This window comes from Balaenoptera acutorostrata, chromosome 2 (assembly GCF_949987535.1).
Source record: "Balaenoptera acutorostrata chromosome 2, mBalAcu1.1, whole genome shotgun sequence".
In the NCBI taxonomy this organism is placed as follows: Eukaryota; Metazoa; Chordata; class Mammalia; order Artiodactyla; family Balaenopteridae; genus Balaenoptera; species Balaenoptera acutorostrata.
The window spans coordinates 178,283,337-178,521,431 of NC_080065.1; the positions used below are offsets into that span (position 1 = coordinate 178,283,337).

At 51.9% G+C, this 238,095-nt stretch overlaps 6 protein-coding genes and 2 long non-coding RNA genes across 27 annotated transcripts; 3 read left to right on the top strand and 5 right to left on the bottom strand.

Moving 5' to 3' along the window:
- The first annotated feature begins 337 nt into the window (after positions 1 to 337).
- Positions 338 to 42,936, top strand: DOCK6 (dedicator of cytokinesis 6). 7 transcript variants are annotated; one of them, XM_057540241.1, is made up of 50 exons: positions 338 to 490; positions 7,819 to 7,906; positions 8,521 to 8,696; positions 8,960 to 9,028; positions 9,288 to 9,417; positions 10,380 to 10,592; positions 11,938 to 12,023; positions 13,723 to 13,789; positions 13,895 to 14,044; positions 14,964 to 15,044; positions 15,160 to 15,313; positions 15,484 to 15,611; positions 15,745 to 15,838; positions 16,331 to 16,493; positions 19,547 to 19,664; positions 19,736 to 19,806; positions 20,032 to 20,170; positions 20,265 to 20,366; positions 21,061 to 21,147; positions 21,563 to 21,794; positions 22,045 to 22,206; positions 22,872 to 23,035; positions 23,712 to 23,816; positions 25,971 to 26,063; positions 26,315 to 26,410; positions 27,167 to 27,307; positions 29,958 to 30,071; positions 30,265 to 30,435; positions 30,785 to 30,924; positions 31,012 to 31,181; positions 33,411 to 33,571; positions 33,843 to 34,025; positions 34,356 to 34,482; positions 34,786 to 34,870; positions 35,022 to 35,118; positions 35,253 to 35,387; positions 35,714 to 35,866; positions 36,048 to 36,206; positions 36,322 to 36,422; positions 37,100 to 37,292; positions 37,393 to 37,536; positions 38,669 to 38,800; positions 38,897 to 38,911; positions 40,231 to 40,356; positions 40,483 to 40,572; positions 40,901 to 41,137; positions 41,502 to 41,645; positions 41,727 to 41,833; positions 42,102 to 42,263; positions 42,693 to 42,936. In XM_057540241.1, exons 1-50 carry the CDS (start codon positions 447 to 449, stop codon positions 42,733 to 42,735), a joined length of 6,342 nt encoding a protein of 2,113 aa, XP_057396224.1. In that variant the 5' UTR covers positions 338 to 446; the 3' UTR covers positions 42,736 to 42,936. The 7 variants fall into 7 exon arrangements, 5 of the variants coding, with proteins under 5 accessions (XP_057396224.1, XP_057396225.1, XP_057396228.1 ...); XM_057540242.1 differs by having other exon boundaries at positions 16,358 to 16,493; XM_057540245.1 differs by lacking the exon at positions 41,502 to 41,645.
- ANGPTL8 (angiopoietin like 8) lies at positions 16,588 to 18,249 on the bottom strand. Of its 2 annotated transcripts, none has more exons than XM_007168942.2 (4): positions 17,943 to 18,241; positions 17,600 to 17,761; positions 16,950 to 17,059; positions 16,588 to 16,767 (listed from the first exon to the last, which is right to left on the bottom strand). In XM_007168942.2, the coding sequence occupies exons 1-4, from the start codon at positions 18,237 to 18,239 to the stop codon at positions 16,746 to 16,748; spliced, it is 591 nt and encodes a 196-aa protein (XP_007169004.1). In that variant the 5' UTR covers positions 18,240 to 18,241; the 3' UTR covers positions 16,588 to 16,745. The 2 variants fall into 2 exon arrangements, with proteins under 2 accessions (XP_007169004.1, XP_028019049.1); XM_028163248.2 differs by lacking the exon at positions 16,588 to 16,767 and adding an exon at positions 16,785 to 16,868 and having other exon boundaries at positions 17,943 to 18,249.
- Positions 42,937 to 43,836: 900 nt separating the features above from the next.
- KANK2 (KN motif and ankyrin repeat domains 2) lies at positions 43,837 to 67,787 on the top strand. 4 transcript variants are annotated; one of them, XM_057539713.1, is made up of 12 exons: positions 43,837 to 43,922; positions 46,612 to 46,727; positions 47,191 to 48,402; positions 57,694 to 57,867; positions 57,963 to 58,065; positions 58,858 to 59,109; positions 59,747 to 59,834; positions 60,395 to 60,614; positions 61,479 to 61,621; positions 63,911 to 64,111; positions 64,191 to 64,280; positions 65,717 to 67,787. In XM_057539713.1, exons 2-12 carry the CDS (start codon positions 46,691 to 46,693, stop codon positions 65,768 to 65,770), a joined length of 2,574 nt encoding a protein of 857 aa, XP_057395696.1. In that variant the 5' UTR covers positions 43,837 to 43,922; positions 46,612 to 46,690; the 3' UTR covers positions 65,771 to 67,787. The 4 variants fall into 4 exon arrangements, with proteins under 4 accessions (XP_057395696.1, XP_028019057.2, XP_057395695.1 ...); XM_028163256.2 differs by lacking the exon at positions 43,837 to 43,922 and adding an exon at positions 45,393 to 45,614 and having other exon boundaries at positions 46,575 to 46,727; XM_057539712.1 differs by lacking the exon at positions 43,837 to 43,922 and adding an exon at positions 45,393 to 45,614.
- Positions 55,696 to 74,064, bottom strand: LOC103007716 (uncharacterized). Of its 2 annotated transcripts, none has more exons than XR_449876.2 (3): positions 73,711 to 74,064; positions 72,979 to 73,194; positions 55,696 to 56,182 (listed from the first exon to the last, which is right to left on the bottom strand). It is a non-coding gene; the product is annotated as an uncharacterized LOC103007716 (long non-coding RNA). The 2 variants fall into 2 exon arrangements; XR_009007053.1 differs by lacking the exon at positions 55,696 to 56,182 and adding an exon at positions 68,488 to 69,170.
- A 225-nt stretch (positions 74,065 to 74,289) lies between these two features.
- SPC24 (SPC24 component of NDC80 kinetochore complex) lies at positions 74,290 to 79,727 on the top strand. Its single transcript, XM_057539714.1, has 4 exons — positions 74,290 to 74,466; positions 78,074 to 78,491; positions 78,629 to 78,705; positions 79,505 to 79,727. The coding sequence occupies exons 1-4, from the start codon at positions 74,307 to 74,309 to the stop codon at positions 79,609 to 79,611; spliced, it is 762 nt and encodes a 253-aa protein (XP_057395697.1). The 5' UTR covers positions 74,290 to 74,306; the 3' UTR covers positions 79,612 to 79,727.
- A 3,891-nt stretch (positions 79,728 to 83,618) lies between these two features.
- LOC130707048 (uncharacterized) lies at positions 83,619 to 84,563 on the bottom strand. Its single transcript, XR_009007054.1, has 3 exons — positions 84,464 to 84,563; positions 84,103 to 84,192; positions 83,619 to 83,687 (listed from the first exon to the last, which is right to left on the bottom strand). It is a non-coding gene; the product is annotated as an uncharacterized LOC130707048 (long non-coding RNA).
- Positions 84,564 to 87,942: 3,379 nt separating this feature from the next.
- LDLR (low density lipoprotein receptor) lies at positions 87,943 to 125,751 on the bottom strand. Of its 2 annotated transcripts, XM_028163270.2 has the most exons (18): positions 125,548 to 125,751; positions 114,633 to 114,755; positions 113,128 to 113,250; positions 109,446 to 109,832; positions 107,155 to 107,277; positions 104,767 to 104,889; positions 103,406 to 103,525; positions 102,823 to 102,948; positions 100,988 to 101,159; positions 100,674 to 100,901; positions 97,589 to 97,707; positions 97,147 to 97,286; positions 95,607 to 95,748; positions 95,344 to 95,496; positions 94,345 to 94,464; positions 91,547 to 91,624; positions 90,347 to 90,504; positions 87,943 to 89,693 (listed from the first exon to the last, which is right to left on the bottom strand). In XM_028163270.2, the coding sequence occupies exons 1-18, from the start codon at positions 125,612 to 125,614 to the stop codon at positions 89,658 to 89,660; spliced, it is 2,538 nt and encodes an 845-aa protein (XP_028019071.2). In that variant the 5' UTR covers positions 125,615 to 125,751; the 3' UTR covers positions 87,943 to 89,657. The 2 variants fall into 2 exon arrangements, with proteins under 2 accessions (XP_028019071.2, XP_057396524.1); XM_057540541.1 differs by lacking the exon at positions 102,823 to 102,948.
- An 11,972-nt stretch (positions 125,752 to 137,723) lies between these two features.
- SMARCA4 (SWI/SNF related, matrix associated, actin dependent regulator of chromatin, subfamily a, member 4) lies at positions 137,724 to 224,836 on the bottom strand. Of its 8 annotated transcripts, none has more exons than XM_057540193.1 (36): positions 224,698 to 224,836; positions 209,468 to 209,717; positions 207,500 to 207,632; positions 206,138 to 206,536; positions 205,744 to 205,842; positions 204,574 to 204,832; positions 202,247 to 202,373; positions 201,132 to 201,305; positions 199,612 to 199,785; positions 198,234 to 198,401; positions 198,091 to 198,141; positions 192,825 to 192,955; positions 192,582 to 192,639; positions 184,659 to 184,780; positions 183,135 to 183,285; positions 181,500 to 181,663; positions 175,686 to 175,752; positions 174,555 to 174,665; positions 172,539 to 172,781; positions 171,010 to 171,123; positions 170,186 to 170,293; positions 169,000 to 169,086; positions 168,142 to 168,188; positions 166,892 to 167,058; positions 164,017 to 164,180; positions 161,182 to 161,409; positions 160,832 to 160,930; positions 160,497 to 160,574; positions 159,482 to 159,700; positions 155,288 to 155,344; positions 154,529 to 154,782; positions 141,915 to 142,023; positions 141,531 to 141,632; positions 140,727 to 140,859; positions 140,387 to 140,529; positions 137,724 to 138,235 (listed from the first exon to the last, which is right to left on the bottom strand). In XM_057540193.1, exons 2-36 carry the CDS (start codon positions 209,687 to 209,689, stop codon positions 138,203 to 138,205), a joined length of 4,995 nt encoding a protein of 1,664 aa, XP_057396176.1. In that variant the 5' UTR covers positions 209,690 to 209,717; positions 224,698 to 224,836; the 3' UTR covers positions 137,724 to 138,202. The 8 variants fall into 8 exon arrangements, with proteins under 8 accessions (XP_057396176.1, XP_057396177.1, XP_057396175.1 ...); XM_057540194.1 differs by having other exon boundaries at positions 141,915 to 142,020; positions 209,468 to 209,720; XM_057540192.1 differs by having other exon boundaries at positions 209,468 to 209,720.
- Positions 224,837 to 238,095: the final 13,259 nt, after the last annotated feature.

The window sequence follows — 238,095 nt, forward strand, 5'->3', positions numbered from 1 at the left end:
TCCCTGTGCCTCAGTTTACTCATCTGTAAAATGGCGGAAAGGATAGGTCCTCCAACACATCAGAACTACAGGGCCGTGCTTAATAAACGCTCGAGATTATAATTATTATGGTGATTATAGTGATTGCTAGCCAGAGGGCAGAAAGAGCATCCCCCGGGAGGAAGTCCGAGGCCCCCAGCCTCAGTCCCGTGTCCTCTCCTCCCCTGCCCCCCTCAGTTTCCCCAGCCCAGCCTCAAGGGCGCAAAGGCGGCCAGGGGACCCGCGCCCCCTCCGGCCGGCAGGGGCAGCACGGAGCGGTCCGGGACACCCGGAAGGGCCCCGCCCCCGGCCCCGCCCAGCCTGGGCTGCCCAGAACCGGGAGGCGGCGGCGGCGGCGGCGGCGGCCACGGCGGGGACGGTGCGCGCGGCTGCAGCGGCGGGGCCGGCGGCTGGACGCGCGGAGCGCCATGGCGGCGGCCGAGCGCCGCGCCTTTGCGCACAAGATCAACAGGTAGTGCGGCCGCCGGGCCCCCTCCCGGGCCGCCCCCACGTGTCCGAGCCCCGCCCCGGGGCGGCCCGGCCCTCCCTCGCCTGGGCGCCCCCCATTCAAGCCCCTTCCGCCTTGGCCAGCTCCGGCCCGCTTCCTCCGGCCGGGGGCGCAGGCGTGGGGAGGTGGGGAGGGCGGTGGGGGTTCCGGGCTAGGGGTCGTGGGCGCGGTGGTGGCTGAGGTCCTCCCTTGGAACCGGTGGGACGCGTGGGGGCGTGCCCGGGGGGCCTTCCTGGAGGAGGAGGCGCGGGGAAAGCGCTGCCCGGCGCCCTCCGCACCTCCTACCCATCTCCTGGCCCTTCCCCCGGCCCCCAAGCTCCCCAAGCGTGGGAGTTGGGGGGCTCTTTCTGTCCCATCCTCTGGGCCTGGTGTGGGGCAGGGACGCATCAGACGCCGAGATTTGGGAACAGGGATGGTGCTCCTGGCGGCCTTTGAACCCCCTCGGGAAGTTTCCCGTGATCTTCTCCCCGCGAGGGTCCCGTGCCCAGCTGTCTGGGGGGCAGGGGACAGCTGTGAATGTCCCCCCGCCCCCAGCCCTGCTTCAGGCTCTCCCATCACCGGCTGGACGCGCTGGAGATGGATGGTGATTGAATGGAAGGAGTGGGGGCGGGGGACAGAACCAGCTGGTGGGCAGACGGGGGGAGGGGACAGGCGCCAGGCGCTGGGGGATCCATTTCCGTGGCCACTGGAGATTGTAAGAGATTGGCCAGGGAGGGGGATGTCAGACTCTCTGGGGCTGAAGAGCCTTTTACCCATTCGGGTCTTTGCCTCCAATAGTGGGCTCAGAATCTGCTGGGGGTGGGGTGGGGGGTGTGTTTCTCTCGCAGTGGGGGGTTGGGGGGTGGGCAGGGACCTCCCCTGATCACCCCCAGGTGAAAGAGTCAGCCCTGCCCTGACGGAGACACAAGAAAAGATCCCACCCTTGGGGGCAGATACAGTGGGGGAGGCAGAGGAGAAGCAGGATAAAGTAGATTATATGTTAGTGGTAAGTGGTATCAGGACATACAAGGCAGAGAAGGGAGATGGAGAATGTGAGGACTATTTGAGTTCTGGGAGGCGGGTCAGGAAGGCCTGGAGGAGAAGGTGGCATTTAAACAAAGATCTGATGGAGGTGAGGGAGGGGTCCATGCCCAGACATGGGGGAAGAGCAGTCCAAACACAGGGAAGGGCAAGTGCAAAGGCCCAGGGGCAGGAGCAGATGTTCACAGAGCATCTGAGGAAGCCAGTCAGGCTGGAGCAGAGTGAGGAGGGGGGCAGTGGGAGCAGGTTGTGCAGGGCTTGTGGGTTGTGGGGAGGAGTTTAACTTTTACCCTGAGTGAGGTGGGGGCCATGAAGAGTTTGGAACAGAGGAGGGACGTTGTGACCTGGTGTCTGGGGCATAGTGGTTGGGCAATTTTTACGTTCTCTTATCTCTGTGTCTCTGAATCGTTCCTCTCTCTTGGACCTTTGGTGTTTCTGAGCTTGGGGAGGTTATTGCCGTCTGTTTTTTTGCCTCTCAGTCCCTATGTCCTTGGGTCCTGGCGTCCACTCAAGTGAGAAAGAGAGGCCCTGGGTTTCGTCTTGGGGAATGGATACTCTATAGAGTTCAGGGTAAGAAAAGCAGAGAAAGATCCTGGGGCCCCAGTGAACCACAAGCAAATGGCTCAAGTCTTCCAGCCACCCTCCGACAAAGTCTCCTGAGCAGACTAGTGGGCACCCAGGTACCTACATGCTCAGACCTAGGCCTGTATTCATCTGCTTGTTCATTCAATTATTCATTCCACAAATGCCATATTAATCTAAATATTAGACAGTCCCCCAGTTTCCTAATGAACAGGTTCATTTAAAACAAAGATTTGGGGGGACAACTTAAAAATACAAACTCGGGAATTCCCTGGTGGTCCAGTGGTTAGGACTCGGCGCTTAAACTGCAGGGGCCCGAGTTCGATCCCTGGTCAGGAAACTGAGATCCTGCAAGCCGCGAGGCATGGCCAAAAGGAACAACAACAAACAAACTCTTATGAATGTACACAACATGCACAAATATTATTGTATGCAACATAATGTTCATTTTTTTTTTCACTTGTACTCTTTAAAATAAAGTCCAATCTGTAATGGTGATAATGACCAGCACTTTTTTGTTTTTTGGCTGCGTGGCTTGGCTTGGCTTGGCTTGCGGGATCTTAGCTCCCCGGCCAGGGATCGAACCCCTGCCCCCTGCAGTGGAAGCCTGGAGTCCTAACCACTGGACCGCCAGGGAATTCCCATGACCGGCACTTCTAATGTGCTTATCGCATGCTGGTCCCCATCTGAGAAGTCACTAATTGTCACCAGAGCCCGCTGACATTGGTATAACTATTGAAACCAAAACCCAAAGTGGTTAGGTCACTCTCAAGGGTCTCTCGGGGGGGAAGTGAGCCCAAGAGTGTGTGCCTCCAGAGTTAAGAACAGTCTTGGAAACCGTGCCCCTTCCTGCCCTCTCCTGTCCGCGAGGACGTCCATTCCTTCTTCCCAGGCTTCTGAGAGCAGTGTCTTTATTTTGCCCCTCAGTTGTCTGATGTGGGGCAGTTTGCATTTCTCATTTAAAGAAATGATTTGTTGGAGGGATGGGAGCACAAGATGACATACATTGACGAAATTCCAAAAGTACCTGTGAGATTTCAAGGAAATATCTTCCTCCCACTCCTGTCCCCAAATATATTTGCAGACGTGAGCTTATGCGTAGGTGATTATTTTTTACCTCTAAAAAAATTGTAACAGATGACATGTATACAGAAAAATGCTAAGTTTAAGGAGTAATCATGAAACAAATGCCAGGGGAAAAGTCACTTGGATCAAGACGGGCCGTCTTGGGAATTACCTGGCTGTCCAGTGGTTAGGACTCCGCGCTTCCACTGCATGGGGCACAGGTTCAATCCCTGGTCAGGGAACTAAGATCCTGCATGCTGTGTGATGCCGCCAAAAAAAAAAAAAAAAAGACGGGGGCCGTCTCTACCTTCCCAAGCCTCCACACTCCAGCAGGCCCCCCCTCAAGGTCTGCACTTGACTCTGCCCCTCAGGGAACGGCTATGCTGATGGCAGCTACTATTTCTTCCTCACTTACATTATGGTTTCTCCGTCCAAGTTGGCTTCCTATCTGCAGTGGGTTGGCTTTGTCTGTTTAGAACATCTCATAAATGGGACCACACGGGATGTCAAGTCCTATATGGCAGTGTAATGTCGGCAGCGTCTGTGCTGCCGCCTGTAGTCTGGTTCATCCTTTTTCATTGCTGCATACTATTCCCCCTGCTTCTTGTGTGTTCTCCACCTTTGGTCAAGGAACTTGTGAGTTGTTTCCCTTTGAGGCTGTCACGATCAGAGCTGCCATGAGCATTCTCAACCATGTATTTACTCCTGAGTATCTACGCCTCAGAGTGGGATTGCTGGATTGGCATATTTTCAACTCTGCCTGTAAATTTACAGATGGTTTTCCAAAGGGGTTCCCCCAGCAGCAGATGAGGGTTCCCATTGCTCCGCATCCTTGCTGGCACTCATATTATTTGCCTTTAAATTTTTCTGTCAGTCCAGGAGGGGTAGGGTGGGATATGAGGAGGAATCTCTTTATGGTTTTATATTTACTCATTTTCTTCCCTCACTTTTTGCAGAAGTGGGAACACAGCATCAAGGCTTAAGCCATTCTTGTTTCTGGTTTCGTCATCCTCCTCCCCTGTGAGGGTAGTCCTCTGTTAATCTGGCCAGCCCTGGGGGCGGTACACAGTCTCACATGAATTCCCAGCGCTGCCACTGCTTCATCTTTCCCCTCTGAGCATCTCTTTAATATCACATAGGGTTGTGGAGTTTTCACCTTAGAAGGATTTATCTCACCAATAGCTATAACCCACCACCTGATCTTTGCAGTTTCCATCATTGAATGCTGAGATCCCTTCCTGAGAAAACCCACTAAATTCAGCTCAGCATTTTGCCTCCCTTTTTGAAATGTGGTCCACGGGAACATCTGAAGCAGATCTGATGTGGGAGTGAGAAAGAGAGAGGGGTTGGCGATGACTCCCAGGTGTGGGTCCCAAGCATCCAAGAGGGTAGGGCTGCCCTTAGTGAGACAGAGAGGATGGTGGGAGGGCAGGTTATGGTCATGGGGCAGATTTGAGGATCTGTTGGTGTTTAGATGGTGTTGAAGCCTCCAGACTGGATGGGACCGCTCTTGGGAGTAGGGAGCAGGTGAGTGTGGACAGGGAAGGGGCAGGTTCTGGAGCCCCTGTTCTTGGCCCTGCTTCCCATCATGGAATGCCTAGCGCTAAAGGACTTTGACCTCCAGCTGACCAGGGTTCAATTCTGGGCACTGCTGCATTCTGCTGTGTGACCCTGGGTGCCTCACGACCCCTCTCTGAGCCTCACTCACCTTTGGTGTACAAAGCAGGGTCAGAAATTCCAGTTTCCCAGGATGCTCTGTGAGGCAACGTGGTGACAGCTAGCTTTAATTGAGCACTTACTGTGTGCCAGGCCCTACACTCAGAACAGCTCAATGAGTCGTGGGTACTGTCCCAAGCCCAGAGGTCCAGAGAAAAGATGTCATTTGCCCACACTCGCCCAGCTCCAAGTGCAGAGCTCTGTGACTCAGTAAACTGGCTCCCGTGGCCACACCGTTGTGGACCAAGCCTTTTCCCACTTTGGGGGCCTCACTCTAAGGCCCGTGGCAAAATGAAGCTGGAGGCTCAGCCCTCCCCACACCCCTCCCTGCTCTGGGACAGCAGCTGCAGAACAGCTGGGACCAGGGCACAGACAGGTTTCCTGATACGGCATCTTTCATAAATCACCCCCAATCCTCCTCTGTGTGCCCATGCTTCCAGAGGAAGTGGCCTGGACTTGGGGAACTTGAGGACAAATCCCTAATTTTTTTTTTTTACCCCCCTGCACCACCTGGCTTGCGGGATCTTAGTTCCCCAACCAGGGACTGAAGCTGTGCCCTCAGCAGTGAAAGCGCGGAGTCCTAACCACTGGACCGCCAGGGAATTCCACAAATCCCTTATTTTTAACATCCTTTGAATTTCCTACAAGCTTCTCTTCCCTTCCCCGCTTCCCCACACCCCCTGTCCAATAGAAGCAAGACTCTGAGACCGTTGACAGAGAAAAGAAATAGAATCCAGGGACAGAGAAGGAATGAGGCTGGGGTCTCAAATTGGAGGCCCCACGTTGGATCAGGGTCGTGGTCAAGTTTTTTTTGACCCACACGGATTTGAATTCAGAGGCTTACAGACAGGGCTGAAGCTCCTAATTATCCCCACTCCACACCTGTCTTTCCTGGGCCCACCTCACACATCCATTGCATTGGACTCTTGTGGGCCACATTTGCAATCCTCAACATAGCGCTTTATGGGGCACAACTTTTTATTTTTATTTTTATTTTTTAAAAAATGTTTATTTATTTATTTATTTGGCTGCTCTGGATCTTAGTTGCGGCATGTGGGGTCTTTAGTTGCGGCATGTGGGATCTAGTTCCCTGACCAGGGATCGAACCCGGGCCCTCTGCACTGGGGACACAGAGTCTTAGCCACTGCGCCACCAGGGAAGTCCCAGGGGCACAACTTTTTATAAGAAAATTTCCAAGCCTAAGAGAAAAGAGGGAAGCAGGAGCGATTGAGGCCTGAACCTCTCAGCCGTTGCCTTCTTGATTTTAAGAGAGACTGAGGCCCAGAAAGGTTGTTCCACCTGTCCAAAGCCACACAGCTAAAAGATAAGGGGCTTCCCCCAACTTACAGTAGATTTACGCAAGTTGGACCAAGAGGGAGATTGGAAGGGATTCACTCATTCCATCAAAAAAACATTTATTGGGCTTCCCTGGTGGCGCAGTGGTTGAGAGTCTGCCTGCTAATGCAGGGGACACGGGTTCGAGCCCTGGTCTGGGAGGATCCCACATGCCGCGGAGCGTCTAGGCCCGTGAGCCACAACTACTGAGCCTGCGCGTCTGGAGCCTGTGCCCCGCAGCGGGAGGGGCCGCGATAGTGAAAGGCCCGCGCACCGCGATGAAGAGCGGTCCCCGCACCGCGATGAAGAGTGGCCCCCACTTGCCGTAACCAGAGAAAGCCCTCGCACGAACCGAAGACCCAACACAGCCAAAAATAAATATAAATAAATAAATAAAGTAGCTATAAAAAAAAACAAACAAACAAACATTTATTGATGGGAATTCCCTGGCAGTCCAGTGGTTAGGTCTTGGCGCTTTCACTGCCGTAGGCTCGAGTGTGATCCCTGGTCGAGGAACTAAGATTCCACAAGACATGTGGCACAGCCAAAAAAAAAAAAAAAAAAAAAATTATTGAGCATCTACTATGTGTGGGATCCAGTCCTGGGACCTCCACAGGGACAACACAGTCCTAGTCTTGTTTTCACAGAGACCCCAGGGAGCAGGGATTTCCAGGCCTAGAGAACAGAGCCCAGCCTCAGAGCCTTTGCACTCGCTGTTCCCTCTGCCTGGCACACTGTTCCCCCAGATGACCGCATGGCTCCTTCTCCTTCCAAGCTCAGCTGAAGGAATTGAGAGCTTGGGGAATCCCTGCCCCTAGAGGGTTTGTTCGAAATTCCCATGCTGGCCCCCTCCCCTGTGGGTCTTGCCCCTTCACCCTCATCCTCTGGGACTCTGAAGGTCAGGGTAGATGCAGGCGGCCCACGAAGGCCACGGCACTGACCTTGGTGGCTGGGTTGTGCTCTCTGAGAGTCATGCTGGCCTCTTACACACAGTCAGCCTCAGTCTCAGACTCCCTGAGAAGGTGGGTGTATGGCATGCCCGCTGAATGCCAGGCCCCCTGCTCAGCTCCACTGGTGTGTGAGAGCAGGGCAGCTACAGATGGGTAAACTGAGGTTCAGAGGCAGGAGTGACTTGTCCAGCAAGGGTGGAACGGTTCTCACATTCCTGATGAGGGGCAGGGGCCAGGGTAGGCAGAGGTCCTCCAGATGAGGAAGTGGAGGCCTCTCTCCAGACCTGGAAGCCAGTCCTGGTGGGTCAGGACTCAGACCCCGGGGGCCAGGGGGAAGAAGGAAGCGCAGGAATCAGTGGCCCTCAGGCCCTGCCCAGCAGCAGCCCTCTATCTGTGCTTGCAGGAGGAAAGGGGACCATGTATCTGCCACAGCCTTGGGGCCCACACGCTGAGACCTGTGCATCCTGAAGCCTGGGTTCTCTTGGCCCGGGGCCTGATTTTTTTTCTTTCCATAGCCTGGATTTTCCTCTCATGGAATGAATTTGTCAGCTCTGAGGCCCCGGTTCCCAGGGCCCTGCTGCCCAAGTGCTCCTGCCCCCAACTACCCCCTTCCCGTCCCCACAGGACAGTGGCTGCTGAGGTGCGGAAGCAGGTGTCCCGGGAACGCAGTGGCTCTCCCCACTCCAGCAGGCGCTGCAGCAGCTCCCTGGGGGTGAGTGTGTGGGAGCGCCCCCCCCCCCCGCCGCTGCTGTGGGGAAGCTGAGGCTGGGAGGGACCCAGCTGTGACAGGGAAGGGGGTCCCTGTCCTGGCCCAGCACTGTCCCCATTCCTGTCCCCAGTGAGCGTGAGTGGGAGGGTGGTGGACCCCCCTCTCTGCAGGGAGCAGCCCTGTGGGTGGTCGGGGGGAGAAGTTCCAGCCTGCTGTGGCCCGCACCTCCTCCTGCCTGGACCACCCAGCTGGGGATGGTGGGGAGGGCGGTCTGGGGGATGGGAGGTGCTTCTGGCTGCAGTGGGGAGGGGTGGGCCTCTCTCGCCCTAGGGCCTGAGGAATTGTCTCTTTCTTTGCTGCAGTCCACAAACCTTTCCTTCCACCATGAGTTTCCTGCCCCTCCAGGCACAGGGTGTGATTTCCTGCCTGGAAAGAGGGTCAGGGCCGGCCAAGCTGGGGTGGGGGTGGAGTGGCTGAGGTCACCATCCTCCAGGGCCCCTCCAGCTCCAACACCCTCCATGGCTCCCACCGCCCTCTTGTTTGTTCAAGGCCAGCCCAAGTCCACACACCCTCCAGTCCCCCGGGGCACGGGTCACAGCCACTTTGCTCCAACTCAGGTCCCACTGACTGAAGTCATTGAGCCCCTGGACTTTGAGGATGTGCTCCTGAGCCGGCTGCCAGATGCAGAGCCCGGGCCACTCCGGGACCTGGTCGAGTTTCCAGCTGATGACCAGGAGCTGCTGCTGCAGCCCCGGGAATGCCGCACCACGGAGCCTGGGATCCCCGAGGATGGGTGGGTTCAGCCCCACACCCTCCCTGTCTGTAACTCCACCTGCCTCTGTGCCCCCCATGAATACCCCCTTTCCCACCAAGCTCCCAACAGCCCTGAATTCAACTGTTGGCTCCGCTGTGTGACCTTGGGCAAGTCCCCTTCCCTCTCTGAGCCTCTACCTCTGCATCTCTGAAACAGACAGAAGGACAGGCCCCACCTCACAGGCCACTGGAAAGATTAACACTGGGCCCTGCCTTTGTTTACCCTGATTGTATTTTGTGCAGAAAGCTGGATGCCCAGGTGAGGGCTGCTGTGGAGATGTACACGGAGGACTGGATCATCGCCCACAGGAGGTGGGTCTGGCTCGGGGGCAGCTCAGGGTAGAGAGGCCAGGTCTGAGCCCAGAAGAACCCATTGTCTGCTGCCGGTCCTCCTGTTTATCCACCCACCGTCCCTTTAAGGGTAGCCAGACTCCTCCGGCGGAGCGTAGGGAGGGTGGATGGCCTTGCAGGCATCACCTGGGCCTTGGAGGTGTGTCAGCACATCCCGGAGCCCTGGGGAGCCCTCGGGAGCCCTCATTCCTGATACCCACCAAGCCCTGCCTCCTCCTAGGTACCAGCACCTGAGTGCAGCATACAGCCCCATCACCATGGAGACGCAGCGAGAGAGGCAGAAGGGCCTCACCCGCCAGGTCTTCGAGCAGGACGCTTCTGGGGATGAGAGGTCCAGCCCGGAGGACTCGGTGAGGGAGCCCTGGGTAGGGGTCACTATAAGCATATGTACATGCATGGGCTGCGGCCCCAGCTCTCAAACGCGTATGATGGGAAATGACCCAAACAGCCTTGAACCCAAAAGGAAATGTATCAGCCCTGTAAGTGAAAAGTTAAGGGTAACAATTATAAGCATTTATTAAGGGCTTAGTGTGTACTAAATGTTTTATACTTGTCCTTATCTTCCATCCTGTGAGACCGGGCAACACCCATTTTACAGATAAAAACACTGAGGGGAGTTCCCTGGTGGTCTAGTGGTTAGGATTCGGAGCTTTCACTGCTGTGGCCTGGGTTCAATCCCTGGTTGAGTCTTGAGCCTGTATTTTGTCAACCAATATTTATTGAGTGCCTACTTTTACCAATAATAATCATGTCAAGAATTATTGTTATTGTTTCCTTGTTACTATTTATAAATGTAGATGGGGAAACTGAGGCCCTTAGAGTTGGGGTCAGAGACCCAGGGTCACAGAGCTGAGCTGGGATTTGAACCAAGGTAGTCTGCTTCTGACCATAGCTGAGTCTGGGAGGTCAGGCAGGGTCCTGGGCCATTGACAGCCCCAATGAGAACTCTCCCTCCCCTGGCAACAGTGAGCAGAATCCCAGGGAAGGCTCTCATTGGCCCAACCCAGGCATATCCTGACCTTGGAGCCAATCCCTGGGGCTGGTACCTGTTTTGTTCTGATTGGCCAGACAAGGGTCATGTGATACCCAGACTGGGAAGTAACCTCCCCACAATAGTAAAGGAGGGGGCTTCCCCAGACAGAAGGTTCTAGAAAGAGAGTCAGCAGAGCCCTCAGGTGACCCTTGTAGTGGTGACCCCAGCCCCTGGCCCTCAGCTTCCCCATCTATAGGTTGGGTATGAGGACAGTCTCACCTGAGTAGGATGGAGATGCGTTGAGCTGGCGCTCAGCCCTTGCCCATTCTCTACTGGCAGGATGACCCCCGGCACTCCTCAGGCTCCCCAGACGACACCCCACGAAGCAGTGGCGCCTCTGGCATCTTTGACCTGAGGAACTTGGCAGCTGACTCATTGCTGCCCTCACTGCTGGAGCGCGCAGCCCCGGAGGACGTGGACCGGCGCAATGAGGCCCTGCGGCGGCAGCACCGGCCCCGTGCCCTGCTCGCCCTCTACCCGGCGCCCGACGAGGTGGGTGCCCACTAGCCTGCACAGGCCCTGAGGTCAATACACATCCAACTGACATGTATCCCAGTATATGATCCCAGCAAGATTTCCTGGGTGCCTACTGTATACCCTGCAATGTATACTTTAATTCAATGGCTTCTGTTGGGTGCCTACTATATACCCCTATATTTTTCCACCCAGCATTTATTGGGCACCTACTATATACTGCTATATTTACTCAACCAATATTTATTGTATGCCTACTGTATAGTCTTTTCTTCAATCAAACAGCATATAATCAACCAGTGTTTATTGAGCACCTACTGTATATGCCTATATTTATCCACCCAGCATTTATTGGGCACCTACTGTGTACCATATTTTTTATTTGATGACTTTTATTATATATACCCCTATATTTATCCATTCAGCATTTATTGGGCACCTACTGTGTACCCTATATTTTTATTCAATGACCTTTATTTATTATACATACCCTTATATTTATCCACCCAGCATTTATCGGGCATTTACCGTATATTCATATTTATTCAGTCAATGTTAACTGTATGCCTACTGTATAGTCTTCTATTTAATTAAACAGCATTTGAGCAACTAATATTTATTGAGCACCTACCATGTGTTCCTATATTTATCCAACTAACTTTTATTAGGCACCTAGTATATACATCTGTGTTTTAATTCAGCCATTTATTGAGTGCTTGCTGTATACCCCAATATTTTATTCAACTAGTACTTATTGGGTGTCTAGTACATGTCTCTATATATGTCCAGTCAGCATTAATCAAATACTTTCTGTATATGTCTATGTTTACTCAACCACTTCTTAGTAGGTACCTACTACATACCTCTGTGTTTATCCAACCAAGATGTTTGAGTGCCAGTTATATAGCAGGCACTGGGGATACAGCCACGAATAAGATAGAGCCAGTCCTTGCTCTCTGAGTTCACAGCCTGGTGGAGGAGAGATACCAGCAAATGACAACCCAGAATAGTGCCATGATGAGGTGTATGTCATTGTCCCTCACATGGCCCTCAGTGTCCCAGCCACGTGGCCCATTGCAACAGGGCCTGTTGAGCATCTGGAACATCAAGTGCCTCTGAGTGAGGGAAGGCTTCCTGGAGGAAGTGCCAGCTAAGGTGCGACCTGACGATGAGCAGGTATCGGCCAGGCAAGGAGGAAGGGAGAAGAAGGGCATTCCAGGCAGCGGAAACAGCATGTGCAAAGGCTCAGAGGCAGGGGACTGGAAGAAGTTTAGTCAGGCTGCAGGTAGAGCTGGTCTCAGGCCACACATTCCAAGCCCTTCCTGGAGGATGTGTTCCCAGCTGCCCCTTCGGCTCTTGGCAGGATGAGGCCGTGGAACGCTGCAGCCGCCCGGAGCCACCCCGAGAGCACTTCGGACAGAGGATCCTGGTCAAGTGCCTGTCGCTTAAGTGAGTGTGCTGACCCGTCCCTCCCTTCAGACACGGGAGGGGACCGTGTGGCTTACGGTGTGGCACACACTCGAGCCGTGCCATCACCGTGTGCAGCCCTGACACCTATGAGGACGCCCGTGGGCTCTCAGGCTGGAAAATAAGACTCCCGTTTTCATTATTCAAAACCGCCAATCCTAAGCTCCAGCTGTGTGTCAGGCTCAGTTCTCAGCCCTCCATGTGTATTAACACTGACCTTCACCACAACGTGCGACGTGGGTGCAGGTGGGAAACCGAGGCACAGGGTGGTATAAAGTCATCGTGCCCAAGATCACGAGTTGTGAGGCCAGAGTCTGGCCCTCGCCCAGCCTGCTGCTAGGACCCAGGCTAGAGGGGGCGCTGGTGACCCTGGGCCTGGCTTCCAGCTGCCCAAGGCCCCCTCCACATCGCCCCCTGGGAGCAGCCAGCGTTCGTGGGAATGGAGCTGAACAGGATGTGGCCTTGGACCTGAGCCCGGCCCGGCCCCTCCCTCCCCGACTCTGAGTTCCTGCCTGGATGGGGGCAGGAAAGGGAGGTCCCATCTGGCCTGAGGCCCGGGTGGGCCTCCTGCCTCAAGCACATGGGCTGGGAACCGGCTCTCTGAGCTCATCCAGTCATTCAACAAACACTCATTGAGCGTCTACTGTATGCAAGGCCGTGTAACTGCGGGATGACCACATAGGGCTCTCTAGGTGGGGGATACAGCACGAACAGAGGCCAGGAGATGTCTGGAGAGAGGAAAATTGAGGCCAAGAAGTGGGCGGGATGGGGCCACGCAGGGCAGTGAGGAGCCTCAAATTTTAAGTTTTTTTTTTTTTATTCTTGCTACCTTCTTTTTTTAAAAAATATTTATTTATTTATTTGGCTGCATCAGGTCTTAGTTGCGGCATGTGGGATCTTCTTTGCAGCATGCAGGATCTTCGTTGCGGCATGCGGGATCTTTCACTGTGGCGCACGGGTTCTTAGTTGTGGCTCACAGGTTCTAAGTTGCGGCACGCAGGCTCTCTAATTGTGGCGCGGGCTCAGTAGTTGCGGCGCGTGGGCTGAGTTGCCCCGCGGCATGTGGGATCTTAGTTCCCCGACCAGGGATCGAACCTACGTCCCCTACACTGGAAGGTGGATTCTTAACCACTGGACCCCCAGGGAAGTCCCAAATTTTAAGTTTTAAGATGTTTCCTTAGGAGGCACGTGGATGATGAGTAGAAATGAGCAGGGCAGAGTAAGACAGGGAGGCGGTTATGGGGGCTGTTTAGGCGAGCGAAGATGGGACTCAGCCCAGGACGGCAGAAGCCATAGAGGACACCTCAGGGAGGGGAGGCAGGGAGGCCCAGGAGTCGAGAATTTCAAGATGGGACTGCGGGAGGATTGACGTGCCAAAAGCTGCCTCCATGCCAACCGAACAAGGGCCATGGATTCAGCTGGAAGGGCTCTGTGTGAGTTACTTACTGAGGGAGGAAGGGAGGGGGCGGAAATCTCTTGGTGCCTCAGTTTCCCCTTTGGCAAAATGGGACAGGTCTTTCCTACAAGCCCTTAAATGGTGCTTCTCTGTGACCTAGTGGGAAACAGATGCCCCCCGCCCCCACAAGGCACCAAGGCTGGGCTGGACCTCAAGAGGGAGTGGGGTGTATGGAGGAGGGAGTGTCAAGGTCATCCTCTGCCAGAGAACCCCCGTTTACTGCAGGTTCGAGATAGAAATCGAGCCCATCTTTGGCATCTTGGCCCTGTACGATGTGCGGGAGAAAAAGAAGGTAGGAACCCCTTTCTTCCCTTTCCTCCCAGTCCTCCTCCTCCTCCTCGCTGCAGGGTAGTGGGCTTCCTGGAAGTGGTGGCCCAGCTGCCTCTTGTGCCCCCAGATCTCGGAGAACTTCTACTTTGACCTGAACTCAGACTCCATGAAGGGCCTACTGCGGGCCCATGGCACCCATCCTGCCATCTCCACCCTGGCCCGCTCTGCCATCTTCTCCGTGACCTATCCCTCGCCCGACATCTTCTTGGTCATCAAGGTACCCACTGGGGCTGGCAAAGGGGTGATAATGGTGAAGGCTGCAGGCGAGGTCCCCACTCTCATGAAAGAAGACAGACATGTCACTAAGAAGGGTGATCAGGGCTGTCATGGGGGAAGTACAGGCAGCTGGGTGAGAGCCCAGAGGAAGCTTCTGACCCAACCCAGGTGGGGAGAAATCACCAAGGGCTTCCTTGGAGAGGTTACAGCTCAGCCGACACCCATGAGTGGGCAGCCTGGGGAGAAATGGCATCCCGGCACATGTGGGTGGATGTTTAAAATTTTTTTTAGTTGAGAGTTTTTCAGTTTATTAGGGAAAGAAAGACCTAGTTGGCACATTTCGTTTGGGATTTTCTTTTTCCAGGAGTGAGCTCAAATTTCCTTCCCCAAAACATTCAATTAGGTTACGCTAATGACATTAATTGAACACCTTAAGGCAGGCACTGCTCCCAGTCGGTCAGGCTTCACAGGGATTCTGGTCTTTGGTCTTCACAGCAGCCCCGGGAGGTGGGAGTTGCCATGGGGCCCATTTTACAGTTGGGGAAACTGAGGCACAGAACTGGTAAGGAATGTGCTCAAGGTCCCATAGCCCCTGAGTGGTCAGGATTGGAGTCCAGGCTCAGAGCGATGCTTGGTGTGGACTCTGTTTATACTAACAAAGAAAGGTGTAAATGTGGGGGGAAGAAATGGAGTCTCGGGTTTGGGGCCAGGTTTAAAAGGTGGGGAGGGTGTAGCTGGTTGCCCAGGCTGAGAGCTAGCGCTCAATCCCAAGGACAGTGGGAGCCATGGGCGGTGTTGGAACGAGAGCCCTAGCTGGATGGAACGGAATGTATGGGAGGCTGTGAGGGTCAGGGAAGTTGTGGGTGGCTTGGGGAAGTTGGAGTCCCAGCAGTGCCTCACTGGCCTTGCCTGCCCCTCAGCTGGAGAAGGTGCTGCAGCAGGGGGACATCAGCGAGTGCTGCGAGCCCTACATGGTGATGAAGGAGGTGGACACAGCCAAGGTAAGCGTGGGAGGCTGGGCCAGGTGGTGAAAGGGTCCCCAGGCAGGGCAGATCCTGGGTTCAGAGGGCCTGGGGCATTGAGCTTGTGGGGTGTGTTTGCGGCGTCTCCCCGCAGAACAAAGAGAAGCTAGAGAAGCTGCGCCTGGCGGCTGAGCAGTTCTGCACCCGTCTGGGCCGCTACCGCATGCCCTTCGCCTGGACGGCGGTGCACCTGGCCAACATTGTGAGCAGCGCGGGCCAGTCGGACCGGGACTCGGACTCGGAGGGCGGTGAGGAGGCGGGGCCGACGGGCCAGGGGCGGAGCTACCGGGGAAGGGGAGGGGCGCCCTCTGCTGGCCGGACTTGGTACCAGACCTGAGTCCGCACCGTCTCTGCCCCTCCCTGCCTCTCCCTCTCTCTCATTTCTGTCCCTCTCCATCACTGTCACTGTCTCCGCTAGAGCGCCGACCCACCTGGACTGACCGCCGCCGTCGGGGGCCCCAGGACCGGACAAGTAGCGGGGACGACGCCTGCAGCTTCTCCGGCTTCCGCCCAGCCACGCTAACTGTCACCAACTTCTTTAAGCAGGTGCCGTGGCTCGGGGGTCAGGGGGCTAAGGGAGGGGTGCCCAGGGGCACGGCCCCATTACCCCCCTGTGGCTGCCCGGGCCCCGGGGACCCCAAGCCCCTCGGCCCTGGTTCACCAGGGCGGGTCCCTGCAGGAAGCTGAGCGGCTCAGTGACGAGGACCTCTTCAAGTTCCTGGCTGACATGCGGCGCCCGACATCCCTGCTGCGGCGCCTGCGGCCCGTGACCGGTGCGTGGTGCGCGCCCTAGACGGGACGTGTTACTCATGTAGTCACTCAGCAAACCCACACTGAGCACCTACTGTGCCAGGCCCTGGGGACCATGATAGGCAAAGCCCCGACTTCACGGGTGGACCTTCTAATGGGACCCAGAGATGAGAAACAGAATAAGACAGGACTGTGGTGGTCCAGTGGCTAAGAATCCACGCTTCCACTGAAGGGGGCACAGGTTCGATCCCTCGTTGGGGAAGATCCCGCATGCCGCGGGGTGCGGCCAAAAAAAAAAAAGAGTAAATAAGACAGATAGATAGTGGGTCACACGGGGAATGTGGTGGGCAGAGCTGATCAAATATGAGGGCAAGACATGGGAATTGAGAGCATCTTTCGGCCTTAGAGCCACCAGAGGGTATTGTGGGAGAGTCAGAGCCCTGATCCGAAGCCCAGAGAGGTAGGGCCCGGCTCGAGGCTCCCAGGCAGGTGCAAACTGACTACCCCCTCCCCAGCCCAGCTCAAGATTGACATCTCCCCAGCCCCTGAGAACCCCCACTTCTGCCTCTCCCCGGAGCTGCTTCATGTCAAGCCCTACCCAGACCCCAGGGGTCGGCCCACCAAGGAGATCCTGGAGTTCCCCGCCCGTGAGGTCTACGCCCCGCACACCAGCTACAGGTACAGCCTCTGGGGCAGGCGGGCACTTGAATGGGGGCATTCAGGCATCGTGCAAAGTGAGATGCCCTTTCCCCGACACTCACAGACACTGGCCTGAGATGCCACTGCTCGGCTTTAATGGGGGATGGATAGGAATGAAGGGGCATGTCCTTCCTCCACCCCTCCTCGACGGTCCGTGTCCTCTGCCTGCGTCCCTGCCTGCTTCCGTCTCTGCTCCATGGCCGGAAATGGGGCCCAGCGCCCTGGCCGACCTCAGCAGACAGGCAGCTCCTCCCTGTGCAGGGGCCGCATGGGGCATGGCAGCATCCCTCGGTGCATGACTGGTCCTCAGTTCCACCCAGACAGGCTCAGGCTGGGAGCGCCGCCGTGTGGAGTCTGGGAGGGAGGTGAGGCTCAGCCAAGGCGCAGGGGTCCCCATCCCGCTGCCTGGCACGCCCAGCCCCCCACCAGGCACACCTCTCCTGAATCTGTCTCAGCCGCTGCTGCTGTGCCATCATCTCCTGCCTCTGTCGCTGCACGTGGCCCACGAGGGCCCACATGATGTGGCTCTGCTGGTCTGCATGGACCTGTGGGGTCAGGACAGAAACCTCAGCTGGGGGCCGCCTCACCTCCTATCCCTCGACCCCACCCAGACCCCCCTGCTCCCCACTGCATCCGTGTGACCCGACAAGTCACTGCCACTCCTTGGCCTCAACTTCCCCACCTGTAAAATGGGGATGAGACAGGAGTCCCTTTGTGGGGTTGTTATGAGCATGATGTGGATTTTTAGAGGGCATAAAACAGTGCCGGATATGTCATGGGCACTCAAGAAATTCTCTAAATGGTATGCATTTATTGAGTAACTCCCATGTGCCCCACCCCATGCTGAGGATTTTATCTGCACCGAGTCCCTGGCTCTGCTTTGAGACATCAGTTGTCGCCCTTATTTGCAAATAGGGAAACTGAGGTATGGGAAGGGACATGGGTTTTGCCCAGAGACACACAGAGTAGAGGCCAGGGTACTGGAAGGCTGACCTTTCGGGGGGGGTCTCTGGGACAAAAGGTTCAGAAATGAGGTCTGGTTGTGAATCAGGGTCTTGACTCCCCCAGGGCTGGGAACCCCTTACCTTTAAGGCCTCAAATTCTTGGCGGGCATGACCCAGCCAAGCGCCTCTCAGCTGGACTTCCATCCGCTTCATTTTCTTCCACAGCACTTGCTGTCCTTGGGCCACTTCCCCCAGCGCCTGGGCTGTGGCTTCTGCCTGCAGCTTGAGACCATCCTCTTCCATCTGATCAACAGATAGTGGATGTTAGTAGGATGACCTACTGGGACTGGCCTGATTTTAACACTGGAAATCCTGTACTCCAGGAACCGCCTCAGTCCTGGGAAAACCTGACAGTTGGTCACCCTAGGCGTAACTCTCCCATAGACTCCTATCCACCCCGCAACACCCCAACTGCGGCGTCTACCTGCATCTCCAGTAGGCTCGCACGTAGCTCCCGGGCTGCATCCTGGCCCTGGCTGACCTCCTGCCCCAGGAGCCCCAGTGCCTGGCCATAGAGGCTCAGGCTGTGCCCGGCCTCTGTCAGCTGTGCCTCCGTGGCCCTGTACACGCCGTTGAGAGCCTGGCTCAGCTGCAGGGCCCCGTGAAAGAGCAGGGTCAACTCCTCCTGCTGTGCCGGCTCCGAGCCGCTCATGGGGGCCACCAGGGCAGGCTGGGCCACCACTGCCAGGGCGCACAGCAGGCACAGCACGAGCGTGGGCATGGCTGGGGGGCTGGGGGTGTGGCCACAGCAACACTGCTGCGGCCTTTTATGCCTTAACACCCCCCTTAACCTCAGGTCAATCGTTAACCGGCCAGCCGGGTGCCCTGTGTTGTGCAAGGGCCTGGCGGTGGCACTACAGTTGCATCAGGCGAATGTCCAGTCGGGCCACGCTGGCATCACGCTGGCTGGGGCTCGGGGCCAGGTGTGGGCTGGGGACACTGGGAGAGGACAGGCCCAGGCCCCGCTGGGAGACCCTACGGCTCCTAGCCTCAGTTTCCCCTCCTGTGGATAGGCATGACAACAATAACGGCAATAACAGTGAGGCTCTTGTGAGCTCCAGTGGTTTTCCCAGAGCTGTCCCACTGCTGTTACAGTAGCTGGTCTCATAACCTTCCCACAAGCCTGTGATGCTGGAGTTTTTGTTGGCCTGGTTAAGAGCTAGGGGAGCAGGTACAGATGGGGGAGACTCTCCCAAGGCCACACAGCCTGACTCCAGGACCTCCACGTACCCTGGATCAATGCTAACTGCCATTTGTCTCCCTGGATGACTGTGGGCAAGTGCCTCTGTTTCCCTGTGCAATGGAGTGTGATGTGAGTCCCTGCCCACAGGCTGCTGGTGAGAAATAAATGAGTCATTTCACGTCGGGTGCTTAGAACAGGGCCCAGCACACCCAGAGCCAGTTGGTGCCACATTAGTGTTTGGTGCAATTATTGACATTTTTGTAATTTAGCATCGTTGGTATTACAAAGGCCCAGTTGGGAGGCTTGATGCCCCCATTAGACAGATAGGGAAACTGAGGCCCAGGGGTTGGTTAGGGCTTGAATGGAGTTACCCTGGGGGAGGGAGGCAGAACCCTGACCCCAGCCCAGCCCTTGCCTTCAACTCCAGCCTTGGTTTCCCCACCTGAGAGACACGCCATACAATTCTAGTGGCCTCTCCTGGGGGAAGGGGTGGTCAGGCTCCTGAGCTGGGTGATGGGCAGGTCAGCCTGGGCGGGGCTCAGGCCTGGTGCTGGTTGCCTGGGCTACCTTCTCGGAAGCCTGGCCCTCGGCGCCCATCTGTCCCCTGCCCTCTGCCTCACTGTGTCCCCTCAGTACCCCCAAAGTCCCTCTGTGTTCCCACCCTCTGCCACACCGTTCCCCCTCCTGTGCTCTGAGGGTGCCCGTCTGTCCTCCATTCTCTGCCAGTCACATCTCCCGCCTGGCGCCCATACGTGTCCCTGACCCGGCTCTCAGTGCCCCAGTGGTGTGGCCACTGTCCCCCGGCTCTCTGTGCCTCTGACGTGGACATGCCCCTGCCCCTGCAGGAACCTGCTGTACGTGTACCCGCACAGCCTCAACTTCAGCAGCCGCCAGGGCTCCGTGCGCAACCTCACAGTGCGAGTGCAGTACATGGCGGGCGAGGACCCCAGCCAGGCCCTGCCGGTCAGTGGCTGGGCCCAGGGGGAGGCGGGCGGGGTGTCCCCCGCCGGCCCCTCATGCCCCTGCTCCTCCAGGTCATCTTTGGCAAGTCCAGCTGCAGTGAGTTCACCCGCGAGGCCTTCACGCCGGTGGTCTACCATAACAAGTATGTGGGGTCGGGGTGGGGGACTGATGGGGGTACAGTGGGGCAGGAAGAGGGGCCGGGGTCGGGGGAGGGGGGGTGTCATCTCCCAGAGTGCTAATGCGGGAACCCGAGGCAGAGAGCAGGGACGGTGGGGCCCAGCAGCACTGGGGGAACATGTGGCAGAGGGGGCGGGGCAGGCAAGAGGGAGCCCAGCCCCCAGCAGAACCCCCAGCCCGGCCCTGCCAGGTCCCCTGAATTCTACGAGGAGTTTAAGCTGCATCTTCCGGCCTGTGTGACCGAGAACCACCACCTGCTCTTCACCTTCTACCACGTCAGCTGCCAGCCCCGGCCAGGCACGGCCCTGGAGACTCCTGTGGGCTTTACTGTGAGCTCCCCTCCACCACTGCCAGCCCGCACCCCCATGCCCAGCCCTCCTGCCCCCTGTCCGGCCCCATACCTGACCCCCAGCCTCTCCCCAGTGGATCCCACTGCTGCAGCACGGCCGCCTGAGGACCGGCCCCTTCTGCCTCCCTGTGTCCGTGGATCAGCCCCCGCCCAGCTACTCCGTGCTCACACCGGACGTACGTGCTCTGGACTCCCTGCCAACTAGCACCCTGTCCCCCATCGGCGCGCCCAAGTCCCCCATTCATGCCCTGCTTTCCTTCCCACCAACACCCCTGGGAGCCTTGTCCTCCATTAGGGCCTCCAGGGCCCCTGCCTGCCTTGTCACACCCACCCCCATTATTAATTCTGTGTGACCTGCTGCCCCCGCGCGTGTCCCTCCCTGTCCTCGACTAGCCCTGCCTCGTTACTGCCCCCTCCCCTGCCTCTGCACTCACTGTTCCATAGTGAGATTCCACTGCCTCTCCGCTGCAGCCCCCCACTTGCAGCCCTGCTTGCCTCCCTAATCACTGTCCCTAGAGCACCCCCTCCCCATGCGAATGTTCTGTCACCCTCCCACATAGCCTTTAATTTGCACCCCGGGGACCTCGAGTCCTCCCATCATGCTATTTCCTGTTCATTCCCTCCAACAACGGTCACCCTGGCTCTCCATTCTCCTGTGAGCATCCCAGGCTTCCGGCCTGCCCAGTGGACCCCCGTACCGCTCCCCTCCATCTGCCCCCATCTTTGAGCTGGGCGGGGCCCAGGGGCAGGGTGCCCAGTGGCTCCCGCAGGCGGGGCTATGCTCAGGCCACGGTGTCGCAATGGCTGAGGCTGGTGGCCTGAGCGGTGGGGAGGGCCGGCCGGTGCCCACTTGGTGTGTCCCTCCCGCAGGTGGCGCTGCCGGGCATGCGCTGGGTGGATGGCCACAAGGGTGTGTTCAGCGTGGAACTCACGGCTGTGTCCTCTGTGCACCCCCAGGTAAGGGGTGGGGCCAGAGCCCAGGAGTCCGGCCCTGGGGTTGGGCAACAGTTTCCGCTGACAAGGGAGGCCTGGCTTCGGGCCATTGGACATGACTTTGGTCAGTGGGGCCAGGCTCCAGGGAAGCTGCTGACTCAGGCGGGGGCGGCTGTGCCAGTGGCCATCCCAGCTGGAGCTTTGGCCTTTGTGTGGTCTCTCCTCCCCCCACCCCATTTGTCCCTTGCTATTTCTGTGATCACTCCCCATCTTTTCCTTTTCTTCTTGAGCTACCGTCTTGTCCCTTTTCTCATGTATTTTCCATTCACTGATCCCCAGCCTCGGTGTCCCAGCCTACTCAGCCTCGCACTCGATACCCTGGGCCCTTTCTGGACTGGGGGCCCTGGCCTCGCCCTGCTCACCCCTGGTCCCCCACCAGGACCCCTACCTGGACAAATTCTTCACCCTGGTGCACGTCCTGGAGGAAGGGGCCTTTCCATTCCGGCTCAAGGATGCCGTGCTCAGCGAGAGCACCGTGGAGCAGGAGCTGCGGGCCAGCCTGGTGGCCCTGCGACTCGCCAGCCCTGAACCCCTTGTCGCCTTCTCCCACCACGTACTGGACAAGCTCGTACGCCTGGTCGTGCGGCCCCCGATCATCGGCGGCCAGATCGGTGAGCGGGCACAGCCTCATACCTTAGTTTCCCTATCTGGAGAATGGGCCTTGGGTCCCCTGGTCCTGGGTGACCTCCCATAGCCCATTTATCTCTCTGGTCTCAGTTTTCCAATCTGAAAAATGGCCCCTCAGTCTCCTAGTCCCCTGACTTTTTGATGGCCACGTGAGCCCCTTGGACCCTGACATCTCTTCCCTGGGGAAGTAGGAAGCCCTGGGACCTGGAACTTGACCTCTCCTCTGCCCGGCAGTAAACCTAGGTCGTGTAGCCTTTGAAGCAATGGCTCACGTAGTCAGCCTCGTCCACCGGAGCCTGGAGGCTGCCCAGGACGCCCGTGGTCACTGCCCAGTGCTGGCTGCCTATGTCTACTATGCCTTCCGACTGCCTGGCACGGAGCCCAGCCTCCCAGGTGGTGAGTATTGGTGGGAGACCCTGGGGCACAGGAAATACCTGGGAGCAGAGCATCCCAAGCAAAGGGAAGGGCATGTGCAAAGGTCCTGAGGCTGCACAGGCTTTGGTTGGTTTGGGCAATTTACAGGAGAGAGAGAACTTTTTGCCCCAGCCCCAGGGGTATGGTCTTTGTAAACTTGACTGGCATGTGATTCAGCCAGTCAGCAAGCAGGGACTCAAGCAGAGCTATCTGGGTTTGAATCTCAGTTCTGCCTATAAGCTCTGTGACTCTGGGCCAGTGACTTTACCTCTCTGGGCCTGTTTTCCCATCTATAAAGTGATGATAATAATAGTGCCTCTCACAGGGGTGCTAGTAGTAGTCAATGGCATAGTAATCCATGCAAAATGCTTGGCACACTGAGCGCTCAATAAAGTTGGATTTTTTTCATTTGCTAAATAACTAACAATAAGCACTAACACTTATAATGTGCCAGGCACTGTTCTCAGTGTTTTTCATTCTCCCCAAAATTGCCATGAGGCAGAGCCATTATCACACCCATTTTACAGGTGAAGAACCTAGAGGTTCAGAGAAAGAAAGTGACTTCGCCAAGGGCAGCTGACTGGGAAGGGGCAGAGGGTCATGAGGGCAGGTGGGCAGGGGGCTGAGCATATTCCTGCTATCATCAGGGGCCCCTCCAGTGACGTTGCAGCCTGCCACGCTGGCCCGTGGCCCTGGCCGCCCCGCAAGCCTCTACCTGGTCCGCTCTAAGAGCATCAGCAGCAGCAACCCTGACCTGGCCGTGGCCCCTGGCTCCGTGGACGACGAGGTCTCCCGCATCCTGGCCAGCAAGGTAGGGCAAGGGGCCCCTGCTCTCTCCAGCCTCAGTGGTCATGGCTGCCAGGTGGGCAGGTGAAAGGTCTCAGTGTTGACAGAGGACAGGAAAGACAGCCAACAGCATGGATGAAGACTTGACCCTGGGTTATTCCCTGGCGGTCCAGTGGTTAGGACTCCAAGCTCTCACTGCCAAGGGTGCGGGTTCAATCCCTGGTCAGGGAACTAAGATCCTGCAAGCCACGCAGCCTGGCCAAAAAAAAAAAAAAAAAAGACTTGACCCTGGACGTTAGGGTTGGGCTCTGGCTGTCACAGGTTGGGAGGTGTGACTCGGACTCTTAGGCTGACCCAAGGACGGGTGACTGGATCTTGAAAAGAGAGCACCATGTACATAGCGCAGTGGTGCATTTCCATGTGTACCCTATGCATGTACGTACATGGGGCACGTATATGCACGCACCCCGCGCACATGGGAACGCGGGTGCATGTACTCATGCATTCCAGGCACAGATGTATGCGGGAGGAATATACATGTGCACCCCATGCGCATTTGCACACACACACATATTCCAGGGTTGCGTGTGGGTGTCCATGTGGGCACACGTGTGGCCCAGGACAGTGAGCACGCTTGGTGTTTCACGCTGGTTTCCCTGCCCTCTGCCCATAGATGCTACCACTTATCCGTGTATCTCCAGGGTATCGACCGCTCACACTCCTGGGTGAATTCTGCTTATGCTCCAGGAGGCAGCAAGGCGGTGCTGCGACGGGCACCCCCTTATTGTGGGGCCGACCCCAGACAGGTGCCCTCCCTGCCTGCCCCTGCACGTGTGTCACCCCACCTCAGCATGAGCTCCTCCCACCTTCCTGGCTGGGGCCGACTAACCTAGGGGGGCTGCCTGGAGGAGGCAGCGGACCCCCTCCTGCCTTTGTTTGGGGCTGTGGAGTGGACGTTGTAGGCAACACAGGGTCATCTTAACCAGCCTTTTGCTGCCACACAGACCACAGCCTCAGGCAGAGACAGAAGGGGCAGGGTGGTATGCAAATAGCATGCAAATGATATGCACATTCAGCCACTCTAACCTCACTGTCCCGCATGGCCTGTTTCTCTCCCTTTCATCCACTCTGTTCGGGAGACTCTCAACTGTCCCCTTGACACGGCAGCCTGAATGATGCCCAGGGGATGGAACTGAACCTCTGGGCTCCCCCACCCCGTTTCAGGCAGAGGGACCCCTGTGGGCAGCTTCCTTTGCTTTGCCCCTTCCTGGGACCTGGTGTGGGGAGGGGCTTTGCCATCAGACCCTGGATCGGGATCAAGTCCTGGCTCTGCTATGGGCTCCCCCTGCGCCCCAGGTTCTGAATTTTCAGAAGTGAAGACTTGCTATTCAGTGCAGCGGTCCGAGCTTGGGAGAGAGTTAGGGCATCACAGGCAAGATTTTGTTGGGGAGATAGATCCTCAACCCAGCCTCATCCCTGAGTTACTGGCTAGTCGGGGAGATAGACACCCATTAAACAAACACATGAATATATAAGTGCATGGGGTGAAAATACCTGAACGGAAACGAACTGAAACAGGGCCACCAGCCTCCCTCTGGGTGGTCTGGGGAGCCTCTCCCGGGAGGTGACATTTTTGCTGGTACCTGAAGGGTAAGATAGAGCCAGCCAGTGAAGGGTGGGTGTTCCAGATGGAGGGAAAGGCATATGCAGAGGTTGGAACCAAGCTCAGAGGCCCCTGGGCACCAAGGGCTGGATTCCCTGCATACTTGGCCCCAGGCCGTGTTCCAGCTCTGTACCTGTCACCTAGGCAACCTGCATCGCATGGCAGCCAGGGAACTGGTCACAGCACGAGCAGGGGGACTTTTGGACAGTCTTCTAAGATTTGCTGGGAGTCTGGGTTCATGGGCCTTTCCAGTCCCCCCATGTTTTTAACAGGTCTCCCCACCAGTGCCCTCAGTTCTCTGGGGTGTCAGCTGGGCCTGGAAGAGCACATAGGAGGTGACAGGGTGGCAGGAGGGCAGGCATTCCAGGCAGGAGGCGGCAGTGAGGCTGGCCTTTGCAGTAGATGGCCCATCTGATGCGGGCTGAGGAGCCCAGGGCGTGTGGCTGGGACTATGGGAGCTGGGGGGGGCCCCACGGCCAAGGCAAGGACCTGGGCAGTTTCCAGGACCGGGCCAGCTCCATCACTGGGTCTCCTCTCCCTGTCAGCGGCCTCACCTGACTAGCAAAGGAGGCGGGGAGAGTGGAGCTTGAGCACCTCATGCCCATTTCACAGATGGGGACACTGAGGCCTGGCAAGGCCCCAAGCAAGGCTGGAGCGGGGCCAGGCCTGGAAACTGGGGCTCTCTTGGCTGCTTCCTCTGCCTCTCATCACCATCTCACCTCCTCTGTCCTTATCTTTCTTTTTCTTCTTTCTCCTCCTCCATCCTCCCTTTAATCCCCTTTGTCTATACTCTACACCCCTGTCTACACTCTTTCTCCTCCACCCTGCTGCCCTCCGCCTCCTCTGTCCATTCCTGGACTCACGGACTCACTCACACTCTCCACCCTCATCCCCACTTGGCTCACCTCCTCTGACCACATTCTCTTCTCCGTCTACACTGATTTTACCCTCCCCACCTCCACTCCTCCCATCTCTTTTCTCTTATCTTTTTCTGCTGGGTCCTGCTCCACCTGACGGGCTCCCGTCCACATTCTTGCCTGTTCCGTTCACCCTGCTTGTCCCCTCCTTACCTGTGTCTTGCTTCTTCTCGTCTCTTCCATCACATTCTTACCCTCTCCATCCGCTCCCACACACTTCTGTCTTTATTAACACGGCTCTCTCCATCCACGTCCCCGCTGTCTGTCCACACGGCCACGTCTTTCCTCCATCCACGCCAACTGTCTCTCTTTCCCATCCGTACCGCCTGCACCCACTCTGACCCCCCTCGCCATCCCATCCCCTCGTCATCCCATCATAGGCCATCGACCGCAGCTCTAGCCGAACCTCTTCCTACCTCGAGGGCTCCTCCTCGGCCCCACCAGCCACCCAGCCGAGACCCACTGTGCAGAAGGTAGTGGGAGGCAGGGGGGTGGGTGACTCCATTTTGGGGTCCAGAGCTCCCTTGCCCTCGAGCCCAGCAGGGTCTGGAGAGCCCGGGGAAAGGGCACATTGACTCCTCCTGGCCCCTTTCCTCCTGCATGGCCTCTCGCTGCTCTAATCCCCAGCCCTCCAGCTGCATCCTCCCCTGTCACGCCCTCCAGACGGGGGTACAGGGTGGGCTCCTCTGCTCTCTGTGATCCCTGCCCCTGCCCCTGCCCCCAGCTGCTTCACGAGGAGCTGGCCCTGCAGTGGGTGGTCAGCGGCAGTGCCGTGCGCGAGGCTGTCCTGCAGCATGCCTGGTTCTTCTTCCAGCTCATGGTGAGACGCCCTCCTCCCCGCCCAAGAACAAGGGGCCCCCAGGGGAGACTCTCCTTGGGGAGAGAAGCCGCCTAAGAGTGTACCTAAGCCCCCTGAGAAATGGCCCCAAGAGACCCGCACGTAGAGAGAGATAAGAGATGCCTAAGGGAACGTCTCCCTGGAGAGGCCCCCCGAAAGTTAACTGAAACCCCTTCCACAGTGAGAAGTATCCCCCCTACCCACCTTCCCTATAAGACCAGTGAGAGACCCCCAACTAGCAAGGAGGCCTCCCCTGCAAGAGAGAGAAGGAAACTGTTGGGATCAGACTTGAGACACCCCCCAGACTCTTCAAGAGGTGCCTTGAACTATTCCTCCTGACTACAGCCATCCCCCCTCAATCTGGTGGGCCTTCAAGCCCCACCCTCCTACCTACAGTCAGACGTTGACCCCTGGAGACCTGCTCTAGCCCCACCCATACTCTCTCAGCCTCCCACCCCTCTGCCTAGCACCCACTCAAGGCCCCGCCCATGTCTTTCTCAAGCCCCGCCCACAACCTGCAAAGTCCCACCCACAGCTCTCGGGCCTTCCCCACAGCTATCAGGCCCCACTCTCACCCCAAAACTACAGGGCTCAAGCCACATCCAGGACCCCTCATGCCCACCTTTAGCCCACTTCAAGCCACCACTCACAGCCCCCCAATCTCTGCTCCTTTCTGGCAGGCTGCCTCCACCCACAGCCCCTCAAGACCCACCCCCCACCCTCTTGCCCCACCCCCAGGTGAAAAGCATGGCGCTGCACCTGCTTCTGGGCCAGAAGCTGGACACACCCCGCAAGCTTCGCTTCCCTGGGCGCTTCCTGGATGACATTGCTGCCCTGGTGGGCTCTGTGGGCCTGGAGGTCATCACCCGTGTCCACAAGGTAAGGGGGAGGGGCCTCCATGGAGGGAGGGTGGGGCAGGGGTGCTTAGGGAGGACACAGAGCCAGCCACACGAGGCATCAGTCCTGTCCAGTGCCTCCTGGCTACAAGACCACAAATCCCATTTGCTGAATCAGTCTATTCACGCAACATCTATTTCTTAAGCACAGCCCTGTGCTGGGAACTAGAGACACAGCAGTGAACAAAACAAACCCAATTCCTTGCCCTCATGGAGCTGACTTTTAGGGGAAGACTTGAAGGGCATGAGGGAGCAATCTATGTGATATCTGGGGGAAAAGCATTCCAGTCAGGGGGTGAACAGCAAGTGCAAAGGCCCTGAGGCAGGACCGTGCCACTGTCAGAGGAGCAGTGAGGAGGTGAGTGGCTGGGGTGAAGTGAACAAAGTGGAGAATGGGAGTTGGTGAAGGCAGAGAGGTGACAGGGCAGGTGCATTAGCCCTTAGCACAGTATCAGTATACAGTAAGTACTCAGTAAATGGATGTTGATGTTCCGAGACCTTGATGGTTATCCAGGCCCTGGACCATTAATTCCAGTGCTCACAGAAGCTGGGCAGACAATGATAATAGTAATAAAATTATGCATTTATTGAGCACTTACTGTGTACCTAAATACTTTATTTTTATTATTTTAAAATTTTATTTAGTTAGTTTTATTTGTTTATTTTTGGTTGCACTGGGTCTCCATTGCTGTGTGCGGGCTTTCTCTAGCTGTGGCGAGCGGGGGCTACTCTTCATTGCGGTGCACAGGCTTCTCATTGCGATGTCTTCTCTTGTTGTGGAGCACGGGTTCTAGGCACGCGGGCTTCAGTAGTTGGGGCATGCAGGCTCAGTAGTTGTGGTGCACGGGCTTAGTTGCTCTGCGGCATGTAGGATCTTCCCGGACCAGGGCTCAAACCCATGTCCCCTGCATTGGCAGGTGGATTCTTAACCACTGCGCCATCAGGGAAGTCCCTACCTAAATACTTTAGATGGATCACATCATTAAACTCTCCCAACAACTCCATGAAGTTAGTATTATTGTTTCCTCCATTATACTGTTGGAGAAATGGAGGCAAAGAATGACTGAGTAACAACTTGATACCATATAAGTGGGAATGGGCAGAATGGGGATTTGAACCCTCACCACCAGCTTCAGTTGGGGGAGTGGGGCTTATGGTGGACCAGAGGGCATGTGGCCAGAATGTCTGATTTTTAAAGAGAAAGGGGACTTCTGGATTTGATGGGAATTTTCCAGATTTTTGAAATGCTGGTCGGCCCAAGCTGGCCCTTGTGCAATCCCCCACGACCTCTGGGCTGATCTCAAAGGTTTTAACCTTGTTTCACTAGAGCCTCCCCAAGGGCTGGGTTCCCGGAGGCTGATCCAGATTATGAGGAAACCCTCCTCAAAAGGGCTGCAGGGAAGAACAATGCCCTTGAGAAGCACCTTCGTCACAGCGCTGGGGGGGTATCAGTGATGGGCCACAGCGGTTTCATTCCTTCACTTGACATTTATGGAGCACCAACTGTATCAGGCTCCATGCACAAGTCTCTGCCCCACTTGAGGACTCGGAGCTCAGGTGGATTTTGTATTTTGTTTCTTTGGGTTGCAGGGAACTGCAGGCCACTGAGGCTAACTTGTGAGGCCAAGAGTAGCTCCCGAAAGCAGGAGGGCAGCTGGGCCTTGAGGCCATAGGATCCTCCTTCCTTGTCATTCCTCACACTTGCCAGGTGCTTCCTGCTCCAGGGCCTTTGCACTTACTGTTCCCTCTCTTCAGAACGCCTTTCTCCCCTGGGCTCTTGCTCATCCTTCAGGCTTCTCTTGAAATAGCACCCTGTTAGTTGTCTTTGAAACACATAGAACTATCTGGAATACTCTTATCCCCCATCCCCCCCCCCCATGAGACTGAGAGCTGGACAAGCAGCAGGGACCACGTCTGTCCCGTTCACAAGACTTGGTACATAGTAGATGCTTGTTAAATGATTTCTTAGGGTTTATCAGTTAGGGCAAAGGTTAATTTGCTTGGACATCATTACAAATGGTTTAAATGTGACCAAAGTTTATTTCTGAGCATAGGTGGGCTATGGGGGGCTCCACGGTGTGGGCCTGGCCATCTCAGTTCATCGTGGTACCTGCCACATCAGGCATTACAGGCTATGGAAACCAGAGGACCTGCCCCTTCTGTTTAAGTGGCCACATCATTCCTCTCAAATCCCATTGGCCAGAATGTGGTCACATGATTGTTCTCAGCTGCAAGGGAGGCTGGGAAATGTAGTCCCTACCCAGCTCTGAACTCTGAAAAAGCGTCCCAATACCTGTGAGAGGATATGGTGGGGGGTCAGCAGCCAGTCTCTGCCATCTGTGTTGTGTTACTCAAATCTGGGGAGAGAATAAAAAAGAGTGTCCTCAGCAGAGCCGGGTGGAGGGTAGACACTAACTGTGGGGAAGGGAAGGGCTGGTCAGAGGGAGGAGGACAACCAGGAAGCCTGGGAGTCCGGAGCCCAGAGACAAGGGTGTGTCAAGGAGACCCAGGGTTTTCGGGCAGTGACACGGCTCTTAGGGGTCACTGGTGGCCTTGGCGAGAGCCAGGCCAAGGGCAGGAATGGAGGCTTGATGGGGTGAGTGGGCATGGGCTGACAGGCCCTGTGCCCCCAGGACGTGGAGCTGGCCGAGCACCTCAACGCCAGCCTGGCCTTCTTCCTCAGTGATCTGCTGTCCCTGGTGGACCGCGGCTTTGTCTTCAGCCTGGTCCGGGCTCACTACAAGCAGGTAGGGGTGGGCGTGGTGGGAATGGCGCACCTGCAGAGACGTGGTAGGAACAACACACCTGCGGAGATGTGGTGGGGACGGCACACCTGTGGGGGACTTGGAGGGGACAGCACACCTGCGGGGACATGGCAGGGGGTGGTGCGGATTGGTGGGCAGAGCAGTGTAATGTCACCTGCTGAACCCTCCCCCGCAGGTGGCCACACGGCTGCAGTCGGCTCCCAACCCGGCGGTGCTGCTGACCCTGCGCATGGACTTCACCCGCATCCTATGCGGCCACGAGCACTATGTGACCCTCAACCTCCCCTGCTGCCCCCTGTCGCCCCCGGCCTCGCCCTCGCCCTCCGTATCTTCCACCACCTCGCAGGTGGGCTGGCCTCACATCTGCTTCCTCTTCTTGACCTATGACCTCTTGCCTTTCAGCCCTTCTTGTGTGGTTCCCTCATCTGTGTCCATTTCGCAATAGGCCACTGCCCAGGGGACTGACCCCTTACCTCTGACCCTTCACCTCTGACCCTGCATTTTCAGCAGTTTCCTGGGAGGACCGGCTTCTGACTTCTCACCCCTAAATCCTAACTCCCAGACTGGCGTTCCATCTGCCATTTCTCAAACCTTTGACTTTGGACCCTGTGCCCTGTCATCTCACAGATGAGTTAACCCTAACCTCTCACCTCTGACCCTTGGCCCCTGGTCCCTTGCTTTGTCCCCCTCTCCAGAGCTCCACCTTTTCCAGCCAGGCCCCAGACCCCAAGGTGATCAGCATGTTCGAGCTGAGTGGGTCGTTCCGGCAGCAGCACTTCCTGGCTGGGCTCCTGCTGACGGAACTGGCCCTGGCCCTGGATCCTGAGGCCGAGGGGTGAGCACAGGCCCTGCCTGGCCGTGGGGCGGGAGGAAGGTCCAGGAGGCACGTCCACTCTGTCCTGAGCACCTCACTACCCCACAGGGCGTCCCTGCTGCACAAGAAGGCCATCAGTGCTGTCCACAGCCTGCTCTGTGGCCATGATGCTGACCCCCGCTACGCCGAGGCCACTGTGAAGGCCCGGGTGGCCGAGCTCTACCTGCCACTGCTGTCACTGGCGCGGAACACACTGCCACGGCTGCACGACTTCGCTGGTCAGCAGGGCAAGGCGGGGTGGGGTCCCATGATCTGGGGGCCTGATTGATCCCACAAGGCTCAGATCGGGAAAGGTGGGCGAGCATGTTAGGAGTAAAAACATGGGTGTTAGGATCGGAGGAGTGGGTTCAAGTCCTGCTGTGGGGCCCCAAGAAAGCCATTAACCTCTCTGAGCCTCAGGTTTATCACCTGTAAAATGGAGACAGTGGTAGCACCAACTACTTCCTAGGATTATGTGAAAATCTGAGGACGTGTAGTACTGGGATATTGTCAGCGTGCAATAAATGGGAGATGAATTATCTTCTAGAAAGAGGTGTGAGGAGGGAAAGGTGGGGAACATCAGTTGGAGCCCTGTGTTCGTTCATTTATATGCACATTCATTGGCAGCACTGATGGATAAGTGTGTTCAGTGGTTGGAAACACAGACCTGGGATTGGTGGGTTGATCCCCTTCATCATTCAGGGGAAACTCTCAGTTGTTATCTCTTGAATTTTTTTTTTCTGCCTCGTTTTCTCTCTTCTCTCCTCCTGAGACTCCAATTACACGTATGTTAGACCTTTATGATCATGTTACAAGTGTCTGCTGTGCTCTGTTCTGTTTTTCATTCTGTTTGCACCCTGTGCTTGAGTGGGGAAGCTTTCTATTCACATGTGTTTGAGCTCACTATTTCTGTCTTCTGCTGTGTCTGGTCTTCTATTAATCCCCTCCATTGAGTTCTGAATTTCAAATTTTATATTTTCCAGTTGTAAATTTTGATTTTGTTATTGTTGTAGATTCTAGTTCTCTGCTGAAATTCTCCATTTTTTAACCCATGTTTGTGCATCTTTTTTATTTTTTATTTTAAAGTTTTGCTCACTTCAACATTTGATCATTTCTGTGCCTGCTTCTATTGTCTTTTTTCCCTTATCAGTCACCTTTTCCTGCCTCTTCACATCTTCTGATTTTTTATTGCATTTTGGACATTGCATGTAAAAGGACCATCAGGACTGAAGCAATGTCATTTTTTCCCAGTGAGCATTCCCCTTTCTCTCTCTTAGGCAACTAGGATAAGGGGCTGATCACCTCAATCCAGTCAGGAATTCAGCTAGGTTAAACTGGGCTGGAGCTTTAGTAAAACTCAGTTGACTTTGACCTTTTATTTCAAGACTCTCTGGGGTGAAACCTGTTCTGTATTTGTTGGCAGCAACTCTCTCTCTGATGAGACTGTGTTTTTTTGGGAGGAGGGAGTGGAGACAGTACTCTTTTAAGATCAGAGAGTTTTTTTTTTTTTGGCTGTGTTGTGTCTTTGTTGCTGCGCATGGGCTTTCTGTAGTTGCAGCAAGCGGGGGCCACTCTTCATTGCGGTGAGCAGGCTTCTTATTGTAGTGGCTTCTCTTGTTGCGGAGCACAGGCTTTAGGCGTGTAGGCTTCAGTAGTTGCAGCACCCAGGCTCAGTAGTTGCGGCACATGGGCCCTAGAGCACACGGGCTTCAGTAGTTGTGGCATGTGGGCTCTAGAGCACAGGCTCAGTAGTTGTGGCGTACGGGCCTAGTTCCTCCGTGGCATGTGGGAATCTTCCTGGACCGGGGATTGAACCTGTGTCCCCTGCATTGGCAGGTGGATTCTTAACCACTGTACCACCAGGGAAGTCCAAGATCAGAGATTTTGGAACCAGACTGTTTAGATTAAAATCCTAGCTCTACCATTTACCTGCTGTGTGACCCCAGGAAAGTAACTCAACCTCTCTGTGCCTCAGTTTCTTCTTCCAAAGAGTAAGGGTGATAAAAGTACTTATCTCATAGGGTTGTTTTGCAGAGTAAGAGTTAATATTGTTAAAGTGCTTAGGACAGCACCTGACACAGGAAATGCTGTGTAAGCGCCAGTTGGTGCCATAATAATAGCAGCAGCATTTATTATTGTGGTTGTCACCATTGCCATCATCATCATCATCATCATCATCATCATCTTTACAATGACTGCTCCTGTGCACCAGGCCATGTTCTAAGTGTTGAGTTTAGAGTGGCCAGAGCAGATATAGTCCAGGCCTTTGTGGATCTTAGAAACAGTTGCATGATGAATGTATCTAATTACAAGTACAGTAAGTGAGCTCTGGGAGTCAATAACTAGAGACTCCACCCTGGTCTGGGGGGTGGAATCAGGGAAGGCTTCCCTGAGGAGGTGACCTGTGAGCTGAAATCTGAGACAGAGACAGCACTTAACTACGGTCTCATTCTTTTCTCCCCCCCCAGAGGGTCCAGGTCAGCGGTCAAGACTGGCCTCTATGCTCGACTCAGACACAGAAGGGGAAGGGGACATAGGAGGCACCATCAACCCCTCAGTGGCCATGGCCATCGCTGGTGGCCCCCTGGCCCCTGGCTCCCGGGCCAGCATCTCGCAGGGCCCAGCGACCGTGAGTACCAGCCTTGTCCCCAGAGACCCCATCCAACATTTGATTGTTTTTGTGCCTGCGTCTAATGTCTTTTCTCCCTTATCAATCACATCTTCCTGCCTCTTCACATGTCTTGTGATTTTTTTATTGTATTTTGGACATTGTGTGTCCGATAACCTGGTAATGGAATTTATGCAGTGAAGTATCAATCGGCCAGTTCTCATCTTAATATGGAGAAAAATGAAAGTCACCTCTCTCCCTTCTGAGTGCCCTGTCCCCTCTCTGTCCCCAGGCTGCTCGCTCAGGCTGTGCCCTCTCTGCCGAGTCTAGCCGGACCTTGCTGGTGTGTGTGCTATGGGTCTTGAAGAATGCTGAGCCAGCCCTGCTGCAGCGCTGGGCTGCGGACCTGGCCCTCCCTCAGCTGGGTCGTCTCTTGGACTTGCTGTACCTCTGTCTGGCTGCCTTTGAATACAAGGTTCGAGGGGTGGGCAGGGGACTGGGGTATAGGAGGCAGGTTGCGGATGCATGTGGGGCCTTCGGGTGCTATAGGCTGGGTGTGAAGGAGTGGACCGTTACCGGTTTCTGGGGAGAAAGGGGTGGACTGTTTCTATGCTGAGCCAATGTGAAAAGGGAGAATTTCCTTCATGAACAGAATTCGGGACGCACCGAGAGCTTGCTATAGAGTGGAGAACTGTGTCTTCAAACACAAGAGCCCTGGAGGTTGGAAAGGGCCAGAAGAAGCAGGACCAGGTTAGCCCACAGAAAAAGGCAGAGTCAGCCTCGAACTTATTCTCTGTCCTTGCAGGGGAAAAAGGCCTTTGAACGTATCAACAGTCTCACGTTCAAGAAATCACTGGACATGAAGGCCCGGCTGGAGGAAGCTATCTTGGGCACCATCGGAGCCCGACAGGAGATGGTGCGACGGAGCCGTGGTGAGAGGGAGATGTACCCCATGCACGTCCCTACCCGGTGCCTCCCAGCCTTTGTACCAGGGGCCCCAAGACGGGGACCATCTCTGCCTCTATTTGGCTTACTTTTCCCAGAAGGAAGTCCACACGTTATCCCCGTACACGTGGGTGTCTGTGTTCCCTGTTCACGTCTAACTGCATCCACTCCGCAAGCATCCATGTCACCCAGTGTCCTCACAGGGATCCCATGTGTGTGGGATCCATTCTCATGGTCACGTGTGTCTTTATGTTTTTGCACATCTGTGAACATGCACCTGTGTGTCTCAGAGAGGAGCCCATTTGGGAACCAGGAGAATGTACGCTGGCGGAAGAGCGTCACACACTGGAGACAAACCTCGGACCGTGTGGACAAGTGGGTGTGGGCAGGAAGTAGTTTGCTGGGGTTAGACCAATTTCCAGAGAACTGGCGCTCCCCCCAGGGCAGCCGAGGGAGGGGAAAGACCTCAGCCGTGGGGTGGAGTCTGGCCCTGAGAGGCCCCCTCAATCCCTCCTGTCCCCTCCAGGACCAAGGATGAAATGGAACACGAGGCCTTGGTGGACGGGAACTTGGCAACCGAGGCAAGCCTGGTGGTTCTGGATACACTGGAGATCATCGTGCAGGTAGGGCTTGATCCAGCATCTCCCTCACCTCTGACCCCACTACAGGGCCTTGTGATCTCTGACTCCAGAATCCTTCTCCTTCCCTGACTCCATAACCACCCCAGTCTCTAACAGCTGGATTTCTGGCCCCCCAGACGGTGATGCTGTCAGAGGCCCGGGAGAGTATCTTGGGCGCGGTACTAAAGGTTGTGTTGTACAGTCTGGGCAGTGCCCAGAGTGCCCTCTTCTTGCAGCATGGCCTGGCCACACAGCGGGCCCTGGTATCCAAGGTGAGTACCTCTGACAGCCACGCTTCTTAAGAGTGACAGTCACAGCCCATTCATTGAGCGACTGTTGTGTGCTCAGCAACTCCATGAGGCAGACACTCACTCCTTAGCTACAGTTTGCAGAGGAGGGAAACAAGGATCAGACTGGCAGAGTTACTCACCCGGAGTCACACAGTAAGGGCTTAAACCCAGGTCTGACGCCAAAACCTGCTGGGCTTGGCCAGAGAAGGCAGAACACAGACGGATGCTTCTGCCCATGTCCCCATCGGGGACCTTCTGAGTCAGAACGGGGAGGGGCTGACTGGTGTCTGTCCCGCCCTGGGGGCCAGTTCCCAGAGCTGCTGTTTGAGGAGGACACGGAGCTGTGTGCCGACCTCTGCTTGAGGCTCCTGCGACACTGCGGCAGCCGTGTCAGCGCCATCCGCACGCACGCCAGCGCCTCCCTCTACCTCCTCATGCGCCAGAATTTCGAGATTGGCAACGTAAGTGGGGGGGTGTGGGGGGGTGTGATCTACGGCTCTGGGGAGGGCGGCCAACTAGGGGTCTTGACGCAATAGACGCGGGGCAGCAGGGGAGAGGGGTGAAGTCAGCGGGTCGAGCAGGCTCTGGTGTGAGAGTCCGAGGTCCACAGTCAGGCGTGCTCTTCCTCCCCGGCCCACCCAGAACTTTGCCCGCGTGAAGATGCAAGTGACCATGTCGCTTTCGTCCCTGGTGGGGACAACGCAGAACTTCAGCGAAGATCACCTGCGACGTTCACTCAAGACCATCCTCACCTATGCCGAGGAGGATGTGGGGCTGCGGGACAGCACCTTTGCTGAGCAGGTGACCCCGCCGGACCCCCGCCCCACCTTCCGCAGCCAGGGTCTTTGCCCTGCCATGCTTGACCCCTGACCCCACCACCTCGGCTCCGTCACTCCTGGCCAATCCCCCGCTCCAGGTCCAGGACCTGATGTTCAACTTGCACATGATCCTGACTGACACGGTGAAGATGAAGGAGCATCAGGAGGACCCGGAAATGCTCATTGACCTCATGTACAGGTGAGGAGGGCCGGTTGGAACCTTCTGCCATTCACAGACAGGTGAGGGGAGAGGAGGTGGTGAGCGTACAGGTAATAAGAGAGACAAGTAAGGAGGGACAAGTGAAGAGGGACCAGGAGAGGAGACACGTGAAGATGACCAAGTGAGAGGGCAGACAGGTGAGGGGCCAGGTGAGCAGACAGGTGAATGGAGAGGTGAGCAGACAGGTGAGGGCAGGTAAATGAGCAAGTAAAAATGGTGCCAGATGAACATACAGATGAGGATGACAGAGGAGCACAAGAATAAGTGAGGGGGACAGGTGGGAGAGACAGGTGAGGTGCTAACCCATGAAGGGGTGACAGATTAGGGGAACAAGTGATTTGGAGGAGAGTGAAGGGTATTTAGTAAGAAACTGGGGAGTGGGAGATGGGGGCCCAGGTGATGGAGACAGGGAAGGCAGGGGGCACACAGAAGGGATGGGCCTGGGCAGACCCAGAGTGACACTTGTGGGGGTAATGAAGAGATGGACAGGTAAGGAGTGGGATAAGTTAGGAGACAGGTGAATGGGGTAAAGGTGAGGAGATTGTCTGGGGCAGATGGGTGGGGTCACAGGTGAAGGGGATGGACAAGTGAGGGGTGAGCAGGGGGGCAAGGGGAGTCTCCATCCTCCTCACATCCCCCCCTCACCTGGGTTCTAGGATTGCCCGGGGCTACCAGGGCTCCCCAGACCTGCGGCTGACATGGCTGCAGAACATGGCGGGGAAGCACGCGGAGCTGGGCAACCACGCGGAGGCTGCGCAGTGCATGGTTCATGCGGCCGCCCTGGTGGCCGAGTACCTCGCTCTGCTGGAGGACAGCCGCCACCTGCCTGTGGGCTGCGTTTCCTTCCAGGTGAGCGGCGGGGATGGGGGGACGGGGGGTGGGGTCGTGGCGGGCAGGAGGTGGCACACGCGGGCCGAGGACCAGGCTCTGACGCCACCTCCCACCCCAGAACATCTCGTCCAACGTGCTGGAGGAGTCCGCCATCTCTGACGACATCCTGTCGCCTGATGAGGAGGGCTTCTGTTCCGGGAAGCACTTCACGGAGCTGGGGCTGGTGGGGCTGCTGGAACAGGCGGCCGCCTACTTCACCATGGTGAGGCCTGGGGCTGGGGCGACGTCGTGCATCTGCTGATGGGCCCGATACCCGCTCCCGGAGACGCAAGGTGAAGCTGCTGCCCGGACCCTTTCTGGGCAGGGGATTTGTGGAGGAGAAGGATTGGGATCCCTCAGAGGCCCCGTTACCTGCCTTTCTCCCCATAAAACCCTTGACACATGGTCTGGATATAATAAGCCTCGAATATATTCAGTTACCATTTTTAATTCTTTTTTTTTTTTTTTTTCTTTTTTTGCCACACCATGTGGCTTGCAGGATCTTAGTTCCCCGACTAAGGGGATTGAACCCGGGCCCCCCTGCAGTGAGAGTGTGGAGTCCTAACCACTGGCCCACTAGGGAATTCCCTAAAATTCTTTTTTGTTATAAAAAATTTCAAGAACACATAAAAGAAAGTTGTATCCCCACCACCCCCCATACCCAGCACTCAAATTCAGTGACCACCTATATTTACCATCCTGTTTCAGTTCTTTGCATCAAGCCTTCTTTTTTTTTTTCCTTTTTTTCTAAAGGTTTTTTTTTTTTTAATATTGTTTTTATTATTATGATCACTTCTCTGGAGTCTCAGAGACAGAGGCCTTGGGAATAAGCCAGATGGTATACACAGACCTCTAACAGTCAGCAAATAGCTCAGGATACCTGCCGTGTGCCAGGCTTGATGCTGGCCCTGACTGGGGGCCAGTGGCACTCAGGAGCGGCCATTACCATGTGCCAGGAGGCAGTTGGGTGTGGAGGTCTTAGGCACCATGGCAGAAGGGCCGGCCTTCAGGTCCTGGCCCTGGGGAGCCCCTCCACGTCTCTGAAGTTCAGTTTCCCCTCTGAGGAATGGAAAAAAAAAGATGACTCCTCCCACCAATGAAGGAACATGGGTAGAGTGTACATGTACACAGCACCGGGTCCATAGTAAGCATGGTGGAGACCACAGAGGATGTCTGCAGGGGCTGAGTGGAAAGGCTGGTACCCCATCTGGGGCAGGTGTGGTCAGGGTGGGCTTCCTGGAGGAGGTGATGGAAGATGGCGCCCTGGAAGGTGGGTAGGAGCATGGAAGGAGGGTTGTTCCAGGCAGGAGAGAAGATCAGGGCTGGTGCTGGATATCCTGATGTTCCACCCCCAGGGTGGGCTCTACGAGGCAGTGAATGAGGTCTACAAGACCCTCATCCCCATCCTGGAAGCCCACCGCGACTACAAGAAGCTGGCTGCCGTGCACGGCAAACTGCAGGAGGCCTTCACCAAGATCATGCACCAGGTGGGCCCAGGACGCCCTCTCAGACCCTGCCCTCAGCCCCAGCCCCTGGCCCCTGCTGGGCTCAGCTGACCTTGACCCTTCTGTCCCCACCCACAGAGCTCCGGCTGGGAGGTGAGTGGCCACCTGCCTCTGGTCAGCAGTGGTCAGGGACCACCAGGGGGCGCTGGAGGAGCACAGCTGCCTGGCCGCGGGGGCTCAGTGGGCGATGACGCACCCCACTACTTCCCCCCAGAGCCCCCCTCCCTGCCCCAGATCTCCAGGGCAGCCTGTGACTCACCCAGCTGGGAGCTCTCCAGAGACACCCCTCCCTCAGTCAGGGCCAGCTTGGTCACTGCCTGGAAGGGGGGGCCTCCAACTTCCTCTGTCTCTGTTTCTTTTTGTCTCTCTCTTTGTGTCTCTTGGTCTCTTTCTGTTCATCTCTCCCTGTCTCTGTCTCTCTCCTTGATCACTCTCTCTGTGTGTCTCTCTTGGTTTCTGTCTCTCCCTGTCTCCCCGGCTTCCCCCAGGATCTCTGCTCCTCATTGCCATTTAATGTCCCCCCCTCTCCCGCCTCTCCCCTACTTGGGTCTATTTTTAGGCATCTCCTAGTTTGGGGAGAATTTTCTGGCCAAAGATGGCAGGAACCCAGAACCAAGGGGGGAGGACTGGGTGGGAGCTGGGCGGGGCGGGCAAGTCCCCTCCCTCCCCGGATCTCCTCTCTCTGCCCATGGAATAGTTCTCATGGGGCAGCAAAACCAGGACTCTGGGGGTTGGGGGCTGTGACCTCTGACCTCACCCATGACTTTGTCTCTCTGCCCCCTGCTCCCCACCTCCATCTCCTGGTGCCCACCTCACCCTGCCTGGATCTGCCTTGGTGAGTGAACAGGGAGCCACCCCCATCCTTCCCGGTGGAAAGTAGCCTACCTGGAGGGAGGGGGACCTTCTTGGCAAACTTAGATCTGGGAGGGGAGGGGATGCACTGGAACAAGGGAACCAGAGCCTCTGTCCCAGAGCAAGAAACAGCCACGCCTTCCCTCAGTCACTCATGCATATATTGAGCACCTACTGTATACCCAGACCTATAGGCATTGAGGACCTAGTTATGAGCAATAGGGCCCCAGTTCTCATTTCATATTGAGATCCAGACTCTGAAGAACTGCGTGGGTCATGAGGGAGAATCAGAAACTAGGGGTTTGTGTTAAATGAGAATAAAGATTTGGGGGAGGTAGGAGACAGGCTGGGGAAAAAGAGTGAGGGTGTGGGCAATTAGCAGTCATCTGGGTCCATGCCCCTCCCTGCCTGTGCCCAGGATGTGATGTTCTTGTGGTGTCCGGGGTCCTCCGCCCATGCCCACCTCTTCCGCACATGGGGCTTGAGGACCCATGTGTCTCTGGCGTAGGGGGACCTCCAGCAGGGCCTCCTGGGCAACAACAGCTTTCCCACAGCCCCAGCGTGTGTTCGGGACATATTTCCGCGTGGGCTTCTACGGTGCCCGCTTCGGTGACCTGGATGAACAGGAGTTCGTGTACAAGGAGCCGTCCATCACGAAGCTGGCCGAGATTTCACACCGGCTGGAGGCACGTCCTGGCGGTGGGGGGGTGGACAGGGCACTGGGCTGCCCTGGGGCGGGGTGGGGCGGGGTGCCCTGGGATAGGGCGCTGGGGCTGCAGCTGTGCAGCTGTGAGTCAGCCCCGTGTCCTCAGGAGTTCTACACGGAGAGATTCGGGGAGGACGTGGTCCAGATCATCAAAGATTCTAACCCTGTGGACAAGACCAAGCTGGACCCCCAGAAGGTGAGGGCTCCTGACCATCCCCCCAGGGACCCCGAAATCCTATATTCAGGGAGACTCCAAATACTATAATCCTGTGGCCCCTCAAATCCTGTATCTCTGGGAAACTCCAAAGCTTATCTCCCTCGGGGACCCCACGTCCTATTCCTCAGGGGATTCCCAAACATCCAAAGGAGACATAGGGAGACCTGGGAACCCCAGATCCAAAGCCCCCAGACCCAGGGGAGGCCCAAATCCCCTTTCTCCAGGGATGGGGCCCCTGCGGGAGGCCAGCAAGCCCCAGGTGTGTGTATTGGGGCTGAGAGCCTCACCCCGGAGCCCCATGCCCCAGGCCTACATCCAGATCACGTACGTGGAGCCGCACTTTGACACCTATGAGCTCAAGGACCGGGTGACCTACTTCGACCGCAACTACGGGCTGCGAACCTTCCTGTTCTGCACGCCCTTCACGCCGGACGGGCGCGCACACGGAGAACTGCCCGAGCAGCACAAGCGCAAGACGCTGCTCAGCACAGACCACGCCTTCCCCTACATCAAGACACGAATCCGCGTGTGCCACCGGGAGGAGGTGGGCGGGGCCCAGGCCTGGGGGAGGCCCAGGGAGGGGAGGTGCAGAGACCCCAAAACCAAGGGAGGCCAGGGACCCCCAAACTCCAACCTCCAGACCCCAGTCTGCAGACTGAAACCCCTACTTCCAGACCTTGCTGACCCAAGGCTGGACTAGAACAGACCAAAGTTATCAGAACCAGACAAAGGCAGCTGAACCTTGACCCCCACCCTGCCAGACCCAAGCAGGCAGGAGCCCCAGACCTGGTTCCTTACAGCCTCGTGGACCCCTGTCCACCCCCAGCTGGGGTCCAAGCTGCCGTGGGCTGGGTTGGGTCAGGACATCCTCAGGCCCCGACGCGTGCCTGCTCATCTCCACCCCGCAGACAGTGCTGACGCCAGTAGAGGTGGCCATTGAGGACATGCAGAAGAAGACTCGGGAGCTGGCCTTCGCCACCGAGCAGGACCCGCCTGATGCCAAAATGCTGCAGATGGTGCTGCAGGGCTCCGTGGGGCCCACTGTAAACCAGGCACGGCCGGTGGGGTGTGCAGGCTGCCTGAGGCCCCCGGGGGCCATGCAGACATCGTCACAAGCCCCTATCACCCCACAGGGTCCACTGGAGGTGGCCCAGGTGTTTTTGGCCGAGATCCCGCAAGACCCTAAGCTCTTCAGGCATCACAACAAGCTGCGGCTCTGTTTCAAAGACTTCTGCAAGAAGTAGGCCTGACCACCCCCCGCAATCAGAGTCCCTCTAACCCCCGCCTTATGGCTCTCTGCCTATCTGACTCCCCAGTACAGCCTGTCTATCAATCTGAGCCCCCATTGTAGCCTCTCTGATTTCCATTAAGTCATATCCACCTGTCATACCCCCATTATAGGCTCCTCTGCATGCCTGACCCCAGCTCGCAGACTCCCCACCTCTGGTCTTGCTTTGTCTTCTGAGTGTCAGCCCCTGAGCATCTCCTGCCATCTGGTCCTCCCTCAGGTGCGAGGATGCGCTGCGGAAGAACAAAGCCCTGATTGGGCCGGACCAGAAGGAGTACCACCGTGAGCTGGAGCGCAACTACTCCCGCCTGCGGGAGGCTCTGCAGCCCCTGCTCACCCAGCGCCTGCCTCAGCTGCTGGCGCCAAACGCAGCCGGCCTCAGGTGCCTGCCACCCTAGAGAGGGAGAGAGGGGGCAGGCAAAGCCAGGCAGAGCGTGGGGGATGTCATAAACGTGCACATCAACACGGGTGCTCAGGGCTTTGCACAGTCATGTGAATACTCAGACACATACACATATTCAAGCTCTGGGCAACCGTTTCTGATCATTTCCCAGGTATGTGACTTCATTTTTCTGAGCCTCAGTTTCCACATCTGTAAAATGGGTGTGATTCATATCTCCAGTGGTGGATTCTAAGAATTTCTGATTCCATGACCAGATCAGAACCAATGTAAAAGGAGCCAGGAAGACCATAGAAGACCTCCTTGGAGGAGGATGGGGGAGGAAAAGGAGAGGGGGTGGAGGAGGAGGCTGGTAGCATTATGGAGTTGGGGGCCCTGTGGCCATGTTGATCCACTTCATTCGTCCCCTAGGAACTCCTTGAACAGAGCAAGTTTCCGGAAGGCTGACCTCTGAGCCCACAGGGCCTGAAGCCACACCCAGAGGAACCAGCGCCCTGGACTCAGCTGTCTGTGCCTTCCTGACAGTCTCCCCTACTGCCCACTCAGCCACGGGGTGACCACATCGCACATGGGTCTGGGCCCTCTGTCCCTTTGTTCTCGTCTGTGTGCACTGATGCTTCTTACCTTTTCTAATTTAAAATGGTTTTTATAAACAGCCTGTGTGGTGTGGTCCCTGGGAGCTGGGTCCTGTGTGCACCCTCTACCCGCACACCCTGATAGTTGATGCACAGACACTGAGAACCAGTTGGGTGCCAGGGACACAGCAGTGACAATGGATGCAAATTTCTGCCCTTGTAGAGCTGACATTCTAGTGGGGAAGGCAACACACAAATGACAATGTCACATGTGTGCAGGGGGAATAATAGTAACATTTATTAAACTCTCATTAAGTGCCCAGCCCTGTATAATTGGCTCCTGCAAAGACACTGCCCTGTTTATGGGCCTTCCTGCCTGAGGGACCTCTATTAGGCCCCTGCCTCATGGTTATAGAATCATCTTAACACCACTATCAGGCAGGCAGCGTTCTTAGCCCCATTTTACAGATGGGGAAACTGAGGCAGCAAGTAAGGGCTTGGTGGAGTTAGGATTGGAGCCCAGGTCTGGCTGGCAATGGAGCCCAGGCCTTAGCTACGGTCTGTGCAGTCTCGCGCTGACCCAGCCCTCCCTTCCCGCCCCGCGGTGGTCACGCCACCGTGTACCAGGCCTGTGCTGGGCGGCTTCCAGCCCTGAGCCGGCGGGGGGAGGGGTGACCTCCCGCAGCCGCCGCCGCCACCACCGCCCTCCCTCCAGGAGCTGGACCCAGGCCAGCCCCGCCCTCTCCCGCCCCCCGCAGCGGCCCAGCGGCAGCTGTCGGGGGGAGGATAGCGGTGGGGGGACCCTGCCCCGAGGACAGGAAGAGGGGGCGAGGCCGGATACCCCCACGCGCGCACACACACCTGCCCGTCCAGGTGCGATCGTGTCCCCCCGCCCCCATCCCCCTCCACAGTGGCCGGGCCGCTGGCGACTAGAGGGGCGGGGCCAGCCCGAGGGCGGGGCGGGGCGGGGCGGAGCTACCGCCGAGGGCCGGGCTCTCGGGCGGCGGCGCGCTGAGGACGCACGGGCGGCGGGACGCTGGGACCAGCGGCGGCCGGAGCGCGCGAGGCGAGTAGGACCCGGGCTGGGTCGGGGTTCGAGTCCGGTTCGGGGTTCGAGCGTGGTCCCCACCCCACCCACCCCACCCCTAACCCCGGAGCGCGATCTCGTCGGTCTCTACCAGCTGCTGCCTCCAACTCCATCATCTATGCCCAAACTTTCCGGACTTTTGAGTGTCTTGGTCCTGCGCCTCTGCCCCGTCCTCATCTTTGACCCTGTCCCCGCTTCTCTCCCCCAACCCCATCCTCCATCCGTACCTCCCTGCCCCTTTGCCCCATCACTGCCTCCCCTCTGCTCCTCTCCCATCTCCATCCTCCTTTCTACCTCTGTCCCGCCTCCCCACTCCCCCACCGGGTCCTCCCTCGCCCTCCTACGCGGCCGGGCCGGAGGCAGGCCCAGGCGGCGGGAAGGCGTCCGGGCGTCCGGCCGGGCTGGGCCTCGGCCTGGCGGCTGGGCCGGCGTGGGGAGCAGCAGCTGTTTGCCATTAGCTGGGGACCCTGTAGGCTCCGCCCCTACCCTGTATGGGGCGGGGTCCTCCTCGCCCCCGTCTCTGAGGCAGGGAGAGGAGCGGGAAGACCCCAGAGACGTCCAGGCTGGTCTGGGAGGGGGGCTTTAGGGAGACCCCGCCGGCCATCCAGGCCTGCCCGGGACCCCGCGCCCCTTCCCTGAGCCTCCCACCTGTCCCCTCTTGGAGTGTGCTGTCCCTTTCTCTCCACGTCTCTCTGTCCTATCCTGTGTCCTCCCCTTTCTCCAGGGCTCCTATAGAGGGAGACGAGTCTCAGCCACAGACACCCACCACCATTACACTTTCCCCCACCCTCTGCTTTCTCCACCTTGAGTCAGTCACCGGCCCACGTGGAAGACGGTCAGATGGCTGGAGACCCTCAGACCTCAGTCTCTCTGCCTGGGAAATGGGCAGAGGAATGTGGCGAGGGGGTAAAGGGTGGCTTGGCTGGCAGTGGGGGAATCTACCAGGCTTAGGATTCAAATCCAGACCCAGCTAATTCCCCCTTCAGTGACCCTGGGCAAGTCACTGTGTATTTCTGTGTCCCCAGACACCGCATCTGTAAAACAGGGTGATAACTACCCACCTGGTAGGGTTGTCATGATGATCAAATGAGTTGCCGGGATGATGATTATAGTTATTACTGTTATTCGCCTCACACCCTCCACCTCCAGGATTTCACACCGGGGACCGTTCCTGGTCCCTGCCTCCAGTCTCTCTCAGGTCCCCAGAAACTTTTTTTTAATTCACTTTTATTTTATCGGCCGCGCCACGCATCATGCAGAATCTTAGTTCCCCAAACAGAGATCGAACCCGCGCCCCCTGCATTGGAAGTGCAGAGTCCTAGCCACTGGACCGCCAGGGAAGTCCCTGCAGAAAATATTTTTGATCACCTCCCTGTTGTGCATGGTATGGCCCTCCAGGCAGCTGGAAAACCAAATTTTCTACAATCGGGTGACTGTGTGTTCCAGGCATTGAAAGACAGAGAAGTGAGGACAGAGACGTGGAGAGACAGGGAGAGAGAAGTGAAGAGAGACACAGAGAGACAGAGACGTGGAGAGACACAGAGAGACGTGGAGAGAGACGAAGCAAGACGCTAAGCAAGGAGGGTGTGAGACAGGAGAAGCTTGGCTGCCCCTGGAGCCCCGGCCCCGCCTTCATGCCCAGCAGGTGCCCCACCTGGCCCATCCTCCCAGGTACCCACTGCCCCAGCACCTGCAGCTTGCAAAGGGTCCTCTCTGGTGGTGGGATGGGCCGGGACCTCTACAGCAGGGTGGCTAGGGGTCAGACAGCAGAAAGGACTGGCCAAACTCAGGTGGAGTGTTGGGGAAAAAAGTGCCCTGGCCGGCCTCCAGGGCTGGGGGGGGCAGGTTAGTGAGAGGCCCTGCTTGTCCCTCCCCTTTGAAGCCTCCAGGCACCCCCTCTTACTTCCTCCCCCCACCCCCATGACTTCTCGGGCCTCCACCCGGCCTTCTATCCCCGCCACGCCCCCCCCGCGCCCCCCCCCAGCTCTGAGCCGGACGTGTCCTTGGTGGGGGGGGGCGGTGGGGGGGGCAGGAAGTTCTCGTGTAGCCCGGCAGCGAAACTGTTTATTTTTAGAGAAAATTGTTTCCATAAAGGGGAAAGGCTTTGCTCCTCCCTGCCTCCCCCCAACTTTCCCTACTGGCCCCCACCCGCACCGCCTGGCCTGACCCAGCTCTGTTTTGGGGTCCCCTACCCTGAGCTCTATTCCTCTTTGTGCCCCTGTGTCTCTGTCTCCTCGGAGCCTTGCAGGAAGGCTGTCTCCCCATGAGTGCCCCAGCCCTCGGTCCACCTGAGCCCCCATCTGTCCCAGCAGCCAGCTCTTGCCGGGGCTAAGGGGAGGGGGCTCAGGAAAGGTGGGGCTTGTCAGGCTTAGGGCTCCTCCTCGGCCCGGGAGCCTTGTGGAGGCGGGGCTGTGGGAACAGCTGGAGCCTGTCCAGGGGCCGGACAGATGTGCAGGCGGACTGAGTTTTGGTTTCTTTGTTCCAGGCTCTGGGGGCTCCCCACCCCTTTCCACAGCCAGGCTGGGTGTGCACCTATGAGAGGGTCCCACGCCCAGGGGAAGGGGGAACTTGGGGGGGGTGTGGAGGGGGCAGAGGGGAGAGGTGGCCACATCCCCTCCCCTCCCCCTGCAGATTCCCAACTCGGGGCTTCATCACACCCTCTCCCCAGGTAAGCCTCAGCCCGTGCTGCAGGTGGTCTGACTCACAGTCCCCCAGGTGACTCTCGAGGAGCGTCTGCAGGCAGGAGGATGGCCCAAGTCCTGCACGTGCCGGCCCCCTTCCCAGGTCAGGGGTCTCACGGGGAAGAGGGCCCTGCCCTGGGGTTGGAGGTGGGGGAGGGGAGACATGGCCTGGGGGAGGGGAGAGGGCCCTACTTGAGGCTGAGGGTAGGACGCAGCCCTGCCCTGAGGGCCTGCATAGGGACAACTTGGCTCTCCCCTGGAGAGTCTGCTGGGAGAGACAGGGTCTTCCAGGGAAGGAGGTTGGTCTGAGTGGGGAGACAGGGTCCTGTCTTGGTTGGGAGGTTGGGAGGTTGGAGGCGCAGCCCTGCCCTGGGAGGGTCTGAGGGGGTGACAGGGCCTTGCCCTGGCAGGGGAAGGCTCGGAGACCGCAGACACAGCTGAGCAGTTGAGCACCCAGTGGGCTCCCATCCTTTGGGCAAATAAGCCTTGACCCTCCCAGGGGCATCAGTTTGCCCCGAGGAGGGGACCGCAGTGTTCAGAGGCGCTGGCTTTTGCTCCCACCCCAGGGACCCCCGGCCCAGCCTCCCCACCCACCTTCCCCTCCAAGGAGCCCGACCTGCCCTACTCCGTGGAGACTCCGTACGGCTACCGCCTGGACCTGGACTTTCTCAAGTACGTGGACGACATCGAGAAGGGCCACACGCTGCGGCGGGTGGCCGTGCAGCGCCGGCCCCGCCTTGGCTCCCTGCCCCGCGGCCCTGGCTCCTGGTGGACGTCCACCGAGTCTCTGTGCTCCAACACCAGTGGGGACAGCCGCCACTCGGCCTACTCCTACTGCGGCCGAGGCTTCTACCCGCAGTACGGCGCCCTGGAGACCCGCGCCGGCTTCAACCCGCGCGTGGAGCGCACGCTGCTGGATGCCCGTCGCCGCCTCGAGGACCAGGCGGCCACCCCCACCGGCCTGGGCTCCCTGACCCCCAGCGTGGCTGGCTCGACAAGCTCACTGGTGGGCGTGGGGCTGCCACCCCCGACGCCGCGGGGATCGGGACTGTCCACGCCGGTGCCACCCAGTGCCGGGCACCTGGCCCACGTGCGGGAGCAGATGGCAGGGGCCCTGCGGAAGCTGCGGCAGCTGGAGGAGCAGGTGAAACTGATCCCCGTGCTCCAGGTGAAGCTGTCGGTGCTACAGGAGGAGAAGCGGCAGCTCACGGTGCAGCTCAAGAGCCAGAAATTCCTAGGCCACCCGGCGGGAGCCCGGGGGCGCAGCGAGCTCTGCCTGGACCTCCCCGAGACCCCCGAGGACCCGGTGGTGCTCGAGACCCGGAGCGTGGGCACCTGGGTCCGAGAGCGGGACTTGGGCATGCCCGACGGGGAGGCAGCCCTTGCCGCTAAGGTCGCCGTGCTGGAGACCCAGCTCAAGAAAGCGCTCCAGGAGCTGCAGGCAGCTCAGGCCCGGCAGGCCGACCTCCAGCCCCAGGCCTGGCCGCCACCAGACAGTCCAGTCCGTGTGGACACTGTCCGGGTGGTGGAGGGGCCGAGGGAGGTAGAGGTGGCGGCCAGCACAGCTGCGGGGGCCCCTGCACAGCGGGCCCAGAGTCTGGAGCCCTACGGGGCAGGGCTGCGGGCCCTGGCGACATCCGGCGGGGCCGAGAGCCCCCCTGTGTTCCGCAGCCACGAGGTGGTAGAGACAGTGTTCCCAACACCCCCTGCATCCACCAGCAACGTCCACCTGGTAAAGAAGATCAGCATCACAGAGCGCAGCTGCGATGGGGCAGCAGGTGAGCCTTAGTGGGCTGGGGCAGATGGTGGAGGGTCCCTCCTTCTTCCTCTGAATGCTGGGGTCCAGCCCCAGCCCTGTCCTTCTACCAGCTCTCAGAGCCTCGGTCTCTTCATCTATGAAAAGGGGACACTTATGCTGCTGACTCAGTACCTCTAGGGACCATGAGAAGAAATTGGGTGTCTGTTAAGCGTGTGTGCTCATGTCTAGCGCATTGTAAATGTCTAGAAAACAGGAGGTATTTGGAGGAGGGTCCCCAAGGCTGTTGGTTGCTGGGCAAAAAATCGTCCCTGATTGGCAGAAACCAATCTCAGACTATGAAAAGGAAATGTGTAGTCCATGTAACTTAGTGACAGCTTCAGGCATAGCTGGATCCAGGTACTCAGATATCCTCAGGAATCACTAACTTCCTCTTTCTCTTCCTCTGTGCACCCTGGAGCCTTATCTCTCAGGCAGACAAAGGTGGCCCCACCGCTTCGGGCATCTGTCCTTGCAGCTCAGTGGAAAGGGAGCCCCTCAATCCAGATAGCACCAATAAAAATCCCAGGGGTGGGCCTCCTTGGCTGGCTTGGGTCATATGCCCATCACTGAGCTAATCACTGTGTATCTCACTGCCCAGGCCCAGATCCTGGGGGTAGAGGAGCCCCACCCAAGTCCTGAGGGAGGAAGGGGCTGCTCTCTGGAGGAACTGCTGAGTCCTCATTCCAGGAAAGGGGATGTGGGATGTGCAGAATGGCAGCTGTCCCACCACCGCCGTCCTGAGGCCCCTGGGAGGAGCTGCCAGAATGATTCATAATAATAACAGCTGTTCTTTATTGAATACCAGTCTGGTGCTGAGGGCTCTGATAAGTGTTTCACCTACAGAGGAGGTTAAGACGGTGGGCTGTGCAGCCAGGCAACCTGGGTTCAAATTTCACTTCTTACTGTGTGACCCTGAATGAGAAGCTTCACCTCCCTGGGCCTCAGCTTCCTTATCTGTGAAGTGGCATAATAATGGCCCCCACCTCTAAGACTCTTGTGAATTAGTGCATACAGTAACTTCTTAGCCAGTGCTTGTTGCTTCATCTACTAATGATTTTCAGGTCAATTCTTGTTATAGCTGGGGAAACTGAGGCCTGGGGAGAAGCTTCATTTGCCCTGTGTCACACAGCCAGGATCTAAGCCCAGGCCATTCTGAACCTACAGCAGTGCTCAAAGGTGGGGCCCATATCCCCATCCCAGCCTTGAATGTCAGGTGGCCAGAGCCCATGGAGGGACCAGAGGGCACAAGCTGGGGGGCAGGGACCCAGCTGTGTTTTCTTGCTTCCCCATGTTGTTCCTGGACAGCTCTGGACTCCACCCTTCTGTTCTGTGTCTATCCCAAACACCCAGCCCTGCGACCCTGGCCCCCAGCCAGAGGCCCCGCCCTGCCCAGCCTCGGGATCTCTTGAGAGGCAACCTCCATTCCAGACATGCCTCTCAGGGCAACCATGGGGCCTTCTGCCTGCAGAACACACAGACCTAGCAATGTCCCCACCCTGTGCAAGCTGCCGCCCCTGAGAAAGTTCTTCTTTGTGTCTCACTTAACTCCTTCTTGCTTCAGCCAGCCCTAATCTCTGCCTTGCTTGGGTGGAACTGGTGTGTGCTAATTCATTTCGATGCCTTCTCATCCGGCAGACATTTATTGAGTGCCTGCTATGTGCCTGACTCTTCCAGGCACTGGGGACACAGCAGTGAACAAGACAGACAAAAGCCCCTGCAACAAACAAATAAAGAGACCACCAAAAACACGTGAAGAAAAATAATTTCAGAGAACACGTTTGGAGCAAATAAAACGGGCATGGGGTGGGTGGTGGTTGGATGGGGTGGTGGCCTGTGTTCAAATTCTGGTTTCCCTGCTCCCTAGCTTTGTGCCCTTGAGCAAGCTGTTTAACCTCTCTGTGCCACATTTGCAAATTGGGGGTCCTGACAACCCGATGTCACCGGATCAGTGTGATCTTAAATGCATCAGTTGGTGTGAGTGTTCAGTATGGTACCAGGCGCTGGTAGGTTGCTCCTTGAACCAAGATGTGAAAGGAAAGAAGCAGCCGGGTGGCTGCTTGACAAGTGGTTTCTGTTTGTGTGTTTGTTTTTCTAGTTTTTGGCCACACCACGAGGCATGCGGGGATCTTAGTTCCCCAAGCAGGTATCAAACTCAGGCCCCCTGCAGTGGAAGCATGGCGTCTTAACCACTGGACCGCCAGGGAAGTCCCTGATGAGTGTTTGGACCATGTGTTCTTTTAGGTCGGTCAGCTCAATGGGTAGGTCAGGGAGGACTCCCTGGAGGAGGAGGCAGGAAGGAGCCCAGCCTCTCTGACATCTAGAATTTGCTTGCTGCAGCCAAGGGCAGGGAAGGTGAGAGGCAGCCTTCCCCTCAGGCTGGCAAAGGTGGGTGGGGCAGGCAGAGGCCTGGAGACCCCATAAAGTCTCTTTCACCCCTCACCTTTCAAAGGCACCACAGAGAGATTAGTGGGAGAAGGGATAGCCAGGCACATGCATCAGTGAGATCTCTCCAAGGCTTTGAGATTCCCTGTGCTCTTGTTTGAAACATAGTCCTATGAAAGCAATTCATATTCTTTGTGGAAGGTTTGGAAAGTACAGAAGAATCTAGAACACAAAATATAAGCCCCATAAACCCACCACGACCGAGACACAGCTGCTGTCAACACTTTTGCTTCTTTCCTTCTGATTTTTTTTAATGCAGAAAATAATATGTATTTTTCAAGTCTGGCAACATATAGCTGATGGAATTTGTTGTGTTGTTTTATTTTATATTTAAAAGCATTTAGGCAGCCCTTACAATGGGCCAGGGCATTACTTGATGCCCTTTTTGTATCTTAATTCATTTACACCCCCGGCACCGCTATGAGGTGGGTAGTGTTTTTATCTCCATTTTACACATGAGGAAACTGAGGCACCGGGAGGTAAAGGAATTTGCCCACAGTTTTCAAAGCCAGGATTTAAACTCTCTGATTTCTTTAATTTAACATTATCCCAGGGCCATCTCATCACATTGTTAAAAATTCTTGGGGGAATTCCCTGGCGGTCCAGTGGTTAGGACTCCATGCTTTCACTGCCGAGGGTGTGGGTTCAATCCCTGATCGGGGAACTAAGATCCCAAAAGCTGCAAGGCGCGGCCAAAAAAAATTCTTGGGACATGCTATTTTTTAACAGCCAGGTGACTCTTTACTGTCAAAGATGCTATGCAAATGTCCTTCTATGGGAACCCTTCACCCGCCCCCCCTTCTTTTTTGGACTCACCAAGTGGCTTCCAGGGATCTTAGTTACTGGACCAGGGATCAAACTTGGGCCCACTGGACTGCGGAAGTCCCTGGAAGGGCATTTTTAAGGACCATGATGTCTGTTACCAAATTGCTTTACACACATACACACACACATACACACACACACACACACACACACACACACCACACACACACACACACACACACACACACATGCCCTCCATGTACTGGTTGGCCAAGTGATTTAAATTTTTTAAAAAATTTCTTTTGGACTTAAGGAGCTCAAACCTGAGTTAATCTAATTCTTGGGCTCATGGCAACCAGCCCCACTGAGCTATGTGTGGCACCTCTCTTGTTTTACTTTAATTCTTTTTTCACCTTTGTCTTCCACCCTCAGTGTTGAGGGTTGATAAATATTGATAAATATTTTCGGCTTTGCGGGGCATCTGATCTCTGTTGCAACAACTCAGTTCTGCTCAGTTCTTTTTTTCCCCCAGCTTTATTGAGGTATATTTAATATACAAAGAACTACGCATTTTTAATGTATACATTTTCATGAGTTTGGCTTCTCAGTTCTGCCTTTGTAGCACGTAAGCAGGTTTAGCCAATGCATAAATGAAAGAGCATGGCTGTGTACCAATAAAACTTAACGTGTGGACCCTGAAATTTCAATTTCCTATTAATTTTCACGTGTCCCAAAGAGAATCCTTCTTTTGATTTTTTCCCAACCATTTAAAAATGTAAAAACCGTGTCCATGGGCTGTGATTCAGCAACCGCTGCTCTGTCATACACCTCCACCCCACTGTAATATCTTTCCTTGCAACCTATCTTCCAGAAGCTTATTTAGATATCTGAGTGTTCTTGAAAAATATGCCGTATGCTTGTTTAATTTCCTAAAATGGTATTGTGCTTTAGGGGAAAAAAAAAAATCTCATTCTGTTTCTTATTTTTTCCTCTCTACACACTATTTTGGAACTCTCCACCCCGATGTTTATAAATCTGGTTTGTCACTTTTAATGACTGCGTGGATTTCTGCCCTAGGTATGTGCTATGCTTTCTTATCTGATCCCCCCCTTCGTGGGCCCCTGGGTTACTTCCAGCTCCTGGCCGCTCTGAACAGTATGGCGTCATCCTCACGCGTCCCCTCTGGTGGGGTTGCTGGGTCACAGGGAATGTACACCTTCACTGCAGATTTTGTCTTATCCTCTTCGGAAAAGCTCTCCCTGTTCACGTTCCCACCAGCCACGCTTGGGCCTGAAGTGCCCACTTCCCTACACCTGCACTAACATACAATTTTACCTATCTTTCTAATTGTTTGCCCATTTGACACTGGTGCAAGGTGGTATCTGCTTGTTTTTTTTTTCGTTTTTGATTTTTTGTTTTTTGGTTTTTTTAAATTTATTTATTTATTTATTTTTGGCTGTGTTGGGTCTTCGTTTCTGTGCGAGGGCTTTCTCCAGTTGCGGCGAGCGGGGGCCACTCTTCATCGCGGTGCGCGGGCCTCTCACTGTCGCGGCCTCTCTTGTTGCGGAGCACAGGCTCCAGACGCGCAGGCTCAGTAGCTGTGGCTCACGGGCCCAGTTGCTCCACGGCATGTGGGATCCTCCCAGACCAGGGCTCGAACCCGTGTCCCCTGCATCGACAGGCAGATTCTCAACCACCGCGCCACCAGGGAAGCCCTGTTGTTTTTTTTTTTTTAATTGGGGTATAGTTGTTTTACAATGTTGCATTCGTTTCATATCTCCTTGTTTTAATTTGCATTCCTTTGATTTCTGGTGAGGTTGAGCATCACCATATAAGTTTAACAAGAATCCTTGGTGAGTTGCTTAGTTGTAGCCTTTGTCCATTTTTCTTTGGGCAAGTTTGAGATGTTCCTGGCATATTTCAGAATAGAGGTTGGCAAACTACAGCCTGCAGGGCCAAATCCAGCCCACTGCCTGTTTTTATATAGCCCATGAGCTAAGAATGGTTTTTATGTTTTTAAATGGTTGAACAATGTGAAAAGAAGAATAACGTTGTGTGATATGAGCAAAATTATATGAAATTCTAACTTATTAGAACACAGCCACGCCCATTCATTTATGTACTGTTTAGGGCTGCTTTTGTACTATTTGCAGCAGACCTTATGACCCACATAGCCAAAAATATTTACTATCTGGCCCTTTACAGAAAAATTTTGTTTATTCCTATTCTAGAAGGTAATAATCCCTTGCCTGTTTTTGGCATTATGACTATCTTCCCACAGCTTGTATTCTTCTGTAGATTAACTTTGTCTAAGAGTTTTTTTTTTTTAACCAAATAGAAATCTTCATGTTGATGTAGTTAAACCCATCGTATTTTTCTTTTTTTAATTTTTGATATTTTCTGCTTTATTGAGATATAATTGGCATATAACATTATATCGATTTAAAGTGTGCAAATTAATGATTGGATATATGTATATACTGCAAAATGATTACCACAATAGGTTTAAATAACATCCGTCACCTCACAGAGTTACAGTTTTTTTTTTCTTGTGACGAGAACTTTTAAGATCTACTCTCTTAGCAACTTTCAAATATACATCAGAGATATTGCGGGTTCGGTCCTAGACCCCCTGCAATAAAGCGAGTCACACAATTTTTTGGTTTCCTAGTGCATATGAAAGTTATGTTTACACTGTAGTGTAGTCTATTAAGTGTGCGATAGAATTATGTCTAAAAAATAATGTACATACCTTAATTAAAAAATACTTTATTGCTAAAAAACACTAACCATCATCTGAGCCTCCAGCGAGTCGTAACCTTTTTGCAATAGTCACATCAAAGATCACTGATCACAGGTCACCATAACAAATATAATAATGATGAAAAAGCTTGAAATATTGTGAGAATTAACAAAATGTGACACAAAGATACAAAGGGAGCAAATGCTGTTGGAAAAATTGTGCCAATAGGCTTGCTCGATGCAGGGTTGCCACAAACCTTCAATTTGTAAAAAAAATGCAGTGTCTTCGAAGCACAGTAAAGTGAAGCCCACTAAAAGACGGTATGCCTGTATCTTATACCTGGAGGTTTGTACCTCTGGACCACCTTTACCCATCCCACCCATCCCCTGCTTCTGGCAACCATCAATCTGTTCTCTGTATCTATGAGTTTTTTTGTTTTGTTTTCATTTTTTTTATTCCACATTTAAGTGAGATCACCTCATACTTTTCATATATGGTTAATGCTCAGAGGGTTTTTTAAAGGGATCTTTCCCCTTCTTGAGGCCACTGATATTCTGCCACATTTTCTTCCTGTAGCTTTGTCATTGTGCCTTCATATTAGTCCTTCGGAGTTTATTTTTTGCATAAGGTGTGAGGTAGGGATCCAGCCTGATTTTTCTTGGGCAGAGTAAGCTGCTTTCCCTACACCACCCCACAGAGCTCACCCTTGACCACTGATTTGTGGAAAGCCCTCTGCTTTACCCCAAGTTCTTTCAGACAGGGTCTGTGCTGGATCTCCTTTCCTTTGGCCCATTTCTTCCTGCAACCATGCCCTGCTGATTTGATTATTGTGACTTTGGGAATATGTGTTACTCTCTCCTAAGCCAGCTTCCCCATCCCTGCCCATTTTTGTAAAATTAGCTGGCCATGGACTTTTGTTCTTCCTTATAAATTTTGGTAACAGTTTGCTCCATCTCCCAGTAGAATAACAACAATAACTGTTATCAGTTTTGTTATTGTTATTTTAGTGTTGCAGTGTCTGACCTTGAACTTCTCAAGCTGGAAGGAGCCATGCTTTTCCCTCCGGGCAGAACGGGCCATAGAGCTGCACCACTTCACTTTTTTTTTTTTTCCACATTTTAAAAAATTGCGGTAAAATACATATAACGTAAAACTTACTCTCTTAACCATTTTTAAGTGTCCAGTTCAGTGGCAATAAGCACATTCACACTGCTGTCCAACCATCCCCACCATCCGTGTCCAGAACTTTCTCATCTTCCCAAACTGAATCTCTGTCCCCATTAAACACTCACTCCCCATCCCCTTCCCCAGTCCCTGGTACCCACCATCCTACTTTCTGTCTCTATGGATTTAACTCCTCTAGGAACCTCATATAAGTGGAATCATGCAGTATTTGTCCTTCTGTGACTGGCTTCTTTCACTGAGCATAGTCTGATTTGCTGAGTAACAAACCTCCCAGGTGTTTACATCAGGAGGCCTGAGTTCGGGCAACAGTGAGACTGTGAAGTGGCCCATCTGCCTCCTGATACATTCCACTCAGTGCTTTTGTTTGTTTGTTTGATGTGAATTTATTGACAAGGTTTAAAAAAAAATCTGGAGATTCACATAAAAACCCGGTGTTTGCTCTTGGTTCCCCATGGGAGTTGGAGCTCCCCGCTCAGGAATCCGCCTGGCACGACTGGGCTGGGGCGCTGTCAGAAGCATTTATGGCCAATGTCTTATCCGTTCGATGTGCTTTACTTCTGCTGAGTGTTTACTCCCCGTTCTTAGCTCAAGTTGAGTGTCGCCCATGGACTTGAGGAAGTAGATACTGTGGATGTCAAAAAAAGTTAACCGTTAAAGGGAATTAAAATGAATTGGTCTGCAGAGCCCCTGGCCAGTTGGCAGGAAGGGGACATCCTGGGGAAGTGGTGACACAGAAGCCACACGTGGCCTGGCCGGGGCAGGGGTTGTGGGGGGGAACCTGAGTGGGTTCCAAGACCCGGGCAGCCACTCCAAGTGGCAACTGGACTTTTGTTTCTAGCTCCAGGATGGTGATCCGGGGCTGGAGCTGTCTGCCAAGGCCACTCCCATTTGTGCAGTGGGCACCCTAGGGACCCAGGTCCTATAATGTCACCTTTGTTCTCAGACCAAACTGGGCAGGGTTTTTTCTAATGATGATAAAATACACATAACATAAAAGGTATCATTGTAGCCATGTTTGAGTGTCCAGCTCAGTGGCATTTAGCATATTCACATTGTTGTGCAACTGTCCCCACCCTCCATTCCCAGAACTTTTTCATTGGCCCAAACTGAAACTCCACCTGGGTGGGGTTTTAGTTTTCATTTTCTAATAGCCCTTATTGTTTCTTTTTCGTGATTATTAAAAGGAACACCTGCTTAATTTCTTTTTTTAAATTTATTTACTTATTTATTTTTTGGCTACGTTGGGTCTTCATTGTGGTGCGCGGGCTTCTCATTGCGGTGGCTTCTCTTGTTGTGGAGCATGGGTTCTAGGCGCACGGGCTTCAGTAGTTGTGGCTCGCGGGCTTAGTTGCTCCGTGGCATGTGGGATCTTCCCAGACCAGGGCTCGAACCCATGTCCCCTGCATTGGCAGGTGGATTCTTAACCACTGCGCCACCAGGGAAGTCCCCTGCTTTATGTTAAGTAACGAAGAAGGAAGTGAAATACAAAATGTTATCTACAGCACAACCCTACTTCCGTTAAAAATAAGTATAATATTAAATCTTATCAAAATATAGTTTACAATTCTCTTGAATTAACAAATGCTCTTCAGGTGCTCTTGATGTCCAGGTGTTGTTCTAATCTCTCTCCCTCACGTTACTGTCTTTAGTCTGCACAACGCCATGATGTAGGAAATGGTGTTTGTCCAAGGCACAGAGAGGTTAAGTGACTTGCCTGAGGTCACACAGCTCTTCTGTGGGAGATATGAGTCCCGACCATGACCACTATGCTTGGCTATAGTTTCCGGACAACACTCAATATGAAGTCGGAGGGGGTCACAAGCCAGGATTATGGGGTCACGTAGTCTTCCCTGACCCTGACCAGCTGCGAGGCAGGCAACAAACCAGGGTTGGAATGGATTCTGCTGCTTGTTTGCTGGGTGACCTCAGGCAATCTCTGTGCCCCAGTTTCCTCATCGGTAATAATCCAACTTCTGCACGGGCTGGGAAGATTTGATGAAATAATGCAAGAATTAGCCCTTGGAGCACCTGGCCTGGGGTATGTGACCCCCCCTGCCCCCGAGGAGGTAGCTATTGTTACTGTTCTTGTTTTGCTATTGTTACCCACGGTAAGCGCCTCTTTTCCTGCCCCTTCAGGTCTCCCACAGGCTCCTGCAGAGTCATCCTTGTCCCCCCCGGAGTCTGAGGGGGACTCCCCGGCGCAGCCAGAGAAGAACACAGGCCTGGTGCCTGCCCACGACGCCACCAACAGGGAGCCCACCAGGCAAGCAGCCCCGCAGGAGTCGGAGTCAGAGGAGGCCGGGGGTGCAGGTAAATGGGGGTGGCCACAGAGAGGGTCAGGTGCCAGAGGCCCGGCATGGTGTCTGGCTTTGGGAGACCCTCACGACACCACGCTCCCCCACCAGGAGGGCCCCAGGCAGGTGTGTCGTCCATCATGAAGCGGAAAGAGGAGCCCGCAGACCCTGAGACCCACCAGAGGAGCCTCCAGTTCGTGGGGGTCAATGGCAGGTGAGAGAACCTGGTCTGAGCCCCTCACTTTTTGGTTCATTCATATAACCAAAGCACGGTAGACAGATGAGGAAACGGAGGCACAACGAGGCCCCGTGGGCTGGCTCCAGAGCCTGTGCTGCAACCACTGCACCACACTACCCCCCGGGAGGTGCCGGACTCGGCTCCCTGCCCTGATGGAGCTCCTGGTCCACTGCGATCTTGGGCCCTAATAGGCGATCCCAACACAACATGATTGGAGCAATGATGGGGGATGCTCAGGCAGTGGGGGGCCCAGGGAAATAACTGACGGAGGGGAACACATGTGCTGCAGGACAAGCAGAAGCTTGCGAGGTGCAGAGTGGGAGGGGTGGGGGTCTCCTGGTGGAGGGCACAGCCTGGATAAAGGCTCAGGGGTGGGAGGAAGCAGTGACGTGAAAAATGGGAGGCCTGGGGAACCGGGCCAGTTGGGGGCCTTGAATGCCAGGCCCAGAAGTTTAGATGTGTTTGGAGGTAGCAAGAAGCATGAGGGTCCTATTTGCAGTGGGGCAAGGGTCTGAATCAGTATAACACCTGTGTAAGGAGCAAAGTGTAAGAGGTACCAAAGGGTGGAAGGGAAAAGCAACGTCCTTCCCTGGCCCCCCCAAGCATGATCACAATCACAGCCAGTGTTTACTGATCACTTACTGTGTGCCAGGTGCTATAAGCTGCATCCCTGGAGCCCTGTGAGCTAGATACTGCCATTACCCCCATTTAACAGATGGGGAAACTGAGGCCCAGAGAGGTCAAGTGCCCCTCCCCCACCACCTGCAGCATCTCCCCCAGGTATGAGTCCTCATCCGAGGATTCCAGCACAGCAGAGAACTTCTCGGACAATGAGAGTACAGAGAACGAGGCCCCAGAGCCGGAGGAGAGGGTTCCAAGTGTGGTTGAAGCCCCCCAACTCAGGCCCAAGGAGACGGCAAAGGCCAAGACCAGCCGGGAGGAGTGCCAGCTGTCCCGGGAGTCTCAGCAGGCGCCCACAGCTGAGGGGGCGTCGGGATCAAGTGCGGAAGAGGAGATCCGGTCAGTTTTCTGTGTGGGAGGGATTTAGGCAGGGCCTGGGGTGACCTCTGCCTCAGATCCCACCATTCAAACCCTCTGAGGGAACCTCCCATCAGTCATGCCCACCTTAGTCTGAATTAGTGAACAAGCACTTTCTCCTTCTGGGCATCTGAAGGTCCGGAGGCTTTGATAAAGGGCCTGATGGGGGCAATTTGGGCTGTTCAGGTTTGGGTTTAAGGGGCAGACCAAGTCTGTCCTTAAGCCACCTACCTTCTTTGGGACATTTGCCACACCTGTCCATCCTGTGTATGTCTCTTTTTTTTCCCTGATTAAAAAAAAAAAAATCTGTCCTCAGAGAAAGATTTTCCATCTGCCACTGGCCACTTGGAATAAATTTTGACCCACGTGTCCACTTTCTCTTGGGGTCTGTGTGCTCCCCATGTCTGCCCCTTGGGGTGCCGTGTAAAATTATGTCCCCGGGGAAGGGGGTCTGAGATTCTACCGCTCAGGTGAGCCCTGGCAGGACTGGGTGAGTGCCTTGGTGGAGAGTGTTGAGGGCCTCTCCGAGCACCCCAGCTGGATGTGGGGAGTGGGGGGCACCCAGGAGGCTGAGGTGGGTGCTCCCAAGATCAACTCCCCGTTTGTCTGCCCCCGGCAGGATGGAGCTCAGCCCCGACCTCATCTCAGCCTGCCTGGCCCTGGAGAAGTACCTGGAGAACCCCAATGCCCTCACCGAGCGGGAGCTGGTACAGTGGGGCCCTGGGCCTGAAAGGGGCGGGGGGACTTTGTCCCTTCCACCCTCACCCTGGCTTCTCCTTGTCCACAGTGTCTCCTTGTGCTTTGGATCATGGGGACCCCAGGATCCTAGCTGGGAGCTTGTGGGGGGCTCCGAGGCTTGAGTCTTGGTCTTTGGAGAGGCTCCAGGGAGGGGCCAAGGATGATTGCCCGCTGGCAAACCCAGCCTTGGTTCCTGTTCCGTCGAGGGCTTGAGGGAAGGGGCTGCCATATTTCCCTTGATGGGTGTCTACACTTGCCTTTGAAGGTCACGTCCAGGGTGGAGATGCTCACACCTTCTCCTGGGGGCGTGCCTGGTACTGCAGTGTCTACACTTCCCTTAGGGTTCTTGTCCAGAGCAGGGGACACTACATTTTCCTCCAGGGGGGCTCACTGGGGTGGGGCGCCCATGCTTCCCCTCAAGGCTCGGGTTCGGGGTGGGGGTGTCTGCACTCCCCTTGGGGGGGCTTCGTCTGGGATGGGGTGGGGTTCCGTGGCCCTCACACCCCTCTCCTTCCCAATCTGCATCCAGAAAGTGGCCTACACCACGGTGCTGCAGGAGTGGCTGCGCCTGGCCTGCCGCAGCGATGCCCACCCGGAGCTCGTGCGGCGCCACCTGGTCACCTTCCGGGCCATGTCGGCGCGGCTGCTGGACTACGTGGTCAACATCGCCGACAGCAACGGCAACACTGCGCTGCACTACTCCGTGTCCCACGCCAACTTCCCCGTGGTGCGGCAGCTGCTCGACAGCGGTGAGCCCGGCGGGGCAGGGCCAGCGGAGATGCTGCCCTCCTGGTCTGTGGGGGAGGCCACCCTCATAGTTTGATGGAGGAAATGCCGCCCTCCCGGTCTGATGGGGGAGACGCCGCCCTCCCGGTCTGATGGGGGAGACGCCGCCCTCCCCGTCTGCTGGGGGAGACGCTGCTCTCCCAGTCTGAGGTGAGGGGGATACAGGCCCCACCTGTGGCCCCGGTGTACTGGAAAAGGCAGACATGGTCTTATGGAAACATGTGGCCCTTCCCCCGCCCCCCCCCCATGACCCCTGTATAATGAAGGCGACACCTCTGGAACCCTAGTCTGAGGGAAGGACATGGATGTGGCCTCTGGCCTGGGGCTTGGAGAGAAGATGTGGTCCTCAATTCGACATGAAGAGATTTGCTTTCCCCTAGTGTAATGGGGAAGACATAGCCCCCTAGTCAGTCTGATGTGGGAGGCAGAGCCCACAGTCTCATGAAGGAGACTGACTAGGGACTCTTCCAGATCAATGGGGGACACACAGCTCCTACTTTCAGCCCTAAATGTGGCTGCCAGGATCCAGGGGGCCCCAGTCTGATGGACGAGGCACAGTCTACACCTTTAGGAGCCCCTCCCATAATAGAGATGGAGACCCTAGGCCAGAATGGGGTTCTCAGTCCAAGAAAAAGGAGTAATGAGGCCAGGCCTAGACTGCTGGAGGAGGCATGATACCCAGTGCCCATAATGGTCGTGAACAAGGCTTCCAGTCTGATGGCGGAGACATGGCCCGGTCCTCGGGGACCCTCCCCCAGCCTTAAGGCAGACCTGGCCAGCATCAGGGGTGTCTGAGGCCTGATGTCCTTCTGGTCCCCTCCCGTCAGGTGTCTGCCAGGTGGATAAGCAGAACCGGGCCGGCTACAGCCCCATCATGCTCACCGCCCTGGCCACCCTGAAGACCCAGCATGACATCGAGACTGTCCTGCAGCTTTTCCGGCTCAGCGATGTCAATGCCAAAGCCAGCCAGGTACGGGCCCTCGGCGCTGCAGACCGGGATAACTCTTCCCATTTATTAAGTCCTGGCCATACCCAAGCCCAAGGGGAGAATCCCCACTCCACAGGCAAAGAAACCAAGGCTCAGAGACGTATTCATTTCCTCAAGGTCAAACTAGAGGAGGGGGGACTTGAACCTGGGGGTCTAGCTCCCCATTCTTTTTTTTTTTTTTTTGGCCGTGTCACATGGCATGTGGGATCTTAGTTCCCCAACCAGGGATCTAACTTGCGCCCCCTGCAGTGGAAGCACGGAGTCTTAACCCACTGGACCTCCAGGGAAGTCCTGAGAGCCCCATTCTTAATGACCTGCCTGCCAGGGTGCCTCTGATACAGGACCTCATGGTGGAAATGGGGGTGTGGGAAGACATGGGGGTCCTCAGCTTTTCTTAAGCCGACACCATCCCACATCCTGCTTGGTAATTCATTGACCAGCATCCGGACGCTGGGGACTTAAATGTTGGACAAGCAGGCACAGTCCCCACCCTCCCAAAGCTCACTAGCCAGCCAGGAGCTCCAGGAGCCCGAGCATTGGAGGCTTAGCGGGGGTTTGGACTCAGGGCTGCGGGAAGCCACCAGGGCGGGAGCGAGGGCTGCTGTCTGGTTTGGAATCTCCCTTCGGCTGTATGTTGGGGAGCAGAAGCTGGGAGACTGTGGAGGTGACTGGGGCATGGATGGGTGTCTGGGCAGAAGAGCAGGGCAGCCAGGACCCCGTGGGGACAGCGAGGAGGGGAGAGATTAGCAGCAGCCTTACTGCAGCGAAGGAAAAGGGGGAGGTGCTGCCATGGTGCAAAACAGGCAGACCCTCCTTGCTTTTTTACTGATTTTTTTTTAATTAAAATTTTTTTCTTGGTGGTTTACTTTTTTTTTTTTAATTGAAGTATAAGTGATTTACAGTGTTGTGTTAGTTTCTGGTGTACCGCAAAGTGATTCAGTTTTATAGATACGTTCTTTTTCAGATTCTTTTCCATTATAGGTTATTACCAGGTATTGAATATAGTTCCCTGTGCTATACAGTAGGACCTTGTTGTTTATCTGTTTTACATATAGTAGTGTGTATCTGTTAATCCCAAGCTCCTAATTTATCCCTCCCCCCACCTTTCCCCTTTGGTAACCATAAATTTGTTTTCTATGTCTGTGAGTCTGTTTCTGTTTTGTAAATAAGTCCATTTGTGTCATTTTTTTAGATTCCACATATAAGTCGTATCATATGATCATATTTGTCTTTCTCTGACTTACTTCGCTTAGTATGGTAATCTCTAGGTCCATCCATGTTACTGCAAATGGCATTACTTCATTCTTCTTTATGGCTGAGTAATACTCCATTGTGTATATATGTACCACATCTTTATCCATTCATCTGTCGATGGACACTTAGGTTGCTTCCAAGTCTTGCCTATTGTAAAAGTGCTGCTATGAGCAGTCAGGTGCATGTATCTGTTTGAATTAGAGTTTTCGTCCTTCCAGATGTATGCCCAGGTGGTTTACTTTTTTAAAAATTGAGGTGAAATGCACATAAGATTAACCCTTTTAAAGTGAACAAGTCGATCCATAATGCTGTGCAACGCCCATCTCTGTCTACCTCCAGAACATCTTTACACCCTGATAGGAGACCCGGCACCCACAGCTGTCACTCCCATCCCCACTTCCCCAGCCCCTGGCCACCCCCAGTCTGCTCTCTGTCTCTATGGATTTGCCTGTTCTGGATATTTTATATAAATGGAATCATGTAGTATTGTGTCCTTTTGTGTCTGGCTCCTATCATGAAGCATAAGATTTTCAAGGTTCACCCACGTTGCAGTATGCTTCAGGCCTTCATTTCTTTTTAAGGATGAATCATGTTCTGTAGTATGGATATATAAATTTCTTTATCCATTCATCCACTGATGGACGTTGATTTTTTTTTACAGTGAAGTTTAACTGGCAGACAGAAAAGTGTACAACTCTTAGCTCAACACATTTTACTTACGTTTGCACCTGTGAGTTAGGAATCTGATTTAAGTGGGCATAGGGGTGGGGAGGCACAGAGCATCTCCCCGAGGAGGAGACATTTAAGCTGAGACCGGAGGGAGGAGCCAGCAGGAGGAAGACGGATCAGCAAGTGCAAAGGCCCAGTGGTAGGAAGGATTATTTGAGATACAGAAGGAGGCCCGTGAGTGGAGGTGCTCTTAGCGTCAGAGTACTCAGGAACTATGGATGGTTCCAGAGCAGGGGTGTCACGCTCTGGGGCCTGAATGTTCCACAAGCTGTTCCTTGCCCTACCCAGGCAGGGCAGACAGCCCTGATGCTGGCGGTCAGCCACGGGCGGGTGGACGTGGTCAAAGCCCTGCTTGCCTGCGAGGCGGACGTCAACGTCCAAGATGATGACGGCTCCACGGCCCTCATGTGTGCCTGCGAGCACGGCCACAAGGAGATCACGGCGCTGCTGCTGGCTGTGCCCAGCTGCGACATCTCTATCACCGACCGCGTGAGTCCCCACCCAGGCGCAGTCCGGGGAGGGCGGGAACATGGCGCAGGGTGTCAGCATAGCAACTGATGCTTTGCAGGACGGGAGCACGGCTTTGATGGTGGCCTTGGATGCAGGACACAGTGAAATTGCATCCATGCTGTACTCTCGCATGAACATCAAGTGCTCGGTGAGTCTCGGCCGGGGCAGGGCAGGGGGTGCGGGGCTCTGGGGAGGGATGGTGTATGGGGACCATCCCAAGGGCTGCATGGTCAGCTGCTTGTTGAACCTTCACGGTGCCCCCGTGAGGAAATAAGGCACGAGAGCTGAGACTGCTTGGTTATGGCTGGCATCACGGTATTCGAACCCGGATCTGTCTAGTTCCAAATCATGCTCTTAATTACCACACAGAGGACTTTGGCGTGCCTCCCAAGCATGATTTCTGGAACCTTCCACAATAACCCAATTCAGTTGCATAAAGTACTGTTACTATTACCATTTTTCAGGTGGGGAAGCTAACGCTTTGAATGGTTACATTCCTGGCCCAAAGTCTCACAGACAGGAAGGGGCGGAGAGACCTCGGGGTCTGAATCCAGACCACGGGCAGGAGCCGCTCTGCCCCCTCCTCCTCACCCCTACCTTGTACCTGCCCCGGCCTCCCCAGGCACGTCTGGGGCCAGGTTCAAGGGTGGCGTGGTGGGCGTCAACCACAGCGATTCCCCGAATGGTCTAGGAGAGAAAAGGTTGCTGAGACCTAAGCCGTTTGGCTCCTGACTGGCTTCCAGCTTCTTCCTGAGGCTCCGAGTCTTTCCGTCTTCACTCCGTAGGGTGTCAGGACCCCTGAGCCTCAGTCGTGGTGCTCAGGGGGTCCCCTTGGGATCAGCTGTGGGCCTCCACGTCCTCAACTGGAAAATGGGGGGTGATGGGGCTGGGTGGTGTCCTGCTGTCTGATACGGGGTCCTGCTTCCCAGGGCTCCTGAGGGATGAATCCCACTCCTCCATCATTGTCCCCCTGGACCGTTGCCACTGCCTCCGCTCTGCTTCCCTGGCTCCCACCCTCACTGTCACCTCCACTCTGTTCTCCCCACAGCGGCCAGAGGCCACTGTGAGCACCTGAGTCGGGGTACACCCCTCCTCTGCTCACAGCCCTCTGGGGCTCCCACCCCACTTAGAGAAAAAAGCAAAAGTCATCTCCAGAGCCCACCAAGCCTTGGCTCAACACCCCTCACCTCCCCCCACTCTCTTTCCTCTCCCCCTCGCTCACTCTGCTCCAGCCACACTGGCCTGATCGCTGCTCCTGCCTCAGGGCTTTTGCACTTGCTGTTTCCTCTGCCTGGAACGCCCTGCCCCTTGGCTGGACCCCTAACATCCTTCAGCTCAGACGTCACCCTCCCCAACCGCCCGCTCTCCACTTTCATTGCCTTCCACCCCTTATCCCTCGGCAAAAACCCTCCACTGCATTCATCTGTGTGCTGCTCCGAAACATCTCCCCAACGTCACCTCCTTGAGGCCAAGAAACCAAGGCCCCTTGTTCACTCACTGCAGGCGCGGGGCCAGCCAACAAAGTCGGCGCCTCATAGCACAGGAAAGGATGCCAAACAAAAGGAATTCTGCCTCTCGTTTCAGTTTGCCCCGATGTCGGATGAAGAGAGTCCTGCGTCATCCTCTGCAGAAGAGTAGCCGTGAGAGGGGCCCGAGGCGCCTCTCCCGGGGACCAGGCAGCCCCAGAGAGAACCATCCCTGGTCCCTCATCCCCTCCCTGGCCGGCCCCCACTCTACCCACCAAGGCCCAAGTCTCAAATGCAAGTGGGGTTCTCTTCTGCTTCCCCAGGGAGCCCCCAACAGCGCTGAGACTTTAGCCGAAAGCAGGTTTTTCCCAGTACCCCGGTTCAAAGCAGCCGCAGTGCAGACCGAAGCTAAATTCTTATATAAATTGGCGCCAGTGGCTGATGCTGGGGCGTGGGTTTGCGAAGAACGCTGAGAACAATCAACTGGCAATTAAGGATGGAGGAGGGTGAGAGGGAAAAATATTGTATTTCTGAATCATGTTCGGGGAAGGGGGGAAAATTTGAAAGTCACTGGAATCGCATATTTTCATTTTAATCCTCAATGTGATTACGCACGGATCACGTCTGGAGTGGCCTAATGCGCCCCCTGCTCGCTCCCCTACATTTAATTGTTCGGTATATAATAGCATTTTGTCCACTTCCCCCTCCCCAGACGGCTTTCTTGGTGGAATTTTCTTCTGGTCTCTTCACAAAGCAGACCCTGTCTTTGTCACCCGGGGCAGGAAGTTTAGTCGTTTCTTCTGCCTTCATGTTGCCACTGCCAGCGTCTCCCACGCCCCCATTCAGGTGGGGGGGCTCAGGACCCAGCAGCCGAGGTGTGCAAGTAGTTCATATCGAGAGATTACCCAGAAATCCGTCCCCTCCCCACATGGGGGCCCTGGCAAATACTCATTTTCCTAGAAAATCCTTTAGATGTGGAGACGCAGGAAATGAATCCGGTCCCCAGAGTGGTCCCTGCATCCCTAGGCTTAGAACGCCAGTAACGGGGCCATCCTTTTTCTCCCCAGACTCCAGAAGTTCTCTCCTCAAAGGAAAGAAAACAGGGCATGAGATTGTTGGCAAAGCATAGGACCAGTTCCAAAAACTCCATGTGTGCTCGATTAAAAGTTGGCTGCCCCCAAGGGCTCCCAGTGCAAACTTAAAGAGACAGGGCTTTGCCGAAAACCAAACAAGGGCCAGCTGGTTTGTTTTTTTTTTAACAACGTACAGGCTTTCCAGAGCTGCCTGGAACAGAGCCTGCTGGAAATGGGGCTATCCCGACACACGTAGTTTCCTTAATGGCCTATTTTGTCCCCAGAATCTCAACAAAATTTTCTTTCCTGTTCCTTCCTTTTGTGACCAAAAAAAAAAAAAAAGGAGGGGGGAAGGAGGACAGGTTCCGAGCCTCGAAAAGTGCCTTGTGACCAGGGAGTAAGATCCCTAGTCCTTAGGTGTCCTGCCCTCTCTTGTTCAGTTCTCAGCTTAGCTGCTGGGGAGGAAGCCAAAACCCCAGCAGGACAGAGCAAGCCCTCGGCACTTACACGTTCATTCAGTAAAGCCAAGTGCTGGCTTCTCTCCTAGAAAAGTAGGTTTCCTGGCTTGATGGAGTCTGGCTTGCTTTGATTTTGATGGAAGGGATGGTACCTAAGACAAGAGAGCTTGAATGGTCAAAGAAGAGAGACACCCCAGTGTGTGTGTGTGTGTGTGTGTGTGTGTGTGTGTGTGTAAATGTGTAAATGGCGAGGAAACGAAACCCAAGCTGACTGGGGATGACCGCTGACAGAAGGCCACAGCTTTGGGCAGCTTTGAGAAGCGGTACAAGAGTATGTGCCTGCGTGTCTGGCCCTGGAGCTGGTGGGTGCGTTTATTTTAAGCTTTTAGAAGCAGTTCATTGACACCCCCTATAAGTCCATAGTTATCCCTGTGTTCCCTTCTCCCTAGCTTACCCACTGGACTTGGCATGGTAGGCTACAGGGGGTCCTGCCTCTGATCCCCACTCTCTTCTCACGTGTATTCATGACCTTTAACTTCACTTTCCAACCACGGTACGTCCATAAAGACAGTATTACACTTAAATGAAGTATTCCTTTTTGTAATCGTTTTTTAGAAAGTAAAGGAATTTAATAAAGCTACCTTATGATTATGCCAAAGCATCTGTGTCTGGTCTTTGTCTTACTCTACTCCTCTTGAGGTTTTAAAATAGATCTCTTTTTTAAAATGGACTTATCTGAACAATGTTCCAAGCTACAGAAAGGTGACAAGAATATTACAATAAACGCCCTTATGCTCTGCCCTACACTGGCACTGTCCAATACTATAGCCACTAGCCACCAGCGGCAATTTCCATTTAGATGTAAATCAACTAATTAATTCATGGTCAGTAGCTGCATGTGGTTGGTGGGTACCCTATTGGGCTGCAGAGATACAGAACACTGCCATTGTGGCAGAAAGTTCTAATCAAACCCACTGTGGGTGGGACTCCCCTGGTGGTGCAGGGGTTAAGAATCCGCCTGCCAATGCAGGGGACATGGGTTCGAGCCCTGGTCCGGGAAGATCCCACATGCCGCAGAGCTACTAAGCCCGTGCGCCGCAACTACTGAGCCTGCGCTCTAGAGCCCGCGAGCCGCAGCTACTGAAGCCCGCGCACCTAGAGCCCGTGCTCCGCAACAAGAGAAGCCACCGCAGTGAGAAACCTGCGCACCTCAACGAAGAGTAGCCCCAGCTCGCCGCAACTAGAGAAAGCCCGCGTGCAGCAAGACCCAACGCAGCCAAAAATAAATAAATAAATAAATTTATAAAAAAAAAAAAAAAACAACCCACTAGTGGGCAGGAAAAAAACGTTTACTGATTTGATTGTTTTTTCCCCATGACAAAAGAATTTATAGTGATTGTAAAACACAAAGTTGAAGCAGTACAAAAACATTTGGCATAGCGGGGGGTGCCATGGTCCTACTTGGTAGATATGCGTGCCATTGTCAATGCTCTGGAGAATCTCCTGCCAAACCTTTTTCTTATAGGTTGGATATTAAAATACTTTGTTTTGCTGTTTTGTTTTTTATGGAGGTAACATACACCATTTGTGTACAAGTCGTGTACAAAAGTGTACAGCTCCATCCACGGCTTCTTGAAAAGTGAACATCCATGAGTCACCAGCTCCAGGACAGGAAGCGGGGCATCCTCAGCCCCCACCCCCGGTCCCTGGGCCACTCCTCTCTCTCCCCCGAGGATGACTGACGATGGATGACTGCTCTCCTGATTCTCACTTCCTCTGTTTTTCCCCTGGACTGTTCAACCAGGAGATAACGGGTGGTTTTCAGAGGTTATAGGAAGTCCCAGAAATTTTATGCCAAGTTGTGTATTTCTAAGTGGAAGGTCCACTGATCTTGTCAGTTTTCCAGAAGGGTTTGGGAGCCAAGAAGGGGCCTTTCGGGAATTAAAAAGAAAAAAATTGTTCGGAAGCTCCCTGGTGGTCCAGTGGTTAGGAGTCGGTGCTTTCACTGCTGAGGGCCCGGGTTCCATCCCTGGTCGGGGAACTAAGATCCCACAAGCCACGTGGCGTGGCCAAAAAATAAATAAATTAAATTAAATTTAAAAAAATTGTTTCTCACAAGCAATCACCCAGGACCATTTCATCATCTTTGTTACCTTGTTCAGCTCATGCTTAAGACCCCATTCCCCACCCTCCAAACCCAGTGTCTTGCTTTGCTTTTTAAAAATACATGTCTGTAAAAAGGAACGAAATTGAGTTATTTGTAATGAGGTGGATGGACCTAGAGTCTGTCATACAGAGCGAAGTAAGAAAGAAAGAGGAAAACAAATAACCATATGCTAACACACATATATGGAATCTAAAAAACTGGTACTGATGAACCTAGTGGCAGGGGAGGAATAAAGACGTCGACGTAGGGAACAGACTTGAGGACACAGTGGGGGAAGGGGAAGCTGGGAAGAAGTGAGAGAGTAGCATTGACATACATACACTACCAAATGTAAAATAGATAGCTAGTGGGAAGCAGCTGCATAGCACAGGGAGATCAGCTCAATGCTTTGTGACGACCTAGAGGGGTGGGATAGGGAGGGTGGGAGGGAGGCTCAAGAGGGAGGGGATATGGGGATATATGTATACATATAGCTGATTCACTTTGTTGTACAGCAGAAACAAATACAACATTGTAAAGTAATTATACTCCAATAAAGATATTACAGGGACTTCCCTGGTGGCGCGGTGGTTAAGAATCCGCCTGCCAATGCAGGGGACACGGGTTCGAGCCCTGGTCCGGGAAGATCCCACATGCCATGGAGCAACTAAGCCCGTGGGCCACAACTACTGAGCCCGCATGCCACAACTACTGAAGCCCTCACGCCTAGAGCCCGTGCTCCGCAACAAGAGAAGCCACCGCAATGAGAAGCCCGCACACCACTACGAAGAGTAGCCCCCGCTCGCCACAACTAGAGAAAGCCCGCACGCAGCAACGAAGACCAAACACAGCCAAAATTAAATTAATAAATTAAAAAAAAAAAGATATTACAAAAAAAAATAGAAATTGTGCATGAAAAAAATATATGTCTGGGGCTTCCCTGGTGGCACAGTGGTTGAGAATCTGCCTGCTAATGCAGGGGACACGGGTTCTAGCCCTGGTCTGGGAAGATCCCACATGCCGTGGAGCAACTAGGCCCGTGAGCCACAACTACTGAGCCTGCGCATCTGGAGCCTGTGCTCCTCAACAAGAGAGGCCATGATAGTGAGAGGCCCGCGCACCGTGATGAAGAGTGGCCCCCACTTGCCGCAACTAGAGAAAGCCCTCACAGAAACGAAGACCCAACACAGCCAAAAATAAATAAATAAATAAATAATTTTAAAAATATATATATGTCTGAAAAAAAATATATATGTCTGTTTATTTTTGTGGCAAAATATATATAGCAAAACATTTACCATCTAAACTATTTTTAACCGTGCAGTTCAGCGCCATTAAGTACATTCACATTGTTGTGCAACGATCTCCACCATCCATCTCCAGAACTCTTTTCATCTTCCCAAAGTGAAACTCTGTCCCCATAAACACTGACTTCATCACTCCCACACCCAGCCGCTGGCAACTGCCATTCTATTTTCTGTCTCTGAATTCAACTACTCTAGGGACCTCATATAAGTGGAATCGTGCAGTATTTGTCTTTTTATGGCTGGCTTATTTCACTTAGCATAATATACTCAAGATTCCTCCACGTTGTAGCATGTGGCAGAATTTCCTTACTTAAAGGCTGAATACTATTCCATTGTTTGCATGCACCATATTTTGTTTATCCATTCATCCATCAGTGGACACTTGGTTGCTTCCACCTTTTGGCTATTGTCAATCATGCTGGTTATACAAACATCTTCAAGTCCCAGCTTTCAATCTGGGGGGTATATACCTAGAAGTACAATTGCTGGGTCATACAGTAGTTCTATTTTCAGTATTTTGAGGAATAGCCAGAGTTTTTTCCATAGCAGTTGCACCAACTTACATTCCCACCAACCAGTTTTTCCATGTCCTCACCAACAATTGTTATTTTCTGATTTTTTTTTTTTTTTAAATAGTAGCCATCCTAATGGCTGTGAGTGGTTCTTTCTTTATTTTTTGGAAGTGAGATGAGTGGCCTTTTTGACAGGAGCATTTATATTTTTCAGGCTCTGGTTGTGCAACCTGGAAGGGCTTAACTCTTGAAAAACCTTTCCCAGCTGATAAGAGAGCTATCATTAGCCCATGACTTAGAAAGGTTAAGAACTTGCCACGGTCATAGGTGAACTGCAGAGCCAGAAACTGAACCCATGGTCTTATCTCTTCTTCATTTCACTCAGCACTGTGCCCGCCTTTAGGCACAGAGAAGGCCAGCCCCTGCCACCAAAGGTCACATAGCTGATGGTGACAGAGCAATCTGAGAATCAAATGCTCAGCTAACAGGAGGGTGAGCAATGCCATAAGCGCTGACTCTGGGGACCCAGCTCCATGCCCGGACACCGACATTTCTGCAGGAAACAACTATAAGGTGTCATCACTTATACATCTGCTAGCCACCCTATGAGACAAAGGCTGTGGAGCTTCTTAACCTGAAAATCTGGGGATGGCCTTCTGGGGTCCTGAAATCCAAAAATGTGTGCCTGTTGGGTACGTTTTTCAAAGAAGAGCCTGTCTTGTTGCTTTCATTAGATTTCAAAGGAATCTGTGACCCGGGGAAGACTAAATAAATATATTAGTCTTAAGGGTGTCCCCAGCTCCATGAGATTCTGGATGGTCAGTGGAAATCTTGACGCCTCTGTTGTAGTTTCTCTCCTCTCTCCCTGGCTGTGCCTTCTCTATCTGGCCGGCTTCTCCTCTCTTCTCCAACATCTGCAATTGGTGGGTCTCAGAACTTAGTCCTCAGACCTTGTCCTCTCCATACTCTCCCCCAAGAGAGCTGTCATCTGATATTGGCTGCACCCTGACGATGCCCGGATCTCTATCTGCAGCTCAAATGTCTCTGCAGACTCATAGCCAAGCAACTACCTTTTCTTTTTTTTTTTTTTTTTGGCCACACCGTGGAGCATGCGAGATCTTAGTTCCCTGACCAGGGATCGAACCCACGTCCCCTGAAGTGGAAGCACGGAGTCTTAACCACTGGGCCGCCAGGGAAGTCCTGCAACTACCCTCTCGATAGCTCCACGTGGTCAGCCTCCAGGCATTGGGAACTTCCCCAAGCTTTCCATTTCACGCAGGCCTCCACCTCCAAGCCTGCTCCCCTACCCACCTTGGTCACTAGTACCACCACCACCACCCACCACCCAACAGATGTTTGGGCCAAACACCCAGAAGCATCCTTTCTCTTCCTCAGAGAAGGATGGAATCCAGTCTTGCCGGCAAGTTCTCTTGATTCCGGAAGATCTGGAGCCAATCCACTCCATAGCTCTCCCGTGCTTAACACCTTTGAAATTACTCTTTCCTCTGCCTGGTGCTTTGTTTCCTTTTTGTTTCCTTTTCATCACTCAGGTCCCAGTTCATATGTCCCCTTCTCAGGGAGTCCATCCCTGACCACCTAACCTAAAGCCGCTTCCCTCCCCTGCCCCAACTCTGGTGACTCTGTCCTATGATCCTGTTTTATTCCCTATAGCAGGTGTTCCTAGCTAAAATGATTCTGCTCATTTGTTTCTTGGCTTACCGTGAAGACTTGCCACTAGAGCTGTGGCTTTCAATGATTTTTTACACAACCCATAGCAAGATACAAATTTCACATGTGACCCAGTGATCCAGGTGCTATGGCTGCATCACAAATTACCCCCAAGTTTACTGGCTTTAAACAAAGTCATGGATGTTGCTCACAAACCTGCAGTTGGGGCCGGGCTTGCTGGGAACAGTTCTCTCTCTGCTCCTCTTGGTGTCAGCTGGGATGGCTCAAAGCCTGGGGGCTGGAATCATCTCAATGTTCTCTCACTTACTTCTCTGGTGGTTGATGCTGGTTTCAGCTGGGACCTTATCTGGGAGACTCTTCACGTGGCTTGGGCTTCCTCACAACATGGCAGCTGGGCTCACAGAGAGTATCCTGGAATTGAGAGAGAGGGAGAGAGCGAGCTAGCACCAGGCAAAAGATGTATTCTAGTTTCTGACCTAGACTTGGAATTCACACGGCATCCCTTCTGCCACACTGTTTGTTGCACAAATCCTGCTCAAGTTCAAGAGAAGAACTGGAGTCTGCCTCTTGATAGGGAGTGGCAAAATTGGAACTATTTCTGTAGCCACTTTTTGGAAAATACAATCTGCCACACCCAGTAGACAAATGGGGGGGAGGTTCCCAAAACAATACTTAGCTTTCTGGACACAATGCACTGATTTCTTTTTCTTCCATTGTATTTTGTTGAAAATGCTGGTCATGACCCGCTGGATTGATTTCTTCACCTCATTTGAGGGACATGTCACAAAAGTGAACAGTCTGTCTTTCCTCAACCGTAACCCCGCACACAACATGGTGTTCGGTGAGAATCAAACACCTCACCCACTAGCTTTCTACGTATTTTTTATTTAACACCTATAAAGCACGTACCGAATACCAGGCACTGACCTCATTCAACTCTCACACCAACTCTGAAGTAGACACTATGATGATCCTCATTTAACTGAAGAGGAAACTGAAGCACAGAAGGATGAAGCAATTTGCTCGGCGTAACACAGCTAGTAAGTGGCAAATCTGGGATTGAAACCCAATAAATCTGGCTGCAGACTCCATTTTGCTACGCAGCCTCTTATAGAATTCACTTATTTATGATGTTTATTGTGAGTGTCCCACACATACACCGCTGAACCTCAGCTCCACGAGAAGTAGTTCTCGACTTCGCCCCTAGAACAGCGAGTTGCTCGCAGCAGGCGCTGGACCCGGAAAGACACAGCTTGAAGCTCTTGCAGCCGCTTTCCAGCCTGCGCAGGCGCATCAGGCAGGACGCCGGAGGCACCCCCCCCCCCGCCACCCCTCCCTACGCACACTGGCCATCGCCAATGGCTGACAGAGGAGCCCGCGCAGGCGCACTAGTCCGACTAGAAGCGGCCTCCCCCATTGGCTGATGACTGACGTGGGCTAAACCCAATGGAAACGGGTCTCTCCGGGAAGGGGGCGGGGCCCAGGAGCAGTTAAATTTGCGCGGGATTGGTCCTAGTGTAGTCATGGCGGCCTTCCGCGACATGGAGGAGGTGAGCCAGGGGCTGCTGAGCCTGCTGGGTGCCAACCGCGCCGAGGCGCAGCAACGGCGGCTGCTGAGGCGCCACGAGCAGGTGGTGGAGCGGCTGCTGGAGACGCAAGACGGTGCCGAACAGCGGCTGCGAGGTGAAGGCCGGGTCGGGGGCGGGGGCGGGGGGCGGCGGGCAGCCGGGCCCGAGTGTTGGTGGTGGTGGCCAGGCCGGCCTCGAACCTTCTCCCTTCTGGGCGCCCCATCCCCTACCCTGTTTCCCCGTGCGACCGGCGGATGAGCATTGTCCCCTCTGAGCCTCGGTTTCCCCGCCCATGAAATGGGCGTCAGGACAGCAGCCACCTCCCGGGGGTTTAGTGGTGAATGTAGGAGGTCTGACGCGCCGTGAGCAGGAGCTGGGACTCAGGGTTTGAATTGGGGCTCAGGTGTCAAAGCGCCGGGTTTGAATCCCAGCACCGCCACTTCCCAGCTGTGAGATTTGAGGTGACTTACTTTACCTAGCAATGCCTCTGTTTCCCATAAAATGGTTGTAATAATAAATAGTCCGCATCTTCCTGCTGAGATTGTTCAGATGTTTTACTGAGCACCTGCTGGGTCCAGGCATAGTGCCAGTCATGGGGTGACAGCCGGGAACAAAGAAACAAAATCCCTGGGGTGGGGGTAGGGCTAATATCCTAGTGGGGTGAGGCAGAGGATAAACAAGAAAAATGGATTTGTCAGGAAGTGATGGACTAAGGATTTCAGCTGTTAACTCATGAACCCTCTGGTCCCAGTCCAGTGCTTCCCTCTGAAGCCTCAGTTTCCTCATCTGTGAAATGGGGGTGCTGATAGCACCCCTTGATGGATCAAAGTGAGATTCATGGAGATGATGCTTGCACAGCACTGTGCCCTTAAAAGGGGAATGGGGGCTGCCCTTGTTGCAGCTTTTCTCAGCATCAGGGGTTTTTTTTTTTGTTTTTTTTTTAATGACTTTTTTTTTTTTTTTAATTTATTTTTGGCTATGTTGGGTCTTCGTTTCTGTGCGAGGGCTTTCTCTAGTTGCGGCAAGCGGGGACCACTCTTCATCGCGGTGCGCGGGCCTCTCACTATCGCGGCCTCTCTTGTTGCGGAGCACAGGCTCCAGACGCGCAGGCTCAGTAGTTGTGGCTCACGGGCCCAGTTGCTCCGCGGCATGTGGGATCTTCCCAGACCAGGGCTCGAACCCGTGTCCTCTGCATTAGCAGGCAGATTCTCAACCACTGCGCCACCAGGGAAGCCCAGGGGTTTTTTGTTTTTATCTTTTAAAGGCTTCAAACTTATTTTTATTGTTGTAAAATTGACATAACCTAAGATTTACCATTTTAACTATTTTCAAGTGTCCAGTTCAGTGGCATTAAGTACATTCACATTGTTGTGTGACCATCACCACCATCATCTCCAGTATTCCATTGTATGCATACACCACATTTTGTTTATCCATTCATCCATCCCTGGACACTTGGGACACTTCCACCCCTTGGCTATTGTGAATAATGCTGCTATGAACATGAGTGTACAAATATCTCTTTGAGTCCCTGCTTTCAATTCTTTTTTGTATTTTCGCAGAAGTGGAAATGCTGGATCAGATGGTAATTTGATATTTAATTTTTCTGAGGAACTGTCATCTAGTTCTCCACTGTGGTTTCAGTGCCAGGGATTTGTAATGCCTTTTGACAATTACACTTTATGAGGGGGTGCCGTTTGGGTTGAGACTTGAATGATCTGGGAGCTAGCCATGGGATGGCTCCGGGAAGAGTGTTCCTGGCAGAGGGGACTGTCAATGCGAAGGTCATGAGGTGAGAATGAGCCTGGAGACCCAGGAGAAAGAGGTAGAAGATGAGGTCAGCAGGGGCCATACTTGCCAGCCTGTGAGCCCCCAGGAGGAGTTTGGATGTTAGTCTAAGCACAACAGATGTCCTGGTCAGGGTCTTCTGCTCTTTTCTCCTCCTCCTCCTTCCTTCCCTCTCCTTTCTTTCCTCCCCTCCCGCTCCATTAACTCCCCTTTCACTGATGGTTGGGGAGAAGCTCAGCATCACCCAACCTGCCTGGGTTTCAGAAGAACGGATGGATTTGGGGCAGGGAGACGAGAGTCGATGTTCTAGGGAGCTGGGGCTTCGATCAAAAGGATCCAGTTCAGATCCCGGCTTCAGAGCTAAGTGTGTGGACAAGTCACTGGACCTTGGGCTTCTGCTCATCGCCTCTCAAATGGGGGGAGGGGTTCAGCCACCCTCAGAGGGTGGTGAGAGTTCAGTGAGTTAGGGCTCCGTGGTCACCTGTGGCACTTAGCACACATTCGGGTAACGACAGCTTATAATGAATGTCCATGGGGACGAGATCATCCCAGGAGACTTGGTTGTTGCTCGGAGGGTGAGTGGAGAAGGGGCGGGAAGGCTGCAAAAGAGAGCCAGACCCTCAGCTCTCCTAACAGGAAGTCAGCAGGCACCGTCTAACACAGACAGATCAAGAAATAGCAGCATAAGCAAATTATTTAGAAATATGAAGGTCGATGCCAGAGAAAACAGTGGAGTTTAAGTGGCTGCTTCAGAGGGTTGGAGAGGCTTAGAGAGGGTTATATGTGTGTGTGTGTGTGTTTAAAGTTTCACAACCATAGACATGCAGTGCTTTGATTAAAAATTAACAATATAAGTTTATAAACACTTAAACACCGGCCCTTTAAGAAGCATTTTCATCCGTGCCTTCTCTGAGTTGGCAGGTTTCTGTGAGTCTGTGGGAAGGAACACAGTAACCTTCTTAGGGTGTTTTTGATCTTTTTGGATGTTTTGTTCAAAATGTGTTTATTCTGAGTAGGTGTTGGCGATGTACGGTGATCTTAAGATGCAATCTGTGCTTTGAAGAAGAGAGACAGGGACTAAATAGTCCAGTGTGATAAGGGCTGTCCTGGGAGCACAGTGTCGCCCCAGGAGGGAGAAGAGAGTGTCCAGCCGGCTGAGGCAGGCATTATCCAGAAGGCCTTAATGCTGGGAATGGTGTGCCAGTGGGCAGGGACACAGGGGCACAGGTCCCTGGAAGACAGGCAGGCAGAGGCCCAGGACTGAAAAAACATGGCGTGTCTGCACGGTGATGAGGCGTCTTTGCAGCCAGAGCAAAGGGAAGAGCACGTGGTGGGGCGAAAAGCAGGGAGAGAGGAGCATGGCAAGGATGCCGAAGGTGCCCAAAAAGACCTGGACATTATCCTGGAGACACTGGGGAGCCACGGGAGGTCATTGAGCAGGGGAGCGACTTAACATTTGGCCTCGAACGCAGCCGCTCCGAAGGCAGAGAGCAGAAAGGATTGGCAGCGGGAGAGACCAAAGCAGGACACGGCAGGGAGGTTTTTTGGGTGGTCCTGGAGGCGTGAAGGACCAGCACGCGGAAGAAGGGGTCCTGCCAGACGGGATGGCTAACTGGATCCAGAAAGTGAGTCCCAGGCTTGTTGCTTGGACAGTGGGGTCGAGAGTGACGTCATAAGTTAAGACTAGGTGTGCAAACAAGCACCAGACTGTATTACTTTGGATGGATTCAAGTGTGATTTCGGTGAAATGGAAGCACATGTGCCAGGTCCAGGTGGGACTCTCAGGTGGGCATTTGCAAATACAACGATGGGTCCGGGAGCTAGAGATGGAAGTGGGAACGTGGCCATAGATAGGGGCATTGAGGCCGCCCTCTGCTCCGGGGCTCTCCTGGGGAGCCCTAGTTGAGGGGCGCAGACTTCTCCCTGCCCTGCAGAGGTCCTCACTGCGGAGAAGGAGGTGGCCCAGAGCCTCCTCAACGCGAAGGCAGAGGCACACCAGGGCGGCGTTGAGTTGCAGCAGCTTGAAGCCGAGCTTCAGAGGGCCAGCGAGGAAGACGCCCGTCTGAAGACCAGCCTCCTATATCCTTTCCTGTGTGTGCAGAACAGCCGGGCCCCAGCCTCACCCAGGAGGCCCTTGTTCACGCTAGAAAACACACCTGGAGCCAACAGCCCCGGGCCCAACGGGGTTGGTGTGAGCACGTGGGCAGCCCTCCCTTCAAAGCCAGGGGTCCTTAACTGCCTGTTTACTCAGCTCAGCCAAGAGCTGGAGGAGCTCAAGGAGATCGAGGCTGATCTCGAAAGACAAGAGAGGGAGGTTGACGAAGACACGACAGTCACCATCCCTTCAGCCGTGTAGGTCCACAGACGCGGTGCGAGTGCGTGTGTGCGTATGTGTGTGTGCGTGCACGCAGCCCACAGCTCTTTGTTGGCGTCGACGATGGAGTAACTTCTTTTCTCTCTCTCTCTCTCTGTTTTGTCTTCTCACGCAGGTATGTGGCTCAACTTTATCGCCGAATTAGTAAAATTGAGTGGGATTATGAATGTGAGCCGGGGATGATCAAAGGCAGTATCCTTTGTGGTGAAAGTGGAACCCTGTGCACTGTTGGTGGGAATCTTAAACGGTGCAGACACTATGGCAGATCCTAAAAAATTCAGCAGAATAACCACATAACCCAGCAGGTCGACTTCTGGGGATACACACGAAGGAATTGAAAGCAGGGACTTGAGCAGGTGTTTGTACATCCATGTTCACAGCAGCACTGTTCACAAAAGCCAAAAGGTGGGAGCAACCCAAGTGTCCATCAGCAGATGACCAGATAAACAAAACGTGGTCCATCCATACGGTGGAATATTACTCAGCCTTAAAGAGGAAAGACATTCTGGCACATGCTACACCATGGATGAACCTGGCACATAATCTGCTGGTTGAAATAAACCAGACACAAAAAGTCAGTACTGTATGATTCCACCTACATGAGGTCCCTAGAGGAGTCAGATTCATGGAAACAGAACGTAGGATGGGGATTATCGTGGGAGGGGGAGTCAGTGTTTAATGGAGACAGAGCTTTGGTTTTGCAAGATGGAAAGAGTTCTGGAGATGGTGGTGATAGTTGCACAACAATATGAATGTGCTTAATGCCACTGAACTGGACACTTTCAAATGTTTAAGGTGGTAAATATACTGTTATATGTATTTTACCACAATTTTTTAAAAAAGACAGTGCATTATCTTAACTTTCTGTTCGTAAAAATTTCTTTCAGTCTCTAATTATCTTAATAATAACAATTTAAAGGCAGTGTCCTTTCGTCGTGGAGGGAGGGGGAGGGCCACGTGTGCTGGGTTTCCCTTACATCTGCGCCCTCAGTCCATCATGGCCCCAGCGTTGCTCAGCCCATCCACCTGGAGAGCACCCAGCTCTCCAAGAAATTCATCAGCGACTATCTCTGGAGCTTGGTGGACACGGAGTGGTAGCCAGGAGCCTCTGGGACTGCATCGTACAGTCCCACACAGTGGGAACCAGCCTGTGGTGGGTGGTCAGTGCCTCAGTGGTGAGATCAGCTTAAAATTAAATGTTTATACGTAAATGAGTTTTTTTTACTGGATTTCTTTCTCCGTTCCCCCCTCTTGACTTTGGCCTCAAATGCTGGACTAGGTAACCAAAGAAAACTGACTTAACTGTGCCAGGCCTGTGACTTCACGTCTGTGACAACATACAAATGACACCGTAGTATCCGATGACAAATTCCAGGTCTTCGTCATCTGTGATTCAGGCTTGGCCCTTTTTTATCCGTTCATTCTCTGAGTGCCACTGTGTGTCCGAGCTGTGCTCAGAACCCAAGGCAAGATGAAGGATCCCTTGAGCCAATGGAGGAGTCAAAAGTGATCAGATGCCACCCTCGAGCTAGAGAGCATCCAGAGTGCTTCAAGACCCGGCCAGGGAGGGGGCCTGCCCCAGGGGATGGGGGTGGCATTTTTGCTGGGACTGGAAAGGATGAGTCAGTCACGAAGAGATTACGTTATAGGATGTATAGGGGCCCATCCCTGGCTCCAGGGTGGGCTGTGTGTCAGAGACCACTGTTTGCCTCCCTGATATTTGTTCTCCCCTCCCCCCTTGGTAAGGAAATCCTTTTAGCTGCCCAGTCAAAACACAACTTTTCCCAGCCTCCCTTGCAGTTAAGTTCAGGACAATGAAGTGTTAAAAGAAGTGTTGTGTGTGACTTCTTAAAAGGCAAGGGAGTATACCCTTTCCCCCTCCCCTCTGTTTTCTGGAACTTGAGTGTGATGGCTGGAGCCCTGGCAGCTGTATTGCCACACTTAAGGAGGGGTGCAATCCTCTAGGGATGATAGGAACCTGGTTCCCTGATGATGGTGTAGCTGGGTATCAATGCTGGACTTCCTTGCGGGTAGGGGCTAAACTATTGTGTGTGCCTTTGTTATTTTAGTTTTTCTATCACAAACAGCCAAAATAAACCCTAACTGATTCAGCATGCAACGAAGGCCTGGGCCAGCCAATTGATTTCTTCACCTAACCCCCATCCTCAGTGACTGAGGTACTACTAAGAGTGGGAAGCCTGTGGCCAGCCTGCCTGCCTGTCTGAGGGTAGAGAGTGAGAAGTAGGGTCCCTTCAATATCAAGTGCCTCTTGGATACAGCTTTTCCTGAAGCCAGTAGATTTGGTAGTTACATGAACCTCTGGGTGTTGGGTTTTGTGCACCTCTGTACCATTTACAGTAAGTACGATTTGTATTTCTTGATCAGAGAGGGACATTCTAAGCAGAGGGAAAAGTAAGTTCTAGCAGCACCTGAGTACATCAAGTGGGCACTAAAAATAGTCCATTCCGGTGTCTCTCGGAGGTCCTAGAGCAAGGGATCCCGCCTGTCGGGCTCCAGGAGATAGACCCAAAAAAGGGCTTGTTAGTCTCCCTGAAATGTAAGCAGCCCCAGTCCATCTGGCTCACAAAGAAAGATTCCCAGAAGAACTTCAGAGGCCCTGCTTTTATGCTGAGGGCCTGGCTTTACATATTCAAGGAAATGTTCACATAAGCCCTCCTGGGCTGTTTTCATTTTCAAGGCTGGCAGAGTGTTTTATGATGTGAAAAAGAAGCAGAGCCCTTTATTTGTACCCTTGGCCTCCAAATGGCAAAAGACTTGATCTAGACCAGGGTTTTCCTGCCTCAGCCTTCACGATGTCTGGGCTGGGTCACTGTCTCTGGTGGGGGCCGTCCTGGACATGACAGGATATCTGGCAGCATGCCTGGCCTCCACCCACTAGATGGGAGGAGCACAGCCCTGTCGCGGAAACCCCGGGGGAGGGGGGCGGGCACCCTCAGGGCTGTCGCCCCCCTGCCTCGCAGCCTCAGCCAGGAACCGGGCAGTCTTCTGCCAAGGCCAGCTGAGGAGCTGCTGTCACCTTGGTGGCTGGCTCTTCCTGCTGACACAGCCAGCCTCCACCTGCTCCCCTGCAGGAGTGCTCCCCGCCCTGAGTAGAGCCGGCCCAGCTGAGGGTCCCAGGGCGGGCGGAGAGGCGTATTTCTCACTAGTTCAAACAGATTAGCAGGTGCAGAGCCCCTGGGAGAGAAAGCCGGTGTTGAGGGGCGGGTGCAGTTACAGACGCAGGCTTCTCTGGGCCCAGGGCCTGAGCCCCCCGTGGGCCTGCTCCCCGCCGCCTGAGCAGTGGCCTCGCTTTGTTCTGGGAGGGGCCCTGGCGGCATTGCCTGCCCAGAACTCAGTTTCCCCAAGAAGAAGAAGGTGGCTCCAGGGAGGCAGCACGGACCTGGGCTCAGAGGGGCCCCGTCGCCCCAGGCCTCCCCCGCAGCCAGCCCAAGGAGTGAGCAAGTGGGTGAGGAACGCGGCCCGGCGGGGCCCGGCGGGCGCCTTCAGGGAGGTGCCTGAGCTCACAGGGGCCGGGAGAGGCCCTGGCCCTCCGCATGCCTGGGCCCTGACTCACTGCCCGGCGCTGGCTGGACGCCCGGACAACCTCGGCCCGCAGCCTCCAGCCTGCACACCCACCCCCGCCCCTGCCTGCTCTCCCTCTGAGAGCCGGCCCGTGGGCAGCCAGCAGCCAGCTCTCTTGGCCGGGCCTGTTGGAGTGGGTGCAGGATCGGAGTCCCCCCGACCGGGCAGTGAGTGGGGAACCGAGGCCTTGCGCCTGCAGAGGTGAGACTTGACCCCTCACCCCCGGCGCGTTCCTCCTGCACCCCTCAGGCCAACACCGTCCCACGCCGGTGAGGAGTACCCATTTTACAGGTGGGGGAGCTGAGGCACAGCTTGGTCCAGTCGGTTGCCCAAAGTCACAGGACAGTGACACCCTGGGAGGCTGAACTCGGCAGTGGGGCCCCGGGGTCCGTGGAGGAGCATCTTGGCTTTGCAGATGAGAAATGGCCTCCAAGGCGCCTGCCCCTTGTCCGAGGTCACCCAGGTAGAAAGAGACCAAGGACTGGAACTCAGGCCTGTACTGGGTGGAGCCCTGCTGGGCGACGGAGCAGGGTAAAGTTCTAGACGCTTAGTGATCAGTGGTTGCCGGTCAAGTATCCAGACACCTGGCCAACCTGTCTTAAAATTGGTGTTTCTGGGGAAAATAGCCAAGGGTACATGGAGTTGAGAGGCCAAACCCCTCACACTGGACCTCCGGCAAGCTTGGTGGGCCGAGGCTGGTGAGAGGCCGGGAGGACTGGTCACAGGGCATCAACACAGACACGGCAGTGCTTGGACCACCCTCGGGGAGGCCCCAGGACCTCCCGCCGGCTCCCCGACTGACTCAGAAGTGTGCACGGGGCATCTGTGACCTGCCAGGCCCCCCTTCAGGGAGCCCCACTCCAGTGGAGGCCACAAGCAGGTGCTCTGTGCCGGCTCCCAGTGCCCTACAGGTGATGAAACTGAGGCACAGGGACGGCAGGCTAGTCGTGGAAGGTGTCGCAGCTGATGGAGACAGAGCCTGCAGGAGGCCCCAAGGAGGAAGAGCCATTTGAGCCCAGATAGACCTGAGCCCGCTGGGGACAAAGGTGAGGAGACAGTGAGCCAGGCAGAGGGAACAGCAAGTGCAAAGGTGGGTGTTCAGGGACAGCAAAGAGGCCAGCATGGAGGGAACATGAGGCCGTGGGGCTGGATCATGCCAGGCCTGCAGTCCACAGTGAGGCATGGGGAGGATTTTCAGATTCCAGGGGGGCCCCAGAGTTGGGGCTTGGAAAGGGGAGCCTGACATTGGCCTCTTGACGCAGGTCATGGTGCAGAGGCCCAGCCAACTAGGGGGGTGGTCTTGCTATGAACCCCCAAGCTCCCCACCTCCATCCCAGGCACAGCGTGGGAGAGGAGGCCTCCGGGGTGAGCAGAGCAGCTGTGCCGGGAGGGTGGAGCCCCTCCACCAAGGGCAGGAATCAGTGCTGAAACCTGAGCTGCCTGGAGGGGAGGCTGGATGGGACCCAGGAGTCCTGGGGGCTATCCCCCCCCATCCCACTGCACTCAGTGGGGTGGGTGATGTGACCAGTGTTCGCTCAAACTCCAACTCTCAGCCGCTCTCTTATCCCTTCATCGTGGAGGGGATTCACTTCCTGGGGGAGAGGAAGGGGTGCTGACCCCCACTGTGGGGGAGGGGCCGGCGTCAGGGACAGCGCTCCTCCCTCCCTGCCTCCCCCCTTCCCTCCCCCGGACCTGGGCTCAGCCCCGAAGGCTCCAGCCTGACTCACCACAGGCAGCTGTGGTTTCAGATGCCGGTGGGGGCAGGAGGGGGAGGCAGCGGAGGACATGAATTGGGGTGTCAGGCTTGGGGGAGCAGCTTCTTCCCACCACCCAGCCAGTCCTGGCCAGAGCCATTGAGCCCTTGGAGAGGGGGAGTCAGGGTCACGCTTGCCCACACCCTGTCCTTGGGGACGGCAGCTCCGAAGCTCCAGTCTGCTCCCCACCCCTTTGGGCAGGCTGAGCCCACAGACCAGGTCCAAGCGGCCGGCTAGCTGCGCTGCATCTTACCTGGGTGACATCCACGCCCTTCCCCAGGGGACCCCTTGTGAGCCCAGAGAGGATCACCATCAGGCCGCACCCTCTCCACCCCTCGGGCTGCTGGTGGAGAAAGACAAAGGGAGGGACGTCTGGGTCTCACCGGGAGCTGCGGGAGCTGAGACCAGTGACCCCAGCCTCCCCTTTCCCATCTGTAAAATGGGCTCTGGGCCCGCCCCGCCTCCCCACCCTTGGGCGGCCACCGAGGGGAGCAGACAGTTAATCCCCAAGAAGTGTTTGCTCTTATTTTTCCTGAGGCTCTAGTCCTGCGTGTCTGTGTCGTACTCAGTGCCACGGTGGGGACGCCCAAAAAAGTATTTCAGCAACTACTCACTCAATGGAAAACTGCCCAGGCCAGGGACCAGAAACTTCCATCGCCTCCAGCCTCTCCCAGGCGCTTCCTCTGCTCGGGGACCCCTGAGTTCTGCTCACCCTCCCCTCACAGGACCCTCGGCCACCTCCCGGCCCCTCCCGCAGGCCCAGCCATTCGAGCTCATTTGTCCCATTTGCCACACGGCTGAGCATGGAGTCGGTCAATCAACCAATTATCGACCGCCTGCCTGCAGGCCCCGGACGCTTCCTGTGCGGTCCGCTCAGCTTTCGCCCCCAGAGGCATTTTGGAACCTTCCCAAGGCAAAAGGCGGAAGGAAGGAAGGAAGTGCCACCCTGTGGACACAGAAAAGATAACAGTCCCTGCGGCTCCTGGCGCTTCTCTCCACCACCACGCCGCCCCGGGAGGTGGGGATCAGCATCGCCCCGTTTTCAGTTGAGGAAACAGACTCTGATGGGTCCAAGGTTACCCAGCTCAACCCAGGCCGCCTGGCCCAGTCTGCGCTCTTTCCCACCTGCTGCCCCGACACTCCGGGTCCCCTGCCCCTGGGCCCATTCCTGCAGGGAACCCTGTTTCCCAGGTCCTGCTGGGTTCAGCCCATGGGGGCGCTGGCGGGAGGGGGGCCCCGGAGGAGGGGAGAGGACAGAGTCTCTCTCCTCTCTCTCTGCCGTGGAGGGCTCTCCTCCCAGGCTCCCACAGCTCCTGGGCTCCAGGAATGCCACCCCTTCTTCTGCTGTTATTTCTAGATGCCTCATTGTCCCCATTTGTGGTTTTTTGGCTGCGCCTTGCGGCATTTGGGATCTTAGTTGCCCGGCCAGGAATCAAACCTGTGCCCCGTGCAGTGGAAGCGTGGAGTCCTAACCACTGGACCACGAGGGAATTCCCTGGGTTTTTGGTTTTGCTTTAATACATTTATTTATTTTTGGCTGCGTTGGGTCTTGGTTGCTGCCCCTGGGCTTTCTCTAGTTGCGGAGAGCAGGGGCTACTCTTTGTTGCGTTGCGTGGTCTCCTCATTGCGGTGGCTTCTGTCGTTGCGGAGCATGGGCTCTAGGCATGTGGGCTTCAGTAGTTGTGGCACGTGGGCTCAGTAGTTGTGGCTCACGGGCTCTAGGTGCGCAGGTTCAGTAGTTGTGGCGCACGGGCTTAGTTGCTCCACGGCATGTGGGATCTTCCCAGACCAGGGCTCAAACCTGTGTCCCCTGCATTGGCAGGCGGATTCTTAGCCACTGCGCCACCAGGGAAGCCCCTTGGTCTTTTTTAAAAAGTATTATTTAGCATTATTTTCAGTTGTGGTCCAATACACATAACATAAACTTTACCATCTTATCCAAGTTTAAGTGTAGTTCATCGGCCTTAAGCACATTCACATTGCTGTGCAACCATCACCACCATCCATCCAGCTCTTTGGTCTTGCAAAACTGAAAGCCTATAGCGATTAAACACCAACTCCCCAGCCTCCTCGTCCAGCCCCAGGCACCACCGTCCTGCTTTCTGTCTCTAGGAATTGGACCACGCTAGGCGCTTCATATAAGTGGAGCCATACCGTAGTTACCTTTCTATAACTGGCTGATTTCCCTTTAGCACAATGTCCTCGAGAGTCATCCATGTTGGAGCATGTGTCAGAATTTTCTTCCTTTTTCAGGCTGAATAATATTCCATTGTATATAGACACATTTTATTTATCTGTTCACCTGCAGATGGACACTTGGGTTGTTTCCACCTTTTGGCTTTTGTGAATAATGCTGAGAACATGGGTGTGCAAATATCTGTTTAAGTCCCTGATTTCAGTTCTTCTGTGTGTATATACCCAGAAATAGACTTGCTGGATCACATCATAGTTCTATTTTTATTTTTATTGTTATTTTTATTGTTAATTTTTTTCGCCATGCCTCGCGGCTTGCAGGATCTTAGTTCCCCGACCAGAGATCGAACCCATGCCCCCTGCAGTGGAAGCGTGAAGTCTTAACCACTGGACCGCCAGTGAAGTCCCAATAGTTCTGTTTTTTGTTTGTTTTTTTTTAAATTTTATTTATTTATTTATTTATGGCTGTGTTGGGTCTTCGTTTCTGTGCGAGGGCTTTCTCTAGTTGTGGCAAGCGGGGGCCACTCTTCATCGCGGTGCGCGGGCCTCTCACTATCGTGGCCTCTCCTGTTGCGGAGCACAGGCTCCAGATGCGCAGGCTCAGTAATTGTGGCTCACGGGCTTAGTTGCTCCGCGGCATGTGGGATCTTCCCAGACCAGGGCTCGAACCCGTGTCCCCTGCATTGGCAGGCAGATTCTCAACCACTGCGCCACCAGGGAAGCCCCAATAGTTCTGTTTTTAATTTAAAAAATTTGAGGTCCTACTTTTAATTTTTTGAGGAGCCGCCATACTCTTTTTCCACTGTGCCTTTACCATTTTACATTCCCACCAACAATGTACGAAGGTTCCAGTTTCTCTACACCCTCGCCAACACTCGTTGTCTTCTGTTTTTTGTTTTTTATTACAGCCATCCTAATGGGTGTGAGGTGGCATCTCATTATGATTTGCCCACTTGGTGTGTTATGCTTAGGTCCCTGTATTGTTTTTTTCTACCCAGTGACCTGCTGTGTTCCTGACTGTTCCCCAGTTGACATGCCAGGACTATGTGTGGCCTGACTGCCATGCCCTAAGGCGGGGGTCTGAGATGCCCTCGAGGCCCAGACTCGGGTAAAGCTGGGCTGCACAAGAGAATGAGGGTGTAGGGGACTGAGGTGGACTGCAGCCCACGTGCCCTGACACCCATGGCTCTGGCCAAATGTTTCCCCGACGTAGCCAGAGTCACCTGAATTTATGATTATTTGGATTTGTGTTGTGAAATCTCTCGATTTTTTTCTATCTTAGCAACGAATTTAATAGGACTAAATTCAGGAGAATCCTTCCCTGACACCCCCCAACATAAAAAAGCCTCCTGACAGTCAGTTCTCTGTCTCATTATCCTTTTTAATATTCTTCCAGAATAATCTTGTAAAATATAATTTTTTCTATCTGTTTCTTCTTCTAAAATGTCATCTCCTTGAGGGCACACTTTTTTTTTTTAATATATATAACTTTTTTTTTTCTTGGCCGTGACACACGGCATATGGGATCTTAGCTCTCCCTGACCAGGGATCGAACCCCCGCCCCTTGCATTGGTAGCGTGGAGTCTTAACCACTGGACCCTCCAGGGAAGTCCCAAGGGCATGGACTCTTATTCACTGCAGTGTCCCACACGCCTAGAACAGGACCTGGCACACAACAGGTGCCCATTGTTCGTTGAATGAATGAACAAGCAGGAAATTTAGCAAAACCCCAACTCAGGGAAGCACCCAGCAGAGCTGCTCCCCAGCTGAGCACATCCCCCAGAGCCTGCAGCCTGCTGGAGCTCTGGGGAGATGTTCCCTTTCCAGATCCTTCTCCCGGGGAGTCGAGTCCCTCAACAGATGGAGGGAGCCAGAGAACAGAGGAAGAAAGCACTTCTGGTTTAGCCAAATACTTTAAGAAATTTAATCGATCACAGTGAGACATTCAGGCTATAAAAACATTCTATACAGTGGTTTAAAAAGCAATACCCATCCCGGAAAAGCAACCCATATATACAACACAGACCTGATTCTCCTGAAGAGCGTTGCGCACAGCACGTGCGAATAATCTTTTTGTACAGAAAGACGAGGCATCTCAGAGACAGTTTCCCCCAATGCAGCAACCAGGGTTTGCAAAAATAAATAGATCTTTTTTTATATACATATAAGTGATAAATGTTTCAACAAATATACAAAGTGCAAACATAACAAAAAGCTCCCATTGTCTGCCCGGGGATCTATTTACACGCTTCAGAAAGAGAAAAGGTGTTCACAGCCTCCTGCAGGGCCGCCGTGTTCTGTGGTTGTACAGCAGACAGTCCCCTCAGAGAGTCTCCGTGGGAGGCTGACCCCCCCACCGCCCCCCACTCTGTGGTCATAAATGCGATACGTGTGTCAATTTCAGAAAGCATTCTGGTTTAATAAGTCCTGCAAAATGCCCGAGCCAGGAGCATATCCTACAGGGCGGACCTGCCATGCACGTTTCAGATGGATCCCCCGCCAACCATGACCAGCTTATTGGGGAAATGAACAGCTCGGGGGCATCTGCACAGAAGTGGAAACACTAGCCAGATAGTCTCGATCTTGATCTTGGCTTTGAAGTCGTGATCAAGCCGCCCCTTTCCTCCTCATGCACGTCTCCCTACGTGCTGGGAGAGGGGCCAGGTCTGCACCATCACCGACCTGGACTCTCTCCAGCCAGAACAGAACCAGAACGGAAAGCAGTGCAAAATAATAATAGACTGTCGACTTTACACAGTGTACAACTAAACTGAAAAAGTGCAAGGGGCAGGGCTGGGGTCCAGACACCCACACCCAGACAGAGGGACACAGTTAGAGGTCGGAGCCACCTATCTTCACGCACAAGGCAATGGGGTCTCAGGCACTTAATACATATTAAGGGTGACGGGTGGCTCAGGTTTTCCCTGGGGATGGCCGGGATTTTGGTGAATGAATAGGGCTCAGCGGGTGCCACCCCCAGAAGGCTGGATCCAGCCATCACCAGGGGCCCTTCCCCAGCATAAGGGGAGGGCAAACCCAGCTTGGAAAACCCTAGTTTGATCCTGACCTGTGGGTGGCAGAGCAAAGGCCAACTCTGACCATCCCATCAGGCTCGGCAGGCAGAGGTAAACACGTTCAGTCCTGAGTGTGGGGCTCGAGCTAGAGGGCAGGTGAAGCAGCAGCTACCCGGGACCCCGTTGGTAGCAACTGCTCTGGTGCGTTCAAAGCCACTAGCTTTCCCGCTCCGTGTCCCTCCGTCCATCATTCCCTCAGGGGAAGAGCACGTCAAGGAGGAGAGAAGCTCGGAAACATCCCCCAGCTCGTCCGCCTTCCTCCTCTTTTCCTTTCAGCGTAAAGAAAGAAAAAATGCAACCCAAACCCGTTCCGTGGGCGCTGTCGGAAGCCTGTTCTGCCTCCCAAACAAATAAATATATAAAACAAAGCTTTGGCAGACAAGGCAGACGGGCGCCGGGGCTGCAGCCACCAGCACTGCTTTTGGCGCCGAGGTCTCAGGAAGGGTTTGGGGCAGGTCAAGGGTCCGGGGAGAAAGTGTTCTTCCTGCCAGCGAGTGACCAGCGGCAGGTTCCGGGAAGGGACGGGACTTGAGGCAGCAGCTCACGCCACGTCATCCTCTAGGCTGACCATCTGTCTCTGTCAACAAAACGGTAAACACCGGAAACCATCAGTCCAACATCCAGTAAACATGGCCAGCGGCCACCTACGCCTCACTCCCTCCTGGCCCCTCCAGCCAACCAGCCCCCCGCGTCGCCCGCTGGACCCGCACAGTGGCCTCCCCCCCGGGGTCTCGGAGCTCCTCAACCTGGCCCCAGCCTGCTCCCTCACAGCCGGCAGGGAGCGCCGTGACCACCGCGTCTGCTCGTGCGGCTCCGTGGCTCCCACCGCATTCCATGGGTGCTGCTCCATCTGCCCCGGCCCCTCCCACCCTCCCCCACCCTCTCCATTCCGGTCACACTGGTGGCCTCCTTGCTCCTCAGACACACCAGGCAGGGCTCCGCCACAGGGCCTTTGCACAGGCGGGGCCTTCTGCACACCGTACACTCCCTGCTCAGGGAAGCCTTCCTGGCCACCTCAAGTTGCACCCCCTCCCTCCCAGACCCACAAACCACTCTCCACCCCGCTTCTGGCTTTCACCCTCGAACCTACGATCCTTTTGCTCATCCTCTGGCCCCGTCCCCGCACCGTGAGAATGTCTGCTCTCCGGGGAGGACCTGGCCCTGAGGAGGCATGACAGACACACGGACGGACGCACGGGCACCAGCGAGGTCCCCAGGGGCGCGGCTCACCGCGGGGTAGGTGTAGCCATCCTGGCTGCGGCAGATGTGGACCTCGTCCTCCGTGGTCTTCTGGTACACAGGGTTGTCAAAGTTGATGCTGTTGATGCTCTTAAGCCGCCAGTTCTTCCAGAGGAGGAAGGTCCCGAAGCACAGGAGGATGAGCAGCGCTGCAGGGAGAGGGGAGAGGTGCTGCCTCCAGCCGCCAGGCCCTTTCAACTCGTAAATGCTTTTATTCCGCATTTAAAGCCCGTTGTAAAAAAAAAAAAATTCTATCTATGAGCATAACAAATCTCTGGCTTGAAGACCACTCTGACTGCCCCACCCTCCGAATACCCAACTATTGTCAATTCTTCCAGTTTTTTTGCATGATTAGTCACATGCGAGCCGCCGCTGTTCTCTGCCTACGGGGCCACAGTGCACTCTGGTTCTGTTTGACCTTGGGTGGGGCTGGATCCCTCTTTGCAGCCTTTATGGTGGGCCTTGGGGTGGCGCTTCCTGTCCCCTCCCTACCCCCTCCCCCAGGTCCAGGGAACAGCCAAGGGCTCACCCGGCCCAGGTCTGAAAAATATTCTGGCCCAGAGGGTGGGAGAGACTCAGGCTCTGCTGGGCCCCCGGCAGCCCCAAGGAAGGTAAGGGACCCAGCCGCCAACCCATAGCGGACAGCTGTTGGGCACTTAGATCTCTCATCTCTGTGAAGGGACACCTTGAAAGGATTTTTTTCGAAAAGGAAAAATGGGTGTGATGCTGACCAAGCCATGATTGATGGGTGAGGGCGGGAAAGCAGAAATCTCCAAACTGCCCCCTGCAAGAGAACCGCTCACCAGGAGGCACGCCTCCTGGTTGCCCTCCCATCCCTTGGGTGTTGGTGAGGCCGCCCATACTCACACCGGGGACCCTGGCCCAGCCCCACTTCCCCCACGTGACACATCGACTGCCCCACTCTGCTCACCGTCAGCTCCGAGTGGGGGGGGGGAATGTTTGTTTCTTTCAGGGCTGGGTCCCCAGTGCCCGGAAGCAATCTTGGTATACAGTAGGCGCTCAACTATATTTGTTAAGTAAATGAAGCTAGGAAGGGGGGCCCAGTGATGAACAGGACACGCAGCAGGGCCACCCCATTCCTGGAGGAAAGGTGGACCAGACTGGCTTACTGGGCACGGAGATCATTTTGCAGGAAACCGGGAACCAGGGGAGGACCGGCCACAGGCTTACCGATTGGGAGGACGATGTACAGAGCACCCACGCCCTGGGGCCTCTCCGCGTCCGCTCGGCCGGCAACATCAGCCAGGACTGCGAGGGAGAAGGGAGAAGGTGAGGCCCAGATCCCCAGTGAGGGGCGGGAAAACACAGCAGGTGTATGATGACAACCCGCAAAGGAGAATGCCTGACATTTCTCAGTGTCCTCAACATTCAGAGGAACTTGGAGCGTCTCCCAGGTGTGAGAGGAGCCGGCTGGCTTCCTCCAGGGCCTCGCTTGTTAGCAATTGGGCTTATGGGATTTGGGGCAAATTTAAGAGGGTCCTTTAGCCTCACATTACAAGGCACTGGGGAAGGGGCTGCTGGCCCCTGAGACCAACGCCTACAGATACAGATTCCCAGTGGCTGGTGAGGTCACTGGTGGACTTTTTCAACCTGCTTCTGCATTTGATGACAAGGAGCCTATTCTGGATGGGGCAGGGGCCAACTTCTGTCCCCGTAATGCTCAGCAATCCCAGTGCCTGGGCTGCATCGCACCAAAGCCCCACAGTCCTGTGCCGGCTGTCCCCGCCTAATAAGAAATATTGGAGGGGGGGGGAAACCTCATTATATAACCACGCCCGTGCACCTGGGCCGGACAACGTGAGGGCCCGTGCAAGTGAAAGTTTAAAGGCCTACAAGCAGGCCAGTGAGCTGGGAAGACTGCACAAGCCACACATATGCCAGGGAACAGTGATGACCGTCTCCGGTTGTGTTCATATCCCTCTGGGTTTTAATTCAATCCGCTGTCGCACATGTTGTGGACAGAGTTTACATGCAGTTTTACATTTGCGCATATTTAAGAAACCTTGTCACAAAAATAATTTAGGGCAGCAGCATCGGTGTCCTTGAAAAAGTTTTCCCTTAAAAGGGCTCCTTTGCCAAATTCGAGAAGCCCTGGACGGGCCCATCTGTGAAATGGTTTTTTAAGCAGTGGTCCTTCAAGTGAGAAGGGTTCTGGGCCTCCCTCAACCATAGAGTTCCTGTTTTATCTCCTTTATGGTTGAACAAAGGATTCAGCTACTCTGAGGGAAAAAAAAAAAAAAAAAAAGTCTGAAACTTGCTGATGTGCCTTTTTTTTTCCCCGGCCAGAAAAGTCTGAGCTCTGTTTCCGGGCTGCTCAAAAACAGGGTCGGGCGCCCTCTGCTGGACAAAGCAGCAAATGGTGGGCTCCAATTCACTGAGAGCCCAGCTCTCACCTCCTCCAGCTGGGGAGGTAGATCATGACCTTGAGGGCGGGCTAAGATGAGGAGAGAGAGGGACTCGCCCCAGGCACTAAATTTAAAGGGGTCCCCCCAAAACTCAGTAAACCAGTAATATTATAATGCATTGTTTTTTTGTTTTTTTCCTGTTTTGGCCACACCGTGCGGTATGCTGGATCTTAGATCTCCGACCACCAGGGAAGCCCCTGCATTGTTTTTAAAAATCAAAATTAATGCCAACGGGAATTCCCTGGTGGCCCAATGGTCAGGATTCCGCGCTCTCACTGCTGAGGGCCCGGGTTCAATCCCTGGTCGAGGAACTAAGATTCCACAAGTCACACGGCGTGGCCAAGAAAAAAGAAAAGAAAAGAAAAATTAATGCCAATACCTCATGGTGACCAAAATAGCAAAATTTTTAGGAAAACAGGATCTGACTATACACTTTGCAAGATCCTGCCTCACTGAGACCCTGGCTCCGAGCAAACTTTATTTACTAGAACAGGTGGCTGACCGCACACGCCGTAGTTTGAGGATTTGATTTTTTTTAAAAATACTGCATTAAAATATTATTTGAATCTTGGGGTTTTTGGTGCCCCCTTTATTTACTTATTTTTTAAAAATATTTATTTAGGGCTTCCCCAGTGGCGCAGTGGTTGAGAATCCGCCTGCCAATGCAGGGGACACGGGTTAGAGCCCTGGTCCGGGAAGATCCCACATGCTGCGGAGCAACTAAGCTCGTGTGCCACAACTACTGAGCCTGTGCTCTAGAGCCCATGAGCCACAACTACTGAGCCCACGTGCCGCAACTACTGAAGCCCACATGCCTAGAGCCTGTGCTCCACAATGAGAGAAGCCACTGCAATGAGAAGCCCGCGTACCACAACGAAGAGTAACCCCTGCTCACCGCAACTAGAGAAATCCCGCGCGCAGCAACGAAGACCCAACACAGCCAAAAATAAATAAATTAATTTAATTAATTAATTAATTTTTAAAAATATATATATATATTTATTTATTTATTTATTTATTTGGCTGTGCCGGGTCTTGGTTGCGGCACACGGGATCTTCGTTGCCACATGCAGGATCTTTTAGTTGCAGCATGCAAAATCTTCAGTTGTGGCATGCAGGGGTGGGTCTTTCTTTAGTTGTGGCCTGCAGGGGGTCTTTAGTTGCGGCATGCAAACTCTTAGTTGTGGGATGCAGGATCTAGTTCCCTGACCAGGGATCAAACACAGGCCCCCTGCAATGGGAGCTCAGAGTCTTACCCACTGGACCACCAGGGAAGTCCCTGTGCACCCTTTAGATGCTGCCCCAGGGAGTGCCTGACCTGCCTCATGCTAGTCCTGGCCCTGTTGGGCAGGCACCTGAAAAAGCCCATGTGATCCCCACTATTCCAGGAACGTGGGTGGGCACTGTTATTAGCTCCATTTTATAGGTAGGGAAACTGAGGCTTCAGAGATGTACAGGCCATGCCAGAGACAGTGAGAAAAGGAGCCAAGACTAAATCCACTCTGTCTCTTCACCAACATGCTCATATCAATGAACCGGGGCCAGGGTGACCCCAGCCTTTACCTTGTTGGGACATCGTCACTGACTCTGCCGTGGTGAGCTCAGGACTGGCTGTGCGCTTCAGCCCCACAGTTGTCGAGTTGACCGTGGAGGGCCTCCAGGTGGTCACTGCAGGTTCAGTCGCTGAAAGAATAAACAGTTCCTGAGTGCCCTGCAGCCTGAGCCCTGCTGATAGCTGCGCTGCTGATGACAACGGGTAGGAAGCAAGTGCCATGGGCCACAAAGAAATAACTGAAGATAAACGCAGTGAAAATACAAACCCACTAATATCTATGTTATTATATTACACGTTGTTTTTCAAAAGGAAGATTCGTAAGTGTTATAGACACACTGGCCTCAAATAGAGACTTTCTCTGAGGATGAGGAGAATCAAAAGGGGGCCACCTTCTCCCTCAGTGTCTGCATCTAAAATCAGTCCCGGGCTTCCCTGGTGGCGCAGGCAGTCATTAAGAGTCCACCTGCCAATGCAGGGGACACAGGTTAGAGCCCTGGTCCGGGAAGATCCCACATGCCGCGGAGCAACTGGGCCCGTGCGCCACAACTACTGAGCCTGCGCCCTAGAGCCCGTGCGCCACAACTACTGAAGCCCGCGCGCCTGGAGCCCGTGCTCCGCAACAAGAGAAGCCACCACAATGAGAAGCCCGCGCACCGCAATAAAGAGTAGCCCCCGCTCGCCGCAACTAGAGAAAGCCCGCGTGCAACAACAGAGACCCAATGCAGCCAAAAATAAACAAGATAAATAAATTTATAATAAATAAATAAATAAAATCAGTCCGTCCCCCACCCAAGAGGTCTGGGAAAGAGAGAACTAGACCTTACAGGTGAACTGAGTCCATCTCCCTGCCAGGCACAGTGCTGATGCGCCCAGCATTTGAGAAAGGCCTTACAAGGGCCTCCTGGGGCCTCGCTCTCCCATTTGATGGATGAGCAAAGTGAGGGTCAGGAAGGTCTGGCTGCTGGGCCGACCCACAAGGGTGGCAGAAGGCAGACTGGTGCCCCCACCTGCAAGGCAGCGTCTCATGTCCTTGGCCAGCAGCGTGCCGTCAGGGCAGGCACAGGTGAACCTGGGCGAGTGGGGGTTGATCTGCGGGGCTGGCAGACACAGGTACTGGCAGCCACCGTTGCGGAGGGCAGTCCTCTCACACCAGTTCACCCCTGCGGTGGAAAAGGCAGGGAGGCAGGGTGAGAACGAGGTCAGAAAATTTCTAGAAAATTCCAGAGTGCCAGCAGGGACAAGGAGGTGGGGGTGGCCATCCCATCTTTACCTCTGGGCTGCGTGAGGTTGTGGAAAAGGACGATGTCCTCTGGAGACAGCAGGTTTTCTGCCATCAAATTAATGTCCGAGCCCGTGAGGCGGTTGGCACTGAAAATGGCTTCATTGACAATATCCGTCCAAAATACTTTATCCTACAAGAGCGTTAAGGAAAATGACAGATCCCATCAACCATGGGGCTGTGACACAGACCACTGTCTCCACACCCCTTAAAGTTATTGGGGTCCTCTGGGGAACAAGCAGTGCTGGGTGGTAGCATCATTTCTTTTTTCTTTTTCTTTAAAAAATTTTTAATTTTTGGGGACTTCCCTGGCAGTCCAGTGGTTAAGACTGCACGCTTCCAGTGCAGGGGACGTAGGTTCGATCCGTGATCAGGGAACTAAGATCTCACATGCCGAGCAGCGCGGCAAAATAATAATAATAATAATAATAATAATAATAATTGTGTAAAATACACATTATGTAAAATTTATCATCTTAACCATTTTTAAGTATCCAGTTCTGTGGCATTAAGTATATTCGCATTGTTGTGTCACCACCATCCATCTCTAAAACTTTTTCATCTTCCCAAATTAAAACTCTGTCCCCATGAAACACTCACTCCCCATCCCCCTCCCCCTCCCCCAGCCCCTGGCGCCCACCATTCTACTTTCTGTCTCTATGAATCTGACTCCTCTAGGGACTCAAATGAGTGGAATCGTACAGTTTGTCTTTTTGTGCCTGGCTTATTTCACTGAGCATAATGTCCCCAAGGTTCATCCATGTTATAGCAGGGGTCAAAATCTCCTTCCTTTTTAAGGCTGAATAATATGTCATTGGATGGATGGACTACATTGTGTTTATCCAGTCATCCATTGATGGACACTTGGGTTGCTTCCAACTCTCGGCTTTTGTGGATCGTGCTGCTTGAACATGGGTTTACGAATACAGTTGACCCTTGAACAACATGCATTTGAACTGCGTGGATTTTTTTCAATAGTAAATACACGATTCCCAGCTGGTTGAATCCACGGATGTGGAACTACAGATACCAACAAACCCTGGATACGGAGGACCGACTCTAAGCTATACTCAGATTTTCAACTGTGTGAAGCGTCAGCGCCCCAAACCCCACGTTGTTCAAGGGTCAACTGTACAGCAACATTCTTTAGAGCAGAGTTTCCCCACTGGGGTGCTATTTAGGGCCACATACGCCTTCGCGGTGGCCCCCCTTCTCTTGTAGGGTGTTGAGCAGCATCCTTTTGTTTTGGCCTTGACTCACGGCTTGCAGGGATCTTAGTTCCCCGTCCAGGGATGGAAGCCGGGTCCCCTGCAGTGGAAGCGCTAAGTCCTAACCACTGGACTGCCAGGGAAATCCCTAATTCCTGGTCTAAGACCTCTTCATGGTCACCGGCAGTTTTCTGACCTAGTCTGGGCTTGAACGACTACATGATGTGTGTGGACCTGTTAGCGGGAGCGCTCGCGCCTTGTATGTAAGTGATGTTCAGTCAGCAGCGCTTGACCGTGAATTCCCGCTTGCCCCCGGCCCCCACCTCAAAGATGGCCAAGGAGAAGGGGTGTGCCAGCTTCTTCTCGTCCTCCAGCACGGTCTTCCGGTTGCCCCCGGTGACATCAATGCTGGAGATGGAGTGCAGCTTGGAGTCGACCCAGTACAGGCGGCCGCTGGAAAGATCTAGAATCCAAGATGGGGGGGACAAGGAGTGGTCACACGTGATGCGGGGGGCAGTGCTTGGGGCTTGGGCACCCTGCTCCCCACAGGTGGGAGACCCCCAAGGACCCAGCAGAGACGCGCCCAGAAAAGCACTTCAGACCCCGCCCCCATCTCCACCCCAACGTGTGAGCCTGAACCGCATGCAGGTATGTGGGGGAATGGGAGCTGAGTTTCAGGTTATAAAATCTCAGGGAGGCCCGTGGCCATTTCCTCTCTTCCAGACTGTGCCTGACCCCCCCTGGACCACTGTGCCCCCAACATACCCAGGGTGATGCCATTGGGCCACTGGATGTCCTCCGTCACCAGCGAGTAAACGTCCACGCCATTCAGGCCCCCCTTCTTGATCTTGGCGGGGGTTCCCCAGTCCGTCCAATACATGAAGCTGGTGGGACAGTGGGAAGGACAGACAGGAAGATATCAGGGAGGGAGGCTCTGCCCACCCGGAAGAGCTGCTTGCCCCTGAAGCAGCCAGGCCAGGACTCCCAGTCGGTTCTGGGGAGACCCTGGATGGGTTCTTTCTGCTTCCCTGACCTTGCTGCCCTCAAGGCCCACACCTGGTGAGACCTGGCAGGATTTGGGCGACCTTTGAGAACAAAGGGAGGTTTTCATTCCAGTGTTGGGACTGGGGCCCTGCAATCTGCACCCTGAACACTGCTTTCTAAGGGCTTTCATAAATTTTTTGCGGGGGGTAATTTTTTTGCTTTTTAAATACATACATATATATATATACACACACACAGCTACATATACATACATGTATATATACACACACACACACAAAGAGATTTTTAAAATTGTGGCAAAACACACATAGCATAAAATTTAGCATTTAACCATTTTTAAGTATACAATTCAGTGGCATTAAGTACATTCACACTGCTGTGTAGCCATCACCACCCTCCATCTCTAGAACTTTCTTTTCTCCCCAAACTGAAACTCTGTCCCCATTAAACACTGACTCCCCACCCATCTCCTCCAGCCCCTGACACCCACTCTCCTACTTTCTGTCTCCATGGATCTGACTCCTCTAGGGACCTCGTATAAGTGGAATCATACAGTATTTATCCCTTTGTGACTGGCTTATTTCACTAAGCGTAATGTCCTTAAGGTTCATCCATGTTGTAGCAGGTGTCAGATTTCCTTTTTAAGGCTGAATGAAGTTTCACTGTATGCATATACCACATTTTGTTCATCTAATCCTCTGCAGATGGACACTTGGCTACTGTGAATCATGCTGCCAAGAACACGGGTGTACAAACATCTGTTTCTGTGCCTACTTTCGATTCTTTTGGATCCATACTTGCAAGTGGATCTCCAAGGGCTTTTATTTTCTTTCTTTTTTAAATCTTAATTTATCTTATTTTATTTATTTATTTATTTTTGCCATATCCTGCAGCATGCAGGATCCCCGACCAGGGATCTAACCTGTGCCCAGTGCAGTGGCAGCTCGGAGTCTTAACCACTGGACCGCCAGGGAAGTCCCTCCAAGGACTTTTAAACATCTGAAGAGATGCTCAGGCTAACTCGCAAGTGACCTAATACATATTAAAACTACCCTGGAATACACCCTCCCCATCATGATTACAAAGATGGAAAACCCTTTGGTGAGAGTGTGGGGAAACGGGTCCTAGGGTGCACCTCTGGCGGGAGGGTCAGTATCACAGTGTTTGCTTGGAAGGACAATTTGAGGCTATGTCCATGTATGTACCCTCAGACCTAGTAATCCAAATTCTAGAATGTCACCCTGCAGATAAACTGCAGCAACTCACCTTCAAAGGCCTTCAAATGTATTCATGGCTACTTTGTATGAGGCAGGGGGGTAAAAACCTAAATTTCCAGGGGCTGGAGAACAGTTTAAATAAATCATGGCCCATCGGGTTGGCAGGGAAGGAAACCCACAGGCCAAATGAAAGAGCCAGGTCGGGGAGAGAATTCCATGCTACTGGGGCGGGGGGGGGGTAAGAAACACAAAAGCAGAGCACTTGGGGACTCCCTGGCGGTCCAGTGGTTAAGACTCTGAGCTTCCAGGCATGGGTTTGACCCCTGGTTGAGGGAACTACGATCCCACAAGCCATGCAGTGAGGCAATCAATCAATCAATAGCAGAGCACACAACACGCATCTAAGTGGAGCGTGTGGGACTTCCCTGGTGGTCCAGTGGGTAAGACTCCCCGCTCCCAATGCAGGGGGCCCGGGTTCAATCCCTGGTCGGGGAACTAGATCCCACATGCATGCCGCAACTAAGAAGTCCGCGTGCTGCAACTAAGACCTGGCGCAGCCAAATAAATAAATATTTAAAAATAAATAATAATAATAATAAGTGGAGGGTGTCTGCGAGGGTGTCCTTCTCTGCTGGAAGTAGGGTGGACCGGGTGACCCTCCACCAAATGAGAGCATTAGTCTTGATTGATGAGGACCTGACACGCCCACCTTCACCCCAAGGGGGGTCTGTCCGTTCTGAGCCACAGACACCATGCAAGGACAGCCAAGTGCGCCTTTGCCAACATTTTCTCCCTGAGGCCCAATGCTCCCTTTTCTCCAGTTATTGCAGCCAGAAATCCTGCCCATCCTGGGGTTGTGAAATGCCACACATGATGTACCGGGGCAGCTGGTGTGTGCTACAGGTGCAGGGTATGTGGGACAGAGGACAGAGTCTTTCCGCCAGGGGACACGGGTCCCTGGGGACACTGGAGCTGCTGAGTCAGCCACGGGGCCTGCAGACCCCTAGAAGGGTGATCCACGGGCAGTGATCTTCACTCCCCTCCTGAAAACTGTCAGTCGGCTAACACTGTCCCAGAGCGTTTTTAAACATCTCTGCAATCCTGTCTTAGTGTAGGATACTCTGCCGCATAATACTACATCGGAATTTAAATTTCTAACTTCTAACAAGTGTTCATTTCTAATATAAATTTTTTTTTTTTGCCGCACCTCCCGGCACTGGGATCTTAGTTCCCCTACCAGGGATTGAACCCACGGCCCCTGCAGTGGAAGCACGGAATCCCAAACACTGGACCGCCCGGAAGTCCCTCTAATATCAATTTAAATCAGTATTTAATCTCTGATTTTGGATTCTATTCCATAGGGCAGGGCTTTTCAGGGTCTGATTCCACCTCAGGTGACACAGCAGACATGGTGGGGCATCGACCCCCAGGGCCCCCATAGGATGGGTGGGGAGGCCCACATTCTGGGCCCTGTTCTTTTCTGACATCGAGAGCATCCTGGGGTTCGGGATAGCCCGCACCCAGCTCAGTCTGGTCTACCTCAGCACGAACCTCCCCATACCTGGAGCCCTAATCGGTTCATGAACCCCACCCGTGTTCTTCGTGCCCCCAGCCCTGGGAATACCCACCCGTGGACGGGATCCACCACGATGGCCCGTGGCTTGGAGCCTTCCTCTTGGAAGAGCGTCTTCCTCTTCACACCCTTGGTGTCGGCCACTGAGACGGTGCCCAGGATGGAGTCAGTCCAGTATATGTTGCTGTGGATCCAATCCACTGCCAGCCCGTCGGGGGCCTGGAGATCCTCGCTGATGACAGTGTCGTAGGAAGAGAAGCTGGGGGCTCTGTTGATCTGGGCGCTGAGGGGAGAGGAGAAGAGTGTCAGCTCCAGGGGCCCTCAGTCCACTCAGGGACGGGGGCTGCATGGGGCGGGGCCCAGGCTCACCTGTAGATCTTCTTCTGGGACAGGTCAGACCAGTAGATTCTGTTGCTGGCCACCTCCGTGTCCAGGGCGACCACGTTCTTCAGGTTGGGGATGAGGCTGGCGTACTCGCTGCGGTCCAGAGTCATCTTCCTCACTTCGTGGCGGTTGGTGAAGAAGAGGTAGGCGATGGTGCCTGGGGAGCCAGGAAGGGGAGTTCAGGAGAGTGAAAGGGACCCCGGCCCCCACTGTCACCCTGCAGGGTCTGACTGAATCAGGGGAGACACCAGGACGCCTGCCTGGGGTATTAACACAGTGGTTCTGCTGTGGATCGGGGAGGGATGGCTCTCCCAGGGCTTCCCAATTCCTAGACATGGAAAATGACTCACTTCAAATGCAAACTAACCAGCCCACACCCCACCACATCCTTTATTGGGGTCTCACACTCTTGCCCACGATCCACCTTCCCTAGTCACCCCAGGGACAGGTGCCAGACAACGAGGGCCAGCATCTAGTCCCCAGAGACCACTGAAATTATTCAGACTCGCCTGTTCCTTCCCACAGAAACCATAATAAAGGCTCTCCCCCACCCCCGGTTTTCCCCTCACTCCTTCTGCCTTCTGACCACTCCTGCTGCTTCCCCGGGTGGCCCCCCCTTAGTGTGCTATGTCCCCTCCTCTTGGGATCTGTGAGCAACAAACTGTCTTTTCAGTGGCAGTCATCTCCTGGTCTGTTGGCCTCACCATAGCTGAATAATAGTAAAACCTACATTTGAAAACACCTGGGCCCCAGCATTTTACATTGAAGAACATAAAGATGAAGAAATGATAACGGCAAATGTAAACAGAGTGATTCCTAATGTCGGGGAATTCTGCTTAGTGCTTTTCCTACAGTTTTCTCTCATTGACCCTCACACTCCTAAGAGGCAGGGGCTGTTGTCAACTCCCTGTACAGATAAGGGGATTAAGGCTCAGAGAGGGGAAGTGACTTGCCCAAGGTCACACAGCTAGTGGGTGGCAGAGCTCGGATTCGAACCTGGGTCACTTTGACTCTGGGGGCTGTGCTATATCCATGACATCAATATCCACCAACACACCGAGCCTTCTACAACTGACCCCCCTCAGAATATCCCTTCCAACGACACCATTCCAGCTGGGATGGCATCTGTAGGGACCTGACCCTACAGAATGGGATGAAAATGAAATCTCAAATCCTGGAGTGCTTCACGCACGGGGATGTGACAGAGGGAAGCCAGGGAGCCGTCAAAGGGATGACGACTGAGAGGCCCTAGGGGAAACAGCTCTAAAATATTTCTGCAAAACTGGCCCTCATTTGGAATCACACTGCAAGAGCAGAACACGACAGAAGACAAAGAATGTTTGGGTGATCTGTCAACTTCACCAGGACAGCTACGCCTCCAAAACCATGGGATCCCTTGATTTAGGTGATTCTAAGAATTAGTGCATGGTGCAGTTCTAACCTAAACGTCAGGTAGAAGAAACTCAGTGATTTCTACTGTTTTGTTTCATTATGAGCAATTATATTTTGGTCTCTTTTCAATGGATTTACTGGAGGGGTGCAGGCTATTCAGGCCATGGCTTTCCATTTCTTGTGCCCTGAAGCCCATCATGGGACTGGGGGCTACAAACCATCCCCCACGGGATTGATCTGCGTCTTCAGAGAAGCCGGACAGGTGTGGGCAGCTCCCTAGCCCGATTCCTAACTAGGCTGTGGTGTTCACCCACCAGAGGTCTCAGGAGCAGATGGTCTACCCCAGGGTCATTGCAGTCGGTGCAAAGTTCAGATGATAAAATTCCCCACCATGTTCGCTCCCCCTCCCGCCGCCTCCCTGCGCTCACCCACGGCCTTGCAGGCCTTGGTGAGGGGCTCCAGCTGGAAGCCCTCCTCACACTGGCACTTGTAGCTGCCCTCGAGGTTCACGCAGAGCTGGCTGCAGGCGTCGGGGTCCTGACACTCGTCGATATCTGCGGAATGGGACACAGAGAGATTTGGGGCATCTTCCCCACGGGGCGCAGATGGAGCCATGGGCTCTGACCAAAGGCCGTGCATCCCAGTGGCAAATGGGGGACAGGTCATCCCCTCTGGGGAAGACCTCCAGGGCCGGGGACTCTGACCAACAAAATCTTGGAAACAGCCAAGTGTCACCTCTAACAGTGACCCCGACCTCACCATTCACCTCAGGGCACAGCCAGCAGGGCCAAGCTGCGTCAGCTGAGATTTCTTTCTTAATTATTAATCCCCAAAGGCCAGAAGCAAGTGCTCTCTGAGAGCCAAGCCAGCGACAGTTGACCCGTGCACCTGGCCTCCTACCAGCCCTGTGCAGAGGGGACGGCGCCCACGCCCACTTAATGGATGGGAAAACTGAGGCTGAGGGCTTGACCTTCCCTATGTCCAGGGGAAGGGCCGGGGCTCGGGAATCACCTTCACATCTGTGCTTGTCCACCAGCCGGAAACCCTCAGGACACAGGCACTCGTAGCCGATCTTGAGGTCGTTGCAGATGTGGGAGCAGCCGCCCTTGTTGTCCAGACACTCGTTGGTCCCTGTGCCAGGTGGGGGATGGGGACCGGTCACACTCTGGCCTCCAGCCGCCCCTCTCCCGCCACCCTGTGCTATTTCGCCGTCATCATTATAATCACCACAATGACTGTGCAGCTGCAGAAGTGCCATGACTCCTAAGAGCACTCAGCCACTGTCACGTGGGACGCCATGGATGAACCACGAGGATGTTATAGTGAGTGAAATAAGCCAGGTATAGAAGGACAAATACTGCACTATTCCACCTCGAGGCCCCTACTGGAGTCAAATTCATAGGGACAGAAGGTAGGATGGTGGGTGCAGAGGCTGGGGGAGGGGGAGGGGGAGTTAGTGTTTAACGGGGACAGAGTCTCAGTTCTGCAAGATGAAATAGTTCCGGAGATGGATGGTGGTGATGGTTGCACGACAACGTGAATGTACTTAAAACACTACTGAACTTCACTAAAAATGGTTAAGATGGTAAATTTTGGTTTTTTTTAACCATAATTACAATTTTTTTAATTATTAAAAAATAAAAACCACATAGAACTTCCTACAGTTACATATATTAACCCATTTAATCCTCCCTACAACCCTAAAGGCAAGGGAACTACAGCTGGGGAAACTGAGGCACGGCCAGGTTAAATGACCTGCCCAAGATCACCGCGCTGGACTCGAACCCAGGGCACTCAGCTCCAGAATCTATGTTCTTACCCTCTATACCAGGCATGGGCCAAAGCCAGCCCTCCACCTGCTCTTACACAGCTAAGAAGGGTTTTTACATTTAAAAATAGTTGAAAAGAAAAATAAGAATCGAAAGCAAAACGGTATTTCATGAAAAAGTTCTATGAAATTCAAGTTTCTGTGTCCATAATAAAAGTTTCCTTGGAGCATGGCCCCAAGCATTCATATGCACGTGTATGCATTTGTATGGCTGCTTTTCTGCTACAATGGCCAAGTTGAAGAGCTGTGACACAGACCTTATGGCCTATAAAGTCCAAAATATGGGTCACAGCACTCCTAAAACTACATACATTGCATCATTTGATCCCCAGCAGCCCTAGGATGTGGGAGCAGTTACTGTCCCATTTTACAGCTGGGAAAACTAAGGCTTAGAAGCCAATCCACTTATCCCCAGCACCCCCCACCCCATCTGTCTCGCCCCACAGCACTTGTGGGCCTGGGTGGGCCAGCCCCTCGCAGCACTGCTGCACCCACATCTGGGTCCCACCCCTGCTCTACCAGCTGCCCGCACCCCAGGGCTCACCGCACTCCTTGAGGGGTTCGTCTGACCAGTCCCGGCAGTCCCTGACTGAGTTGCACACTTTGTCCAGGGAGATGCACTCGCCGCTTTGGCACTTGAACTTGTTGGGTCCCTCACACAGAGTCACTATGAGAGCCACAGAGGAGGATCAGGTGCTTCTGGGCAGCAGGAGCCCACTTGGTGCTTTTTATTAATATGATAGCTTATTCACGCAAGAATAGATGCAAACGTATTTGGTAATAAAACAGAATAATTATTGAACACTTGTGAAGCCTCCACTCAGCTTAAGAATTAGAATGTCACCAAGAGCAGGGGCTGGGAAACTCTGGCCCACTGCCTGTTGGTTTAAATAAAGTTTTATTGGCACACAGCCCTGCCCATTCATTTACATACCGTCAGTGGTGGATTTCACGCTATAATAGCAGAGTCCAGTAGTTGTAATTGAGACTATGGCCCACAAAGCTGAAAATACTTACTATCTGGCCTGTACCATTGGGCCCTGATGGAGACTATTATAGTGGTCTTTGCCATCCCGTCCCCCTACTCTCTGCTACCCCCAGAGGTAATGATAGTCTTTAATTATGGGTTTACCATTTCCTTATTTTTTCATTAATCATTCTACCAAACATGTATGAATGAACATATATTGTTGAATTTTGCTTGTTTTTGAGTATGATATAATAACTGTACCCAGTAAATTCCTGCAACTTCCTTCTTGCTCCCAACCCCAAGGTTATGAGGTTTGCCTGGGCTGCAGACAAGGGCTGTAGCCTCATTTTCTCAGCTGTATGGTATTCCACTGTGTGCCGTTTAAAATTATTTCCATATACCCCTGTTCACAGCAGCACTACTCACAACAGCCAAGGGGTGGAAGCAACCCAAGTATCCATCCACAGATAACTGGATAAACAAAATGTGGTCCATCCATACAATAGAATGTTATTCAGCCTTAAAAAGGGAGGAAATTCTAACACCTGCTACAACATGGATGTACATTGAAGACATCATGCTCAGTGAAATAAGCCAGTCACACAAAGACAAATACTGTGTGATTCCACTTACATGAGGTCCCTAGAGGAGTCAAATTCATAGAGACAGAAAGTATAGAATGGTGGGTGCCGGGGGCTGGGGGAGGGGGATGGGGAGTGAGTGTTTCACAGGGACAGAGTTTCAATTTGGGAAGATGAAAAGAGTTCTGGCAATGGATGGTGGTGATGGTTACTTAGCACTACTGAACTTGACCCTTAAAAATGGTTAAGATGGTAAATTTTATGTTATAGGTATTTTACCACAATTAAAAAAATATGTTGGGGGCTTCCCTGGTGGCACAGTGGTTGAGAATCTGCCTGCTAATGCAGGGGACACGGGTTCGAGCCCTGGTCTGGGAAGATCCCACATGCCGCGGAGCAACTGGGCCCGTGAACCACAACTACGGAGCCTGCGCGTCTGGAGCCTGTGCTCCGCAACGAAAGGCCACGATAGTGAGGCCCGCGCACCGCGATGAAGAGTGGCCCCCACTTGCCGCAGCTAGAGAAAGCCCTCGCACAGAAACGAAGACCCAACACAGCCAAAAATAAATAAATAAATAAATAAATAAATAAATAATTTAAAAAATATATATATATGTTGGGACTTCCCTGGTGGCGCAGTGGTTAAGAATCCACCTGCCAATGCAGGGAACACGGGTTCAATCTCTGGTCTGGGAAGATCCCACATGCTGGGGAGCAACTAAGCCTGCAAGCCACAGCTACTGAGCCTGTGCTCTAGAGCCCGTGAGCCGCAACTACTGAGCCCGTGTGCCACAACTACAGAAGCCAGTACGCCTAGAGCCCATGCTCTGCAACAAGAGAAGCCTCCGTAATGAGAAGCCTGCGCACCGCAACAAAGAGTAGCCCCCGCTGGCTGCAACTAGAGAAAGCCCGTGCACAGCAACAAAGACCCAACGCAGCCATAATAAATAAATAAATAAATAAATAAATAAATAAATATTTAAATTAATTCTACTGCTGATGAACATTCGGGTTGCTTCCAGTGTTTTGCTGTTAGGACAGTGCTGCTCTGCCTGTTCTAGAGCTTCTCTCCCAGTGCAAGTTTCCCAGGAGCGGAACTGCTATGTTGTAAATTCAGCAAAGTGCTTTACATGGAATCGTACTGTGCATGTAACTCTGAGCTCAGAGACATGAGCTCTGTACACTCCGACCGCATTAAATCTCACAGTTCTTAAGCAGGTGCTTTCATTTTGCCCATTTGGCAGATAAGTGGAAGTGAGGCTCAGAGAGGTCAAGTAACTTGCCCAAGGACACACAGGAGGCTCCTCCCTTGTCTGGGATGCACCATGCTCGTCCCCCCACATCTCCCCATGGCCTGGGACCCTGGCGGGGCAGAGCTTACCATTGATGCAGCCCAGCTCGTCGCTCAGGTCCTTACAATCATACTCCCTGTCGCACTGCCGGCTGCCGTGGATGCAGGTCCCATCCGAGCACTGGAACTCGTCAGGCCGGCAGGTGGCCACGGCTGGGAAAGACAGAGCCAGGTGTGGAAAATAAGAAAGTGGGCAGGAAAGCACCCTGACACAACCGTTTTCTTAGACTTCTCTCCAGTCTGTCCTCGTATGCAGGAAATTCATTAAAAAGCTGGCAGACCCAACAGGCCATTCTCTGCAGAAAAGCAGTGATGTGGTCCCAACCCAGACAGAGGCCCGGCCAGGTAAGTTATGATAAATCATATCAATACCACTGAGTATCATACAGCCCTTCAAATGACTCACACTGCAAACGTGAAACATGTTTGAGTTGACACTACCTAAAAAGGCCATTACAATGAAATCTTGGCGGACACACGTGATGACTAGAATAGGGTCATTCTAACCATGGTCCAGACCTTGACCTCCAACAGGTTTTCGCTTTACCCTAATTCACTAAGCTCTAAGCTTACGTTTTCTGCACTTTCCCATGGGTTACATTTCACTATAAAAATGTTTACAATTTGAAAATTCGATTTCAGGAGGTCAGTGAAAAAAGATGATAACTCTATGGGCAGAATGATCCTCCCCACCCACCTTTTTAAAAATATGCAAATGTCTGGAGCTCGTTATTTTCAAGTGGATACTTGCTCTGCTGTGACCTAGGTAAAAGAGGAGAATGATCCTATTTTTTGTTTTGCTTTGTGTATTTAGAATGATCCTATTTTTAACCCCTGTGTCTATCTTTGCATTAAGGAAAAAAATACAACTGAACATAACTCTCGCGAAACATGCTCTCTGATGAGAGTTAACATGGTGGGGTGATCAGGGATGGTTCGGGTTCACAGGTGTGTGTCCTCAGAGGGTTACCCCGCCTTTCTGTGCCTCAGTTTCCTCATCTGTAAAGAATGAGGGAAGCGTGCTCTCACAAGTCATGGGGATTAAATGAGTTTGTGTTCAGTTTTATTTGTTTATTTACTTATTTATTTTTTATTTTTGGCCTCGCCGTGGGGCTTGTGGGATCTCAGTTCCCCAACCAGGGACTGAACCCCGGCCCTTGGCAGTGAAAGAGCGGAGTCCTAACCACTGGACTGCCAGGGTGTTCAGTTTTAGAACCGATCGATCACATACAGTCTTCAACTGTTTTGTTTTGTTTTATTTATTTTTTGGCTGCGCCGGGTCTTAGTTGTGGCATGTGGGATCTTCGTTGCCGCGGGCGGGATCATGCGGGATCTTCGTTGCGACACATGGGGTCTTTAGTTGCGGCATGCAGGATCTAGTTCCCTGGCCAGGGACCGAACCCGGCCGGGTGCACTGGACTCCGCACGCTGGAAGTCCCTTCAATCGTTTTTAAAAGGTGACATTTTAAAAAGTCTAATTACGGGACTTCCCTGGCAGTCCAGTGGTTGAGACTCCACGCTTCAAATGCAGGGGGCGCAGGTTCGATCCCTGGTCGGGGACTAAGATCCCGCATGCCATGTGGGGTGGCCAAAAAGAAAAGGGAAAAAATAATAATAAAAAAATAAAAAGTCTAATTACACCTATACAGCAATTGCAACTCTGAACACTGTGCATGTGGGCAAAGATGCCAAAGAAACAGAAAGACGAAAACGACCTACTAGCCGTGCAAGAACGGCCCTGATTCAGGGAGCACTGACTCGGGGCCACGTCTCCATCGCAGTCGTCACTAACCACGTGTGGCTATTTAAGTTTCAATGAGTTAAAATGAAATCAACCTAAGAATTCCATCTTTCAGTGGCAACAGCCACACTGGCCAGCACTTGTGCACTGGGCAGCATCACAGCAAGTTCGATCGGATGGCACTGGATTCTAACCGAGGCCCGCAAAGGCCGACGCTGTTGCCCCATCTGCAGGGGAGGAGACCACAGCACAGTGAGGTTAAGTCCCTGGCCAAGGGTCACACAGCACGGACGACACCAGCCAGGCCCGGAGCCCAGGATCCTTTCTGGACCCAAATTATACTGCAGGTTGTGGTGTGCTCCCCTGGGCAAAAGAGATTAATTAAATAAGTGTTCCAGACTGAGCGCTCTTCGGAGGATAGCTTGTCCTCCATGTGACTGGAAAGACTGAAAGAAACATGAAACGGGACCGACTTTCTTGCTATGTGATGCGAAACCATTCAACCACCTAAAGGCACTGCCCCTGCCCCCGACTTGGGGGAGCCCGGGGACAGATGAGGGGACCCGTGCGGCGCCCCTACCACAGTTCTCCTCGTCAGACTTGTCCTTGCAGTCGGGGTCGCGGTCGCAGCGCCAGCTGGAGTGGATGCATTCGCCGCTGCGGCAGTGGAACTCGAGAGCTGAGCAGGGGTTGTTGTCCCACGCGGGGACCGACGGCTGGGGGTCCCCACAGCGCTGCGGCCACTCGTCCGAGCCGTCTTCGCAGTCGGGGTCGCCGTCGCAGGCCCAGAGCTCGGGGATGCAAGTGGTGCTGTTGCACTGGAAGCTGGCAGGGCCGCAGGTGGGCACGGGGCAGGACACCTCGTCTGAGCCGTCTAAGCAGTCCAGGTCCGAGTCGCAGACGAACTTCGGGGCGATGCACTTGCCGTCATTGCAGCGGAACTCGTCCTGGGAGCACGTCTTGGGGGCTGCGGGGACGGACAGGAGACGACAGCCCGGTCAGCGGGGAGCCTCCCACCACATCCCGACACCAGCCCATCGCACAGATGGGGACACTGAGCCGAGGAGAGGCCAGAGCCCAGTGGTCAGGAGCTCGAGGCAGTGGTCAGGAACCCTGAACACGGAACCACTGCCCTGGCCGGAAGACTGCCCAGCTCCTGGGCCCCCTCTGTGCCTCAGTTCCCTCATCTGTTTGTGTCTTAAGGCGTTGCTGAGGACTTGGGGTGTAAAGTTCTCACGTTGGGCTGGCACATGGGAAGCAGTATGAGTTTGCACAGGGGACTTCCCTGGTGGTCCAGTGGTAAAGAATCCACCTACCAATGCAGGAGATGCAGGTTCAATCACTGGTCGGGAAACTGAGATCCCTCATGCTGGGGCGGGGGCAACTAAACCCCCGCACCACAACTACTGAGCTCGTGAGCCTCAACTAGAGAGCCTGTGTGCCACAAGCTACGGAGCCCATGCACTCTGGAGTCCACGTGCCACAAGCAGAGAGAGAAAACCCATACGCCACAACTAAAGAGAAGCCTGTGCCCTACAACTACAGAGAAAGAAACCCCAGCAAGGAAATGAAAGATCCCACGTGCTTCAACAAAGATCCTGCATGCCTCAACTAAGACCCAACGCAGTCAAAAAAAAAGTGTGCACAGGGAATATAGTCAATATCATACAATAAACTATAATGGAAAAGAATATGAAAAAGAATTTATGTATAAGAATATATAATATATGTGTGTGTAATTGAGTCACTTTGCTGCACACCTGAAACTAACACAACATTGTAAATTAACTATACTTCAATAATTTAAAAAAAAAGTTTGGCAAAAAAGTTTGCTGTTACTATTATTTGATTATTTTTATTTATAATGACATTGGATTTTTTAATTGAAGTATAATTGACTTACAATACTATATTAGTTTCAGGCGTACAAGACAGTGATTCCGTATTTTTATTTTATTTTTTATTTATTTATTTTTTTGGCCACGCCGTGCGGCATGAGGAATCCTAGTTTCCTGACCAGGGATCAAACATGCGCCCTGTGCAGCAGAAGCGAGGAGTCTTAACCACTGTACCGCCAGGGAAGTCTCTGATTCAGTACTTTTAGACGGTGCAAAATGATCACTGCTGTAAGTCTAGGGAGTTCCCTGGTGGCCTTGTGGTTAGGATTCCAGGCTTTCACTGCTGTGGCCCGGGTTCAATCTATGGTCGGGGAACTGAGATACTGTAAGCCCCATAGTGTGATTGAAGGAAAAAACAAACAAACAAAAAACATCATATAAGTCTAGTTACCATGTGTCACCCTACAAAGTTATTACAATATTATTGACTGGACTTCCCTGGTGGCGCAGTGGTTAAGAATCTGCCTGCCAATGCAGGGGACACGGGTTCGAGCCCTGGTCCGGGAAGATCCCACATACCCTGGAGCAACTAAGCCCGTGTGCCACAACTACTGAGCCTGCGCTCTAGAGCCTGTGAGCCACAACTACTGAGCCCACATGCCACAACTACTGAAGCCCGCACACCTAGAGCCTGTGCTCCACAAGAGAAGTCACTGCAATGAGAAGCCAGCGCACTGCAACAAAGAGTAGCCCCCGCTCAATGCAACTAGAGAAAGCCCGCGCACAGCAACGAAGACCCAACGCAGCCAAAAAATAAATAAATAAATAAATAAATTTTAAAAAATATATATTATTGACTATATTCCCCATGCTGTGCATTACATCCCTGTGACATTTACTTTACAGCAGAAGTTGGTACCTATTAATCTCCTCCACCTGTTTCACTCATTCCCCCTGCACCCCCTGGCTTTGCCTGTATTATCAAAGAGCCAAAAAAGTTGGTAATTATGTGAAGTAATGGAAGTGTTAACTAACCCTATTGTTGTAATCATTTCACAATATATACATGTATCAGATCATCACATCAGACACTAAACTTATACAATGTTACATGTCCACTATATCTCAATAAAGCTGGAAGAAAAATGAAATGCCTGGAAAAGGGCACCAATCCATTTTATTTAAAAATTTTCCCCAGGGACTTCCCTGGTGGCGCAGAGGTTAAGAATCCACCTGCCATTGCAGGGGACAATGGGTTCGAGCCCTGGTCTGGGAAGATCCCACATGCCACGAAGCAACTAAGCCTGTGCACCACAACCACTGAGCCTGCGCTCTAGAGCCTGCAAGCCACAACTATGGAAGCCCGCGTGCCTAGAGCCTGTGCTCTGCAACAAGAGAAGCCACCGCAATGAGAAGCCCACACTCCGCAACGAACAGTAGCCCCCACTCGCCGCAACTAGAGAAAGCCTGCGCCCAGCAACGAAGACCTAACTCAGGCAAAAATAAATAAATAAATAAATAAAATTTATTAAAATGTTCCCCAGGGAGCTGTTTCATCAGATGACCACAAACCAAGGTTAGACGTGCATTTCTAAGGTAAATGTAAGCAAACACTCACTTTTTGGGTCTTATGGCTTGTGGGATCTCAGTTCCCCGACCAGGGATTGAACCCTGGCCATGGCAGTGAAAGCCCGGAATCCTAACCACCTGGCCACCAGGGAACTCCTCCTTTTTAGTTTTTTTTTTTTTTTTATTAATTTATTTATTTTTGTCTGTATTGGGTCTTCGGTTCGTGCGAGGGCTTTCTCCAGTTGCGGCAAGCGGGGGCCACTCTTCATCGCGGTGCGGGGACCGCTCTTCATCGCGGTGCGCGGGCCTTTCTCCATCGCGGCCCCTCCCGTTGCGGGGCACAGGCTCCAGACGCGCAGGCTCAGCAATTGTGGCTCACGGGCCCAGCTGCTCCGTGGCATGTGGGATCTTCCCAGACCAGGGCTCGAACCCGTGTCCCCTGCATTAGCAGGCAGATTCTCAACCACTGCGCCACCAGGGAAGCCCTCCTTTTTAGTTTTTTTTTAAGACTCTCTTAAGGGTTTTCATATTTTGTGAACTTGAATATTTGATGTGATCTCAGTTATTTAAATTTTCCCCAGGTTTTTTTTTTTTTTTTTTAAAGACCCTTATTTTGTTAAAAAAAAAAACAAAAAAAAGAACCTATGCAATTGAAAATGAAATTATAAATAATGAATAAAATCAAAGAGCCAAGACAGAACCAGCTGCAAAGTGCCTTCCCCTCCAAGACTCTCGGCCTGTTTCTTCACAGAACCCTCAGCTTGGGGAACAAACTCCGACCTCAGCCAGGAACCCGGTCGGGTCACTTGGACAAGGCCAGGACCCACGGGCCACCAGGCCAGTGACCCCACTTACGACAGCTTTCCTCGTCTGAGCCGTTCTCGCAGTCCAGCTGGCCGTCGCATCTCCAGGACTCAGGAATGCAGCGGTTGACATGGCCCCCACAGCTGAAGTCCCCCGTCTTGCAGGTGACAGACACTATGGGAGAAAAAGGATTGAGCCTTAACCCAGAGGGAAGACCAACCCGCCTCGCCAGTCCAAGCTTTGCAAGGGAAAAACCCAGAGTTTTCTGACAGGGGGTGCCGAGCCCACTTTTCTGGGTCAAAATGAAGGACATTTAATGGAGCTTGGTAAAAATTAGAAGCTAGGTGCTGCAAAGGGTTTGGAATGAGATCGAGGTGGTGGTTGTACAGCATTGTGAATGTATTAATGCTACTGAACTTTACTTTTTTTAATTTTTAAATTTTTTTGGCTTTTTAAAAATTGAAGTAGGACTTCCCTGGTGGCGCAGTGGTTGGGAGTCTGCCTGCCAATGCTGGGGACACGGGTTCGAGCCCTGGTCCGGGAGGATCTCACGTGCCGCGGAGCGGCTAGGCCTGTGTGCCACAACTACTGAGCCTGTGCTCTGGAGCCCGCGGGCCACAACTACTGAGCCTGTGTGCCACAACTACTGAGCCTGTGCTCTGGAGCCCGCGGGCCACAACTACTGGGCCCACGTGCCGCAACTACTGAAGCCCGTGCACCTAGAGCCCGTGCTCCGCAACGGGAGAGGCCGCTGCAATGAGAAGCCCGTGCACTGCCATGAAGAGTGGCCCCTGCTCGCCGCAGCTAGGGGGGGCCCACATGCAGCAGCGAAGACCCAGCACAGCCAAAAATAAAAATATAAATAAATTAATTAATTTAAAAAAAAATTGAAGTATAGTTGATTTACAATGTTGTGTTAGTTTCAGGTGTACAGCAAAGTGATTCATATATATATATATTCTTTTCCATTACGGTTTATCACAGGATATTAAATATAGTTCCCTGTGCTATACAGTAGGACCTTGTTGTTAATCTATTTTATATATAGCAGTGTGTATACGTTAATCGCAAACGCCTAATTTATCCCTACCCCCTCCGTCTCAAACTGATCACTTGAAAATGGCTAATTTGTGTTATGTGAATTTCACCTCAATTTAAAAAAAAAAAAAGAGGCTTTAAAGGAAAGTTCCAGTTCCAGTAATATCTTCTCTCTCCATTTCCCAATTCACAGCTGAATACATCAATACACTGGCCAATTTCCACCGAGTCTGTCACCCGGTATCATCAAATCACTTTGCTGTACAGCAGAAATGTTTATTTATTTATTAAAAAAAATTTTTTTTGTTGTGTTATGGCTTGCGGGGTCTTAGTTCCCCAAACAGGGATCCAATGCTGGCCCTCTGCAGTGGAAGTGTGGAGTCTTAACCACTGGACCGCCAGGGAAATCCCTGTACAGCAGAAATTAACACAACGTTGTAAATCGACTATACTTAAATTAAAAAAAAAAGAGTTAAAAAAAAAGGTTAGGACGCGTGTCACGCCCAAAGGGGACTCACTGCACATCTCCTGGGACTCATCGGAGCCGTCCTGGCACTCAGCGCTCCCGTCGCAAACCCACTTGTAGGAGATGCATTTCCCATCTCGGCACTGGAACTCATTTCTCCCACATTTGTCTTCCACTGAGAGAGAAGGAAAGGAGAAGGAAGGATCAGGGTCAGGATTAGAAACGACCATGCTCCCTGTGTCTATTTCCTGCCAACTGAAGAATGAACCAGAAATACAACCCTACTGTAACAGTCAAGTTCCCAGGAAATGAAACACACACAACAAATTAAATTTCATGAACCGAAATTTAAGTATCATGGAGGATGCAAAGAACACATCCAAAAGAGAGATTTGTCCCCAGTATGAGATTTTGGCATCATGGTTGTTGAGTCCAAAGTATGGATCCATTGGTCTATGGGAACAAAATATTAGAAACTGGGTGCACATTAACAAAGAAAAGAAAATTATTTAGCATATTACAAATCTGTATTGGAAACAGTACCAAGGAAAATTGAGGCTGTAAAAGCATTAAGCTGGAGGAAAACTTGAAAAGCTTTCTCCAGTAGGTAGAAAGGAACTATAAAGAGATAAAAATTATGAGAAATTATTAATGTAGAGGTCAGTGAGCAGAGATCCAGCAGAAAAGATATTCATATAACTAAAAGTCAGATCAAAAGAAATGGGACAGACACAGTAACAAAAGATCTAATCAAGAGAAAACTTTCCTTAGGAAAACAAAGACTTGGATTTTGAGATAAAAATGAGGACAAAGTAAGTGTTTGGGAAGTTTTCTAAAATATATGATTTTTGCACTTTGGAAAAGAGAACAAAATAATATTGACTGCATTTAGTTTTAGGTATCATGCTTTGATTTAGAATGCACTGTTATGTGTGATCTATGATCAAAGCAAACTTTTATTGGTTGGTAAAACCTGGTACTAATCCTTTAATCTCTAAATATAAACTTTGATCCCCTTTGTAATCTAAAGTAATGCAGTCAATAAAAATTAAGATCTGGTTCATCTCAGGATAAGGAAATAAGACCCCCCCCCAAAAAGAAGCTAACAGGATTTTCCTGATTAGTCAGATGTTCTGAAGGCAAATAGTATGTAAAATAGAAGTTTTAACTGATGGCTACATTTCTTATATTTTTCATTACCTTTGTAAGAAGATTAAGAATGTCTTTTCTTTTATTAATTTATTTTGAATGTTAGCCGTAACCAAAAAAAGAGTTTAATGGTTTGTGCAAAATTTTTTCATTAGCTCATCTTGCACAAAGGCAATTAATGAATGCATTGTCTGGGAGAAAACTCCAGACAAAAAGAACAGAAGACAGTAGATCCTTTCATGATTCTTCTCATGGGAGAAGTCTCTCCTTCCTTCATTCTGGATATGGGAGAGGAAGATTCAAGATCTTACACACTTTGGGGCTTTGTATGTATTTAGATTTTTTTTCCTTTGATGTTCTCTTTAAACACCCATAATTTGTTTTTATCCATGGTGGTATTGCCTAGAAGACGTGAATCATCTACACTTTGTCTAGTAAACGGTTACAGGTAAATTAAAATTTTGTTGCCTGCAAAAAAAAAAGAATTTCCATTAATAATTCTTTAGCTCTGAGACTACTGAAGAATGTTTCCAAGTATCTGTTCTCCTCCTCCTTCTCCATATTATTAAGACCTTCAAGTTTTATCTGGGCACATGACCCAAAAGAGGATCTATAATTTCCCAATTTTCCTTGCAGCTAGGTGTGGCCATGGGACTGAGTTTAAGCTGATGAGCTGTGAGTGGATGTAAATGTGCAAACTTCCCGACCTTAGATGGCAGCATTGACAAGTTTATTCCTATTTTTTTTAAGTCTTTATTGAATTTGTTACAATAATGCTTCTGTTTTATGTTTTGGCCACGAGGCATGTGGGATCCTAGCTCCGCGACCAGGAATCGAACCCACACCCCCTGCACTGGAAGGCAAAGTCTTTTTTTTTTTTTTTTTTTTTTTTTTAAGGCAAAGTCTTAACCACTGGACCGCCAGGGAAGTCCCAAGTTTATTCCTATTAATGAGCATTTTGCCCCTCCTACCCTCAGCGTACAAGATAAAAAGAGACCTAATCAGATATGATAGAAGGTCAAGCCAAAAAAAAAAATCAAAATGATCAAGGACACCCTTTGAAATGTGGCCTTCTGTGCCCAATTGCTAATGATTAACTTGCCCTTAATACTCAGCCATAAAAAAGAATGAAATAATGCCACTTGCAGCAACATGGATGGACCTAGAGGTTATCATACTAAGTGAAGTAAACCAGACAGAGAAAGACAAATATCATACAATATTGCTTATATGTGGAATCTTTAAAAAAAGATACAAATGAACTTATTTACAAAACAGAAATAGACCCATAGACACAGAGAACAGTCTTATGGTTACCAAAGAGGAAAGGGGTGAGGGACAGATAAATTAGGAGGTTGAGATTAACATATACACACTACTATATATAAAATAGATGACCAACAAGGACCTACTGTATAGCACAGGGAACTATACACTTAATATCTTGTAATAACCTATAAGAGAAAAGAAATTGAAAAAGAATCTGAATCACTTTTGCAAAAAAACACTTCTCTGACTACATCATAATTTCAGATTTTAACTAACTATAGTAGGAAGCCATCACGAATAACAAGATATTTTTAAATGTTGTGTGTCTGATTTTTATCTCACCTTTTTAACATTTCTGCTTTTCTGTATAGTTATGGTTTGTAATGTACATCATACACTAGTACAGTATATGATAAATAGTTATATTAGGGAGGACTTCCTCAAAATTTTTTTAACCAATGAGGGTATGCGATTAAAAGAGCTGGGAGACCAACTGGTTAAGACTAGGATCAAAGACTTTAGGGCCCAAATGTGATGTGAAATACTGGATTGGATCTTGGAAGAGGAAAGGGCCATTAAGGAAAAAAATGGATGAAATCCAAAGAAAGTCTGGAGTTCATAGTAATATACAAATGTTAATCTCTTAGTTTTGATACGTACTGTAGTATGTAAGATGTTAATATTGGGGGAAACTGGATGAGGGGTATGAGAATTCTCTGTAATATCTTTGCAACTTTTTTTTACATTGAATATAATCCCAAAATAAGAAGGTAATTTTTTTTCCAAGTCCTTGAGGTGAAAGATGACATACATTAGATGACTGCAGTTCTTTCTTTCTTTCTTTCTTTCTTCCTTTCTTCCTTCCTTCCTTTCTTCATTAAATATTTTTGGCTGTGTTGGGTCTTCGTTGCCGTGTGCGGGCTTTCTCTAGTTGCAGCAGGCGGGGGCTACTCTTCGATGCAGTGCATGGGCTTCTCATTGCGGTGGCTTCTCTTGTTGCAGAGCACAGACTCTAGGCATGCAGGCTGAGTAGTTGTGACACCCGGGCTTAGTTGCTCCGTGGCATGTGGGATCTTCCTGGGCCAGGGATCGAACCCGTGTCTCCTGCACTGGCAGGCGGATTCTTAACCACTGTGCCACCAGGGAAGTCCCCACTGCAGTTCTTTAAAATGAACAGTGAATGTGGATAAAGATTTGGGGAGCATCAGTGGGGAAACAAGTCTTTAGGGCTGGAAGACATGTGAAAGCCAGACCTTATGATGATGAAGGAAGAGCTATGAATCTCCAACTCATCCCATTCTTAGCCAAAATGGAAGTGTGGTCTCCATCTAAGTTAAAGTCAAGACATAAGGTGGCAGAGAGGTGAAGGTGGCCCACAGCTGGAAGGGAGCAAAAGAACATGCCTGGATACTTCTTTTCCAAGCTCACGGATGGATGGCCGGTGTTCCCTACACCCATCCCATTTCCTTTCATACACACCCATCTGCAAGACATCTATTTTCCCCATAAAATGCCATCCTGAAACCTCTATAAACAAGGAAGAGGGAGGCCCTGAGGTCACCAGATTTCACCAACTGTCCCCACTCCAAAGCAGTGTGAATTACAGTCTTATGGAAATGGCATTCTCTGCCTCCGTACTGGATCTGGTAAAAATTTCACCACCTCAGATCCCAAATCCCTGCAGTTCCCTCTGCTGCAAAGCCCCCTCCCAACACCTACCTGTTTGCTTGGCTAACAGTTCAACTTTGAATATTTATTTATTTATTTTATTATTTATTTATTTTGGCTTTGCCGGGTCTGAGTTGTGGCATGCAGGATCTTTTAGTTGCAGTATGAGGGCTTCTTAGTTGCGGCATGCGGGATCTAGTTCCCTGACCAGGGGTTGAACCTAGGCCCCCTTCATTGGGAGTGCCAAGTCTTACCCGCTGGACCACCAGGGAAGTCCCTAACAGTTCAGCTTTGAAGCTGACCTTCCCCAAAACTGGGTTTGGCACCCCCATGAGCCCCTAAAACACCCATTTCTCACTCCTAACACACAGTATCGAAAGCATCTGTTTATTGTGTATCCCCCAGCCTAGACTTAAACTCCTTGAGAGTAAGGAATGTCCTTTTCATCCTTTCAGCATGAAACCGTCAGAGCCCAAGGCCTGACACAGTCACAGTAAAATTTGTTCAATAGGTATGCCAAAAATCAGGGCCGGGTCCATCACCTTTGCTGGGGAAAGATTTTAGAAAAGTGGAACTCTTCCACATTCCATCTCTGAGGAGGGCAACAGGGCAGAATCTGTCAAAATTTAAAGTGCAAAGTCCCTGGGAGCCAGAAGAAATATTAACACAGGTGTATAACAATGTCAAGTTCAAAAGAGGTCCAAAGCCTTTTCTGTTTGTTTGTTTATTTTGGCCGTGCCCAGCGGCATGCGGGATCTTACTTCCCCCACCAGGGATCAAACCCATGCCCCCTGCAGTGGAAGCTCGGAGTCCTAACCACTGGACCACCAGGGGAGTCCCTAAAACTTTTCTTATAATAGAGAAAAGGGGGGAACAATTGGTAGTATTTTTATTTATTTATGTATTTAACTAATTTATTTTTGGCTGCGTTGGTGGGTCTTCATTGCTGCGTGCGTACTTTCTCTAGTTGCTGCAAGTGAGGGCTACTCTTCGTTGCGGTGCGCGGGCTTCTCACTGTGGTGACTTCTCTTGTTGCGGAGCACAGGCTTCATACTTGTGGCACGCAGGCTCTAGAGCGCAGGCTCAATAGTTGTGGCGCACAGACTTAGTTGCTCCGCGGCATGTGGGATCTTCCCTGACCAGGGCTCGAACCCGTGTCCCCTGCATTGGCAGGCGGATTCTTAACCACTGCGTCACCAGGGAAGCCCAGTGGTATTTTAAAATATGACCGCAAGTTCCATGACACTCCCTCCAAAAGCTGAGCCTAATTCCCCACGCCTGGCGTGTACACCGGACTTGTTTCTAATATACAGAAAAAGGCAGACGTGATGAGGTGTGCCTTCTGACCCTACGTCATGAAGCCACTGCAGCCTCCTCCAGAATCTCTTGGATTGCTTACTCTGGGGGAAGCCCTTTGCACACGCTGAGGTGCTCCATGCAGTGAGTGCCTGAGGCCTTCTGTGAAAAGCCACTGAGGACACTGTCTTGGAAGGGAAACTTCAGCCCCTGCTGAGCCCTCAGATGACTGCAGCCCCTGCAAATATATTTTTTCCTGGGGTAGCTAGATGGTAACTTCATGTGAGATCCTGAGCCAGAACCACCTGGCTATGCTGCTTCCAAATTCCTGACCCACAGAAACTCGGAGATAATAAATGTGTCTTGTTTTCAGCCACTAAGTTTTGGGGTAATTTGGTATGCAATAGGTAATTAATACATACCCTAACTTAAGAAGGTGTGCCTATGTTCAAATGCAAATATGTAGCCGCACATGCAAAGTCGATACCTAATAATAATGCAGATCCTGCAGAGGCACTGAAAAAGGGGATGTCAATCATCCTACGTTGGGACATTGTAGAAAGCTGCCCACAGTATTTTGCTAAATGGGGAAAAAAGCAAGGGGCAGAAGAGTTTGTAATAGTTTTCAGGGTGATCCCATTTTTGGAAGAAACAAAGTCTTATCTGTGCTTCTGCATAGGAAATAGTGGCAAGGGGCCTTCTTTAATTCACTTCAGGTTGTTTGGTTTTCTTCTAAGAATGCTTTATTCTTGAGATTTTTTTTTTTTTTTAAACAAAGGAAAAAAATGATTAAGTGAAAGAACTAAGATATCAGTCAATGCCTATCGCTGGCATTAGCCTTAATTCCCCTGATTCAATAAACCTCCCTTTTTGTCGGCTCTTGGTGGCTTTGGTCATTCCGATGGGGGTTGACAAGGCCAGAGACCTCTGGAGGCCCTTGAACATTTCACTCAGCCTTGAACCCAGTCTTGAGCCTGGGTTGAGGGCTATGGGGGTCAGGGGCTCTGGGACCCAGTTTGAAAACCACCTTCCTGGAGAAATGGGACATCATATGCTGTACTTTATCACTCTCCTCTGGCTTCCTTTGGTAAACTGTTCCACTACCCAGATGCGTGTATTACATTTATACAAGAGGGAGGAAACCTTTTACTGCAGCCACAGAATGCCAGGAAAAGGTAAGATGATGGCGGATGACTTTCCATGGCCTGATTCCAGCTGTCAAGGAATGTTCTGCCTTTTTAGGACTTTTGGAGAACCTTGCAAAAAGATCATCTTTCACTGCCCTGGAGTCTGTGGAGCACAATGAAACTAACGTTTGGGTGGCTTTTCCTTGTAAAAGTTATTCTTTTAAAAACAGCTACTTACTCACTTATGTATTTATGTGTACATGTGTGTGTATGTATTTGAGTTCTCAAATATGCATGCACAGATGCAGAAACCTGATTTGGCATTTCTGGTAAAGGGATCCATGGAAGAATAATGTATCCCTTCATCCATTTCTACTTTGATGGTTCACCCAGCACTTTTGTGTAGATTCCCTGAGAGGCAGTGTAGTGAGGTGCTCAGACAGACAGGTTTGGGTGTAAATGGCTTTCTGGGAACTTTCTGGGAGGCGAGAAATTCTCTAGATCCTAATGAGAGGTGGTTACATAGAAGCAGATGTTTATCACAACTCACTGAACTCTTTACTTATCTGTCCATTTTATAGTATGTCAATTATACCTCAATTTCAAAAGGAAAACTCTGAGTCTTCAAAGATCATGTCCAAGGTTCCTGCCAGAGGTTAGGAAACCAGTCAGGTGAGATTAGGAGGGGCCACAAGGAGGCTACAGGTGATAAAGATAGAAATACAAAGAGTGTTGACAAGCACCAACAGAACTTGGTAACTGAACTACAAGGAGGCCAGGCTGGAGGTGGCCCCAGTGGAGAGCCCATTCATTCAAGAGAAGTGAATGAGCTGAGCTTTGGAACCTACTGCTATCAGAACACAGACTGATAAATGCATCACCCAGCTAATGAGCCAAACAGGATATCTCCCTCAGAGTTGCCTCTACAATACACCCCACACCCCACTGACTCACAACCGAATTGTGATCATGCCTGAAAAAGGAAATGACTCACTTCTAGATCCCGGCACACAGGGTGGGCAAAAAGCAATCGGAATTCCAGGACTCTCAGAAAAAAGTAAAAAAGGAAGTTCAGGCAAGGGGCATTCACAGTGGGGATCCCGGAGGAGGACCTTCTGTCATCCCCTCTCCCAACCAGGCGATTGCAGTTTCGATTACCACTAATCCACTTTGCACAAGGAATCATCTTACACACAAAATGTGCTCCTGGAAAGGTTAGAAATATTAAAACATCTTAAGGCCCTTTAAAGAACAATAACCCCCTTCCCTGGATAACAAGCCTTCCCCTAGCAACAGTGAATCAAATATTTGCTTGTCATAGACAGCTGAAGACCCCACCAACAGGAAGACCCCACTACTACCTATTTCTGTCTGAAAAGATCATCCAAAAGCTGGCCAACAGTTCCAGGCAGTGTTTAAATGAAAAGTGAATGGATTTCACCGTTACAGGGAACGGTCAGCTGGGAAATAAATCCCATAGCCTTGCTCGTGGGGACGGGGATGAGGAACAGTGAGCACCGAGGGACAGCACAGCAGATGGGTGTCTCCACAGCAGGCAACACAGTCCTGAACCATGGGTCAGAACTAGGCCTGTTTCAAACACCATAGCCCAAAGAAACCACACCTCTTTCTTGTTTTCTCCCTGTTCCAGAAGCAAGATTTGGGTTTTCTATGTCAGTTTCATTTGAATTTCAGCAAAAGCAAACTGGAGCTCCCAATCCCTTATCTCCTCATGCTGGAGATGCCTAAAATTACATAAGCACTGCACCCTCCCTTAGAAAAAACAAAACAAAAACAAAAAAACCTAAACTCTAGCCCTTTAGACCTCTCCTGTCATGAATGACAGGTCACGAACAACGTTATCGAAACAGAAAAGGGGAATACACATTTCTGCTTTTTCTCCAGCACACAAATGAGGTGGTAAATGCTTTCGATGTTTTCCTTCCTCTGTTACTGAAGATAGTGGTTGTTCAGGGAAATCAAAATAATACATGGAATCATTTTCTTGAAAAAGAAATGGCGGGAGCTAACAGACTCAGCGGAAAATGAATGAGACATCCTTTTACCAGTGCTCTTTTCCACACGAGGTGTTGTCAAGGTATTTTCCCCAAGGGTGATCTCTCTATGGTAGATTTTGTTGCCTTTGGGGAGGGGTAGCCTGTTCCTATCACTGTTCACTGCTGGCTACTTCCACAGTGTCTTAGCAACACATGGTCTCTTGCTTGACAGCAGGGCAGAGTGTGGATGCTGTTAATGTACTTAATGTGGAATATGAAAGGCCATCCAAGCACTGAGCAAAAAAAGGCATCTAGAATTGGGTCTTATCAGGGGAGGAACCCTACAGATAAGAGCAGGAATACTGTGGAAAGACAGAATGAGGCACATATTTCTCTTAAAGATTTGCAGTCTCAAAAACACTCTCCCTATCTTTTGCCAGTGTTGCCCTGGAAGAAGAATATACCTGGCAATGATCAATGAATAACCCTGGGGCTTGCTGCTAAAGCAGACACAACTCTTAGCGGGACCACGCTACTTTCTGAGCCTGGATGTGTCCTTGGCATATTTGAGACTCCACACACAACTGTTAACTGATTTTGATCTGGCTAAGGGAAAGCATGCAGTTAAGATTCCAATTACTTCCATTCCCAAAGGAAACAGACAAGAAATTCCCTCCCCCTCGGGGCAAACTGGAGTAGTCAGGGCTGCTACAAGTGTACATCCTTGTTTTAACACCAGAGAAGATACTTAGTAGCTGCCAGCTAGCTCTCAGGAGCCTGGGGAACACACCAGACGCTCAGCCTCCTTGAGACCCAAAATACACCAGATCCTCCACCACCCAGTGAAAAAGGAAACTGAAGGAAGCAACACATCTTGCGCAAGACCTCACTGCCATCATTTCCTCTTAGGAAAGGAGTGGATCGCACGTGAAATACAGGCTAATCAAGTGTCTCTTGACCAAGCCACGCTCCCTTTGCTTCATACAACTGAATGGCTGAATTATTACAGTAATCCTCTGCCATGTTCAACCTCCCTTCCTCTCCTCCCAGAGGAAACTGATGTCACAGGTACTGATTCCAAGAGTTCAAAGCCACCTCCCTGCCAATAAAAATTTAAAAAAAAGCTTCCTGCATCCTGTTAATCAGACAATCCCAATCCTTTTCTAGGCCCAGCTGGTTGTAAGTAGGAAAAGGACCATTCCTCTATTTTCCAGAGCGAGGTCAAATGCCTCTGGCAGCCAGTAGACAACTCAGGATGGTGCATCAACTCGCCTCTTGCCCAAATCTAAATTTCAAACCCTCTAAAACGAAATGTTGTCATGTGGGAAGCTCAGCTGAACCCATTCAGCGCCTCTGAACAAACAAGGCAACCCGAGGGGTCCATCCGGTCCCTGACTTTCTGTCCCTGCCCCTGCTCGGCTGAAGGTCTCCGCGAAGTGCCCTTCGCATCCGATCGAGGAGGAGCGGGAGTTTCTGAGGCAACGTTTCAGCCTGGCAAGGAAACAAGGCCTTGAGGGTGGCCTGGGGGGCACGTCTGCGAACATGTCCCGGGAGGGCTGGGTGAGGGCGGCCCCCGAGGACAAAGTGGGGACGAAGGCCTCGCCACAGATCGAGGGGAAAACTGAGGCCTTCGCCGAAGAGGCCGAGGCGCTCGGCGGGCGCCTCGGCCACGCTAGCAGAGCTTCTCCAGGGGCCCGGGACGTGACACCTCCTTTGTGACAGGAGCTGGGACCAACCTGAAGAATCTCCTTGGACCTCCTCACCGAGAACGGGGTGCGCCGCTCGTCTTGAGCCAGCCCCACCCGGCGCCGCGCGCGCTTCCGCAGCCACCGCTTCCCATTGGCCAAGGGGAGTGGCTCGAGGCTCGCCTGTTCGAATGGCGCCCTATGGGAGCTCGGGGGCGGGGCTGAAGGCGGTGCCCTTGAGCGGAAGCGTGGTGCGGGGTCCACGATGGACGCGTTCCTCTCGGCCCCGGGAGCCAGCAGCGCCCTTGGGCAGCACAAAGCCAACTTGACCGCCGCCGTAACCCCTGAGAGTGAACCGGCGCAGGGGCGCGCCCGCAAACAACCCTGAGCGTGCAGCCGGGGACCAGGCTGAGCAGCCGGGTTTCGGGTCACTCTCACCCCTAGAATAACTCTGGAAGGGGGTCCCTCCCCCCATTGGTGGAGACCCGCGTACCCGGCTCTAAGACAAGAGGGTCTGCAATCGGGTGGAGACTTGTGGGGAAAGCCGCATCCCGCATTCCCCTGACTCCCCCAGACCCCTCAAACCCTCCCAACCCTCGCGTTCCCCTTAGTGCTCCCTCCAGCCATTTGGGAAGGATTTCGTGCCATTTTCCCACAAGTTTCCCAAGGGTGGAATGATTTTTCGTTCTCTTCCCCCGCAAAAAAAAATTACCAAGGGGCTCCCCTAGTTCGCGGTCTCACCCGCACCCCGCTCGGGCTTCTGGAGCCAGCCTTACCTGCACCCGCCGTCGCAGCGATGAGCAGGGCGACGGCCCAGCGCAGCCCGCAGCCCGCGAGCCTCATGTTCCCAGCCTCTGCCTGTCACGCCCCGGGCCGGGCTGCTGTCCTCTGTGTCCGCTCTGGAAACCCGGGCTTCGCGCGGCCCTGACGCGACTGCACGCGGGGCCCCAGTCATTTGCAGCATTTCAATGTGAGGTTTCCCGTAGAGGGAGGAGTTTGCAGTGGGGTGATTTTCAAACATCTTCACCTCACTGCGAGAGGAGGAGTTTCGAGAGGAGGAGTTTGGAACGGCCGATGTGACATGGGCTCCTTAACCCGTGAAGCCCTGACTCGGATTCCAGTCCTTTCCAAAGCCGCTTCTGGACAGGCTGCCGGATGTGTCCCATTTGGGTAGCCCCTGAAGAGAGGAGCCGCCGCCACGCCCACCCCCAAATGGAAATGCGCGTCTCCTGAAGGATCTCCCTTACATTTCTCTCCACTTTTAATTGTTACCTTCTCTTTGGTGCCCAAAGAAGATTAGCAACCACCTGTCCTTCCAAATCGTCTAATTGGCCAATGACATCTCCCCTCTGACTCAAAAGGAAAAAACTAGAGATGTTGGAAACTACACCCCCCTATCTCTGTCTCTCCTTGCCTTTTCCTTTGTAGGAATTGTTTATAGATTTTAACTGTTTCGTCATATATAGTCTTAGAGGGTTCTTCCAAATCACCCCATAAACAGTTATTAATGAGGCATTTAAATAAAATCGTCATGAAAGTACAGCCAAAAACTGATTTTGTTTTGTGGGATCCAGCGCTTGGATGAATTATGAGCAAAAACACCTCTAAAATCAATTGACCCAATACCTGGGGTCTGGACATAAATATTGATTTATCCTTTTAGGAGAAGGAGTTGAATAAACAGAGAGGCCCAAAGCCTCTCCCCAAAGCAAAATGAAAACAAAATAGAGCTTTCAGAACTGAACCCGATTGCCTAAACCACAGAGGGCTGCTGGAGAACAGCTTTCAAGAATCAGGGTGTCTCTTTGGAGATTCATGAACTTCCCAGAGGCCCCTGGCCAGAAAGCCTCCCGTAAAGGGTTTGGTAGTTTTGGAGGGTTCCCTCAGGAATGAGCAGAGTTCTCTGAGGTTTTACAAACTGAGCTTGGCAAGGCATACTTACCTCTCAGCAGGCTTACGGGAAACCCAGGAAAGAAGGCAGAAAAGAGAGAGGAAACAGAAAGAAAAACAGTGATTTAATCCAGGGGAATAAACTTATAGACAGTGTTTGGCAGTAAAGACCCCAGCTTCTGAATCAGACAGACCTCCGGTGAGTCACTCAGTTTTGTTTTGTTTTTTAATATTTATTTATTTATTTATTTATTCAGTCTGTGAAGGGTCTTAGTTGTGGCATGCTGGATCTTCATTGGGGCATGCGGGATCTTTAGTTGGGGCATGCATGCGGAATCTAGTTTCCTGACCAGGGAGCGAACCTGGGCCCCCTGCATTGGGAGCGCAGAGTCTTACCCACTGGACCACCAAGGAAGTCCCGAGTCATTTAGCTTTGCTAATTAAAAAATGGGAGATAGGGACTTCCCTGGTGGCTCGGTGGTTGAGTCCACCTGCCAATGCAGGGGACATGGGTTTGATCCCTGGTCAGGGAAGATCCCACATGCTGCGGAGCAGCTAAGCCTGTGCACCACACTGCTGAGCCTGTGTGCCACAACTACTGAAGCCTGCACGCCTAGAGCCCGTGCTCCATAACAAGAGAAGCCGCCGCAGTGAGAAGTCCACGCACTGCAAGGAAGAGTAGCCCCGCTCATTGCAACTAGAGAAAGCCCGTGCAGCAAGAAGACCCAACGCAGACAAAAATAAATAAAATTTTTAAAAAATAAATAAAAATTAAAAACGGGAGATAAAATAAATATGGGAGAGAAAGAAATGCCACTTCCCTTACTTGGCAGGTTCAGTATCAGGGTCAAAATGAGATCATGAGCAAACACCTGGAGAAATTTACAAGGACAGGCAAGTTCTGGGAGTTGCAACATTTATGAATGTGTCACCAACCAATTCCAGTTCCTTACACCATATGCTCCTTTTTTATTTATTTATTTATTTTTAAAGTCAGGAGCCCTAGGTGTGATTTCCCTTCAGAAAAATTGCAAGACATCACTGGCTCAGTTTCTGCTGTGAGCCCATGCTCACAGAAAGAGAAAGCCCGGCGCGAAGCAATGAAGACCCAACGCAGCCATAAATAAATAAATACATTTTTTTTAATGTTTAAATAAATAAATAAATAAATAAACGTGATTGGAGCCATGCTTGCTTGGCACATAATAGACACAGTGTATGGGTTCCCTGTTTTGTTTTGCTTTGTTTTGTTTGGCTGTCTTTGCAACTACATTTTTTTTTTTTTTCCGCCTCTCTCTTTTCTTTAGGGAACACTTTTGTTGACTTGAAAAAAAATGCACAACGTGAGAGCTGCAAGTTAAGTTTTATTGGGGGCAAAATGAGGACTGCAGCCTGGGAGACAGCGTTTCAGATAGCTCTGAGAAGCTGCTCTGAGGAGGCGAGGCAGGGGGGAGCCAGGTTATATAGAAGTTTTGTAACAAAGGGCAGGTAGTCTGAACATAAAAAGATTATTGTTAATTAAAGAAAACCAGATATCTCAAGTTAAGGAATTTAGCGCTTTTCTCTGTATGGGAAGATGTAAAATTCCGGGCTCACTGAACTCATTCCTTTGATATGCACCTCGGCTATCTGGGGCCAGTATCCTGTATTTTCACATCCTGAATTTCCTCAAGGCTCACCATCTCCTGAGTGGTTGCAGTCTGTTGGCTACTAGATGGCAGGTATTCTTTTCAGCCCTGAGTTTCCTCAGGGTTCACCGGGTCACACTGGAGGGCTTCAATCGTTGATGACTGTGACACCCTTTGTCTATTGATATGGCAGGAAATATTCCATTTACAAATACTCCATTCCATTTATAAATATTCCATTTATCACTTTCTTTCTCATAGGAACTTAAAAACAATTCTTCCATGGAATCCACTTCATTTGAAAATTTCTAGGCTTTCAAAGTCATCCAAATCCAGGGCAGGCGTTTTCCTCATTCTAATTAATGGACAGCCCTCTTTGTCCTATTTTACACCTCTCTAATTCACCAGGAGACTCAGACCAGAATAGGTCTCTGAACAAAGGAGTCTGGTCTTTTGACCAAGGTGAGCCTTCGTAGCTGCCCTCTGGCCTTTGACCCAGCAGTCAGCAGAGAGAGGGTGAGTAACTGCAGGTGCCTTGGTGCCTTCCAATAGGTGCAATTAGAGACTTGCCTTGACTCGGTAGCCATCAATTATCTCCACAAAAACGCCTATAAGCCATGTGAGGGCAGAGACAATGGTTTATATATCCAGCACCCTGTGGTAGTAAGGGTTAAATAAATAAATGAAAATGAGAGTTTGTTTTTTTTTTTTGCCACACCACGTGGCGTGTGGGATCTTAGTTCCCTGACCAGGGATCGAACCTGCCACTCCCGCAGTGGAAGAGCAGAGTCTCAACCACTGGACTGCCAGGGAAGTCCAAGAGATATTATTGCTGGTGTGGCTGCAACAACATTAGAGATGCCCTGCTTCTGAATTCCACTATTGTTGGGATTTTGATAATTCAGAACTCAAATTTGTCCTGGGCTACTTGTCCTTCCTTTCAAGCAGAACACCAGACTTGAAGGTAAACCTGTATTGAGAACATGGAGAAAGCCCCAAGTCTGTAGTTGGGGAGATTCAAAATTGACCAAGACACCACCTCATCCTCAAGGACTCCGGGAAAGAGAACAGGGCAGGATGTGTATATAAACACGAGCACATATGGTGCCAGATGGAGAGTGCAGAGGCTACTTCTGGTATGAGATGTGGAAGGCTACTAGAGAAAAAGTATATTTTCATTTCGCTTGAATTGGTGAAACATTTCCCTGGTTAGGAAAATGTAAAAAGACTTTTTCCTAAGATCAGGAACAAGAAAATGATGCTTGCTTTCAACCCTTCTATTCAACATAGTATTGGAAGTTCTAGCTAGTGTAATTAGGCAATTAAAAGAAAATAAAAGGCATCCAAATAAGAAAGGAAGAAGTAGAGAAAAAGTAAAAGTTTTATTTTTTTACGTTTAAAAAATTTATTTATCTTATTTATTTATTTTTGGCTGCGCTGGGTTTTCGTTGCTGCACGCAGGCTTTCTCTAGCTGCGGTGAGCAGAGGCTACCTTTCCGTTGCAGTGCGCGGGCTTCTCATCGCAGTGGCTTCTCTTGTTGTGGAGCACGGGCTCTAGGTGCTCAGGCTTCAGTAGTTGTGGCACGTGGGCTCAGTAGTTGTGGCTCACAGGCTCTAGAGCGCAGGCTCAGTAGTTGTGGCGCACAGGCTTAGTTGCTCTGCGGCATGTGGGGTCTTCCCGGACCAGGGCTCAAACCCATGTCCCCTGCATTGGCAGGCGGGTTCTTAACCACTGCACCACCAGGGAAGCCCGAAGTAGAAGTTTTATATGTTGAAAACCCTAAAGAGTCTACACACACACACACACACACACACACACACACACACACCTGCTAGAACTAATAAACGAATTCAGCAAGGTTGCAGAATATAACATCAACACACAAAAAAGCTACATTTCATACACTAGCAAGGAACAATCCAAAAAGGAAATTAAGAAAACAGTTCCCTTTCCAATAGCATCAAAAAGAATAAAATATTTCGGAATTAATTTAACCAAGAAGGTGAAAGATGTGTACACTGAAAACTAAAAAATATTGTTGAAAGAAATTAGATACACACAAATGGAAAGACATCTCAAGTTCATGGATTGGAAGACTTAACATTGTTAAGATGTCAATTGTACCCAGAGTGATGTACAGATTTGATGCAATCCCTATCAGATTCCCAATGATGTTTTTTGCATAAATGGAAAAATCTACCCTAAAATTCATATGGATCTCAAGATACCCTGAATAACCAAAATGACCTTAAAAAGAACAAAGTTGGACGTCTCACACTTCCTGATTGGAAAACTTACAACAAAGCTACAGCAAACAAAACAGTGTGGTATTTACATAAAGACAGACATACAGACAAATGGAGTAGGATAGAGAGCCTGGAAATAAACCCTCACATATATGGCCAAATGATTTTTGACAAGGGCGTCAAGACCGTTGAATGGAGAAAGGACAGTCTTTTCAACAAACGGTGTTGGGAAAACTGTATATCCACATGCAAAATAATGATACTTATTATTTTGCATACTAACTTTCACCATATACAAAAATTAACTCAAACTGGATCAAAGAGTTAAAAGTAAGAGCTAAAATTATAAAACTTTTGGAAGAAAACACTGGGGTAAAACTTCATGACATTGAATTTGGCAGTGAGTTCTCAGCTGTGACAACAAAAGCATACAGAATAAAGGAAAAAACAAATAAGGTGGAGTTCATCAAAATTAAAAACTAAAGTGCATCAAATGACACTATCAACAAAGTGAAAAGGCAACCCATGGAATGGGAGGAAATATTTGCACATCCTATATCTGGTGAGATTAATATTCAGAATATATAAAGAACCCGTACAACTCGACAACAGCAAAACGAACAACGCAATTAAAAAAACAAGCAGGGGCTTCCCTGGTGGCGCAGTGGTTGGGAGTCCGCCAGCCAATGCAGGGGACACGGGTTCGTGCCCCGTTCCGGGAGGATCCCACATGCCGCGGAGCGGCTGGGCCCGTGAGCCACAACTGCTGAGCCTGCGCGTCTGGAGCCTGTGCTCTGCAACGGGAGAGGCCGCAACGGTGAGAGGCCCGCGCACCGCGATGAAGAGTGGACCCCGCTCACCGCAACTGGAGAAAGCCCTTGCACAGAAACGAAGACCCAACACAGTCAAAAATAAATAAATAAATAAATTTAAAAAACAAGCAAAGGGGCTTCCCTGGTGGCGCAGTGGTTGAGAATCTGCCTGCCAATGCAGGGGACACGGGTTCGAGCCCTGGTCTGGGAAGATCCCACATGCCGCAGAGCAACTAGGCCCGTGAGCCACAACTACTGAGCCTGCGCCTCTGGAGCCCACGCTTCGCAACAAGAGAGGCCGCCACAATGAGAGGCCCGCGCACCGCGATGAAGAGTGGCCCCCACTCGCCGCAACTAGAGAAAGCCCTCGCACGGAAACGAAGACCCAACACAGCCAAAAAATAAATAAATAAATAAAAATTTAAAAAAAATAAAATAAAATAAAATAAAAAACAAGCAAAGGACTTAAATACACCTTTCCAAAGAAGATATAACAATGGCCAATAAGGGCCTGAAAAGACGTTCAACATCACTAATTATTAGAGAAATGCAAATCAAAATGACAATGAGGGCTTCTTTCAGGGGGCGCCTACATGCTTCCTCCTACACATTGTCAACGAAAGGTGAGAAGGGGCAGGAAAATGACATTTGAGACGAGGCTCAGGGGAAGGAGATTTGCCAAGTGAGGCATTATGGGATGAGGGACGTGCATGTGCAAACACCTGTAAGTGTGTGGTGTGAAATTTCAGTGTGGCTGAGGTTTAGGAAGCCTGGCTGGAGAGTTGCCAGGCTCAGATGATCAGGGCCCCATGTGTGCTCAAGGATTTGGAAGAGTTTAGAAGTCTCTGGCCATGTGGAAGAAAAGACTGGTGGGGAGTGAGGGTGGGAGCTGGGGAACCAGGGAGGAGCGGACCACACTGGTCCAGACCAGTGATGGCAGTGGTGGTGGACCAGGTAGGGGACAAGGATGGAGAAGAGGTGGGTGGTTAGAAAGGAGAATGGTTGATCTGGGGGACGGGCTGGATGTAGGAGGCTGAGGGAAAGGGATGAGAGCTGAGTTAGATTTTTTGGGGCCACTGGAGCCACCTAAAAGGTGGGGACACAGAAGCAGAATCAGGTGTGGGAGGAACACGATGAGTTGGGCTTTGGACACCTTGTCAGTATTAATGCTCTGGAAGATACAAATGGCCTCATTGAAGCAGAAATCTCTGAGACCATGACATAAACTAGAAACCAACTATTCTGTTGAATTAAACATTGGTGAGGAATCAAGAAATGGGTCTTAAAATGGACATGTGTCCACAATCTCACTAGCTTGGAGAAGCTCCCAACTCCATCCTCCTGTCCCCTGCTTCCAGGGGTAACAGCTGTTCAGGATATAGTACGTTTGGGGGTATATCCTGACAGAACTTTCTCTAAATGTTTATGTGGCAGTGACATGGTCCAAAGCAAATATCTGAGACCCTGTGTGTGCTAAAAAAAAGGTATCTTGCGACTTCCCTGGTGGCACAGTGGTTAAGAATCCGCCTGCCAATGCAGGGGACACAGGTTCAAGCCCTGGTCCGGGAAGATCCCACATGCCCTGGAGCAACTAAGCCCGTGAGCCACAACTACTGAGCCTGCTCTCTAGAGCCAATGAGCCACAACTACTGAGCCCGTGCGCCTAGAGCCCGTGCTCAGCAACAAGAGAAGCCACCGCAATGAGAAGCCTGAGCACTGCAACGAAGAGTAGCCCCCGCTCGCCACAACTAGAGAAAGCCCACGCACAGCAATGAAGACCCAACGCAGCCAAAAATAATAAATAAATTAATTAATTTTTAAAAAGGCATCTTGCTGGACATTTCATTGTGTAACTTGCTTTCCTAGCCTTAACATTGCTCTAAAGATCTTTCCATGTTAGCTTAATTAGACCCATGTCATTTGAAAAATTGTTTTAGGATGTTCCAGTTGCTATCACTGTATAAGAAATCACCCCACAGCTTAGTGGCTTAAAACAGCAATCAGTTTGTTCTCTCTAATGGTTTCTTTGTGTCGGGAAGGTGGGAAGGGCTCATCTGCGCAGGTGCACACAGGTGGGCTTTGGCCAGCCGTCTCTTTCTCCTCCTGTGTTCTTGGTGGTCTCTTGGCATGGGCTTCTTTGGGCTTCCTCACAACATGGTGGCTTCTAGGCATTTGGGCTGTTCCATGAGAGCTGACGGCTTTAAGAGGGAGTGTTCCGACAAACTGTGGTGCTTTGTATGACCCACTCTTAGCGGTCACATTGTCACTTCTACTGCACTCTACTGCTTACCAAGAGTCCCAAGCCAAAGTCAAGGGAAGGAGAATTAGATTCCATGTCTTGGTGGGGGAGTTGCAAGGTTCTAGAAGTGCATATGGGGTGGGAGATATTGTTGTGGCCATCTGTCACATGTGATGCTCTATACTCTTCCTGACTGCCCCCCCTCCCAGTCCTAGCTGTGTCAGGGCACCCCAGGGGCTCCCATCATGCCCTGACCATCTGGCATTCCAGCCAAAGGGACCTGCTCACCCAAGTCTTGCTGGGGCCTTCCCTGACTCCCTGAGGACACAGACCTGGCTACATTACTCAACGCAGCACCCTTTCCAGGGGCCATTTCACCCTCCCAGACCCAGGGCCTTTCCTCCAGATTCAGAGCAGGTCCCAGCCCCCGAGGACTCACTCCTGTGCCCCCACAAACCTGGGCCCAAATCTGTGTGGCCTTGGGCAAGTGTCTCAACCTCTCTGAAGTGCACTTGTGTCATCTGTGAAATGGGAGTGAAGTCCACACCCCTCAGGGTTGTTGGGATAAATGGGGGAGGAAGGCACTGGCCAGCCGGGCAGAGATAGAGGGGAAAGGACTGTCCAGATAGATGGGTGCTGAGAGCAAAGGCCGGTGGGGGGTGGTGGGAAGGCAGTTAGCAGCTGTCACCAGGAGCGACAGGAGTTCAGGCTGGTAGAGGTCCCTGGTTCCTGGCCAGTGTCCACATGAGGGCCAGGTTGGTTCCAGGACCTCAGGCCAAGGTCAACGTGGGAGAGCCAGGCCAGGGGGATGACCTCTCACCCCCAGCACAGCCCACGTGTTCCTGGGTCACCATCACACTTGGCTTTGCATGTGTTGGGTGTTCAGCCCAACTAGCTCCTCTTGTTGATGCCCTTCATTTTTTTCCTTCAATTATTTCTCTTTTCATTGTCACCGTAGAAAATACAGAAATGCCCAAAGAAAGAAATAAGAAACCTCTGTGAGCATCTTTTGGTTTATCATCTCCTAGTGGGCTCAGAGAGGTGCAGAGAACTGCCCAAAGTCACATAGCCTGGACGTGGCAGGGCCAGGATTCAAACCCACAACCACCCAATGTGGGAGGAAGGCAAGTGGGGCTTGACAACCACTGGTTCTAGGACTGGCTGTGCAGGCTTGGGCAAATGTTTCCCTTCCCTGTGCCTCAGTTTTTCTCATCTGAAAACTCGGGCTAACCACCTCAAAGTACGCAGTGAGCAAGTGGTGTGCCCACAGCTTTAGCTGGGCACATAGGCACCAGAAGACAGGCTGCATTTCTCAGCTTCCTGTGCAGCTAGGTGTGGCCATTTGACTATGTTGTAGCCAACGAGCACATAAGAGAGAGTGAAGTGTCAGTTTCCAGAGAGGGTCTCTGAGGGATGGTGGGCCTTTCTCCTTCCCCTTGCCTCCTTGTTGATGGCTGGAATGTGGAATGGATAGATGGAGCACCAGCAGCCATATTGGGCCATGAGGTGATGCTGGACATAGGGGTGGCAAGTACTAAAGCAACAAGACAGAGAAGGAGCTGTTCTCCAACACTGTGAGGCACCAACTCCAGACTTTGACATGACAGAGGTATGAACTCATGGCAAATAAGCATTATTTTGGATTTTGCTGCCATCTATTCACCAACAAACTATATAAGACAAACACTTTTCTCCTACTCAAATTTCACATATACTTTTTGCCCCCTCAAGGGACACAGTTTTAAATTGGTCTCAGTCTAAATACCGTGAAATCAAGGTGAGCTGCTTTTCTGTAAACATTAAAATAAATTCAGATTTCTTAAAATGAAGTCAAAGCCATTCACACACAAAAATGTGGACTTTCAAAATGACATGAGTATCTTGGCAAATCCACTCCATAAAAGCAACCTTAAAACTAGACAGAGTTGTCAAAAACAACCATTTCAGGATTCTGGAGATTAATCAAAGGCATTAGACAAATTAAGAAGAATTTACTCAAAAATAATTACTGAATGGCAAGGTAAGAGCAGTGGGAGGTAATGGGTTTTTTTGGCCTCCCAGCTCCTATTGGACTGGACAAACCATGAATATCACTGCTGGAGGGGGCTGACTTGACTAGGAGCCAAGTAACACCTCAGGCCACTGGGCAAATTGGAAACAGCAGGGATCTCAAGGTGGAATGAATGGGGAAGGCCAAGGTCTCCTAACTAGCTGAGGTTGAGATGCTGGTTGCAGATGGGTAAACTAGTCAGCATTCAATCTGGAGGTCCGGAGCATGAAACAGTTGGCCCCCTGTATCCTGAGGGTCTGGAAAGCCGTGTGCACACACCAGGCTGCACGAGAGCCGGAGGGAGCCCCGTCAACCCACAAATCCAAGCAAGCTGCTCAGCAGGAGGCCATGTGCACACGTTGAGAAGACGCAAGAGGGACGGCAGGAAGCAAAGGCAGGTCTGGCTTGCAAACTGCCTGAGCACGGGCCCCTGGCACAGGGCCTGACTGACGCAGGGGTTTGAGCACAACCTCTGTGCCATCACTGGCTGACCCTGAAGCTAGGCTGACCCAGGGGTGACTCCAAGAGGGAGTCAGCTTAAAGATAATGAAAAACAATAACTTTCAAAAATTGAGCAGAGACATAAACAGCTGCACACAGTGGGGGAGAGAGACCCTAGAGTCAGCTCAGAAATAACTAAAACAAACAAAACAAAAATGCCGCCAGGACAACGCCCTGTTTGGGGGGTTGGAATTCAGAGCTGCTAAAATCTATTATTTAAAAATGTCCATTTTTTGAGGGAATTCCCTGGCGGTCCAGTGGTTAGGACTCTGTGTTTTTACTGCCGAGGGCGTGGGTTCGATCCCTGGTTGGGGAGCTGTGGTCCCACAGGCCAGGCAGGAAGGCCAAAAAAAAAAAAAAAAAAAGTCCATTTTTGAAAAAAAAAAAAAAGCAAGACATGCAAAGAAACAGGAAAGTGTGACCCACCCTGAGGAAAAAAGCAGTCACTAGAAACGGTCTCTCCAGGGGTCCAGATGCTGGACTTCACAGCAGTCAATAAAAATATGTTCAAAGAATTAAAGTGAACAGTGTTTGAAGAATTAAAGGCAAATATGACAATGACTCGCGAATATAAGCTCTTAATGAAGAGACAAAAACTATAGAATAGAACCCAAAGTAAGTTCTGGACTTGGGAGTTCTCCCTGATCACCTGGGATCCCACAATGCCCTGGGATTCCTGTGTCACGACTCTGACTGCTGTGTGGCACCTGCCGTTTTTTGGGTTTTTTCCAAAATAAATATATTTATTTATTTATGGCTGCTTTAGGTCTTTGTTGCTGCACGGGGCTTTCTCTAGTTGCGGCGAGCGGGGGCTACTCTTCGTTGTGGTGCACGGGCTTCTCGTTGTAGTGGCTTCTCTTGTTGCGGAGCACAAGCTCTAGGCGCGCGGGCTTCAGTAGTTGCAGCACGCGGGCTCAGTAGTTGTGGCTCGCAGGCTCTAGAGCACAGGCTCAGTAGCTGTGGCGCATGGGCTTAGCTGCTCTGCAGCATGTAGGATCTTCCTGGACCAGGGCTCAAACCCGTGTCCCTGGCATTGGCAGGTGGATTCTTTTTTTTTTAAATGTCTTTTTTTAACATCTTTATTGGAGTATAATTGCTTTACATTGTTATGTTAGTTTCTGCTGTATAACAAAGTGAATCAGCTATACGTATACATAGATCCCCATATCCCCTCCCTCTGGCAGGTGGATTCTTAACCACTGTGCCACCAGGGAGGTCTTGCACCTGCCTGTTTATGTGACTGTGTCCCCGACCCCACCTTAGCTGCAGAGGAGAAGGGACTGAGCTCTTTGCTCCCTGCGTGACAGGGCGGGCTTGAATGCATGATGGAGAATGGCAGTGGTAAGGGAGCCAGAGAGCCCGGGCTTGCAGTCAGATGGTGTGAGGCCTGGGCAAGGTGTTTGCCTTTGCTTGGGCTTCAGTGTCCTCCCCTGTGAAATGGGACCCCTGGGATCCGGTGATGGGAGGACAGGGCCCCGGATACGGTGAGGCCCCACACGGGGCCCCAGGGCCTCAGCGCTTGGGGTGGCAGCGGACATTCACCACCACCCCAGGAGCCGGGAATGAGTCCACTAGAAGGCAAGACTTTTGTTGTAGGTTTAATTTATTACTGTTGACATCCAGTGACACTGACATACCCCCGCCGGGCCTGCGGACCCCTGGCCCTGGCGAGTCTGACCTGTCCAATAAAATACAGTACGAGGAGTGGACGGCTACACACATGCATCCACAGCTTAAACTACAGTGATTCCAAACTGCGGCCGAAACAGTACTGCCAGGGAAGGAAAAGAAAAACAGGTGTCGCGTGTTCCCCAATTCGTAATTCTTTTTTTTTTTTTTCTCATTTTAAACAGTTAATGCTGTTACAAACGCTACTGATGCCAGGACAGGGCCAGACACAAACAGTCCTACATCTTCTCTGCTGTATAAATATGGAAGATTTTCGTTTATACAGTTTTATCCCAAGTCTGAAACTACATCTGCTGCTACCCGTTACTGCTAAGGGCTACACCATCTCGGATCTGGAACGAGCGGCTCGGGGTTGAGACTCTGGAATGTCGGGACTCAGTCTTCCTCGCTGCCACTTCCTGAGCGGTCCTGGAGGGGGGACAGGAGGAGAAAGTGTGAGTCAGCCCCGTTCCTCAGGAGCACCCCGACTGGCACCGACCTCGGCTTTAGATGCACTCAACAACCAAGGCAGGCAGCAGAACAGCTTTGCCCCGCAGGGAGCGGGCAGCACTGGCTCCGTGAGGCTGGGTGCGGACTGGCCTTTGCCCTCATCGCCTGCTGCCACGGCCACACCCCGATGTCACCCTGCGTCCACATCGACTCTTCCTCGGGACGTGGGAGACTTGCTGGGCCCTCCCTGCTCTGTCCCACTGCTGTCTGCCTGTCCCTGTACCCCTGACTTGCAGCTTTATTTTAATTCTTGTGGCCATGCCACACAGCTTGCGGGATCTTAGTTCTCTGACCAGGGATGGAACCCAGGCCCACAGCAGTTACAGCGCCAAGTCTTCACCACTGGACCGACAGGGAATTCCCCTGACCTGTGGCTTTAAAACCACCTTGGCAATTCCTGACCATGTAAAATCTCTGCTCTTCTGTATAAACATTTTAAACAGCTTGGCAAGGGTCACAGAAGCCCTGCTGGATCCAGATGGGCAGATGGGGAGCTTTACCGCCCAGACCCTCCTCTCCAGAAACAAGGGCCACCACTCTCCGTGTTCACAATGTCATTAACGTCCCCATAAGACCATGGATGTCTATGGTCAGATTTATTCTGAGGCACCTGGTTTTTTTTTTTCCTAATTAATTAATTTATTTATTTTTGGCTGTGTTGGGTCTTCATTGCTGTGCGCGGGCTTTCTCTAGTTGCGGTGAGCAGGGGCTTCTCATCGCGGTGGCTTCTCTTGTGGCGGAGCACAGGCACTAGGCGCGCAGGCTTCAGTAGTTGTGGCTTGCGGGTTCTAGAGCGCAGGCTCAGTAGTTGTGATTCACGGGCTTAGTTGTTCTGAGGCATGTGGGGTTTTCCCGGACCACGGCTCAAACCCGTGTCCCCTGCACTGGCAGGCGGATTCTTAACCACTGCGCCACCAGGGAAGTCCCGAGGCACCTGGTTTTGCTGCTATTGCAAATAGCTATACAAGAAAACTAACGAGGGACCTTCCTGGTGGTCCAGTGGTTAGGACTCCTCGTTCCCAATGCAGAGGGCCCGGGTTCCATCCCTGGTCGGGGAACTAGATCCCACATGCATGCTGCAACTAAGAGTTCGCATGCCACAACTAAGGAGGCTGCGTGCTGCAACTAAGACCTGGTGCAACCAAATAAATAAAAAAATATTTTAAAAAAGAAAAATAGAAGACTAACAACAACAAAACAGTGCTTGTCAGGCTGTTCTGGGAGCCAGGCCCCGTGTAATCCATTTGACCTCCTTGCTTTGTAGAAGTGGAGACAGGCTCAGAAGTGAAGTGAAATGCCCAGGCCCTACAGCAGGGAAGGGCCTGGCATCCGGGCTAGAGCCAGAGGGCAAAGCTTATTTAAACCCAGCAAATGGGTCTGCTCCTGCCCCCAAGCCCATGAAACTGCCCAGGCTTGATGCTCCTGTAGCTCTTCCCTGGTGTGCGGGGGACTGCAGCCTGTGCCAGGGGGGCCCATCACCGAGGCACCGCTCACAGCCCTGTTCACGGGGTCTGCTCCACAATGTTTTTATGACTGTGGATTATGGGACCTTTGTTTTTTGCTTGCTTTTTCTTAACCCACTACCATTGTTTAGAAATCCTTCTAGACAGGCCGGAACAGAGCCACAAGCAGAGACCTGGGGTGCATGGCGTGTGCCCCATGCAGTGAGGACACCATGGCAGCCCTGGCGGCTGGAGGGCCCTGTGCTGTGGGCATGGGGACCCGCTGGCGGCATCTCCGATCTCACCGCCTCCCGCCCCAACACTGCCGGCCCAAGCTCGGCAGCCCTGGTGTCCTGGGTAGGCAGCTCTGCAGACTGCTGCAGCAGGAACAGGCTGGGATGCCCTGCCTGAAGCCCAGATGCCCACCAGCTCCAAGAGCACTGCTTCTAGGGTCGCGTGGACTTGGACTTGAGTTCCACGCCATACAATGCTGAGCCTCAGTTTCCCCATCTGGGGAGCGGGGGTGTTGGAGCATCCCCCCTCCCACGGGGCCTCGGAACAGGGTCCAGCACCTGGCACGGGGTGGACGTCCAGTGACCCGCCTGCCCCAGGGCTCTGGGGGCTTTACCTCCTCCTGCTCCTCCTCACTGTCGTCGTCGCTCACCACCGGCTTGGCCCTGGACCCGCGGCTCGGCCGCCGCCGGCCGCCCTTGAGCCGGTCCTGGGCCTTCTCCTTCCGGCCAAGCTTGATCTTCACTTTGACCGAGCGAGCTGGGGTGGGGACCAGGAGGAAAGAAGATGTGAGCTCGGGAGAGCATGGCACCTCGGAGCCAGGGGCGTCCGGGAGCCGTGCGGGCTTCGGGCCCTCTCAGGTGGGTGTGACCCCATCCCCTCCTCCCTCCACCCCGAGGATGGGCTGCAGCCCCGCCCCAGCGCGCCCCCCCCGCCCCCCGCCCGCCCGCACTCACACTCCGACTCCGAGCCTTCCTCCTCGCCCTCCTCTTCCTCCTCACTCTCCTCCCCTTCACTGTCTTCCTCCTTCTCGATTTTCTGCCGCACGCTGGTGAAGACCGACTGTAGGACGATGGAGTCTTCGTAGATCTGGGTGGAAACACATGGGGCTCAGGTGGGGTGCCTGCTGGGGAGCTCCCCGCCTGCTGGGCCCCAGTCCTGGCAGAGGGACAGCTCAGTAATCCTTTCCCAGACGGTGCCCAAGGGAGCACCGGGTTGATGAAGTGGTCCCAGACAAAAGGTCAGGCGTGTTCGTTCAGAAATAACCACACGTTCCCCACTCCCTCTGAAGAATTGCACTGAGCGCGTTTTTAAAGGCTCTGAGAGGGTCTGCCATAACATTAGAAACGCGTGCCCCTCGTTGAAGCCAGCATTTCCCCCAAATATATGACTAGAAGATCTCTTTTCTGAGAGGCACCCATCCCGACACTTAGGGAAACTGCTAGGCTAAGGCTGTGTGTGTACATGAATTTCATCCCAGGATGGGACACAGCACAGGATTCCTTTCAAGAGAGTCCCCGAGCGAATTCAAAGCAGATTCCGAGATGTACGCAGACTGTTCCCAGGGTCACCATGGATGGATGGCACCGAGTCTATTTCCCCTTTTTAGTTTGTTTTTATTTTCTGCTATTTTTTCAGTAATATACACACATTGCTTCAGTAATGAGTAAAATAGTCCAAGTTGGAGGGAATCTTTTTTAAAACCAGTCAATCCACGGGCGGGGGCTGAGGGGCGTGTCCCGGGGCTGGGGGCTGCTCACCAGGGAGCCCTCCAGGTTGAAGGTCTGCGCGTTCTGGCACAGCAGCATCACGTCCTTCTCTAGGTCGTTGAGGCTGCGGTACTTGTGGCTGCGGATGCGCTCCTGCGGGCGGGAAAGGCGGCCTTACCTCTGGGCCCCCTCGCGCCTGGCGTCCCTCTGCCTGACGAGGTCACGGCTGAACCCCCAGGCTCTGTGCAGACTCGGAGGCCCAGCTGTGGGTGTCGGGGGTGGGGTGCCCGTCACATCCTCAGGACCCCAGCGGCCACCGCCTGGCTCCCTCCCTGGGGGGGCCCGAGGCCCAGGCTCGGAATCCCCCAAACGCCGACGTGGCATGTCCCTGCGGGGAGAACCCCTGCCCTCCCCGCACACTCGACACGGGGTTACCTTTATCTTCTTGAAGTCCACAGGCTTGCGGATGAGCTCGTAGTACTCGGGCAGCTCCTTGCGGGACGGCAGCTGGATGAACACCTCGCTGAGCTGACGTCCACTACTACTGTAAGAAGGGACACGGCGGCGTCACTCACAGGCCCTGCCTGCTGGGGAGCCCTCGCCCCCTGCCCGGCGCCCCCCACCAGGCCACTCCCCCATTGCTTGAGGACAGAGCCGGTGAGAAATTCAAAGCTGACTCGGGAATTATTTCCTGTACCTGTGCTGTCTTGTGAGTTCTGGAACATTCCTGAGGGGCAGCCATGCAGAGAGGCCCGATGCATATGAATCGAGGCTCCGAACTCACCCAACTTCCTCCCCCCACCCCCCCACCCCAGCCCTGGAGGAAACAGCATCACGTGCTACATGCAGCAAAAGCCTTGGCACTTGAAAGAGGGAGAAGAACCCTGATTATTTATTTACGACGCAAAAATCAGTTTGCTCATGTTGGGAGCATCAAGTGCCAGCACCTTCAGAGGCCAGTTTCCCAAGCATACTGTGCACCTCTCACAGGCGGCACTTACGAGCGGTGAACTTCAGAGAATCTGGCCAAAACCCAAGGGAAGATGTCCCCCGGCAAGATGCTAATGGATGACAAAAGCTGTTTTCTAGTCTTTTCCAATGAGAAAGTGCTTGCTTTGCACAAGGGAGCAGAGGAAAGACGTGCCGTGAGCGGCCATGAGATGAGGAACCCGAGCACTGGGCCGCCAGGCTGTGCCACGCCTGCGCCCGGCTACGCTGGGGCCAGGAGCTCCGAGGCAACATCCTCCCAGTGCCTGCACGAGGAGGGGGCGAACAGAGAGACCTCCACCCGCAGCCTCCCTTCAGCCTCCAGCGTGGCGATGCTGTCTCCTGGCAACGCCAGTTTTAGACCCGCTAAATTAACGCTGCAGCCCACTAACAGGCTTGCACGTGGTGCCAGGGCCACGTGCTCCGTGCTCACCCGTGGCATCCACACAGGAGGCCTGGCCTCGGGGTGTGCGTGGCCCTTCAGGGAGCTCAGAAGCGGGACTCTAGCGCCATCATACAGAGGGAAATTTCAGAGCAAAACCCTCTCACAAACCTCTGGGGGAATCGTGTCCTTGAGGAATCAAAGGCCCACTTGGCCCGAGAACTGTTCTCTGGTGCAACGTGCTGAGGGCAGAGGGCCTGGAACTGGTCGTGTGTGAGGGAGGGGCAGGGCGCCAGGGTCACGGGGGACTTTTAAAACCGCCCTGAAGGTGAAGACCTCTTGAAAAGCCACTGCCGTAAGATTTTCGTTGCCAAAGTGCTAAGAAGTCATTTTTAATCCTTAGAAGTCCCCTGGAGAGCCGTCACCTCCCACCAGGGGCTGGCGCAGCCTTCCAGGCTCGTTCACCGGCGCCCCCCTCCTCGGGGCTGCTTGGCCCTCCAGGACGGGCTGCCCGTGACCTCTGATGTCAGCGCCCCTCTCCACCTGGCTCAGTCACCTCAGAATCACCGAAGCGGCTGCTCCCCCAGGGAACCCTGGCTCCCACCCTCACCTCCGCATAAATGTCATCTTCCCGACACCTCGTAATAACACGGATGACTGAGATGACACGTAAAGGCACAAACCTTCAGTGCTTGCTCCTGTGAGCCTCCCCGACCTCCAGCAACTGGCCGAGCTCGGCCTCCTCTTGAACTTGAGGTTACAGGATCCCACAGGGTGAGCCCCCAGGCCTGGCCTCCCCGCTCACCACTGTCAGTGAGACATGTCTCCTGCCTTGTGAGACTTGCTCTGAAGAATTTTCTGCCAGGCAGAATTGTTGGAACTCCATCTCTGGCTCTGCTCTGTGTCCGGCCGCCTGGCAGCGGTGGGCACGCGAGTGAAGGAGCCTGAGAGAATCCTGAGGCTGTCAGGATCGGCCCTGTGACCCCAATTCGGAAACAAAGAAAGGAAGCACCCACCATGGCCCTAATGCCTCCAGCCTGGCCTGTCACCTGGCTTTTGGCAACACTAGCAATGGTGGCTGCTGTTACATATGACAGTGACGTTATTTTCCAGCCTCTAGATGTCAGTTCCCACAGCAGGGATTTTATTCTACCTCGTTCACTGCCCTGTCCCCATCACATCGGGACATGAGACAGAGGGGCTCAGAGTGACCAGGGCCTTGCCTGGAGCTCCAATTCCTCCCACATCTAGCCCAGAGGTCATTTCTTACTGAACGAGGTTTGTGACCACGCGGTGGGGGAGGCCTTATCTAGTGTTCTAAGCCCTTCTCCTTGGAGTGCGAAGAGCCCTGGTTGGGACCCTTATTATTTAACCTGCCCAGATGGTCTCCTCCCTATGGGAATGTGCCCTCCCCTACACCAACTCAGGGTTCTGGTGGGGCTGCCCGTCACTGAGCCCCCACCTCTCCCCCCAAGACTACGGCGCGACCAAGCACAGCTCCTCAGCTGTCTGGTCTCAGTGACTGGTCCAGGCAAGAGCCTGGGACACAGCCAGCCAATAAGAGCCCTTCCCTGGGCCTTTCTACCAGGAGCTGGGGAAGCAGAGATCTTTTTTCTTGGTGTGTGAGGCCTTGAGGACAGTGCCCAGAGCTGTGTTTCACCACAGGGGTAAGGGGAGAGGTGTCAGGTGGCTCTGGGTCCTGAAAGCTAGACTTCACTAACTCCTCCATGGCCTCCAAGCCAAAGGAACCCCTGTTCTGCTTGCAGGGCTTAGACCTGAGCTCCTGATACATAGAGCCCCAAAGTCTAAATGGACACATCCTCTGATGTGTCCTTGAAACAAAATGATAACATGTGAAGGAGAAACAAAGAATCAGAAGAGACAAAAAGCAAAACAAACCAAACAAAAAAACAGACCCAAACCCCTGAACAAGACAGAACCACGGACTCTCAGAATCTAAGAGGTCATCCGTCGACATCCCATTCGAACAGATGGAGAAACCAGAGAGCTTATGAGAGCTGGCCCAGACACAGAAAATCGGTGGCAGGCAGGACCTGAGCACAGGTCCCCTAGGCTAAGTCAGGGGTCTCTCCCATCCTTTCCCACATACTGTTCTAGTATCTTTTTGTTGTCCCTTTTTTTTGGGGGGGGGGGCCGCACCGCGCGGATTGCGGGATCTTAGTTCCCCAACCAGGGATTGAACCCAGGCCCTCGGCAGTGAGAGCGTGGAGCCCTAATCACTGGACCGCCAGGGAATTCCCCCCATATACTGTTCTAAATCAAGGGTCAGCAAACTTCGTCTATGAACAGCCAGTATAAACGTTATAGGCTTTGTGGGCCATACCACCTCTGTTACAACTACTCAACTCTGCCGTCGTTGCACCAAAGTGGCCACAGAGAACATGTAGGCCAACGGAGTTTGGCTGTGTTCCTCGTTTATAAGAAACAATATCTGATTTTCATATAATTTCACATCATGAAATAGTATTCTTCTTCTGATTCTCTGAAACTCATCTAAAAAAAAAATTCTTAATTCACAGACTATACACGTACAAGTGGTGGGCCATATCTATATTTTTGCTAGTTTGCAAATTTGGTTTGTTGACCCCTGGTATGAATCCTGAAAATGACAGAAAGAATGTCTGTATTGGGCATGATAACATACTGCTTGATGCCTTCCATTCCTCACCCTTTGACCAGGGCAGACATTGCAAATGGATCAGAGCACTATCTCTTGAGCTCTGATAGCCTCAGGCAGGCAGAAGCAATCAACTAAAGATGGTACTCAAGGGGCTTCCCTGGTGGCGCAGTGGTTGAGAATCTGCCTGCTAATGCAGGGGACATGGGTTCGAGCCCTGGTCTGGGAGGATCCCACATGCCGCGGAGCAGCTGGGCCCGTGAGCCACAACTACTGAGCCTGCGCATCTGGAGCCTGTGCTCCGCAACAAGTAGAGGCCGCGATAGTGAGAGGCCCGCGCACCGCAATGAAGAGTGGCCCCCACTTGCCGCAACTAGAGAAAGCCCTCGCACAGAAACGAAGACCCAACACAGCCAAAAATAAATAAATAAATAAAATTAAAAAAAAAAAAAAAAAAAAAAAGATGGTACTCAAGACAGATCCTAGTTGCCTCCTCCCCAGTCCTTCAGCCCCACTCTCCTTCCTAGAGTGCAGTTCAGACCCTCTTCCCATGACACCTCTTGATAACATCTTCTCACCCTGGGCCTATTTTCTCTTTTGACTCTTTGTCAGTGAACTGAGCCAGCAAGGGTCCTGGATATGAGAAGCTCAGGATTTTAAAAACTGACTTAGCAGCAGAACATTTATCTGAAACAGAATCTCAGATACGTGTATGTACACCATACATAAAATTTGAAAATGATACAGTGAAACACATTAAAGAGGTATTAGTACAAAATTACTTTCCAGGTTCAATTTTTTGACCCATTACAAAGTCAAGGATATCTTGAGAATTAGAAAAGTGAGAAGTCTGGGGCAGATCCACTTACAAATATTTACTAAGAGCCTTCACCTGCCAGGCATCCACCCTTAAAAGATCAATGTCAGTGTCAGATTTATGGCTGTGTGGTACAGAGAAACTCCTGACTCATGCAGGGGTGAAAGGAAATGATATTCACCAAGGAACCTGCCAACAAGGAAGGTCTGTAGCTGCCTGCCCTGCACTCTTGGCACACTCTTCCAACAAAGAGAGAGCATGGCGAAGCTTTACTGCAGGGTCCACATGCTGAGGGCTGGACTGGCTGTAGGTCACAAAGCTGATTAAGAATCTCATGAGCCAAAATTTCTAATGAACTGATTATTTTACAGGAGCCAATGACACACCTGGGGGCTCATGTTTCTTAATACAGTTCAACGATGAAATCCAAATCTCATTTTAAAGAAAACCTGACCACCCCCACCCACCCCCGCTAAGCTGAATTTGAAACCACTTAGTTTGAAACCCTCATTCTGGAGAAGAGGGTCACGCGGCAAGCAGCAGAAGCCGGATCATAATCCAGCCTGGCTCTCGGGGGTGCCATCTACTCCAAGTGTACGTTCCAGCTTCCCCAAGCTGACCTGAACGCCGCGAGGGCCAGGGCTGTGCTCTGCCGTGGCAGCTGCTCCGGGATGTTAGCTGCGGGTGACGAGCACCGTTCACGGCACTGCAAGGACCATTTCTCAGGACCAGGGAGAAGATGAAAATGAGGGGCACAGCAAGCCCAGGAGCTGTGGCCAGGGGTGGGCGGAGCTGGTCATGTGAGTGCAGGGAGGCCCAAGGCCACTCTCTGCAGGGCTGAGTGACCTCGGTCTTGAGGAGCGTGCTTCCTGTTTGGAGCCCCCGTGTTACCATCCGCAGCTCTGAGTACCGAGCGACGTCAAGGCAGAGAGGCCTCAAGCTCCTTCTCAAGTGGCACGGTCTGCAGGATGGCCACCCTGGGAGCTACAGGTGCTGGGGATCCCTGGACTGCCGGGACCAAGGGGCTGCAGTGTGTCTGGGGGTCGGCGGGTGGGGAAACCGTGCTGCCACCATCCGGGACCCACAGACCCACTTCCACACCTCGGCGGAGGCCCCCGCAGACACTCTCTCTTCCCTCCTCTTAACTTTTAATCTTAGTTAAATTACATTTTTAATTTAGTTTCTGAGTTTCACCTCAGAAGTTTGACACTTCTCAATCTGCCTTTCTTTTATCTAGCTGTCTCCTGGCTTCATTTTAAATTGTACCTGTGTTTTGGTAATTTCTCATTTATTTGACCTTGACTTTGGACCTTTTTATTCATCCTTTCCCCCTCGTTTTTTTCCCCCCAGTTGTTTGGAATTTTCCATTTTACACCTCCTGCCCTACCTGTTTATCCTATTCTACTGATATTTTCACGAATGTTCCTCTACTGCTTCCTGAGTACAGAAGCAGCGCATGCCTGCTGGAACGCACTGAGCACCTCACAGGGTCTCACAGGGGACTCCGAGGGGGGCAGAGGGACGGGAGGGGCAGGCTGCCACCTGCTCACCCGTATCTACTTGTTTCTGGAGTCCAGGTATCTATCTGTACCTCTCCTATTTTAAGCTTTTATGTAATTCTAGTTTTAAGACCCTTAAAACTAGAACCCTGTTTTTTGTTGTTGTTGTTTTGGCGTGCTCTGTCCCTACCATGGCGATTAGCAGCAGGGAGTGAAGCAGGGGTGGGGGGGGGGAGATGGAATCGGCCTGACTAACTGGGCAGGTGGGGCTTCTTCCCGCAAATTCTGTGGCAGGCTCAGAACCTCAGCACGGCTCAGCAAGGCCACCTGGGCTAATCCTCTCGTGGCTCTGAGCCCCACTCGGCTAGCAGCCTGGCCTGTGCCCACGCTCAGGCGGGCCTGGGGATTAATGATGGGGATCAGCACTGTTCTCAAGACATCTCACCTCGGCGCCTCTCACGCCAGGCTCTGGACTCGGGGCTGAGCAGACAGCACTGACCCCACAGGCGGAGGGCCGCCTCTTGCCCTGCAGTGCCCATTCCAAGCTTGGGCTCCCGATGAAGGGCCAGTGCACCCTTCCAAAGGCCGAGGCAGGAGAAGCCTGAGGCCTCCCTGCCCCTCAGGAAAGGGCTCCCAGACCCGCCCACCGTCCACCCTCTCCCTTCTCCCCAGAGGCCTGTTCTGAAGGGCCTGGAGCCAACTGGGGTGTCCTCTCCTAGAGAATGTTTCTGCCTGACAACCCGCCCTGGAGCCTGTTACACTGCCCCAGATTTTCTTGCAAATCAAAGCACAACCTTTCAACTGAAGAGCCATCTGCTTTTTGATTCTAATCAAGGTGATGCAGGGCTACTGCAAGGGCAGAGGGCAAGTGCTGATAGGGTTTGGGCAGTGGCCACCAGGCCTGGGTGAAGCTGCCACCGTGGATGTCGTGGGGCCCTTTGTCACCCACAGTGGATCTGGTGTTGATCCCAGATCTCTGTGACACTCAAACCCTATGGTCCTTACAGGGCTGCTGCTTCCTGGTAAGAGGACAGGAGAAGGGGACCCAAAGGGCCCACCCAGCGGGGCTCAGCCCTGGGAGGCTTAACCTGGACGGCCTGTACACATCACCAACTTTCTGAACCATCTGGAAATAACTTATGAGTATCTCCTAAAAACAAAGATGTTCTCTTCCACGACCCCGGCTCGATGATCAAATTCAGGAAGCTTGGTGCCGATCCGCCTCCGCTGTCCAACGCACAGTCTTTACAGCAGTGACAACTCTGCCCTGTAGCAGTTAATGGTCAAGCTCTACACATCGGCCAGCGGGGCACACAAGGGGCTCTGTGGGGTCCTCTGGAGCCTGTCCCCTGAGGTGGCGCCTTCCAGCAGATGCACTTCTCTGAAGCCATCCGAAAGGCGCCACGGGATGCACCCTGGAGCACACACCTGCTGACTGGCACCTGGAGACGGTGCCTAAATGCCTCGGCCACCAGCTGCTGACTCCCTCCGAAGGACCAGGGGAGAAGACACCCACCGGCAGCACACGCAGCTCCGCGACAAATCCCAACCTGACCCTGCAGCCTAACTTATTGGTGCGCTTAGATATTTTAAAGTGAAAATCCCTACTTCCAGCTTAATTCCTTAATTCCGGTTTCACTTCTGGCTGTTAACCCGAGGGTTCCTCCGTGCAGTTTTGGGATTTCCAGCCACCAAGGAGAAGGCACCCTGCGAGGCCCTGCGTGCGGGATTGGCCTCCGGGCCCCTGCATGCACAGTCCCCTGGCCTGTGATGCTCCTTCCCTCCTCTTCCCCGGCGGGCCCCTGCTTTTCCTCAGGCTCTGCTTATGTGGCACTCCTCCCGGCGGCCATGCTGGACCCCAAGGTTGCCTGTGCCAGCCTTCAGTTGCGTAAAACTGCACACTCTTCCAGCGGTTTCCCACCGTGACCCCACGGGAGGACGTGTATTTTCACTGCCACCCAGCAGAGGGTCAAAGCTGCAAAGGCTGGAGACCTCACAACTCCAGGGAGGGCCGCTCACAGGGTGCACTGGGGCCTTGGGAGGGGTGGGCCTGGCAGCCCTGAATCTGAACACAAGTGAAAGACGCAAAAGCTTCCAAATCAGGACATTACCTGCGTGCAGATCAGGATGTACATGCAAAGGTTCTATCAAACACGATGGCACTGGTATTTTAACACAACTGGGGCGGGGGGTTGGGGGGGGGGTAGGGATCTTGAAATCAACACTCAGTAGCAACATTTGGAGTGGTGCAAATTGGGGGCGGGGCGGCCCTGCTCAGACTCAGCAGCAGAGGCATAGCCGAGCCGCTTCTCTCTGGAGTCACTGCTTCGAGGTGCAACCCCACTCCCACCACGGTCACTAGGGGCAGGAACAGCAGCGCCAGGGCCCCTGCTCAGCAAGGCAGGCTCCCCGCTCTGAATCCAAATGCTGGCGATGTCCTGTAATCATTCTTTGGTGTCCAGGAAGAACCAAGCTGTAACAGTAAGTTCTCTCCTCAGGATCCAGTTAACTCAAGTACAGAGTTTAGCTAACCATAGGGTTCTAGCAAGCAAATGGGATTTTTAAATCCAAAGTTTCATTTTCTCTTCTGGAAAGGAGCAATCGGAAGTCTGAGGCAAGAAAGTGCGCGTCAAGCTACCTCTGGTTTCGTTCCACTCCTGTTCTCCTTAGTGTGGCGTGGTGGCCAGTCCCTCAGAACCTTCCAGGTACGTGACAGCTGTGTCATAAAGAATTTAACCTGCCCAAAGAAAGGTCTGGCCTTTGCCCTTGGCTCCTGGGAGGCCATGTCTCTGCCGTTGAATGTCCTGCTTGGTGGGGTGCCTTTGTTTAGCTGGGGGCCTTTGGCACAGTCTAAGTGTGATTCCAGGCAGGGGCGTCGGGTCAAGCGGCATCGGTTCAACCACAGAGGGACTGGAGACTGGGCAGCCACGTGGCAGGTCGGCCGGGTATACTGACCAAGTTCCAATAAAAACCCTCGACACCAAGGCTTCCCAGGCTGGCAATGCTCTGTGTGCATCTTCTCGTAATGTTGCCAGGAAAGTCACTGTGGCCGGCGATTCCACAAGGAGGACGCTGCTCCGTGCGCCTCTCCCCTCGGCTGGTTTTAATCTGTGTCCTTTCGCTGTAATAAACCATAACTGTGAGTACACCAGCTTTCAGAGAGTTCTGAGAGTCCTTCTAGGGAAATTATCGAGCCTGAGGGTGGTCTTGGGGACCCTGAACTCTGCAGTTGTTGTCAGAAGACAGGGTGGTCTATAGACCGTGCCTAACCCTACAGCTGCATGAACCATACTGTAGTTTTCCCCATGGTTACAAATTCTTATGTTTTGATAAGAACATCAAAAATGTCCATTAAGTAGGTCAAGTTTGTACCCAGACATCATCTCTGAAAGCATTTGCCATGAAGTAACATTTCAACCAGGATGATGTGACTATCTTCCTGAGTTTATGTGCCTTGCTTGATCTCTTCCTGTGTGGCCACCAGCAAACCAGCGAGTGGAAGGCCCTGCTCCAATTGAGAACCAAACGTTTCTCAAAGCCAGTGCGTGGGAGGCTTCCTGGAATGGTCATATTCTCCGTCCCACTTGTAACTCCTTTGCAGTTTCTCCCCAGTCTGACGGCGAACTCCCCGTCCAATGGGGCCATTGTTCCAGGAGGACGTGAGGTTTAAACATAAGCCATGCTTCAAGCCCTCCACGGAGGCACCACCACGTGGGTCCGACAGACCTGGGAGCTCAGCTCTGTGACTGCAGTGTCAGGGCTCTCACCAGGCTGGATCTCAGAATCCCTACCAGGATCTTGGTGTCCTGCCACAGGCCAGTCTTGACAAGATGCCCCTGAACCCTAAGAGCTAGTTTTAATTTACTGCCCGATTTATCACCCAACCTTGCATGGGCTTGAGAGAACAGCTGTTTGCAGCAGCCAGGGGAGCCAGCTTCTCTTCCGTCACGTGACCTTCAGCTAAGCACAGCGCCTTTTCTCTGAGTCATAGGATGACTAAGAAAGTGGACTGACACTTGACATATTTTTTTTTAGTTTGAAAATATCCAAGGCCTTATCGAGTGCAGGATGCCGATTTCAAGTGTCTACTATTTTTAAACTGAGGTGTAACCTACCACAGGAAAGTGTGCACATCTTATCTTAGGTGTACACCCTGGTGAAGGTTTTCATGTGCAGACCAAGACCCCAACGTCCCAGAAGGCTCCCTGGTGTCCCATCCCTGTCAATTCCGACTTGAGGCAACCACTGATCCATGCTCATCACCGTCGATCAGCTTAACTTCCTGTAACTGGAAGCGTACAATAGGTACTTTTCTGTGTCTGGCTTGTCTCACTCAACCAAGTGTCTGTAAGACTCTTCCAGGGAGTGGTAGTTTGTCTGTTCTCGTGGCCGTTGGAATTCTGTTCTTCGATGAGGCCGCTGTGGACGTGTTCTCCTGTGGGTGGACACTGGGCTGTTTCCTTTAGGGGAGTCGCGATCAAAGCTGCTGTGGAGGCACCTGTACATGTCTTCTGGTGGATGCATGCACTCAGGCCTAGGACTGGAGTGGCTTGGTCAGAAGCTTTACCTGTGTGTCGAGCTGCAGAAGCCACTGCCCAGAGCCACACGCTCCCATGAGCAGGGTGTGAGGTCCTACTGCTCCACGTCCTTGGTGGTGGAACTAAAAGGAATTTTAGCCCTTCTGGTGTGTGTGACGAGGCACCTCACTCTCATTTTATTGTGCATTTCCTTCTCGTAATGACGTCGACGTGGTGGTCCCGAGCACCTTTTCACATGTTGATTGGTCACTGGGGTATCTTCTTCTGGGAGGTGTCTGTTCATGCCTTTTGCCCATTTTAAAATTGAATTTTCTTTTCCTAGTCTGTGGCAATTTTCACCGTCTTCATGAGGGTGTCCTTTGATGAACAAATGTTCTTAATTTTAGTGGAGTCTAACTTGTGAGTCTTTTATGGCTAGTGGCGTTTCTGTCCTACTGAAGAAGTCTTTGCCTCCTTCAAGGACATGAAGATTTTTTCCCATGTTGTACCTTTCACATTTATGGGTTTTTAAAAAAAGATTTATTGAAATATAGTTGATTTACATCATGTTTATGTCTGTAATCCATTTCAAATTAATATATGTGTATGGCGTGAGGAGGGGTCAATACTCATCTTCTCCGTATGGATATCCCAGTGATCAGCATGACTTTTTGAAAAGTCCATCCTTCCCCACTGACCTTCAAGGGTCTTCTTCATTTTGACAATGTTAAGGTTCCCTTGCAAGAATACTATTAGGAAGAAAACGTCAGGGTCTATTATTTTCATTGGATTTTTGCACATTCCATATTATAAATAATTGTTGGTCTACTTTTTTCTTTGTGGAATTTGCCTCAAAGGTGAAGTTTGCAAATGAGTTCAATATTTTGTTCTCAGTACTGACACAAGGAACTTCCCTGGTGGCGCAATGGTTAAGAATCCGCCTGCCAATGCAGGGGACATGGGTTTGAGCCCTGGTCGGGGAATATCCCACATGCTGTGGAGCGACTAAGCCCATGTGCCACAACTACTGAGCCTGTGCTCTAGAGCCCGCGAGCCACAACTACTGAAGCCCACGTGCATCAATGAAGACCCAGTGCAGCCAAAAATAAAATTAATTAAAAAAAAGCCCAATATACACTTAAAAAAACCCCAAAACACAATGACACAAAACGTAATATTTTTAGGCCCAGCAGTTGAACTTAAATATGCCTCTTTTCCACTTCATCATTTGTTTCTCTTCCAATAATAAAGGATTCTTTTTAAAGAGCAATTTGTATCCTTTCTTGGGGTACTATAACCATCACCACCCCCTGAAATCACAGGCTTGGTAACAGTTTCTCCAAATGATACACCATGGGCTCATGCCTTGACACTATTCCCTCAGACAGATTAAAATTCTCCCCTGCTTTGCTTGTGACTGACTGCAAAGCATTACTATGAATTCAGGTTGTAAAACCCTCCCGTTACAGGGACAGCCTCATCGACCTGCATGTAGCAGAAAGTGGAACAGACACTGTGGGGGGGCGGGGCGGAAGGATGCCCCTGGCTGCCCTGTGCAGCTCCACGCAACCCACCCTGCGCTGGCAGGACGGGCACAAGTCTCCTAGGAGGGCCGCGGGAGAGCCATTATTTTCTTCTTCTTACTTAAGCAGTACTCATGATCCACAAACGGATCTACAAAGCGGAAAGCATGCATTGTCTTGTGGTTGGCGTGTCTGTGAGGGCAGGGGCCCCCGTGCCTAGCGGGGAGCCTGGTCTATGTCTTCTCCACAAGCGGCTGACCTGTGATGGGCCAGGGAGACCACAGCCGGGGCGGGGCGGGGCGGGGGACTGTCTACAGAAGGAAAGCCACTGGCTCTCTGCTCCAGCCACAGGCGCCTCCTCACCACGGCCCACCAGCCACGTGATCGGCCTCCATCACAGCACAGACCCCCTTCTCCCACACTCACCCTGCCACTGGCCTCGAACCCACCGGCCACCTCCTGGACCACTTGTCCCCAGACCTGCCCTCCTCAGGGCTCCTCTTGAACGTCACCTCCCCCGCCCTCTCACCACGGCTGACGCTGCCTGTCTCCCCTCTTCCAGGATGTTAATGTCACGTCCCACGAGGACAGAGGCTCCGAGACAGAGACTCGACCTGAGTTTGTGGAGCGACTGCCCGGGCAGCGGCCTCGCCGGCCCCTCCCAGCGGCCCCCGCCCCGCGCTTACCTGTCCTTGTACTTGATCACAGCGTCCACGATCTTCTTCATCTTCTTGGTGAGGTTGGGCGGGTTGGGGGAGAGCTTCTCGGCAGGCGGCCGGCCACGCTTCTTCTGCTTCTTGCTCTCGTCGTCCTTGTCGCGGCTGCGGGTGCTGGTGGTCGGGGTGGAGGGGCCGGCATCGCTGTCCCGCTTGCGCTTCCGCGACGATTTCTTCTGCCGGACCTCCTCTTCGATCTCCTCCAGCGTGCCCTCCTCGATGGCCTTCAGGGTCAATAGTGGTAAAAATAGGACAGCCAGCACCGAGGTCGACAAGCAGAGGCCGCGGCGCAAACCCGGGGGCCTGGCTGGGGCGGGACACATGCTGGGGCTCCGGACAGGCTCCGAGGGCACAGGGGCCGTGAGGGCCAGCTCTGTCTTCCCGATGCCGGCCCACCCAAGCCCGTTCTTCGCAGATAAACGGCGTATGTTACACATTTAAGTGTCACAGCCTCACTGTGCGAAGCCTGAAGAGTGGGCTCCTGTAAACCCTCCACCCAGAGGTGACCCCGTCAACACTTCTGCTCTAGACCACGTTCCATGTTTTTAAAAACCTGTGGTAAGATACACATAACGTAAAGTCAGCCGCTGCAAACGCTGTCAAGGGTGCAGTTCAGTGGCACTGGGAACGCTCCTGCTGTGCAGCCGTCCCCACCCTCCACCTGCAGGATGTCCCACCTTCCCACGCACGTGTGCACAAGCGAGGCAGCGCTGGGATCGAGCCACATACCACATCACGACTCATCTTTTTGCTTACTATGTCCTGGATATACTTCCTCTCGTTCTTCTGCAACATAATTTTTAATGCTTATTTAATAGTATTTCCTTGTACAATGGGCCTTAACTTAACTTCCTCTGTAGTTGGGCATTTAGGTTCTTTCCAATTTTGCGGGGATGGGTGGGTGGGCTATTCTAAGTGCCGCCATAACTGACATTTGTCTTTCTTTTAGATAGATTCCTGGAAGTGAAACCGCTGAGTTGAAGAACATGAACGTGAATGTTAACTTTAAAATAGTTCCAATGTATTAATTCTCAACGATAATAATTAACTTGCATGTTTTAGCCTTGAACACAAAGTGATGGGAAGCCAGCTTTCTAGGGGGGTTTGGAATCAGAAACGGGAGTGGGGCCTGGACCCAAACGGACGCACTGGTTATTCATCTCAGTTACCGGCTGCATCTGAGTGCAGGTACGGGGCCAGGCACTGAACACAGCCCCTCATGGAGGGGAGACAGTAATACACAGCCCACAAACATGGCGACAAGTGTGCCGAGTGCCAAGAAGGAGGGTGAGAGGTGCTCTGAGGATGGTGGAGCAGATGTGTCCTGGTCAGGGTTGGGGAGAGCTTCCCAGAGGGGGCACTTAAGCAGATCTGAAGGGTCAGGGCGGTGGAAGGAGGCATCCAGGCCAAAGGAACAGCATGGAGGGCACAGAGCAGACAGGAAGGACTGAACGGAGGTTGGCACGGGGGAGGGCACGCAGTGGGTCGAATGGCGTCCCCTCTAATTCATATCTACCTGGAACCTCAGGATGTCATCTTATGGGTAATAGGGTCTTTGCAGATGTAATGAGTTAAGAACAGAGATGAGATCATACTATATTAGCGTGGGCCCAAACCCAAGGAGTCAGAAAAGGCTGTAAGAGAGATACTGCAGACATCCACGTGAAGGCGGAGGCAGAGACTGGAGTGATGTGGCCACAAGCCAAGGAAGGCTGAGGCCACCAGAAGCTGGAAGAGGCCAGGAAGAAGCCTTCAGAGGGAACATGGTCCTGCTGACACCTGGATTTCAGACTCCTAGCCTCCAGAACTGTGAGAGAATAAATTCCTGCTGTGTTAAGCCACCAAGTTTGTGGTAATTGTTATAGCAGCCCCAGGAATCTAATACTGGGGTCTCTGGTCCTGTGCCCTAGACATGCAGGTCAGCCCAGAAGGGCAAGAGCCAGGCACATTCTACAGGGTCTGGGAACATATGGCATCAGAGTGGCTGCCAGAAAAGTGGTGCGAATTACATGTCCACCACTAAGACAGAGGAGTGTCTGATTTGGGTAAATATCTCTTTTATTAATGTAAATTTTATTGAGTATGATATATTAAAAAAATGGCATGTGCTCAAATGGGAAAGAATAGTCTTTTCAACAATGGTGCTGGGACAACCCGATGAAGAGTAGCCCCCGCTTGCCGCAACTAGAGAAAGCCCATGTGCAGTAACGAAGACCCAACGCAGCCAAAAATAAATAAATAAAGTTTTTTAAAAAAAGAAAAAAAAAAAGGATCACGGACCTACATGTAAGAGCTGAGACTCTAAAACTCTTGAAAGGAAACACAGGGGTAAATCTTTGTGACCATCAATTGGCAATGGATTCTCAGGCATGCTACCAAGGCACAGGTGAAAAGAGAAAAACAAATAATTTGACTTCATCAAAATTTTAAAATTCTGTGTTTCAAAGGACAGCATCAAGAAAGTGAAAAACAAGGGCTTCCCTGGTGGCTCAGTGGTTAAGAATCCACCTGCCGATGCAGGGGACACGGGTTCGAGCCCTGGTCTGGGAAGATCCCACATGCCACAGAGCAACTAAGCCCGTGAGCCACAACTACTGAGCCTGAGCTCTAAAGCCCGCGAGCCACGACTGCTGAGCCCGCGAGCCACAACTACTGAAGCCCGCACGCCTAGAGCCCATGCTTCGCAACAAGAGAAGCCACTGCAATGAGAAGCCCACGCGCAGCAACAAAGAGTGGCCCCCGCTCACCGCAACTAGAGAAAGCCTGAGCGCAGCAACGAAGACCCGATGCAGCCAAAAAACAATGAATAAATAATTTTTAAAAATATGTAAAAAGAAAGTGAAAAACAAAGATAAAAATCACCCCACAGAATATGAGAAAATATTTGCAAATCATATATGTGATAAAAGACTTTAAAGAAGATCTACAGATGGCCAAAAAGCACATGACAAGGTGCCCAACACCATTAGCACCACCACCCCACCCCACCCCACCCCACTGGAAGCAATTCAAAACCACAATAAGATACCACTGCACACCCACTAGGATGGCTAGAGTCAAAAGGCAGATAAAAAGTATCAGGGAGGACCTGGAGAAACTGGAACCCTCCTGTGCTGCTGGTGGGAATGTAAAATAGTGCAGCCACTTTGGAAAACAGTTTTCGTTCCTCAAAAGGTTAAACAGAATTACCATTTGATCCACTCCTAGATACACACCCCATAGAAATCAAAACACATGTCCTCATAAAACTTGTACACAAATGTTCACCACTGCATTATGCACAATAGCTAAAAAGTGGAAACAACCCCACGGTCCGTCAACTAATGACTAGATAAACAAATGTTGTATATTCTTATAATGGAACATTATCCAGCCATAAAAAGAATGAAGTCCTGATATATGCTAGAACCTGGATGAATCTTGAAAATATTTTATTAAGTGAAGAAACTCAGACATCAAAGGATCACATAATGTATGATTTCATTTATAGAAAATTTCCTGTTTAGGCAAAATTATTGAGACAGAAAAGTTGTTTAGCGGATGTCAAAGGCTAGGGGGAATAAAGGGATGGGAAGATAGCTAAAGAGAAAATAGTTTCTTTTGGGTGAGAATGTACTGAGCTTCATTTGTGATGACAGTTTCACAACTCTGTGAATATACTAAAAATCACTGAACTGTACATCTTAAACGGGTAAATTCTGTGGTATGTAAGTTATTCCTCAAAGAAAGCGACGAGGGAGAAAGAAATGCGCACCAACTATTATTATTAGCACGTGGGCAGCTATTTTTTTAAAGGGCACCCATTGTCTCAGTAATGCCAGGCTGGCAAAGGCCCCACGCGAGCCGTTTGGGACTGTGGTTGGGCAGACGTTCCTTCATCCGAGGTTCTCTTCTGGGCCCTGGAGCCCTGGGCTGATGGCAGAGAATGAGACACCCCACCTGCCCCACCCGAGGTTCCGTGGTTCCTGGCATGTTTCAACAGCTCCCTCTGGTGCACAGCTCAGTGGGCGAGCTCGCGAGTCTGGGGTGTTCTGAGCTCCCAGGAGGGGACCAGGGCCACCTGGCCACATGGCTGAAAAAGCACTGGGGCTGCAGTTAATTAAGGGGAACCCCAGGGTGTGTGATAAGAGGCCTGGGGAGACAGCTGCTCATTCCGGGGTGTGGCACTCAGCAGGGCGTAACCGAAAGCCGCCACCTGCCTTTCAGCAAGTGCTGTCTCAGGGACAACTCGAGGGTTGGACTCTTAATCATCACCTCTACCCTCAGAACCCCTGGAGCAGGAATGGGGTCTGATTTGTCACTATAACCCCAGTGCCAGGCCCCTGTGCAAATGCAGAGCGCCCTCGCTCGGGTGGGGTCGGGGGGCTGAATCAGGAGGACCAGCAGCCGCCTGCAGCCCTGACTCAGCTGTCGGCAGCCGCGAGGGCCGGGAGCCACCTGCTGAAAACGGGGGCTCACGTCACCTCCATGAGCAGCTGGTGCCGGGAGCCTCGGGTGGAGGCTTCCTCCCTCTCCCCCCCCCACAGCTCCCAGGAGTGACGCACGCAAAGGCGGGGCTGCCTGACCCCGTCACCACTCTCAACCATCTCGCAGGGTGACTTGATGATCCCCAATATATCCCTGGGTCCTCCGGTCAGCCCCATGCAAAGACTGGCAATACTCTGCTTAAACCTGACGCTGGAAGGGCCAACTCCACCCAGAAGTGGGTTTTGAGCAGCTCGGGAACCGCAAAGGGGTGCCTTCCCGAGTTCCATCAGGAGGAACTGAGTGAACCTGACCCCACGTGTGAAGGGTCGCTGTCGTGAGTGAAAACCGACCAAGAACGGCCGAAGGGCACTGCCCAGGATTCGGGCAAAGGCCTCGATCCTGGCAGCTGAGCCCTGCGCTGCCCGAGCCCCGCCCGCGGCCCTCTCCGGCATGTACCTTGAGCCACTGCTTCTCCGTCAGCGAGTCGCTGTAATCCACCTCCTTGCGGTGGCGGGAGCCGCGGCCGAACATCTTCTCCTCCTCCTCCTCGCAGGTCAGCCGCTCCACCTCTGCGTCGTCCTTGATGATCCACGAGGGGAGCTCATCCTCCTCCATCAGGCGTGGCTTCCGCTTGGGGTTGCGGGCCTCCTCGCGCCTGCGGTCCAGGTCCATGCGCTGTGGGGTGCGGGGCGGCAGGGACAGAGGGACAGGCGTCAGCACGGAGGGGACAGAGGAGATGGCCAGTGGGCACACGCGGGGGCACCCTGACCGGGGGCTGCTTCCCTGCCTCGGGACCATCGCTGCCGCGGTAGTTAAACAGCAGCTTGGTCGTGCGGTGGCCGAGCTGGCCGGGCTGCCGTGTCAGACCTTGGCTGGGGCTCTGCTTCGGGGGCAGAGAGAACTGGAAAGGACAGGAAGGGGGCGGAACGGAGGCTGGAACGGGGGCTGAAACGGGGCAGCGGCTCCCCTGCCCCACTGAGGCGATACAGGCTCAGCGGAAGGCACAGGCCTGCTGGGGCCGAGGGCGCCCCCAATTCCCCCCGATTCCGTGCCCACGAGGGGCAACAGGGCATCTGAGACCGAGGCCCTTGCCAGCCCCTCAGTCTTGGACAGTGTGACTCCCTCTGAAAGGGAGCCTCAAGGACAACAGGCATTGGCCAGACGGAGGATCATAAACTGGAGCAGGGCTGGGTGTGTACGTGTGTCCCGCCATCCCTACGACACACTTAGGAGGCCACGGAACAAAGATGGGTCAGTTAGAAGCCATGGAGGGGCCACCCTGAGGGCTGCCCCCGGCCCCGTTACCCGCCGGGGATGCCACCGTCACTGAGACCTTTTGCTCTGTTCGGTGTCAGGAGGGAAGGGGGTGGGGGGCGGGCGGGGGGCGTGTGAGCCCCACTGCACGTGGTTCACACAGGCAGGGAACCAAGCCCCTGAGGGTGCGCAGGGCCCGAGTGCCCGCGGCGCTCACCATGAACAGGTCGAACTCTTCCTCGTGCCGGGCAATCATCTGGTTCACCGTCTCGTCGTCAGGCACCTCGTCTTCTTCCTACAATATGTCACACGTTTAGTTGGAGTGCGGGGAGGCCGGGGTGGGCGGCGGCCGGGCTCGGAGGCGAGCGGCGGCAGTCCATGGGAAATGAGCTGGCGGTCCCAGTCCGGCTGCGGTGGATGGGGACCCACACGGCAGCGAGAGACGCACACGCACACGCACACGCACGCTCCGTGGGATCAGGGCCCTTGCTGGCCATCTCAGCCGAGAAGCCGAGGATTGAATGGGCATGGAGACTGAACTACCCCTCTCACCTTTAGAGGTGGCTCCTCCAAGTCGGGGTTGACGCCCGCTGGCGGAGGGGCAGTGTGGGCGAAGCTGGCACTGCCGCTGCCCGTGCTGCAGTGTCTGCTCTGTGGATAAATAGAGGACTTCAGTCTCCAGGGCTGTCAATCCGGCATCTTTCACCAGCAGTTTAGAAAAAAAAAACCACTTCAAAGAAAAAGCAAGTACTCATCCTCTTTCCTTTCAGCCCACACTCCCTTTACTCCAAAGGGATGCAAAAAAAATAAGAGTGCAAAAAAGGTAAAAAAACAAAAATGAAAGCCGCTCATGCGTCCACCACTCACGCCGGGGAGGGGGTCGGGGCTGGCGCTGCCCTCACCTCGTCCTGCTCCTCGTGCTCGAGGATGGCCTGGAGGAAAGCGCGCCTCTCGTGGCTGGAGGACTTCTGGTCGAACATGCCGGCCTGGATCACCTTTTGGTCGACGTTGAGCTTGTACTTGGCCGCGGCCAGGATCTTCTCTTCCACGCTGTTGACCGTGCAGAGGCGGAGCACGCGCACCTCGTTCTGCTGCCCGATGCGGTGGGCACGGTCCTGCGCTTGCAAGTCCTGGGGAGAGAGACGCCGGTCAGCCCCAAACAAGCTCTTTATTTATTTTTTTATTTAAAAAAAATTTTTTTTTCAAACAAGCTCTTTAAATCGTTAAGGGACAGTAGATCACTGGATGCCGCTGGGAAAGGCAGGGGCCTTCCAGTTCTCAGGCGCCTGCCTGGCTGTTCTGCCCGCAACAGCCAGAAGCTCCGGAACAAGACCTGGAGCCCGTGCCGGGATGACTTCACCCCAAATTCCTGCAGAAGCGTCACTTTCTACCTTCGCTGGGATCTGACGGATACTCGGGAAGAAAGCGCAGTTGTAGAGGGCCACCCCAGGGGGTCATACCCCAGCAGCTCTTCTCACAGCTGCACAGGCCCCCTTGGCTGCCCCGGGCAGGGCCTGGCTTGGCGTGGCTGTATCACGGCGAGGGCACTGTTTACAGAATGACGCCAAAGTTGGGCAGCACCACGTTGATGCCTGGTTTGATTGGAGGCCCCGCTACTTCCTTGCCATGCAAGCTGGGCCCAGGCCCCACCTCTCGGAGCCTCAGGATACACTCTGCTGACACCAGCCCCTCTCGTGGCTATCGTGTGTGAGAGGAGCCAATGGGCATCGGGTGTTCAGGCCAGTGCCTGGTGTGGAGCAAGCGCCCATGAAGTGGTAGGCGTGGCGCCAACGCTGTATCATCACGCCCAGCGTAGACCCAGGAGGGGCTACGAGATCCTGTGTCTGGGGCCTGCAGCTGTGTGGGGCTGACCTCCAGATCTGCACCTCATGGGGGTGGCAGAGGCCACACCTGGTGGGAACAGGCGTGCCTTGTGTCCACGGTTCGTACCCCCACCCCTGCCCCGCAGCTCAGCCGGCGTGATTCCTGGCTCTGCAGTGTGCTTCATGACCTCTGATGCCCCCCGGGTGTGGAGGAGGACAGGGCTCCACGGGGGTCTCTCCCCCCGACAGCCTGTGGGTGGGGGAAGCACACTCGGACCACCTCTCAGGACACAGGCCAGTCACCGAGTCCGGGCGGGAGCCACACCCCAGGCTGGCGCACCAACCACCCCAGGCACTCGTCTGTCAGGCGCCCGTGGCTTACACACCGATAACCAGCTCTGCTGGGCTGTGGAGAAGGGCTCGCTCGCACCGTCAACAGGAGTGAAAGCTGGGGCAGCCTGCTGGAGGCCACTGTGGCAGAACCAACCAGAACGTGAAGGGACAGGCCTGTGGACCGAGCAATCCTGCCTCTCAGGCTCGGCCTGGCCGGTGCTCCAAGAGAGGGACAAGAGGGCTCCCCGAGGGGAACAGAAAACCCGGACGTCTGCCAACTGGGGTTTGAGTCAAAAATCCTGGGGCCACCATACGCCAGGACAGCTGGCGGCTGGGGAGAGTCCCCGTGTGCTTGCATGGAGACATGGACACACCAGCTGCTGGCGGGAAGAGACAGGTGCTGGACCATGCCGTGTTCATGCCAAAGCCGGAACATATGTGTGTACGTGGGTAGATGCTGGCTCAGAGAAGAGCGGGGTTGGTGGGGAAGGGGAAAAATGGACTCTTTAATTTGTTACTTTCACTTATTGGTATTTGCATTTGAAAAAATTACTACTTTTATAGTAAGACGTAAGAGGTAAACACTTACTTTAAAACTACTGTACCGGGGCTTCCCTGGTGGCACAGTTGTTAAGAATCCGCCTGCCAGTGCAGGGGACACGGGTTCGAGCCCTGGTCCGGGAAGATCCCACATGCCGCGGAGCAACTAAGCCTGTGCGCCACAACTACTGAGCCTGCGCTCTAGAGCCCGAAAGCCACAACTACTGAGACCTCGTGCCCCAACTACTGAAGCCTGCGCACCTAGAGTCCGTGCTCCGCAGCAAGAGAAGCCACCGCAAGGAGAAGCCCGCGCACCACAATGAAGAGTAGCCCCCGCTCGCCGCAACTAGAGAAAGCCTGGTGCAGCAACAAAGACCCAATGCAGCCAAAAAATAAATAAATAAAATAAATTTATAAAAACAAACAAAAAACTACTGTGTCTATAAAATACCACATCCCTGTTATCTACAGGCATGGAGCCCTGTGCAGGGTGTGTGGATAAGAAACAAGGGCAGCAGTGCACAGAGCACACAAAGTATGCCCCAGTGCGGTTTTAACAGGCGCCAGCCATGAGAGCTGAGCCAGAACATGGCCAGGAAGGACCTGCATGACTAAAACAGTGACCATTACTGCCAGCTGATAGGACTGGGGCATTTTCCACTTTCTTTGCACATTTACGTGACACCAGAATTTTTTTTGTTTTTTTGGCTGTGCCACGTGGCTTATGGGATCTTAGTTCCCCAACCGGGGATTGAACCCAGGCCCTCTGCAGTGAGAGCACAGAGTCCTAACCACCGGACCACTACGGAATTCCCAGGATTTTTTTTTTTTTAAATAACAACAGAACATGAATTTTTTCATAATCAGAGCAAAAAACTGTTTTGTTTTGAGAAACAGAGGAAAGTAACTGCTCTCTGGGCTTCTCTCCAGGGGCCTCCGGGACTCCAGGAGAATGTCAAGAGGCCAGCGGCACTCATGCTAGTGGGCATGGTCTCTCCGAGGCTTCGAGCCCCTCCCCCTAGGGGGCCTGAGAGCTGTTACCTGGTGGGGGTTCCAGTCACTGTCGAATATGATCACAGTGTCGGCTGACTGGAGGTTCAGACCCAGCCCCCCAGCCCGGGTGCTGAGCAGGAAGATGAAGTACTCGGAGCCGGGCTCGTTGAAGGTCTTCAGCAGCATGCCCCGGTCCTCCGCTTTCGTGGTTCCTGCCGGGGGGTGGGGAGAGCAGGGTTAGCAAGGTGACCGTGGCGGGGGGAGGGGGGGCGGGCAGTGGTGCTGAGGAGACAGAGGAACACCTACATCAGGGAGCAGGTACAGCGTCCACAGCTGTCCAACTCGGGCCCCCCAAGCCATGGCCACACTCGCTCAACACGTGGCCGTGAGTGGTGACTGGCGAACAACTCAGATTTACGGCGACACTACTGACCGCCAGTCCTTCCACCCCAGGAGAAGAAAACGAGCCCCAACGGGCCCCCGGTGTCTCCTCCGTGTAAATCGGGGCTGCTGTGGGAACTAAGCGGGCAGGTGCTCGAGCACCGTGCCCGGCACCCAGCAGACACCCAGGCAATGGGGCTGCCCTGCGAGTCGTCACCACCTGCCCTGCCCAGGGGTCCAGGGGGTGGCGGGAGACACTGCAGCAACACTGTTAACACCGGACCCCCAAACCCACGCGGGGTCTCCAGGTGGGCAGACGGGGCTGCTATGGTAGCGAACAACTGGCCAGAGGGCTGGCGCCTGCCCCCGTCCTACTGTGATGGGTTTTCTCCATTCACAAAGGGAGTCACCTACAGGCGAGCACACGGGGGGCTTGCAATGGAGACTCGTCTCCCTCTGGGCAGGACGGCTCCCCTCTTCATGGGGCCACAGGGGCTCTAACGTGACGGCCCAGGACAAGATCCTCAGCATCGTGACCCTCAGAGGCGCATCTAAGCTCCGCAGGCGACTGCCAGCCTGAGGGGCAGAGGTGCCTCTGGGAAAGCAGGTGTCATTTCTGGTGTTGCTTCCAGCCACTCGCCTACACGTCACGATGAACAGCATGGAGGCCTGATGCCCACTGGCGCCTGGGCCGCCCCAGTTCCAAGGAGGGGCTGAGGCAGGCCCAGGTGGAGGGGCCGCTCCCAGATGCCCAGCCTGCACCCTCACTCTCGGCATTCTGACAGCAGAAGGTTCCACTCCACGTGCCACCGAGCCCCCACCCTTGCCGTTCTGGCTGCACCGTGTGGCACGCGGGACCTTAGCTCCCCGACCGTGGATTGACCCTGGGCCCCTGCAGTGGAAGAGCGGAGTCCTAACCACTGGACTGCCAGGGAAGTCCCCCCCTTTGCCCTTCCTCCCCAGAGTTCCCGCTCATGTGGCAGTGACCACGTGAGGGGCCCAGAGATGCAGCCACAGCCAAGCAAACAGAAGTCCTCATCCTACATAGAGGACTCTCATCATGGAGGAAAAAAAAAGTGGGGGGCGCAAATGGATGGGTGCTGGGGTGGGTGGGAACACGCTCTTCACGTTCGGCCTGTCCTCCAGGGGTCGGGGCAGTGACACAGACAAGGAGCAGCACGCATGAAGGCTCAGCCCCTGAAGGACAGAGAGGCCACTGGGGAGGTCAGCACGCAGGGGGAGGGCGAGGTGAGCCTGGCCACGCAGGCCTTCCAAGCCGTGGGAAGCACCTGAAGGAGGGAGGTTTGAGGGAGGACCTGACCACAGCTGTGTTTGCAAAGGTCGCCCTGGACAGAATTCCAAGAACAGGCCGAAGGAAGGCAAGATAGGGATGCAGCAAAGGTTCTGGGTGGGAGTGGGGAGGGCAGAGACCGACAGACAGATCCGCCCAGCAACCACGGGTCCACGGTCTGAAAAAAACCACAGTTCCACAAGATGCACCGTGAAAGACACAATGGGGGCAAAGAGGTCTGGGGTGTCTGGCCATGGATGCACATAGCAACGAGCTTAGATAAAGGCTCTGAGACGTGTGCTTTACCCCACACTTCTTAACTGTGTTGACCCTGGAGGCCCCCAAGTCCATTTTTCTCGAGAGCCCCATTCACTCCATCTGACAGAGGTGGGGGGCTCCCTCTAGGGTCTTCCCGGTCAGTTGCCACGTGTCAGCGCACGGGCCCTGCACACTGTCAGCATCTCACTCAGCCCCCTCCTCCCCGGAGCTCCTGCGTGCTGGGAACAAGGCAGAAACAGGGCTCCTTATGAGTGCATGTGGTCACAGTCAAGTGCTGTTCCCAGGGAACTCGCCGCTATCACCCCTGCAGCATCGGTTTTCCTCCCTCCCTCCCTTTCCTGCTTCTCTCAGTGCTCACGGTTCCGGCATGAACGGGCCCGATTCCAGCTCCAGAGCCACCCAGGCAGTGGAGAGAAGAGCATGTCGCTCACAGCAGCCTAATGAAAGTTCACCCCCAGACCCCTGGGCAAAAAGACAAGCTGCTTCTCTGTTCGGGACACTGAGCAGGTGGAAGGAAAGCCCGGAGGGGACAGCTAAGAATGAAGCCAAAATGGAGGACAAAAGAGCCAAGAGCTCCAGAAAAGCCCCTCTTAACACCATCTGGGCACCTGGATCCAGCTGTGCCTGAAGCAAGCCAACCCTTGAGGTTCAGTTATGTGAGTCTATCAAGGCTTCCTTCCTTATGCCCACAGGGTATGGGTTTCTGTCACTTCCCACCATAACAGGACCGTAGAGCAACCCTTAACCACTGGACGCAGCGTTATGGTGCAAACACCGTAAGCCTCACATTCAGGAGATCCAGCCATGATACTCCCAGGGCCCTCCCTCCCATTCCCGCAAGCCTGTGTCACTGAGTGAGCCGCTATGCACACTCCTGCCGCTAGACCTAGAGAAGCTTTGGCAGCAGTGGATAAGGAGGCTGCCCTTTAACAAACGTCTCTCTCTCGGCATCTCTCTCCCAGCCGTACTCACCATCGAGCCTGAGGTATTTAAAGCCGCGATATGCAAAATAGTCTTCCATGATCGTCATGAGGGAGGTCATCTGACAGAACAGCAGCACTTTATGGTTGGTGGCCCGGAGTTTGGGAAGAATTCTGTCGAGCAGCTCGAATTTCCCCGAGGCTCGATACAGGTCCAGCCTGCGGAGTGGAGCGGGTGGGGAAGGACACACACACCACGTGAACCATAGCGCCCTGCAGGCGGGCCAAGGAGGACGTGCGCTCCCACGCCCAGGCTACCTGAGCCGGCCTAGGCAGGCTGGCCACCAGGCTCGGGGGCACACAAGTGCTTCCTTGGCAGACTACCCCCGCGCCCGCCCTCCTCCCCCCCCCACCAAAGTTTCAGCAAAGCCATTTCAACCCAACTAAAATAAACTTGGTCATGAAACTACTGACCAACTTGGATACTTGTAAGAGCGAGAGAAGGTGCTAGTTATTAGTAAAGACACTGGGACAATGGGCGTGGACAGGGGCTGCCCAGGGAAGCCAGGCCTCCTGTTTAAGAACCTTCCAAGAACAGAGGCTCACAGGGGAGAGTGCCCACACTGCGCCACACACAGGGCTAAGGGCCACTGCAACTTCCGTCATTCGCTCCTGGTTTACAGATGTGGAAACTGAGCCTGGGGGACAGTGTGACACGGCTGCTGACCTGCCAGGGCCCGGCTCAAACCCAGGTCTGTGGGACCCCATTATGCAATTTGGTATAAAGAACTACACAGATAAAGAACCTTTTGCCCTTTCATTCGGTGCCTCTGCTCTAGGAAATAGTTTACTATCCCAGAGAAATAATGGTGGCTTTAGCGTTAAGAATGTTTTAATGGTGAAACCTTGAGGCAGCATTTGTGTCCAACACCAGGGCTGAACGATGCCTGGGCTGCGCTTTATAAACAACGCAGGAGAAAACACCCCCAGAGCAAGGTGCGTGGCGCACTGTATAAAGAGTATCCCTCTGTTGGTGGGCAGAGTTTAGGCTCAGAGTGGTTAGGAAAGCTGTCACAGGTCACAGAGCCCAGAGGTGGGGCCTGGAAGCCAGGTCTGGTCACCTCTCAAAGTGGAGAATTTTTATTCTCTTCTTTGGGTTCATCTATGTTTTCAAAGTTTTCTGCCAGGAATATACTGCCTTTGAAATTAGACCAGTATAACAACAGAAATAAAGCCAACCAAAGAGAGAAACACTGGCACACAGATGGTCTGCCCACCCTGTTAAGCTAGGAAGATTCTCACCCTTGGACGATGCCACCGGTAAACCCAAGGTGCTCGGAAAAGGACTCCTGCGATGGAATGAGAGGTGGGTCAGTGCGGGGCAGGAAAAGGCGGCCAGGCCCCACGCCTCCGAGCCCTCCCACCCGTGCTCAGCGATCACCCACAGCGGTCCCAAGGCCACACACAGATGCTGAACACAGCTTTTCTATCCCACTGACATCCCTTCCGTCATGACCTAACACTCTTAACCACGGAAAGGAGCGCGCCAAGGACGGCGCGCGCCTGAGACCACACTTGGTGAGCTGAAATGGAACCCCAGGGGCCTCTGGCACGACCCCGGAACTTTATGCCAGAATGTATGGACATATGTGTGCTTTTCAGAAGCAAGCATCCAGACTCTCAAGGGTACTGGGGCCCAGAAGGTTATGGCCAGAGCCATCATGAAGAGGGACGCTGCTCTCCATGCTCTGCCAAGGATGGCCCCATCTGTCACCGAGTGGGAAAGGCTAGTAACCACCAAGCAGAGGCAGCACAACCCCACCGGGTGGGGGGGGAAACGACTCCAAAGAACAGCCTCCGAAGGCTTCGGCGGTTATCTGAGGTGGGATTTTCATTTCTCTTGCATATTTCCCTACAGTTTGGATTCTTTACAATATACGAGCGCTTGCAAACAAAACATCCATAAAAAGACAAATGCACAAGCATCGTCTAGCCTAAACCTTACAAGCTCTTTTTCTCTAAAGTTGCCAGAGAGAAGCGACCTAGCTCTGTCTAGGGGCTAGGCGCAGACAGACCCCTCTGAGAGCAGGGCCCTGTGCAGGCCTGAGGCCCACGAGCTCCGGGTGCCGCTGGGCCTGCCGCCCCGGCCCTGGGCCTCACCTCGATGTGCTGGAACATGTACGGGTGGTTGCAGATCTTCCTCAGCTGCATGATGGTGTTCATCAGGGTCTTGGTGCCACCTTTACCCTGAGGAGGCAGAAGAGAGGCTCCCGAATCGGTCTTGTCCCAGGGTGGGGTGGGGCGGAGGAGGCGTGGAAGAAGGACGTGGGAGGAGCTGTGGCTTGTGGCAGAGGAGACGGGGCGTGTGCAGCTGGCTCCTGTCGGGGCTCAGAGGCCTGAAGCCAGCATGAAGCCAGCGCTGGGGGAAGCGGAGACCCCCTGGCACCCTGGAGGGTGGAGGGTGGAGGGTGAGGAGGGGCCGGCGGGACGCAGGGGAAACGTGACTGGCAAAGAGCTGAGGGTGGATCGCAAACACTTTGTGAGGCCAGCTCTGTGGGCACTGGGGTGAGTCCCCGGGGCGGGGCTGCAGCCAGACGGCTTAGGAAGATGTCTGACTATGGGGTGAAGGAAGGATGCCGGGGTGGGTGCCGTGGGCCAAGAAGGAAACAAGGAAACAGGGTGCTGCAACAGCTCGGGTAAGAAAGGGCCCAAACGAAACATCTGGAAGAGAAAATGGGGTGGCAGGGCCAAGCCTGAGGCAGCAGGGGCAGAAGTGAGGGACCTGGGAGGACAACCGCAGTCCTGGTGAGGGGAGCAGGGGCGGCGGGGCCCAGGGCCTCAGAGGGGCTCAGAAGGCAGCCCAGCTCCCACTCCTCTCCACCGTAAACTAACGTCACCCCAACGCCATGTAATGACAAAGTAAACAGGCTCAGTGGCCGTGGCCGTCGAGGCTCTTTCCCAGCCGGGAAAGTGGGACTCCCTAGAATATTCTAACGGCTGGGGTCCGTGCTGGGCCCCCCACTGCCGACTGAAGCATCCACGGGAGAGAGCACTTCATGAGCAGAGGACCCCAGACTGCTGACGGGGAGGCTCGGGGGCCTCCCTGGAAACGGGCCATCAGCCTCTGCCCCCTCAGCCGTATGGACTGGACCCATCCACACCAGCTGTGGTTTAAACCAGGCCCAGTCAACACCCTCGGGACCACGAGCAGATGGGGCCTCGGCCACGACTATCACCTCCCAGGAGGCGAGAGCCTGCTGCTTACACTGTGCACAAGCCCCGCACCCAGCGGCCCCCAGCGCGCCTGCCGTGGACACCCGGGGGGGAAGGGGGGCCCCGGGCTAACCTTCTTATCCTTCTCAGAGCCATCAGTGAGCAGCACCCCCTTGGCCTGCATGTGCCGGTAAAGCACGCGCTGCAGCGCGGACATGTCGCACTTGATGACGTACTCCACCTGCAGGGCACACGCCGCCGTCAGCCGGAACTGGAGCCGAGGGTCCCGGAGCCCAACGCCCAGCCTGGGCCCGTCTCTGATCGCCCAGCCTCTCAGAGGCATCCTGGGCCCTGGGTTGTGTGCTCTGATCAGGGCACACAGGGGTGACTGTGAGGAGACCCCATACCCAGGGGGATGAGGGGAGATGGGATGTGGCAGACGCACCAGGGCAGAGAAATGTGGGGGGCTTCCTGGGCCAGATGGGGCAACTCGGCTACCTTCCAAAGGCCTGCCCACAGCCGGCCAAGAAACAAAGGGCAAGTGTGGCTGGAGGGGCGACTGGCCAGGGACCCCAAGCCCACCCAGGGGAGAGCGGGGGGGGCCCTGGGGGGACTTAGTGCTCTAACTTAGCACACCTGCCTCCCACTTGAGAGACCCAGTGAGGGCGAGTGGCCAACCCCAGGCGGGATCGACTCCTGAATGCCGAGGCCAGACCAGGGCCAGGCCTGGGACCCAGGGGAGCCACTCGACTGGGCCCACCCCAGGGAGGCCCCCTGGACGACGCTGCATTGGGACTTCCGCTCAAAACAAACATGGTACGTGGAATTCCCTGGTGGTCCAGTGGTTAGGACTCGGCACTTCCACTACCAGGACGCCAGGGTTCAATCCCTCGTCGGGGAACTAAGATCCCGCAAGTTGTACAGCGCGGCCAAAAAGAAAAAAACTAAACGTGGTACCTTTTCAGGTAACTGAGCCTCGACTTCCTTCTTGAGCCGCCGGAGCAGGAAGGGCCGCAGCACTTTGTGGAGACGACGGATGATGAGAATGGTTTCCTCCTCGTTCAGGTCCACCTGGCAGCCCCAACGAGACACGCCAACCAAGCGTTACCGCCAAAGGAGGGGACAGGGTGCAGGGAAGGGCCACCTGGAGTCAGCCTGTGCTCAGCACCTCCTTTTCAGACTAACCCTAAGCTTCACAGGAGCCTAGCAGGGCAACCGCTTCCTCCGGAAAACCGCAAGGATCCAAGACCTTCCACAGAAGTCCTGGGACACGGAAGCCAAGGCCCCAGGGCACTATGAAACACAGCAGCACGCTGCACCGCTTCCCCAAGAGTAACAAACCCACGTGCCTGGAATCCTGCCAACACGTCCAAACGAAATCTGGACAGCACTGCGGGGGCCACACGGATAGAGCGTGTGGTGTAACTGGCGGGTGCTCCAAGAAGGCTCTGTCACTGGAAGCCCAAATCAACTCTCAATTTGGCCTGGGTGGGATGGACGGAAAGAAATGCTGCTCTCCCAGGGGGCCTGCTACTCTGATAAAAATGTGAGTTAAAAAAATTTTTTTTAAGTGAAAAGATGACATCTGAACTTTTCTTCTCTGGGTCCCTTTGAGCAGAGCTTTTGCTCAACTTGAAAATACGTGAAACCAGAGCATTTGTTCCTCAGCTCTTGGAGGGAGGGGGTCCCTGGGAATCTGAAAACTGGGGGCTCCTTTATTATGGGATCCTTGGAAAGGCCTCAATTTCTCCTTCAGGAGGGCTTCTGCCTCAGCCCGTACCAAGGAGGCGGGACCCCATGGATGATGCTGACAGAGGGCCCCCCGTAAGAGCTGAGGAACAGCTGTCCCAGACCTGCCTAAGGAAAATCCGCTAACTGGAAACAAGTGAGCTGGGGCACGGCTGCCGTGGGCGGTGATGCTCATTGTTAAGCCCTGCGATCGTGCCCACCTCCTCGGTCACCAGGCTCAGGCCGCTAACCTCCTTCAACAGAAAACGCTGTGGTCACAGACACACCAACAATGCCACTCCCAGCCACGCAGACATTGAGAGACACTGGCCACAACCCACAGCCCTCTTTAAAAACAAAAGGGACAGAATCTGACCATGTTGCTCCTTTCACTGAAACCATCCGAGCTACCCGCTGCCCTCAGGGTGAAAATTAAACTCTCCTCAGGCCCTCCAGCTGCACCTTCACACCTCAGGGCCATATTACTCGCCGTCCCCTCCCTGTGCCTGGTGCACAGGGTCAGGGAAGCCCCGAGCATCCCCTGGGATTTCTCTGCCCTTCTCCTCTGGGGTCCTTTGTTGCCGGGGCTGCCCTGCGCTTGGCTGGGCCGGCTGTGGTGGGCACTCAACCCACAGCGACCCAGGGAAGCCAGCTGGGCCGGGACCATCAACTTGGAGGGTCCTCGGAGCTGCTCGTGGCCGAGGCTCACGGCTCCCCACCCCACCCCCCCGCCACCACGTGGCCGGCTGCACACCCACCTTTTCCCCGGTCATGGCAAAGGGCGCGTTGAACCACTGCTCGAAGGTGCTGCAGCTCTTGAAGATGGTGGGCAGCAGGAAGTTGAGGAGCGCCCAGAGCTCAGGGAGCTTGTTCTGCAGGGGCGTGCCCGTCAGCAGCAGGCGGCGGGGGGCCACGTAGTGCGTGTTGAGGACCTGCGTCAGCTTGCAGTGGTGGTTCTTCATGCGGTGGCCTTCGTCCACGATCATGTACTTCCAACGGATCTGCGGGCCGAGAGCAGGAGGTCAGGGGAGGCCAGGCAGCGGGGCTGCCCACCTGGGTGAGGACCTCATGGCCATTAGGCAAGAAGGCTCCGGGCAGAACGGCCTGCTGAGCTGGAGAACGTGAGCACAACAGCAGCCCCTGATGAGGGACCAGCTCACACCGCAGCCTCTGTAAAGCAGGGGGCGAAGACGGACACGCGGACAGGGAGACACGGCTGTGACCTGCGACTGGGTGAACAAATCCAGGGGCAGAAAAGTACTTTGGTTTCCCGAGAAAATTATGTATGCTAGTACATGACACGGAAAAACACCCCAAGTAACAACCCCCCTGCTGATCAGAGGCCCTCCGGGGTGGGGTCTTCAGGGGACTTGGTTCAGCAACGGGTGCATTTCCAGTCAGCAGGCGGCAGCTCTAAGGCAGGAGCAGCACAGGTGAGTTCAGCACAGGTGTGCGCTCTGGGGGCCCCGGCTGCGCCCCAGAGCCTGTCAGTGGCCACACGGCTGGTGGACACAGGCTAGATGCCGATTCTAACCATGAGTGTGAGCCTGCAGGCGGGAGCCGCAGGTGTAAATCCCTATTTACGTGTGACTGTGACGAGCTTCAGAGCCACTCTGGCTTTGGCTTCTTTGGTACAGCCTGGCTGAGGAACTGCACGTCAGGTGTCCCAGACGAAAAGGGCAGAACCGACTGGGGGAGGGGCCTAGCAGCCATTTCCCAGAAGGAACCCCCACGGCAGGGGGTTTACGTTAATTAAAGCCACTGTCAGACAAACACAGGATTTTCAGAGCCCCGTTCTCATGCTTGGGATGGGCCTGGCTTTGTACTGGGTCAGAAGGGTGAGCCTGCACACTGGACACCAGCTCCCTGGGCCCCAGTTTCCTTATCTGTAGCTCAGAGATACACATCAAGCACCACATGTCATCAGTACGACCAAGGCCGACAGGTGTGGCAACACGTAAACATCTCCTCCACCCACTGGGTCAAAAACTCTACCACTTGACTTAATCCCCTACACGGTTAGTGAGGCCAGATGCAGCACCTTCTGGCTCAACGCCTTCCCAAACCGGGAAAAGAGCTTTTTGTAGGCGAGGGATGGTGCCTGTCTCATATCTGGGTCATGGTTTATTCTCGGTAATTCCCTGATGGCCCAACTAGAGCTGCCTTCACAACTGTGTCAGCTAAGAGGCTGTCCCGCGTGCACAGCCCCCACTGAATGCACCAAGCCAGCGGTCCAAGGCTGACAGAACACACAGGACATCAGAGTGCTTGGATCTGGATGCCAAATCCCTCCTGCTTCGTGGGCCACTTTCCTGTAGGCTGCGGTAGGGAGACACGGCCACCAGGGAGGGAGGTCTGAGGCCTCTAGAGACAGGTGGAGACAAGGGGGGCCTCACCACAGCCCTGCCAGGGACACAACAGGCAAGACAGGTGGGTCGAGAGTCACCGTGTGTGGCCAGGCTCTTCGGGCAGAAGGCCCGAGAGGAGCCAGTCCACATGTTGCGTAGATGGAGCCAGTCTCTGGACGTGGCCCAGGGCCAGCCTGGGGACAGATGGTCGGAGAGGCAAGCCCAAGGTCACCTCGACCGGGGCTGTTCGCACACACAGAGCAGCTGTCTTTTTACACATATGCAGGGGAATCACTGAGAAATGTCTTCGGGGGCTTTGAGAAGATGGGAAGCGTGACACACTTGCGACAATCCTGGGCTGGATCACGGGCTCCCTGACAGCACGCGACGGCCTGGGCTGGCTTGTTTTACAGGCAGACACGCTACCTTTGCAAGGATGTGCTTGTCTTTAATGATGTACTCGTACGTCGTCAGCAAGACGTTGAACTTGCCGCTCCGGAGCTGGGGGACGAAAGCACGTCTGGCTGCTGGAGAGCCCTGTGAGGGAGAGAAGACACGGGCACCTCAGCCTCTGGGCCCCGGGTCCTGGCCCCTCACCCCGGCAAGGGCAGAGGGCCAAGTGTGGGGAGCGGAGAGAGGAGTGTGGGTCCTGGGCGGCCCAGGCCCCTGGGAGGCTTGCTGCCTGCACCTCCATCGGCCCCACTCCTGATGGTCGACCAGCTCCGCTTCCCACACCCTCCTCTTCCCGGGTCCCCATCTCAGGCCTCCAGGCCTCCCACACAGGCGCAGACCGCCGTGATCACTCTCAAAGGGCAGCTCCAGCCTCTCCCCGGTTAGCAAATCTGCCCCGTCCCTCCTGTTCCAAGCTCACGTTCCAGACAGAGCTGCACTCGTTCCCATAAGCTCTTGCTAGCCGAATGACTTTCAGCTCCTCAAACGCACCAAGTTCTCCCCACACACGCTGTCCCCTCTGCCGGGACCCGATTTTCCCCATCGTGGGGCTGAGAGCCGCTCAGCACAGGGTGGCGAGCCTGGACCCGGCAGACCTGCAGCCAAGGGCCCAACGGGGCTCTGCCACTGAGTGGCTGTGTGAGGCCCTCTCTGCCTCTCTCCCCACGAGGACAAGAGGCACGTTTAGTCCCCACTTCACAGGCGAACTGATCTAGAGGCGGCACTCAGAGCAGGCCTGTACGGGGCCCACGTGTCCTGGTGTGCCCCGTCACACAGCAGCCCACGGTGGACACTCGTTAAGTCATCCCACGTGAATGGGTTTTAACCAAAGCTCGGCAAGAATAACGAAATCTTAAGGTGAATGCGTTAATGTCACCACAGTCCACAAACTGAGTCCATAACTTCAGTTAAAAAAGAAGCATCACTCCTCGAAATAAAGTGATCCAAACCCTGTGTTAATGGCAGGATCCCATGTGTATAACATAAGAAGACGCGCACACGCACACGTGCATCCTGTCATTAATGCAAGTTGATGCCCCTCTTCACCCACACGTATCCCCTATTCTCCCACCCTGCCCATGCCCACCTCCTCAGGGGGCGACGTACCTTGTAGGACACCTTCACCACCGAGGGGGCCCACTTGTCAAATTCGTATGCCCAGTTGGACAGCGTTCTGGTGGAAACAAGGAAGGGAGAGTCAGGATCTAGTTCTGTTGCCAGCAACTGTCCAAAAGATGTCCACGAGGAAGTGAAGCTGATGTGTCTGTGACCCTCAGAGCTGGCCAAGTAATGGACCATCTGAGGGAAGGAGGGGATGGTGCCCCAGGTGGGAGACACAGGGACACACAAAGGCGTGGTGGTGGGTATAGGGTCAGCCTCCGCCAGGTTGGCCTGGGCTGGAGCAGGGCGGCCGGAGAGGGCCAGGACCAGGAGCTGGACCCTGGAGAGCAGTTCTCTGTCACTGCTGTGTGGCCACAAGCCCCTGTGAGAACACACCACACGCTGCAGACCTGCCTCCCAGAAAAACGCAGATTCACGGTGCCTCATTTCAGGCTCAGGACGCTGGGGGTGGGGTGCGGGAGTCATGCCACCGAGGCCGGGGCTATAGGAGATACCACCGAGTCGCGGTGCCACGTCAAAATGAAACTGGCAGCCACTGAAGGTTCCTGCCCAGTAAGAGACAGAATGAGGATGGGAGGCAGGCGAGACCAAGCCAGGCCCGGGCAGAGGACTGCAGGAGGGGGAGCGCAGGAGGGCTCGAGGCCAGGAAGAGGGGGGACAGACAGAGATGGGCAGTGAGCAGACGTGGGGGCGGGTGAGGAGGGACAAGTCACCGCCGACTACAAGAGAGAACCTCAGGAGAGGGTGACAGCGACAGTAAAGCCAAGTTCAGAGCAGGTGGGCTCTCGGGGAAATACTGGGACACAGAGTCTTCGGTGGGGGAGAGAACTCACTCAGACAGTCTAGACCAGGGGGTTTGTAAAGACAGGATGCAAAAGCCAAGTGGAAGAGACTGCTCGTGGCTCGCCCGGCTCCTCCCTGCAAGAAGCTCCACCGAGGAGCTCCCCCAGGAGCCAGGGCCAGCCAAGGCCAGCCAGGGCCAACCAGGTGGGCACAGTCTGAGCCAATGAGATGGAAGCCTAAGTCGCTGGGCTGAAAGTCAGGGAAAGGTCTTGAAGGAGGGTGGAGACTCAGCTGCCATATGCTCCTGCTGCCCTGGGCCCCGCCCATCATTCTGGGAACCCAGAGGAGATGATGGAGGCAGCGCAGCCGTCTTGCAACCATGAGGGTAAAAGCCTAGGGGCAGGGGTCACATGCTAAGGATGACTGAGCAGAAAACTGCAGGAGCCTGGGTCCTGGAAGCTTGAAGCCACCTGGCTGTGGGCTTCCCCTTACTGAGGATCAGCAAGATCGCCCTGGTTCAGTCACTGAGGTCTGGTTCCTATTGCAGGGAGCAATGGGGGAAGGTCGGGGCACTAAGAGAAAGAGAAGCCAAGGGCCAAAGCCTGGGGTGGGGGAGGGGCCTCCGCAGAGGGGGAGAAGAGCTGAGGGAGAGTCGGGAGCAGAAGTAAGGAGACAGGCCAGAGTCAGGGGTCAAGAGGGAGGCAGGACAAGCAAACTCATGGCAGAGAGCAGCACGCCCCAGCAGGTGGATGGGACAGTGGGACACTCACAGTCTGAAAACATCCCCCAGGGCACAGGTGGCTCCTGGAGATGACACTCAACAGACTGGGCCCCGGTCTGGGGAGCACAAGGGTGAAAAGGGCTGAAGATCAACACACGGGATAACTTCACTGAAGGGAATGGGGGAAAGCAGTCAACTTAAGTGACCTTGGAAAAGATGTTTTGGCTGGAAACTGTAAGTCTAAGGACAAAAGGAACTGGATCTCTAGTTAGTAAGGCTGTTCCTCACAGACTAAGTATTCTGAAAGCACTGTACATGCACACTGGGAACGAACACACGAGCAAGGAGAAAGGCTAGAATGGGCCCTGTGGTCCCGGCTGAGTCAAAGACAGCAGTATGGTCACACTTAACAAAACAGAGACACAGATGACCAGACGCAAATCATGTCAGCACGTGTGCACTAGGGTCAGTACACGTACATATACTTCCTAGCACTGCACACTGAGAGGGTCTAGAAGCAATGACGCCCCAGAAGCAAGGAGCACACCTAGCACCCAGGTCTTGGTTTCTAAGACCATTTTCTAATAAGGGAAACCAGGGCTTCTTGGAGAAATGGCTGGTTCTAGGCCTGAGAGGGAAACGTACCAGCTGAGCTTGGAGCGTCTTTGGGTGCCAAAAAGCAAAGAAGTGCTCAAAAACCCCACAATGATGGGGGCATGTCAAAGGAACAGAGCAGCCAACTGAGAGCTCCTGATGGCCAAGGCTGGAATGATTTGAGCAACAAATAAACTAGTATTGGAGTTTAACCCTATGTATAAAATAAACATCCAGGAGTCCATATTGATATAAATGATTGAATACATCCACAATTGGGGGAGAAGAGAGAAATCTTCCACATAGGAAAACTCTAAAAAATTTATGTAGTGATTTCACCTTCAAGGAGGTAGCTCTTAATTGCCCACCTATTATGTGTGGGCTGAACTTAGTGACTTTTTTCCAGAATACAGTATGGAAGGGGGGAAAAAGAGTAACTTCACAGTGGAGACACCTGACACACACTACCTCAGCCAGGTGATCAAGGTCAACCTCAAGAGTGAAAAGTCATGTAGACAGTAACTGCCCCCCCCTTGTGAGGTGATAAGACGCGTGCTTCACTTCTGGTCTTCATCCCGAAACCCACCATCCCATTTAAGGATGAAAAAATCACCAAACAGACCCAGGCTGAGGCACATCCTACAAAACACCTGACCAGCTCTCCTCAAAACCATCAAGGTCACCAAAATTACACCAAGTCTGAGGAATGGTCACAGACCAGAAAAGACTGAGGAGATGTAAAGGCTAAATGTCATATGAGGGACTTCCCTGGTGGCGCAGTGGATAAGACTCCGTGCTCCCAATGCAGGGGGCCCGGGTTCGATCCCTGGTCAGGGAACTAGATCCCACATGCATGTCGCAACTAAGAGTTTGCATGCCACAACTAAGGAGCCCGCCTGCTGCAACTAAGACCCGGTATGTATGTATGTATGTGTGTATGTATGAATGAATAAATAAATGTATGTATGTATGTATGTTACATGGGATCCTGGAATTGATAACGGAAATTAGGGCAAAACTAGTGAAATCCACATAAAGTTTACTTAATAGTAATGTGTTTAATTACTAGTAATGTTCCAGTGCTGATTCCTCACTTGTGACGAATGTAACACGGTCACGTAAGATGTGATCAACCACAGGGGGATCCTGGGGAGAGTATATGGGAGCTCTGAGTACGACCTTTTCAACTTTTCTGTAAATCTGATACTATTCTAAAGTAAACAACAACCACAATGCAATGACAGAGACGTGCTGAAAGGACACAGGGACCGATCTGAAGCATCTCCCTGGGCCAAATCTGGGACAATTTAAGCAAAGTAAATAACAATAGTGTCCACGAGCCAACTCTTCTATGAAGAATTACACCATTAAACAATTAAATAAGGGAGAAGAGACAGCTCTGCCTTGTAGTGGAATTCCAAGACCTGTAGAAGGAATGACGGAAAGAGAAAACCACTACTCGGCACTTTCCAGAGTGATCATCATTTCAGGTGAGACTCCTCTGACGGATGCTGAAATTACGGGCGAAAGTATGATGAGAAATGGGATATTCATACAGCTTCTAAGTGCCTTCTCACAAGTTACTTATAAATTACAAAGGAAAACTCTTAGGTTTATGTGGGGAAGCCCGCAGGCACCACGTAAGGAAAGACCGAAGTGATGCTCTCCTGTCACGGAGCCCCTGGGCTCGTGCCTCCTGATGTGAGGCCCCAGGAAGGGCACAGCACCCACCCCGGAGTTTCTCGCCAGAATCCCAGAAAGAAGACACATCACACAAACCCAATCTGAGGGACAGTCTACCAAATGCCTGGCCAGGATTCAAGTGTCAAGATCATGAAGGACAAAGACGGACTCAGGAACTGTCACAGACACGACATGACAGACACACGGCAACAAAAGGCAAAGTGGGATCCTGGACCAAAAAAAGGCCTTTAGTGGGGAAGTCTACAACATCTGAACAGAGTCTCTAGATTCGCTACCAGCTAACAATGATTTGTTAAATCACTGTTACTATCCTGGTGTTGAAACTGTCCTAAGGTTACGTGAGATGCGGGAGGCCGGGTGAAAGGTATAGAGGAACTCTTTACACTACTTCTGCAGTTGTTTGTAAGTCTAAAATTGTTTCAAAATGAAAATTTAAAAATGACAAACCCAGGCTGCAGAGCAGCACGCTGGACAGAGCTATTCCAGTGGAGATGAAGTCACGCCTGGGAGGCTGAACAGAAGGGAGGGGACTTGAGTGAGTGGAGGGCAGGGAGTCGGTGCACAGGCAAGGGCAGCGGGAAGCAGAGAAGCAGCTGGGTCTGACCACGGCCTGGGACCTTCTGCCACACCATGGAAACAGTTCCTTCTCCATGAAGATCTGTTCCTGCCAAGGCAGCCAGATTTACACCGCCATGAGGGACAGAAGGCAGAAGGAGGAAATCAACTTCTCAAGGTGAAGTCTGGGAGGGTTCTGGGGCCCCCAGCCGTGGATGCGAGGCCTCTGGAGGCCTGGCCACCTTATAGGTAGGAGGGCATGTTCCCATGGGCTGAGGGATGAGTACTCGGTTTCCTATCCTCCCCCTCGACAGCTGACTTGAGGCAGACATGGTTCCCCCTGAGCGCTGGGCCGACGGTAAAGGGGGTTCCCCTTCAGGGCCAAGCCAAGTGTACACACAGAGGCCTGGCCACATCAGAGCAGACCATCCCCCAGGCCCATGACTGGACGGTTGCCTAACATGTGACCTGAACTGGGTCAATGACAGCCAGTCCTGGGACTTCTGGAAAAAACCCGGGAAGAGGAGAACCATTTTGTGACACATGCAGAGCTGGGAAGAGGGACGCCCAGATGGCCTGAGGAATCCTGGCCCCTGGAAGGGTGCCTGCTGGGAGGAAGAGACCAACGGTACCAAGAGGTGGCAAATGAGAGAGCCTCCTCTGGACGCCGTTTGGGTATCCAGATGCCACCTGAGCGTCTGTGGTGCCTGGACCAGGCTGGGACGTGATCGACAGGGCTTGGTGCCCCAGCAGTAAGTGGACACAAGTGTCTGCACAAATGGCTCCACTCCACATTTCTAGTGGGCAGTTATCTGACTCCTGTGACAACCTTGTGTGGAATTTGCTCATTGTGGGGCCAGAAGAGGACACCAAGGACATCCTGTGAGAGCTGCCCCAACAGGAATCATAGACGGGCACTCCATCACCTGCCCTTCTTCTATCCTGAGCCTTGACACCAGAGGCAGGTGGCTATGGGCTGAGTTGTGTCCCCCCAAAATTTGTATGTTGACATCTCTGTGCCCAGCACCCCAGAACGTGACTATATTTGGAAATAGAATCTTTAAAGAGGTAATGAAGTCAAAATACGGTCATTGGGGTGAGCCCTAATCCATGACTGGTATGACTTCATTATAAGAAGAGGAAATTAGGGCACAGACACACATAGAAGGAAGGCAATGTGAAGACACAGGGAGAAGACGGCCATCCACAAGGCCAGGAGAGAGGCCTAGGGAGAAACCAGCCCTGCTGACACCTTGTTCTCAGACTTGTGGCCTCCCGGGAAATAGTGCCTATTGTTTAAGCCACCCAGGCTGTGGTCTTTCATGAGGGCGGCCCAAGCAAACTAACACACAGGCGTCTGAGCACAGGCCGGGCTGCTGGTGACCTCGGGTGGCGGGGCCTTCCCACCGGGCACTCACGGCCCCTGGGGCGGGCACACTCACGAGAGAGGCACTATGATGAGGAAGGGCCCGTTGATCCGCTTGTGCTCCATGAGGTACGTGATGAGAGCGATGGTCTGGATGGTCTTCCCCAGGCCCATCTCATCAGCCAGGATGCCATTCAGGTTGTTGTTGTACAGGGACACCAGCCACTCTAAGCCTTTGATCTGCAAGGAGAAGCGGCCAGGACTGAAGCCCAGGTTGGGTTCGGGGGTGTTCCCCGCGCTTCGGAGACTCACAAGCTCTGCCCCAGCCAGGGACCTCCTGCGGCCATCTTCACTTGGTATTTTGCTCTGAGTCAGCCCACTCCTTTCCCACTCAGCCTCATCCTCAGCAATCCTGTCTCTGAAATCACAGGGTTGCTGTGCTAATGAGAGATGTATATGAAATGTCCTTTCTGGGCGCACATTTAAACAGCTAAGCTTCTAACTGTTACAGTGTCCGTCTGTCACTGCCTGACACCAAGCCACACAGCACACCGGGACCAACCTGCCCTCAACCGTGTGACACTGGATTCAGGAGAGCGTTGGGGCTTCAGCGGAACTTGGTGATGAGTTCACCACATGACTAACAACTGCCTCAACAGCATTTCAATATTAACTGAAAGGATTCCAAAGCTTGTGAAGCTTTCTGAAACACAGTCCATTAGAGAGAATATTGTCTTCAGAGAAAATCTGGAAATTTTCATAACAGATTAAGCAAGTTACGTCTTGCCCATGTTCTGATTTCTCTCATTACACTGGTCTCTGGAAAGTTCCACTGGCCACAGGATTCACCTTTGGCACTTGATATCAGCACGGAGGTTCTGAGAGTTCTTTTAAGGGAAGTTGGGGATCAGGTGTTACAACCAAACTGAGTTATCAGGGACATGTGTCCTTTGGTTGGGGATATACCAGCTGCCTCTTGGGAGCTTACAGATGAGCCTGGGATATGGGGCCACAAGAAAAAGATTTTTACTACGAGCAGCTCCATTTCTTGGTTGTTCCAGGCCAGACCCTGACAAAGAGCTTCAGAGGCATCATCACTTCATCCTCTATATATAACCCTAACCCTAACCCTAACGCTCCAGAGGTGTCATCACTTCACCCTCAGAGGCTGGCAGGAGGGGCTGCTGCCCCATTTCCCAGAAGGAAGGACCGAGTCTAGGGCTGCTAACCTCTCCTGCCTTGCTGCCTCATGCTGCACAGAGCTCCAGGAAATATGTACTGAGCACCCATGGGCCCACACCCGGGTCCCATTCTGGCTCGGCCATTCCCCAACTGTGTGATTTTGAGGAATCGCAGTATCTCTCTGTTCCTCAGTTGTCCCTCCAACCCCCATGAAATTGGGAGGACCACAGCACCTACTTCAGAGTGGTTGAGGGAATTCAGATGCTAACAGCCTATAATGTGCTCCTATTCTGCTTGGCACATATGAAGCACCCAGCAGATACTGATTTATTGCAACATTTCATTTCCTCTTGGTCAGACCATGCTGTTGCTTTACAGATGGGGAGACCGAGGCTCAGAGGGGAAGAGCGAGTTGCCCAAAGACCAAGAGTGTACTGTGAACTCAGGTCTGCCTGCCTTCAGCAGCCACCCACGACCTGGGAACCCCTCTGCCGAGCCCACTATGTGGACGTGGCCCCCTCCAACCTACCTGGTACTGCTTGAGGACGCCGTTGACCATGAGCGCCGACTGCTTATCCACCCTCTCGGTGACGGCGTGGGCCACGGCGTAATAGGACTGCAGGCCACGAGCGAGGGCCTGCGACACGCCGTACTCGTCATCAACATCTTGCTTGGCGTTCCTGGGAGCAAGATCAAAGGGCCGTGTGAAGACACACATTCCTACTTGTGACAATGTGCTTCTGACACAAACCTCCGCAGAGCAGCTTTATGGCCTGAGCCGGAAGACAAGCCGAAGAGCAGCCGCACAGTCTGAGGACAGGCAAGGCAGCAAACACTAATCCAGGTGGGCCCAAGACTAGACTTCTGGGTGCCATGGGAATCAAGTCACTGTCACACCACAGAAGGAATGTTACTTTTAGCCAGAGGCTGGTCACATGGCCCACCCTCTCTACCAGGAGTTCAAGAGTCTAAAGGGAAAAGGTACACTCAACAGCCTTGCACAAACCAGAATCATTTATACTTCGGCTGTTTTGTAATCTAATCTAGAATTCTTTAATTAAAAAAACCTCTTTTTATTATTTTATTTTATTTTTTTGGCCGCGCCACGAGGCTTGCGGGATCTTAGTTCCCCAACGAGGGATCAAACCCAGGCTCCCGGCAGTGAGAGTATGGAGTCCTAACCACTGCCAGGGAATTCCCTGGAATTCTTTAAAAAAGTGACTTTAAACTATTTACATTTTATTAATGTGACAAATATATGTGATCCAACTATCAAATTGTTTTATGCTATGTTTTGTTTTTATATCTTCTCACAAATCCTGCACAGTGAGCTGGGTTTTCTTAGCTTAGAGGGTTTTTTCCTATATATTTCCGATGGATTTCAAAGACTGTATGTTTGTTCTAGCGGTTCCCTTCATACCTAGTGCATATGTAATACATAATACTCTCAATGCTCTATTAAAGAGTATCCATTAACTCTGTACTGTAAGCCACAATGAAACTGGTATGTTAATTGTAACTGTGCTTACAACGGCAAAGGATGAGAAACAACCTAAACGACCACCGCCAGACTCAGGCCACAACGTGAGAGTATGACAGGGATGCCACGTGGCCAGATATGGAGGAGTGAGACACCCTGTGTGCACAGACACAGGAGCAAGGGGCAGAACACTGTGCCCCAGATACACTTGTGCAAATGAAAAGAAACAGAGGTACACGTCATGCTTACTGATGCACAAAATATGTGTGGAAGACACACGATGCTGGAAGCAGTTTCTTCCAGGGAGGAGATGGGGAGGGCTGGGGCTGGAGCACAAGCATGAGGCGGCCTTTTGCGGTAAACCTGACTGTCTCTTAAACACAGGATGAGCCACGTGAATGGATGGAACGTCATTCAACCCCTACAGATATCAGTGACATCTGAAGTAAATCAATTGGGTGTTTGTGGTCCCACAACGGCTGCCGGCTGGACAGTGCTGTCCGGGGAGAAGCTGGGATTCTAACGGCTTCTGCCGGTGCCACCTCGCAGGAAGCTGGTGGAGGGATGCCTTACTCAATGATGTGCCGGGCGTCCACCTCGGAGACGTCGTCGCTGTCTGGATCCGGAATCTTCTTCTTCTCCTCCACGGGCAGGGCGGGAGGCTGTGCTGGCTGCGGCTGCTCCTCCTCCTCCTCCTACCAAGAGACAAGCCAGTGTCACCTCAGGTCACCCCACAGTGATGTTTTTACAGCCCACGTGCCCTCTTCCTACCAATCCCAAAACACGTCATGCTTTTTATTTGCATATTCTTTTAATTGCTCAGTGTATGATTTTTAGTTTTCGTAGCAGGGTCCAGACACTTCTTTTTAAGGACATCTCAGGGTATTCTGTACTTCTGTTGCACCCAGCCCCCCTTACACAATGCATACTACTAAAACAGCTTTTCCCTTCTCTTGGATTTCCTAGGTATTAAACATTTTATAGGTAACCTTCAATATTTATTGCTCTTGATTTACTTTCAGCTTTACTGACATGGCCAAAATGTCTAAAATATGTCAAATAAGACTGATGATAACAGGCACCATAGTTTACTAAGAGGTTTTCTATAAATCTGTATATTAAGTATGAGTGTTGTGTTTCATTAAAAGGATTTTTCAACATTTACTGAGCAGATAATAAAGGGGATTTTGTATGACATATTGAAAAAACACACACAAATACATTTCCCAATATTAAACCATCCTTGTATTCCTGTATAAATCCCACAAAATGTGTGTGTATAATGGAACTGCTATAAAACTAAAAAAAAGGAAAAAGTATCTGTAATTAACCTGTCAAATTATTCCAGTCAAAACCCAGTGGGATTTCCTTCGGAGCATGCAGAATAATTTTACAGATCATTTGGAATAATGAACAGGTAATGACAGCACAAACATTTTGGTCAAAAAAATCATAACCGGTAAGACTTATCCTAGTTGATATTACCATGCTGGGAATTAAAATAGGAATGGGAAGCCTGGCTAATTCCAATTAAAGGGGTCAGCAAATTTTCCCCTCAGAAAGTGACTTTAGGGGCTTCCCTGGTGGCTCAGGGGTTAAGAATCCGCCCGCCAGAGCAGGGGACACAGGTTCGAGCCCTGGTCCGGGAAGATCCCACATGCCACGGAGCAACTAAGCCCGTGCGCCACAACTACTGAAGCCTGCACACCTAGAGCCTGTGCTCTGCAACAAAGAGTAGCCCCTGCTCACTGCAACTAGAGAAAGCCCGCGTGTAGCAACAAAGACCCAATGCAGCCAAAAATAAATAAATAAATAAATTTATTAAAAAAAAAAAAATTCCCCCTGGTTCTCCTGGGGAGTAGGTGGGGAGAAAGGTGGGGCTGCTTGACAGCCCTGCCTGAGGTCTGACTTATATTTAAAAAAAAAAAAAAAAGTGCCTTTGAAGCTGGACAAAAGTAGCACAGGCAACCATTTCAGAGCACTAGGAGTCTGAGAAGCATTAACACTGAAAAAACTGCTGAGTCTTGGGTAAGAAGAGTGGAAGTTTGTAGAGTTCTTACTTGGGGGTGCTTTCATCTCTCCTACCCCCAGCTCCCAGTTCTGATGTGAAAGCTCTCCCAGGGTGGGCAAGCCATGAGGCCTGGCAGCTGAGGCTGATGGGGACTTAGTCATTTTGCAGCAGTGGACGATGCCCGGGCCAGCAGCACTGTCAATGGAGGTGAGGACCTCAGCCATGGGTGGGGAAAGCATATTACTGGCTGAGGGCTGTGCACATGCACAGAGGAAACGAGAAAGGGAGAAAGGGCCCAGCAGAAAGTAAAAGCCAGGGTGGGCTTGAAAATGGCCCAAACTTGGAATGTGTTCTTCTACACACACTAATCCACTGGCTGGAGAAAGAAGCCTTACTGGCTCAAGGTGTTTGAGTACAAACTCTCCCCAGTCACTGGAAGACTACTAAGTTATGAAGAAACACAACCCACTCCTAGAGAGCCGGGATTAAAACTAAAAATGAGAAAAAAACAAAAACAATAAACTGAGCAGACACCAAAGGCAGTACACACCCTGGGAAAACATTCCACAGATTCGGCCTAGATAATTCACTAAACAAACAAAAACACCAAAAAGAACGCACAGGGGTGGAAGGCAGAATCCAGAGTGGCTAAAATAGCCTTCCACTAAACATTCATTACAAGACAAACAAAAAGGAGGAGAATGTGATACGAACTCAGGGGAAAAGACAGTCGGTTGAGCCTGTCTCTGTTCCCAGATGTTGGATTTAGCAGACAATCTTACAAGCAGCTATTACTACATATATGTTCAAAGCTATTGTAAATATGTTCAAAGAAATAATGGAAACCATCTTTAAGTAGAATGAATCAACAAATACAGAGTCTCAATAGAAGACAGAAATGATAAACTTCCCAAATTTGATGAAAAACATGACTCTACGAAGCCAAGAATCTGAACAAACACTAATGAGAATAAACACAAAGAGAGAGTTCACAAACTGCTAAAAGCCGAAGACAAACAGAAAATCTTGAAAGCAAGAAAGAGAAGATGAATCATCAAGTACAAACGAGCATCTATATAATTAGTAGCTAAACTTTCATCTGAAACAAGAGACCAGAAAGTAGTGGAATGACTATTCAAAAGTAAAAAGACTGTCAACAAAGAATTCTATGTCCAGCTAAACTATCTTTGGAAATGAAAGCTAAAGAAATACATTCCCAGAAAAACAAAAGCTGAGAGAATCTGTTGCTAGCAGACATGCCTTATAATAAACGGTAAAAGAAATCTTTCAATATATTCAGTATCTTGCAATAACTTGTAATGCAAAAGAATCTGAACAAGAATATACATACACACACACACATATAACTGAATCACTTTGCTGTACACCTGAAACTAACACAACATTGTAAATTATACTTTGATTTTAAAAAATGGTTTAAAAAAAAAAGTCTTTCAAGCTGAAAGGAAATGATAGGTGATAGTAAATTGAATCCATAAGGAGAAATAAAAAAAATCAGAAATGGTAAATGCATGTATCAACATAAAAGACTCTATAAATATATTTTCCCTTATTTCTTCTTCTCCAACTTCTTTAGACTAAGTCAAAAGATTATATCAGGTATTAATTAGAAGACTGTATTGTTGGGTTTATAACATATATAGACATAACATATGTGACAATAACAGCACAAAGGAAGAAGAACAAATGGAGCTAAGCTGGAACAAAATTTCCATATTTTACCAGAATGTAGTTAGTATTATGAAGCATATGATGATAAATTAACATGCATATTGTAATCCTTGGAGCAACTACAAAGAAAATAACTTTAAAAATACAGTAAGGGCTTCCCTCGTGGCGCAGTGGTTGAGAATCTGCCTGCCAATGCAGGGGACGAGGGTTCGAGCCCTGGTCTGGGAAGATCCCACATGCCGCGGAGCGGCTGGGCCCATGAGCCACAACTGCTGAGGCCACGTGCCACAACTACTGAAGCCCACGCCCCTAGAGCCCGTGCTCTGCAACAAGAGAAGCCACCGTGATGAGAAGCCCGCGCACCGCGACGAAGAGTAGCCCCCACTCAGCGCAACTAGAGAAAGCCCTCACACAGCAATGAAGACCCAATGCAGCCAAAAATAAAAATTAATAAATTAAAAAAAAAATCAAATGATCAACTTAATAGAAAAAGTATGAGATAAAATCTAGCTCACACATGCTAAAAACTCTCAGTAAACTAGGAATAGAAGAGGATTTACTCAACCTGATAAAGGGCATCCATGAAAAATCTATAGCTAACACCAAACAATAGTGACAGACTAACTGCATAACCCTTAAGATCAAAAACAAGCTAAGGATATCTGCTCTAGACACTTCTATTCAACATTGTACTGGAGGATCTAGCCAGTGCAATAAGGCAAGAGAAGGAAATTAAAGGCACACAGAGGGGAAAGGAAGAAGTATTGAAGAATTATGGTTATTTATGAATGACATAATCCTGCATGTGAAAATCCTAAGGAATCAAACAAACAAACAAAAAACCCTATTGGAATTACCAATATGAGTTCAGCAAGTACGCAGAACACAAGATTAACATTTAAAAAATATACATATAAAATTGTATTTTCATGTAATAGCAATAACACATCAAAAAATAAAATCAAGAAAACAATTCTATTCATAGTAGCATAAAAGGAATAAAATATTTAAGAATAAATTTAACAACAAAAAAAGTAAAAACTATACTCTGAAAACTACAAATCATTGCTAGGAGAAATTAAAGATGAACAAAATAAATAGAGAGACATCTCATGTTCATGGACTGAAAAACTAAATATTGTTAGGACGTGATTCTCCCAAAACTGATCTATATATTCAACACAATCTCAATAAAAATCCCAGCAAGCCTTTTTGTAGTAACTGATGAGCTGATCCTGAAGTGTATATGGGAATGCAAAGTACCTAGAATAGCCAATGGAGCAAACAAGCTGGAGGACTAACACTACCTGATTTCAAAACTTGTAATACAAGACAGTGTGGTAGTGGCACAAACACAGACATACTAATCAACAGGAAAACACTGAGCATCAGAAACAAACCCTTAATTTTATGGTCAACTGATTTCCCACAAAGTTACCAAGACTATTCATGGGAGAAAGAATAGTCTGTTCATCAACTGGTGCTGGGTAAGAAGGCTATCCAAAGCACACACACACACAAAAAAAACAACTTAGACCTGTACCTCAAACCATACACAGAAATCAACTCAATTATGACCCTAAATGTGAGAGCTTAAATATAAAACTTCTAGAAGAAAACATAAGAGAAAAACCTTCGTGACTTCAAACAGCTCTTAGATACAACACCAAAGGCACAATTCATAAAAGAAAAAATCGATAAATGGATTTCATCAAAATGAAACATTTTTGCATTTCAAAAGACATCACTGAGGGAAAAGAAAGGCAAACAGACTGGGAGAAGATGTTTGCAAGCTATATATCTGATCAGGGACACGTATCAAGAATATATAAAGAATTCTTACGACTCAGTGATGAGATAACAAACAACCAAATTAAAAATGGGCAAAAGGGACTTCCCTGGTGGTGCAGTGGTTAAGAATCTGTCTACCAATGAGGGGACACAGGTTTGATCCCTGATCCAGGAAGATCCCACATGCCGTGGAGCAGCTAAAGCTCATGCGCCACAACTACTGAAGCCGGTGTGCCTAGAGCCTGGGCTCTGCAGCAAGAGAAGCCACCGCAATGAGAAGCCCGCGCACCGCACTGAAGAGTAGCCCCCGCTCACCGCAACAAGCCCGTGGGCAGCAATGAAGACCCAATGCAGCCAAAAATAAATAAATTAATTAATAAATAATTTTTTTAAAAAATGGGCAAAAGATTTCAATAGATTTTCACCAAAGAAGATACTTGAATGGTGCATAAACATTTGAAAAGATGCTCAACATCATTATTTACTAGGAAAATGCAAAGTAAAACCACAAGATACCACTACACACCCACAAGGATGGCTATGATGTAAAGAACAGATAACGCCAAGCGTTGACAAGGATATGGAGAAACTGGAACCTGTAAAAAGGTACAACTACTTCAGGCAACAGTTTGTCAATTCCTTAAAAAGTTAAACATAAACTTACCATATGACCCAGCAATGCCACTCCTAAGTATCTATCCAAGAGAAATGAAAATGTATGTCCACACAAGGACATGTATGTGAACGTTCACAGCAATGTTATTCATAATAGCAGAAAATGGAAAAAAACACAAATGCCCACCAATTGGTGTATGGATAAACAAAGTGTGGTATATCTATACAATGGAACATGACTCAGGAATAAAACAAACTTTTTTTTTAAGACCTTAACTTTTATTAATGGTTTCTCCACATTTATTTTTAAAATATTTTAAAATTGAGATAGAAATTACTTAGAGTAAAATGTACGTATCTAATAAATTTTGATAAGTTGAGTTTGATAGGTTTGGAAATATGCATATAAGGGTTAAATCTACACCTTCAAAGCATAGGGTATTTTTTTTTTTTGCTTTTCCATTATGGTTTATTACAGGATATTAAATATAGTTCCCTAAGTGTAGGACCTTGCTGCTAAATAGTGCTGCTATGAACATAGGGGTGCATGTATCTTTTTGAATTATAGTTTTGTCCAGATAAATGCCCAGGAGTGGGATTGCTGGATCATATGGCAACTCTATTTCTAGTTTTTTAAGGAAACTCCATACTATTCTCCACTGTGGCTGTACCAGTTTACATTCCCACCAGCAGCAAAGGAGGGTTCCCTTCTCTCCACACCCTCTCCAGCATTTGTTATTTGTAGACTTTTTAATAATGGCCATTCTGACCGGTGTGAGGTGGTACCTCATTGTAGTTTTGATTTGCATTTCTCTAATAATTAGCGATGTAAAACAAACTTTTGATGTACAGACAACATGGATGAAAATCAAAAACACGCCACGTAAAATAAGCCAGACACAAGATACTACATGTTGTATAATTCCACTTATGTGAAATTCCGGAAATGGCAAATCTATAGAGACAGAGCAGACCAGTGGTTTCCTGGGGCTGGAGGAGGTAGCGAGAACAAACTGTAAATGGGTGAGATGTCATTTGGGGTGACAGAAACGTTCTAAAGCTGGTGTAGAGTAATGATTGCACAACTCTATAAATTCACTAAAAAATCACTGAATTGTACTCTTACTGTGGGTGCATTTTACATATGTAAATTATATCTCCATAAAGCTGTTTAAAAAATTACAACAAAATGTTACTGGTCTAAGAATTATTAGAACTTTAAAAGAAACTTAACAGTACATCAACTATACCTCAATTTAAAAAAATTAAATAAAATAAAAACCAGAAAAATAAATTATAAAAGAAAAAGAAACTGAACATGTGACCCTAAAAAGACACCAGTGTGTCTTTAATATTAGTTTTTTAAAATATCACAGATCAGTGGGGAAGGGATGGACTGACAGTATACCAACTGGCTTAACGCTACTACTGGGGAGGGGAAGAAAGGGCTCCATCTCAAGCCCTACACAAAATAAATTCCAGATGACCTGAAGAGCTAAGAGGACAAACCACAAGAAAGATATAGGTGAACACCAAGCTGATTTCAGGCCGGGGTAAATACATAAAGAACACTTAAAAACCCAGTTGAAAAACACAACTGATTAGAAATGGGCAAATGAAGCAAACCATTCACAGAAGAAATCTAAATAGTAACACCTGAAAAAATGTTCAACCTTAATAAGCAAACATCTGCCCATTAAAATTCCCTTTTTAAAATCTTATGGAGGTGGCAAAAGCTTTTTAAAAGCCTTGTAAGACACTCTTACCCCAGCTGAAGGGTGAGTGCAGGACAGCACCCTTCTGGATGCTACCTGTGGAAAACGAGCCCTGCTTTCGGACACGGCAGCCCCGGGCTCCCTCTGAGTCTCCCTTCCCGAGGAGGCCACCCAGGACAGACAGAGGAACAAGGCACTCATCAGAGCTCTGTCAACCAGCAAACATCCAAAAATCACCATAACGTGGCATAATGAAATGATTTAGAGAACATACACAATACATGCAACCATCTGTAACATTGCCAAAGAACAGATTACAAGGGGCCAACATGTATATGATTTCATGCTCACTACTTCATACCAATATTTTTTGGAGGGGAGAGCTGTTTGGGCGCCTGAAATGTGGCCCGTACGACTGAGGACATATGAGTGAGGACATTTACATTTTACTTAATTAAGTGAAAGTGGAAATAGTCACGTGTGGCTAGAGGCTACGGTACTGGACAGTGCAGCTCTAAAGCACCAACTTTCAGCCTTGCCCCCTGCCCGTGTGCCTATCTCCTGCCCGATTCGATGCCTGGCTGGAGCGGGAGAGGATCACTGTGCCTGCTGTGGGTAGAGGTCACACCACACAGCACTGTGGGCCTCGACAGCCAGGAAATGAACTCTTACCTCCTCCTCTTCTTCTGAGCCACTCTCTTCACTATCAGATCTTGGAGCTACTTCATACCTAAAAAAAAAAAAATCAGCATTTTAATATAAATCTCCCCAGAACCAGCATGATTCACTTTCCTTAGCAAATTAGCCTTTTTCCAAATGTAAGCAGGATCACCCCCCAGCTGTCAGCTCCCCTGGAATGAGGCCGACCGTTGACTCAGGATCCTGGCTGCCTCCGGAACACGAAGCCCCACTCACCCCGGGTTCATTTCCAGCCAGGCCTCCAGCTGCCCTGCTTTGGGTGCGTCTGTGCCCGTGAGGATCTTCCCACTCTCCACGTGGATCACTTTCACCGGAAGGTCGCTCATTTGGCTGGTCTCATCCAGAGGCTGAAAAAGAGTCACACGTGTGACTTGAGGTTCCGTACAGTCTATACCTTGGGCGCCCCGCTAACCATGGCCAACTGGGGAAGTGCCCTCCCAACTCCATGCCCAGAAAACGGCACACCAATGTGACCAGTGGTTGTGGAGATGGGTTAACTGCATATTAACAATTCAGTAAAAAAATATATATATAACCCATTGATGACAGTTGCTTCTTGGAAGTAACTGATATCCACGTTTTAATTTTCAAATAGGTAACATATAGTTCAAATTCAAGAGTATAGAGTGTGGACTCTCCCTCCCTATCCCCCTGCCTGACGGTTTCTCTTCACAGGCGCCCACCAGTATCATTTTCTCCTGTGTTCTCCCAGATCAATTCCACACATAAGGAACACGAACTTAAGTACTCCTTCCTTTTTTACCCAAGTGACTATGCTATTCCTATTCTTCTGGCCCTTGAGTTATTCAATTTATATTGTATTTGTAGACTGCAACAAGGGTCCTCATTCTTTTCTGTTAAACAGCTAACTAGAATATTTGAAAAATAAAACTTCCTTGTAGCAACAAATATTGAATTCCTCGATTTCCTGAGATATCAACTTGGGATGAAGTTTACCCCTTCATCAGTTCCTTCACATTTCCTGGTGAAAACCTTCAGGACGAGGATGAGGATGGAAACCTTTGTTTGCATCTACCAGGAACTTATACCTCCCACGCCTCCCTCCATCAACACTGACCCACAGAAGAGATTAGTCTCCATGCAGGTTAAAATCTCACCCTTAAAGTGGCCCACCACGGAGGGGAACAGCAACCCCCGCCCCACGAATGAGCTCTGCAGGCTGCCTCAATCAGTGACTTGCACCCCTGAGTCCTTCCTGAGAGCCGTTACGGTGCTGATGCCGGGCCCTCCCCACCCCCAGAATCCTGACAGAGCTGCTCTTGGGTGAGGCTCGGGCCTCTCTGGTTTTAAAAAGCTCCCCAGCTGATTCTGACGTTCAGCCAAGGCTGTGAACCACTGGGTGAGAACAAGGACAATCAGCAGCCATCATCAAGTGATGGTTCCTGTGACTAAACAGGATGAGCAGCTGCAGTGATTCCCCAACAGAATTCCCCGAGTCACGCTTTCCTGCGATGTGACTTCCCCCTTGAAAGCCACAAATGGCCGTGTGAAGGCTTTGCACTGTAGTAAAATGCCAGCCCACATTTCTCTTAAAAAATTCAACAACGGGCTTCCCTGGTGGCGCAGTGGTTGAGAATCTGCCTGCCAATGCAGGGGACACGGGTTCCAGCCCTGGTGTGGGAAGATCCCACATGCTGCGGAGCGACTAGGCCCGTGAGCCACAACTACTGAGCCTGCGCGTCTGGAGCCTGTGCTCCGCAACAAGAGAGGGCGCGACAGTGAGAGGCCCGCGCACCGTGATGAAGAGTGGACCCCGCTCGCCGCAACTAGAGAAAGCCCTCGCACAGAAACGAAGACCCAACACAGCCATAAATAAATAAATAAATAAAAATTAAAAAAAAAAAATTCAACAACGTTTCAAATAAAATCATGTGAAATAAGAATATTATTTGAGTTAATCACTATAGTCATTCATTTCTGGGAATCAGGTCAAAGGAAAAAGCGTGCCATCTGCTACGGACTGGAATGTGTCCCCTCCAAAATTCATATGCTCAAGCCCCAGCTCTCCAGTGTCACTGTATTTGGAGATGGGGCCCTTGGGGGGAAATTAGGGTTAAATTAGGTCATATGGGTGGGGCCCTCAGGATGGCATTAGTGCCCCTATAAGAAGAAACACCAGAGCTTGCTCTCTCTCCCCCCATGGGAGGACACAGCCAGAAGGCAGCAGTCTACAAGCCGGGAAGAGTCCTCACCAGGAACCAACCTTGCTGCTCCTTGATCTCCGATTTCCAGCCTCCAGAACTATAAGAACGTATGTTTCTGCCGTTTAAGCCACGCAGGCTACCAAAAAAAAAACAAAAACAAGAACAAAAAAAAAACAAAAGGGACTTCCCTGGAGGTCCAGTGGTTAAGACTCTGCACTTCCACTGCAGGGGGTGCGGGTTCAATCACCGGTCGGGGAATTAAGATCCCGTGTGCCACGTGGTCAAAAAAAAAAAAAAAAAGCCACACAGGCTATGGTGTTTTGTTATGGCAGCCCAGCAAAGAGAGCATCAAAAGGCAATGTACAAGGGGGCTCATTACAACAATGTGTGGGATAGAAAGAAAGGAGACAATGGAAATAGCCACCCATAGGGGAGGGGATATATGGTGGTCCATCAGAGCTGCTCAGTGCAGGATCTAACAGCTACAGATGGGAAGCAACTTAGATAGCTATCAATCTGAACGATGAAAGAGATCCTAGTACATCAATACAATAAAATGAAAGAACTAATGGCTTGATATGGAAAGTGGTCCAAGATACCTCCTAAGCAGGAAAAGTCTTGCTATGTGTAGACTGACCCAAATGGTCCCAAAACAAAACAAAGAGAATATAAGCATAAAGGTTTCTGGAAAGATACAGAGAGAGACATCAACCAGGGATCAACATGCATGCTTGTGAGAGAACAGGCACCATGGGGGCTTCTACTTTTCATGTTATCATTACATTTACGTTTCATGTTATCATTATCATTTTTTTCCTAGAAGTATTACATTTATAATTCAGAGAAGCAAGCACTAGCCACCTCTCTAATACGGTGGCATTAGAAAGAGTCAGGTAAGTGTACGCGAGCTAACTTGGAAAGACTAAGATACCAGGCGGGAAAAAGAAAACCACCTGGAGGCACAGGTACGGAAAAGGTCCCAGAGCAAACACACCGAAGGTTACTCAGGTTTCTCTCTGGGAAGGGGGACTGAGGAGGGGCTGGAGGAGGTGGTAAAGGCCACACCTTGCATTTACACCTCACTGTGCAGCCTTCTTTAACACTAGTGTGTTAACCGAGAGGAGGCAGACAGGAGTGTTGTGGCAAAGACGCGTGTGTGGGGACAGCAACCCCTGAGTGGGCCTCACTGCACGGTTCTGACTTTTGGAACCAGGCTAGTATTTCACATACTAAATAAAGAAATGAGGAGTAAATAAATAAAACCAACAAGGGTTGGGGGGAGCCTCACTAACAGGGGCACAAGGGGAGAACTAATCTTCTGAATGCAGTATCTGGAGCATGTACTTTCAACTTCAGACCAACACTGACCTCTAGCTAGGAGGTCTCTTTCTTTTTATTTTTTAATAAATTTATTTATTTTATTGATTTATTTTTGGCTGCGTTGGGTCTTCGTTGCTGCGTGCATGCCTTCTCTAGTTGCGGGGAGCAGGGGCTACTCTTCGTTGCGGTGTGCGGGCTTCTCACTGTAGTGGCTTCTCTTGTTGCGGAACATGGGCTCTAGATGCACGGGCTTCAGTAGTTGTGGCATGTAGCCTCAACAGTTGTGGCTCGAGGGCTCTAGAGCACAGGCTCAGTAGTTGTGGTGCACAGGCTTAGTTGCTCTGCAGCATGTGGGATCTTCCCGGACCAGGGCTCGAACCCGTGTCCCCTGCACTGGCAGGCGGATTCTTAACCACTGTGCCACCAGGGAAGCCCCTAGCTAGGAGGTTTCTTTTGCAGAGGGGTACATGTTAGCCATTCTGAATGTACTTCCTGCACGGTCTAGGACTGAGGAAATGAGGGCCTATCTTGTGGCAGACGGGGGTCAGGTTTTGGGCTATTATAACGTGGACAGGGAGAAGGAGAGAAAGAACCCCGTGGTACTGGATAAGAATTGGAAGTATCAGTGTGACCTCAGTATTTTTAATATATATAACTAGTTAATATATATAACTAGCAAAGCGGATGTGTGTGCATACACACATCTGTTTCCTAGATCTGTCCACTGAGAGGGCCCAGAAGCAATGACAACTCAGTAGCAACGAACACATCTAGATGATGGTTTCCAAACATTCTTCTCTGATTAAAGGAATCAGGGCTCCTTGGAGAAATGACCGAGTCCAGGACTCGGCCAGAGAAAGCAGAAGATGAGCCTGGGCCATTTTCGCGTGCAAGGAAGTCAGAAAGCCCTCAAAGAACGATGGGGACACATCAAAAGCAGGCAGGAGCCAATGTGAAGGGGCTCCTACTGGCCCAAAATGGAACAATTTGAGCATCAAGGTACATAATAATAGTGCAGGATTAAACTAAGTAAATCCATTAAACTAAATAAGAATCCATGAGTCAGTACCAAGGGTTGCCAAACCATGAACAAGCCAAATAAAAAAGAAGGGAAGGCTTTTCCTTCCTGCAGAAAGTCAACTAATAAATGCAGAAGAAAAGACGGGGGAAAAAACATCACCATTTTGTAACCATTATGGCAAAAACTGATACAGGCAAAGACAACAGATGCTGAAACAGCCGATGAAAGTTTGAGGAATCACGTTATCTTTACATAGTCTGAGAATCTCCGCACAAGGCACTTAATCTTTACAGCTGGAGACACCTTGGCGGCCACAAAGGCTCAAGGTCAGTATCACCAGTGGGGGAAGAAATCTACGCCACACACTCCTGATATGACGCACGGAGAAGGACCCGGCGTCACTTTGGGGTTTTCTGTTGCTGTGAAGGACACTGGAGGGTCAACTGTGAAACCTTAACAAGGGCTGTGAATTAGATCACAGTATTGCGTCAATGTTCATTTCCTGGTTTTGATCATTGTACGGTTGTGGAAAAGAACAGCCTTGCTTTTAGGATGTACACACTGCAACACACAGAGGGGTAAAAAGCCCTCACGTGTGCATCTGACCCTCAAATGGTTTAGGAAAAAATAATGACACGTGAAAAGTGGGAATCTGGGTGAAGAGTATGCAGGAACTCTCTGCACTGTTCTTATACCTCTCCTGTGAGCCTGAAACTTTAAAGTGAAACTGAGAAATAAATAACAGCACGTGCATAGAAAAAGCTCTGGAAGGAAACGCACCCAATAGTAAACAATATTCTCTCTGGGCAGTGGGAACGAGGAAGGGTGGAGTGTGGCAGGGGACCTATGTGGATTTTTACCATTGTCATATACTTTTATAATTTCAAAGGAAAAAGAAATTTTTTTTAAGGATGAAATAGACCTAACCTCCAGGGCTGGGCTGGCATTTCCACAGAAGAAACCCCTGGTTCCTCACCTCGCCATCGGGTCCGATTGCAGGTGTCTGTCCTTCAGCGTTTTCTGCCTTCTGTTAGGAAAGAGAGACACAGTCACCCCCCGACCGGGGAGGCCGAGGCACACGTGCACACACAGCCGCACCAGTCCCACCGAGGGGCGCACCTTCTTTTTCTTCTTCTTCTTCTTCTCCTTGGCGACCTGGGCGGCCTTGTGCTGCCGCACCAGCTCCGTGAGGTTTGCCACGTACTCGTCCGTCTGCTGCAGGAGGTAGGCCAGGCGCTTGTCCTTCTTCTGGTCGATGAGCTTGCGGTACCCTTCCTCGTCCTCGGCCTGCAGAAGCGCGCGGTTATGGCACGTGCCCGTGACACGCTCGTCCACCAGCACCCGGGGCGGGAAAACCAGACTCAAGAAGCCCGCGGGGCTGCTGTTAACCAGCAGCCGGACCCACATGTAGGGAGCGCTGAGCTCACACCTGGGGCTGCGCTATATTCACACCTTTCACATAACTACTGACTCCCCTTCAGAACTTCCCCAGTTCCCACCCCGGGCCAGGCTCCTTGGGGACCTGCTGGACAGACATGGTCCTGCCAGAGGCCATTTAAAAGCTCTGTCCCCTATGTCCACAAACACACCCAAATCCCAACCCTTCTCTCCACCTTGTCCGAGCCACCGCTCTCCCACAGACCGCCTGCCCCGGCTTTCTGAGAACACATCGGATCATGTCGCCCCCCGCCCGCATCCCAGCTTACAGCCTCTCTCGGCTCCCCGTCATGGCCAGAATTAAATCCAAAGCCCTCCCCGTGGCCTGCAAGGCCCCACATGGCTGCCTCCGGGACTCCAACCTCACTCTGCCCCACGCCACGCTGTTCCAGCGGCCGCTGGCTGAGCCTCACACACGGCTTCTTCCCGCCTCAGGCCTTTGCCCGCAGCTCCTCTTTGCTGGGAGGTGCTTCCCCTGATCTCCGCATTCGTGGGTCACACCCACCCTGCCCGTAACACCCAGTCAATCCCCACTCCCTGGCCCTGCTTTGTTCTCCTCAGTGCGCTTTTCACCACCCCAAACTATCTTGTCTGTCTCGCTTGGGCATCTCTCTCTCTCGGGCCAGCACGAGCCCCACCAGGGCAGGGACTCTCCTTCGTACTAATGTGGCCCCGTCCACTCAGCAGTGCCTGTCAATATCGGCCGGGTCAGAGAGCCCTCCACGAATAATACATGGTCAGACGCGAAGGGTGGGGTGGGAGGTCGGGCTCACACCATCGGCGGCTCCTCCACCAGGAGGGGTGCCACCTCCGCCTTCCAGAGAGCACAGAGCAGCCAGCTAACCAGCTGAGGTCACGCAGCCGCCGATGGTCAGTGACCGGGCAAAGGTCTGGAGTCAGGTCTCTCAGACTCCCAAACCCAAGCCCCTTCTTTCTCTGTCCTGCCTCTAACTCTGAGCACCAAAATGCCCCGGCATAACCCTGGGCGGTTGATCCGCCCCCATGCCTGCGACACCCAGCACCCGCGTGAAGGGACCCGGGTCATGATGGCCAACTGTACCATGAGCCTCCGCATTCTCTCCTTCTCGATTCTTTCATTCTCCTTCTTCTGTTCCCGCTCAGTGTTGGCGTGGTATGTGGCCACCGCCTTCGTGAGTTTCTGGATTTTGCCTGTGACCGATCTGTGATATTCTTTGAAATCCTTGGCGTGCTGAAGAATGCTGTTGAGGTATTCCTGCAGGACGCACACAGAAGAGCAGACTGACTATGGGACAGGAGTTGCCGTGGTGTCACCCCGAGGGAGACGAAACTTTAAAGGGGGCTTGGTGAAAACCAAGGGGACGCAACCAGAACGATACCGAGACACTGTCTGCCTACGAGGCCCAACATTCTCTGCGTGGACTGTGTGGTGAAAAGGGACCCCCCCCCCACCTCAATGCGTAGCAGATGGGGCAAATGCCCTGGCAGAGACAACCTGGCAGTGTCTGCCACCCGCTGCAAAATGCACCCGCCCTCCCACCAAATCATTCACTGCTAGGGATTTATTTTAAGGAAAATAGCAGAGATTGGCCCAAAAACCCAAGGACAAGAATGCCTATCCCAGTATTACTTTTAACACTGGAAAGCTGAGAGTATGCTGTGTGTCCCCAAACAGGGAAACAGTTTCATAAATCACTGAATGCTGGGCATACTGAGATGGACAACACATATGTTAAGATCATGCTTCAATAAAACTTTAAACAGCTCAATGTGCATATATATATTTTTTAAAGGCAGCTGTTTGACTTTTGATTACTGTATGTATATAGACAAAAAAGGTCAGAATGATATACCAAGATATTAACAGTAGTTAACACTGAATATTGACTTCTCTGTTATTTTAAACTATGCCAGTAAGAGACACTGTTTGGAGGCAAACTTTAGAAAATATAAATGAATGAACAAACAGAATCACCCCAAATCCTACTTGAGTAGAGATTTTGGTCTCCTTGACGGATCTTGTAACAACCTCAGTCAGATCACGGACTGAGGACCCTCCGTGGCTCCCACCTCACTCACAGCACAAGCCCAAGTCATCCTCCCGGCCCACAGGGCCCTGCACGCTCTGCCCATCACCTCCCCACTCTCACCTCCTCCCACCCTCCCCCTCGCTCACCCCACTCTGACTATACTGGGTCACTGTTTTTCACAGAACACTGGGGCACACTCCCCTCTGTCTGCAAAGAGCCTCGTCCACACATCGGTGTAGCTCCTCCCTCGGGGCTCTGCTCAGACCTCACATCCTCAGGGAGACTGTCCCCGACTGACCATCCTCTGTAAAGGGCTCCTCCATCACTCCCTATCCCCGCTTCATGTCTCCTTACACCCTATTCACTCCCAACGTGTTATACGTGTGCTTGATTATGACCCACCTTTCCGTACTGTTTGGTTTTTGTCCACTGAAGTATTCTTAGTGCCTAGGATACTCTTATAATGAACAGAAAAGAGACTCGGACATCGTGCTGAGAGGAAAACCAAGACTCGACAGTGCAGAGCTGACGACTCAGGCACACGGTCAAGCCTGCGGCCGCGGGGACACACCTGGTGCTTCTGCCGGCGCTTGCGCTCCTGCTCTATCTTCTGCTGCTTCTCCAGCTTCTCGGTGATGCGGGCCTCACGCAGGGACTGCCGCTTACTGCGCTTGTAGGCCTTGGCGTTGAGGGCCGTCTCGAGGGCCGTGTCCCTCCTCATGCACACCACCACCTCCTGCCGCAGCTTCGGGAAGGAATAGGAGAAACTGGCGACGGGCACGACTCGGTAACATCCACGCAACACATGCACCTCCGTATCGCAAGCCAGGCAGCAGGCTGCCGCTCCCAGGAGCACCCGTGAGCACGAACGCGTGCGTGGGGCGAACCCGTGGTGGGTGCCCGCGGGCGGGGCACGCACAGGGTAGGAGACAGCTGCTTCTGGACACCCAGCAGAGAGCCCTATGCTCAGGCCTTCAGGTCTCCAGCTTTGCCCTCCCTCAACCACAAACAAACTTCCTTATTGGTTGTTCAAAAGTAAAGGACCCTTAGAAATTAGACCCATCTAGGGACTTCCCTGGCGGTCCAGCAGCCAAGACTCTGCTCTCCCTATGCGGGGGACCCGGGTTTGATCCCTGGTCGGGGAACTAAGACCCCACATGCTGCACAACATGGCCAAATAAAATAAAATTTAAAAAAAAGAAAGAAAAAAAAAGAAAGAAATAGACCCATCTAAGTACCCTGCTTCAAGCTGGCCACTGCCACCTTAGGGAAGGCCCACACTTATTCATCCCAATGTCCCTCCACTGGGCAGGACATGGAAAGGAAGGGGGACGGTGAGCTGACAAGTGTGCTTGGGCACTGCGACTTTTGTTTTTTAAGATTTTTTTGATGTGGACCATTTTTAAAGTCTTTATTGAATTTGTTACAATATTGCTTCTGTTTTATGTTTTGGTTTTTTGGCTGAGAGGCATGTGGGATCTTAGCTCCCTGACCAGAGATCGAACCTGCGCTCCTTGCATTGTAAGGCGAAGTCTTAACCGCTGGACCACTAGGGAAGTCCCGGCACAGCGGCTTTAATGGTCAGGGTACATTTAATAACTGCCCAGTGAGCGGCTCTTTGAATCTAAGCATCAAGGCTGGCAGAAAGAGTCTCTTCCGAAAGCAAAGGCCCACGCCTGCGCCCACCTGCCTCTGGAAGTTCAGCAGCCTCAGGGCCTTGAGCTCGATGGTCGCTTTGGTTCGCAAATCCCCGGCCAGGGACCCGGGAAGGTTTTCAAGTTCCTGAATTCGGTGTGCGATGCGAGCCTGCAGCCTAGGGCGCGAAGACAGAAAAAAGACAGATGATGAGAGGTCTCACCTGTTTACAAGGAACCCATCTGTTCCCTTTCTTTGAAGCTGGAGCCTCAGAGGGAAGCCGATATGAATCATGAGACAGGAGATGGCCGAGAAGAGGATGCCACATGACACAGACTACATACGGCGAGGAGGGCAGGGTGGGTGTGACCCACGAATCCCGAGACCTCTGTGGCTGACCACAGAGGTCTCGGGAGCCACAGCAAACAGGAAACCTGACGGGGCGCAGCTGGCTTCTGGCATGTCAGCACTGGGAGCCGCCTCTGGAGTCAGGCGGGCCAGGGTCTCCATCCCAGCCCTGGGAATCTACGTAGCCCATGAGCCTCAGTGTCCTCAGCTATGAAGTGGGGAGACCCCTCAGAGCAACCCTACAGGCTTGGTCTGAAGTTCAAATGGGATAATCTCCTTACTCGGTCTTTCACACACTTATTGAGCACCTACTGTGTGCCAGGGACCACTCCAGGTGAAGGGATTCAGCACTAAACAAGACTAACAAGGCTGTTTGTTGCTCTCATGGAGCTCACAGCATTATCAGGACGACAGGCCTTAAGGAGTTAAAAAATTAAGTGTCTATGGTAATTCCGGAGAAGGACTTTGAGGAGGGTCCTGGAGGGGAGGGGTCGGGGGGGGGGCAGGGCCTCTATAAGGTGGGGACCTTGGCAATAAAGCTTAAATAACCACAAAGAGTCATGCAGAACATGTGCAAAGTCCCTGGGGCAGGAACAAGTCTAACCTGTTTAAACAGAAAGAGGAACCGGGACAGTCAGGTAGATGAGGACAGAGCATTGGGCAGGGGCTAAAGAGAAAAGGGTTACTCGATGGATAACAGGAAGCCAGTTTTAACCCAGGGAACAGATCTAACATAAGTTAATTGCAAAAGAGACTTCAAACTGCTGTGTGGGAAACACTGCACAGGCAAGGATGGGAGCAGGGAGGCCAGGGAGGAGGTGTAGATCAGATGGCAGGGTGAACAGCGCTGGGGGGAAGGGAGCTGAGAGGGTTCACCAAGGGGACACCGAGGATGAGGGAGTACAAGCGAGGGTCAAGGAGCCGAAGGGTCCATGGTCCATTCAGCTGCTGCATGAGAACAGAGACAGAAGGGAAAACCGGGGGGCATAAGGCCATCTGGACAGGCCATCTTTAAGCCGTCCAGATGGCGCAGGTGGGGAGGCGCCTGGGTACAGGGGCTGGAGCTCCAGGGCACGTCACAGCTGGAGATGCGCTCCGGTGACAGTCACTGGCACAGATTTACTGACGCAGCTGGGGATTTACGGTGAACAAGGCACAACCCCCTCCCCTAATGGAGCTGACATTTACCAAGGGAGGCCAGCCCTGAACAGGTTATAAATGCAGTGGAGAAACAGGGGAGCACGAGGTGCTCAGGGAGTGAATCTCAGGCGCCCCCAGCAGTGTGGGACAGGGTGATACAGACCTACTGTGCACCAGGCATCTCACACAGCGCCCAGCGCTCAGGAGGCCTTGGCAAAGCGACCAACAACTACTGATGTTTGAGGAACATCCACCGCAAAGCTTGCCAGGTGGCTTTTTGAGTGCGGATGAGCCAAAAGTTGGATAATACACTGTGTTGGAGAGGTGAAACAGCACTTTCACTCCAACACATACAATCTCCACGGAGGGCAGTTTTGCAGAACTGATGAAATTTCCACGTGCACGTAAATCCCCTGCACCCAAACTATGCCGTGTTCACAAATTTATTCTGACATAAATGCACACACGTGAAATGAGAAATATGCAAGTGTAGTTACTACAGCATCTTTTCCCCAAAAGATTAGAGAGCACCTAACGTCCATTCGGGTAAGACACTGGCTAAATAAGTCACAGCAGAGCCACCAGGCAGAATGTGTCCAGAAAAAAAAGAGCTTATTTTGTACAAATAGGGGATGATCCCTAAGATATTTTGCTAGGGGAGGAACAGTGCACATGTCAGGTACCATTTGGGGACTGCACAGCCACTTGCACCTATCTGCCTGTACACATACTCGATTTCTCTGGAAGGATACACACTGACCCAGAGAACTGGGAGGCTGGGGACAGAGGCAGGAGGGTGATCTCTGGCTGCATACCCCATAGGCCTTTAGAAGTGTGAACCACATCAACGCGTGACCTGTTGGGCGTGGGGCGCACGGCAACACCCTCACCTGTACTCCCGCTCCTGCAGGATCTCCACGGGGTCCAGGCCCCGCGGCTTCTGGATGGGGGTGATGCGGCTCTGCTTCTGGTGGAGCGGCACCATGGGGGCGGGCTGGGCCGGCTGCCCCGGCGACTGTGTCTGGGGCGGCATCACGGGGGAGGCAGCAGGAGGGACGGCGGGGGGCGCAGGTGAGGGGCGACCCGTTGGCTGCGGGGGGATCAGCTTCTGAGGTGTGCTTGTGGGGGCAGCAGCATTCGCCATGGGTCCTGGGGGGAGTCAAGAAGCAGGGCACAGCATTGAGTTCTGAGTCCATTCCAGGTGGAGATGACAAGCCTGCTGGGCGTTTACTGCCCCGGGGACTAACTCGTCCCCAAGGCTGACAAGGCCTGGGCAGCTCCCCGTAACCCCCACCTCTCACTGCCACACCACTCCTCGCCTATGGGGCTCGCTTCCTCTTCCTCCTCCAGATCTCAGCCTACAGGCCCCTTCCCCAAAGCCCCCTACTGGTCCAAGTGCTGAGTCTGGGTGTGCTCTTGCTATGCTGTGGCCTCACAGGAGCAGCAGTTGCCTGCCTTTCATCCACCCCAGCTCCAACGGAATCCTATTTAAGCGATTAGCCCTTCAATGCCCATCACTGAACCTCAGGGCCTGTGAGGATGGGGAATGAGTCCGTTTTATCCACTGCTTTGACCTAACAGATGTGACCTTCAAATAAGTACTAACTACATTTTACACAGAACACAGGGGAGACAGAATCCCGAGCCGCCCTGCCATCCTGCCTGCCTCTCACAGCTCTGGGAGGGAAGAGAGTCAGCCATAACCTCCAGGCTCGGGACACTGCGTCCTGAAGGACACTGCCTGCAGCTGCAGCCGGGCCTCTCACTTGAGTCCCACGGTGGACTCAGTCATTAGTATCCTTCTCTTCCCGCGAGCAGCTTAGAAACCCCAGGGTCACCGTGAGCCACAAGACAAGGGTGGGCAGGTACAGAGGAATGGAACCAAACCCAAGCCTTTGGGAGCTGAGCAGTGCCAGGTGAGACCCAAAGAAGACGGCAGAGGCAGCAAGGACGCATCCTCGGCCCGTTCTCTCTGACCGGGCTCATCTCAGGGTCTGCATGATGCAAACTTGACATGGGAGTCAGGGCACAGACGTGTCACCAGAACAGAGGGAACTTACCTTCAGGCCAGGGCTTGGGAGGCCCTCCTGGGGGCTGGCCGGGCATCCCGGGGGGCACGCCTGAGGGTCCTGGAGGGGGCATGTTGGGCCCTCCCATACCTGCACGCAGGGAGAAACGGACAAGAGGATAAAACGCGTCCTGTGTTTCTCCCTGCACCTGCCTCCCTGGGCAGCCCTGGCTCCAGGGGACACACCCAACAACAAGCCCCTCATTGTGGGCACCAGGGGAGAAAGGGGGCAGCTGGAGAAACAACATTTATCACGACAGCAACCCTGCTGTCGGGGAAGCCGATGGGCGGCAGAGTCCAGAGCTGCCCGACACTGATGCCCACACCCCTGTCAGTTTGCTCTGAGACCCCTCCCTACCCCGAGGGCCATGGGCGGTGGGCCTTACCGTGAGGCCTGCTGTAGTTTGGAGGTGCTGGTCCAGGACCGGGGCCTGGCCCGGGCCCGGGGCCAGGTCCTGTTGCGGACACAGAGGGTGGAGGTAGTGTTGGCATCTGCTGCTGCATCCCGGGCATTGGCCGCTTCCCCTGCACTGCCATCTGCAGGTGGTCAGGGAGGGGCTGCCCCCGGGCCAGCATCTTGTAGGCCATGATCTGAGCTCTGAGCTGGTGCAGCTGGTTCTGGTTAAAGGGCGTCGGGCCCCGGTTCTGCTGCCCCAAAGCCTGGGGGTCAGCACCATCCAGCGGGGCGCCTCCAGGCCCGGACGACATCTGCGGGCCCGAGGACGGGCCGCTGGCTGGAACCGGACTGGAGGCGTGCTCGGAGCCACCCAGGGGCGAGGGGTAACCTGCGGGGAAATGTGGATCCGAGCGGTCACTCGGCAGCACATGTCCAGTAATTTTTAAGGCAGAGACGGGAACCCTTGCCTGCTTACACTGGCCCCTACCCTGAGATTTCGTTCCCATGATTACACTGGCCCCTACCCTGAGATTTCGTTCTCATGATTCAAACAAGAGGCACCCAGAGGGCACACGCTCGCAGCTTGGTTGGCGGCCTGCACAGCAGGTTTGGTTCGGCCCATCTCTCAGTAACCTGCCAACGATTAAAGCTGAGATGTCACACAGATCCGGGCTTTCTCTGGGCCTGCCCCCCTGCCCCTCGGCTTGGCCAGGCCCACTCCTCTCACTTCCGTTACCTGCGGAGCCCCTGAGCTTCCCACCCCGTGACAGGAAGCCATGTAACCCCATCGCTTCTCAAACTTCCCTGTTCAGAAAAGTACCTGGAGGGCTTGTTAAAGCTGAGCCCCGCCCCGCTCCTAAGATTCTGACTCAGCAGGTCTGGAGCAGGGCTGAGCCCAGGAGTCTGCATTTCTTCTTTTTTTTTTTTTTGGCTGTGCCACGCGGCTTGCGGGATCTTAGTTCCCTGACCAGGGATCAAACCCAGGGCCCCGGCAGTGGAAGCACCAAGTCCTAACCACTGGACCGTCAGGGAAATCCCAGGAGTCTGCGTTGGGTGGCACCAGAGCTGCTATCCCGAGGAGCCCATCCTGCCCAGGGCTTGTCTTAACACCCAGCGGTGAACACAGTTCTGTCCCACCAGTATCCGCTCTCCTGGGGCTGCTCCAAGACAAGACGCCCTGAACAGGGCACCAGCCAAGCACAAGCTAAACAGCCCCCTGTGGCAGGGTCTCCCACGAGGCTCAACTGTCCTAGGTCCTCTGAATCCATGCATGGGTGACCCGATTAGGAAAATGACCTCGGGACTTCCGGAGGGCAACAAACATGAAGAAAGAAAAGAAAGGAAACCATACCTTGGGAGTGCTGGTCCATGGGGCTTGGCGGGGGCCCCATCCCGGCGTGGCCCCCCGACCGCATCCCCATCCCCTTCATCTGGTTGTAGCGGGGGTCGTCCGACATGCCCTTCTCGTGCATGGACTCCATTGGCTACGAGAGTGGAAAACAAGGCAGGATCAGCAAGGGGGGAAGGGAAGAGGCTGCACAGAAAGGCGCTGAGTGAGAGGAGCTCAATATCACTAATAATGCCCATCCAAAGTCGCCACGGCATTTACTGAACCGCCAACATGACCAAGTGGCTTAGGTCCAAGACATGGTCCTGACATCTACTTAGGTGTCAAGGCAAGTGCATGAAATAGTGCCACCCAGGGAACCTGCAGATTGGTGGTCTAGAAGCAAGGGGACAGCTGGACTAGGACATCAGGGAGAGGGTGAGGAGACACTTTCAGACAGCCAAAATCTCACAAGGAAAGGCCACACATAGCTCCTGGTCAGGAGCAGTGTTAGCTGGGACACCAAGCTCCCTGTTCATCGTCACAAGAAGACCTTGTGACCGCAAGTCTTTGGAAGGGGGACCCTCTTGCCTGGGAGACTGTAAATCAGAGAGACGGGCAGTAACTCCTGCCCATGAAGTATGGTAACAGTATGTCAAATGTCCTCACTGATCCGAGATTGGCCTCCCACCTGCTAGCTGGGAGGGAGGCTGTCTGCAGCATCGTTCTGCCCCTCCGCGGAGGCTCGATCAGATCCTGGTGGGACAGAAACACACATTTTCCCTCCTGATGCTCAGCACTAAGCACTCCCCCTACGGAACGGCTGGGAAAGGGGACATTTTCCGAGACCCTTCCAGGCCCTCTGTAGGCCCAGTTAATGCAAACATCCAGCTCTCTGGTCTAATAGTTGGCCCAGCAAAGTCAGCTACAGCTCAGTGTGTGCCGTGAGAGGAGGACGAGAGGGCACCGGGCTGGGAGCACGAGGGCCAGCTTCACAAGCAGAAGAAGCAGGGGGCCCTCGGGATGCTGAGGAGAACCCTGGGTGGGGCCCACCGGGTGGGGCCCACCCTCTGCTCCTTCTTCCCTGGGCTGGTGGAGCTGACTGATGGGCTCGCCTCCCCCAGAGCAGGAGCTCTGTGCAGGCAGGTGAAGGGCACCACCAGACCTCAGCTCCTAGGCCAGACACATGGCAGGCGTCTGACAAACATGTGTCAAGTGTCCAGGAGTAAGAAACAAAATGGTCAGAGAGGGAAAAGGAGATGGTGCTAGAGGAGAAGCTGGCCTCAATCAGCGTGTGTGTGGGGGTGGGGGGATGGGGGGAGATCACCAACAGCTTTCCAAGAGGGAAGTGACAAGACAGATACTGTATCGAAGTTGACAAAAATATATGGGGGATGGGGAGGGCAGGGAGTCACCTCACTGTGTGGGAGGTCAGCGATGTGGCACATGCCTGAGGGGCTGGGAGGGCCGGAGGGATGAGATGGCTCTGCCACCAACTCACTGAGTGACCATCTCTCTGAGACCTTACTTCCTCGTCTGCAAAATGGGCAAAATACTATCCATAACATGCTATCCATAAGAGGGTATTTTCCTCATCTCCTTCAACCACCGCCCAGGAATGCAAAGAGAGAGGACAACCATTTGTGTTAAAAGAGCTTTTTTTCATCTCACTGGCAAAAGCATCCCTGATCAACTCAGGTAAGTGGTTAAGACAGTGGTACCCGAGTACAGGATCAAGTGGGGGCAAAGGGCACCTGCTGCTGTGCTCCGTGAGTTACCCGGGTGAGCCGAGCAGCCCGAGTGGAGGAAACCATGGGCTGTTAGCCATCTTTTAGGATTTGGACATTTTTAATTCATTAATAAAACAACGGGCGTGAGAGACAGAGGGTGGGGTGGCTGCCGGCTCGCAGCGGAGGCCAGGATGTGCTGCTCACCCTCCCGTCTCTGATGGTGAGGACCAGCTGGTGGGGCAGCGGGCCCAGGGCTCCCTACCTTGTGCATCTGGTGCATGTTGTCCTGAGGGTATCCTCCAGGCCCCTGGGTCGGGATGGGGTGTCCTGCTGAGGGAGGCCCTGGGCTGGGCCCCATCATGCTGTGGGCGGAGCCGGGTGAGGGACCTGGGCTAGGGCCCAACATGGCTCCAGGGGAGGGGCCCGGGCCCGGGGAAGGGCCTGGCCGAGGAGTTCCGCCCAGGGGTGGGTCTGGAGTGGACATCTTCACGGGAGCTGCGGACAGTGGTCTCCTGCTGGAAGAAAGTCCCAGTCAGCGTGGGGGTCATGGCCATCGGCTGGGCGGGTCAGGGCAGGTCAAGGACGATCACACACAGTCATGTCAGAGCACCCATCTGACAGGGAGTTGGCGCCTTTGACGGGCACCCCCAGTCACCCAGTCCTTTCTCCTCCATTCCTCTCCGAGGAGGTGATACATCAGGCACCCAAAATCAGATCAAAGTCCCCCGAGGAAGGGGTGGGACTCAGGAGGTGGGGACACCAGGTGATACTGCCTCACTTCCCCTGGTATCTTTCTGATTACAACAGAGAGGACGTTGCAGGGCAGTGCTGACATGCCCTTCACATCACTCCAACACTTGCTCATCTTCCTATTTAAGAAAAAAGAAGAACGTGACTAAGGCTCAAAGCCTTTGCTGCCAACAGCATCTGACTGGACCTTCATCAACTAAAACCAATATTCATAGCAAGTAATGCTGGTTTCCACTTAAGGCAGTGAGACCAAGTTTCCTTTAAAATACATGAATTTAAGTTTTAAAAGTAAGCTCCTTTAAAGAGAAGTATTACAGAACTAATGGCACTCTGATACCTCAAATACTTCAAAAGTGATATTCAAGTGCTGTAAACTAAAAATTGATGCCCGGAACTATGACCCCGCGCCTCCACAAGACCCAAAAATCAGGTAAAAAAGTATCCAGTGATGTTGGTAAGTTATGATTGCTACGACTGGTCTGCGAGCTGATAAATTTTATAAGTGCTCCCTACAGTAAAGGTTCAGTTTTCAGGGAACCCTCAATCTGTTATGACTGTAAGTTCTATGGCTGTAAGTAAAATTCTCTTTAACAACCCCTTTCCTGATAAAGGAGTAATACATCCTCAGTGCTGAAATCTGGAAAACGTAAAAAGAATACAGAAACTTAAAATTACCCATCGTCCTACCAGACACAGAGGTTAAGTGCTTGCTGGCCCTGCAGAGAGCAAGAAGCGACCCTGCCCTCCTTACCCCTCCCAGCAGGGTGGGGTGAGGGGGTATGTGTGGGGAGAGAGGGCTGCAGCTCCTCGGAGACCCCCAGAGCCGCGACGATGGAGCCCTCTCAGGATGGAGAGCTGACTGGTGCTCCCGCTGGGACCCGGCCACACTCCAGTGCTTCTCCTTCGAGGCTGTTCCACACCCAGACACTCGCTCTACAGAATTACTCAGCACATTCTAGGCCAGCTTTCTCTTCAGAGAATCATACCTACGACCCTTTTCATCATTTAACAGTCTTCAAGACACAAATTCTAGCGGTTCCACCAAGTTCCCTGGTCCTGATGCATCCCGAGTTATTTAAAAGCCGCTCTTTTTTTTTTTTTTTATTGGAGTATAGATGATTTACAATGTCGTGTTACTTGCCGCTGTACAGCAAAGTGAATCAGTTGTACATATGCATACACCCACTCTTTTTTAGATTATTTTTCCCATACAGGCCATTACAGAGTACTGAGTAGAGTTCCCTGTGCTCTAAAGTAGGTCCTTATTAATTATCAAAAGCCCCTCTCTTGTTGGCATGCCACAAATCTGCTTTTGTTTCTGTGGACTTTTTGGTTTGGGGAATGAATCTCTTTGCCCCTAAGTTCTACTGGGCTCTCCTGATTCTAAGGATAAATCTTGAAAAAGTACAGACACATTTTTAATTCTCTTGATTCAAAAAAAAAAGTCTTCATTTGAAAGGTGGGGGTATATCTTCCTGGATAACAGATCAAAAGCCCGAACTTCTTCAGTCCAGTTTCATGACTAAATAACTGGAACAGAGAGGGTCAGAAATCTTGGCAGAGCCAGGACCAGCAGCTGTCACCCCTGCCTGCTTGTGAACACGCCTGACCGTTCGAGAAAACACTCCGCCATCCTCCCGGCATCCCTGATCTCCTCCAAAGCTCAAGGAGCCTCAGTGCTGGACCTTAAATACACCTAACAGGAGTGCTGGAGAACTGACATGTGCTCACATTCCCTTCCGCACAAATCCAAAACCCAATACGCTCAAGGAAAAAAAATCAAACTTTAAAAAAAAATAAATTCGAGATAAATTCATTTGGAAGCAAAATCTGACCTGATTCAAAAAGACCTGTACTCAGAAAATTCTAAAACTCTGATGAAAGAAACTGAAGAAACACAAACAGATGGAAAGATACACTGTGTTCATGAATTGGAAGAATCAGTGTTGTTAAAATGACCAAATTACCCAAGGCAATCTACAGATTCAGTGCAATCCCTATCAAAATACCCACGGCATTTTTTTACAGAACTAGAACAAATAATTCTAAAATTTGTAGGGAAACACAAAAGACCCTGAATTACCAAAGCAATACTGAGAAAGAAGAACAGGGCTGGAGGTATCATGCTCCCTGACTTCAGACTATACTACAAAGCCAGAGTAATCAAAAGAGTACGGCACTGGCACAGAAACAGACACACAGATCAATGGAACAGAATAGAGAGCCCAGAAATAAATCCACGCATTTATGGTCAATTAATCTACAACAAAGGAGACAAGAATATATGCAGAAAAGACACATGCACCCAAATGTTCATAGCAGTATTATTTACAGTAGCCAAGATATGGAAGCAACCTCAGTATCCAGCCACAGATGAATGGATAAATATGTGGCATGTGTGTGTGTGTGTGTATATATATATATATATATATATATATATATATATACACACACATATACACACACACACACACATATATATATAATAGAATATTACTCAGCCATAAAAAAAGAATGAAATTTTGCCATTTGCAACATGGATGGACCTGGAGGGTATTATGCTTAATCAAATAGGTCAGAGAAAGACAAATACTCTGTTGTCACTTATATATGGAATCTAAAAATAAAACAAATGAATATAACAAAACAGAAACAGACTCACAGATATAGAGAACTAATGGTGACCAGTGGGGAGAGAGGAGAGGGAGGGGCAAGATGGAGGTAGAGCATGAGGAGGTACAAACTACTATGTATAAAATGAATAATCTACAAGGATATATTGTACAGCATAGGGAATACAGCCAATATTTTATGATAACTTTAAATGGAGTATAATGTACAAAAACATCTGAATCACATCGCACACCTGAAACTAATATAATATTGTAAATCAACTATACCACAATTAAAAAAAAAAAAATTTGACCTGATTCAGCTCCATGTGAATATTCACACATTCTGCCGCACAAACAGGATGCTGTTTGCCCTGCCACGTGACAGCGGTCTGCGCCCTGTATCTCGTTTGCTAAAATGCTGATTCTAGAGTTGGAAACCTCTGGTCCAGGGGTTTGTCTACAGGGTGGATGCACCAGCAGTCACCCTTCCCAGGTGGGCAGCCGAGTGATATGGCCGTGGCCGTGGCTGGACTGAGGATGATGGCTCCTCGGGGCTCCCTTCTGGGCCCTTTGTGTCCACAGGCCCTCTCTTCGGGTCCACAGAGCGCCGCTGAGGCGGGAAGAGGGACAACAGTCCTGCAGCTCCTTAAGGAACCTGTGGCATCTGGCAGCTCATGGTTTCTTTCTCACCTGGAGGTCTCCACTCGAAGTCAAGCCAACTGAAACTGATGGCAAAATAAAATCCACACCACCCTCCTATCTAAAGACAGACGAACCGATGTGTCTCTGGAAAGACAGCTTTTCCCAAGGTCCCTCTAGGAATCAACTGCCTCCTCTCACAGCACCACTAACGTCATCGGCGACACACAGCAGCTCACCAAAGACATAGGAGGGCAGCGAAAAAGACTTTCACGCCCGAGTATGGCAACCTTCGCCTTCAAGAAGCATGGGCTTTCACAAAACCCTTTTTAAATGGCATTTCCTTCAGAAGCTGCCACCTCTGAAGGGTCAGGTTGCAATGAAACAGGTACGGAGCCACCGTCAGCAAACTCGTTTCTGGACTTGAAAGCTCAGACACACGTGGCAACGACAGTAAAGGAGATCCAAAAAGTGCAGACACAATGCAAAACCATCCTGAGCGGCAAAGCAGGTAGGGTTCCATCAAAAGCCCCACCAGGGGTTGGTGCTGGTGCCACCTGTGGACACAGGAGGGCAGTCCTACAGCATAGCGTTGGAGAGAACAGAAAAATGGAACTGGGGAGCGGCTCTCGGGTCCTTGGTGTAGTACTGAGGAGGGGGGATCTTGAGTTCTGGCATACCTCAAGTGCCCTGATCGTAGGTATACAGCTGGATGAATCCTAGATCAGACATAGCACTTCCAACATTCCAGAAGGGGTCTTTGGCCCCTTCCCATCCAGAACCACCCTGCCGGTGGAACTCCTGTTCTGACTTTCTCACTGTAGGTTAGTTTCGCTTGTTACTGAACTCAATCTGAAAAGAGGGTCAGGGACTTCCCTGGCGGTCCAGTGGTTAGGACTCTGCACTTCCTTTGCAGGGGGTACGAGTCTGATCCCTGGTCAGAGAACTAAGATCCCACATGCCGTGCAGTGTGGCCAAAAAAAAAAAGAAAAAAGAAAGAAAAGAAAAGAGGGTCATAGAGTTTACTTCTGCTCATCGCTAGGTCTGGGAGGGGCGGGCATCCATGCAGCTGGATGCTACTGTCAATTCTCCTGTTCCCAGATGTGGTGCTCCCAGGTTTTAGCACACATAAAGCTGCTGTGAACAATGTCATTTGGTGGATGTGGGCGCTCATTTTCCTTGTGTGTCCAGGAGGGGAACTGCTAGTCATGAAGGAGGCATAACTTCACCTTGGCAGATATTGTCAGTTTTCCAAATCAGCATGACAATCACATACACCGCCCTCCCTGCAGCAGCTGGGTGAACGTTCCAGTTCCTCTAAATCAACTCTTGGTGCTGTCAGTCTTTTTAATTTGTAACCGTTCTGGTGAGTGTATAATCGTACCTTATTCCAGTTTTAATTTGCATTTCCCTTGTGACTAATAGTGTTGCACCTTTCCATATGCTTACTGGCCACCAAGAGGTCCACTTTTGTACAGGCTGTAAGCTTTCACTAACATTTTATTGGGGATATGTGGTTGCTATTACTGTCTCCCAGCGATGAAGAGAAGTTCTTAATTTTAATGATGTCCAATGTATCAAGTCAGTTCTTTTATGGTTAGTGGTTTTGGGGTTCTGTTTAAGAAATCTTTGACTACCTGCGACAATGGGAAATAATATATTTGGTCTCTGCCTTCAGTTCCTGACAGAGTTCCTAAAACCTGTGTAGTGATAGGGGTGATAAGAGCATCTTACACAGAGCTCCAAAATCCCTTACAATTTCCTCAGTGATAGGAGTGTCTTTTGTTCTAATGAGGCTACTCTAGGTGGGCTCCTGGATGGCTTCAGGATGGGAGCTGGTCGTCAGAAAGATCAAACCATGGTGAGAAGCTTAGAACCTTCATCCCCACCCCACCCCATCCTCCAGTGAGGGGAGAAGGGCTGGAGGTTGAGTTAATCGATCATGGTTACGTGATGAAGCACCATAAAACCCCTAAACTATGGCGTTCAGAGAGCTTCTGGGTTGGTGAACACATCCACGTGCCAAGAGGGTGGTGCACCCCAACTTCATGCAGACAGAAGCTCCTGTACTCCGGACCTTTCCAGACCTCACCCTATGTATCTCTTCTTCTGGCTGTTCATTTGTATCCTTTATAAACTGGTAAACATAAGTGTCTTCTTGAGTTTTGTGAGTTGTTACAGCAAATTATCAAACCTTATGAGGGGGTCATGGGAATCCACGTTTGTAACCAAGTTGGACAGAAGTGTGGATAACCTTGGGACCCACTACGTGCGACTGGCATCTGAAGTGGGGGGCAGTCTTGTGGGACTGAGCCCTTAACCTGTGAGGTCTGCACCAACTCTGGGTAGTTAGTGTCAGAATTGAATTGAACTGTAGGACACCCTGTTGGTGTCCACAGGAACTTGGAGAATTGGTTGGTGTGGAAAACCCACGTTTGGTGTCAGAAGTACTGTGACACTTTACTACCTCAAGATCATGGAGGTAGAGAAAGGGAAGGAATACTTTAAAGTCCAGGGGGATTGTGACTTGTTCCCGCCTCCTAGTGGTTTACAATTATTGAGGAAGAATCAGTCACAAAGAAAGCGCAGGGAGGTAAGATCCAGTCAGAGAGGGGAGGGAAAGGAGTGGTCCCATTTGGTAATAAGGACAGGAATTTATTTCCTCACTGAGCCTGCACCACCACCCTACGAGGAAGGACTACCAGACAGAGGGGTCCCTGAGGCTCACAGGCCTCAGTGGGTCAATGCAAGAGCTGGCATCACAAGCCCAAGGCCATAGTAGAGCTCAGACTCTGAGCGTGGACTCTGCCACCTGCCAATGGCACAACGTCGCACTCCCTGAGCCTGTTTCCTCTCTGCAGGCTGGGGCTGAGACCAGTCCCTCCCTCAGGGGTCGCTGGCTGTGTCACACAACCTAAACACGCCAGGCACATGCCAGCAGCAAGCGCTACCACGCTGCTGGTGAAATCAGCCATTAGCGCTCCGGACGCACGGCACTCAGGACAACAGGCTCACTTCCCTCCTCGGGAAGTAGAGGTTGCACGAGGCAGCTCCGCTGACCTGGAGGAGCAGCGGCTGCCTGAACGCCAGCACAGCCTTGGTGCAAGTGAGGACCAGCTGTCAAAAGTGACCGCGGTCCAGCCTGACAATCAATGGATAGGATTTGGGCTACGAACTCTCCCTTGCCTTTTTAGCTCCCACTGCACAAAGGAGTTGTTCTTAGCCATCATCAAGCCAGCCCCTCCTGAGGTGCGGGGCTGGGCATGGCCCTGCGGAGAGCCAGAGAGGGTGTGGGACGGGATACCAATGTGCTCCTACCCAGGGCGGGCCAGACAAGTTCAGCCAGGAATTTCAGAAGACAGATAAGATCTGAGGGCAAGGAACACCCCTCTCCCCAAACCCCTTCTTCCCTCATCACCAAACACCCCTGCCCTCCTCATACAGGAAACTAAAGATCTGGCATTTTCAGCAAAGCCCTTGGGTCCCCTAGGTCATCCTCAAGGCTGCCTCAGGGGGGTTCAGGTGGCTTTCTGGTGCTGCCTGGACTCCTGCAACAAGTCCCTCTCTGACAACTCACTTGGTGTCTGGGCTGGAAGAGGTGGGGCAACTTTGCACAACACAGAAATCCATCTCAAACCAGACAGACAACCCAAACCTAAGCAGGCGAGAAAAGCGAAGGAAAAGGGGATGCAGGGGCCAAAATGGCAAAGCCACTAGCACGTGTGTGTCTGGGAGCCTCATCGAGATGTGTGTGGCCCGAGGGGCAGGGGTATTTGGGGGTTCCACGAGGGGGGAACGGAACCTTGGGCAGGTAGCCCGAAGGCATGTGACAGAAAGTAAATGTACTCCAGGGCCAGAACCAAAAAGCTGAAAACTAAGGACAGTTCAGGAGGCTGTGAGATGAAAACAGACTCCCAGGTTCCTGGGGCCAAAGGGTCTGGAAGGGACTCAGCCATTTCACCTCAATTTCTCTGAGAAGCCCCCCAACTGCCGAACAACCAGAACTGCCCGCAATCCATGCTGTACAAGTCAAAGCATCATTAAAAATGAATGCGGGACACGGTACAAGTGGACACAGAGGATAGTCCAAAATGAAGCAGGGGAACAAGGCATCGTCAAAGTTAGGGGTGCTTGGCCCAAACCCCACTTTACTAAGAAGAACAATTTCTGCACGTTAATCCGAGCACAGAAGCCAGAAAACACATACCAAACTGCCAGCGGCTCTCTCTGGAGGCGTCTGTTGGGGAGCGTACACTTTCCACATCACAGATTTCTGGACTTTTTCTTTGTGTGTTTGTTTTTTTTTTTTTAATTTTTATTTATTATTTATTTATTATGTTTATTTTTGGCTGTGTTGGGTCTTCGTTTCTGTGCGAGGGCTTTCTCCAGTTGCGGCGAGTGGGAGCCACTCTTCATCGCGGTGCGCGGGCCTCTCACTATCGCGGCCTCTCTTGTTGCGGAGCACAGGCTCCAGACGCTCAGGCTCAGTAGTTGTGGCTCACGCGGCATGTGGGATCTTCCCAGACCAGGGCTCGAACCCGTGTCCCCTGCATTAGCAGGCAGATTCTCAACCACTGCACCACCAGGGAAGCCCCTGTGTGTTTGTTTTAACTATTACTTTTGTAAACAGATTTTTAAAAAACACTTTAAGGAAAAAGAAAAAAAAAAAAGCCCTGGATCAGAAAAAATACCTGGGAGATAAACACCCAGAAAAGATGCCCCAAGAAGTGCCTTTGTGGAAATAAAGGAGGAAGATGAAAGGATCTGCGGACTGTGTTATTTTCCATCTACTTTCAACTTCACCAAAATCACTATGCTGACATTCACATGCGGAACCAGACCTGCTTGAGGATCAGAGGTCTAGTTTCTTCTTTCGTACCACTCTTAGCGTTTCTCTTAGAAATAAAAAAGGACCGTGGTGGCTGGCCACTGTGGCAGGACAGGCTGCCAACAGGCGATCGGGACCCTCTGAAATCTGCTTGCTGAGATTATGGGTTGGCTTTTTTTTTTTTTCCATCTTGCCTAAAAACCAGCTTTATATTTAAGTTTGGTCCCAGGATGGCTGCTCTTTTGTTTTTTGGGGCGTGGAGAAATTTGTTCGAAGACACATTTCAGCAGCAGCAACACTGCGGTCAAGTCAGGACCCGGCGCTCAGACGGTGCAAGGTGGCCGGGCCGGATGGCTTCAGCAGAGCCAGCCCCATCCGCCACATTTAAACTACAAAATGAGATTTCCACCTCCCCCATCCCCACCCCCGCCACACTCCACGACTAAGAAAACCCTCCACACCTGACCTGACGGTGTGGGGTGCACTAGTCCGCGAACCTGCAAGGACGTGCAGGGCGGGGCACCTGTGGTTTTAAGGACTGCGTGGAAATGGCTTATTCCTGAGACCCTGGGAAGCTGGCTGTTCTGTGGCATTTCCCTTGCAATATAATTAAGTAGCAAAACCTTGCCCTACATTTAAAAGGGAATGCATTTGAGAAACTAAAAAACCATGTCGTGATGATAAATTACAGTGTCTTCTCAGTTCTACCTCAGAGGTAGACATGCCAAATTGCTACCAAGTACTATTTTTAGCACTGGGAATTATATATCATTTCATTCATTGGAATCCTCCCCCCTGCTCTTTTTAAGTTTTTCATTCATCTGAAAACCACTGAAGAGTACCTCCCCATCTATAACATGGCAGGAGACATGAAGACAACCAGGCCAGCCCTCTGCCCTCGAGGAGCTCAAGCTCTAATCCAGCAGGGAGATAAACTGTCCACACTTCAAGAACACAAACACGAGCCTATCTACACAGGTGTTTTCCAAACTCTTTTTACCATGACCCAGACTCCAATGTGACCCAGCACAAACACGCATCAAGTAACCAAGACAAGTTGTACAGTTCTGGCCAGACCCTGCCCCCCGTGAAACTCGGGTAGACTCTCCTCCTTTTCTCTGTTAAGCCTGACCAAGCCCCGCTGGATGGACATCATGACCCACCACTGGGTCTGCTGTGGGGCCTGCTCTGTACTCAACACTGAGCACGATGCGTGACCTGTGCGTGTCCCCCACGACAGGGACGCACAAAGTGCAAGTGTGGCCAAGAATAGGTGGGGCGGCGTGGCACCTGTAACTGCCAAGTGTCACTCGTGACAGACCCCCAGCCACCCCCAAATACTTAGGGAGAACAAACTCTGCGCTGAACAGGGTTCTAGGCACTGGCCATGCAACAGAGAACAAAGTCCCTGCCTGGTGGGACGGACAACTGAGTGACAGAAACAAGCACACAAATAAATAGGACACAATGTCACGCAGTGGGTGGAAGTGCTATGAATAAAGTAGCAGGGTTAACGGTCAAGCTGACGGGAGGTGCGCTTCCAATCATGGTGGGCAGTGATGAGGACACATCTGAGCAGAGACCTGAAGTGAAATGGGAACCAGTGGCTATGGACAGGCAGAGGGACCAGCAAGTGCAAAGGCCCTGGGGTGGGACCCTGAAGGAGGAGAGCAGGCGAGAAGGGTGTGGCAGCAGATGAGGTCAGAGATGGGCAAAGAGGGCAGATCACAGGCCTCAAGGGCAGTGGTAAGGAAGTCGGAGTCTACCCTAGCTGCAATGGGAAACTACTGGAATGTTCTGGGTGAGGCAGCGACATGGTCCGATGATGGTTTTAGAAGACTTATCTGTACAGGCAGATGGAATGGATGTGAGAGAATGAGAGGAGACAGGGATGACCAAGGTGACCAGCAGGGCCTCAGCTAGCACATGCCATTTGAAATATAAAGGGTGTCCCTTCCTTGGGGGCGACCAGCCCTGGAACCAGGCTTAGTTTAGCAAAGCCCAGCCAGGCTGGATTCCAGCCCCAACTTGCATCCCCTTGGTTCATGACTGGCGACTGAGGTGCCAACTGGGGACTATGGGAGAACCAGGGGGTTTTATGCTCAGAGAGGTTACGTTGTTTGCCCAAAATCACGTAGGAATAGAGTCCTGCCTACCTCAAGCCTGTCTGACTCTAATGCCTGAGTAACTGATTCAGGCTGAGGATCAGAAGACGGAGGAGGAGGAGGGTCTGGAAGAGCACAAGGTGCAGCAAAGAGAAGCACTCCAAAGGCGGGAGCCTCTGAGGGGTGTTTCGAGGAGGCAGATGAGGGCGCTCAGCGCGCTGGCGGTCCAGGCTGTGGTCGGATGTGTGCTCTGCGGTCATCAGGGCCAGAAGCAGCTCCCAGGGCACATCGAGGAGCCCCCTGTGCTTCAGCGTCACCATCAGGACAAGGAGGCACCCACTGTGCCCCTTTACTGGGACTTTCAGAGCAAGGTGGGGTGGTACACATCAAACCCTGCCCCCTCAAGTGTCTCACTGTAACAGGTGAGGCAGCAACTGCCACTCGGCCACCTGCTTCCTGAACCAGCAGGGCGCAACCTGCCAGTGAAAGGAGAACTTAAACCACCCCAAGGAGCCATTTTAAAGCCCATCATCTTTTTCTTTTTCTTTTTTTTAATTTTATAGAAGTATAGTTGATTTATAATGTGTACAGCACATTAATATGTGTATTCTTTTTCAGATTCTTTTCCCTTATATGTTATTACAAAATACTGAGTACAGTCCTCTGTGCTATACAGTACAGGTCGTTGGGAAAGCCCATTCTCTTTATCACACTCCTGCGGGTGGTAAACTTCACACTGAGCAAAACTCAAGACTGTTCCCAGTTACAAGTGCCCACACACAAAAATGAAGACGTGGCCCTTCAGCAAAGTAACAGAACCCCAAAACAAAGCCCTGGAAACTAGTCTGGGTTTCTAGGAAGGGGCCAGCTACCTGTTTTCTAAAGAAAGCCCCTTCCCTGAGGGAACTGGAGGGAAATGGATGCATCCCTTTCCTTCCCTCTGCCCTGTGAAATATGATCTCCCAAGAGACCCAGCTACACCTGGTGCCTCCCGCAAGGTCCTTCCCCACACAGGAAGATGAGTGGAGGCCAAATTTCTCATGCCCATCAAATCCATATCCTGAAAAATTTGCATGCAGCTAACAAAACTCCAAGATATCACCAATCCTATCAATGAGCTTAATACTTCTTAGGGATGACATCCGGAAGGTGATAGCAACAGCAACTCAGTTCTGATGTATTCACCCTCGGACAGCTCCCTCCAATATTCTCGCCGCTGTTACTTCCCTTTTATAGTAGGTTTGGCGTATTCTTTTGATTTTAATTTAAAAAAAAACTCTCTTCAGTGTTCCAATCAACGTTACAAGTTCTGAGGAGATATATGAAATGCAAAACAAACACTTGATATTTTTTAAAACCCATGCCACCAGACACACTTCCCTCTTTCCAATGCTGTATGGTGAAACTGCATGCACACAAATTTTTTTTTTTAAGCACACAATTTTTAAATTATTAAGGACAAAATGAAGGAGCTGATTCCTTTGCTACCACTTTGAAAACATACAGAACTATTAAAATGGGGCAAAAATCTGTTCTGTATCTCAACCCGCTAGGATGTTGTAGAGATCATAATATATGACAACGGCTACAAACTGTTTAGTCTTGTGTGTCAGGCATTGTCCTAAGCACTTAACGTTCGTCATCTGTCATCTTGTTGTTGTTTAGTTCTTGCAGCAATCCTACAAGTTCGGTACTATTACTGTCCCCCTTTGCAAATAAGGAGACAGGTAGGAGTGGAGAACAAGGTCCTTGTCTGCCTGTTCCCAGCTAAACCCCCAGCCCCCAGCTGTGCCTGGCTCGTGGCAGGCACTCAATGCACACTTGTTTCCACGGGGAATGCGTGGCTGGGCTACTTCTTGCACAACTGCAGGGGGCACCATTCACGTTGTGCTCTGTCTCTGGTGACTGTGAACGCCCTCTGTGCCATGGTAGCCCTGATAGCCCAGGCCAAGATCTGCTGTCATGTCTGAAGACTTACAAGGTGCCAGGCACTGTCACCCCCATTGCCTTGAGGCACCAAGAGGGAAAGTGGCCAAGCCAGGAGTCAGACTTGGATGTTCGACCCAAGAACTCCTGGTGAAATATCCCTGGACCTTAGTTTCTTCACCTGCAGAACGTTCTCATGGGATATTCACCTAACACAACTAATCCCTCCCACTCTCCCACATCTGATAAACAGCTAGGACCTGAAGCTGGTCTAGGATTACCTCCCAATGTTTTGAGGGTCCGCAAGGAGTAGCAAAGGTATATAAATAAATACGTGTTTATGTTGGAGTGCTTTTCACTGACAGGAAGTTTGGAGACCACTGCACTGCCCTACACAGAAGCTCTGATGAGGTCACCCCACCACCACTCCCAGCTCAAAAACCTGCAAGATCAACATCTCCTGAAGTGCTGGACACAAAATGATTTTAAGTGGCATGCGGAAGAACGTTTATTATTTTCATAATTGTGTATGCACTGATTTTAAAGAAAATTATAAAAATATATATAACCGGCACATCAAACCTGGGATTTCTGGGATACAGAATGACTCTAACTTATGTTTTCAGTTTTTTAAACAGTTAATTTACAAATACATACATATATAAACAATATTAACTCCAATAAATTGAGGGCTCGTTACATGCCAGGCTCTGCAGTGTGTTAAGCCACTTCGCATACTATCTTTTCAACCCTCATGACAATTCTTTGAGGTGGTCCCGCTGTCATACCTGTTTCACAAGTGGGGGGACCTACTGGTAAGTGTCTTGCTTGAGGTCAAACTAGGATTTAGAGCTGGCTGTGAATACAGGAGGTCTGATTCCAGAACTAGCACTCCACACCACCACCTCATATTAACCACCGCCCCACACACACCCTCATTGTTGGGGTAATGAGATTTGGAAAACAATGGCCTGGAAAGTTTAAAAACAAAAAAAAAAACAAAACCAGCAACAGCAACTAATATTTATTGCCTACAACCCCCCTTCAGTCGTGTGCCAAGCACTTCACACACATGTTCACTCAATCCTCCCGCATACCCTCCTCATTCATCCACAAAGGTTCACTGAGGGCCTACTACGTGCTGGGCCCGGGGTACACTGCAGGAGATCAGGTAGACACAGCTGAGGGCTCTGATGGCCCTTGGAGAAGAAGAGATGTATAATTACAAACTGGGGTAACTGCTACACAAGAAAGGTTCAGGGTGATGCGCGAGTGTAGCAGAGGGGAGCGATGACTGGTCCCGGGTGGTCAAATACAGCCTGGACGTCCTCCCTGATCCTGAGTAAAGGCCCCCCTCTTCCACGCAGCCTCCCTGATCTCCGGTTCCCATCACTCACTCCCCTGCGCATCCATCCACTGTGTTCCTCACACATGATAGGCCAAGGGGAGTTGTTCCCACATTTACCACCTGTTCCCCTACAGGACTGGAGAGGCTCCTCAGGGCACCTAACCTCCAACCATCGAACACCCAGTAGGGACTCAACAAATAATGAACAATAAAGGAAGAGATTGTACTGAACAACAATAATAGTGCTTCCCTCTAGCCAAGACCCATTTAACAGGCCTTCACCAACTCCATTTGTGGCATTATTCCCATTTCACATACGAAGACACTAAGAGGTTCAGAGAGATTAAGCTATTTGCCTCACGTCGCACAGCTAAGTGACCAGCAACGCCAGGAATCAAACTCGAATCCGGTCTGTCAATTAAAAGTGAAAACTTGTTTCAAATTCCTGGGAAGTGGCTCTCACGCTTATTCCCTACTTTCCCCAAGGATTCACTGGGCGGGGGGGCGGGGGGGGAATCAAGACTAGTGTCTTCAAGACCGGCACAAAACACCCTCTCCTGAAAGATCCACGTTTTAATTAAATAAAAGCCTTAATCTGGAAAATCAATTGAGAGGAAGAGAAAAGGATGCAAAACTAAAACAATGCTTTCAACAGCAAACAGTTTCCCCGGTCCTTCCCCACTTGCTGCCGACCCCCGCTTCAGGGCAAACATTCTGAAGTCACTACTTGCGAGGGATTAGGAGAGTTATTTACCTTTCCTTGAAAATCTAAAATGACATGATTTTTTAAAATAAAATTTTAGGTCGGCTAACCCAAGGGGGCTGCTAACGTTCGTGTCCAGGCGACGCTGGACACACCTGGGGTTTTTCCTCCTGAGCTCCGACCGCAGCCTCGCCAAAAATCAACATTCGAGTCGGACCCGTTACAACGTAGCCAGAAAAGCCAGGACGCCTGGCTATTGTTGGAGCCCCGATGGGGGCCGGGCCCCTGGCCCGCCGACGGGGCTGCGAGCTTTGTCCTGCGACCCCGGCGAGAACGCGCGCGAAGGGCGCGTGGCCTCCACCCCACCGGCCCGCGGATACTGTAGCCGCCGCGGCCTCGCTGCACTGTGGCCTTCCCCGCGCGCGCGGTGCCGGCCAGGCTTCTTGACCCTCGGGCGCCGCCGTACCCCAGCCCCAATCCGGGCGCCAACGGCCCCCTCCACCCTCAGCGCCCTGGCTCCATTCAAACCGTCCTCCCAAGTCCCGCGCCGCGCTCACCCCGAGACCCGCGTTCCTTACCGGGAGTCGACGGCGCCGTCGCCTTCCCGGCGCCGCCCCCACCCCTCCGCGCGGGGCCGGGGGCAGAATGGGCGTCTCGTCTCTTCTCACGAAACAAAGAAGGCGCCGCCGCTGCCGCCGAGCGAGGGTAAGCCTGGCGCGCGCGCCCGCCCGCCTCAGCCGCCCCCCCACCACGCCGCCCGCGCCCCCGCTGCGCGCGCACTCGTCACCTCCCCTCCCCCCACCACAGACAGCCTCTCTCGCTTCCGTCGCCGGCCCGGCCTCTTGCGCGTGCCCGCCCGCCCTTCCGCTCCTATCGCGCGTGCGCGCCCGCCTGGGGGTTGGGGGGGGAAGTTGGGAAAGGTGGGTGGGGCCAGAGAGACCAAGCGCGTCCGACTCACCTCCCCACGCTGTGCGGGATGGTCCTGCGCCTGCGCGCGGGGGTCTTCGTCCTCCGCACGCCGCGCATCTCCACGCCGCCGGGCATGCGCAGAGCGGGTGGCACTGCGGCGGTTGTGGAAGAGGAGGTGGCTGAGGGAGGTGGGGGGATGGGGTGGCAGCGAGGTGTGAGGAGAAGGGGTGGCCGAGGGACCCTGAGACTCGTAAGTGAGGCCCCAAGGTCGTGCGTGAAGGCAGGAGGCGGACAGGCTGGGCCGGGGACGAGCAGAGCCGACCCCTGGGCCAAGGGCGGACCTAGGAACCGCTTTCATTTCTGGTCGGAGGACGGTGGTGCCCGTCCGGTTTTGCCGAACGGGCACCGACCGTGGCTGCCTTTTCTGCAAAACCTACCTAGGGCTATTAATTGGATTAGCAGATATCTATTGACCTGCCCCAGGCTCAGGTGCTACGAAACCGAACAAAAATCTCACCCTCTGTGGCGCTCACGGTCTAGTGGGAGAGGCAGGCGCGGGGCTAGAGAATTAAGTAACATACACTTTGTTGATATGAAGACAGGAAGGGTCGTGGGAGTTTTAAATGGGGCAGCTAAGGAAGGACTCGCTGCGAAGACATTTGAGTCAAAGACATAAAAGCAGTGACGGAGAGAGCCTTGTTCCGAGTGTGAAGACCCAGAGCCTGTAGGCGGCTTGGTCTCTTTATGTTTTTAAAGTATCTCCGAGTCTGTGTATGTCGCGTTTAGCTCCGCAGCTGGACAGACGCTCCCCAAGGTCAAGTCCCACAGCCTATGACTGTCCCTACCCCTGCTTCTCTCAGGCCGGCTCTTCCTCATTTTTCAGGTCTCAGCTGACTTATCACCTCCACTGGCCTTGCCTCCTTTTTGATCACTGCCTCTTTTTCCTTTCTTTCACAATTCTTGCGTACCCCTTTTATTTGTCTGTCTCACTCAAATGACACGATGTTGTAAATTTTAGTCCCTAGTGAATACCCAACATCTAGTGTGTCGCCCCCCTCTGCCACATGCTAGATACTTAAAAAAATTTTGGGGGGGGGGCTTCCCTGGTGGCGCAGTGGTTGAGAATCTGCGTGCCAATGCAGGGGACACGGGTTCGAGCCCTGGTCTGGGAAGATCCCACATGCCGCGGAGCGACTAAGCCCGTGAGCCACAATTGCTGAGCCTGCGCGTCTGGAGCCTGTGCTCTGCAATGGGAGGGGCCGCGATAGTGAGAGGCCCGCGCACCGCGATGAAGAGTGGCCCCCACTTGCTGCAACTGGAGAAAGCCCTCGCACAGAAATGAAGACCCAACACAGCCATAAATAAAAATAAAATAAAATAAAAAATTAAAAAAAATTTTTTTTGATTGAAAGAATAATAGAGATTCTATTGAGTGTGTATCATAAGCTCTTTGGGCCTTTCCAAGCCCAAGGTGAGTCCCTTGCAGCATAGAGCAGCAGGCGAGATCTTGGGCTGAAGCCAAAAAGACCTGAATTGAAAACCCGACTCCATTGTTAGTAGCTGGGGGATGCCAGGCAAGTGTACTGGACTCATCCACACTTCCTTTTCTTCACCTGTAAAATGCAAACAATAACAGCACTCACCTCCACAGGTTGGTTATGAGGAATCCTTGAAAGCAGGCCACCTGGGAGTTCTCAGAACCTTAGCTTGTGATGTTGGGTAGTGGACAGGAAATGGGCAAATGGAGTCTGGACTTTGGTCGCTCTCATTCACTCAAGTAATATTTCTTAAGCGCCCTCAACATGCTAGACACTGAGCTGGTCATAGGCCTGCAGGCAGGGTTCCAGCCCTTGGAGCAGACAGTCCTTGAGTTCAGCTGACTGTCTCCCACATTGATCACACTAATACATGATAGGAGAGTCTAAGTGCAATGGAAGAAAAGCCCAGGGTGTGATGAGATCATAACATGGGGCCTTCCTGGGATTGAGGCGTCAGCTCGACCTCTCTGTATGCCAAGACCCGAAGGAGGAGGGCACTAAGTGGAGGAAACAGGATGTGCCAAGACCCTGAAGAGGGAAAAGAGCATGGGGACAGCTCCTGTGGCTGTGAGGGGGACGTCGGCAGTAGCAGGGCAGAGCAGGGCAGTGGCAAGGATCTCGAGGTTTTACTGGAGCACAGTGTGAGGCAATTGGAGGGCTTTAATCAGGAGAATCCCATGCTGCTCTGGCTGCAGGGTGGAGACTGGGCTGGCGGGGCAAGGAGCAAGGAGAGGAAGTGGGGAGCCCCTTTAGGCCATTGCAGTGGCCCAGGGTGAAGAGGGTGTCTTCACATCTAGAGGTAGATGAAATTGGAGTTAGAATGGATAAATATGGAAGTGGGACTGAGGTGAAGAAGGAGGGCCCTGTGTGAACTCCAGCTTTCTCTGCAGCTAGGACACTGGGGACATGGACACTGGCAAGGAAGGATCAGAAGTCTTGTTTGGGGGTAATTCCCTGGCTGTCCAGTGGTTAGGACTCAGCACTTTTCATTGCAGTGGCCTGGGTTCAATCCCTGGTCGGAGAACTAAGATCCCACAAGAGCCATGCAGCAAGGCCAAAAAAAAAAAAAAGGGGCCTGTTTTAAGGACAATATATCTTTTAGGAATAATCCTATAGACCAGTGGTTTATGGCTGTACAGTGAGATCCCAGTTTAAGCAAAACTGATGCCTTTAGCACTATACTTCTGTCTGTGATACATTATGAGTTAATTTTTGTATGTAGTGTGAGGTAAGATTGAAGTTCATTGTTTTCCATAGGTATATGCAGTTGTTCCATGCTGTTCGCTTCCCCCTTTGAATTGCTTTGGTGCTTTTGTCAAAAATCAGTTGACTATTTGAGACAGAAAGTGTGAGTCTATTTCTGAACTCTCTGTTCTGTTCATTAATCAATATGCCTCCCCTTAAGCTAAGACCACACTGTTTTGATTACTGTAGCTTTATAGTAAGTCTTGAAATCAAGTAGTACTCCAACTTTGTTCTTTTTTAAAATTGTTTTCGTTACTGTAGATCGTTTGCATTTCCATGTAAATTTTAGAATCAACTTGTCAATTTCTACCAAAAACAGTGACTTGTCACGGTCATGGTTTGATTGGGATTGCACTGAATCTGTAGACCAGTTTGTGGAGAATCACCATCTTCCAATCCATGAACATGGCATATCTCTCTGTTTATTTAGGTCTTCTCTAATGTCCATTAAACTTGCTCTTTTCAGGCCTTTCCTAGTCCAGTGAAATGACTCCTGTCCAGGTCACAGGGACCTACCTGTTGCTGAAGGCAGAAGTCAGTTCTCAGCTTCACCTTCCTAGGGCTGGTGGCCACAGTTGACACTTTCCCTCCTTAGAACAATCTCCTCACTTGGTTTCCAGGGCACCACACACTCCTAGGTTTCTTCCCACCCCATCATCATCTCCTTTGTGTCTTCCTCCTCCTCACACTGATCTTTTAAGAATGACCTGCCATAAGACTCAGACCTTCATCCCCTATCTACATTCACCCCCTTGGCTTCCAGTCTTGTGACTTTAAAATTTTTTCCAGGGGATTCCCTGGCAGTCCAATGGTTAGGACTCCATGCTTCCACTGCCCTGGCCCGGGTTCAATCCCTGGTCAGAGAGCTAAGATCCCGCAAGCCGCATGGTGAGGCAAAAAAAAAAAAAAAAAAATCATCTACATCCTAGATATCTACCCAAAAGCACTGAAAGCAGGCACTTGAACAAATACTTGTAAATAAATGTTCATTACTGCTGCACTATTCATAATACCCAAAAGGTTGGAACAGTCCAAATATCCATGAACAGATGAATGGATAAACAAACTGTGCTGTATACATTCAATGACTATTTAGCCATGAAATGAAGCGAAGTACTATTATGTGCTACAGTCTGGATTAACCTTGAAAACATGCTAAGCAAATGAAGTCAGACACAAAAAGCGGCATATTGTATGAGTCTGTATATTTCAAATGTCTGAAATAGGCAAATCCATAGAGACAGAAAGCAGATTGCTAGGGGCTGGGGGTAAGAGGAGAGTAACTGCTTAATGGGTACAGGGTTTTATTTGGCAGATGATGAAAATATTTTGGAACTAGATAGAGATGATGCTTACACACTGTTGTACTAAATAGGACTAAATCATTCATCTTTAAGTGTTTAATTTTATATGAATCTCACATTAATTTTTTTTTTAATTTTATTATTTATTTATTTATTTTGGCTGTGCCAGGTCTTAGTTGCGGCATGCGGGATCTTTTTTTAGTTGCAGCATGCTGGCTTCTTAGTTGTGGCATGTGGGCTTCTTAGTTGCGGCATGCATGCGGGATCTAGTTCCCCCAATGGGGATCGAATCCGGGCCCCCTGCATTGGGAGCGTGGAGTCTTACCCACTGGACCACCAGGGAAGTCCCTCACTTTAATTTTTTAAAAATCTACATGCTAATGATTTCCAAATGTTTATCTCCTGTCTGGACCTGGAGCTCCAGAAAAGTGCCTCTCAGATACCACCATTTGGATATTTAATAGGAGTTAAAATGTTCAGTTCCATCATGTCCCTCTTTTGCTCAAAACCCTCCAATGGCTCCCATCTCACCAAGAATAAAAGGCAAAGACCATCATGAGAATGAGAAGACAAGCCACAGACTGGGAGGAAATATTTGAAAAGTCATCTGATAAAAGATTGTTATCCAAATATACAAAGAACTCTTAAAACTCCACAATAAGAAAATGAACAACCCAATTAAAAAACAAAGACCTGAACAGACACCTCACCAAAGAGGATACACAGATGGCAAATAAGCACATGAAAAGATGTTCAATATCATATGTCATCAAGGAATTGCAAATTAAAACAACAGTGAGATACCACTACACACCTATTAGAATGGGAGAAATCCAAAACTCTGAAAACACCAAATGCTGTTGAGGATGTGGAGCAACAGGAACTCTCATTCATTGCTGGTGGGAATGCAAAGTGGTTCAGCCACTGTGGAAGATAGTTTGGCCGTTTCTTACAAAACTAAACATACTCTTACCATATGAACCAGCAGTCATGCTCCTTGGTACTTACTGCAAGGAGTTGAAAACATGTCCACACAAAAACCTGTACCTGGATGTTTCTAGCCAGCTTTTTTTTTTTTTTTTTTTTGGCACGTCATGGGGCATGCGGGATCTTAGTTCCCCAACCAGGAATTGAACCCGTGCCCCCTGCAGTGTAAGCGTGGAGTCTTAACCACTGGATCGTCAGGGAGGTCCCTCAGCAGCTTTATTCTTAATTGTCAAAACTTTGGAAGCAACCACGCTGTCCTTCAGTAGATGAGTGGATAAATAAAGTGTGATACGTCCAGACAATGGAATATTAGCACTCAAAAGAAATGAGCTGTCAAGCCACGAAAAGACATAGAAGACCCTTAAATGCATATTACTGAGTAAAAGAAGCCCATCTGAAAAGGCTTATGTTTGTTCTGCATGATTCCAACTATATGACGTTCTGGAAAAGGCAAAATTATATAGACAGTAAAAGGATCAGTGGTTTCCAGGGATTTTAGGGGAAGGAGGGATGAATAGGCAGAGCCCAGAGGATTTTTACAGCCGTCTGTCTACTCTGTATGATACCACAATGGTGGATGCTTGTCATTATACATTTGTCCAAACCCCTAGAATGTACACCACCCAGAGTGAACCCTAATGTAAACTGTGGATGCTGGGTGATGATGATGCTTCCATTTAGGTTTATCAGTGGTAACAAAGGCGCCACTGATGGGGGGGGTGCTTTGATGGGGAGGATGCTGTCCATTTGTGGGGGCAGGGAGCGTATGGGAACACTCTGTGCCTTTTGCTCAATACTGCTGTGAACCTAAAACTGCTCTAAAAGATAAAGTTTATTTTTTTAAATTAATTTATTTATGGCTGCGTTGGGTCTTCGTTGCTGCGTTAGGGCTTTCTCTAGCGGCAAGCGGGGCTACTCTTCGTTGTGGTGCGCAGGCTTCTCATTGCAGTGGCTTCTCTTGTTGCGGAGAACAGGCTTTAGGCGCACAGGCTTCAGTAGTTGTGGCTCACAGGCTCTAGAGCGCAGCTCAGTAGTTATACCACACGGGCTTAGTTGCTCCGCGGCATGTGGGATCTTCCCAGACCAGGACTTGAACCCATGTCCCCTGCATTGATAGGTAGATTCTTAACCCCTGTGCCACCAGGGAAGTCCAAGATAAAGTTTATTTTTTAAGTGTAAACACATTTAAAAGACCAAAGCCGGTCATCACAGGGACCTGTAGGCCATTTGTCCCCTCCCTGACTGCGTCTCCTACCGCCCTTCTCCTGGCTCATTCCCCTCCCACCGCTGGCCTCCTCACTCGCTATTCTTCAAACCTGGCACATTCCTGCCCCAGAGTTTTTGCCCATGTGCTCCCAACCCATGCATGGCTCAGTCTCCCAGAGGATCCCGGTAATGTTACAGATGCCTCCACCTTGCATTCCCAGTTTATTTTTCTCCACGGTACTCATCCCCCATGCTGGAACATAAACTTTGTGTCTGTCTCCACCACCCATGCATCCCAGCACCTAGCACAGTGCCAAATGCCTGGTGCACAGAAGAGAGAGTGAAGGAGTACTCCCGGGTGACTCCTTGCTGCCGCTCCTCGCACGGAATCCCGGTTTACGAGATGCTTCCTGAGGCATCAGTATTACACTCCCGGCTTCTCAGATGCCAGTGGGGAGAATGACTCGAGCCCTGGACTGAAGTCACAGCTTTAGGCTCCGCCCCTCATCTCCTGTGTCCAGGTCCCAGTCATCCTCCCCATCTGCTGCCTGGCACAATGATAGCTGCCCCTTCCACCTTCCCCGGTGGGAAGGAGAGTGCCAGGTGTGGAGGGAAGGGTGGGAATGCAAAGAGGTGTATAAAAGTCCAGATGTTTGCAGCATCACTCCTCACGCAGTGAAAATACAATTCCCAGTTGGTCTTAGCAGTCTCGGAGTCTGTGCATTCACGTCTACATCCTCTGGTATCTGCTGCCTTATTAGGCAGGAGTCTCTCACGTGGCTCAGAGGATGTGTCAGGGTTCTCTAGAATCAATATGATGTTGGATGTACATATATATACATCCTATTGATTCTGTTTCTCTGGAGAAATGGAATATATATACATATATAGAGAAAGAGAACACACACACACGTATATATGTTTATATTTATACAGATAAAGAGAGAAAGATGTTTATTTTAAGGAATTGGCTCACGTGACTGTAGGGGCTGGCAAGTCCGAAGTCTAATCTGTAGGGCAGGCCAGTAGCTGGAAATTCAGGGAAGAGAGGATGTCGCAGTGTTGAGTGTGAATTCCACAGGGCAGCAGGCTGGAAACTCAGGCAGGGTTTCTGTACTACAGTTCTGAGAATTTCTTCATTGGGAATCCTCATTCTTTGCTCTTATGTCGGATTGGATGAGGCCTATCCACATGAAGGAGGGTCACCAGCTTGACTCAACATCCTCAGTATGATTTAAACATTAATCACATCTATGAAAATCTCCACAGCAACATCTAAGCTGGTGTTCGACCAAACAGCTAAGCACCATGTGCCAAATTGACACCTAAAATGAACCATTGCAGAGAAAAGAACTTCTCTCTTTTGACTCAACGTCAAGGGCTTGAAATAAAATGCTCACGCACGTCCAGCAGGTGAAAATGTGAAATGCATCCTCTTCAGTTGCCACAGTAAAGTGAGTACTTTTTGAGTAATCTCTTCAGATCTTCCTTAGGCATGAAACTGCTTATTTATTAACCAAACATATATTTATTCCTCAAACATGACCTCCTGCCCTGAAAAATGGGCATCACAAGAAAACGATTTCCCCAAATCAAGCAGTGAGATGCGTTGTGCAGAGAACAAGAAGCCATCCTTCCAAATTATAAACCCAGGGCAATAGATTTCTTTTAGCCGGAAGCCCAGGTTTTAACTCAGCTCAGCAAGTGATCAGCATATCGTGTTACACTTGCACTAAATCATGTCACTTCCTGCAACTACAGAGCAAAACCTAACTCCCCACGTTTGTCATAATTCGATAGGTTTTTTTATTCTAACTATAAATATGTCTAAATATGTTTTACTTTAGGTTGAGGTTTATTAAGCTCTTCTAAAACACTAGTTCGGAATTATTACACTTTGGACCTCCATCAAGAATAATCACAATAGGGGCTTCCCTGGTGGCGCAGTGGTTGAGAATCTGCCTGCCAATGCAGGGGACACGGGTTCAAGCCCTGGTCTGGGAAGATCCCACATGCCGCGGAGCAACTAGGCCTGTGAGCCACAATTACTGAGCCTGCGTGTCTGGAGCCTGTGCTCCACAACAAGAGAGGCCGCGATAGTGAGAGGCCCGCGCACCGCGATGAAGAGTGGCCCCCACTTGCCGCAACTAGAGAAAGCCCTCGCACAGAAACGAAGACCCAACACAGTCATAAATAAATAAATAAATAAAATTAAAAAAAAAAATCACAATACATTTTTCACACACACATGTACATATATAAGCCAAACATATGATTTGGGCTAGGCTTGATATATTTAGGCATTTCACCAAGGAGGATATCCAGATGGCAAATAGTGCGCGAAAAGATGTTTAGTGTCATTAGCCATTAAGCAAATGTAAATTAAGACCACAATGAGAAATCACTACACATCTATCAGAATGCCTAAAATAAGAATTAGTGGGCTTCCTGGTGGCGCAGTGGTTAAGAATCCGCCTGCCAATGCAGGGTACACAGGTTCGAGCCCTGGTCCGGGAAGATCCCACATGCTGCGGAGCAACTAAGCCCGTGTGCCACAACTACTGAGCCTGTGCTCTAGAGCCCGTGAGCCACAACTACTGAGCCCACGTGCCACAACTACTGAAGCCCATGCACCTAGAGCCCATGCTCTGCAACTAGAGAAGCCACCGCAATGAAAAGCCCGCACACCGCAACGAAGAGTAGCCCCCACTCACCGCAGCTAGAGAAAGCCTGCTCAGCAAGGAAGACCCAAAGCAGCCAAAAAAATAAATAAATAAAAATAATAAAGTTCCCTTTAAAAAAAAAAAAAGAAGAATTAGTGACAACATCGAATGCTGGCGAGGATGTGGAGAAACTGGAATACACTGGAATACTCGTGGAATAATACATTGCAGGTGGGGATGTAAAATGGTACAGCCACTCTGGAAAATAGTTTGGCAGCCTCAGAAGAAACTAAACAGACCACTATCATATGACCCAGTAACTGTACTCCTAGGTCTTAATCCCAGAGAAATAAAAATGAATGTTCACGCAAAACCTGTGCATGAATAGTCATAGCAGCTTTATCTGCAATAGCCAAAAACTGGGATCAACCCAGGCATCCTTCACACAGGTGACTGAGTAAACAGACTGTAGTCCATCTGTACCGTGGACGACTCCTCAGCAATTACAGAGAATGAGCTATTGATTCATTGGACAACCTGAATAAAGTAATGTCAGGGAATTATGCAGTCACGCTGGGAGAGAGAGAAAGCCATACTGTATGATTCCATTTATGTAACATTTTTGAAATGACAACATTTTGGAGATGCAGGACAGATAAGCAGTTGCCAGAGGAGGTGTGTGTGCGGTTATAAAAAGGCAGCACTAGGAATCCTTATGGTATTGAAACTGTTTCATTTCTTGACTGTGGTGGTGATATGCAAACCCACACAGGTGGTACAGTTGAATGGAACCTAATACACACACAGGCACACACACACAAATGAGTACAAGCAAACCTGAGAAAATCTGAATAAGATCAGTGAATTGTATCCATGTCAACATCCTGTTATATCTCAATAAAGCTGGGGGGCAGGGGGGAGTAATGGGAAAAATATGTATTTCTCTCTCCAGGCTGTGATATTATACTATCATTTTGCAAAAGATTACCACTGGGGACTAGAACAGATATTTGCACACCCATGTTCATAGCAGCGTTATTTACAACAGCCAAGATGTGGAAGCAGCACAAGTGTCCATCAATCGATGACTGGATAAACAAAATGTAGCCCATCCATACAATGGAGCATTATTCAGCATTAAAAAGGAAGGAATTCTGACACATGCTACAACATGGATAAACCTTGAGGACATTATGCTGAGTGAAATAAGCCAGACACAAAAGAACAAATACTGTATGATTCCACTTATATGAGGTATCAAGAACAGGCAAATTAATAGAGATAGAAAGTGAATAGAGGTTACCAGGGGCTGGGGGAGGGGAAGGGGGATGGGGAGTGAGTGTTTAATAGGGACAGAGTTTCAGTCTGGGAAGATGAAAAAGTTCTGGAGATGGATGGTGGTGATGTTTGCACAACACTGTGGTTGAACTTAATGCCACTAATCTGTACACTTAAAATTGTAAATTTTTGTTATGTGTATTTTACCACAATTTTTTTTAGGTTTTATTTTAAAATAGCTTTATTGAGGTATAATTGACATACAATAAACTACACATACTTAAAGGTACAATCTGATAAATTTTGACACATACTGTGAACTGCCAACATGAGATGATGAGCATATGCATCCCCCCACAAAGTTTCCTCATGCCCTCTTCTACCCCATCCCTCCTGCCTCTCCCCACTCCTCGATGAATACCAGTCCTGTCCCAAGGCAACTGCTGATCTGTTCCTGTAGATTAGCTTGTATTCTCTAGAAATCTATATAAATGTAATCACTACCACAATTTTTTTAAATGGAAGAAAAATAGTTACCATTGGGGGGAACTGAGAAAGTGTACAAGGAATCTCTCTGTACTGTTTTTTCAACTGCACGTGAATCAACAATCTCAATAAAATTTTCCATTTAAATATGTAAACCAACATGCAGACAACTAGTGGATCCTAATAGTATTGTATGCTTTGGCTACTATAGGAGCCTCTCGTTTCTACTGCAGTGTGTCTCCTTCAAAGATTTTTTTAACATATGTGTGAAGATCTTAAATTTCCATGGGATAGAAATTCACATAAACATATTACCATGAGGTTAAACAAAGCAAAGTTGCAGATCCCTTGCACTCTCTCAGATGTATTTAAGCTTCCATCCAGGGGAGCCAGTGAGAAGCTTAGGATAACATTTACAAGGAAAACGGGCTCCATACAGAAATAGAGTCACAGATGTAGAAAACAAACTTATGGTTACCAAGGGGGAAAGGGGAGGGGAGGGATAAATTGGGAGATTGGGATTGACATATACACACTACTATAAAACGTAACTAATAAGGACCTACTGTATAGCACAGGAAACTCTACTTAATACTCTGTAATGGCCTATATGGGAAAAGAATCTAAAGAAGAGTGGATTATATGTTTATGTATAACTGATTCACTTTGCTGTACACGTGAAACTAACACAACATTGTAAATCAACTATACTCCAATAAAAATTAATTTAAAAAAAGATTCTTGGGCTTCCCTGGTGGCGCAGTGGTTGAGAATCTGCCTGCTAATGCAGGGGACACGGGTTCGAGCCCTGGTCTGGGAAGATCCCACATGCCACGGAGCAGCTGGGCCCGTGAGCCACAACTACTGAGCCTGCGCGTCTGGAGCCTGTGCCCCGCAACGGGAGGGGCCGTGATAGTGAAAGGCCCGCGCACCGCGATGAAGAGCGGTCCCCGCACCGCGATGAAGAGTGGCCCCCACTTGCCACAACTAGAGAAAGCCCTGGCACGAACCGAAGACCCAACACAGCCATAAATAAAAAATAAATAAAGTAGCTATTAAAAAAAAAAAAAAAAAAAAAAAAAGATTCTTGTGTAATGGACTGGGTAGAAATTGTTATGCAATGAACTGAGCAAAAAATTTTATTTTGTTGTTGCTTGAAATATGAAACAAACAAACAAACAAAAAAATGGGCTCTGTGGCCTGCCGTATTCGTTTGGGCTATTTGGTCTCTCCTGCTCTTGTGTGAGTGTGAGTGTGAGTGTGTGAAATCACACTCCTTGTGGCCTTTCTGGGTACTCACACAGCAGGAGCAGCAGTGAGATCTGGTTAGTGCACTCAGTACATGCAGCTTCCCCTCCTTCCCAATCCAATCAGGACAAGGGGACAGTCTAAACTCTAATTGCATCACCCTCTGTCAATGTCTAGAGGAACAATGCACAATATTCTGCAGTCTGCAGAACTACCCCCAGTTTTATGCCACGAACTGTGTATCACATCTGCTTATTTAACTCCATCTGACTTTCGGTGCTTATATGAATTTGATCAGATGAATAGATGAGCGTGAGAAGATGTGTCCGCTTATCGGTGATCTGGTAAGATATGTTGGGTCCCTTCTCTGTTGTAATCATATCAATACCTCAGTTGCTAGAAGAAAATTAAAAAGAAAGCTGTCCTCCCTTCTGGAAACTACAATCACGTTGGGTAACAATACAATTCAATAAAAATGACTTAATCCATTACTTGATTTATTTGCACGTACTCTGCACCTCCTCTGCCCTGATGGAGGTTATGTTCTAGAGAAACAGACAAAGAACATCACCTGTGTGGTGAATCACTGAGGGGGCTCATTCAGAACACAAGCCTAGAGAATTTTCTGGAGGTTCTGAGACCTTCTTGGGTGGAGCTCCAGACTTTTTTTTAATAAGATGTGCCCAAGGTGAGTCTTACCATTTGGAAAGTCTGTGAACAGCTGAGGAAGCAGTGATTTCAGTGGGGCAGATCCACAGACTCACCGGCTTGCTGATATGAAAGGCCAGGGTGCTTCCAATGAGTAATTCACAACTAGTGTGGCCACGTGATTAATTTAACATGACCATTTTTTAAACTCTAGATTTAAATGTGTGCTAGAAAACACATTTTTAGTGTGTTTATCAGAATCCTCTCGAGGGCCTATCAAGAGGCAGGCCTCTGGGCTTCCCTGGTGGCGCAGTGGTTGAGAGTCTGCCTGCCAATGCAGGGGACGCGGGTTCGAGCCCTGGTCTGGGAAGATCCCACATGCCGAAGAGCAACTAGGCCCGTGAGCCACAACTACTGAGCCTGCGCGTCTGGAGCCTGTGCTCCGCAACGAGAGAGGCTGCGAC

Bases quoted from the DNA above. Each gene is read 5' to 3' on its own strand.
- LDLR (XM_028163270.2), bottom strand. From the start codon at position 125,614: ATGAGGCTCGCGGGCTGCGGGCTGCGCTGGGCCGTCGCCCTGCTCATC. The intron at 114,756-125,547 runs GTAAGGCTGGCT...CTTCTCTCTCAG, and splicing joins CGCTGCGACGGCGGGTGCAG to TGGAAGACAAATGTGGGAGA. The intron at 101,160-102,822 runs GTGAGCGCAGGG...CTGGCTCCCCAG, and splicing joins CAAGGCCTGCAAGGCCGTGG to GCACCATCGCCTACCTCTTC.
- ANGPTL8 (XM_028163248.2), bottom strand. From the start codon at position 18,239: ATGCCCACGCTCGTGCTGTGCCTGCTGTGCGCCCTGGCAGTGGTGGCC. The intron at 17,060-17,599 runs GTAAGGGGTTCC...CTGACCCCACAG, and splicing joins AAGAATTTGAGGCCTTAAAG to GTCCATGCAGACCAGCAGAG. The intron at 16,869-16,949 runs GTGTGCCTGGTG...CCTCCCTCCCAG, and splicing joins CTGAGACAGATTCAGGAGAG to ACTCCACACGGCGGCGCTCC.
- SPC24 (XM_057539714.1), top strand. From the start codon at position 74,307: ATGGCGGCCTTCCGCGACATGGAGGAGGTGAGCCAGGGGCTGCTGAGC. The intron at 74,467-78,073 runs GTGAAGGCCGGG...CCTGCCCTGCAG, and splicing joins TGCCGAACAGCGGCTGCGAG to AGGTCCTCACTGCGGAGAAG. The intron at 78,492-78,628 runs GTAGGTCCACAG...CTTCTCACGCAG, and splicing joins GTCACCATCCCTTCAGCCGT to GTATGTGGCTCAACTTTATC.
- KANK2 (XM_057539713.1), top strand. From the start codon at position 46,691: ATGGCCCAAGTCCTGCACGTGCCGGCCCCCTTCCCAG. The intron at 59,835-60,394 runs GTACAGTGGGGC...ATCTGCATCCAG, and splicing joins CCCTCACCGAGCGGGAGCTG to AAAGTGGCCTACACCACGGT. The intron at 64,112-64,190 runs GTGAGTCCCCAC...GATGCTTTGCAG, and splicing joins ACATCTCTATCACCGACCGC to GACGGGAGCACGGCTTTGAT.
- DOCK6 (XM_057540241.1), top strand. From the start codon at position 447: ATGGCGGCGGCCGAGCGCCGCGCCTTTGCGCACAAGATCAACAG. The intron at 27,308-29,957 runs GTAAGGGGGAGG...CTGTGCCCCCAG, and splicing joins TCATCACCCGTGTCCACAAG to GACGTGGAGCTGGCCGAGCA. The intron at 41,834-42,101 runs GTAGGCCTGACC...GTCCTCCCTCAG, and splicing joins TTCAAAGACTTCTGCAAGAA to GTGCGAGGATGCGCTGCGGA.
- SMARCA4 (XM_057540193.1), bottom strand. From the start codon at position 209,689: ATGTCCACTCCAGACCCACCCCTGGGCGGAACTCCTCGGCCAGGCCCT. The intron at 202,374-204,573 runs GTGAGGGTGTTG...TTCGCGCCCTAG, and splicing joins CTGCAGGAGCGGGAGTACAG to GCTGCAGGCTCGCATCGCAC. The intron at 164,181-166,891 runs GTGAGTACGGCT...ACCCCCCGGCAG, and splicing joins TAAATACCTCAGGCTCGATG to GAACCACGAAAGCGGAGGAC.